Here is a 288,358-nt window from a genome sequence, read left to right on the forward strand (position 1 = left end):
AAAAGGGTGAATGGTTATTGTCTTGATAAGAAGAATAAATATTTACTAAGCTACACTGACAAAACTGTCAAATAATTTGTGTTTGATGATGAATTGTATACACATCCAGTTGCCCCATTTTATGTGAAAAAATATACTAAGAATATACTCATATAAAAATGTTAATGTGAGTGTAATATCCATCCATCAGTAGGCTGCATGTATGTTGTGAGAAGACTGTGACATTTTGCGTTTTCTTCCTATACCACATTCACTTAGTTTTCTGATGTTTCATATGCATGTGTCATAATCTAACATGAAGTACTAACTTCACTTTTGTACAGTATGTGTATTTCTATGTACAGGTAAAGTTAAGGAGGTAACTCAAGAAAATGCTTTGTGTTCCAGTCCTTCAATCAAAAGATGAAAACAATAATATCTGCAAGATCTCTAGGCAGTAAAAAGAATTAATAAGTGGTGGAACACTATCTGCTATATTACAGATGAATCTAATATGACATTAAAGCTTTAAAATTTATACATTCTTATGTTAAGAGCTACAGATGAGATACAAAGAATAGAAACAAGCAACTGTTCTGAACTACGATCCACAATTAATAAAAAAATGAATGAAAAATACTAACTTGTTGGCTTGTAAAAGTAATGGCATCTAGCCTTCATTCATATAAGATTTTTCCCTGCCAATTTTATCAGCTATTGTCCTTAACTAAACATAAGACCACTAATACAACCAATGATATTTGTGACTTAAGAGAGGTGACTTTTTGTATAAAAGCATATATGCCTATAATGTTTTAACAGAATTTCTGTATACAATTGCCAAGCATATCTCTACAGAGACTCTATTTTCAGTGCAATGCAATTAAAGCAATAGGTAGTAACAGTATGTAGTGAATCAAGCTTAACAACAGTAAGAAACATGATAACAATTTGATTAAAGTAGTCACGAAAGTATTCAGGAAACACAATAAGAATACTCTTTTCTGCATGGAAAATAAAAACAGATTTCGTTATGTTAGACTTCATTAATGTTTTTCAATCTCTATATCTGACACATGCAAAGATTTCATTATTCAGGTTTATACTACATACTTCAAACAATAATTTACTGCCGAACTTACTTGTACGCAAAGAAACCATAATTTATTGATACATAGTGGTGATTTGTTGATAACTGATTACACCTACAGATCTTTCATGTTGTAATTGATTTAGCCAGTGTCTGGTTCCTGTTTCCTAAAGAACCATGTAGATTCAAACATTAAGTAAATGCAAAAAGAGAGATTTACCAGACATCATCAGTGATGATTGTGGCATCAGAAAAATTTCATCAAATAAATGCTGGCCAGGTTACCTCTATGATGATGTGTAGACACTTTTTTTGTTGGAAAGAGAAAGAGATACTGTACATTGGCAGGACTCAAGACTTGAGACATTCTCTATTCTCATCACTACTTAATTGACCACTTAAAAGGTAGCACATGTCAAATATTTAGTGGTAATCATTTTCTCCATCTAAAAAAAGATGACAAATCTCTTCAAAAACTACTTAAATTGAAACATTTTCTGCTATTCAGTCTTTAATAGACTTCTTTTGTTTTAACAATATATTTAACCTCAAGCTCTACCTGAAGTCATTACAGCTAACTTTTGGCAGTTCTCAGGCAGTTAAAGTTGATGAATGGCAGTTTTACTTAGATAACATATTAAATACTATTTATATTTATTTGAGAATTACATTATTTCCTTTCAAGAAGAACAAAAATACATACATTTCATGCTTTACATCCAAATAACACACTGTGGGGTAAAGTAAAGGCACTAACGTCATAGATTACAAAATATTATGAACTTTAATTAAAATATTCTTTTATTTTCTTTTCTTATTAAAGTTCATGAAATAGAGAAATTTGATGATATTATTTTAGAGTTTCTTCCAAGCAACATGGCATTCACTTTCTCAGCACACAAACTAGGCACCTGCAGTAAATGGGACAAATCTATTATTATGACTTTGCAGTTTGGCAACTAATATGTTTTAATCTAGGCAGAAATTGTAAACATTACAATTAATTCTTACCATCTTACGTTATGAACACTGGATAATTAATGGCCGTATGCTGCATTAGCAATGGAAGTGGTTTAAAAATGAAATACAAATAAGAATTTTGTATTTTTCCAGACTGATTGAACATTTGAAGTTGCATGTGCCCTGACACATGCTACAGCACAAGAATGTATACTACTGATGTCAGAAACATTTAAATAAAAATACTTTTTCTTTTGTTGGTTTTGGCAAAATAGACTTAGTTTGAATTCTTCTGCACAAACATTGAATTTCATAGACAGTACGAAAATTATTTTGAGCTTTTACATTGGACAATTTTCTTACTCAAATTCCTTGCAATAACAATAAGGAGACTTAACTTTATGAGTGTAGCATATGGTAACCACAGTCCAAGAAGTTCCACGGGAATAAGTGGCAAGATGTTTTGTATATGGAAGGATCAGTTCAGGACTTGAGTACAGTATTGTGATTTTATTTTCTCCTATATAAATAATGATTCATTAAAAATATTCAGAATATTTTCTCAAGGTTCCACAGTCTCAAATCAAATGTTCCATGTCAAAGAACAAGAACGATTTGGAACTATGAACAGGCCACACGGGACCATACTGTAGAGAAACTAATGAGATGTTTCAGGTATTTTCCATAGGTATGTATATGAGATTTTTAAACAATGGAAAATCCAGGATGGAATGTAACAATACCAGAGAAGGAAAGTTGCTACTTACCATACAGCGGAGATGCTGAGTCACGATAGGCACAATAAAAAGATTCACACAATTAAAGCTTTCGGCCGTTAAGGCCTTTGTCAGCAGTAGACACACATACACACATGCACACACACACACACACACACTCACATAAATGCAACTTGCACACACATCTGCAGTCTCAGAGACCTGAGACCACACTGCGAACAGCAGCACCAGTGCATGATGCGAGTGGCAACTGGGTGGGGGTAAGGAGGAGGCCGGAGCTGGGAGGGGGAGGGATAGTATGGCGGGAGTAGCGGACAGTCAAGTGTTGCAGTTTGGACAGAGGGCAGGAGAGAAGGTGCTACTTACCCCCCTCCCCCCCCCCCCCCCACACCTTCTCTCTTGCCCTCTACCTAAACTGCAACACTTGACTGTCTGTCACTCCCACCGTGCTATCCCTCCCCCTCCGAGCCTCCTACTTACCCCCACCCAGTCGCCACTCCCATCATGCACTGGTGCTGCTGTTCACAGCGTAGTCTCAGCTCTCTGAGACTGCAGATGTGTGTGCAAGCTGCATTTGTGTGAGTGTGTGTGCGTGCGTGTGTGTATGTGTGTCTACTGCTGACAAACGCCATAATGGCCAAAAGCTTTAATTGTGTGAATCTTTTTATTGTGCCTATCATGACTCAGCATCTCTGCTATATGGTGTGTAGCAACTTTCCTTCTCTGGTATTGCTATATGAGATTTTTGAAGTTTATGACTGACTGAAGACCATACATTATTTACTCATTTCTCTGGAGCTCTGATAATTAAAAAAAATTCAGGAGAATTTATTTTTTCATGGCTTTTAAAGAGCTAAAATGATATAAAAAAATCTAATAGGTATTGCAATGAAGAAAGATGTCTGAAAATTGTTTCACATAAGTTAGAAAAATGATAAAGGGTAATACATTCAAAACAGTACAGAAAGATAACATTGTGCACTTTCTGAATAGATGTGAATATGATTTGTCATATGGGGAAAATTGACAGCCTGATGAAATTGTGTTACGGTTTCTTACACTAAGTTCAGTTATCAGAGTTTGTGTGAGTATTAGGTTGTAATTTGTTTCAGTAAATAGCAGCCCTTCATATTTGAATTTTAAATGTGATATAGTATTTTTATTATTCATTTATTATTTCAAAAGGTATGACATCAAATGTGGCAATAGCTTACTCACAATAGCATTTTAAGTAATTTATATTATATGAAATTATGATTACACAGAGAGTACAGCAAATGTCATATAGGAGAATGCATCAGAGCTCTTGCACACTTGAAGCTCTTATGGTATGTTTCATAGTATACTCTTCGGCCTGTAATTTGACTCGCAAAAGAATAATTTTTTGTTTGCATGATAAACATAATGCTTTGCATTTTATTTTACTGTAGTCATTGCTTTTTTGGAATCTTTTATGCACCCTTGGATCTGTAAATGCAGTTCATATGTACTCATTTCACTCCTTCCAAAAAATATTGATACTTTTGCCATAGATTTGTAGATTATCCTTCTACTTTTAAGACAACTGGAATGAGAGCTGTTACATAAAATATGGGAAATCACAAACCTTTATTGGTAGGATGTTGGTAATAAATGAGAAATACACTGTTTCTTTCGTAACATATATTTCTAAATAACATACTCAATACTATAACTTCTTTTTGCCATCTCGTTCATGCCTTCCTTTTATCCATGATAGATATGAACAAAAGGAATTTAAACTAATCTGGGTATTTGTCATCTGTTATAGGCCCACTACTGCCAGTTTTTATGTCTGTTGGTAGGCAGTTCTATATAGATGGGCACATTTGACACACATTTTGACTTTTTCCTGATTATTCATTAAATACTTCGAATGTTCTGCAAAAGGGTCATATTGTAGTTGATTGTGGAAGAGTACTTCAAACAGCTCTATAAAGTGTAGCTGCTAGCTGCTTCATTTTTAAAAGCATTGCGATACTGTAATTCTTGTTGGTGTAATGGCATTGACTGGTGAAGCTACTAAGTATTTAGACAATGCTTTAAGAGAGATGTAGACTAATAGTGAAGTCCAAGAAATTTTTGCTTGTCTGCTGTTCCATCTGCAGAACATTAATATGATAAATTTCTAGTTTATTAGAAATAGCTAATGGTCATTTCCCAGATAATTAGAGTTTTCTTTCTATTTGATTTACAATTAAACATCTTTAATGAACGAGGGGAATCATGTCTTCATGTTAGACCTTACTTTTAGGTGATATGCAAATAACATTTTTACTTATTACATCTCTAATGGTCTATTTTTCAATATGAAATTATATTAGCACTTCATACCGATATGTTAGTGGAAGGCATGAATTTGAAAATACCCCTGTAATATATGACACACATCTCTAATTTTCACAAGCTTCTTGGTCCCCCAACATTAATATGAAATATTATTAATTTAGAAATTATAATACCTATATAATGCAAGAATTACTGTCTAATAAGTTGTTGTGTAATTTTGTCACTGCCTGCTATGAAACTTTTTGCCTTATCAAAATAATAAATTGTAATAAAAGACGTATGCAATCATTTAAGCCACATTACTAAATTTGATGACCATGGCGTATTTGTCAGATCAGTGCTTTGGTCATAATACTTATCTGTTTTCTTATTGAAAAAAAGCCTGAATCAATATTTTTAGTGGTGAGAGTACACACAGCCAAAACTTGGTCACCAGTAGTTTTGTGATAACGTGTTCTGCTTTGATCTGAAATTAATTGTGAAAGATTCAAGTGCCGTAGTTCATATAGATTAGAGAAATGGCTGAAAATTATATGAAATCAGTATGAGAATCCTTAAAATAAGTGATGTGAAAAGTTAAATTCTTTCCTTTGTATTCAGTACTACTGGGTGGGGTATCAGAACTGTAATATCTCGATACAATAATTTAAATGATCCAGTGTGTGGTACTAAAAAGAAATAACAAAAATTAAATGAATAATATCTCAGACAACAAAATCTAACAGTACCATACTGAAGATTTACATTTCATGAACATGTCTTTGCTCAGATACATTTTATAAGTATCAGATACATTTTACGAGTACAACCCTTCAATTGTCAAAAACTCTATTTTAACACCTATGTGACTGTCAGCACCACATTGTTTCTCATTCATGTATTATATCCATTTTGCATAGAATTATACACCACAATGATAAATCAGAACTCCAGGTTAAACTGTATCTGTAACTTTTTACTTCTGCGTGATAATAATTTACATTTCTTTTGTAACTTTCCATTGAAGAATTGTGTTTAACATAGAAACAGTTTAAATAATACTGATTTACTTCAACATCCACAATTTTTTATGATGATATTCATCTCACAAATGAGGAGAGAGCTACATATACTATATGATTATTTCTTAAATAGAAGTTGGAGCATTATACCAGGAGGGTACCCACCCTCCTCGTCCCCTAGGAACATCAAGCATTCCACTTCCGGTTGTGTTGTTGTTATTATTTAAGTTACTGTTGTTACCATTATCATTGTTGCCATTATCATTATCTAGGACAATAAATGCATGTCTAGCATTGTCACGTCTTATGTGACTACCACGACGTCGTGGAAGAGGTAGTGGTGATGAAGCACCTGTAACCAGAAGGCACAGAGGTATTACTTCGTTGCTGTACTGGTCTGCAAAAAAATTATCTTGTTAGAGCTTTTATAGTTCAGTTTATTGATTTACAGATTAGGTGTTCAAAGTTGGATTTTTGTTTGATTACTGAATTTTATTTTTGTGTTTCACATTACTTGCATTCATGGTAGAGCCATAGGAATACAATCACTGTCAATTTCTGGTTGTTAGTGCTCTTTTGATTCTAGTTTACATCTTTGTTTATTCCATGATCAAAACTGTGATCTAATTGACAAGGTATGGTAAGCCAAAAGGATAGCGACAGCAACAGCACTTGATCTAATAAAACAGCATGTTGTTAAACAGATTGCATTATATAATCTTCACACAAAATTTGTAAGACAGTTTCCCAAAAACAATTTTGTAAGATGTAAGTTAAAAGGAAAAGTAAATGTTTGATGGAAAACTTAAATAGTTATGATTCTTTTTTTTATGTTCCAGTATCACAAGATATTTATAAATTTAACAATTATTTTAGGCACTCCGTTTCCACATACATATAACTATGTTATTTGTTTATTATGGTAATGGACATGTCACAACACTTTTCTTCTAAATAAAATTGTCTGCACTAAGAGATAAACTCATATGTATTTTTAATTAATTATCTGAGAATTCATTGTTTTCCTTAGAGAGTTATGTTGTACATGATGGAACTGTAGAAATCTAGAGCCTATAGAATATGTTTAGTAATGGCTACCTATCATTGTAATTGACATTTTGTTGATGCTTTAGAGATCACTAGATGGTAGAAAATTGTGTGTTAGAAAAATTACGGTTCTATGCTTAAATATGTCAATAGCAAAAACGGTCACCACAAGCCGAGCAGCATGCTAAAGAGATGAAAAGGTGCTGAAGTGAAACATTCATTACTATGCAACCGAAGGTACAATTACCACACCCCAGTTGTATTAGACTTGCTCAGGCATGTGGTGCCCTGTTTGAAATGGTATCTATATACTACTTTTTACTAATTATGTCAGAAACTCTCCAAATATTTAGAAAATGATCAACAAACAGTAATAATAGTTGGTCAAAAGCAACTGGTATCCTAGTCCACTTGACTTGATTTAGCAAAATATTGTAGGATCAGACTGACATGTCATCTTCCTTGAGTAAAATATATTATCAGAGCCTGTATATCAATGAAAATAATCTAGTTTTGAAAATATGATGTAACTGGATGGATAAAAAAAATCTACTCACCAAGTAGTGGCAGGAGAACACACATATTAAAAGGTCAGAGTCAGTGTCTTCTTCTTCTGGCAGAAGGGTTGAAGGGAAATGGATAGAGACTGGAACAGTCGCCCAGAATGTCAGGTCAGAGAGACTTACTGCAGAGGATGAGAAGGACAGTCTTTCCTGAATTTCAGGAAAAGGAATAGAGTCTGAAAATGTTGCACAGAACCCTGGGTCAGGGGAGACTTACCAGATGTGATGAGCAGGAAAGACTTTCCTTCTCGTTTCATCAGATAACTCTAGCCTGACCTGGAACTCTGGGTGACTTTTCCAAACTCTTTTCCTTTTCCTAAAGTCACCAGTCCTTTTCCTTCACCCTTCTTCCTTCCCTTTCCACACTTCTGCCAGAAGAAATAGCCTGGTACAGAACACCCTTTGAAGAGACATTTAAGCCTCAGATATAGATATAAAATATTGTCAAACATTTGAATAGTGCAATTTGATACTAATTACTATGTGAATTACACAGCAGTTACTAACAAAATCTTATTAGAAGCTAAATCAAAACCTCATGACTGCATCATATTCAAGCATTCTTAATATTCAGACTCTGTAATTATAGAAATATTTTTTGTTAACACTGAAGCCACCAATTAGCTAAATTCTTTAATGACAACCAATGTTCACTAGAATTAATATTTGTCTCATATTCTATTTACAGTATATGCATTATTTTATCAAAGTTTGATGTTAAATAGGCCAGAAATGTAAAATACTTTCAACATCAATTGTAATTAAAGAGAAATTATGCAGTTATTGATTTCAAATGTAAACATATACTGATTTTCAACCCTAGCAATCATTTTTAACTATGTGGCTAGTCTATCATTAAATGAAAGCATATTTCATTTGTGTCTTGAATTTATATTAGGAAAATTATGCAACTTATATTTTGTTTGTACATTAATGAAATGAAATTTGCATTGTTAATTTCAACATATTATCTTTTTTCATGCTTCCAAATTGTTTATTTGACAAACTACTTAAATATACTCATCAGGAAATAATGTACTTAAATTGATCTCTGTGAATTAATTTTCTATTGTAATTCTGTAAATTTGCATCTTAAACAATACAATTGATTGTTCCATTAAGTTTCGGGTGTGCAGCCGCAGGAAATCTCCTTCTTCTAATATTTCGGCTGTATAACGTTCAGCCATCTTCAGAGTGAGCCGCAAGACTGCCGCTCCAGTGCTCACTTCGTCCCTTTATACTGTTGTACCGCGCGACTGCGAATGCGGCCACAGATGCAAATGCGCCAGAGACGTTGGTCGGCAGCAGAGACGTGCATAGTGTGTGAGTTGTAACCACAGTTTAATATAACAGTCGCGACACTTCGCCTAGATTTTGTTGCCTTCAGTTACAAGTGCATGATTTAGCACTATGCAAGCTTATTATATATTTGTGTATATTATCACTTCCTGCTCTGGCAGTAATAAGCCTGTCTGCACATATTATCAATGACAAAATAGTGCAGATATTTAAAGTGGTTAATTCTAAATGTGAATGGCTTGTGGGTCCATTGTGGCCATATCCCTGTTTTGAAATTTTTCAAATGTTTTAAGGATTATGTTACTCTGGATACTGCCCAGTTTGCCATGTGGTTTTATGTTGTTTCAGTGGTATAATCAATGGTGCACGTCATCCATTGTAGCTGGTCATTTAACTGGGGGATGACGTCTTGGCGGTGTCCAGTTTGAATTGTAACTGATAGCATGGTTGCTGTGTTTATCAGTAGACTCCAGTTCTCCAAATTTAGGTTGAGCCTTTTGTTATTTGTTCCTGGTGACACCGAGGCATCCATCTTTCCTTCTTCAGCCATTAATTTCAGCTTTCATTTAGGCTTGACCTGAGTTGTAGTTTCCGTGCACCTCTGATGTGTCATTAGTTGTCACTGAAATTTTGTAATACTTGAAAGATGCCTTTCATTGTACTGGGTTTTTATTTTATTCAGAAAGAGAAATTGTGAGTTGCTTCTGCTGTTATATCTTCAAAGGTGTCCTGCTTCTGTGGAAATTTTTCTCAGCAAACAATTTATTGTTTATATGGTTCTTAAGATTTATGTAAAGAGGGTTTTAAAATTATTTATTGTTTGGGGTGGGCTTTGAAGCCCATAGACATTTTGTCTGTTTCGTAATGTTTCAAATTCTAGGGCAATTATGTATTTTATTCTGGGGTAACAGCAATTTGCTGTTGTCATGCAATTGTTAAATAAAATCTGTTGGAAATTACAAGCCAGAGTGTGTGTTTGATTGGTAATTATTGCCTTGTCTTTATTGAATTGAAGTATCCTTGAACATGTGTCCCACACCTCATAGAAAGTTAATAGTAATTTTGTTTTAGTGACTAGCTGGTGATGAAAGTAGTTTTAGATTTGTATTTAGTTGAGTGCCAATGTAAGTAACATCAATTAAGTCAAAGAGTTGTCTCATAATCTGTTGATGTGTGGTTAATTGCAGAAGCTAATTTTATTGGCCTTTTTTTGCCTGTGGCCAAGGGCCAAATATTCTATTATTGTTGTTAGCTTAATTCTGTCTGCTGGTGTGAAATTAACTGAATTTTATTTTCGCCATGCTTAAAGGTTCTGTATTGGAATGTAAATTAACTTCTATTTTGTTATCATTTTTCTATTTTCAAAAAGATTTTATGTTAAATAATTTCTTCATGAAACTAAGCCCATCCCTGCACAACCCCAGCCATATCCTATGCTACAGCAGGAAGAATGATTGCCTTAATGCCTTTGTGTCCACTTACTCAGTCTCATCTTTTCTTTACTTTCTCTGCGGGAGTGATGCATAGATTCCTAGATTACTCACTGTATGTTAGTTCATGAAACATGGTACTTTGGTGTATCTTCGAGTAAATTAATGTTACAGTACCTTATTCATAGAGCAACATATGTTTTCTGTTTACTGTTAATGGCAGTAATGATATTATTTTTGCTTTATGTTAGGGCTGATTGGTCACATGAATGAACAAAACATTTTTAGTTGAGCTAATATCATTTTCTGAGATGGAATTATTGTTTGATAGTTTCATTATTATTTGAAGTAAATCATTTACATAGTATGGAAATGGTTTGGCTATATTTCTTCTTACATACTAATAGAGAATCTTGAATGAGGTATTTCATAGCAAAAAACTGTCTCCATGCCAACCAGCATGGATTTAAAAGACTTTGGTCTTATGAACACAATACATGGATTGAGGTGCAGCATTTCTTGTGTTCCAAAAAGCATTTGATTTTATTATCACCCTAATGCTTACTAAACAAAATGTGGTCATATGGGATATCATATGAAGCTTGCAACTAGACTGAAGAATTACTTTTAGGGAGGACACAGCATGATATCTGGGATAGAGAGTGACCAACACACACAGAAGTAATGTCAGGTTACACCCAGGAAAATTTATTCACTCTGCAGCAGAGTGTGCACTTTTATGAAACTTCCTGGCTGATGAAAACTGTGCTGGACCGAGACTCAAACTTGGTACTTTTGCGTTTGACGGGAAAGTGCTCAACTGGCTGAACTCCTTTCTTTCAGGAGTGCTAGTCTTGCAAGTTTTACAGGAGAGCTTCTGTGAAGTTTGGAAGGTAGGAGATGAGGTACTGGTGGAAGTAACTCTGTGAGGACAGGTTGTGAGTTGTGCTTGGGTAGCTCAGTTGGTAGAGCTGTGAAAGGTGAAGATCCTGAGTTCGAGTCTAGGTCTGTCGCATGGTTTAATCTGCCACAAAGTTTCATATGCACATAATATTAATAGCAACCACAGATATAATGAAGCACTACCTGTAAAAGAAAATGTATAAATATTCAGTGTGATCTTGATAATAGATCATGTTGGTGCAAATAATTGGCAACTCATTTTAAACCTTCAGAAAAGCACTACCCAAATGTAAAACTGTAGTAGCCTTTGACTACAATTTCAACGAGTCACAGTCAGAATAAGTTAACTCATAAAAGTATCTGGGTTTCCATATTTGCAGTTATATGAAGTGGACTGATCATGTAGACTCAGTCCTAGGTAAAGCAGGTGACAGACTTTGCTTCATTAGTAGGCTAAGGGCAAAAAGGCAATCATCTACACAAAGGAAAGTGATTACAAAACACTCATGTGACTCATCCTAAAATATTGCTCAAGTATTTGGGACGCATACCAAATAGGACAATTGTGAGATACTGTATATATATGACAAAGGGAAGCACATAGGGTCATAGGTTTGTTTGAAGCCAGTTGAAGCCACAGGCATCACAGGTTGGGGGATGGGGGCAGAGGGGTATCATTTTGGCGTTCTGATACACAAGATCTTCAAGCTTGGCACAAAACTTTAAACTCAGCTGTTCCGATCTCTAGAAGACAATCTTTTACATGATTCCGCCTGACATTGGAATTAGATTAGGCGGTGGGGAAAAGAGAGTTGGATGCTCTAGATTTATTTATTCATCGTTCCATGGAAGAAAGTGAAACACTGACTGAATCATCGAGGCTGTAGCGGTGTAGAACATCGTATGCAAGAGGGCAGTAGTACTCACGGCGTGCAGTGGGCGAGGTAGGCCTTGGAGCGGCTGCGATGCCTTCAGTGTCGGTTGGGGTGACGTCTGGCTGACGCTGTGGAGCGCTGTTGCCGTTGTCGTCCACATTGAGCACGTGCATCCGGTAGCCTGGGGACAGCGCACGGTCCAGCGAGCAGCTACCACGGTCGTCGGAGCAGCGGCTGCCGCGGCCGCTGCGTGATACACTGCGGCAACCAAACAAACGCAACCTTTTTTATGATAGGACTGACTATAGAGGAGCAATTCCTGAGTGTGGCCACTGTCAGCTACGCCTAATTCGTAAGTCAGCATATTTCTAGTAGGTGCGTCACTCCGAATGGTTTGTTCCTCTCCCTCTCCTCTCTCTCTCTCTCTCTCTGTCTTCCAGTGTCTGCCGGCCGGAGTTGCCGAGCGGTTCTAGGCGCGACCGCTACGGTCGCAGGTTAGAATCCTGCCTCGGGCATGGATGTGTGTGATGTCCTTAGGTTAGTTAGGTTTAAGTAGTTCTAAGTTCTAGGGGCTGATGACCTCAGAAGTTAGGTTCCATAGTGCTCAGAGCCATTTGAACCAATTTCTTCCTGTCTCTTATTCAAGCCATGGCGGAGGGTACCTTCTAATACTGTTTATTCATTCGTTTCCATATTAGACTCGCAAACTGAGCAAGAGAAAAGCCACTGTCTATATGTTTCCCGAAAAGCCTTGATTTCTATCCTGTCTTCGAGGTCCTTACATTATACATATGTTGGTGTCAGCAGAATCGTTTTGTGGCCTGTCACAAATGGTGGTTCTCAAAATTTTCTCAATACTTTTTCACGAAAAGAACGACGTCTTCTCTCCAGGAATTCTTGTCTAAGTTCACGAAGCATTTCCGTAATACTCATGTGTTGACCAAACTTATTGGTATCAACTGTAACAGTATGGCTAGCAAAGTACTTGAAATCATATTAGACAAGTGTGTTCCTTGGCAGTAATAGACTTTGTTGGTAATGTCAAATTTATCCCGGAATATGATGATGCCTCAGTTCATACGGCTGAAATGTCTGAGATTAGTTTCATGAGTATGAAGTAATACATCTCTCTCGCTCAGCACAACATGACAGGTTTAAATAATATGGAGCCAATTCAGCATGTAATGGACAATTAAGCGTTCTTTTGTCATTTCTGGTCCATCGTAAAGAATTTTCAAAGCTTCTTTTCTGGCTTTAGTTCAGAATCACGTTGACCACCAGCCATTATTTGCGCGTATCGACTCCAAAAGTACATCACTAGTCACTAAAATTACAAGACCAGGAAGGACAGTAAAGGCGAAATTTTACTTATTGTGTGTTTACAGTATACTAAGAAGAAAACATAAGTGACGTTTGCAGATTTTTTAAATTCTTATTTATGCTCGTATGTGACCTGAAGACATGCAGGGTGCGGAGGTTGGCACATCTGGCAGTCTTGGCGGCAACACCACCTTTAACGTGGTTAGGCATCAAACCGAACTGACAAGGACACATTTTCAGTTGTACATAAACGATCTTGACGAAACTTGGTGGGTACAAAGAGGGATCAAAATAATGCAATACGTATATTTTCACTATTGCTCAATTTCACTTCAAGAGGGTAAACTACACACCGAAAGGTAATTAACGTTCTTGAAAACTGTGCAGTCAGATTTTGTAACAATTTGAAAAAAAAAAAAATGTTCAAATGTGTGTGAAATCTTACGGGACTTAACTGCTAAGGTCATCAGTCCCTAAGCTTACACACTACTTAACCTAAATTATCCTAAGGGCAAACACACACACCCACGCCCGAGGGAGGACTCGAACCTCCGCCGGGACCAGCCGCACAGTCCATGACTGCAGCGCCTTAGATCGCTCGGCTAATCCCGCGCGGCGAACAATAATTTGAAATTTTACAAAATATCCCACCGCTATTATATAATTTTGAAAAATGAAAACTTTTTTTACAACATAAATTAAATAAGCTTTCACGCCACATACATCCACATGTAATAAACCTGGTTTCTCATGTATCATTTCCGGAAATAAGATGTAGTCTTACACAGTGTGCTGTTGGAGTATTTTCAACGTGTATGATTAAAGTATCTAAACGTTTATCATTATTCCAGTTATTTATTTTATCGATTTCTTTCTGTATCGTTTCACATTCACATATGGGTATTGTGATAATTGAAAATATTATGTAACTCATCATTATGACATTAAATCACAAAATAGCGATAGTTTGTAAAGAAATCCTCAAAACATAACTTTTTTGGCCTCATACACATAAAATATACCAAATTTTTTCACATAATACGCACCGCGGAGAAAACAATATAAAACAAAATTCAACAGGATTTCAAATTGTGGTAGGTGATCCTCTAAATATCCTGATGTAAACCAGGTGTATTTCAGAACATTGGAAAATGTTGGCGAAGAGAACTGCTGATGCACTAATGACTGCAGGTTGATTATATTGATTCTCATGGGGAGACTGGCACCACAGTCACTCAGAAGAACTAGTTCTCAAAATACTCTCACAAAGTTCTTCCAACATTGATAGCAGAATACATCTCACGGCCGTACCTTACCTGTCGAGCCTTCAGGGATCACAAGATGAACAAGTTCCTTGTTCTCTGGTACGACGCTCTAAGCGGATTTTGACGCTGACCACCCGCTTTTCCGTTGCTCTAAAAGAAGCTAATGGACAGTTTGGACCGAGAATTCTAGAATCTGTTTTTGAAACCAAAAATGTTGTTGTGACAGTATCTAAATTTGATAAATTGATGTCTGAGCAGATCAAAAAGTATTTAAAGGACGTTTTCTTTCCCAATGTGGTAGAAAAATCTGTGTCACTGTTAGATTCTTGGGGTGTTTAATGTGAAAGGACCATTTTAAGCATCGTAGCTGAGGACAAGGAACTTGTTCTGGTGACCCCAAGAGGCTCGGCGAGAAAGGTTCGACCATTGGGCATATGTAGTTTTCGATGTTGGAAGAACTTTGTTAGAAGATTTTCATATCTAGTTCTACTGAAAATATGTATGTGGCATTAACGCTTCTTTAATTTACATTGTAACAAATGTTTTCCATTTTTGGAAATTAGGTAACGGTATTGAGGTTGTTTGCAATATTTCAGAATATTACAAAAGTTGGTTACGTAGTTTTCAGTAACATTAATTACATTTCAACTCTTGTAAGAAACACACTTTTTATGTAATTTGGTTTCAAAGATATTCTCTTTAAACCTAATATTCGAAATTACCTTTCGGAATGTGTTTTACCCTTGAAAACTCAAATTGGGTAAACATGAAAAAAAGTCTTGCATTATTTTGACTCCTCTGCACACCCGCCAAGTTACATCAGGATCGTTTATTTACACCTGGGAATGTTTCTATGCAAATTTGAGTGGCAGACACGTGTATATCATTCCTTGCTGAGTTCACAAGTCTTAGGTGTTGGTGGGTGTTAGTCTCCCTAGCTCTCGGCGACTCACAACCAGATGTTTTCAGTGCATGAGAGATCTGGATAACGCGCTGGCCAGGGCAACCGTAGAACACCCTCTATATCGTAGTAGGTCAGGACAGCACAGGAAACATGCAGTTTTGTGTTGTGTTGTTGAGAGAGAACGTCTCTGAGACCTAATACCCGACTAAGCGAACCAGAGGTTCCATCAAGACAGATGTTAAGCCCATATGACGACAAAAAATGCAATCTAGCAACGATCTTTCTCCTCGGAGACGTTTTGCCACTCCCGTTCGCTTCACTACCGTTGGCGCTCCTTTCTCTGCTGCCGCGTCAAGTAAGCCGCAACAATGGGGCCGCTGAGATGCTGTTATGGCGTTGAGTGTAGTCTGCTGAACCAACCAATTCCTTACGCTAAAGACAGCAGTGGGATATCACAGGGCGATAAATCGCTGTTTCGATAGGCCATAATCCTAACTCTGGTAGACTTTTCTCCGTCTCACACAAAGCAAAACACCATCATCTCACAACCGAGCAGCATTCAAGTGCCATTTCTGAATGAGAAAGTGGATATGTAATCTTTCTTTTATACAGAACGTATCCGGCATTACATCCACCTACCTCGTGCGATTGTGCTGAGATGCTAATCACTTGCTTATTCGAGCATTTCGCATAATACATCACGTCAGTTTGACGTTTCTTGCATTCGGTCTTCATGGTGTCATTTTAGTTGTCAGCAGTGTATTCATGTTATTTTCCATACCAGAGATGGGTTGGTGGTCCCTTGTCTTATCTCTTTACATTATAACTTAAATTTATCCACGTTGCATTGAATTTTTTGAAGTCAGTGACTGTTTTACGAGATTTATACGAGAATTTGTCAGCTTCAGTCCTTACATCTTGCAATATTTATTGGCAGCATGCTACCATTTCAGGTGCTTCGCTTTACCTCTTTATGTGTAAATATTTATTTCTGACAGTCTCTCTGGCGACAGACATATTTCTATCGACAGGAGGCCAGTTTGTTGATACCGTCAGTTTAGAATGTTTGACTTTGTTGACAAGAGTAACAACCTCACCCATGGTTGAAACGCTTCATTGCTATCTAAGTGAAGTCGTCGAAGGTGTTCTTTAAGTTTTGGAAACAGATGAAAATCGGATGCGGCTAAGTTGAGACTGTACGGAGGATAATCGATGACAATGAATACAAGATGTGGGATGGCTGTAGATATCACAGTGCTCGTGTGTGCTCTGGTATTGTCGTGTTGAAGGAGACGGTGCTTCATGTGTGAACGAACTCTTCGAATTTGAAATTCGATTATAACACGCTGCTTTTCACGCACGTTACACACAACCAAGTTTTTGAGTTAGCAGTCTTGTGGCTAATTTGATGCGGTCCGCCACGAATTTTTCTCCTGTACCAACCTTTTCATCTCAAAGTAGCACTTGCAGCCTATGTCCTCAAAAATTTGGTCAGTGTATTCCAATCTCTGTCTTCCTCTATAGCTTTTGCTCGCTACCACTCCTTCTAGTACCATGGAACTTATTCACTGATGTCTTAACGAACACATGCGCTATCATACTTTCCCTTCTTTTTGCCAGTGTTTTCCATACATTCCTTTCCTCTTAGATTCTGCTAACAACCTCCTCATTCCATACTTTATCAGTACACAGATTTTTTAACGTTCTTCCATAGCACCACATCTCAAATGCTTCGATTCTTTTTTGTTCCAGTTTTACCACAGTCCATATCCCACTGCCATATAATACTGTGCTCCAAACGTGCATTCTCAGAAATTTCTTCCTCAAATTAAGACCTAGATATGATACTAGTGGAATTCTCTTGGCTACGAATGCCCTTTCCGCCATTGCTAGTCTGCTTTTGATGTCCTCCTTGCTCCATCCGACATGGGTTATTTTGCTGCCTACCTCAACTCTTCTACTTACCAATTACGATTTTAAGTTTCTCGCTGTTCCCATTTCTGTTACTTCTTATTACTTTTGTCTTTCATCAATTTACTCTCAATCCATATTCGGCACTCATTAGTCTGTTCATTTCATTCATTTTCACTGTAGACAGAGTCCATGAAGGATATTGTGGTTAATGCGCGGTAACCAATTGTCATCCAAAGCGCTGAGCGAATTCATTCGTTTGTTTGGAAGGGGAGGCCGACAAGTGTTTTGCACCTTTCGTCTGGTCGACGATGACAGAATCGAGGCGCAGGCCCTAAAATCTTTCTCAAATGATTTTACAGAAAGTATTCGATAAAAAAATCATTTTTGCTTTACTTACAGCTTTGTGTATCAGGTTAATGATGATACGTCCACCATTTCGTTAATAATCATTGTTACTATGATATTTACGAGGAAGTAAGACACTGCGCGAAATTCAGAAAAGTTTGCAAATAAAAACAGAGGTCGCTATGATTTTGCGTTTAGTGCATATTACATAATATATACTTCATATGAAACTTAAGCAACATATTGAATTTTTCTTTAGACTTCTACCGAGTTGTCTATTGCCACCAATATCGAGAAAATTGATGCGACGTAGCACACTCATTTGCGATCGCGGCGCGCCAGCGATAAAGCCAGAGTGAAATATCCACAACGTTCCTCAGATCTCATAAACGGTTTCAGATATCTAAATGAGATTTCTTAAAATGATAGCACGCAGAGAGCATTTTTGCCATATCGTTATTACGCAAAACGTCGATATATACCGTCTTATTCAACTAACCACAGACTTTTTCGAAGAAAAAATGTAATTTTTAAGGGACGTCGGTGGCTGGTGAAACGAGAAATGCTACGGTTGCTGGACCAACATAAGCGAAGACATAACTTTTTTTGTACTGAGAATGTGATTTTTCACAAGCTAATGACCTTACTTTTCCTCAGTTCTTCACTTAATAAATTTCTTAAATCACTGTTTCACAGTTCTCTCGCAATTGCATCCGCACAACATGATAGTGAGGTGACACTGTGTGAACTCCTCTGTGTTTTGGCAAACAAAGCGAATTTTAACATGACAATCAGGGAAATGCGTAGGTTTTACTCAAAATTCACCACTCGCGCCACTTCCTGAAAATTACAAACGCTTAACAAGTCAGGCGAAAATGAATCGCTGCATTTTCGGCGGAATTCTTTTTAGGTACTGACCAAAGCAGAGTGGCAGATCCTTTTGAACGATCACCATATAAGTGCGGACGTGGAGGCACCCCACTTAATATTTACAAAAAATGTGAACATAGGCGTCAGTTTAGAGCGGCACTTCCTGTTCAGAGGTCTGCATTCCACCTACGACTCCTGCTCATAACCCCCACCACTACCGCTCTCTGCTGTCTGCACACCTACTGGCCACAGTACTGCGCGGACCCTGGCAATATCATAAGCAAATCTTAACACAGATATCCTTCGATCTTGAATTTTAATCCCACTCTTGAAACTTTGTTTTATATCCACCACTTCGTCTTCGATGTATAGATTGAACAGCAAGGGCAAAACCCTATCTTTTGCCCTTTTTAATCTGTCACTTTGTTCTTGTCTTCCACTCTTATTGTTCCCTCATTTTTCCTGTACATGTTGTATACCACACGTCTTTCCCTATAGCTTGTCCCTATTTTACTCGGGATTTCGAACATCCTACTCCATTTTAAATTGTAGAACGCTTTTCCAAGTCGACAAATTTTATGAACGTGTCTGAATTTTTCTGCAGTCTTGCTTCCATTATCAATCTCAACGTCATAAATGCCTCTATGGTGCCTTTATCTTTCCTAAAGGCATGCTGATCGTCATCTAACAGATCCGCAATTTTCTTTTCATTATTCTGTCTATTATTATTGTCAGCAACTTGGATGCATGAGGTGTTAAGCTGATCATGTGATAATTCTCACATGTGTTGGCTCTTTTATTCTTGGGAATTGTGTGAATGATGTTTTTCCAAAAATCTGACGGTATACCACCAGTCCCACACATTCTACACACCAAAGTGAAAAATCGTTTTGTTGTCACTTCCCAGAATACTTTTAAAAATTCCAAAGAAATGTTATCTATTTCTTCTGCCTTTTGAATCTTCCAAAGCTCTTCTAAATTCTGATTCTGATACTGGTTCTACTATCACTTCCCTATTAATTGCTGTTTCTTCTTCCATCACGTCACCCGATAAGGCCTTCCCCCGTAGAAACCCTCAAGGTACTGTTCCCTCTTATCCGCTCTCTCCTTTGCATTTAACAGTGGAATTCCCATTTGACTCTTAATGTTATCAGAGGTGTTTTTGATTTCAGCGAAGATTGTTTTGATTTTTTATGTGCTGAGACAGTCCTTCAGACAATCAATTCTTTTTCGATTTATTCTCATCTTTCATGTTGCCATTTCGCCTTAGCCTCCCTGCACTTTCTATTATTTTATTCCTAAGTGACTTGCATTTTTCATTTCTGTATTCCTGAATATCCCTGAACGTTTTTGTACTTACTTCTTTCGTCGATCAGCTGAGATATCTCTTCTGTTACTCATGGTTTGTTCACACTTACCTTCTTTGTACCTACGGTTTTCTTTCCAAATTGTGTAATTGCGCTTTTAGAGATGTTCATTCCTCCTCAACTGAACTGCCTACTGAGCTATTCGTTATCACAGTATCTGTAGCCTCCACAGAGAACTTCAAGTATATCTCAGCATTCCATAGTAGTTCTGTATCCCACTTCTTTGTGCGTTGATTCTTTCTGACTAGTATCTTAAACTTAGGCCTACTCTTCATCATTACCAAATCGTGTTCTGAGTCTATATATGCCTCTGGGCATACCTTATAATCCAATATCTGATTTCGGAATCTCTGCTTGATCATGATGTAATTTAACTGAAATCTTCCTGTATCTCCCGGCCTTTTCGAAGTATACCTCCTCGTCTTATGATTACTGAACAGAATATTCGCTATTACCATCTGAAATTTATTGCAGAACTCTATTAATCTTTCTCTGTTCTCATTCTTACTACCAAAGCGATATTCTTCCGTAACCCTTTCTTCTGCTCCTTCTCCTATAACCGCATTCCAATCCCCCAAGACTATTAGATTTTCATCTCTCTTTACGTAATGAATAGCCCGTTCAGTATCCTCATACACATTCTCTATTCCTTCAACATCTGTCTGCCGCGTCGGCACTTATACCTGAGCTATTGTTGTCGGTGTTCGTCATCTGTCGATTCTAATGAGAACAACCCTGCTACTGAATTGTTCACAGTAACTCATTCTCTACCCTACCCTCTATTTATTACGAATCCTACTCCCTTTATTACATTTTCTGCTGCTTTTCATATTATACTATATTCATCTGACCAAAAGTCCTTGTCTTCTTTCCGTTTCACTTCATTGACGCCCACTATATCTAGATTGAACCTTAGTAATTTCCTTTTCAGATTGTCTAGCTTACATACCTCGTTCAAACTCCCGTTATTCCACACCCCAGCTCGTAGAACGTTATCCTTTCGTTGATTATTCAAACTATTGTCACAGTCACCTCCCCGTTTGCAGTCGCCTTCGAGAAATCCGAATGAGGTATGGACCGGAATCTTTTGCATATTGTACGATCATTGTGACACTTTTTCAGTTACAGGCCTTAGGTCTTGTGGATACATGTTATGATCTTTAGTGCAGTGGTTTCAGTTGCTTTTGCATACTCATGCAGTAGATCACTGCTGATTCTTCCGTCTTTTAGGAACAGTTTCCAACCCAAGGGGTAAGAGTATGCCCTGAATCTCTATCCGCTCCTCCGTCCTCTTTGACAGGGTCGTTGGGAAAGTGAGGGTGACTTCGTATGCTGGAACTCGCCGGCGCCATTGTTGATTCTTTTTGTACAAAATTTTAGCAATGGCGGCGTTAAAATCCGGGACCGACGATGTTTCGATTACTAATCAAAGGCGCTACCGCTAGATCACGTGATATATTACAGCCATGTTAAACGCTACAATTCGGATCCCTCTAGCGGCAAAGGCCTGCAAACATGTAGACATGAAGAATAACGAGGTTCAATGTTCTACATCTACATCGCTACTCTGCAAATCACACTTACATGGCTACTCTGAAAATCACACTTCAGTGCCTGGCAGAGGGTTCATCGAACTACCTTCACAATAATTCTGGTCTTCCACTCTCGAACAGCGCTCGCAAAAAAGCGAGCACTTAATCTTTCCATGCGAGCTCTGATATCCCTTATTTTATTATCATGTCCATTTCTCCCTATGTAATTCAGTGTCAACAAAATATTTTCGCATTCGGAGGGGAAAGTTGGTGATTGAAATTTAGTGAGAATGTCCCGCCACAACGAAAAACTCCTATGTTTTAATGATGCTCACACCAAATCCTCTATTATGTCCGTGACACTCTGTCCCCTATTTCTCGATAAAACAAAACGTGCTGCCCTTCTTTGAACTTTCTCGGTGTACTCCGTTAATGCTATTTTGTAAGGGTCCCACACGGCACAGCAGTTCTCCAACAGAGGAAGGACAAACATAGTGCAGGCGGTCTCTTTAGTAAATCTGTTTTATCTTGTTAAGTGTTCTGCCAATAAAACGCGGTCGTTGGTTAGCCTTCCCCAAAACATTTCCTTTCCAATTTAAGTTGTTTACAATTGTAATTTCTAGGCATTTCGATGAATTTACGGCCTTCAGATTTGATCTATTTATCGTGTAAACTTAAGTTTAACGAATTCCTTTTAGCACTCATGTGGACGACCTCACACTTTTCATTATTTAGGGCCAACTGCAAATCTGCGCAGCATACAGATATCTTCTCTAAATCGTTTTGCTATTAGTTTTGATGTTCTAATGACTTTACTAGACGATAAACGACAGCATTATTTGCAACCAACCTAAGACGACTCCTCAGATTGTCTCCTAAATCGTTTATACAGGTAAGGAACAGCAGAGGGCCTATAACACTACCTTGGGGAACGTTAGAAATCACTTCGGTTTTACTCGACGACTTTCCGTCAGTTACTACGAACTGTGACCTCTCTGACAGGAAATGAATCCAGTCGCATATCTGAGACGATATTCCACACGCACGCAATCCGATTACAAGCTGCTTGTGAGGTGAGGTACGGTGTCAAAAGCCTTATGGAAATCTAAGAAATATGGAGTCAATTCGATATCCTTTGTCGATAGCACTCAACACTTTGTCTGAGTAAAGAGTTAGTTGTGTTTCACAAGAACGATGTTTTCTAAATCCATGTTGACTGTCTCAATAGACCGTTGTCTTCGAGGTAATTCATAATGTTTGAACACAGCACAGGGTGTCCATAAAGTTCGGGAACACTTTCTATTATTCACTGCAAAAGAACCAAACATTTTACAGATATTATACTTCTGTCATTTTCAAGAGAAACCGTGATCGGTGTTTTTCATGTACACCGCCACAGCGTAGTTTGGTAATCTGCCGATAGGCAGCGCTAGTCTCAAACATGGCGAGTTCAGGTGCGGAGCGAGCTTTCTGCGTGTTGGAGTAGGACAAATACACCAGATCTCACTCCGTGTGACTTTTTTCTGTGGGAACACATTAAAGATCTGGTGTATGTACCGCTTTTACCACGTGATGTGGCAGAGCTCCGGGACAGAATATGGGAAGCGAGTGCCACAGTCGATGATGCCATGCAGTTACGGGTATGACAAGAATTCGACTACCGTCACTCATAGCTCGCATATCGAGTGTTTGTAAAAAAAACTTCCAGAGCTTGTCTTCAAAATGAAATATGTGTGTCATCTGCACAATGTTTAGTTCTTGTGCAATAAATAATTGAAAGTGTTGCAGAACTTTATGGTCACCCTGTATATGTTAAAAAATCCTATTGCATATCGACGTTGATAGTATGGGCCTGTAATTTTGCGGATTACTCCTATTGCCTTTCTTGACTATTGGTGTGACCTGTGCAACTTTTCAGTCTTTGGTTATGGATCTTTCGTCGAGAGAGAGGTTGTGTATGATTGTTACCTATGGAACTATTGCATCAGCATACTCTGAAAGAAGCCTAATTGACAAACAGTTTGACTGGAAGATTTGCTTTTATTAAATGATTTAAGTTTGCTTAACTACTTCGAGGATATCTGCTCCTAAGTTACTCATGTCGAGCTGTTCTTGATACGAACTCTGGAATATTTACTTCGTGTTCTTTGGTGAAGGAATTTTGGAAGTCTGTGTTTAGTAACACTCGTAACACTGCTTTAGCAGCATTATCATTGATAGCATTTCCATTGCTATCGTGCAAAGAGGGCATTGATTGTGTCTTGCCGCCAGCATACTTTACACACTACCGGAATCTCTCTGGTTTTTCTGCCAGGTTTCGAGACAGTTTCGTTGTGGAAACTATGGTATAAGTATCTCGCACTGAAGTGCACCCTACATTTAAAGCTTCTGTAAATGATCGTTAATCTTGGGAGTTTTGCATTCGTTTAAATTTTACATGCTTTTTTCGTTGTTTCTGCAACAGTGAGTTAATAATATTTGTTTGTTAATAAGCTTTAAGAGTTTTCACATAAAATTTTGAAGGCATTACTTTTCAGCACGGCCTCGTATATTATTTTTTAATTATACATTCCTTCGTTGTATGATGAGGTATATTTGCTTGATGCGCCAGTGAGGTTGTATTCCGAAATTTTTTTCTTGACCTAAAATATTTATTTTAGTGTGTATCTTAACTGAGTTGCGCCTTCAAATCATCTCAGTGATATACTTACTTAAATGTTTGGCGTATACGTCGGTTTCTGACACACAGAGCACAAGGATAAACACAAAACCATCTCTTCACACTTTCACGTACATATGTTTACATTCCAAATACCTTCAAAGCGGCTCCAAATCGGTCAGTGTCACTACACAATATTTTTGGATGCGACAGTAATATCGAACATGTGAAGATGAGATTAGAGGTTGCGCACTAATATTGAACACATCAAAAACTTGAAATATATCGTACTACCTGGAAATATTGAGCCGTCTGTCGGCAATAATAACAGTATTTTTGCTAGTCTCTCGTATACTAAGGACTCTGGCTGCCTTTGTGTTTGCTGTTCGTTGTTCTTGTGTTGAAAATAGTCCAAAACAAGACCAAAGTTCATTAGTATTAGAGTGCATCGACATGTATAAAACATTGCCGGCACTGTGCGACGTTATGGCGGATAAGTACAAAATCAAAATGTTAAGACTGGATCTTATGATTTGTTGCTCAGAAAATAGCCACGAAGGGCGATGTTTTGAAAAAAATCAGTTATTACGAATTTACGCATAAAGGTACATATTGATATTTAGGAGCGTGTACACATTATCTATCCGAATATTATACTTTAGTGCAGATATTATTGCATGACATGTTTCTATAACTCTGTCTCAAATACTTTAAGGTGAAACTGCGCTTGTTAATTTAAAGTCTTCGAAAGAATTTCCAATGGGCAGGTTTTATGGCATATTAAATAAGCACTGAATTGAATTGGTGAAATTGTGTCTCTCATTGTAGTATTTGGTTTTTTGCTCAAGAGGAAATGGTCGTCTGCAGGAATTTATCAAGGAGGGGCAAGACTCTAAAATTCACATTTTTGTAATAGAGAAGCTAGTCAGTTTTGAGACGTGTCAAGACACAACAAATAAATTTTATAGGTGACACAAACAACTTATTGTCTCTCAGAGAACTGAGTGTTATTCACTCAGTTTTTGTTACAGGTACATTACTTTGATACAAAAAACCGACGAACAATTATACAGCAACTGCTAAAAGGCCAAAGCACTATCAGCCACATAGTGCTACATTTGGCTAAACGAGGTTAGCGGAATCACGTGAAATCATTTCTAGAATTTCATGGGAAAAATGGGCGAATAATAACTCCAAATTCCAGATTACAAGGCGGGAGTGGTGGTGGGGGGGGGGGGGGGGAAGGTCAAGTGCCTATATATGGAGGCTCCTATGTTCTATAGGGACAACAACCCTTCTCAGTAATGTATCAAATTTTGGATCAGAACACGCAGAGAATTATAATAATCTTCCGTTTTCGTTCAAGCACAGTTTCCTCGACACATTTTCGTGAGCGATCTTCGACACTCTTTGAACCAGTTTTTCATCCATCTTTGTTTCCTCCTTGCAATTATCACAGTAGCTGCGTCTTTATCTTCCAACATTCCGAATCAGAATATTATTTAGCAGCCAAGGGAGAATTTTAATAATATTGCACGATATTATTGTGCAATATTACATACAAGGTGCATAAAAGTTAAACAAATCTTTCTGGACAAGGACAAATTTCCTCATGTAACCTCACTGGCTCACACCGTAAATATACCTCATCGTGCTCGAAAGAAATGTATGGTTAAAAAAAATTAGTGTAAATTTAACTGGAGAATACCTGACGATGACAGGATGCTCCCGAAACGTGTCGTTCCGGTATGTATTGCCTGAAGTAATGACTGAAGCTAAAAAATTAATTTATAAATTTTCCAAACTATAGTCCTTAATTTTAATTACGAATGTAATTATAAATTTGAAAAAAAGAAACCGTTCAAAATACAAGTTGGGTGAAGGATAGCTGCAGACAGTGGCTGCCGTACCTGCGGCCCCTCGTGGGCGGCCGTACATCCATCTCGAAGGTGACCGTCTTCTCGGGCTTCTCGAGGACGTGGAAGGCTCGGTAGACTTCCCCGGGGGCGGCCGGCCGCATGCGGCGCCGCTCGGCCGCCTCGGGCTCCGGCCGCAGCTTGGTGAGCCGGCGGTCCGTGGTGCCGCCGATGCAGCCGCTGGAAGACTTGCTCTCTGGAGCTGGAGCTGGAGCTGGCGGTGGCAGCGGCGGCAGGCTGGCAGTCTGCGGAGCGGCTCCAGGCGTCGGCTGCGCTGGCTTCTCGTCACTATGCCCACGAGAGTCTACTTTCGCTTTGCGTTCGCTAGAACGTTTCTGATGCGTGAAGCAAGAACGCTAGAGGAGCTGACCAGCGCTGTCAAAGAGGATACTTCTCGTTAAAAGAAGTCTGCCAGAATGAATCGGGCCTTCATTCCAGGAAGAAATTTCTGAGAATGTATGTCTCAAGCACAATATCATATGGCAACGAATGATGAATTATTGTGGGAAAACCGGAAAAGGCGAAAAATTAAGAGGCAGTTTGTAGTGATACGAATATATTTATTCGTCATGTAATGAAACTGGCCAGTAACCCTATTTTTTCCATGAAGCAGAACACATGATACACACAAGCAATCAGAGTACTCGGAGTACACAAATACTCGAACTTCCCGGTACACTCGGACAACGAGATCAGCCTATACACAAAAGTACTTAAGAAATGGTATAAATTTTTGTTTTATTTATCATAGTTGAATAAATTATAGAGACTGACAGTGGAGAAAAGAACAGCAATCGATTACGAAATCTCCTTCGTTTACTGCAGCAGATCTAGATTTCAAAAATTACATAGTCATCTTCAGTGCATGTAACAACAGGTGACATTAACCCAAAGTGTCATATTCGTTGATGTAGACCATGCAGGAGTCTAAGTTGAAGTTAGTCGCTCTTATCTCCATCATTTATGTTCAAAGATCGCTGTGCACAATGGAATCATATTGACCCAACTAAATTAAAATTATAAAAAAATATTTTATATTGGCACTTATATACTAAAATGCACAATAAGAAAATATTTCAAAATGTGGAACTTGTGTTCACTTTAGTTATGAGAAAAACTTCTGAAATGATTCAAGTCTGTTATTATTAATACTTACATAATTATTAAATTCTAATTTGAAAACCTTTTGCAATGAAAATGTCATCGAATATTACTGACTCAACACGTAGGTAAACAAACGTTGTGAAAATCAGTGTCCGAAGAAATAGCTACACCGAGTAGCAAAAGAACTACAGTACACCACGAAAAGGAAGGAGAAGCATGGTGAACAGTGTGAAAAAGTTGGGAATACCAAATTGTGCTTATGTGTCGATAATAATATGGTAGTGCGACCTGCAGACCATATGAGAGGAAACGCAGATCACAGCAAACCGTAAGCAATTACTTATTTACGCAAAAAACGTGACGTGAACTGTTTGATAATCTAAAAATAACAAAACTGTATCGTTATAGATCCCACTGATGATGCCTTAGATCAAGAAAAAGGAGAAACGCGTCCGGGAAAAATAAATTAAGTTGCAGCAAGAAAAGGCGGTTTTTTCACAAAACAAGTATTTCTGTGCTTGCTGCGGAGGATGACCACGCGAACAAACTTGTTGAAAGCAAACACCCTGCAACGAGAAGAAAGCGTTATGGTCTGGAGAATGTGGCATTCCCTGGGTGATCTCGCAGTTCTGGAAGACACAATCGATGAACACAAGAACGTATATATCCTTGGGAACCATATCCACCCTTACATTCAGCATGTTTTCCCTCAAATCGATGATATCTGCCTGCAGGATAATACAACACACCACACATCTTAAAGTGTAGCTGCTAGGTGGATGAGTTAACTGTACTTGTCTGGCTACAAAATTCCACGTTTTGAAAGCCAATGAAAATCAGTGGGCCGATCCGTTTGCACTGTTCGGGCCATGGATCCCCGGCACTGGAGTCGATACGGCTCCACATCCCTGTCGGTACCTTCCAATTCCTGCACGTGTCACCGCGGTCTGCACTGCAAAAGACGGTTGTTCCAGCTTTTGTCACTTGATCACATTACTGTGAGTGGTCAATGTGTCAGAGGGTATAGACAACAATTCAGTGGTAATTTTGTACGTTACTATCAGCGTTCGGAAGATGGCACCCTTAGTTTGAGTGCTGCGTGACGTCAGTAGAATTTCGCTTATACATTCCGACTCAGTCCTTTCCCGACACTGGACCTCTATCGTTCATCATCCCTGAAAATTTGTAACATCATCACCCTTTAAAGGGAGAAATGAACATCTACATCTACATCCATACCCCGCAAGCCACCTGACGGTGTGTGGCGGAGGGTACTTTGAGTACCTCTATCGGTTCTCCCTTCTATTCCAGTCTCGTATTGTCCGTGGAAAGAAAGATTCTCGGTATGCCTCTGTGTGCGCTCTAATCTCCCTGATTTTATCGTCATGGTCTCTTCGCGAGATATACGTCGAAGGGAGCAATATACTGCTCGACTCCTCGGTGAAGGTATGTTCTCGAAACTTCAACAAAAGCCCGTACCGAGCTACTGAGCGTCTCTCCTGCAGAGTCTTCCACTGGAGTTTATCTATCATCTCCGTAACGCTTTCGCGATTACTAAATGATCCTGTAACGAAACGCGCTGCTCTCCGTTGGATCTTCTCTGTCTCTTCTATCAACCCTATCTGGTACGGATCCCACACTGGTGAGCAATATTCGAGCAGCGGGCGAACAAATGTACTGTAACCTAATTCCTTTGTTTTCGGATTGCATTTCCTTAGGATTCTTCCAATGAATCTCAGCTTTACCGACGATCAACTTTATATGATCATTCCATTTTAAATCACTCCTAATACCTACTACTAGATAATTCACAGAATTAACAGCTTCCAGTCGCTGACCTGCTATACTGTAGCTAAATGATAAAGGATCTTTCTTTCTATGTATTCGCATCACATTACACTTGTCTACATTGAGATTCAATTGCCATTCCCTGCACCATTCGTCAATTCGTTGCAGATCCTCCTGCATTTCAGTACAATTTGCCATTGTTACAACCTCTCGAAATGCTACAGCATCATCCGCAAAAAGCCTCAGTGAACTTCCGATGTCATCCACAAGGTCATTTATGTATATTGTGAATAGTAACGGTCCTACGACACTCCCCTACGGCACACCTGAAATCACTCTTACTTCGGAAGACCTCTCTCCATTGAGAATGACATGCTGCATTCTGTTATCCAAGAACTCTTCAATCCAATCACACAATTGGTCTGATAGTCCATATGCTCTTACTTTGTTCGTTAAACGACTGTGGGGAACTGAAACGCCTTGTGGAAGTCAAGAAACACGGCATCTACCTGGGAACCCGTGTCTATGGCCCTCTGAGTCCCGTGAACGAATAGCGCGAGCTGGGTTTCATACGATCGTCTTTTTCGAAACCCATGCTGATTCCTACAGAGTAGATTTCTAGTCTCCAGAGAAGTCATTATACTCGAACATAATACGTGTTCCAAAATTCTACAACTGATCGACGTTAGAGGTATAGATCTATAGTTCTGCACATCTGTTCGACGTCCCTTCTTGAAAACGGGGATGACCTGTGCCCTTTTCCAATTCTTTGGAACGCTACGCTCTTCTAGAGACCTACGGTACACCGCTGCAAGAAGGGGGGCAAGTTCCTTCGCGTACTCTGTGTAAAATCGAACTGGTATCCCATCCGGTCCAGCGGCCATCTCAGTAAAATAAGAGAAACAGGGCCACAGAGGTAAGTTGGGCTGTCAGTTTAGCTGTTTGAGTGAGTACCTGACGGGTACAGCGAGGAGCTGTTGCGGCTGCGGTTGCGGCTGCGGCGGCGGCGACTGGTGGTTGGCGGCGGACTCCTCGGCGTCCTGGAGCTGCGTGTCGGCCGGCCTGGCGCCCTTGGCCTGCTGCTGCTGCTCTGTCTGCTGCTCTGTCTGCTGCCTGTGGGGAGAGGCAGACGTGGGCCGCCGCCGCCCACTGCCCGCCGACGGCGACGGAGAGCCGACTCGCGGCGTAGCCGGCGCTTTCTGTGGGCAAAGTTAACGCGCTCTCTGTGGCACTCTGCTTCTGGCGCTGTCATCCAAACACCGGGTATGTGGCAAGGAAAGAAAGAATACGGTTTGGTATCCTGTCAACAACTAGCACGTCATAGACTGACGAGGAGAACACGGGAAGTGCCGTAACCCGATTTCCCAGAAACTTCGCTCAGTGGAAGAGGGGTCAATAAACAGACACGTGTCTCGGCTTATCTGTAGTTATTGGACTGTTTCAGAGAAAAGCACGGTCAAAGTTTTCCAGGTACTGCATGCGCCTTTGGCGAGTGAAAAGCCCACCCGAAGCGGTGGCACAGTGGCTACCATTGTCGCCACACAATTTATGCGCCTCGTGTTCGAAAGCCGATTATTATTTTTGTTTAATTTTTGTCTTTCATTTATGTACTCGTGTCCTTACAAGATTACCACATGGATCTTTTCCACTGTATGCTGAAATAACTTTGTCATTGAATGAGATTTTCACTCTGCAGCGGAGTGTGCGCTGATATGAAACTTCCTGGCAGATTAAAGTTGTGTGCCACAACGAGACTCGAACTCGGGACCTTTGCCCTCCGCGGGCAAGTGCTCTACCATCTGAGCTAACACTGGACTCGCATTCGGGAGGACGACGGTTCAATCCCGCGTCCGGCCATCCAGATTTAGGTTTTCCGTGATTTCCCTAAATCACTCCAGGTAAATGCCGGGATGGTTCCTCTGAAAGGGCACGGCCGATTTCCTTCCCCATCCTTCCCTAATCCGATGAGACCGATGACCACGCTGTCTGGTCTCCTTCCCCAAACCAACCAACCAACCATCTGAGCTACCCAAGCACGACATACGCCCCGTCCTCACAGCCTCACTTCTGCCAGTACCTGGCCTCCTACCTTACAAACTTAACAGAAGCTTTTCTGCGAAACTTTCAGAACTAGCACTCCTGAAAGAAAGGATATTGCGGAGACATGGCTTAGCCACAGCCTGGGGGATGTTTCCAGGATGAGATTTTCACTCTGCAGCGGAGTGTGCGCTGACATGAAACTTCCTGGCAGATTAAAACTGTGTGCCGCACCGATACTCGAACTCGGGACCTACGATGTGAGCTACCCAAGCACGACTCACGCCCCGTCCTCACAGCCTTACTTCTGCCAGCACTTGCCCACGAAAGGCAAAGGTCTCGAGTTCGAGTCTCGGTCTGGTACACAGTTTTAATCTGCCAGGAAGTTTCATATCAGCGCACACTCCGCTGCAGAGTGAAAATCTCATTCTGGAAACATCCCCCAGGCTATGGCTAAGTCATGTCTCCGCAATATCCTTTCTTTCAGTAGTCCTAGTTCTGCAAGTTTCGCAGAAGAGCTTCTGTAAAGTTTGGAAGGTAGGAGGAGAAGTACTGGCAGAAGTAAGGCTGTGAGAACGGGGCGTGAGTCGTGCTTGGCTACGTCACATGGTAGAGCACTTACCGGCGAAAGGCAAAGGTCCCGAGTTCGAGGCTCGTTGCGGCACACAGTTTTAATCTGCCAGGAAGTTTCATATCAGCACACACTCCGCAGCAGAGTGAAAATCCGCCACACAGTTTTAACCTGCCAGGAAGTTTCTTAACGGTGTGCTTATTCGTCTACTAATTGTATATCTGGTGAATGAATTAAGAAAGAAGTTAAAAACAATACCTGAGTGGAAAACATAATATCAATTATTTTCGGTGAATTTCCTGTAGGGTGTCGTGATTCATAACCAACTGCAAGTGCTAGTTTTCGGGAAACTGATGCGTTATGCGTGGTTTGCCGCTAATTTATTGCCAACGTGTGAAATATTCAGCAATGTTAACGACGTTAAGACTACGAAAAAATGTCTCTGTGGCAAACCTGTGTCCGCGCGATGCTCTTGGTGTTTGAATTTCTGTTTCGAATGTTTCTGCAATCACTATCATCCAAGATAGTGCACCAAATCGTCCTGAAGAATAAACATAAGAACAAAATATAGGAATGAAGAATTGATGTAAGAATGAAATATGAGAAGATGAGACTTCATAAAGATTGTAACCCCTGAAAATACCAAACACACATATTATGTAATAAGTGTATGACACTTATTGTGAAATACAGCTGTCATTTTAAACTTAATTAGCGCCTTTGTATCCCCTAACTTGATAAGAAATATTCGTGTAGTAACCTTTTACGGACATGGCTAGATTAATGAAAAAATGAAATAAAATGAATAAAAACAATAATCGGGGCGCAAAAGTGAGAGACTGCGACGCTAGTCACCATACCTCAGTTGGGCTGAGCGCATCGCACGATAAAAGGGCATTAAATTACGTCGAATACTTTGACGGTTATTTTCTCAGGAACGATGGAGTAGCTACGGATAAGACGAGACACGTGTTCGCTTAGTTTGGCTCCTCTCCACTGAGAGAAGTTCATGGGAAAACGGGTTAGGGCACTTGCCGTTTTCTCCTCGTGAGCACAATAGTGTATTAGGCAAGGATGGAGAAACAAACACGGCTGTGTCCTTCCAAAAGAGCTTGAGAGATTTGGGAAAACTATGGAAAAGCTAAATCTCTATAGCTGGACGAACATTCGAGGTCCTTTCTTGTCAATGAGGGGTTCTGCACCATAAGCACTGCGCAACCTCACTCTGTTGACTTGTTGGTTTATCGTTGACGAAGTTATGACAGTTCCTGACGCATGGAGACACTTGAGTTTTTTCTAGCTGTTTATATTTTGTTCGCTGTTACATTGCTGTTATCTATGATACGCACGGCTTCGTATTACGGCCGTGAACTTCTCCGTATTGTTTCACCATGAGCGATTAAAGGAGCTATTTTCTATAACGAAAATACTATGGTAAGTAATCTAACAGGTCCAGAGTGGATAAAGACTGTGAATAGCTTTCTTGATTTCAAGATAGGCACTCGCATTTCTTCGGTGGTGATTCCAAGCTCAAGTCCTTAACAGCAGCAATACTTAATCGACACAGTTATTGACAAATTCACAGGAGATACTGTACGCATCAGGTGCTTTCAAAATTTTACTGTATTTATTGAGGTGTAATATTTTCTAGGGCACTGATGCGGTCTGGAGCTCTAATCTAGAGCTGCTCCAGTGGAGCATTCAACTTTTCTTGTCATGTACTGCGCAAAAAATACTCAATTTCCGAATAAATAGTTTGGCTTGCGTTTAGTTGTGTCTATACACTTTAAAAATTATTCTTTTATAAAAAATAATCATTTGACATTGCTTCACAACAGCACAAGATGCACTTAGAAATGGCCTGGGCGTGAAGGTCGAAACCAATCGTGAACTTAAGTAAAGTATTTAGTACTTATCAGCAACTGGAGCAGTGTTTCATAAATTGAATGTAATATAGTTGCGGGATACCAGCACTGTGGAAAACGGAGGAAGAAAAAAGGATAAAGTTGCTTTAAATCGTCTTCTACAGAGATGGATTAAGTTTTCAAGAATATTGTTTTTTTTGGAATAATGTCTGCAATGTCTATTCTGCGACGACAGATAATTGGCACCTCTGATATTAATAGCTTTAGCACACTGAAGTTCCTTGAAATCTCTAATATATTCAGATGTCTGATCTTATGTAATATTCCTTGAAGCATTTGAAGTGTGTTGCAGAACTTAGTGTGAGAAGTTCTGTCTAAGTTCTTCACCCTCTCGAACCATCACCATCCTAATCATCCTAGTTCTGATACTTATTCTCTTTTCTTTGTAATTCCCAATTAAAGAGCTTCCTTGTATTATTTAGCCCTCTTCCCAAAATCTTCAACTTGGTGCACACGCCAGCGTCCTATGGACAGCGGCGAATGAGGCATCAGATTTGGGGCTACGCCATACATGACGTGAGGGCTGAGCTTCTTTATGATCCAGAGTGGCTGGGAGAAGGAGTTGGCCAGTAATAGCTACTACCCTTGTAAACAGAGGACAGGGTGCACGTTGTCAATATCAGGGGGAGGGGGGGGGGGAGCCTCAACAGAGCATAGAGGCAGTGGGAAGACGCCTGGTAAGGAGGTAATGCAGCTAAAAACTTCCAAGGAGAGCAAACATCTGGATGCAGGAAGCCGTGGTGCAAAGTAGCGAGGCAGTCTGGTGGACTTGCAGTCGGGGCTGACAGTGATTTGCTGTCAGTAGGGGGAATCATTACAGTCTGGAACAATGAAAGTGCTTGGCTTTTTGGATCCGGGATACGCACTGCGGCTTGGAGTCTAGTGTTTTTAGGGGTGCTGTGTTTTCAGCTATAACAGTTACAGAGAACTGTACTGGTTGCGACCATTTGATCAGTACAGTCTTGTAGCGCAGGCGGGTATGTGTGTGTTGGCCAAATGAAGCTAGCAAGGAGACCACAATTTTCAACTACAGTGAGGCTGCTGTAACCTAGTGTAGTAAGGAGGAACATTTTATTTTGCTGTTGTTGCAATCAGCAATATTTTTATCTCTGAATGTTGCTGGGATTCACAATCTTGTTCTCATTTGTTGTGCCTACCAGTGGGGAACTTGGGCTGATGGATTCTACTGCTGATTATGTAAGTAGGCTGTTTAGGTTTTCTTATTGGTAACGCCACGTAGCGCTCTGTATGAAAATCACTGGCTGTGCTGTGTGCAGTCTGTGGCTAGTTTGCATTGTTGTCTGCCATTGTAGTGTTGGGCAGCGGCAGCTGGCTGTTAACAGCGCGTAGCGTTGCGCAGTTGGAGGTGAGCCGCCAGCAGTGGTGGATGTGGGGAGAGAAATGGCGGAGTTTTGATATTTGTAAGAATCCATGTTATGAACTCCTATATATATATATATATATATATATATATATATATATATATATATATATATAATGACTTTTGATGACTATTAAGGTAAATACATTGTTTGGTCTCTATCAAAATCTTTCATTTGCTAACTATGCCTATCAGTAGTTAGTGCCTTCCGTAGTTTGAATCTTTTATTTAGCTGGTAGTAGTGGCGCTTGCTGTATTCAGTAACCAAGATTTTTGTGAGGTAAGTGATTTGTGAAACGTATAGGTTAATGTTAGTGAGGGCCATTCTTTTGTAGGGATTTTTGAAAGTCAGATTGCGTTGCGCTAAAAATATTGTGTGTCAGGTTAAGCACAGTCCTGTATAATTGTTGAAGGGGACGTTTCAATTTTACCCCTCTCGTTAATTGCTTCTTCAATGTTAGTTGAAGTATTAATTCTTGGTAGGGCATATTTTATGATTTTGTATTCTGGGCTAAGATTGATGATTGTCTATTTCCTTGCTCTCCTTTTACAGTTGTGTTATTATTTTTGTTATAATAACTCCAAGACAAAAACAGTGACGCACCACGAAGGAATTTTCCGAATAGGCCGGAAATCGGTAGATGTGATTACATGTACAAAGAAACAAATGATTACAGTTTCAGAAAAATTGGGCAACTTATTCAAAAAGGGTTTCACAAATTGAAGAAGTCAATAACGCGTTCGTCCACTTCTGGCATTTTTGCAAAGTAGTTTCCGACTTGGCATTGATTAACTGTCGGATGTCCTCTTGAGGGATATTGTGCCAAATTCTGTTCAAGTGGCAGGTTAGATCGTCAAAATCCCGAGCTCATGGGAGACCCGTGCTCGTAATGGTTCAAACATTCTTATCTGGGGGGAGAACTGACGACCTTGCTGGCCATTATAGGGTTTTCAAAGACGAAGACAAGTAGTAGAAATTATCGCGGTGTGCGACTGGGTATTATCTTGATGAAAAGCAAACCCATGATGGTTTGCTAAGAAGGGCAACAGCACGTGGCGTAGAATATCGTCAGTGTGCCATTGTTCCGTAAAGGTGTCACAGCTGACAAGCAAAGGGGTCCTGCTACGAAAAGAAAAGGCACCAGCGATCGTTTCTGCCGGTTGTCGGTCGTGCGGCGGGCTACAGTCGGATTGGTCCCACTGCTATCTGGGGCGTCTCCAGACACATCTTTCCTGACCATCAGGACTGAATTCGAAATGGGACTCGCCACTGAAGACATTTCTGCTCGCGGCCGAAGACGTATATGGAGACGCCCCAGACAGTGGTGGGACAGCAACTTGACTGTCGCCTACCATACAGTTCAACATCTAGGAGTTATGGCCCTTGGGGAGCTATTTCTCTTTTCACTTTTTTTTGGATCATCTGCGAACCCTTACGGCACAGCCGTACGTCAAAAATATTCCCCGCCCATCCTGGGATTATATTTCAGCTGGAAAATGCCCGCCCACTCGCAGCGAGAGCTTCTAACGCTTGACTTCGTGCTTGCCAAACGTTACCTCGGCAAGCAAGGCCACCGGATCTCTCCCCAATTGAGACCGTCTGGAGCATTATGAGCAGGATTCCCCAATCTGCTCGGTATTTTGACCATCTAACACGTTAACTGGACAGAATTTGGCACGATTTCCCCAGGTGGACATTCAACAACTCCATTAATCATTGCCAAACCGAAAAACCGCTTGCATAAGGGTCAGATGTGGACCTCACGTTACTGACTTACTGCATGACCGTCATTTTTCTTTTGCCTTGGAACGTATTTTCTTGCCCCCTTAACTGTAAAATTAGAGAAACAGAAAGGTGCATATCGTTTTACCGTGAGTTCTATTGTGTTATACAGGGTGGTCCATTGATCGTGACCAGGCCAAATATCTCGCGAAATAAGCGTCAAACGAAAAAACTACAAAGAATGAAACTTGTCTACCTTGAAGGGGTAAAACAGACGGCGCTAAGGTTGGCCTGTTAGATGGCGCTGCCATAGGTCAAACGGATATCAACTGCATTTTTTAAAAATAGGAACCTCCATTTTTTATTACATATTAGTGTAGTAGGTAAACAAATATGAATGTCTTAGTTGGAACACTTTTTTCGCTTTGTGATAGATGGCGCTGTAATAGTCACAGGCATGTGGCTCACAATTTTAGACGAAGAGTTGGTAACAGGTAGGATTTTTAAATTAAAATACAGAACGTAGGTTCAAAAATGCTTCAAATGGCTCTGAGCACTATGGGACTTAACTTCTGAGGTCATCAGTCCCCTAGAACTTAGAACTACTTAAACCTAACTAACCTAAGGACATCACACACACCCATGCCCGAGGCAGGATTCGAACCTGCGACCGTAGAGGTCGTGCGGTTCCACACTGTAGCGCCTAGAACTGCTCGGCCACTTCGGCCGGCAGAACGTAGGTACGTTTGAACATTTTATTTCGGTTGTTCCAATGTGATACATGTACCTTTGTGAAATTATCATTTCTGAGAACGTATGCTGTTACAGCTTGATTACCTGTAAATACCACATTAATGAAATAAATGTTCAAAATGATGTCCGTCAACCTCAATGCATTTGGCAAGACGTGTAACGACATTCAAATGTTCAAATGTGTGTGAAATCTTATGGGACTTAACTGCTAAGGTCTTCAGTCCCTAAGCTTACACACTACTTAACCTAAATTATCCTAAGGACAAACACACACACCCATGCCCGAGGAAGGACTCGAACCTCCGCCGGGACCAGCTGCTCAGTCCATGACTGCAGCGCCTTACACCGCTCGGCTAATCCCGCGCGGCTGTAACGACATTCCTCTCAACAGCGAGTAGTTCGCCCTCGGTAATGTTCGCAGATTTCATTGACAGCACATGCATTGACAATGCGCTGACGCATGTTGTCAGGCGTTGTCGGTGAATCACGATAGCAAATATCCTTCAACTTTCCCCACAAAAAGAAATCCGGAGACGTCAGATCCGGTGAACGTACGGGCCACGGTATGGTGCTTCGACGACCAATCCACCTGTCATGAAATGTGCTATCAATACCGCTTCAACCGCAAGCGAGCTATGTGCAGCAGATGCATCATGTTGGAAGGACATCGCCATTCTGTCATGCAGCGAAACATCTTGTAGTAACATCGGTAGAACATTACGTAGGAAATCAGCATACATTGCACCATTTCGATTGCCATCGATAAAATGGGGGCCAATTATCCTTCCTCCCATAATACCGAACCATACATTAACCCGCCAAGGTCGCTGATGTTCCACTTGTCGCAGCCATCGTGGATTTTCCGTTGCCCAATAGTGCATATTATGCCGGTTTACGTTATCGCTGTTGGTGAATGACGCTTCGTCGCTAAATAGAACGCGTGCAAAAAAACTGTCATCGTCTCCTAATTTCTCTTGTGCCCAGTGGCAGAACTGTACACGACGTTCAAAATCGTCGCCATGCAGTTCCTGGTGTTTAGAAATATGGTACGGGTGCAATCGATGTTGTTGTAGCATTCTCAACACCGACGTTTTTGAGATTCCTGATTCTCGCACAATTTGTCTGCTACTGATGTGCGGATTGGCCGCGACAGCAGCTAAACTACCTACTTGGGCATCATCATTTGTTGCAGGTCGTCGTTGACGTTTCACATGTGGCTGAACACTTCCTGTTTGCTTAAATAACCTAACTATCAGTCGAACGGTCCGGACACTTGGATGATGTCGTCCAGGATACCGAGCAGCATACATAGCACACGACCGTTGGGCATTTTGATCACAAGAGCCATACATCAACACGATATCGACCTTTTCCACAATTGGTAAACTGTCCATTTTAACACGGGTAATGTATCACGAAGCAAATACCGTCCTCACTGGCGGAATGTTACGTGATACCACGTACTTATACGTTTGTGACTATGTAATAAAAATTGGGGTTCCTATTTAAAAAAAACGCAGTTGATATCCGTTTGACCTATGGCATCGCCATCTAGCGGGCCAACCATAGCGCCATCTGGTTTCCCCCTTCAAGCTAGACGAGTTTCGTTATTTGTAGTTTTTTCGTTTGATGCTTATTTCGTGAGATATTTGGCCCGGTCACTATCGATGGACCACACGTAGGTTTTGCATCCCGGTAAACTGGGTCACTTTCCAACCTAACCAAGACCTCTACCTATGCTACTGATCAGTCCGTCACCACAGCCTACATTGCATACATTCCAAACAGTGACAAAGACGCAAAAGAAATGTTGTCAGTGGTCTATTCTCACATGACGTTTCGTACTACGTTAATACGAACAGGATATCTGGTGACGGTAGATTAATTTGACCGGCTGGTGGCTATTACTGACCTTGGGGGCTGACTTTTTGGGAGTGTGCGGCGGTGATTTGTCGTACTGGTGGCGGGCGCGCACCTTCCGCGGCGTGGGTGGGGTGCGGGCGGGGCTGGTGGGCGCCTTGCGCGGCGTGGGCGGTGTAGCGGTGGCAGTGGCGGGGGCGGCGCCGGTGGCGGAGGCCTGCGAGGGGCGGCGCTGAGCGCGGCGGCGGGCCGCGGGAGAGTCGAGGCTGAGGCCGCGCGAGAGCGGCGCCTGCGGCTGCGGCTGCGGCTGGTCGCGGTCGCGGAAGCCGGGCGCCGTGGCAGGGAACACCGGCTCCAGGTCGGCGGGCGGCGCGCGGGCGCGCAGCTCGCGCTGCAGCTGGATGAGGCGCGCCTGCTGCTCGCGCTGCTCCTCCTCCAGCTGCCGCTGCCGCCGCTGCTCCTGCAGCCGCTGCAGGCGCCGCTCCTCCTGCAAGGCACCGCACCAGCTGTCACTCACTCTGCCTTCTTACGTCTTCTATAGATTACGAGAGCCGAGACCCGCTGTTTGTGAAAATTTTAATACCGAGGAGACGTGAGATTGCAGTGACATTTATTCCATACTAGAAGCATTCGCACCCGCATATCAGTACTTTTGCGATGATCTACATCTACATCTATACTCCGCAAGCCACCTGACGGCGTGTGGCGGTGGGTACCTTCAGTACCTCTATCGGTTCTCCCTTCTATTCCAGTCTCGTATTGTTCGTGGAAAGAAGGATTCTCGGTATGCCGCTGTGTGCGCTCTAATCTCTCTGATTTTATCGTCATGGTCTCTTCGCGAGATATACGTAGGAGGGAGCAATATACTGCTCGACTCCTCGGTGAAGGTATGTTCTCGCAACTTCAACAAAAGCCCGTACCGAGCTACTGAGCGTCTCTCCTGCAGAGTCTTCCACTGGAGTTTATCTATCATCTCTGTAACGCTTTCGCGATTACTAAATGAGCCTGTAACGAAGCGCGCTGCTCTCCATTGGATCTTCTCTGTCTCTTCCATCAACCCTATCTGGTACGGATCCCACACTGCTGAGCAGTATTCAAGCAGTGGAGGTAAGCAAGTAAGCTATTGTACATGCAATAACATTAGCTGATTTCACTGGTGTGCCTGTCCGCGGCTCGTGCTCTAGGGGCTAGTGTTGCTGTCTCTGGATCACAGCGTCCCGGGTTCGATTCCCGGCCGGGTTGGGGATTTTTCTCTGCCCGGGGCCGGGTGTTTGTGTTGTCCTCTTCATTTCATCATCATCGTCATTTATGAGAGTGACTAGATTGGATTCTGAAAAGAAAATGGACTCTGTAAAAAAAATGGGACATTGTACGGGCGCTGATGATGCGCAGTTGAGTGCCCCACAAACCAAACATCATCATCACTTGTCTGCTTGTCCTGATAAGCATAGCATGATATATAGATCCCCCTCCCACCCCTGATTCGACTACCTCAGTGCACGATGACATGGAACACACACGGCGATGCTCCTGAGTAGTTCATACAGACGAGCATAGACAGGTGGGCGCATCTATTCACTATGCTACTGAAGTAGCTATACATCATAAGTGTGTACATCATGTATCAAATACATACATCAAAAAAGTTTTGCATCACCTCGGTTCCGAGGGTTCCGGAATCTGTACAGAATATTGGAACAGAGATCAACATAAACATCATTTCCGCCCTTTTAATTGCTCATGAAAACCACACATTGCATGTTGTAACACCATACAGCGAGACCTTCAGAGGTGGTGGTCCAGATTTCTCTACACATCGGTACATCTAATACTGAGTAGCAAGTCCTCTTGCATTGATGCATGCCTGTATTCGTCGTGGCATACTATCCACAAGTTAATCAACGCACTGTTGGTCCAGATTCTCCCACTCCTCAACGGCGATCCGGCGTAGATTCCTCAGAGTGGTCGGTGGGTCACATCGTCCATAAACAACCCTTTTCAATCCATCCCAGGCATTTTCGATGGAGTTAATGTCTGGAGAACTTGCTGGCCACTCTAGTCGAGCGATGTCGTTATCCTGAAGGAAGTCATTCACAAGATATGCAGGACGGGGGCGCGAATTGTCGTCCATGAACGCGAATGCCTCGCAAATATGCTGCCGATATGGTTGCACTATCAGTTGGAGGCCGTTACGGAGCCTTCCGTGGCCATCAACGGCGTACGTCGGCCCCACATAACGCCACTCCGAAACAGCAGGGAAGCTCCACCCTGCTGCTGGACAGTGTGTCTAAGGCATTCAGCGTGACCGGGTTGCCTCCAAGCACGTCTCCGACGATTGTCTGCTTGAAGGCATATGCGGCACCTCTCGGTGAAGAGAACTTGATGCCAATCCTGAGCGGTTCATTCGGCCTATTACGCACAGTTTGAGTCGTAGCACGACGTCCTGTGGTTGCACCAAAAGCATTATTCAACATGGTGGCGTTGCTGTCAGGGTACCTACGAGCCATAAACCGTAAGTAGCGGTCATCCAGTGCAGTAGTAGCCCTTGGGTGGCCTGAGCGAGGCATGTCATCGAAAGTTCCTGTCTCTCTGTATGTCCTCTATGTCTGAACAACATCGCTTTGATTCACTCTGAGACGCCTGGACGCTTCCCTTCTTGAGACCCCTTCCTAGCACAAAGTAACAATGCGTACGCGATCCAACCGCGGAATTGACCGTCTAGGCATGGTTGAACTACAGACAACACTAGCCGTTCCTTCCTGGTGGAATGACGGGAACTGATCGGCTGTCGGATCCCGTCCTCTAGTAGGTGCTGCTTTGCATGGTTGTTTACATCTTTGGGCGGGTTTAGTGACACTTCTGAACCATCAAAGGGACTGTGTTTGTGATACAATATCCACAGTCAACGTCTATCTTCAGGAGTTCTGGGAACCAGTGTGATGCAAAACTTCTTTTTATGTGTGTATAATGATTCTTAACATGTTCTACGTCCAGTGATGTAAAAAAAAATTGTTCCATCCCCTACTTCACACTTTCAAGTGCCAACTTTGATAATTTTTTACTTTCCAAAGTATGTGCCCGAAAGAACAGACACCTCTTCAGTGCAGATGCGCACAAGCTTAACTCTTAGGGAAATCGGCGAAATTCTGTGATAATGAGGATAATGGGGAAGGAACGCTACATTAGCAATGTATGGATAGGTTGAGAATTTGGCTCTGACGGGTGATATGCTAGGGTAGTCTGTGCAGTTTCGATGACCACTGTGTTCAGATGGCGCAGTGGTCAGCACATCTGCATGGTAAGCAGGAGACGCGAGTTCAAATAGCGGTCCGGCACAAATTTTCAACTTTCTGCATTGATTTAAATCACTGACAGGTCGCCCCCAATGCCTGTCATTCCTTTGTGTTTTGATACGTGTATTAGTTTGAAATGAATGTCCGCTTGCAGCCAATGTGTGTTATTCCTTTGTGTCTTGATATATGTGTTAGTCTGAAATGTTTCCTACTTCACTGCACTCGAGAATCTTCTGATCTACAGATGCTGTTTTTCGATTTTATTTTGGGTGTTAAAAAGTTGATTTACGGGCACTGAACTTCAGCTCTTAAAAGTATGAAGAAAAACAAAGAGGGCTGTCCCTAAGGTCCCGTCGTGAGACAAACAGAGCATTAGCGTGCTGGTCATGAAGGGGGTGCTTAAATATGGAGCAGTGCCAGGTGCTGATATCAGTCTGCTGGTGATGCCCACACTTGCGCCCTGCAGACGAGCAGCCACTGGAAGCAGTGGTAGAAGGATGTTGCACTGAGCACTGTGTCTGTCCGGGAAAGGCGGCTGAGGCTGTGACTCGCTGGAAATCGTCAGATATACACGCAAACAAGGTCTTGCACGACGTTCCAGAAAATGTTTGTGCGCCTTACCTCAAATATAGCAGCAACGAGTCTCACGGTAAGCATCGAAGGAAACTGGCACAATTTGTGTGTTTGTGTCCATCCATTTGATTGGCCATCTTCGATTCTTCCTGTTCCCAATTGAATTATTTATTAAAAACTTTTATTGCTGTTCCACAACAACGCCTTGTTTTCCCACTTCGAATCAAACACACACACACACACACACACACATATATATATATATATATATATATATATATATATATATATATATATATATATATAGAGAGAGAGAGAGAGAGAGAGAGAGAGAGAAAGTTTCTCTCTGAAAGCATTCATCATTATCTACTGGTGCGTTTAACTCTGTGTTTTGCTGAGGTTCCCATTTGTGAGATGTCTCCTAGTCATGTCTTTACTGTGTCAATATAAAGTGTGGTTACAATTAAACTTTCGTTATTTGAGCCAGTGCAGGCGTAAGCTATTTGCTGTATGGGGCCAATTTTATAGGCATAGCATTTAGACTGTGCACTGCAGGATTTGTGTTCTTAGTAATGTTAACGTCACGACTGGCTGTTAGGCACCAGTACTGATATGGTGATGTAGGTTTCAAACACAAGCATGACTGTGCGTTACAGCTGCACACAGTCAACATGGGTGTGGGGCAAGGCGAGCAGGGCTTTACTCTCAAAGCTGTTTATCAAAACAGCAGTATTAGTGCTGGTGCTATTCCCGAGTATCTACACATTGAAGGAATACGGAGAGGTCCTCTTTCTTTCCACACTGAGATTGAAAATGAAGATTCGGAAGTTCGAATTAACTGGGATGCGGGAATTTCTCTTGAAGGAGGCCGACGGCCAATTGCGCCACATATTTTTGAAGAAGTTGCTGTTGGCATGACTGAGAATGCTCGACGTAATGTGAGATCTTCAAGGATTGCACGAGCTGTGTCATGAGAGCTGAACTTTCCAAGACCCACCATTGGAAAGGTGCTGCAATCTCTTGTGCGGTTCCAGGCTGTTGTGGATGCATATGGTCGTCGCACTGGGCAACTTTTGTAATCTGGAACGTAAACATGTTACCCAACTAATAAATGTTATAGTTTCATGTTCAAAGCAAAATATGTCTCTTTCAGTGGTTTGTTCGTTATTTCTCTTTCGCATTTCATTACAAATGTTTCCACAAAGCTTAATTTGCGCCGCTCACTCGTTTTTCATGAGGACCCTCTCAAGTAGCGAAAGTTTAATTACAACCAACCTGTATGTGATCTGACCAACGGTCGTGCTGCAGTGGTAACACCGGTTGACGTCAGATCACCGTAGTTAAGCGTCGTCGGGCTTGGCACGCACTTGGATGGGCAAGCGGGGTGCACTCAGCCCTTTTGGGGCCAATTGAGGAGCTCCTTGAGTAAGAAGTAGCGGCTCCTGTCACGAAAACTGACAATGGCTTGGAGAGCGGTGTGATAAGCACATGCCTTTCCATATCCGCATCGGTGACCATTATGATTGGAGTGGCAAGGCGGTCGGTCAGTATCGTTGGACCTTCAGGGGCCTGTCCAGACGGAGTATGTGATCTGTGTCTCTGTAGTAGGACAACAACACGGACGTGGTGTGCATCCACTCCATACAGTCAGTGGTAATTCAACGTTTTCTTGTAAGGTCTTGCTCTGCTCGTCTACAGGCTTTCCCGTCATCGGTCATGGCCGGCACTTTCTAGACGACAACCTAGATACAGTAAAACTTCGTTAACACGAATCCGAAGGCACCGAAAAACCAGGAGCTCGTGTTAAAAAAATTCGTGTTAGGTGAAAAACACAGATTTTAATAAGTATACATGTACAGCCGTACATTAATGTGTAATACACTCAATCACGTTATTGTAGACTTATAACACTATAAAGTGATTGTAAAATCCAAGTACTCACAAATTATGTACGTTACTTTCTTGGGAAAAATTCGGTCATGGTTCGCAGACGTTCATGGGAACGATAATATTTTGTAATTTCACAACCAATTGTAATGATAGCGTTCGCAAACCCAGCAGTGACGTCGGATGTTGAAGCGAACCGTTCTAAACAGTCCAAGGCTGTAAACATCTCCTGACGGGAAGGTGGAATGGTATCTGTATTCTCTTCCTCTTCACTTTCTTCTGATGGCCCTTCTTGCACCTCGTTCACAGTTTTTGGCACATCCGATTCCACAGAAGCACATACGACAACATCGTCATCTACACTAATGAATTCTTCGAAACTAATCCCAGGGTTCGCAACGTTCTGCAGAACTGTCCATTCATCAGGTGAAGTGACATCTTCTAACTCGTGGACATCTTCAGTGTTTCTATGTCTCCAAGCTCTGTTAAAGCATTTCCCTATATGATGTGGCGATACTGAGTTCCAGGATGCTGCGACGGCTTTTATTGCGTCAAGCAGATTCCAATTTGGCGTTGCACTATTGTTTTCAGCAGCACGAATTGCAGCTCTTACAAGTCGCTTACGATAAGCTCTCTTTATGAGAGAGATTATGCCTTGGTCCGAAGGCTGAAGGTGGCTTGTGGCGTTGGGTGGAAAAAAGTGAACCTTCATGTTGGATAGGTTCAGATCATGAACGTTATGGGCAGTACATCTGTCCAATGTAAGAAGAACATGTCTATTTTGAACAACCATTCGACTGTTGAAACGAAGAAGCCACTTGCGAAATGATGTGCCATCGATCCAAGCTTTGTGGTGAGAGTAGATGCAAGCTAAAGTGTCCATATTTATGTTTTTAAAACAACGTGGTTTCTCGGATTTACCGATAACCCAGTGACGAAACTTCTCACTGCCGTCAGCATTACAGCACAGTACAACAGTCACAAGTTGTTTGTTTCGTGCTCCACCGTGACACTTATCACCTTTTATCCCAAAGGTGTGATTTGGAAAAAGATTGTAGAAAAATCCTGTTTCATCCATGTTAAACACATCACACGAGGCATACTTTTCCCTCACTCTGTTGAATTCATGAAACCACCTGTTCGCACTTTCTTCATCAACTTTACTTGCTTCACCACAAATTTGTACAGATGAAATTGAATGTCTCTTTTGGAACCGATACAACCAACCAGCAGAATAACGGAAGTCGTCGATGCACATATCTTTAGCAATATCATTTGCTTTTGACTGAATCACAGGGTCAGTTAAAGGTATGTTAGATGCACGTATATGATCGAACCATTCTAGCAGAAACGTCCCGATGTCTTTATACTTGGCGGTACGAAGTCGTTTAGATTTGTTTCCAGGACCTGATGCCGCAGCATTAATAATTTTTTATCGATTCTTAATAATCGTATATAAAGTAGATTTAGGTATTCCAAACTGTTCTGCAATTGCTGTTTTCTTGGTACCACGGTCCACTTCATCTAGAATCTTAAACTTCAGCTGTACATTTAGAGCTGTCTGTTTCCTCTTTGCCATTTTCGCGTGCTACGGTACCGGTTGTAACTGTAGTTTTTATTCAGTATTCCAACTCGATACGGTTTAAATGGTTCAAATGGCTCTGAGCACTATGCTACTTAACATCTGGGGTCATCAGTCACCTAGAACTTAGAACTAATTAAACCTAACTAACCTAAGGACATCACACACATCCATGCCCGAGGCAGGATTCGAACCTGCGACCGTAGCTGCCGTTCGGTTCCAGACTGTAGCCCCTAGAACTGCACGGCCACTCCTGTCGGCAACTCGATACGGCTACGACTGACAGAACACCTGTCAAATCTGGCACTGAGTACATTCCTAAATGCTGCTGCACACATTATTGAATGTCTTACAATGTACAGCATACGCTGATTGTTGAGGTGATAATCGCGGTTACCGACCTACAGTACGTTAGAAACGAGTCAACAATAAGTATAATTAGCTTTGTAGCTACGTTTCCTACATTCATTTCGGAAAAAAATACGCTTTAGAATACTCTAAGGTCGGAAGTTTGTGTTACAGTTAAATTTAATTACGCTAGGAACTGAAGCAGAGTTCGTAATTCGCCTTAATCGAAATTCGTGTTAACCGATAAAACATACCATAAGAACTAATGTATTCCTGGTGGGACAAATATTTTTTTCGCGTTAACCACAAGTTCGTCTTATGAGAGTTCGCGCTAAATGGTTATACTGTACTATAATTGTGGATCCTCGGCTATTGTTCGTATATTATCAGCGGAAAAATGCTCCTACTGGAGCCCAAAAAATCGAATATATTGCTGTTTATTTAAAAGACTCTGGCTGACAAGTGAAGTACCAGCTGCTTCATTGCACCTTCTTCAGCACCTTTAAAATTTTTCCGAAAAGTTTTGGCATGCGAACATACTCGCACATTTTTGATCATGCAACTCACTTCACACTTCCACAAGCTCCCCTAACTGTAATTCACTCACTCCTGCTAGTCGATCGCTGTAAGTCACTCGCACCCATCCACTCCCAGTTGCCATGTCTCATTCACTCATTCAGCACAACTCATTGTCATTATCTCTTTGTGTCTCTCTGCCATTGTCTTCTTTGACACAGCCACAGTCCCCTTCGTTCTGCTCTAATACTGCAGTCTCCTCACTGTCTTCTTCTTGCTATCTACACTCCTGGAAATGGAAAAAAGAACACATTGACACCGGTGTGTCAGACCCACCATACTTGCTCCGGACACTGCGAGAGGGCTGTACAAGCAATGATCACACGCACGGCACAGCGGACACACCAGGAACCGCGGTGTTGGCCGTCGAATGGCGCTAGCTGCGCAGCATTTGTGCACCGCCGCCGTCAGTGTCAGCCAGTTTGCCGTGGCATACGGAGCTCCATCGCAGTCTTTAACACTGGTAGCATGCCGCGACAGCGTGGACGTGAACCGTATGTGCAGTTGACGGACTTTGATCGAGGGCGTATAGTGGGCATGCGGGAGGCCGGGTGGACGTACCGCCGAATTGCTCAACACGTGGGGCGTGAGGTCTCCACAGTACATCGATGTTGTCGCCAGTGGTCGGCGGAAGGTGCACGTGCCCGTCGACCTGGGACCGGACCGCAGCGACGCACGGATGCACGCCAAGACCGTAGGATCCTACGCAGTGCCGTAGGGGACCGCACCGCCACTTCCCAGCAAATTAGGGACACTGTTGCTCCTGGGGTATCGGCGAGGACCATTCGCAACCGTCTCCATGAAGCTGGGCTACGGTCCCGCACACCGTTAGGCCGTCTTCCGCTCACGCCCCAACATCGTGCAGCCCGCCTCCAGTGGTGTCGCGACAGGCGTGAATGGAGGGACGAATGGAGACGTGTCGTCTTCAGCGATGAGAGTCGCTTCTGCCTTGGTGCCAATGATGGTCGTATGCGTGTTTGGCGCCGTGCAGGTGAGCACCACAATCAGGACTGCATACGACCGAGGCACACAGGGCCAACACCCGGCATCATGGTGTGGGGAGCGATCTCCTACACTGGCCGTACACCACTGGTGATCGTCGAGGGGACACTGAATAGTGCACGGTACATCCAAACCGTCATCGAACCCATCGTTCTACCATTCCTAGACCGGCAAGGGAACTTGCTGTTCCAACAGGACAATGCACGTCCGCATGTATCCCGTGCCACCCAACGTGCTCTAGAAGGTGTAAGTCAACTACCCTGGCCAGCAAGATCTCCGGATCTGTCCCCCATTGAGCATGTTTGGGACTGGATGAAGCGTCGTCTCACGCGGTCTGCACGTCCGGCACGAACGCTGGTCCAACTGAGGCGCCAGGTGGAAATGGCATGGCAAGCCGTTCCACAGGACTACATCCAGCATCTCTACGATCGTCTCCATGGGAGAATAGCAGCCTGCATTGCTGCGAAAGGTGGATATACACTGTACTAGTGCCGACATTGTGCATGCTCTGTTGCCTGTGTCTATGTGCCTGTGGTTCTGTCAGTGTGATCATGTGATGTATCTGACCCCAGGAATGTGTCAATAAAGTTTCCCCTTCCTGGGACAATGAATTCACGGTGTTTTTATTTCAATTTCCAGGAGTGTATTACTGCTAATATCTCTTTCTATTCTCTAATATTTCTTTAATGTCGTTTGTTGTTAGCAATACTAGCCTATTCCCAAGAGTTTGCAGCTTTCACTCAGTTAATACTAGGCAGAAATCCAATCTGCATGTGGAATGTACTTCCTTGACTCTTGTGCAGAAGGAGTGCAGTATTCTGCTGTATCCATTTTCAATAAACTACCACAAGAACTCAAAAATCTTAGCAGTAGCCCAAACTCTTTTAAGTCCAAACTGAAAAGTTTCCTCATGGCTCACACCTTCTATTCTGTCGAGGAGCTCCTGGAAGAGCTAAAAAATTAAGCAAATTCCAGTGTTACATTGTTGATTTTCTTCATTTAAACTTACGACTTGTCACCTGAATATGTTTTTTTTTTATATTTCATTTTATCTGTTTCTAATATCGTGTTATAATTTCATGTATTGACTCGTTCCATGACCATGGAGACTTCTCCTTAATTTGGTCCCACGGAACAATAAATAAATAAATAAAAATTCCTTCCTTCATACTGCTGCAATCTCTTTTCACTGTCACTACCTCTACATCTACATCTACATCTACATCCATACTCCGCAAGCCACCCGACGGTGTGTGGCGGAGGGTACCCTGAGTACCTCTATCGGTTCTCCCTTCTATTCCACTCTCGTATCGTTCGTGGAAAGAAGGATTGTCGGTATGCTTCTGTGTGGGCTCTAATCTCTCTGATTTTATCCTCATGGTCTCTTCGCGAGATATACGTAGGAGGGAGCAATATACTGCTTGACTCCTCGGTGAAGGTATGTTTTCGAAACTTTAACAAAAGCCCGTACCGAGCTACTGAGCGTCTCTCCCGCAGAGTCTTCCACTGGAGTTTATCTATCATCTCCGTAACGCTTTCGCGATTACTAAATGATCCTGTAACGAAGCGCGCTGCTATTCGTTGCATCTTCTCTATCTCTTTTATCAACGCTATCTGGTACGGATCCCACACTGCTGAGCAGTATTCAAGCAGTGGGAGAACAAGCGTACTGTAACCTACTCCCAGATAATTTATGGAATTAAATGCTTCCAGTTGCTGACCTGCTATTTTGTAGCTAAATGATAAGGGATCTTTCTTTCTATGTATTCGCAGCACATTACACTTGTCTACATTGAGATTCAGTTGCCATTCCCTGCACCATGCGTCAATTCGCTGCAGATCCTCCTGCATTTCAGTACAATTTTCAATTGTTACAACCTCTCGATACACCACAGCATCATCTGCAAAAAGCCTCAGTGAACTTCCGATGTCATCCACAAGGTCATTTATGTATATTGTGAATAGCAACGGTACTATGACACTACCCTGCGGCACACCTGAAATCACTCTTACTTCGGAAGACTTCTCTCCATTGAGAATGACATGCTGCGTTCTGTTATATAGTAACTCTTCAATCCAATCACACAATTGGTCTGATAGTCCATATGCTCTTACTTTGTTCATTAAACGACTGTGGGCAACTGTATCGAACGCCTTGCTGAAGTCAAGAAACACAGCATCTACCTGTGAACCCGTGTCAATGGCCCTCTGAGTCTCGTGGACGAATAGCGCGAGCTGGGTTTCGCACGACCGTCTTATTCGAAACCCATGCTGATTCCTACAGAGTAGATTTCTAGTCTCCAAAAAAAGTCATTATACTCGCACATAATACGTGTTCCAAAATTCTACAACTGATCGACGTTAGAGATATAGGTCTATAGTTCTGCACATCTGTTCGACGTCCCTTCTTGAAAACGGGGATGACCTGTGCCCTTTTCCAATCCTTTGGAACGCTACGCTCTTCTAGAGACCTACGGTACACCGCTGCAAGAAGGGGGGCAAGTTCCTTCGCGTACTCTGTGTAAAATAGAACTGGTATCCCATCAGGTCCAGCGGCCTTTCCTCTTTTGAGCGATTTTAATTGTTTCTCTATCCCTCTGTCGTCTATTTCGATATCTACCATTTTGTCATCTGTGTGACAATCTAGAGAAGGAACTACAGTGCACTCTTCCTCTGTGAAACAGCTTTGGAAAAAGACATTTAGTATTTCGGCCTTTAGTCTGTCATCCTCTGTTTCAGTACCACTTTGGTCACAGAGTGCCTGGACATTTTGTTTTGATCCACCTACCTCTTTGCTCTGTTCCTCGTCGTCACTGTGCCCCTTACCAATGTCTCCTTCACTCTTTACTTAGCTCTGTTTCGTCACTGTCAACAATATTTCACGGCCATTGTGCTGCAGAAGGTAGAGTGAGGCAGCTGGTACCCCACTTTTCAGTCAGAGTCTTTTAGATAAACAGGAACATATTTGTACTTTTTGTGCTCCGATAGGAGCAATTTCCCGATTATTTCTTTCTTTTCCCTGCTGCAGCAGGGCATGTAAATCATGAACAGAAATGTATTGGTCATTAAAGTGTAGATAGTTTACCTATGTGAAATTGAAATAATGCAGAATTAATTTTACATCTTAGACGGGGTTTTATGTGCAAAAATTTTACACCCCCTACAGTATTACAACATTGGGTTCCCAGATAATAACAGAGACACTTTACAGTGTATGTATCTGTATTATGTCACTTTATAAACTAAGTTCTCGCCTCATACCGGATTTTACGTGCGTATTTCGCGTGTACAAGCAGAGTAACTTTGAACCTCTGTATCTCTGAAACGAATAAAGATACGATGAAAATTTTCAATTTTGTTGAAGATCAGGATCTTAGGGACACATCGTACAAATTACAACCATTATCTGTTCATAACCGTTCCGGAATCCGCATCTGGGTTTTGGTAACCAGAAAAAACGTTTTTGTGGTGTTTCTCGATAATAAATAAAGATTTTTGAAAACTGGAGATAACTCTTCTAGATGAATGCCTAGAGAATATACCATTAAAATTTAAGCAATTTCTGCGGTTATTTATTATTTAGATTTCGTCTCGTACCGGATTTTACTTGTAGAAATAGGGTAACTTTGAACTTTTGTATCTTCGAAACGGAAAAAGATATGAAGGAAAATTTCAAGTTTGTTCGAGATCGGGATCTAAGAAGTATATCGTAGGAATTTCGCCCATTTTCTCTGCATAGCCGTATTGGAATTTCGGTCCGCTGGTGACGGTGAAATACTGCTCATGAACTAATTGTGCCTCCGCACGTTCCATCAGGCGCACTGTAGAACCAACCGATTTTCTGGAAAAGTTGTAATATTCATACTTGGACCCTTTACTGACAGTGACATCAAGACGATCCTCGTGTTGGGTATACAAATTGTCCTTGGTCCAAAGGCTATCCAAAACACTTGGCCCTACGTTTTTATCACCAATAGAATCAGAAGTGCGAGTTTCAGAAAATATCGTTTTTATGAGCGGCGTTTTGGAATATTATTAATTATCGTATGGCTTTAACAGTGGAAGTGCGGCATTGACATCGTAATTTTACATAACATAACATATAAATACAAATATACATATACACACATACATAATAATATAAACAGAACAAATACCAGTCATTATTAAATCTGAGCAATGTTGAAATATAATCACAGCTACAATTCGTCAAAAAGTTATGTGCAAATGTGACAGCCATTTAATAGCAGCAGGGCTGGCCTCCACGAAGTCTCTCCAGTCACCACAGAATCTTCGCATTGGGCTATCTTGCACCAGATGTTGTCATGTTTGTTCATCAGTTTCACAGTCACACGTTGTGTTACCATTGGCGTCCCATTTGTACAGCATGAATTTAGTTCTCGCGTGTCCAGTTCTCACACGGTTAAGCTGGCACCAGATTTTACGAGGAATCTGCATTCCTGGGAGTTGTTGGCTGGGGTCCTCTATATTGTGTCGGTTAATGTCACTATTGTTCCACTTGGTTTTCCAGGATTTGTGGCAGTCATAGGTATTTCCTTGGGCAAGCGTTCTGTCTTCCCATATTGGCGCTCTTGATTTAAGGCGATATCGACAGCGGGCACTAGTACTAGGTGTATCGGTAGTACTCTTGCCTTATCTGCATGATTTATTTTTTGCCATTTTTGAATTGTTGCTGTCTACAGATTTCAGGCGGAGCGATGTTTGAGAGGACATGAAGCCATTCTAGAGGTGTTGACTTTAGTGTCCCTGTTGTCCTCATGGCTTCATTGATCTGGGCGTCAATCTTCTTTAAATGGGCACTCCTACTCCACACAGGGGCACAGTACTCTGCCACGGAATAGACGTGTGATGTTGCTGCAACACGTAGTGTATTTGAATCCGCTCCCCATGTGGTACCTGCTAATCTCTGGATGATGTTATTTCGGGTTTTCAATTTCTGGGTAGTTAGTTCCAGGTGTTTCTTGAAGGTAAGTGACCTATCAAGAGTTATGCCTAAATATTTAGAAAATTTGTTATGTTTAATTAGCTTTCCGCAGAAAGTAATATATAGTTCTCTGTCTGCTAGTCTATTATTTAAATGGAAGGCGCAGGTCTCTGTTTTATTTGGGTTTGGGCACAGTCTCCATTTTTTGTAGTACTGGTTTAGTTTGGAATATAATAGCTACGCATGCTGTCACGTGCGTACCGATTCGGTTGCTGTTTGTGGAAGAGGAGCTACTGATTTTGTGAGTAAGAAGGAGCGGTCCTGTGCGGCCTCACCTGCTGGTCCCTGGTGGCCTGGTCCTCGGTGCGCTTGCCGGCAGCAGGGCGCTGCGCAGCCGTGGCTAGCGGGGGCAGCGTGCCGGTGCCGCTGCCACTGCCTTCGGCGTCACCTCCGCTGGGCGGACGCTGGCGGCGGCGCGCCACGGGCGAGTAGTGGTCGACGAACTGGGCGCTCTTCTCTGTCTCGGTGAGCAGGTCGCCCTCGAGGCGCAGCGACTGCGCCAGCGCCCTGGTGGCGGCGGGCGGCCGCGCCACCGCCGGGAACTCCACGAAGCGCTCCCGGTACTCGGGCAGCACCGCGCCGCCGCCGCCGCCGCCGCCGCCGCCGCCGGCCACCTCCATCTCCAGCTTGAGGCTCGAACTGCGCCGGTGCGGACGCGGCCGCTCCGCCACGCCCGTCCAGTCCACGAAGTGCGCCCGCTTCTCCGTCACCTGCTTCACAGCGCATCACACGCCGCGTCGCACGACATCTCCGGTGTAGCAGAGGTGTGCACTATCGTCCTATACCCTAATCTCTCAGACTACCGTGATAATTTGTACAGAATTTTGAAACGTAATATACAAATTAGCGGGCAGGATCTCCCAGGAATTTGCGGTACATTATGATCATTGTTGAACTACTGAGATATATCTGCCAATACAACTAGATTTACATCTACATTACTCCGCAGGCCACCGTACATTGCATGGCGGAGGATACTCTGTAGCACTATTTTCGTTTTATTTCCTGTTTCACTCGCAAATACAGCGAAGAAAAACGTCCGTCTACAGGGTGATCCACGAAGGTATGCAAATATTCTAATATGTTAACCTACAAGTAAAACTAAAGAAAAAAGTTCATGTAGAAAAAAGTCCGCAAATGTTTAGTTACGGAGTTACGGCTAATAAAAGATTTTGCCTGAAATTTAGCAACCTCACTAATATGAAGTCATCGGAAAACTGTAACAGATTAAAGTAAAGCACGATTTCCATTTATTTTGTTGTTATTGATCTGGTGAATCTAGGAATGGTATGAAAAGCCTTTTGGAAATGTAGGACTATTAAATCAATTTGAAATCGCCTGTCGGTGACTCTCGTTACTTAGAGAGGGTAAAGGGTTAGTTGTGTTTCACAAAAATAGTATTTTCTGAATCCGTGCTGACTACGTGTCAACAGATAGTATTCCTCGACGTAATTAATAATGTCCGAACATAGTATATGTTCCAAAATTCTACTGAAAACGAATTCAGAGATAGGGTCTATAATTCATCTCATACATCCTTTCTTAAGTATTAGGGTCCAAATGGTCCAAATGGCTCTGAGCACTATGGGACTTAACTTCTGAGGTCATCAGTTCCCTAGAACTTAGAACTACTTAAACCTAACTAACCTAACGACATCACACACATCCATGCCCGAGGCAGGATTCGAATCTGCGACCGTAGCGGTCGCGCGGCTCCAGACTGTAGCGCCTAGAACCGCTCGGCCACCGCGGCCGGCGAAGTATTAGGGGAACCTGTGCAACCTTCCAGGTTTAGGTCGGATCTTTCGTCGAGCGAGCGGTTGTACATGATTATTTAGTACGGAGCTATTATATCAGCATACTCTGAAAGAAATTGGCATACAATCTTGACCGGAGAACTTTTCTTTATTAAGTGACATAAGTTGCTTTGCAACACAGAGGATATCTATGGAATATGCTGTCGTCGGATCAAAACATAATTTTTCCGTGTGTACTATTTCTTCACGGGAATTCATAATATTACTTCAAGTACGTCTACCGCTGAGCCAAGGATTAGCAAATAAGAAAATGACAATACAGCACAGAGATTAACAGTAGGGAACGGATGATTTCCTCGCTTGTTTCTTATAGAACCGACACTGACGACTCTCATTTTTTCGATCACATATTTTGCGATTACATAACATGTAAACACGGCAGCTCGTGAATTACCTACATGATGTGTGCTGGCGAAGTAGGTCTGTAGAGGAATCGACAAGCTGTCTATATGCATTTTGCTCACGGCTTTCGTAGCTGAACGAAGCCATTTATGTCGTGACGACTCAAAACATTCAGACCACCTGCTAAATGGCTTGTTTGTACATGTTTGGAATGAAATACATCAGTGATTCTGCATATCATGGATCCGACAGTTTGTTGGTAGGTTTTTAGAGGTATGTGGCATTAGATTTCTACACACAGGCCATGTAATTCGTGTAAACAACCGGTCGCTGATTTGCGTTCGTGGTAATGGCGTCCGATAGCGACCTAGATGGGATCCATAGGATTTGCATCAGGCGAATTTGGTCAACGAGAAATCAACGTGAGCTCAGTACAACGCTCCTCACATCAGTGTAGCACAGACAAATATTCTGCTGAAAGATGACATCGCCGTCGGGGAGGACATCAAGCATGAAGGTGTGCAGGTGGTTTGCAGCTTTACTACCACAGGTCCCAAGCAAGTGCTGTAGAATGTCTCCCGTAGCATAATACTGCTCCCGCCAGCTTGCATCCGTGGCGCGCTGCACGTTTCGAACCGCGGCTCACCTCAATGACGGCGTTTGTGGAGACCGACCATCGACCTAGTATAGCAAAAACGAAGGGCCTACACGTTTCCATCGATCGATGGTCGAATCCCGATGGTCCCGTGCCCACGGCAATCTTAACTGTTTATGTCGCTGGGTCAACTTGTGAATACGTAGGGCTGACCTGCTACGGAGCTCCAGCGTGCACCAGCATTGTGCTCCTTCGGTAGAGATGCCACACATCATCATCTTTCCTACTTTACAGAGCAGAGAAGCCTCCGAAACCCACGTTCTGTCAAGAGTCGTGGACGTCCAACCACTTAGCTACCAGTGGTAGTTTTACTGTCCTTCTACCTTTGTCTGTAGATGCTCAAGACAGTCGCACGTTTTCGACGTAGTCTTGCACAGGTTCTGCGTAATAATAATCTTCCCTTTGTAAAGGTGTGGGGGGTTTGTTTGTGCTTGCTTATTCTTGAACTGAGAACAACTGTGTGAGGTGAAATGACAAGTTTAATGTCGCAATATTTCTCACCAAATTACAGCTTTTCACACAGTTTTCAACTCGCCAACATAAAAAGAGTGCAATCGATAACGCATCTTGCCAACATCAACAAGTGAAATAAGATTATACACAACAATGTTAAATATTAACTCTCTGAAAGAACATTAATCTTAAGCAGAATAATATGAAAGTTTAATTGGACGTTTCTTTACAAAATTGCTCCTACACATACGTTATGATGTTGGTCAGACATACGAAAATCGTCCGATTACGGTTCAAAGTTCGGTACTATTTAGGATGACAATCAATTCTGAGGTGGATGGTTAGTCAAGTGACAAATTTAAGAGCAAGATTACCCAAGGCCGCTCGAGTTTACAGTGGACGCAAGCTGGTGAACCAACCAAGTTTACGCCTCTGCACGTGGTATTTACCTTAAGCTGCGACGTGCTGCTGTCTGCAAGGCCGCTTCCTCCTACTGAAATTCCTAAAAAACTAATCTGGCCGTTGCTGAACTTTCCAGCAGAAACTTTCCCTATGTTTCTCGTTATGCGAGAAAACATGTACTTATTATGTGGCAATATACACGTGCATGGTTGGAGCAGCGTGCATATTATAGTGCCCTTCAGTTCTCACAAGAACAGTTAATTAATTTGGCTGGTTCGTTTCTCCACAAGTGGAGCTAAACGTTGCTACAGCTAATTTTAGAAGGAGTGCAGCTGCTGTGAACGCAGTGTCCACACCAATTTCTTCTCTGCATTGTACGGAGCGTTAAGCGCTCCGTTCTGCACTTGCCGCCAGTTCAGAGAAGAGTCCTCTCCAAAATTTCTCTCTTGTCCTCTCATGGTAGAACTGCCTCCCTCCATTTGGTTTCCTTTTTCACGTCACGGCTTTTTTGACCAATAGGAGCATTCCTGTTATTTTGTAGAAACACCCTCTACCAATCACAATGTCCCTTCTATCAAACTGCGTCGAAACTTCAGTACTTTTCTCCTTCCTGGTGCGTTTCCGTCAATTGGACGTTTTGTGCCCATTCTAGACGCCTAAAGTACATTGACCTTTCCGTGTGTCGCACTCGCTGGACGAAAATGCGTCACTTGCTTTTGTTCGGATCCCGTTGGAATTTCGAAACGCAGTTATCTAAAGCTTCTTCTCTGATCTTGTACATCTACATCTACATTTATACTCCGCAAGCCACCCAACGGTGTGTGGCGGAGGGCACTTTACGTGCCACTGTCATTACCTCCCCTTCCTGTTCCAGTCGCGTATGGTTCGCGGGAAGAACGACTTCCGGAAAGCCTCCGCGAGCGCTCGAATCTCTCTAATTTTACATTCGTTATCTCCTCGGGAGGTATAAGTAGGGGGAAGCAATATATTCGATACCTCATCCAGAAACGCACCCTCTCGAAACCTGGACAGCAAGCTACACCGCGATGGAGAGCGCCTCTCTTGCAGAGTCTGCCACTTGAGTTTGCTAAACATCTCCGTAACGCTATCACGCTTACCTAATAACTCTGTGACGAAACGCGCCGCTCTTCTTTGGATCTTCTCTATCTCCTCTGTCAACCCGACCTGGTACGGATCCCACACTGATGAGCAATACTCAAGTATAGGTCGAACGAGTGTTTTGTAAGCCACCTCCTTTGTTGATGGACTACATTTTCTAAGCACTCTCCCAATGAATCTCAACCTGGTACCCGCCTTACCAACAATTAATTTTATATGATCATTCCACTTCAAATCGTTCCTCACGCATACTCCCAGATATTTTACAGAAGTAACTGCTACCATTGTTTGTTCCGCTATCATATAATCATACAATAAAGGATCCTTCTTTCTATGTATTCGCAATACATTACATTTGTCTATGTTAAGGGTCAGTTGCCACTCCCTGCACCAAGTGCCTATCCGCTGCAAATCTTCCTGCATTTCGCTGCAATTTTCTAATGCTGCAACTTCTCTGTATACTACAGCATCATCCGCGGAAAGCCGCATGGAACTTCCGACGCTATCTACTAGGTCATTTATAGATATTGTGAAAAGCAATGGTCCCATAACACTCCCCTGTGGCACGCCAGAGGTTACTTTAACGTCTGTAGACGCCTCTCCTTTGAGAACAACATGCTGTGTTCTGTTTGCTAAAAACTCTTCAATCCAGCCACACAGCTGGTCTGATATTCCGTAGGCTCTTACTTTGTTTATCAGGCGACAGTGCGGAACTGTATCGAGCCCCTTCCGGAAGTCAAGGAAAATGGCATCTACCTGGGAGCCTGTATCTAATATTTTCTGGGTCTCATGAAGAAATAAAGCGAGTTGGGTCTCATACGATCGCTGTTTCCGGAATCCATGTTGATTCCTACAGAGTAGATTCTGGGTTTTCGGAAATGACATGATACGCGAGCAAAAAAACATGTTCTAAAATTCTACAACAGATCGATGTCAGAGATATAGGTCTATAGTTTTGCGCATCTGCTCGACTACCCTTCTTGAAGACTGGGACTACCTGTGCTCTTTTCCAATCATTTGGAACCTTCCGTTCCTCTAGAGGCTTGCGATACACGGCTGTTAGAATGGGGGCAAGTTGTTTCGCGTAGGTGGTCTAGGGGTTCTAGGCGCTCAGTCAGGAACCGCGCGACTGCTACGGTCGCAGGTTCGAATCCTGCCTCGGGCATGGATGTGTGTGATGTCCTTAGGTTAGTTAGGTTTAAGTAGTTCTAAGTTCTAGGGGACTTATGACCACAGATGTTGAGTCCCATAGTGCTCAGAGCCATTTGAACCATTTTGTTTCACGTACTCTGTGTAGAATCGAATTGGTATCCCGTCAGGTCCAGTGGACTTTCCTCTGTTGAGTGATTTCAGTTGCTTTTCTATTCCTGGGACACTTATTTCGATGTCAGCCATTTTTTAGTTTGTGCGAGAATTTAGAGAAGGAACTGCAGTGCGGTATTCCTCTGTGAAACAGCTTTGGAAAAAGGTGTTTAGTATTTCAGCTTTACGCGTGTCATCCTCTGTTTCAATGCCATCACCATCCCAGAGTGTCTGGATATGCTGTTTCGAGCCACTTACTAAGATCAGAACTTCCTAGGATTTTCTGTCAAGTCGGTACATAGAATTTTACTTTCGAATTCACTGAACGCTTCACGCATAGTCCTCTTTACGCTATCTTTGACATCGGTTAGCTTCTGTTTATCTGAGAGGTTTTGGCTGCGTTTAAACTTGGAGTGAAGCTCTCTTTGCTTTCGCAGTAGCTGCCTAACTTTATTGTTGAACCACGGTAGGTTTTTCCCGTCCCTCACAGTTTTACTAGGCACGTATCTGTCTAAAACGCAATTTACGATTGCCTTGAACTTTTTCCATAAACACTCAACATTGTCAGTGTCGGAACAGAAATTTTCGTTTTGATCTGTTAAGTAGTCTGAAATTTGCCTTCTATTACTCTTGCTAAACAGATAAACCTTCGTCCCTTTTTTATATTCCTATTTACTTCTATATTCAGGGATGCTGCAACGGCCTTATGATCACAGATTCCCTGTTCTGCGCTTGCAGAGGCGAAAAGTTCGGGTCTTTTTGTTATCAGGAGGTCCAAGATGTTATCTCCACGAGTCGGTTCTCTATTTAATTGCTCGAGGTAATTTTCGGATAGTGCACTCAGTATAATGTCACTCGATGCTTTGTCCCAACCACCCGTCCGAAACATCTGAGTTTCCCAGTCTATATCTGGTAAATTGAAATCTCCACCTAAGACTATAACATGCTGAGAAAATTTATGTGAAATGTCTTCCAGATTTTCTCTCAGTTGTTCTGCCGCTAATGCTGCTGAGTCGGGAGGTCGGTGAAAGGAGCCAATTGTTGAGTGTAACCTCCACCCATAACAATTCACAAGAACTATCCACTTCTACTTCACTACAGGATAAACTACTATTAACAGCAACAAACACACCACCACCGGTTGCATGCAATCTATCCATTCTAAACACCGTCTGTGCCTTTGTAAAAATTTCGGCAGAATTTATCTCTGGCTTCAGCCAGCTTTCCGTACCTATAACGATTTCAGCTTCGGTGCTTTCTATCAGCGCTTGAAATTCTGGTACTTTACCAACACAGCTTCGACAGTTTACAATTACAATAGCGATTGCTGCTTGGTCCCCGCATGTCCTGACTTTGCCCCGCACCCTTTGAGGCTGCTGCCCTTTCTGTACTTGCCCGAGGCCATCTAACCTAAAATACCGCCCAGTCCACGCCACACAACCGCAGCTACCCGTGTAGCCGCCTGCTGTGTGTAGTGGACTCCTGACCTATCCAGTGGAACCAGAAACCCCACCACCCTATGGCGCAAGTCGAGGAATCTGCAGACCACATGGTCGCAGAACTGTCTCAGCCTCTGATTCAGACCCTCCACTCGGCTCCGCAGTCAGTCTTGTCGACGATGCTGCAGATGGTGAGCTCTGTTTTCATCCCGCTAGCGAGACTGGCAGTCTTCACCAAATCAGATAGCCGCTGGAAGCCAGAGAGGATTTCCTCCGATCCATTGCAACACACATCATTGGTGCCGACATGAGCGACCACCTGCAGATGGATGCACCCTGTACCCTTCATGGCATCCAGAAGGACCCTTTCCACATCTGGAATGACTCCCCCCGGTATGCGCATGGAGTACACATTGGTTTTCTTCCTCTCTCTTGCTGCCATATCCCTAAGGGGCCCTATTACGCGCCTGACGTTGGAGCTCCCAACAACCAGTAAGCCCACCTTCTGCGACCGCCTGGATCTTGTTGACTGAGGGGCAACCTCTGGAACAGGACAAGCAGCTATGTCTGGCCAAAGATCAGTATCAGCTGGAGACAGAGCGTGAAACCGGTTTGTCAGACAAACTGGAGTGGCCCACCGTTCAACCCTCTGGAATGTCTTTTGTCCCCTGCCACACCTCAAGACGACCTCCCACTCTACCACGGGTGAGGGATCAGCCTCAATGTGGGCAGTATCCTGGGCAGCCACAGCCGTAGTCCGATCGGGGAATGCGTGGGACGAGCTGGCCGTCCCCAACGAACCCGGACCCCAACAGTGATGCCCATTGGCAACAGCATCAAGCTATGTGACAAAAGCCAACACTGCCTGAAGCTGAGAGCGAAGGGATGCCAACTCCGCCCGCATCCGAACACAGCAGTCACAGTCCCTATCCATGCTAAATACTGTTGTGCAAAGAATGTCTGAACTAATTTACAGAGAGCACAAACAATTCGACACAAAATTTAAACGGTTATTAAGATACAAGACTGCCTAGTAAATGTGGTAATGCTGCTACTTGCGCGCTGCTGACACACTAATCGGCGGCAGAAGGAGACTACGCGATTTTACACTATTCAGGTACTAAAATGCGATGCTACAACTCTCAAGTACTATAATACGCCCGAAATTTATGAATTAAACAGTGCAAGTACCCCAAAACACGCAAATAAATTAAGAATTAAACTATGTAACAAATAAGTGAGCTAAGAGTATACGACTTGCTGCTGGCAGCTGCTTATTCAACGGCAGCAGGGAGCACACTGGTTCAAATGGCTCTGAGCACTATGGGACTCAACATCTATGATCATCAGTCCCCTAGAACTTAGAACTACTGAAACCTAACTAGCCTAAGGACAGCACACAACACCCAGCCATCACGAGGCAGAGAAAATCCCTGACCCCGCCGGGAATCGAACCCGGGAACCCGGGCGTGGGAAGCGAGAACGCTACCGCACGACCACGAGATGCGGGCGGAGCACACTGGCTGTGGCCAACCGACACTGGCCGTTTAAAACAAAAACAGAAGTCAGATGACTACACGAATTTACACTATTTAGGTAGCACTCGCTACAGGCGGCCCTGAAGCTAGAATCGCCCGGTCCGGGGTCGCTGTCCTCCTTCCTGCAACCCCTTTAAGTGGTAGCTGGCGTAACTCCCACAGCGCGGCTTCACTCGCGTTCCCTGTTCCGCCTTCCGCTCAAAGACGTGCATTGTATAGGAATAGTGTGTTAATTGCCATCAATTGACTGTCATCCCTTTTTGCATTACTTATTGATAGGCAAATGTTCTCATAACTGCCGATTTACCCCTAGTTGTCATCTTCACCTTCTCATTGCGATTTGTAATGGTCTCATGTAAGGTGCGAATCTGACCATTTATTCTGCCACCTCATACCTTTGCAAAATTCTCTTAGCTGAATGGATTTCACCATTTGCAACCCATATTTATGCTATAGTGGTCCTCCGTCCATGTCTGCTCTGCTTACATACGTTTGTTACCGCGTCACGTGCCCGCAGTATCACCAGACGGCATAAGCGGTCGTGGTGGGCAGTGTATATTGATGAATCAAAGCTTCGTGACCACTGTACACCACATGGATGAATCCAGCCTGGTGGCGTTGTGAGCACGTGATGTGGTAAGGAGAGTAGGAGTACATAAATGGAGCAGAGACGAATGGAGACTCATTCTAGCGACGATGCGATCCGAAAATGGGGAAATCCAATGAGTCAAGCTACTTTTAGAAAGAGCAGATTGTTATGATCTGACACCTGGGAACGAGTGTCATAGAAATGACAAACGTGGTCGGCTGTTCGCGTGCTACTATTGTGAGGATCTATGGAAAGTGAGCTTAGTACGGTGAAACCTTAGGAGACAAGGTGCTGGAGTCAACCCTTATCACACAACTTTAAGGTCAAAGACTTGGCCTGAGACAGGGCAAGCAAAGATCGCATCTAAAGCAAGAGTGACGTATTTTACAAATATAAGGGGTGACTGAAAAGTTTCCGTTCGAAGGCCGTACCGTCCGGAATCGGTATATCCACCAGGTAAAATAGCCATGAGCATTGCGGCAATAATCACACCGACGCACCAGGATGAAGATACCTGTTATTAAAACACCGTGTCCCGCTGCGTAAAGAAATCTGTAACTGCCTGGTGCACAGCCTCTTCCGACAGGAATCGTCGATCCATAAAGTCCTTTTTTTAAGAACTGTGTGGTAATAGCACGGTAGGGATCAGGACTATAGGCCGGGTGCTTGAGTGTCTCACACTTGAAGTAGAGTAACTTCTGCGTTCCGACACTTGCGATATGGGGACGTGCGTTATCGTGAAGCAGCAGCACCCCTTGTTGCAGCTTTCCTGGACGTTTACCTTTCCAGCAGATACGGTAAGATATGATATTGCAAGGCCTGTGTTACTGCGAATCATGGTGCAGAATTCCTTCAGACAGGATTGCATGTCCGAAAGAATTTGCATCGAATTTCTGATTAACGTAGGTGCTGCAGTATCGTATTTAGCCGCTGATACAGGGCAAGCGATTTTCAAGTAAAATGTCTCCCCTGTACGGGAATATACCTCGCGGATGTATGAGTACAGATTGTGGACACACAGTTGACGACATACAGAATTTTGGGTCTGGCCGTGAGTCGCACTTGGGAAGCAAAATGGTAAGGCGACCGCTCGCGATAAGCGGGAAATCCAGGGTCGAGTCTCGTCCAGCGAAAATTTTCAGTCGTCATTCCATTATACAGCTGATGGTTATCCATACTCGCAACTGCGAGTACATTTAATGTGTGTACAGCAGACGGCTGGTTCTTGAAAATGTTGGCAGTAGTGGTCTCTCGAGCACCCACCCTATAGTGCTGGTCTCTCCTCAAGCGGTTACCACACCTTTAGTCCCTTATAAAGGCCTTGAAGGGTAGACAATTACAGTCGGACGAGAATGTGCAGCAGGTAGTTACGGACTTCTTCACACAGCAGGACACGGCGTTTTTCCAAACGGGTTTCTTAAGCCAGATGCGTCGGTGGGATGATTGCCTCAGTGCCCATCACGATATTGCATGAGTGTCATGCCGATTCTGGACTATATGGCTTTCGAACGGAAACTTTTTGTTCGCTCCATATACTAAAAAAAGAAGGAAGAGTAAAATTCTATAATAAGAATCCTTACTTTATATCAGCACTGCATGGAACGTTAAACATACGAAAGGTGCGAAAAATGTGTACACCTTTCAGTAAAAGAAAGAAATATGTAAGGATGATCGATATATCTGACTGCAGCGCACTGGTGCATGGATAACGTTAATGTTCACAGGGATTCTTAAGTATCTCATTTAAACTTCTACCGGTAGTTCAGCAGTACATTGTAGGTCTCCGACGTTGCACAAATGGTAACCACTCCTATTATCACACATCAAACTCGGAGGATACAGGTGGACATAAGTCACTTAAATCTAAAGGCTGTCAATCAACTAAATACCTAGGGACTGCCACTAATAACAAATTAAATGCCGGCCGCGGTGACCGAGCGGTTCTAGGCGGCTGCTTCAGTCGCAGGTTCGAATCCTGCCTCGGGCATGAATGTGTGTGATGCCATTAGGTTAGTTAGGTTTAAGTAGTTCTAAGTCTAGGGGACTGATGACTTCAGATGTTAAGTACCATAGTACTTACAGCCTTTTTTAAACAAATTAAGCTGGAACGACCACATAAAAATGTTGCAGGCAAGCCGAACCAAAGGCTTTGTTTTATTAATAGAACACTTAGAAATGCACCAGATATACTAAGCAGACTGCCCACTCGAAGCTTTTGCGTCCTCTTCTGAAGTATTTCTGGTATGCCGGAGAAAATGCTCAAATGTGTGTGAGTTCCTAAAGGACCAAACTGCTGAGGTCCTCGGTCCCTAGACTTACACACTACTTAAACTAACTTACGCCAAGAACAACATACACACACCCATGCCTGAGGGAGGACTGGAACCTCCAGCGGGAGGGGCCCCGCAATCCATGCACGGCGCCTCTAACCGCGCGGTCACTCCGCGCGGCTATGTCGGAGGGCATCGAAAAGTTCAGAGAGGCGCAGCTAGTTTTGTATTTCGCGAAGTAGGGGAGAGGTAGTCACGGACGTGATGCCATTGGGGAGGTAGTATTAAAAACTAAAGCATATTCGCGTTGCGGCGAAATTTTTTAACGAAATTACAATCACCAGCTTTCCCCTCCGAATGAGCAGTTATTTTGTTACTCCAACTTACATATGGAGAAGTGATCATCGTAATAAGAAAAATTTGAGTCGCAGGGAAAGATTTCAGTGTTCGATTTTCCCGCACGCTGCTCGGGAGGGGACCGGTAGAGAAATAATCTGAAGATGGTTCAATGACCCCTCCGGCTGGCACTTTAGCATTAATTGCAGAGTCGTCGCGAAGTCATGATTGGTCATAACATTCAAGGCCGGAACAAATGCAATGATGACGATGACGACCTCTCACAAAGCTCTTACATGCTTTCTCGCTCTAAATAGATTACCTCCTCCTCCCTGTACATGGCCATAGCTCTTTTTGACCTTCTGCGACCAACCCACATGTCTCACTACTCAGACCCTAAGCCTATACTACCACTCGGGATCACTCGTCTGAGGCTATACAGTGGTGTGGATCCTAAAGTTTTTCAAGATCTTAGAGGGAGGTAGGTGATAGTAGTGGCACCTGACTGTTATAGTCAACTGATGTTCAGCGCCTGGAGGGACCTCCTGAGGCCCAGGTGCTGACTGCAGTGTCCAGACTTTTTCGTACTACCCACCAAAGTTCTTCAACTCTCTGCCTGGCAAGGCAAGGGTACAATCCCAACTTGCTCCATAGCTCGACTACACCGAGACCAGTAAGAGGAGAAGACTATGGAGAGATTAGGAGGTTGTGTCGGTCCCTCTAGTAGAGAATGTCTCATGCTCCACGAAAGAACTAGTCCACCAAATGTCGCTGAACCGTTGTCGTGGATTCCCGCAACTCCTTGCCTCCTCCTTCCCCCACTGTCCTTCTTCCTGCTTCCAATCTGAGCACTACCACTCCTATTGTATGGTTAAATGGGATAGGCATGTAATATATACCGCCACTCCAGCGGTATGGAGTCCGATTCAACGGGTCACAGCGATGTTGCTTATACGGCACTTTGAAACTCACGAGTACAGCGGGGACAGGAAACATGTTACGTGGGGATGGTCGTTAGCTCTCAACAGGGATTGGCAGTTTGTATTTTGTAACTGAAGCCTACATTACGCCGATTCTCGAATTCAGCAGTTAGCTCGCTTTGTATACCTATCCTTTGAGACCTATCCTGTGATTTACAGCTCTTCGTAACTAAAGCCTCCTTACGCCGATTCTCGAATAAAGCTGTCAGCTCGCTTTATAGAAATGTTCAAATGTGTGTGAAATCTTATGAGACTTAACTGCTAAGGTCATCAGTCCCTAAGCTTACACACTACTTAACCTAATTTATCCTAAGGACAAACACACACACACCCATGCCCGAGGCAGGACTCGAACCTCCGCCGGGACTAGCCGCACAGTCCATGGCTGCAGCGCCTTAGACGCTTTATAGACCTGCCGCTTGATTTATAACTTCGTTTTATTGTGTAAGACAACTGTAGCTATGTTCGTCGGTAATGATTTGGCCTCATGTTACGTGGAGTCGTAACGTTCTGTCTCAGCTGAGATTCTGGTTTCCAGACGCTGTGTGCATCGCGGCGATAGCCTGCCTAGTTCGTGTCAGGCTGCTACAGAAAAATTTCGCTAAACAGTATTTTGGCAGTTTGCGCCTTTCTTTTCGAATATAATTCATCTGATGAAGATGAGGGCAGTTGTTCAAAAATTTTGCAAATAATATATCAACTTCGGTTATTAGTAATCATTCCATAGTATCAGAAGTTAATTGTCACAGTTATATGTTTGCCTTACATCCGTTGTACTACCACCGAACAGCCAAATAAACTGCTAGACCTGCCTAATATCGTGCAGGGCCCCTGCGAGCACGCTGAAGTGCCGCAACACGACGTGTCATGGACTCGACTAACGTCTAAAGTAGTGCTGAAGGTAACTAACACCACGAGTCCTGCAGGGCTGTCCATAAATCCGTTAGAGTACGAGGTGGTGATCTTTGCAGAACATCACGTTGCAAGGCATCCCAGATACGCTCAATAATGTTCATGTCTGGAAGCTTTGGTGACCAGCGGAAGTGTTTAAACTCAGAAGAGTGTTCCTGGAGCCACTCTGTAGCAGTTACGGTCGTGTGGAGTGTCGCATTGTCCTGCTGGAGTTGCCCAAGTCCGTCAGAATGCACAATGGACATGAATGGATGCAGGTGAACAGACAGGGTGCTTACGTACGTGTCACCTGTCAGAGTCGTATCTTGCCTTATTAAGTGTCTCATATCACTCCAACTGTACACGCCCTACACCATTATAGATCCTACACCAGCTTGAACAGTCCCCTGCTGACATGAAAGGTCCATGGATTCACGAGAGTGTCTCCATACTCGAACACGTCCATCCGCTCGCTACAATTTTAAGCAAGACTCGTCTGACCGGGCAACATCTTTCCGGTCATCATGAGTCCAGTGTCAGTGTCGACGGCATCAGACGAGGCGTAAAGCTTTGTGTTGTGCAGTCATAAAGGGTACACGATTGGGCCTTCGACTCCTGAAGCCCATATCGATGATGTATCGTCGAATGGTTCTCACGCTGACACTGCTATGGCCGATCTTTGAAATCTGCAGCAGTCTGCAGAATGGTTGCTCTTCTGTCACGATGAACGATTATCTTCAGTCATCGTTCGTCCCGTCCTTGCAGGATCTTTTTCCGGCCGCAGCTATGTCGGAGATTTGATGTTTTGTCGGATTCCTTATATTTACGGTAAACTGATGAAATGGTCGGAAGGGGTAAGTCCCCACTTCATCGCTACCTCGGAGATACTTTGTCCTATCGCTCGTGCGCCGTCTATAACACCACGTTCAATCTCACCTAAATCTTGATAACCTGCCATTGTAGCAACAGTAACCGATCTATCAACTGCCGCAGGCCCTTGTGGTCTTGTATAGGCGTTGCCGACAGCAGCGCCTTCTTCTGCCTTTTTACACATCTCTGTATGTGAATATGCTTTCCTTGGCTCTTCAGTGAATTTTGAACGTGTAACTTCCTAATGTCCTATGTGTCTGAAACATTGATGGATATGTTGTTGTTTCTTATTTACCGAAGTGCTTCGTAAAAGTCATCAGACATATTTCTTCTAGTGTTCTGGCAGATATTTGTAATTTCGTTTACGCAGAGAGCGCAGACGAGTAGCACTCTTCACGTTCTTATTACAACAACCAGCGTCGAAGGATAGCATCGGCATGTTTACAAACAGTTACTTTAAGTGTAATTTTGTGGATCCATCGGTTAGAGCACTCCCTGATAAGTGTGATATTCGATTCATCGCTATTGCTAATGCTTCCAGCAAAACAATAACCAGTGCTCCAGACATGGCTGGGTAGAGCTCATGCCCAACGGCAGCAAATGTGATAGCAGGCGATATGAGCTAAGTCAGCTACCGAAGATGTAGCCAACAAACATCATATGAAAATGTCTTGAACGTGATAACTTATGGGTCTGTACTAGAAATAGGTCGATAATAAAAACATACGCTGATACGCTGACGGTAGTTAAAAGAGTTACCCCGTGAACGCTTTACCCGAACGCTACCAAACTAATACTCCAGTATCTCCGTGCCTGTGAGATGTGTTGTTTAAAATTGAGTTTATTTTCAGGATAGAAAAAAGCTGTTCTCACAGGTGAGATATAGTGTAGATATTTGATGGCTGCTGGGTGTGTACTTCACATTACTGGAGCGTTTCGGGTGGAGACCACAACACAGCATGCTGAGGGGCGAACATGTGCAGTTTATAGCCATCTTTCGAACTTTGGGAGGGATCGGGTCATTGGCGTTAAGGAGATATCTACAGATAGCACGGATAGTTGGTTGTCGTTTAGTAACTGCAGAAGAGTGTTGACGATACGGACTCAGGATAACAGTGTAACAAGAAGAGTGGACACGGGACCCTTCAATGGGATGACACCATTGCAGAATTACAGGATTGTTCGATGGGCTCTGACGGACAGACGAATGACAACAGCGGATATACGAAGAGAGATTACCGGCTGAGTGTCTCCATGAATCGCCGGAAACAGATTACTAGAAGCTAGGTTGAAATCTACCTCTACGTATGCATGTAAGTCGTACTCGCCAAGCCACCTAACGGTGTGTGCCAGATAGTACTTCTGGTACCGCTAACTGTTCCCCATCCCCCCCTCCCCCTCCTTTCCTGTTCCAATAGCGAATGGCGGGTGGGACGAATGATTATCCGTAAGCCCCTGTATCAGCTCTAATTTCTCGAATTTTCTTGTCGTGACCTTTTCACGATATTTATGGGGAAGAAATACTTTTACTCTTTCCGCAAAGTGCTCACTCGAAATTTCAACAGTAAACTTCTCTGTGATGCACAACGACTCTCCTGTATTGTCTGCCACTGAAGATTTTTGAGCATCTTTCGCCCCGACTGAACGAACGCGTGACGAAACGTACTGCTCTTCGTTGCATCTTCTCCGTATCTTCTATCTGTCCTACCTGGTACGGATCCCAGACTGATGGACAATACTCAAGAATCGGTCGAACAAATACCTTGTAAACCACTTTCTTCGTGGATGGGATACTTTTCCTTAAGATTCTTCCAATGATTCTGGCATCTACTTTTGCTAGTGTTTGTTTTATGTGGTCATTCCACTTAAAGCCGCCCTGGATAGTTACTCGTAGACATTTTACGGTAGACACTGTTTTCAGCAATGAAAAACAAACAGGCAATGAAAAATATTTATAAGCTAAGAAATACGTAAATAACAATTATAGTGTGTAAGAAAAATGTTTTGTGAAATTTATTTAAGTTCTTTGCATATCGATGGTGACAGTGAAGTATCCGCACCAAGCTCTTTGTTGGCGGGAGCACCCGCGCATTGATACATAGGTAGCGTGGCGAGAAGCGCGTAGCATTGTCGACAGAACACTCTTGAGTCAACCTTTGTGCAGTGAAGTTGTGTGTAGAGACGGAGCGGTGTACCTGTTCGCCACCAGCTATATATTACTTGAGGAATACTATAATTATATAATTAGTAGTTATTTATGAATGATTAAAAATCGACGTCATGAAGACGTCAGAGGTATTTAAGGGCGAACTGCATATTGTAAGTTCGTTGTTACATTTTTAATCTGTTTTATGTAAACGATCCCCAAACTGAAGTTTTATAAATTGAATCATTATAAAGGGCTAAAAATTTATATTCAATCATTTTCAGAATAGATCAGTTTATCTCAGTTAATATCGTATTATTTTTCATTGAACCCAGTAACCTGAGCCACAAGTGAAAACTTCCCGTCGAATAAATAAAAGAAATAATGATTGAACTTAATGTGTTTAGACGATAACCTTCCCGACTAGAATAAAATAATTTAACTTACTCTCCGTCTAATGGAAGAAAGAAAGAGAATTGAACTTCTGGTGCCTTGCAGATTTCCTGTCTGGACTTGCTTTTGATAATGTGTCTTATCTGATAGTCTTTAGCCTACACAGTGTTGTACGCCTTGTGCCTTTATTGGTAGCAATATTAATGTGACTGATCAAAAGGCGATTAGTACTGGTTATCTATGCAGTGAACCTGAAAACATACATATAGGCCGGCCGCGGTGGTCTAGCGGCTCTGGCGCTGCAGTCCGGAACCGCGGGACTGCTACGGTCGCAGGTTCAAATCCTGCCTCGGGCATGGGTGTGTGTGATGTCCTTAGGTTAGTTAGGTTTAAGTAGTTCTAAGTTCTAGGGGACTTATGACCTAAGATGTTGAGTCCCATAGTGCTCAGAGCCATTTGAACCATTTTGAACATACATATATTTTTTCCTTACCTTTTATTTTACTGGGTCGCCTCTGGATAACGTCATCTGACTGCATGTCTGAATATACTCACTCTGATCTATTGTCGATAATTATTTGGGTTGGCATTCATTTACTGGAATTGCAAATATGTGAGCTAAAACTGTAATTATTATTCATTTGCTTTTTTTGATTGAAGTTACTAGTGAAAAATTCAAATCATTACTAAGTAAAAAAATTGAGAAAACTCAACAAAAGCTAAATCTTGTGTTTACTGGGTTCATTGAAAAATAATACGATATTAACTGAGATAAACTGATCTATTTTGAAAATGATTGAATATAAATTTTTAGCTCTTTATAATGATTCAATTTATAAAACTTTAGTTTGGGGATCGTTTACATAAAACAGATTAAAAATGTAACAACAAACTTACAACATGCAGTTCGCCCTTAAATACCTCAGACGTCTTCATGATGTCTATTTTTAATCATTCATAAATAACTACTAATTATATAATTATAGTATTCCTCAAGTAATATATAGCTGGTGGCGAACAGGTACACAGCTCTGTCACTACACACAACTTCCCTGCACAAAGGTTGACTCGAGAATGTTCTATCGACAATGCTACGCGCTTCTCGCCACGCTCCCTATGTATCAATGCGCGGGCTCTCCCGCCAACAAAGAGCTTGGTGCGGATACTTCACTGTCACCATCGATATGCAAAGAACTTAAATAAATTTTACAAAACATTTTTCTTCACATTTTTCTTACACACTATAATTGTTATTTACATAAGTCTTAGCTTATAAATATTTTTCATGGCCTGTTTGATTTTCTGTTGACGTATTTCATCATCAATAGCGTAATTGTGCAGTAGTGGATTTACTTCCCTATGTTTGCGCAATATGTTACATTTATTTAAGTTCGGGGTCAACCGCTAGAGCCTGCACCATTCTCAATCCTCTGCAGGTCATTCTGAAAATCGATACTGTCTGCCGACATTGTTACTTTCTTATAGAGAACAGCGTCATCTGGAACAGGGGATCTTCCGACACTTCCTACTAGATCATTTATACATATTGTTAACAGTAACAATCCTATAACACATCTTTGGGGTACTCCGGGAATAACCTTCCACCGGTTGATTTTGTTTTGTTAAGAGCGACTTTTTTAGTTCTTTCGGCAAGGAAATTTTGAATCCGGTCGCAAATCTGGCCCGATATTCGGTAAGTTCTTATTTTTTTCATTAAACGGCCGTGCGGGACGGCGTAAAATACCTTTCTGAAGCCTCAGGATCACGGTTTGAGGAATCCATGTTGCTTTTTATAGAGGAGATGTTCGTTCTTAAAAAAAGTCATAATTCTTGAGCATAAAACGTGTTCCATTATTCTACAACTGATTGACGTCAACGATATAGGCTTATAATTAGGTGCATCTGTCCTTGAAAACGGGAATGACCTGCGCTTTTTTACAGCCGCTAGGTGTCCTCCATCGCTCCAGTTCTCCTGCATCATTTACCGCTGACATCATAACACAGACAGCACAGACAAGCATGCTGCAGCGCCAGAATCGGCAGGTACATTAAGCGACATTCTGTGTTGTTCAGCGATGAGTGTTTCTTTTATTTGTGGGAGTTAGAGGGACGTCAGGGTGTCCATGTCGTTATACACTTCAGGAACAGGTCATCACATTGCGTATTCTAGCAGGATAAAGCAAGACCGCACAAACGGCTTGAAGAATGTGCAGGTCCTTGAATGGGCAACTCGGCCACCTAATTTTCAACTCATAGGCCATGTATGCAATGTGATGGATGAGAAGACGTATATCTTCATGTCATACCTCAGCCAGGAATCTTCATGAACTGAAAATGTATTTCAGAAATGGTAAGAAATTCCTCAATATGACATCACAGCGATTACAACAGTATATTCGTGTCTGCGGGGGTCCACACTTCAATACTTCATACTGATGTTGATGAATGTTTAATCATTTAATACTCATTATTATTTGCTACATGTTGGACTGGAGTTTCATTCTGTAATATGTTTCTTCTGTCAGTGAACTATGGAAGGCAATAACTTCCCTAAATGACCGTGTTACAGTAACTGCACTCGCTGCGGACTGCAAAAACGCTGTTCTGGCAACATATGATCACAGCTGCACATTGTCAACACGGTGCCTCAGCAGTAGACGGCCTTCAGGTACGACCGACTTCACTATACTGGTCGAAAGACCCCACGGCTCGACGTCAGGCTGCAACCACCAGATGAGCACTTGCACCTATGTCTACTCCAGCTTGTTGTAACAATCTATAGTTTTACTGCAATCATTCTATGTTGTTGTGGCCAGCCTCATCTCTGACAGATTCCAATCACTGTAGCGCCTGCTGATCGGACACACAGCATCTACATCTACATCTACATATACATCTACATCCATACTCCGCAAGTCACCTGATGATGTATGGCGGAGGGTACCTTGAGTACCTCTATCGGTTCTCCCTTCTATTCCAGTCTCGTATTGTTCGTGGAAAGAAGGATTGCCGGTATGCCTCTGTGTGGGCTCTAATCTCTCTGGTTTTATCCTCATGGTCTCTTCGCGAGATATACGTAGGAGGGAGCAATATACTGCTTGACTCCTCGGTGAAGGTATGTTCTCGAAACTTCAACAAAAGCCCGTACCGAGCTAATGAGCGTCTCTCCTGCACAGTCTTCCACTGGAGTTTATCTGTCATCTCCGTAACGCTTCCGCGATTACTAAATGAACCTGTAACGAAGCGCGCTGTTCTCCTTTGGATCTTCTCTATTTCTTCTATCAACCCTATCTGGTACGGATCCCACATTGCTGAGCAATATTCAAGCAGTGGGCGAACAAGCGTACTGTAAACTACTTCCTTTGTTTTCGGATTGCATTTCCTTAGGATTCTTCCAATGAATCTCAGTCTGGCATCCGCTTTACCGACGATCAACTTTATATGATCATTCCATTTTAAATCACTCCTAATGCCTACTCCCAGATAATTTATGGAATTAACTGCTTCCAGTTGCTGACCTGCTATATTGTAGCTAAATGATAAGGGATCTTTCTTTCTATGTATTCGCAGCACATTACACATGTCTACATTGAGATTCAATTGCCATTCCCTGCACCATGCGTCAATTCGCTGCAGATCCTCCTGCATTTCAGTACAATTTTCCATTGTTACAACCTCTCGATATACAACAGCATCATCCGCAAAAAGCCTCAGTGAACTTCCGATGTTATCCACAAGGTCATTTATGTATATTGTGAATAGCAACGGTCCTATGACACTCCCCTGCGGCACACCTGAAATCACTCTTACTTCGGAAGATTTCTCTCCATGAGAATGATATGCTGCCTTCTGTTATATAGTAACTCTTCAAACCAATCACACAATTGGTCTGATAGTCCATATGCTCTTACTTTGTTCATTAAATGACTGTGGGGAACTGTATTGAACGCCTTGCGGAAGTCAAGAAACACGGCATGTACCTGTGAACCCGTGTCTATGGCCCTCTGAGTCTCGTGGACGAATAGCGCGAGCTGCGTTTCACACGATCGTCTTTTTCGAAAACCATGGTGATTCCTACAGAGTAGATTTCTAGTCTCCAGAAAAGTCATTATACTCGAACATAATACGTGTTCCAAAATTCTACAACTGATCGACGTTAGAGATATTGGTGTATAGTTCTGCACATCTGTTCGACGTCGCTTCTTGAAAACGGGGATGACCTGTACCCTTTTCCAATCCTTTGGAACGCTACGCTCTTCTAGAGACCTACGGTACACCGCTGCGAGAAGGGGGGCAAGTTCTTTCGCGTACTCTGTGTAAAATCGAACTGGTATCCCATCAGGTCCAGCGATTGGGAGAGAAATTACACTAGCCTGAAACACCGAAACAATACCTGTCGATATCGCAGGATGGACTGTTAGGACAACCCCTTTAGATTAACGAGAAACGAACCGACGTTTTCCTTTGCATTAAATACTAAGGTACTGAATGCCAAAACGAAATTTTAAATACCTGCTAAAACAGCAAATTTGCCTGACAAATCTTGGAAGAAACACCCAAAATAAACGTAGTTCAGAAAAGAGGATATAAACCTCTCTGCCGACTGAGCTACCCAAGCACGACTGATAACCTATCCTCACAGCTTTACTTCCGCCCAGAACCTCATCCCCTACCTTCCAAAGTTCTGCTACCTTCCAAACTTCACATGAGTTCTTCCGCGAAACTTGCAGGAGTAGCAGTCGTGGGGGAAAGGATACTGCAGAGACGTGGCTGAGCAAACTTTTCTGTTCTCCTACAAGACCTAGAACATCCCCTGTCGCGTAAGTGACTGGCGGTACGCGCTCAAACAGTGTGTTGCAAAGCACTTTCGGACGTGTAGCGCGTCAGCAGAGGCGCTCACCTTCTCCATTTCTCCGGTGCCCGGCGCGAGGTTCCCCTGAGGCGGCCGCCGGCGCACGGGCGGGTCGCGCTGCGGGAAGTCCGCGAACAGCGCGCGGTACTCGGAGCTCAGCTGCGCCGACTGCTCGGCGTCGAGGCGCAGGTTGGTGGCGCGCCTGCGCAGTGGCGGGCGGCGCTCGGCGGCGGGCACAGGCGGCGCGAAGCTGGCGCGGGACTCTGTGTCGCAGGCGAGCTCGCCCTCCAGCTGCAGCTGCGTGCGCCGCTTGCTCAGCTCGGCGCGCCGCGCGCCCGAACCGGGCTCGCAGAAGCGCTCCAAGTGCTCAGTGCGCGTCTCCATCTCGCCCTCCATCCTGCACACCACGACAAGCACACTCTGCCTATTAAAAGTGCAACACTGAAGGCAGCTTCCGACAAATATGAATCTGGCATTTACTGTGTACTCGGACGTACGATGACTGCCATTGGCCGGCCGCTGGTGGACGAGCGGTTCTGGCGCTACAGTCTGGAACCGCGCGACCGCTACGGCCACAGGTTCGAATCCTGCCTCGGGCATGGATGTGTGTGTTGTCCTTAGGTTAGTTAGGTTTAAGTAGTTCTAAGTTCTAGGGGACTGATGACCATAGATGTTAAGTCCCATAGTGCTCAGAGCCATTTGAACCAATGACTGTTAGCAGAATATGGAATCGGTCAGTTCAGGAGGGTAATACGGAACGCCGTGCTGGATCCCAACGGCCTCGTATCACTAGCAGTCGTGATGACAGGCATCTTATCCGCTTGGCTGTCACGGATCGTGCAGCCACGTCTCGATCCCTGAGTCAACCGATGGGGACATTTGCAAGGCAACAACCATCTGCACGAACAGTTCGACGATGTTTGCAGCAGCATGGACTATCAGCTCGGAGACCATGGCTGCGGCTACCCTTGACGCTGCACCACAGAGAGGAGCGCCTGCGATGGTGCACTCAACGACGAACCTGGGTGCATAATGGCAAAACGTCATTTTCTCGGATGAATCCAGGTTCTGTTTACAGCATCATGATGGTCGCATCCGTGTTTGGTGAAATCGCGGTGAACGCACTTTGGAAGCATGTATTCGTCATCGCCATACAGGCGTATCACCCGGCGTGATGGCATGAGGTGCCATTGGTTACACGTGTTGTCACCTCTTGTTCGCATTCACGTCACTTTGAACAGTGGACGTTACATTTAAGATGTGTTACGACCCGTGGCTCTACCCTTCATTCGATCCCTGCGAAACCCTATATTTCTGCAGGAAAATGTACGACCGCATGTTGCAGGTCCTATATGGGCCATTCCGGACACAGAAAATATTCGACTGCTGCCCTGACCAGCACTTTCTCCAGATCTCTCACCAATTGAAAACGTCTGGTCAATGGTGGCCGAGCAACTGGCTCGTCACAATACGCCAGTCACTACTCTTGATGAACTGTGGCATCGTGTTGAAGCTGCATGGGCAGCTGTACCTGTACACGCCATCCAAGCTCTGTTTGACCCAATGCCCAGGCGTGTCAAGGCCATTATTACGGCCACAGATGGTTGTTCTGGGTACTGATTTCTCAGGATCTATGCTCCCAAATTGCGTGAAAATGTAATCACATATCAGTTCTAGTACAATATATTTCTCCAATGAATACCCGTGTATCATCAGCATTTCTTCTTGGTGTAGCAATTTAGCAATTTTAATGGCCAGTAGAGTATAAACGTATTATACATCTCCATAAGTGCATATATATATACACTCCTGGAAATTGAAATAAGAACACCGTGAATTCATTGTCCCAGGAAGGGGAAACTTTATTGACACATTCCTGGGGTCAGATACATCACATGATCACACTGACAGAACCACAGGCACATAGACACAGGCAACAGAGCATGCACAATGTCGGCACTAGTACAGTGTAGATCCACCTTTCGCAGCAATGCAGGCTGCTATTCTCCCATGGAGACGATCGTAGAGATGCTGGATGTAGTCCTGTGGAACGGCTTGCCATGCCATTTCCACCTGACGCCTCAGTTGGACCAGCGTTCGTGCTGGACGTGCAGACCGCGTGAGACGACACTTCATCCAGTCCCAAACATGCTCAATGGGGGACAGATCCGGAGATCTTGCTGGCCAGGGTAGTTGACTTACACCTTCTAGAGCACGTTGGGTGGCACGGGATACATGCGGACGTGCATTGTCCTGTTGGAACAGCAAGTTCCCTTGCCGGTCTAGGAATGGTAGAACGATGGGTTCGATGACGGTTTGGATGTACCGTGCACTATTCAGTGTCCCCTCGACGATCACCAGTGGTGTACGGCCAGTGTAGGAGATCGCTCCCCACACCATGATGCCGGGTGTTGGCCCTGTGTGCCTCGGTCGTATGCAGTCCTGATTGTGGCGCTCACCTGCGCGGCGCCAAACACGCATACGACCATCATTGGCACCAAGGCAGAAGCGACTCTCATCGCTGAAGACGACACGTCTCCATTCGTCCCTCCATTCACGCCTGTCGCGACACCACTGGAGGCGGGCTGCACGGTGTTGGGGCGTGAGCGGAAGACGGCCTAACGGTGTGCGGGACCGTAGCCCAGCTTCATGGAGACGGTTGCGAATGGTCCTCGCCGATACCCCAGGAGCAACAGTGTCCCTAATTTGCTGGGAAGTGGCTGCGCGGTCCCCTACGGCACTGCGTAGGATCCTACGGTCTTGGCGTGCATCCGTGCGTCGCTGCGGTCCGGTCCCAGGTCGACGGACACGTGCACCTTCCGCCGACCACTGGCGACAACATCGATGTACTGTGGAGACCTCACGCCCCACGTGTTGAACAATTCTGCGGTACGTCCACCCGGCCTACCGCGTGCCCACTATACGCCCGCGCTCTAAGTCCGTCAACTGCACATATGGTTCACGTCCACGCTGTCGCGGCATGCTACCAGTGTTAAAGACTGCGATGGAGCTCCGTATGCCACGGCAAACTGGCTGACACTGACGGCGGCGGTGCACAAATGCTGCGCAGCTAGCGCCATTCGACGGCCAACACCGCGGTTCCTGGTGTGTCCGCTGTGCCGTGCGTGTGATCATTGCTTGTATATATATATATATATATATATATATATATATATATATATATATATATATACTCCTGGAAATGGAAAAAAGAACACATTGACACCGGTGTGTCAGACCCACCATACTTGCTCCGGACACTGCGAGAGGGCTGTACAAGCAATGATCACACGCACGGCACAGCGGACACACCAGGAACCGCGGTGTTGGCCGTCGAATGGCGCTAGCTGCGCAGCATTTGTGCACCGCCGCCGTCAGTGTCAGCCAGATTGCCGTGGCATACGGAGCTCCATCGCAGTCTTTAACACTGGTAGCATGCCGCGACAGCGTGGACGTGAACCGTATGTGCAGTTGACGGACTTGGAGCGAGGGCGTATAGTGGGCATGCGGGAGGCCGGTTGGACGTACCGCCGAATTGCTCAACACGTGGGGCGTGAGGTCTCCACAGTACATCGATGTTGTCGCCAGTGGTCGGCGGAAGGTGCACGTGCCCGTCGACCTGGGACCGGACCGCAGCGACGCACGGATGCACGCCAAGACCGTAGGATCCTACGCAGTGCCGTAGGGGACCGCACCGCCACTTCCCAGCAAATTAGGGACACTGTTGCTCCTGGGGTATCGGCGAGGACCATTCGCAACCGTCTCCATGAAGCTGGGCTACGGTCCCGCACACCGTTAGGCCGTCTTCCGCTCACGCCCCAACACCGTGCAGCCCGCCTCCAGTGGTGTCGCGACAGGCGTGAATGGAGGGACGAATGGAGACGTGTCGTCTTCAGCGATGAGAGTCGCTTCTGCCTTGGTGCCAATGATGGTCGTATGCGCGTTTGGCGCCGTGCAGGTGAGCGCCACAATCAGGACTGCATACGACCGAGGCACACAGGGCCAACACCCGGCATCATGGTGTGGGGAGCGATCTCCTACACTGGCCGTACACCACTGGTGATCGTCGAGGGGACACTGAATAGTGCACGGTACATCCAAACCGTCATCGAACCCATCGTTCTACCATTCCTAGACCGGCAAGGGAACTTGCTGTTCCAACAGGACAATGCACGTCCGCATGTATCCCGTGCCACCCAACGTGCTCTAGAAGGTGTAAGTCAACTACCCTGGCCAGCAAGATCTCCGGATCTGTCCCCCATTGAGCATGTTTGGGACTGGATGAAGTGTCGTCTCACGCGGTCTGCACGTCCAGCACGAACGCTGGTCCAACTGAGGCGCCAGGTGGAAATGGCATGGCAAGCCGTTCCACAGGACTACATCCAGCATCTCTACGATCGTCTCCATGGGAGAATAGCAGCCTGCATTGCTGCGAAAGGTGGATATACACTGTACTAGTGCCGACATTGTGCATGCTCTGTTGCCTGTGTCTATGTGCCTGTGGTTCTGTCAGTGTGATAATGTGATGTATCTGACCCCAGGAATGTGTCAATAAAGTTTCCCCTTCCTGGGACAATGAATTCACGGTGTTCTTATTTCAATTTCCAGGAGTATATATATATATATATATATATATATATATATATATATATATATATATATATGGCGATGTATAATTCGTTTGTTTTGTAAATATTATTTGTATTTTTACGCTGGGTCTTGCGTAGGGAAAACTATGCTATCGAACGATCACATCGATAGGTCGTGTGGGGAATCAAGGTGTTTAGGATCTTGGGTAGTGTGAACTCTGCCGCGTGGAGCGCGGGCAGAGCAGAGTCTGGCTGGAGTAGGGCGGTGGAGCAGGTGTGTTGAGTGACGCTCCCAAGAGTTGCCGCGCTTGCAGTTGCGTTCGACTTGCTATGATAGTTTCTGGCACGGTGACGCGGACTGGAAACATTAGCTGGCACACATCAAGAGCCCGTTTCGCCTGGTGACCATGTCGAGAAGAAGGCGTGCGAAACATCCACCTTCTGCAACAGTGACAGCCGACAATAAGTGATTGTCACCATCTCCTCGATCGTCGACTGCAAACCTCCAATCAACCAACAAGGAAGACTGAAAGCACGTAAAGTTTTAGAACTGTATGGCAGACCGCAGCTTTTCAAACTGTTCCATTTGCATCACTAAAATACAGCAACTTAGCATGAACCTTTGTTGCTCATTGTCCCAATTGCATTACCAAGCAGGGTCCCTTCCTTTTCCGAAATGAACCCGAGTGTCGTTAAAATCCAAACGCCAGCATTAAAGTAATATTCCGTTTCACTGCTTTAATTTCGTAGTTCAGTTAAAGTATGCGTAGCTGGCCACAAGAACCAAACAGAACTATATTTAGATTACTCAAGCACAAAATAAGAGTGCGAGTTTTGTTACCATATTTTAGCTTACCTGTGACTGCAGCTCAGATTGGTACGTACTAAATTTTGCTATTGTTAATTGTTCAAAATCATTTATTTCAAGTTCAAAGTAAAATCTCTTATTTCTAGATTGTGTAGATTCAAGTTGCTTTTGACATAATTGATCACGTAGCCCAAGACTAACCTTATTTTATTTTATTTCGCAGTGCTTTTGAAATAAAGTTCACTATTAATTTCAGTCACTAAATTAACTTTCAATTTTCCGTTTTTATTAATTCTTTTGCTAAATTAAGTCCGAGTGTAGCGAAATTTATTACTTCTGACAAACATTCAGTTTTCACACAACACGTGTCAACCTTCAGTTGCCACGCTTTTAGTGCTAATTATATGTGCATTAACCTTTCTTTTTCAGTTATTATAGTAGTTGTCCATAGGACTGGCGACCGTAATTTTCCCCAAACCTCAAATAACTAATTAACGCCAGTTAATTGTTAACGTAACGACCGCACATTTACTTTCTTTATTAACTTTACCCTTTTTCAAAGTTAATTTCCACCAATTTCATTTGCATTTTTCCTTTCATTTAGATGTAACCCTTTCCTCCCTCTTTACCGACAGATTACCTTCGGTAACGATTGCTTTTCCCAAATTTCCATTAGGTACACGCGGTTTAATTTTTCACTGTCATTAAGGTCGATAAATGAGGGAGAGGTTACAACTGTTCGGCAATATTTCTGCTCACGTTAGTCGAGATCACAAGACCCTCCTACTCGACTCTGTGCAAGATCCCACGATTCTGATACTCAACGCCATACAGGATCTCAACGGCCCCACACAACTAGCACGTAAGAAATTTTTCAAATGTGCGTGAAATCGTATGGGACTTAACTGCTAAGGTCATCAGTCCCTAAGCTTACACACTACTTAATCTAAATTATCCTAAGGACAAACACACACATCCATGCCCGAGGGAGGACTTGAACCTCCGCCGGGACCAGCCGCACAGTCCATGACTGTAGCGCCCAGACCGCTCGGCTAATCCCGCGCGGCAGCACGTAAGAGGACAGAAACATTGTTCTCTCGGTCGTGTAGGATCATGGACGTTGCTGCAAGTCAGGTATCCATATGTACAAAGAATTATTAACGAAAAAGAAAAACTATCGACATGGACAGGGAGAGAATGTATTAACACTACGACAATCATTGTTGTGGCTACCCATGGCGCAACAGCAGAGAGAAGGGCACTGCGAAAGCTGTGCCCAACGACAATTCTGGACACAAGAGTGGCGCAACGTCGTTTTTTCAGATGAGTCCGGATTCTTCCGACAGCATAATATAGACTCATCCGTCTTATTTGTGTGTGGAGTCTCTGAGGATAGCGAACGTTGCCTAATAGCATTCGTTGTCGTCACACGAACCTAACATCGGAAGTGATGGTAATGGGTGCCGTTGGGTACACCACACAATCATCTCTTGTCGGCACAGCCAGTAATTCGGACAATAGGCCCTACTTTCCGACGTTTTATGGCCGGGGCTGCGCCCTATTTTCGAGACATCCGCAATGTTATCTTTCAACAAGATAACACAAGGAGGAATTCTCTTGTGCCGTCTGACCTGTCTCGATACAGTGTTCATCTGTTACTTTAGCCACCACGTTTTCCAGACCTTGAGGCGTCGCAGCTAGGACACGATCGCCAATTTGTCTATTGAAGCTTTCCTGTATGAATGTATGTGGGCTCGAGTGTAAGCAGTCAGAATCTTATACGATCTGCAAAGGGCGAGCCGTGCCCTGCAGACGTGCGTCATGACCATATGGCGTGACTGCAGCGTGTGAAAGTAGTGGAGAGGGCTTACAGAGTAGTTACATTCTCTGGAACTATAAAAATTAATAACTCGTCTAGAAATAGCCTGAGCAACTTCATATTAGGTACATAACCTTCTGTTGTGTAAATGAACAATCAAAATCTGAAGTCAATAACTGTCATAATTTGGAAGTTACAAAAAAAAAAAAGCATAGTCAATAAAAACGTAACTATCCGACACTTAAAACACTAAATTAATAGTTCACCAACTGTGACTATTTGAAAAGATATGATAACACCATCAGTGTTTAAATTCAAATTTGGAATGTTCTCATTTTAGAAAACAATTTGTAATTTTTCTGTAGTAATAACTTTAAGAATTTCAAGTAGATATTTACGTTTTGTGTTAGGGTGAGTGTGAAAGAGAGTACTTGTGTGAGTGTATGTGGGACATTCGCCAATATTAAATTTCGAGTTTGTAATTCTCTATAGGAACTTTCACATGTTCCAGCTTTGTATCGTGGGAACGAATCCACCAGTGGTTCCCCTACTAGCGGATGACAGATGTCCAAGCATGTTTGAATATGTAAGAGACAGCCAGAACGTTCACGACTATATAGTTAAATTCCAGACGTAAAGTACAAGTTAAAGTTTATTTCATTTTATTTGTTTAACAAGAGAGTTTTGAGTTGCTTATTCTAATGACGTCAATGAGCTGAGTTGATTATTGCTAGATTTTGGCGCGAGCCGCGCCCTGAAAGTCAGTTGTGATTGGCCGAAATTCTGTACAGCCAATAAGAAGTGAGACGGTTTGCCGCTTAACGCATGAGATAGAGGTGCTGGTCGAGGCAGAGAGAGAGGAAGGGGAATGGTGGACTAGCTTCCGAAGGAGCTGGTCATGCTGAAAGTGTCCGAACGCATTATGTGTAAAATGAAGTGATATTGTGACTTCCGCGTTTCGGTACAGTGATAAAGGTAGCTGGTGTTTACCATTAACTATCTGTGAAATTTTAAGAGTCGAGAGATATTTTGTTCTGGAGAAAATCGCGTGTGTAAACATTGAACTAAAAGCGTGGTGGTATAAGTAATTTTTTTTTTTACTGAGTATTTATGGAGAGCAAAAAACTTTATTTAAAGACAACCACTGAATGCCGAATGCAAAAGTAAATAGCAGTTTATTGACTGTTTTACTCTCGTAAATGATTTCGGAATTGGATAGGCAACGCTCTGGCTGTTTGAGTGTGACGAGGACTGTGAACAGGATCTTTAATGATTTGAACATATGTGGTCTGATGATCTGGTTTAATAATAATAAAAAAAAACTTCAAGCAAGTTTAAAAGGACCTTTGAACCTAGAAATTTGAACAGCAACTCATTTCCGATTTATTCTTTAGAGTTCACAAGGCTATTTTCAGCTTCTTGCACTTATAGCGGACTCCGACATGTGGTTATGAAATCTCAGTTTCTTCAACACGGCTTTTCTAAAATCTCTTAGTAGCTGCAGTCAGGAGTCACGTGTGCAGATCTGCAGCAGTATCGAGGTAAGTGGACAATTTATGTTGCAGAACCGCCGTCGATGTGTGAAAGAGCGCGTTACGTCGCAACCTCTCAATCATTAGAAATATCTAGTCATTGGTTGCTGAAAGCTTGTCAGATAACAACGTGACAGCCAAAAAGAGTGATTACTCTGGCGTAGAGTTGAAACAAAATAGAAGGAAATACCCATACCTGTCAACCACGCTCAGTTCGACTCCACGTCTAACCGGGTCTATGCCCTTGTTTCTACCAGAGCTGGCAGCCCTGTGTACTAGCCTTCGCACACTGCATAGCTCCAAACCACCAACAAATTCAATCTCGTATTCTTCCCACCATACTCTCTTCTCACAAAATATGAAACGTCGTTATTTGCTGCCCTTTCCCGTGTTGTAATTTTATGGGCAGCAGTGTACAATACACGCAGCTTACGCAGGGGCTACATGAGGTGTAAGGGGCGATCAAAAAATTTCCGTTTTAGGGCTATGAAGCAGCGTGTGTGCAACTCAGCGCGCGACTCAGATGCTGGCATGTAAGCACCGACATGCAGGCAAGGGGTTAGTGTCGCCTTGGAACCTAAACCTTTTGTCGCCCCTTATAATAAGCATCCCGTTATTGACACCTCATTAATGTGGTTCGTTTTGTGATATTTGTAATGCACAAGCGTTGTGTTCCGTTTTTTTCTTGTACTGTAGCAAAGCTACAAGATGTACTTAGACCTACTGTTTATCGTCTGATTAAAAAATAGAAATCTTTTGGGAAAACTTCGTCTACTAACAATGAAGTAGTAAAAAAAATAAAATTTCCGCTGGAGACAGGAGCCTGTTAAATATAAGAGAAAACAAAGGAGTAAAAGATTTTTTAAGAAACTAACATTACACTTGGAAATAAACACTTCAAGTAACGTCATTTTTGTACATAATAAACCTCAGTCCCTGTGCATTGGCCCATCGCTTGACAAATTTCCTAATGCCGTTTTGGAAGAAGCTTTATGGAGTCATGCACATCCACCGTTGCACCGCCGCCACGTCCTGTTCGTCCAACGAAAAGTCGGTTTCAAGCAATAGTTTCCTTCATCGGACAAAAAAGTGAAAATTATTTGGAGCTATGTCAGGACTGTACGGTGGTTGCTTCAGCAGCTCAAAACAAAAACTTTGAATGCACTGCTATGCGAGAGCGGGCACTGTTCTGAAGGAAACATACATCTCTTATTAAAGCTTCCTTTCCTTCTTCGTTTTTATCTTGGGTTTCATACATCGCAGTAGCACACAATACTTGTTTGTCCTTTAGGAGGGCTATGAATTAACAGCAGCGACGATCAATGCTTTCGCACAATGCGCTGCCGCTTATTCTGTGGTTCGTATTGATGGACTCACAGCTCTTCGACAGTTATTACTGAGCGCCTGAGAGAGTCTTCTCCGTCTTCTTCATAGTGCCTTAAGTGTGATGTCGGCATTTTTAAGAGTTCGAATTTGTGTTTGTCTGTCAGTATCGTGCAACGAGCACAACTTAGCGGTAGTTTAAAGTTTCTTGGAAGACTGCAAATGCTGAATGTCGGCTAATGTTCAACTTATGCACAATATCAATAATTCTGTCATGATGATCGCCACAAATCACTCGCTATTGATTAGTTTTGAATTGTGGGGCTTATCCGAACGATTTTCATCGCAGACATGTTCAATTTCATTTTTAAGTAATTTATCCAAGAGTAAATTTATCGTTTACTAAAACACTCACCACCATATTGCCGCTGTGTTTTGCGAATGATCTATGCAGTTTCAGTCCCTTCAGAGTACAGTAAATGAATCACTCTCACTTTTGTTCCTCGATGGATACAGAAACAGTACATTCATAATAAAATGATCTGGAATCACTACGAATAGAGCAATTCGCTGCAGGAAGAGAGCTAACAAATAACAACAACTGTGATGTTAAGGAATATAATTGTTGAGTCAAGGCTGCCAACCTATGGAGCAGTAAAACAAATGTCTTTGATTAGGTTCTAGCCCAAGTACCGTTAATATATGTTGGAAGACATCTGTATCATCTGCACAACGGTAACTATGGCAGCGAATATGAGTGTAGAAACAGCAGTCACTTTGAATGCCATGGGATGGAAGCTGCAAAAAATCATGGTAAAGAGTCGCTACTGCAAGTGCGTGTGCATCAGCTCGATGAAAAAAAAGAAAAAAGATTTCTGCGATGCATGAAGTATACAGGGTGGTCCACTGATCGTGACAGGGCCAAATATCTCACGAAATAACCGTCAAACAAAAAAACTACACAGAACGAAACTTGTCTAGCTTGAAGGGGGAAACCAGATGGCGCTATGGTTGGCCCGCTAGATGGCGCTGCCATAGGTCAAACGCATATCAACTGCGTTTTTTTAGATAGGAACCCCCATTTTTATTACATATTCTTGTAGTACGTAAAGAAATATGAATGTTTTAGTTGGACCACTTTTTTCGCTTTGTGATAGATGGCGCTGTAAAAGTCACAAACATATGGCACACAATTTTAGACGAACAGTTGGTAACAGGTAGGTTTCTTAAATTAAATTACAGAAGGTAGGTACGTTTGAACATTTTATTTCGGTTGTTCCAATGTGATACATGTACTTTTGTGAACTTATCATTTCTGAGAACGCATGCTGTTACAGCGTGATTACCTGTAAAAATCACATTAATGCAATGAATGCTCAAAATGATGTCCGTCAACCTCAATGCATTTGGCAATACGTGTAACGACATTCCGCTCAACAGCGAGTAGTTCGCCTTCCGTAATGTTCGCACATGCATTGACAATGCGCTGACGGCCGGCCGCTGGTGGCCGAGCGGTTCTGGCGCTACAGTCTGGAACCGCGCGACCGCTACGGTCGCAGGTTCGAATCCTGCCTCGGGCATTGATGTGTGTGTTGTCCTTAGGTTAGTTAGGTTTAAGTAGTTCTAAGTTCTAGGGGACTTATGACCTCAGCAGTTGAGTCCCATAGTGCTCAGAGCCATTTGAATGCGCTGACGCATTTTGCCAGGCGTTGTCGGTGGATCACGATAGCAAATATCCTTCAACATTCCCCACAGAAAGAAATCAGGGGACATCAGATCCGGTGAACGTGCGGGCCATGATATGGTGCTTCGACGACCAATCCACCAGTCATGAAATATGCTATTCAATACCGCTTCAACCGCACGCGAGCTATGTGCCGGACATCCATCATGTTGGAAGTACATCGCCATTCTGTCATGCAGTGAAACATCTTGTAGTAACATCGGTAGAATATTACGTAGGGAATCAGCATACATTGCACCATTTAGACTGCCATCGATAAAATAGGGGCCAATTATCCTTCCTCCCATAATGCCGCACCATACATTAACACGCTAAGGTCGCTGATGCTCCACTTTTCGCAGCCATCGTGGATTTTACATTGCCCAATAGTGCATATTATGCTAATTTACGTTACCACTGTTGGTGAATGACGCTTCGTCGCTAAATAGAACGCGTGCAAAAAATCTGCCATCGTCCCGTAATTTCTCTTGTGCCCAGTGGCAGAACTGTACACGACATTCAAAGTCGTCGCCATGCAATTCCTGGTGCATAGAAATATGGTACAGGTGCAATCGATATTGATGTAGCATTCTCAACACCGACTTTTTGAGATTTCCGATTCTCGTACAATTTGTCTGCTACTGATGTGCGGATTAGCCGCGACAGCAGCTGAAACACCTACTTCGGCATCATCATTTGTTGCAGGTCGTGGTTGACGTTTCACATGTGGCTGAACGCTTCCTGTTCCCATAAATAATGTAACTACCCGGCGAACGGTCGGGAAGCTTGGATGATGTCGTCCAGGATGCCGAGCACATACATAGCACACGCCCGTTGGGCATTTTGATCACAATAGCTATACATCAACACGATATCAAACTTTTCCGCAATTTGTAAACGGTCCATTTTAACACGGGTAATGTATCACGAAGTAAATACCGTCCGCACTGCCGGAATGTTACGTTATACCACGTACTTATACGTTTGTGACTATTACAACGCCATCTGTCACAAAGCAAAAAAATTGGTCCAACTACAACATTAATATTTCTTTACGTATTACGCGAATATGTAATAAAAATGGGGGTTCCTATTTTTTAAAAACGCAGTTGATAGCCGTTTGACCTATGGCAGCGCCATCTATCAGGCCAACCATAGCGCCATCTGGTTTCCCCCTTCAAGCTAGACGAGTTTCGTTCTTTGTAGTTTTTTCGTTTGATGCTTATTTCGTCAGATATTTGGCCCGGTCACTATCAATGGACCACCCTGTACAACTTGGTCTACCGACCAATGGCGAGAGATAACATAACGCAGTCTGAATAATCCACTTCTACTCTGCTGTATAATGTATTTACCTACGGAGAGCTCCAAAAGATGCGTTTGCCCCTGAATCAAGGTAATATTTCCTTAATGGCAGGAAGGACAACTAGGATCGACGACATGATCGTTACGGAAACAGCGCAAATTCTGACTACAATGGTGGTTCCAGAATTCCACGATCGCCTTTTCGAAGGACTTGTCCTAGCGACCGCCTTACGTGATTTAGGGGTTAGCTGACGGTCAGCGTATATACTCATCAAGACTTCCAGAGAGACTTATATCAACATTGAGAGCAAATGCAGATGAGGTCGTTTTCGTGACTACCTCAGTTCTATGTCGCGATTGTGATTTCTAACAGAGAATTGTATCTTGACAGATGATAATGATCCCATTCATTGGGGTGTCCATGACAGGTTTGACGAGCGGTTCGACGAGATAACACATCCTTACTAGTCTTCTAAATTCACACGTTTGAGTACTGATGCCACGCTTTATTACGTTCGCAATGGGGGAAATACGATTCATTTGGGGGAAACTATGGACGTTCCAAACTCTCCCATGGCATTTGAACAGCACACTAGTCATCATTACCCATTGTCACTATTCAGAATTTATATGCGTCGGTTGTAGATATCGAAGGTGATCCTACTTCGCATTCAGATTATTTACACTACTAGCCATTAAAATTGCTACACCACGAAGATGACGTGCTACAGAAGCGAAATTTAACCTATAGGAAGAATTTGCAGTGAGATGCAAATGATTACCTTTTTAGAGCATTCACACAAGGTTGGCGCCGGTGGCGACACCTACAACGTGCTGACATGAAGGAAGATTCCAACCGATTTTCGCATACACAAACAGCAGTTGACCGGCGTTGCCTGGTGAAACGTTGTTGTGATGCCTCGTGTAAGGAGCAGAAATGCGTACCATCGCGTTTCCAACTTTGATAAAGGTCGGATTGTAGCCTACCGCAATTGCAGTTTATCGTATCACGACATTGCTGCACGCGTTGGTCGAGATCCAATGACTGTTAGCAGAATATGGAATCGGTGTGTTCAGGAGGGTAATACGGAACGCCGTACTGGATCCCAAAGGCCTCGTATCACTAGCAGTCGAGATGACCGGCATCTTATTCGCATGGCTGTAACGGATCTTGCAGCCACGTCTCGATCCCTGAGTCAACAGATGGGGACGTTTGCAAGACAACAACCATCTGCACGAACAGTTCGACGACATTTGCAGCAGCATGGACTATCAGCTCGGAGACCATGGCTGCGGTTACCCTTGACGCTGCATCACAGACAGGAGCGCCTGCGATGGTGTTACTCAACGACGAACCTGGGTGCACGAATGGCAAAAGTCATTTTTTCGGATGAATCCCGGTTCTGTTTACAGCATCATGATGGTCGCATCCGTGTTTGGCGAAATCGCGGTGAACGCACATTGGAAGCGTGTATTCGTCATCGCCATACTGGCGTATCACCCGGCGTGATGGTATGGGGTGCCATTGGTTACATGTCTCGGTCACCTCTTGTTCGCATTGACGGCACTTTGAACAGTGGACGTTACATTTGAGATGTGTTACTACCCGTGGCTCTACTCTTCATTTGATCCCTGCGAAACACTACATTTCAGCAGGATAATGAACGACCACATGTTGCAGGTCCTGTACGGGCCATTCTGGATATAGAAAATGTTCGACTGCTGCCCTGGCCAGCACATTCTCCAGATCTCTCACCAATTGAAAACGCCTGGTCAATGGTGGCTGAGCAAGTGGCTCGTCACAATACGCCAGTCACTACTCTTGATGAACTGTGGTATCGTGTTAAAGCTGCATGGGCAGCTGTACCTGTACACGCCGTCCAAGCTCTGTTTGACTCAATGCCCAGGCGTATCAAGGCCGTTATTACGGCCAGAGGTGGTCGTTCTGGGTACTGATTTCTCAGGAACTATGCACCCAAAATGCGTGAAAATGTAATTACATGTCAGTTCTAGTATAATATATTTGTCCAATGAATACCCGTTTATCATCTGCATTTTTCTTGGTGTAGAAATTTTGTGTAATTCATTTCCTGTAAATCGAAGTAAATGTGACAAGTTGCAAGATGTCGTCTGACAAAGAAACCGACATATACGTAATATTCCGCAAGGCGCCTAACGGTGTTTGGTGGACGGTACTTCTGGTACCACTAACTGATGCCCCTTCCCCTCTTCCACTCGCGAATGGCACGTGGGAAGAATATAACCCCATATGAGGCCTTTACAGTATGGGGTAGTCTATAGCTGATGTGAGCTCAGTCTGGCTGTGCCTTCTGCATGAGCTGGCAAGTTTACGTTGTCTAATTGTTTCTGAAGTTATTGTAAAGGTTATGATTCATTTACTGTCTGATTTTTACAAATATGCATGTTGGGTGCGTACAGTGCCGATGCTATTGTTATTAGGTAATTGTTATTTAATAGCTTATACACATCTAGCTAGCTACTGTCTTGTTTGTATCTGATAAGCCATTTCACAGATACGACAGCAGAGCTCAGAGGAGAGTAGTGATTTCTCGACCTGTTGCCTTAGCTGCTGGTGAATCTTCCATGCGTCTTCAGAGGCGCTCCTGTTCCCTGTGAGTCTTGCTGATTGACGGATCTGGCGACGCAGAGCGACATAAGTACTAAGGAAAGAGGATGTGGTAGAAGTTTACATGTAATTGCTGGAGATAATCCTTGTCAAAGATAAGGCGTAACTAAAAATAAAACTACCTATCGATTCTGTAGAGCTACTGTCGCTGTCAAGGAAAGATTGGAGTCGCTTAGTGTCCTGTGTGTGCGTACAAGTCCAGAGCGTCTTGCAACTACCGTTCAAAAAAACTCTACGTTTCACTTGCTTCTTGCAAGATTAAAAGCAAAATTGTCGTGTCTCACAGGTCGGAATAGAGACAGGACAAATATTGCGGGTTAGAAGGAGTTTAGCGTGGCTAGCACAGGGGAAGGCCAAGGCAGAAAGCAGGCGAATAGGAACATCATACAGCAGCTCTCTGACCTCACAAAAACGGAGGAACACTGTGCTCAAGTCACTGTGCAGAAAATCCAACAGCTACAGCGCGACCATCAAAATCGCACTGGAGGACTTTCAAGCATAAGCCGCTCTCCACGTTACAGAACCCGTATAATCTACAGTTCCTCAAGTAATGCATCTAACCTTAAAGGAAATGATCATCAACAAAAACAATACATGGTAGCAGATGACAAAGAATACTTCACGACTCCAAAGAAGGCGAGAAACTAAAAAAGTAAACATTCGCTTGATTAACAGGAAACATCACAGGCTGCCATGCGCTTCGAAACCGTTAACCGTTTCGAAATTTTGGAACATACTAAGATACAGAATAAATCAGTTACAAGACTCAAAGCAGCAGAAAGACTCGACGACCAATCAGAGACCACAGACAGTTCAGAAACAGAAAATTCCTCCGATTATGATCACGTTCTCCGGCCGCTACCTTCAACTGAATGCCGAACTGAAAAAACACATCCACGTCCCGTCAAGGCACTATACGAAGAAAATTTCGTAAAATATCACTATGACTGGAACGATGGCTATCTAAAGGCACTCAACATTTTGAAGGTCCGTAACATACCGTTATTCACTCACCAACAGCCAACAGAAAAACTCATGAAGGCATTATCAAACGATTGCCAGCACAGATTACCGAGCAAGAAGTGCAACAATATTGTTCGAACTTGGCTTCAAAGACGTAATAGTTTACCGATATAAGAAGAGAGACCTGAAGAGCAAGAAGCTCACCCTCAACCGGTGTAGTCGGTAAGGTTACCGAAAGGAAAATCCAACGAAGCCATTTCCGACATCAAGTTCATACTTTACACCAAAGTAACAATCGAAGATTATGAATATAAAGACGGCCCAGCAGAATGTAAGAGATTACAGAATTTCCGCCACACTTAGAGTTATTGTACGTTGCCAGCTCGATGTGTCAGGTACGCAAGTCTTCGCCTGGCGACACAATGTACGTACCCCCGGTCACAGATGCCACGGTGCGTGCATTGTTAGGAGGAAGGGCATCCCGCCTCCTGGCGAGGCTGTAGAACCTTCCAAGCAGCCATCAAAATTTACTGGAGGCAAGAACAACAACGCCGGCCGGTGTGGCCGTGCGGTTAAAGGCGCTTCAGTCTGGAACCGCGTGACCGCTAAGGTCGCAGGTTCGAATCCTGCTTTGGGCATGGATGTGTGTGATGTCCTTAGGTTAGTTAGGTTTAAGTAGTTCTAAGTTCTATGGGACTGATGACCACAGAAGTTAAGTCCCATAGTGCTCAGAGCCAAGAACAACAACGGATCAATGCACAAACAGCAGCAAACGACACTGCGCCTGCAATATTGGTGGCTTCAACTTCAAACACACCGGATCCAGAAAAACTCTTGCAACAAAAAATCGCACAAGCAAAACTAAGGGATTCAGCAAGCAATCTAAATACACACACCAAGAGGCTATCAGCGACCCAGTGCCAGACCATCCACGGCAACAACAAGAATGTTTGAAATCACAATGGCAGTAGCACAGCTGGGTAACCTCACTGCAATAATCAAACAAACAAACATACTTGCCATCATCACCGCGACAGCCACGAAGTTCAACAGCGTGCCTGACCTTCTATCCAAGGTCACTACCCCAATCGGAGAGGCAATGGAAACTTTCACCTCACGCTATGGCAAATAGACAAAACAGGAAAACAAATCTTAAATCTTGCACACTAAACGCCAACGGTGTGGCAAATAAACAACCAGGAATAAACGCATTCATAGAAGAACATAAAATTGACATCCTGTTTTTGACGAAAACTCACCTGAGGCCGTCACAAAATTTCGATCTCCGCAATGTGGTTGGTTATCGAACCGATCGCCGCAGTAGAAAAGGATGGGGCACTGCAATTTACCTTAGATCTTAGATAACACACTACCATGACACTACTCCAAACTTAATAACTCTGGAAGCCACGGTTGTCATCATAGAAATGCTAACAGGTAATATCACTCTAGTGGCTGCATATTTAGTCCTAGGAATAATTTGGGGTTCTAGGCACTTCAGTGTGTGATGTTCTTAGGTTAGTTAGGTTTAAGTAGTTCTAAGTTCTAGGGGACTGATGACCTCAGATGTTAAGTCCCATACTGCACAGAGCCATTTGAACCATTTGAATAATTTTGGTAAACAACATCTCTTCAAGATATTTGACCCTCACGAGAAAGTTTTACTACGTGGCGATTCAAACGCCAATCGCAAAACTAATTCAAAAGGGAAACAACTCCATAACCTCGAAGACCGTCTGCAGACAATCACCATCGGCCCTGAATACATCCCTACCATACTCAACCACAGACCAGATGTCTTAGACAGAAATAGTAAAAGGCTTCGACAGAGACCTCCATCTACAAATGAAAATAGAAATGACGTCAGACCAGAATTCAGTCACTGGATATATAACCAGAGCTATGTTACAACCATCTCCACGTCAGCATACAACAACAAGTTGGGACCAGTTTTCTAGGTGCCTCAACAATAACATGGAACTAACAGAAAACGTTAGCTCAGATGAAAGAATCGATGAGGCTGTAACAAAATCAACAGAGCTCACAGGAATACTTCCGCATCAACTTACCTCACACCACTCATAACTAAAGCCAGGATATTATATACTTGAAAAACCAGTCCAGGAAAAGCTGACAGAAACACCACAATCCAGCTGACAGAAGAGAATTGCGTCCACTTTCACCGAGAACTTAGGAAACGAGCCAATGAATAGAGAGCACAATGTTGAGAAGACAAGCTGGGTAGTCTGACTGCAGATTAATCAGAAACTTTCGTAACTTAACTCCCAGGAAAAAGAAATATTGTTACACGGGCACCACCTCATATATGATGCCCTACAAAAAGCAGAATTATTTGCTTAAACAAAATATGCTAAACCAACTCAGCCTACAGCAAGATGTCAACAACTACCATATTCAAGAAGAAGCCCAGTGAATTCGAACCACTCCGATCCACGACACTCCACAACCTACAACTCCACGAGAGATACGACAAATCGTCAATAAACTGAGAATCAGTTCAGCACCAGGATCAGACAATATCTCCAGTGATCAGCTGAAGCACTTACCAAGAAACCTACAGTCTCGCTGGCCCTAATATACAACAAATGTCTGCAAAATGTCTACTTCGCGACAGCTTAGAAATTGTCAAAAATCGCACCAATTCCCAAACCAGGGAAACACCCTCAACATCTAAACAATCATAGGCCAATTAACCTAATGTAAAGACTTTCCAAAGTTTTGGAACGTGTGATCTGGGACAGATTTCGACCATTTCTAGAAGAAAATGAAGTCATACGCCCTGAAAGATACGCATTTCGGGAGAAATTTTCGGCAGAACTTCAAGTAATCACAATTACGGAATATATCACATATGACGTGAACTGCTCCCACTACGTGGCCGCGGTATTCTTCGACATAGGCACAGCCTATAATAAAATGCGGAGGGACATTCACCTGTGCAACCTCAAATTGTTTGATAGTTTTTTTCTCATATAGAAGATTTTTCGTCCAGATTGATGGAAAACGCTCTGAAACCATCACCCACTAGAAGAAATCCTACAAGGATATATGTTATCTCCCATGCTATTCGCTGTGTAAGTCAACAATCTGCCCACACTACGGCAAACTTGTTCACACTATTCGCAGACGACACGACGCTGATCATATCTGGGTGGTGCTTGGATACCACCATCAAGAGACTCCACAATCAGATTGATGCAATCGAACTTTGGGTCGCCGACAGTAAAATCCGAATGAACGCTGACAAAACACAAGCCATCCTGATTAGACAAAGAAGATCTATTCTGGATACGAAACTAAACCTTCTCAGCAAAGACGCAGACTGGACCCACAGTGTAAAATATGTAGGAGTAATTCTTGATTATAAAATACTCTACAAGGAGCACATAAGGGAGAAGAAAACCAACCTCACAAACGCCATTTATATCATCTACATGTATATTCATTACTCAAGAGCAGAGAGTTGTACCAACACACGAAGTTCATACTGCTGTGTGGTTGTTCCTCGTAGGCACAGCAAGCAAAACCAACAAAAAAAGTCCTGCAACGACTTCAAAACAGATGCCTGAGACTCATCTTGAGTGTTCCAAGATGGACTAGGACCACAAAACCGCAAGAAAACTCCATATTCCAACGGTACAGCAACAAATCGAGGATCGAACGCAGTGTCTAATAGACAAAATTAATTTACTTCGAAACTAGTGAAGACTCCTAGAAAACGTCTGGGTGGGACAACCAGCACACTGGCAAAAATACAAGGTCCCGCTATCAATCTTAACTAAGTGATGATAGGTCTGATGGTCCGACAGACCGACTTTCAGCCCAATGATCACCAAACGACACAACCAATAAATAAACAACAACCTACCCATGAAAGTACCGCCTTCAACGAAAGTAGCACTTTAGTTTACACAAAAAAATGTCGATGTATCACTAAGTTTAACAGCTTCTTCGTTTTCTCATCCCATTAACACGGGGGCAGTTTTAACAGAAAGGAAAAAGTCATGAAAGATGAAGAGTTTGATAGAGAGAAAGGATCCATGAAACTTAATGATACATGAACAATAATTCCACATAATCAACAGATAGTTTTACGTTGCAAATGATAGTTCGATAGTTGAGCTCTATTTTCGACAAGGATTATCTCTACCTACCGCGTTTAAACGTCTACAAGGCCCCCTTTTCAAACTATTTTTGTCGCTCTCCGAGGTCCGATCCGTCACTTGCCAGGACCCAACGAAACCAGGAGCACCACTGAAGATGTCCAACGCAGCTCTGGGCGAACGACGGGAACAAAGAAGTTTCATGGAGTACAGCCGTACAACCCTGAAGACTCAATAGCAACTAAGAGTCCCTGAAGTCTTAACAGATTTCCTATCATCCTGCCGTTCATCTTTTTTTTTTTTTCGATTTCGATTTCCCCCCCCAGAGGGGGGCGGTCTGGCAGCAGCATAATACGCCGCTCTGCAGGCTACAGAAAAGTTAAAAACCAGAATTAGGAGATATCATAACAATAAAAGCAGGTGATGAAATGGTGACTGTTAAAAACTTAAATATGGCGAAAAAGTTGCGAAGAAAATACACTCCTGGAAATGGAAAAAAGAACACATTGACACCGGTGTGTCAGACTCACCATACTTGCTCCGGACACTGCGAGAGGGCTGTACAAGCAATGATCACACGCACGGCACAGCGGACACACCAGGAACCGCGGTGTTGGCCGTCGAATGGCGCTAGCTGCGCAGCATTTGTGCACCGCCGCCGTCAGTGTCAGCCAGATTGCCGTGGCATACGGAGCTCCATCGCAGTCTTTAACACTGGTAGCATGCCGCGACAGCGTGGACGTGAACCGTATGTGCAGTTGACGGACTTTGAGCGAGGGCGTATAGTGGGCATGCGGGAGGCCGGGTGGACGTACCGCCGAATTGCTCAACACGTGGGGCGTGAGGTCTCCACAGTACATCGATGTTGTCGCCAGTGGTCGGCGGAAGGTGCACGTGCCCGTCGACCTGGGACCGGACCGCAGCGACGCACGGATGCACGCCAAGACCGTAGGATCCTACGCAGTGCCGTAGGGGACCGCACCGCCACTTCCCAGCAAATTAGGGACACTGTTGCTCCTGGGGTATCGGCGAGGACCATTCGCAACCGTCTCCATGAAGCTGGGCTACAGTCCCGCACACCGTTAGGCCGTCTTCCGCTCACGCCCCAACATCGTGCAGCCCGCCTCCAGTGGTGTCGCGACAGGCGTGAATGGAGGGACGAATGGAGACGTGTCGTCTTCAGCGATGAGAGTCGCTTCTGCCTTGGCGCCAATGATGGTCGTATGCGTGTTTGGCGCCGTGCAGGTGAGCGCCACAATCAGGACTGCATACGACCGAGGCACACAGGGCCAACACCCGGCATCATGGTGTGGGGAGCGATCTCCTACACTGGCCGTACACCACTGGTGATCGTCGAGGGGACACTGAATAGTGCACGGTACATCCAAACCGTCATCGAACCCATCGTTCTACCATTCCTAGACTGGCAAGGGAACTTGCTGTTCCAACAGGACAATGCACGTCCGCATGTATCCCGTGCCACCCAACGTGCTCTAGAAGGTGTAAGTCAACTACCCTGGCCAGCAAGATCTCCGGATCTGTCCCCCATTGAGCATGTTTGGGACTGGATGAAGCGTCGTCTCACGCGGTCTGCACGTCCAGCACGAACACTGGTCCAACTGAGGCGCCAGGTGGAAATGGCATGGCAAGCCGTTCCACAGGACTACATCCAGCATCTCTACGATCGTCTCCATGGGAGAATAGCAGCCTGCATTGCTGCGAAAGGTGGATATACACTGTACTAGTGCCAACATTGTGCATGCTCTGTTGCCTGTGTCTATGTGCCTGTGGTTCTGTCAGTGTGATCATGTGATGTATCTGACCCCAGGAATGTGTCAATAAAGTTTCCCCTTCCTGGGACAATGAATTCACGGTGTTCTTATTTCAATTTCCAGGAGTGTATAAAAAAACAAAGGGTCGGTGAAGCCGATTAAAACACATAGTAAATAGACAGGCATAGTTAAAAAACAAGGCGATAGTCTGGTTTCTGTTCGCAACAGTTAAAAACACACCTAGCTACAGTATGGTGGCCGTTTGCAACACCTAAAAGGGGGACACACAACACTGAAAACTCACAGAAACCATGCTCTACAGAGTACAAAGGCATACGGAAGGGGGGGTGGGGGAAGGACCCGGAGAGATGAGGGGGGGAAAAGGGGGGAGAAGAGAAAAGGCAAAAAGTGGGTAGCCAATGGAGGGAGAGGACACAGGGCAGAAGCGAGGAGTCAAGGAGGCAGTGGAGGGGAAAGAAACAGGACTCAGGGGCGAGAAAGGAGTCAAAGAGAAGATAAGTGCGAAAAAAAACAGGATGGAAGGGAGGCAGAGGAAGCCTGGGAAAAGGACAGAGGGAGCGAGGGGGAGGTGAGGATCAGAATTGATGGGAGGGATAAATGGTGGGAGAGAGGGCATTATCTGGGAGGGGGAGTTGATGGAAGCCACCTTGGGAAAGGAGATGAAGGGTGTAGAGGTGGAGGGTAGGGGGACACAACAGTGAAGGTGCGGCAGCAGGTGGGGGCTGGAGAGGAGAGGAGCAACCATGGGATGGGGGGGGGATCAAGTCGGCGGGAAGTGTAGAGCACTCGGATATGTTCAAGGAAAAGGAGCAGATGGGGGAAAGGAATCAGGTCATAGAGGATCCATGTGAGAGACAGGAGGTGTATACAGAAGGCGAAGCACAGTGCTTGATGCTCGAGGATCTGAAGGGACTTATAGAATTATTTGGGGGGGGGGGGGGAGGCGGATATTCAGGCGGGACTGACATAACAGAGGATGGATAGATTAAGAATTTGTAGGTGTGGAGGATGGTAGAGGGGTTCAACCCCCATGTCTGGCCAGAGAGAAGGAGACAGAGGTTGTTGTGGTCTTGGGATTTAGCGAAAAAAATCAAGGAGCTGGAAGGAGCGAGTGGTACGACCTACGATGATTGGCTGGCTCTTGGAAGGATTGATTTTGAGGAGCCACTGGGTACACCATGTGGCAAAACCGTCAAGGTGATTCTGGAGAAGGCATTGGGTCCGTTGAACGGTAGGAGCGAGGGCAAGGAAGGCGGTGTTATCGGTATGCTGCAGGAGGTGGACTGGAGGTGAGGGAGTTGGTGCACTTCGGCCGTGTACACGAGGTAGAGGAGATGGGAGAGGTCAGAGCCCTGGGGCACACCCATGGAGGGGTAGAAGGTGCGGGAATCGGCGTTATGGATGTTAACGTCGGAGGGGCGGTGGGAGAGGAAGGAGGCAACCAGACGGACATAGTTGATAGGAAGGGCGTAGGTATGGAGTTTAAACAGGAGACCGAGATGTCATATGCAGTCGTAGGCCTTTTTGAGGTCTAGGGAGACAAAACTGATGGAGTGATGGGAGTTAAGCTGGAGGGAGAGGAGATGAGTGAGGCGTAGGAGTTGGTCATTGGCAGAGAAGGAAGGTCGAAAGCCACATTGCCCTTCATCTTGTCAATGTTTTCCATATATTTCCTTTCTTCACCGATTCTGAGGAGAGCCTCCTCAGACGTTACCTTATCAGTCTATCTAATTTTCAACATTCTTCTGTAGCACCACCTCTCAAAGGCTTCGAATCTCTTCTGTTCTTTTCCCACGGTTCGTGTATCACTACCATATGAGGCATAATGCCTCGCACCATGGCTATTCAGATGGGACACTACAGCAGTGATTAGACTTGCAGTGAGTGTCACGCGAAAGACAGGTGGCGCCAAAAGGCTCGAGTGTATGCAGTTCATATGCGATATGATAGAGGTCACTAGCTGACGGACACTGTTGGAGTTTTAGTCAAAATACTGACAATTTTATTTCCGGTTTTGTTTGTTCAGTTTTCTAATTGTTCATTAATTACTACTGTAATTGTGTTTCATTATGGGTGTGAAAAAAGGGGTGAATGTAAAATACTGTTTTATGTAGCGTTTTTATACTGTAGAGTGAAGTAATTAGTCAAGTGAGGAATGTTCTAGAATGAGTTGTACGCTAGTCTTTCGATTTGGGGAATTTATTATAAACTATTTCGTCAGTTTATGGTACTGGGAAATGAGATTATGATATCGGAAAAATAGTTTTATTAACAGGGAATTAATTTTATATTTGTGGGTTTTCCAAATAAAAAAATTAAATGATTATCATATTCTCGCGTATTTTGGCAACTGGAAACTTCTTTTGTGTAGAGCGATGAATAGAGTCGGGGCCTGGATCTCATAGTTTTAAGACCTATTGATATGCGCTCCGCTAAAACTTGCTGATGTTGTGATATTTCGGTACTAAAATATTTCAGAAGTGCCGTAAAGTGTGGAAGAGAATTCGAGTGAATTCAGGGTGAAATTCAGAACTTTTGATGGCGTTTAAAACATCTCAATACAGCGTGACATGTTGCTTACTCGCAAACTTGAACAATTTGTTCCGTGAGATTGATGCAACATTTGAGGGAGCAGTTCTGAAAGAAACATTCCGTTTGTAAGCTATCAATGAAGAATTACTGTAAACTGGCTATAGTTATGAATGGGGTGTGCGTGTGAACTTTTCAGACTTGGTGCAGCTTAGAGTAAGGCTTGGTAGTAACTGGTGTATGCAAGCTTATCGTAATAGAGTGAAATATTACGCACGTAAAAACTTTCATTTAACTACTCCTTCCACCGACAAAACAATTTTAGTGCGACTTGAGTTTATGATATGTACAGCGGTTTTTTCTGTATCCTTTTCTAGTGAGAACTGCATGTCAGTAACTTCAAGGAGGCATGTGTGTAAGAACAAATTCACCATGAGTGGAACTTTGCAAAGCACAGCGTCGCCGCACATGCAATGCTGTGCTCCAAACGTACATTCTCAGAAATGACTTTCTAAAACTAACAACGGGAAGGCGTCAGACACGGCCAACCGATTCGGCTCAGATTTGGCAGGTCGCTTGTGCACAACCTAAAACGACCGAATCTAAGATATTTTGGGTCAACACCCCCGCGTTTTTGAGCAAATCACCCCTAAAGGTTATGACGAGCAATCAACTCAAAATTGGCGGGATCGATAGATAATTGTAAATAGAGTATTTTTCATCATCAAGTATGGGGCCCGAAAACGCATACTTTTCCAGAAATCGAGGTAAGAAATCTTTAAAATTGCCGCTTCTGTACCCACATCGTAAACGCTTTTCGCCGACAGCAACGATAGCGCAACGGCTAAGGTAATGCCGGCGCGGTAACTCAGTGTGTTCGGTCAGAGAGCTGGTTGGCCTCTGTAATAAAAAAACTGAGTGAAAGGATCAACAACGAACTTGAACGGATGTCATGTGACATCCGCAACGACAAAAAAGAAAAAAAAAAAAAAAAAAAGTAAACTGATTGTGAATCGGAGAAATCTAGCGTATGTTTTCGTTTGTATTTTTCCATATCTCAATTGATAGGGATAGGAGGGTTAATAAGGTAGGTAAATCAATAAGAAATGATAATAATAAGATAGCCAACCGCGCGACGCTTATTTACAGCGAGGCACGGAACAGAATGCACGCGGTGAGAGTTATGTTGCCCCGGTTGCCTCTTCGTCATATCATAGTTGTGAAGCTGGAAGAGTGACGCTGTCCAGTACCAGCCTTATAGAAGTCAATCGGAAAGAGTTGTTTTCCGTCATTAGGTTGCCGCGAACCGCGCGGATACATGTAGTGATTTTTCCATCGTTAATGCGCCGAATGAAATACGTTTCGTGAATGAATACCGTGTTCTTCCGTAAGTAATATATGACGCGTACTGTATGTAGTTTGTAGTAATTAGCTCGTCTGTATACGCCGTAGTAACTAGTTATTGTTTGTTGTGTTATATCTTTCAGGTGCATAATCTGAATAATGGGGGATGTACACCCTTCGACTAGCGCTGTAATATATAGTTGGGAGCCTGTCACAGACGATGGCAAGCCGGAAGTTACGGACGCTGTGTTTTGATTTGTAAAAGTGTTGCAAGACAGATGCATTATCAATGCACTACCGGAAACAGACAGTTCTGTTTCTCGGCGTTCCAGATTGATATGAGCGGCTATCGTCGAGCGATTTTTGGAGCTGACGAACGAAATGACTTTTGTTGATACTGAAGTACTATACCATGAAAAAGAAGCAGAAGGTGATTCAGTGGAAGATATCCCGACTAGTGAATCGCAAAATGGTCATAACACTTTGGAAATCTCCACGTCACTGGGAATATGTGCTTCATCTGTTCCCGATGAGTATTACGAACCGGTTACTAAACGATTGAACTACGGCGCTATACCCCTTGAAGTAAAAATAAAGGCGGTAGCGAAAGCCACGAATCATCCAAATTGGAACTTACAAACACTGCAAAAGAATGGAGCAACAATAGCGCTGAAAAGAAACAAGGACTTGAAATTGTGGGAAAGTGATATCGTTAAAGGAGGGACAAGATACGCCAAATACCAGGCGATAAATAAGTGGACATATGACCGATTTGTCGAATCTAGTTGTCGTAACGAGAATGTAACAACGAGAATACTTCAGGAGTGGGCTGCAGGTGCAGCGCTTCAATATACGGCCAACAAGGATTTTACGTTTGCTATATCATCATCTTGGGCCAAGAAATTTCAAATCGGAATATAAAATTCGTCAACGGCACGTCACTAAATACGTCTCTCATAAGGAGGTACAAAATATAGAAGAAAGTGGCGGCTCTTTTCAACACGGAAACGGCGTCACTTATGACCGGTTTTAATCGTGATTACGTGATCAATCGGGTGAACATGCGAAGTACGTTATCGCATAAGGGAGAAAAACGAACCCTTGGCAGCAGTTGGTAGTAAAAACAAACACATTCGTACACGGCGCAATATGCCATCACAGCCTGTGGAAAAGTGTTGCCTAAGGTTTTCCGACTCGTTGAAAAATGTTTACATTACCTGCTCCAAATCCGAGAAACTGACGAATGCGATTTACAGAACATTTCTTGAGAATGTTTTAGAACCATACGTTTTGTCTAATTTTGGATTGCTGGAGAGGACAAATTAATACTACAATATATGACAAATTGTTTATAGATGGCGAGGGTCAGCCGACGTGCACAGTAAAAGTAATATCGCCAAACTGCACTCCTGTGTGCCAGCCGTGTGATGTTTATTTCTATCGCCAGGTTAAAAACTTTATTTCCAGGATTCAGAACTGCAGTGTGCTTATGGAAACGCAGCAGGAATTGCACAACCGCATGGATGCAATAACTATTCACAGCATAAATCATAACCAACTTTCAGCACCGGTTTTTCAGGCAATGACATCGTATGCGTGGTACGCGTCAAAATTAATTCCCGAAAAAGACGTATTGTTAAATGTAAACCAAGTTTATTTTCCGCCGACTCTTCGGAAGGAACAGTGTAGCTGTCAAATTATTGCATTCATCAGATGTTCTTGGTGCTGTGAGTATATTTGTTTCGAATGTTTATACGACAAGCACCACCCATCAAGTTGTTCGAAGAAAAGTGAGGACACGTAACAGTGACTGGAAGAGCCATTGTAAAGTGACCTGGAATAACATTTTAGTTGTTTACTATCCCAAGAGGTTTGAGAAATTTATTTGCCTACCTTATTATTATCATTTCTTATTGATTTACCTACCTTATTAACTCTCCTATCCATATCAATTGAGATATGGAAAAATACAAACGAAAAGAAGAAAGAAGATTTCTCCGATTCCCAGCCAGCAGCCAGTTGTAATTTTTTTTTTTTCTTTTGGTCGTTGCGGATGTCACATGACATCCTTTCACTCAGTTTTTTTTATTACAGAGGCCAACCAGCTCTCTGACCGAACACGCTGGGTTACCGCGCCGGCATTACCTTGGCCGTTGCGCTATCGTTGCTGTCGGCGAAAAGCGTTTACGATGTGGGTACAGAAGCGGCAGTTTCAAAGGTTTCTTACCTCGATTTCTGGAAAAGTATGCGTTTTCGGGCCCCATACCTGATGATGAAAAATGCTCTATTTACAATTATCTATCGATCCCGCCAATTTTGAGTCGATTGCTCGTCATAACCTTTAGGGGTGATTTACTCAAAATTGCGGGGGTGTTGACCCAAAATATCTTAGAGTCCTTCGTTTTAGGTTGTACACAGGCGACCTGCCAAATCTGAGCCGAATCGGTTGGTCGTGTCTGAGGCCTTCCCCTTGTAAGACTTCTCTGGCCGACGAATGCTCTTTTTGCCAGTGCTAGTCACTTTTTATGTCCTTGCTCCGTACGTCATGCTTTATTTTGCTGCCTAGGTGGCAGTATTCCTTAAATTCGTCTACTTAATAATCCCCAATTCTGACATTAAGTTTCTCGCTGCTCTCATTTCTGCTACATCTCATTACTTTTAGTATTTCTTCGATTTACTCTCAGTCTATATTCAGTACTCATTACATTGTGCTTTCCATTCAACACAACCTGTCAATATTATTCTCTTTCACTGTGGGTAGCAATGTCATCAGCGAATCTTACCAGTGATATCCTTTAACTTTGAATTTTCATTCCACTTTTGAACCTTACTTTAATTTCCGTCATTGCTTTCTCGATTTATGGATTCAACTACAAAGGCGAAAGGTCACAACCCTGCCTTACATCCTTTGTAACCTGAGCACTTCGTACTTGGCCTCCCAATCTCATTCTTCCCTCTTGGTTCTTGTACATATTGTGTATTAGCCGTCTTCTGTTTAGCTTATTCCTATTTTCCTCAGAATTTCGAACATCTTGCACCATTTTATGTTGTGGAACAGTTTTTTCAGGTCGAGAAATCCGATGACGTGTCCCGATTTTTCTTATTCTTCGTTCCACAATCAACCGCGACGTCAGAACTGCCTCTCTGGCACCTTTACTTTCCTAAAGTCAAACTGATTGTCGTCTAGCAGATCCTCAGTTTCCTTGCCATTGGTCTTTGTATTATTCTGGTCAGCAAGTCGGATGCATGAGCTGTTAAGCTGACTGTGCGATAATTCTCCCACTTGTCACCTGTTGCTATCTTAACTGGTGGATGATGTTTTCCCTAAAGTTATGGTGTAACACCAGTCTCATACATTCTACAAGTCAACGTGAATAGATGTTTTGTTGTCATTTCCCCCAAAGGTTCTAGAAATTCTGATGGAATGTTATCTGTTACTTCCACCATATTCGATCGTACGTATTCCAAAGTTCTTTTATATTCTAATTGTAGCACTGGATTGCCTATGCATTCTTTATTGACTCTTGTTTCTTCCTCTGTCACGTCATGAGACATGTCTTCCCCGTAGTAGAGGCCTTCAGTGTACACTTTCCCCCTATGTGCTCTCTCCTCTCCATTTAACAGTGGAATTACCATTTGCACTCTTAATGTTACCTATCTTAATGTTACTCTGCAGGCGCGGAAACAGGGTCGCAAACATGTTACACAGCGCGGTAGATACCAGCATGGTTAAAACCCCACGACACCGTGGCCACTAGGCAGTTGATACTGTCTTATAAAGCTATGAGTCTAGTGCCATAAGTATAACGACCCCGCTTACCAATAGATTTATCTGGTGTAGTGTTTCAGACTTCCGAGTTTACCGTTCTCGACGATTTGTGTTATTCAAACGATCTTAGTTTTGCAACGAAAGTCACTTCGGTAATTCCACAGCTCGCGAGCCAAAGGCTACGTGTCACTGCACTAGGGCTGCATAGAAGTTAACAGCCTTTAGTATTTTAGTATCAGAACGCGATACCAAATATAGTGACAAGGAACTTTCTCATGAGTGCAACGAGTGTTCATTATTCGTGGATCCAGAGTTCTCAGAACTTTGGAAACAACATCCAAAACAACAGAATCAGCCGATCCAATTCCGTCAATAGCAGCAACAATCGCAACAGAATGCGCTGCTTCAGTTACTGCAGCAGCAACAACGGACGCCGGTGTCCACACTGTCGCAGCCGCCGTTTCCTCTTTTCGAGGTATCTGACGAGTCATAGGCAAGTTATCTTCAGTTCTTTTTGTAGCACTGTAAGGCAAGTAGCTTTATATATCCAACCCCTGTTATTTGAACTAGCGCTGAACTTAGACCAATTAGAAGAAACTAATGGCTTGCCATTTTATATACACTATTATTTGCTGAGTGTCCATTACGAACAGGTAACTCACATAGTACCCGCCAGTAAAAAATTTAATCAATTCAGCAAGCAGTCGGGGACACAGTGCAATTGTGTATGTAAACAATGCAGCGCATTCTGTGTTGAATCACTTAGGGTTGCGAGTAGCCGCCATGTCTACCAGTCGACACTGAAATCAATAGTCAACATGCGAGCAAACTACACCTTTATATTCCTGACATGGTCCGTCCTCGGGTGATCTGCAATGTATGGTAACTGAAGAAAACTCCACAAGACAGGAGATCTAAAAAATCATTTAGTTAGATTACGACTTTCGACAGAACTGTGCTGTCATCATCGGATCTTATGTTTGTAAATTTTTTATAATATGTTGTAAAAATCCAACAGCAATAAGGTCCGATGATGACAACATAGCTCTGTTGAAACCAGTCATCCAATATCATTTTCAGCATTATTCTATAGCACCAAATGTTGTTACAGAATCTTAAAACATATTCTCCTTTCGAATATGGTAAATTTCCACGAGAGGGAAAAGCTTCTGTCCACGAATCAGCATCACCCATGCGTAATTCGTCTTGTCCTTTTCTCACGATATCCCGCGCACTATTGATCAAGGGCAACAGGCGGACTGCACATTCCTAGATTTGATACGATGCCACACTACCGACTTCTAACGAAGGTTCAAGCATGCAGAATACGTTCCCATACATGTGTGGGGCTCGGGAAGTGTGATAGGACCGCTGCTATTTTCTGTATGCATAAATGATCTGGTGAGCAGGATAAGCAGCAGCCTGTGGCTGTTCGATGATGATACTGTGGTGTACGGGAAGGTGTAGTTGCTGAGTGATTATAGGAGGATACAAGATGACTTAGACAAAACTTCTAGTTTGTGTGATGAATGGCACCTGGCTCTAAATCTATGAAAATGTAAGTTAATGCAGATGAACGAGAAAAACAAACCTGTAATGTTCGAATACAGCGTTAGTAGTTTACTGCTTGACACTCAACTTCTATTAACCACCCAGGCGTAACGTTGCAAAGCAGTATGAAATGGAATGACATGTAAGGATTGTACTAGGGAAGGAGAATGGTCAACTTCTGTTTATTGGTAGAAAAGTGTGGTTCATCTGTAAAGGAGACCGCTTATAGAACACTAGTGCTACCTATCGTTGAGTATTGTTCCACTGTTTGGGATCCGCACCACGTCGGAATAAAGGGAGTCATCGAGCGATTCATAGGTGGGCTGCTAGATTTGTTACCGATAGGTTCGAACAACACCCAAGTGTTACTGAGATGCTTCTGGAACTCGAATGAGAATCAATGCATTGAAGGCTACGTTCATTTCGAGGGTTACGGAGAAAATTTAGACAACCAGTGTTTGTGGCTGACTGTAGAACGATTATTCAGCCGTAATGTACATTTCGCGTAAGTACCACGAATATAAGATGAGGTAAGATTAGAGAGATTAGGCCTAGTGTGAAGGCAATTACAGGGTGTTTCCGTAAGAGTGTGCAAAAATTTAACAGGACATAGAGGAAACTCCACAGTACAATTTGAGCTAGGGAACCTTGGGTCGCAGATGCCAGCTTAAGGAGAAAATAGATATGAAATCACAGTACTGTGTACATTTTTATTTACATTAGTTACCGATAACTGAAAATATCATCACTGAGGGAACGAACGTACCATTTGTACTGTATCTTACAAAATGTGCTGAAAATGACGACCATCAACCTCAATGCAAGCTTGGCATCAGCGAACAAGATTCTGAAGCAACCTGACAAATATCCCCGATATGTTTCGAATCACATCACAGGCAGCTACAATTCTGGCAACTAATTCTGTCCCTGTATCCATTGGGGTGGCATACACAACTGACTTTAGATACCCTCATAGGAAATAATCAAGAGGAATGACGTCAGGTGACCTCTCAGGCCATGGAAAAGGACATTCTCTTTCAAACCAGCAACCAGGACGTACTTCCTAGTAATCAGGCTCGTCCTCCTCGTTTCCTTGCAGGAAATGAAGAATGTACATGTAAATAAAGAGCACAGTATGTGCATACTTGTACGTATGTTAGTTGCAAATAAGCTGGAAAACAGTAATGCTAGACAAAGCGGTAGAAAAGTTTATTTCCGTGTCTCCTTATGCTGGCTTCTCCGACCCCAGGATCGCTACCTCAAATTGGTCAGTGGTTTTTGCACGCTCTTACGAAAACGCCCTGTAAACAGTCATTCTTGCCTAGCTCTATTTGCATTTGGAATAGTAAAGGAAATGACAAGGTACCCTTCGCCTGGCACTATACTGTGACTTGCGGAGTATGTGTGTAGATGTAGGTGTAAATCTCAAACGCTTCGATGTTCATCTGTTTCGGTTTTTCCACAGTCTATGTTTCACTACCATACAATGCTGTGCTCCAGAAGTGCATTCTCAGAAATTTATTCATGAAATTAAGGCCTATGTTTGGCACTAGTAGATTTCTCTTAGCAAGGGATGCCCTTTTTGTCAGTGCTAGTCAGATTTTTATGTCCTCCTTGATCAGTCTATCAAGAGTTACTTTGAAACTTCCTGGCAGATTAAAACAGTGTGCCGGACCGAGACTCGAACTCGGGACCTATGCCTTTCGCGGGCAAGTGCTCCACCAAGTGAGCTACCCAAGCACGACACACGCCCCGTCCTCACAGCTTTACTTGTGCCAGTACCTCGTCTCCTGCCTTCCAACTTTACAGAAGCTCTTCTGCGAACCCTGCAGAACTAGCACTCGTGAAAGAAAGGATATTGCAGGGACATGGCTTAGCCACAGCCTGGGGGATGTTTCCAGAATGAGATTTTCACTCTGCAGCGGAGTGTGCGCTGATATGAAACTTCCTGGCAGATTAAAACTGTGTGCCGGACCGAGACCCGAACTCGGGACAGGAGACGAGGTACAAGCAGAAGTAAAGCTGTGAGGACGGGACGTGAGTCGTGCTTGGGTAGCTCAGTTGGTGGAGCACTTGCCCGCGAAAGGCAAAGGTGCCGAGTTCGATTCTCGGTCCGGCACGTAGTTTTAATCTGCCAGGAAGTTTCATATCAGCGCACACTCCGCTGCAGAGTGAAAATCTCATTCAAGAGTTACTTTGCTGCTTAGGTAGCAGAATTATTAAATTCGTCTACTTTGTAGTCCACAGTTCTGATGTTAAGTTTCTCGCTGTTCTCATTCTGCTACTTCTCATTACTTTCGTCTTTCTTCGCCGGCCGGAGTGGTCGTGCGGTTCTAGGCGCTACAGCCTGGAGCCGAGCTACCGCTACCGTCGCAGGTTCGAATCCTGCCTCGGGCATGGATGTGTGTGATGTCCTTAGGTTAGTTAGGTTTAATTAGTTCGAAGTTCTAGGCGACTGATGACCTCAGAAGTTAAGTCCCATAGTGCTCAGAGCCATTTGAACCATTTTGAACCACTCCTTCTGCTAATAATTTCTTTTTCGATCTCTTCTCATTTTAATGTAGTCATTTCGCCTTAGCTCCCCTGCACTTCCTATTTATTTCATTCCTGTGTGACTTGTCTTTCTGTATTCTTGAATTTCCCCAAACATTTTTGTACTTACTTCTTTAACGTATCAGCTGAAGCATTTCTTCTGTTACCCACGGTTGCTTTGCAGTTACCTTCCGTGTACCTACTTTTCCTTTCCAACTTCTGTGATTCCTCTTGCAAGAGACGTCCATTCCTCTTCAACTGAATTGCCTACTGTGCTATTCCTTATCGCAGTATCTATAGCCTCAGAGAACTTCAAGCGTATCTGTTCATTACTTAGTTCCATATCACACTTCTTTGCGCACTGATTCTTCCTGACATATCTCTTAAACTTCAGCCTTCTCTTCTCCATTAATAAGTTGTGGTCTGAATCTATATCTGCTCTTAGGTAAGCCTTACAATGCAATATCTGATTTCGGAATCTCTGCCTGACTATAATGTAATCTATTGGGAATCTTCTGCTCTCTTCGAACTTTTTCCAACTATACCTCTTCCTCTTGTGATCCTTGATCATTCCCCTACAACCGCATTCCAATCTCTCCTGTCTGTTAGATTTTCATCTCCCTTCACTTACTGAATTACCGGTTCAATATCCTCGTATACACTCCTGGAAATGGAAAAAAGAACACATTGACACCGGTGTGTCAGACCCACCATACTTGCTCTGGACACTGCGAGAGGGCTGTACAAGCAATGATCACACGCGCGGCACAGCGGACACACCAGGAACCGCGGTGTTGGCCGTCGAATGGCGCTAGCTGCGCAGCATTTGTGCACCGCCGCCGTCAGTGTCAGCCAGTTTGCCGTGGCATACGGAGCTCCATCGCAGTCTTTAACACTGGTAGCATGCCGCGACAGCGTGGAAGTGAACCGTATGTGTAGTTGACGGACTTTGAGCGAGGGCGTATAGTGGGCATGCGGGAGGCCGGGTGGACGTACCGCCGAATTGCTCAACACGTGAGGCGTGAGGTCTCCACAGTACATCGATGTTGTCGCCAGTGGTCGGCGGAAGGTGCACGTGCCCGTCGACCTGGGACCGGACCGCAGCGACGCACGGATGCACGCCAAGACCGTAGGATCCTACGCAGTGCCGTAGGGGACCGCACCGCCACTTCCCAGCACATTAGGGACACTGTTGCTCCTGGGGTATCGGCGAGGACCATTCGCAACCGTCTCCATGATGCTGGGCTACGGTCCCGCACACCGTTAGGCCGTCTTCCGCTCACGCCCCAACATCGTGCAGCCCGCCTCCAGTGGTGTCGCGACAGGCGTGAATGGAGGGATGAATGGAGACGTGTCGTCTTCAGCGATGAGAGTCGCTTCTGCCTTGGTGCCAATGATGGTCGTATGCGTGTTTGGCGCCGTGCAGGTGAGCGCCACAATCAGGACTGCATACGACCGAGGCACACAGGGCCAACACCCGGCATCATGGTGTGTGTGGGGAGCGATCTCCTACACTGGCCGTACACCACTGGTGATCGTCGAGGGGACACTGAATAGTGCACGGTACATCCAAACCGTCATCGAACCCATCGTTCTACCATTCCTAGACCGGCAAGGGAACTTGCTGTTCCAACAGGACAATGCACGTCCGCATGTATCCCGTGCCACCCAACGTGCTCTAGAAGGTGTAAGTCAACTACCCTGGCCAGCAAGATCTCCGGATCTGTCCCCCATCGAGCATGTTGGGGACTGGATGAAGCGTCGTCTCACGCGGTCTGCACGTCCAGCACGAACGCTGGTCCAACTGAGGCGCCAGGTGGAAATGGCATGGCAAGCCGTTCCACAGGACTACATCCAGCATCTCTACGATCGTCTCCATGGGAGAATAGCAGCCTGCATTGCTGCGAAAGGTGGATATACACTGTACTAGTGCCGACATCGTGCATGCTCTGTTGCCTGTGTCTATGTGCCTGTGGTTCTGTCAGTGTGATCATGTGATGTATCTGACCCCAGGAATGTGTCAATAAAGTTTCCCCTTCCTGGGACAATGAATTCACGGTGTTCTTATTTCAATTTCCAGGAGTGTACTTCATCTCTTCATCTTCTAAAAATGGTTCAAATGGCTCTGAGCACTATGGGACTCAACTGCTGTGGTCATCAGTCCCCTAGAACTTAGAACTACTTAAACCTAACTAACCTAAGGACATCACACACATCCATGCCCGAGGCAGGATTCGAACCTGCGACCGTAGCAGTCGCACGGTTCCGGACTGCGCGCCTAGAACCGCGAGACCACCGCGGCCGGCTCTTCATCTTCTACCTGATACGTCGGCATGTATGCCTGAACCATTGTTGTTGGTATTGGAGTCTGATGAGAATAACCTTATCACTGAACGGTTCACAGGAACTCAGTCTCTATCTTACCTTCTTATTCATAACAAACCCTGCTCTCCTTATACCATTCTCCACTGCTGTTGATACTCGTATTATCCTATACTCATCTGACCAGATATCCTTATCCTCTTTCGTTTCACTTCACTGTCCCCCGATATTACATCTAGACTGAGCCTTAATATTTCCATCTTCAGATTTTCAAGCTTCCATACTTCGTTCAAACTTCTGACATTCCATGCCCCAACACATTATCCTTTCGTTGGTTTTCAATCTTTTTCCCCTGTTCACCTCCTCCTTGGTGCCCCTTCCCAGAGGTCCGAATGGGGACTAGTCTGGAATCTTTTGGTAATAATTGTGACACTTTTTCAGTTACAGGCCACATGAACTCTGGATATACATTGTGTCTCTTTAGTGCAGTTGTTTCCTTTGCTTTCTGCATCCTCGTGTTACTAATCATTGCTGATTCTTCCCCATTTTAGGGCCAGTTTCCCACCCAAGGGCACGAGTATGCTCTTGACCTCTGACCACTTCTCTGCCCTCTTTGACAAGGCTGTTGGTAGAACGAGGATAACCTCTAATGCCGGAAGTCTTCACCGCTATCGCTGAAGGTTTTTATTCAAATTCAAGCCGTGGCGAGGTTCGAACCCGGGACCAGGGACGTTTGATTACTAGTCACATACTCTACCATTCCTTTTTTATTTTCTTTAGGCTAATTTAAAACGAAGATTGCAACATCCGCGGTCCGACAGAGGTTTAATCACGCGACCTCTGGATTTCCAGGGACGCGTTTTAGCTTTTTTTGCCTAATTAACTACGTATCTAATTAAGTTTAAGGTTAAATAAAGAAAAATCAAAGAAAAATGAAGTATCCCTTTTCAGGTGTGGCCTATAATTATTCTCAAAAATTCTCCCAAGGCGATATGGTCCACCGTTATATAACTTCTTTATTTTTACATAATTATGATTAATAAATGTGTACAAATGATAATCCAATAAAACATAATGCTACTAAAAATGTTATTCAAAAGTTAAACAAAAATAACATTTGTATATTTATTGTGGAACATCAGCTAAAAGAATCTTTCTACAAAAATGGTACAACTGGAATTTTCTTGTCAACTGCCATTGGCGTTTCCTATGCCCAACGACGCAGTGTAAACATACAGTATCAACAACACATTCATTCTGCTTTGTTAATGCTTCATTGAACTAGTCTTCACATGAGTCAGTCAATCTCTTTGCGTCCTTATTGGTTACAGTTAAGGTCTTTCTATAGTCAGTGTAATGCTGTGTGGAATGTCAGACTGAGCCTGGCACTCTCCATCTGCAGGAGGGGACGTATTAACGAAATACTGCGGAAATAATTTGTAAAGATTGTACAGTACTTCGGTGTGCGTTTGAGGGCGATGTGAACGCTTTTGCAGGTGCCACAAGTAATTAAGCACCACTTTCTCCCCTTCGCCAAAAATACAGTCGATGGTCATTTCGTTGAACCATTTAACTGCTTGATGTTTTGCAGGGGAAGCTAACAGTCATCCGCAAGCGGAGTGTGCTAGATTCAGTCATGTCAGGTGTGATGCAGAAGTAACAAGCGAAGATCTTACGCCATACGCCGAAAGAAGACACGCACGTGAACTGATGTTCATCGGTGTCCAGGAGGCGACAGTCAGGGCAAAGTGGGGGAGTCCGTTAATCCTATAGCGAGGAGTAGGTGTGTCGTGGAACTTTTTTTTTTTTTTGGTGATTTGATACCACGTCTCACGCGCGGCGCTGGGCAGAAAGTTCTGTTGTAAACGTTTCCTCATTCGTGGAGAATCGACAGTTGGGTATTTTGTTTCTACCAAGTACGCGGAACCGCTCGCAGATGGTTGGTATAAAAATCTTTTGTCTTTGGCTGGCGTTTTGGAGCGAGATCCAAGATCACACAGCTGTATTCGAGAATGAATGTCGGTACAGGGGAGAGCTGTGTTGCGACGTGCGCCACCGACACCGGCATAGCGTGAGAGACCGGAGTCAGGACGTACAATGGACGACCAATGAGGGAGCCACGTTGACTGGTACGTTGTGGCCGGATATAGCCTGTATAGAGGGCAGCTGCACGTGCCCGTATCATAACCAGTCCCAGCCATTCCAGGGTGAGAGTGTTGTAATGTACTTTCAATACGTGTCCTGTGGGCAGAAAATTACCGGTAGGAGTGTATTTTGACGCCACTTAGATTTTCAGGTATTCCACATGTTGCAGCTGCTTCGAGTCTCGGAACAGTTTCTGGCGCACCATGACGCGTACGATCCATAGTAAACTTCGGAAGTTCGCCTAGGCCGTAAAGATGACTTCTTTGCAAAGTTTGCTTCCCCTATATTTCATTTTAGTAACTTACGGGAAAGGGTCGAAGCGCACAGCTCGAGACCGTTCCCGACATCCAACTCCGCTGTCTTTTTGATGTTCAGGTGAGTGATCGCGGCCTTTCCGTATCGCTCGATCCGGTTTAGTACGCTGCGGACTTCATCGGTGGAACGAACCGGCAGCATCAGATCGTCGGCGTACGCTCTAGAGCGGAAGGATGCCCCGCAGGGTGATGCCAGATAGACAATCACAGAGACTCCAAGGGAGTGGCTCGAGCACAATTGCATGAGGGTAATGCGACTTGGGCCTGAGAGTTGGCTGCTACCAGGGGGCGTCGCGGAGTGTTGATGAGGCGTGGAACCATATGCAGCAGGAGCAAATTATAGTGCATTCTACGGCCGGCCGGTGTGGCCGACAGTTCTAGGCGCTTCAGTCTGGAACCGCGTGACCGCTACGGTCGCAGGTTCGAATCCTGCCTCGGGCATGGATGTGTGTGATGTCCTTAGGTTAGTTTGGTTTAAGTAGTTCTAAGTTCTAGGGGACTGATGACCACAGATGTTAAGTCTCATAGTGCTCAGAGCCATAGTGCATTCTACCATACGCCCGATCGAAATCAATGGAGGGAGGCGTTACGCGCGCGTGGGGTGGAGTGTGTTTCCGAAAGCATTGCGACGCTTTGTCATTTTTGCACTTTATACACTAGAAATCGCCTTAATATCACGATTACACTTACTTGTTTGTTTTTTACTGTTGTTTAGAACAATTTAACTGCAATAATTTCTGAATCAGCTAACAGAATGGCGCCTAACAAAAGAGAAACTTGGCAGTATTCTGTTAAACTGGATGATAATTAAGTGAGAATCAAAATATTTTTCAAAAATTGGGAATCTTCGGAAAACATTTCAAACATGGAACATGCATGAAGAAAACACACCACCACAACAGAAATGTAAAACTGATCACTTTGCAAAATAACCAGAGAGCGCTAAAATTTTGTTAGTATAAAACATGACGACGTGAATGGAAGAAGGGCGTAAGTCAAGAAACGTAATTTTGAGATAATACGTTTCAATAAAAGCGTTATTAAAAAGCTATTCTAGCAAATTGTATCCTAGGAATACAATCTGCCATGATAGCTTGGTTAGTCGGAAGAAAACACTTTAATTACTTTTATAAAGTTTGGAGTTGTAGGCTGCTTTTTGAGTTTGAGTTACATCCTTCTGCACAAAGATGTGCCCATTTTATAATACTTTTCGAAAAACTGAAAAAACGGATCACCCATCTAAAAGTGTGTGTGTGTGTGTGTGTGTGTGTGTGTGTGTGTGTGTGTGTGTGTGTGTGTATACGAGCGCGCGCGCACCCGCGCGTGTGTGCGTGTGCAACTACTAAAATATCGATCTTGGCCGGAATCAATTTGTTATGTAAAATATCAATGACGCGACCGGATAAAATATTGTATTTGAGTAACTATACGGGGAAAAAATGGAAAATTCAGAGAATATTTAGATTTAATTTATAAACTTTTGGGTAATGTTAAGGTATTTTCCGATAATCTGTTTTGTAGTTCCAAATTTTTTAAGAAGTGTAATCTATAATGACATCGTTGCTTGATTTAATTATTATATTATTGTATTTAAAAGCTTGTGAAAATCAGTTATCTCTGGCTGTTATAGAAAGATTTTAAATACATAGCTGGAAAGATTGGAGCCGATACAATCTACTCTAATACTTTTACCAATGGTACCTCAAGGTATTAAAAATTTTCTTTCGATACTTCTTTTAGTATGGTAATTTTCGTACAGCTCTAATCATGAGTAATATCTACACTTGTCGTTCGTTACCATGTTCATCGGTTATTCCCTCCATTTCGTTGGACAGCGCTTCCGAAGCTGATTTTCAAAGCGACCGTCAGTTTCAACTGGAAGCGACAGTCTGTAAAGGTCACACTCCCGCCATAACATTGTCAACACACCCTAATTTATCGCATCTATTTTAGTCATGCCGCAAGTAATATGGTAAACATGCTGAAGCCACTGTGTGTACCGTGGTGCCCTACAGTGACGGTTTCAACAAACAGGTGTTTCGTTGAGAGAAATTTGCTCGTTACTAGGGTTATTGAAGCGTCATTCGGCTGTGTCACAAATTTTCAGGCTTGTATATCGTTAAAACAGTCTGCTCTACCTCGCTTTCATCTAGTTCGTCCAGCTCTTTTACTTCGGAGGTCTTAGCTAAAGCAGACGTAGACAGACTGCATTACACAGATATCAAGAAGTCAGTGAGAAACGCCCATGGTGATGATTAAGAGATATAGTAGAGTCAAAATCTGTGGTGATTTCAAGACAACAATTAACGAGCTATCACTAATTGATCTGTATGGAATTCCGCACCCGGAAGAATTACTGCGAAAACGGGCTAGTGGACAGCTTATTTCTAAGAATCATATTGCCGACACATACTTACGTCATCAGTAGGTATATTGTCGACACTGGATTAAAAAATACAGTTAAGATGGTGGTTTCAATGATTTAGGTGTTCTACAACCCCCCCCCTCCCCCCACCCCCGATCACGCCTCATAAGTAAAACACAAAGAGATTTTATGCAACTGTGCGAAACTGTAAGAATAGTTCTTCTTTGTGATGTCCAACTCACTCGTCACAATGGCTTGAATGTCGATTATGTCGCCAAAGCGTTGAACCTTCATATGAATCTCTGCATTTTCTCATTTTGTAGTAGTTTCATATTGACACCAGTGATGATAGTTTCCAGAAAATGAGCACCTGTGTTTCGCACTGACGTCCATGCGTCGTTGTTTGTGTTATGGAATGAAGTTGTGCGGGACAGACTTTGCAAAACTGTTCTCTTCATCAGAACATTCCAGACAATGTTAGTTCAAGATGTCTCCGTAGTTACTGCGTTAAAGTTGCTTATACGCCAGAAATAAAATCAATTTCGGAATTTGTTGGAAGAAGAGTATACAATTTACGTCAGACGGACAGTTGTGACAGACCTTGGTGCTCGATACGATTTTGGCATTCATTGTTAGAATCGCTAATCTTTTGGTACGGCTAGTGCCACAGCTATATTCCAGTATTACTTAGAGCAGTTAATACAAGGTGTTCGCCGGCCGCTGTGACCGAGCGGTTCAACGCGCTTCAGTCTGGAACCGCGCTGCTGCTACGGTCGCAGGTTCATCCTGCCTCGGGCATGGATGTGTGTGATGTCCTTAGGTTAGTTATGTTTGAGTAGTTGTAAGTCTATGGGACTGATGACCTCAGATGTTAAGTCCCATAGTGCTTAGAGCCTTTTGAACCATTTGAACAAGGTATTCGTAGCTGTGCAAACTACCTGCATGACAGTATCGCAATGGGGATTACATCGGAGCAACAAATTCAAAGCCTGTTTACCCTTTCACGGGGAAACTATTATCACTGTCGGCTCGACATGTGCAGATTTTTGAGCCAAGCGTTAAGTACCTAGATCACATTTTGAACCAGATCCGTCTTACGCTTATGTCAGAACATGTATAAACTACAATTAAATTACGTGTGCCTAAAAATCTAAAAGTGCTTAAATCCTTTCTGTGCAGCATAAGCTACTATGGTAAATTTAGAAGTAAAGCAGCCCAGGTTCTAAATTCTTTAAACCAGGGCTGGACACTGGAGCTGCTGACATGGTGGCTCGTGGCCACAGGGCAAGTCAGTCGCCGTGGCAGTGCGATGCGCGCGCACCTTGTTTACGGGAAACGTCCGCAACGACTTAACTGTCATGCTCGTAGCACGTGAAAAACACATATTATGCCGACAATTTATCGAAGTAGTTTTAGTTTGGGGGTGTTTTGAGCATTGGTTGCGTAAGATACCTGCAGATGTCGGGCCTGAACTAGCATGTTTACCACACTGCCAACTTCAGCAAACAATTGTACTGTAGCCGTTACCGAACGATTTGTGTGCTCCGCTGTTTTGTGCTCCACTTCGTTCATTGATTTCTGAAGTGATTGAAGAGAATAATCTTGGTCCATGACGAGTTTGAGTACGACTCTCGCAACACCATATGGGATCGGTGATTCCTAAGGTCATTACGTCAGTTCTGCTTTTGCAGGAGAAACCTATCACGTTGTGCCCTACTTGGTAGGTTTCAAAAACCAATTGTAAATTATGATTCTACAAATATACTTCAGCCTGGTACTTATCGCTCCCATAGAGATCGAGAGGACAAGATTAGACTGCTTACAGTACGACGGAGGTGTTTTAGCAATCATTCTTCTTAGTGCTCTATAAGCGAATGGAAAAATTCCTAATAACTGTTACGTTTGGAAGTACCCTCTGCCATGCACTTCAGTGATTCTCATAGTGTAGATGTAGATGCAGCACAAAAGAAGGAAGTAGGTTGCCAGCCCTGCGAGAGGGAGGCGAGGCTTTTGCACTGCTGCACTATTCTATTCCCGGGTGGTCAAACGTTTCAATTTTCTTACACTCGGGGCCGCCGGCCACGTTATAGGGTATATACTCCCTGCCTAATTCGGCTCATGGATTTATTCGACTCACTTTCTAAACATTATATTCATTTTTAATTTCATGCACACTAACAAACGAACATATGAAGTAATTAGTAAATAGCACATCCTATCTCTTAACTATTAACAAATTAAATTTACTTCTTAAAGAATTCTGTGCTGCTAGCAACTGTCAATTTTTAGTTTCTTCTCCTACTATTGCACAATGAACAACTGCAACCGGCATGGAACAATTAAAAATATTATTAGCATCTATCGAATCGTGTTCCAAGAAAATCATTGGCCAAAGATAATAATTTATTTAAACATACACAGACGTGTCATGTTCCCAACAAGACTATTACTTGCGAAAAGGAAAGCAACAATTTTTTACATAACTCAAATCTAATATACGAGGTGCATTCAAGTTCTAAGGCCTCCGATTTTTTTTTCTAATTAACTACTCACCAGAAATCGACGAAACTGGCGTTACTTCTCGACTTAATCGCCCTGCAGACGTATACATTTTTCACAACGCTGACGCCATGATTCCATGGCAGCGGCGAAGGCTTCTTTAGGAGTCTGTTTTGACCACTGGAAAATCGCTGAGGCAGTAGCAGCACGGCTGGTGAATGTGCGGCCACGGAGAGTGTCTTTCATTATTGGAAAAAGCCAAAAGTCACTAGGAGCCAGGTCAGGTGAGTAGGGAGCATGAGGAATCACTTCAAAGTTGTTATCACGAAGAAACTGTTGCGTAACGTTAGCTCGATGTGCGGGTGCATTGTCGTGGTGAAACAGAACACGCGCAGCCCTTCCCGGACGTTTTCGTTGCAGTGCAGGAAGGAATTTGTTCTTCAAACCATTTTCGTAGGATGCACCTGTTACCGTAGTGCCCTTTGGAACGCAATGGGTAAGGATTAGGCCCTCGCTGTCCCAGAACATGGACACCATCATTTTTTCAGCACTGGCGGTTACCCGAAATTTTTTTGGTGGCGGTGAATCTGTGTGCCTCCATTGAGCTGACTGGCGCATTGTTTCTGGATTGAAAAATGGCATCCACATCTCATCCAATGTCACAACCGACGAAACGAAAGTCCCATTCATGCTGTCGTTGCGCGTCAACATTGCTTGGCAACATGCCACACGGGCAGCCATGTGGTCGTCCGTCAGCATTCGTGGCACCCACCTGGATGACACTTTTCGCATTTTCAGGTCGTCATGCAGGATTGTGTGCATAGAACCCACAGAAATGCCAACTCTGGAGCCAATCTGTTCAACAGTCATTCGGCGATCCCCCAAACCAATTCTCTCCACTTTCTCAATCATGTCGTCAGACCGGCCTGTGCGAGCCCGAGGTTGTTTCGGTTTGTTGTCACACGATGTTCTGCTTCATTAAACTGTCGCACCCACGAACGCACTTTCGACACATCCATAACTCCATCACCACATGTCTCCTTCAACTGTCGATGAATTTCAATTGGTTTCACACCACGCAAATTCAGAAAACGAATGATTGCACGCTGTTCAAGTAAGGAAAAGGTCGCCATTTTAAGTATTTAAAACAGTTCTCATACTCGCCGCTGGCGGTAAAATTCCGTCTGCCGTACAGTGCTGCCATCTCTGGGACGTATTGACAATGAATGCGGCCTCATTTTAAAGCAATGCGCATGTTTCTATCTCTTTCCAGTCCGGAGAAAAAAAGTCAGAGGCCTTAGAACTTGAACGCACCTCGTATTTTTTGTTGGTATTTCGATGTTAAAAGTAAGACTACTTGTCATGAAAGTGGCTACTCAAGGCAAGTCTACTCGAGTCAGGCCACTCCTAAGTTTTGATTTCGGTAATTTCACCATCGAAAACACACTTTCACCCAAGTATTGCGGTTCCAAACAGCTATTTTAAACAACTGTGGGAACTTTTCACTAGGAAAATTTTTACAGAAGATTTCAAAAATTTTCTGCAGTTCCAAATCTCTTCATCGCACTATTACACTGAAATTCAGTGAACTCCAAGTTAATTTCAGGAGGGGTCTTCCCAATTTTCATTGCAAAAGGAGTTGCAAAAATACTAAAGTCAAATTCAAACTGATTTAAGTCACTGTATCTACCGTTAAAATTCTCTCTCAGAGCTTGTAGCACCGTACCAAATCCATAGAAATGATCGTTCAGTGTTTCCTTTTCCAGATTTTTTCACCTACAATTAGTCTAACTTTCTGAAAGTTGCTTTACCCGTAACAGTAATTCTCTCTTCAAAACTCCGAAATACTTATGTGATTAGTTTGTATGCCCTGTAAAGTTGGGTTCGATACATTCAGAGCTTGGTAAGGTCAGAAACGCAAGATCTAGTACGCCAGAGCGTCGTCAAACTCTTTTACTGGCTTTCCTGTTATACAAACATCAAAAAACGTTTCGCATCACCCCGGTTCCCAGAACTCCTGAAGATAGACGTTGACTGTGGATATTGTATCACAGACACAGTCCCTTTGGCTATTCAGAGATGTCACAAAACCAGCCGAAAGATGTAAACTACCATGCATGAGCAGCGCCTATTAGACGGAGGGAGTCCGACAGCCGATCAGTTCCAGTCATTTTACCAGGATGGAGGTACAGGGCTAGTATTTTCTGTAGTTAAACCATGCCTATACGGTCAGTACCGGGATTCGATAACGTCCACATTGTTACTTTGGGTCAGGAAGGGCTCTCAACAAGGGAAGTGTCGAGGCATCTCGGAGTGAACCAAAGCGATGATGTTCGGACATGGAGGAGATACAGGGACACAAGAATGTCGATGACATGCCTCGCTCAGGGCGCCCACGGGCTACTACTGCAGTGGATGACCGCTACCTACGGATTATGGCTCGGAGGAACCCTGAAGGCAATGCCACCATGTTGAATAATGCTTTTCGTGCAGCCGCAGGACGTCGCGTTACAACTCAAACTGTGCGCAATAGGCTGCATGATGCGCAACTTCACTCCCGACGTCCATGGCGAGGTCCACCTTTGCAACCACGACACCATGCAGCGCGGTACAGATGGGACCAACAACATGCCGAATGGACCGCTCAGGACTGACATCACGTTCTCTTCACCGATCAGAGTCGCATATCCCTTCAACCAGACAATCGTCGGAGACGTGTTTGGAAGCAACGCAGTCAGGCCGAACGCCTTAGACACACTGTCCAGCGAGTGCAGCAGGGTGGAGGTTCCCTTCTGTTTTGGGGTGGCATTACGTTGGACCGACGTACGTCGCTGGTGGTCATGGAAGGCGCCGTAATGGCTGTACGATAAGTGAATGCCATCTTCCAACCAATAGTGCAACCATATCGGCAGCAGATTGGCGAGGCATTCGTCTTCATGGACGACAATTCGCGCCCCCATCGTGCATATCTTGTGAATGACTTCCTTCAGGGTAGATACATCGTTCGACTAGAGTGGCCAGCATGTTCTCCTGTCATAACCCTATCGAACACGCCTGGAATAGATTGAAAAGGGCTGTTTATGAAGGGCGTTACCAACCAACCTCTCTGAAGGATCTATGAGGAATCGCCATTGAGGAGTGGGACAATCTGACCCAACAGTGCCTTGATAAAGTTGTGGATAGTGGGCCACGGCGAATAGGGGCATGGATCAATGCATTAGAGGTACCGGTGTCTACAGCAATCTGGACCGCCACCTGTGAAGGTCTCGCTGTATGGTGGTACAACATGCAATGTGTGCTTTTCATGAGCATTAAAAAGGGCGGAAATGCTGTTTATGCTGATCTCTATTCAAATTTTCTGTACATGTTCCGGAACTCTCGGAACCGGCGTTACGCAAAACTTTTTTGATGTATGTTGTCATGACTAGTGATAGGCCTTTATGTGAAAGAAAGAAAAAAAAAGAAAAAATCAAAGCATCAGGTTGTGGTACACCAGGGTACTTCACGAAAATGAGAGTTATCGCCATATTATCAGTCAGTTGTACCAGGAAAGATGTGAACTGTCGATGCCCCAAAATGTGCGATCTGATCGTATTAATTGGCTTTACAACTACATCTATGATACAGTTTATTTTGGCATATTTTTGATTAACACGATATAGGACACAGTTTATTGGTGGTATTTCTGGCTATACAGGGTGAGTCACCTAATATTACCGCTGGATATATTTCGTAAACCACATCATATACTGACGAATCGATTCCACAGACCGAACGCGAGAGAGGGGCTAGTGTAATTGGTTAGTACAAACCATAAAAAATGCACGGAAGTATGTTTTTTAACACAAACCTACGTTTTTTTTAAATGGAACCCCGTTAGGTTTGTTCGCACATCTGAACATATAAACAAATACGTAATCAGTGCCGTTTGTTGCATTGTAAAATGTTAACTACATCCGGAGATATTGTAACCTAAAGTTAAGTGACTCACCCTGTATACAAACATCTTTCAACTTTCTTTTCTTCAAAAGCAGGACTCTAGTTCTTGTGATCAGTCATTGCAGGAGTTCCAACTAATGTAATATATCAAAGTTTTTCTCAGCAAAGGTAGTTTTTGTAAATTTTATTTACTAAGGGACAAGATATATCGGCTGTAGTTTTGTCTTGATTGGGACCAAATCAAAGAGTTACTACACCGCAATGAACTCAACGTCCAGAGTCTCAAGAACACTGTAAGTTGAGCAACCTCAGTTACTTCAATGGTTTAGTTCAAAGCCAAGAAGAAAAGAAAAGGTCTTTATTCCTGCTTTGTAACTGTGGTTCCATGTAATTGACATATTTCAATACGTATGCGAAACTTTCTTTTTGAGTAAGGAACTGCTTCAAAACGATAAATTTTCGCTATACATAAAATTCTTGTCGCGGTCAAAAGCATTCTCCAAAATTCTCAACCACGGAAGAGACGCAGTGTTTTCACTGTTTTAAGAACTATGTGACAGCTCAGTTTCTTAACAGCATTGTTAGGCACCACATAATTCTCTTCCTGTAAACAGATTATCAGGAGGACGTAAGATCGAAGACAAAACTACATAGTGCATTATCAATAATTCTAATAATTTCAAATAAATAACATATTTACCTATATGAATACTTCCTTCTTTCTCTCTTTTATGTCTTATATCGAGAAATTTGGCTCTCCTTTCTTCAGTATCCGAATTAATAACTAATTTGTTAGTTTTATATTACAAAACAAACAATGAAGCAGCTTTGTGTATAAGCAAAAAAATAATCTTCTTCTCATTGTAGGATGAAGCACAAGCAGTCATTAGATTTTAGTTTTGAGGATTTTAACTCCTCCTTGGCCATTTTACTCTTAGTAGCTCCGGCTTATTACCACAAACGAAAACAACATAAGACAACGCTGAAGATGGCGTAAGATCAGGTGGTCGTGTTGCCAACCATGTGTCTTTCTGAAAGGAGCGGGACCACAGGTGTTGGCAGGTGGAGCGGAAACTCTTATTATTCTCAGATCGAAAAGTTTAATTTATTCCTGTGTGGCACGAATTCCATTTTGTAGTAGACCACAAGTCACTGATGTCACTACGTGACCCCATAACAAGCTTCCAGAAAAATCGATGTAACGATCACTGTGGTGAACACAATCTTAGCAGTTCTAACCATGACATTTCGTGTCACCACTAAAAATGCAAACTGACTTCAATATGCATGAGGCTTCTTGTTTTTCCTGGACACCGCTGTGCAATGGACCATGGACGAATTTCTCCTAACTACTCATAAAGCAGCCAAGATTACGGGACGAAATTCGATAGATACTATTGGCCGTACAGCAGGTGTGGTCGGGCCTCTTGCCGTGGGAAGTATGACGTATTAAGGGAACGCTGATTTAGCGAATTGTGAGGTACATACTAATTTTAATTTTGACGTGCCAACGAATTGCTCATTTCATGTTTTGAGTATCTAGAAATCAATGCAAAGGTTTTCTATGTAGCTGGCACAAGATGTTGGTAACAACCTTTTATAAGATCTGACGATGGTAACTTTGTTTTACCGAAACTGATTATCTACAATAAAGTTTTTTTTATAGCGATCTCGGCTAAAAAGTTGTTCTTCACCTAAGTAAACACTGTTCTCATTCTGTCACTGATTTTTCGCCACAAAAGGAGCTCTACTACTCGTTCCCAAAAATATATAATTCCAGGTCATCATCCTGCCCATACTCCATCTCTGCATACTACATGGCTGCATGGATTGCACTGGGAAATGTATTAACTCCTAGCCAAACTATTATGTTTACTGGATCCGAATAGATGAGTAGATAGAACATACGCAAAAATTTTTCTCTTGGATACCGGCAGATCACCAATAGGAGTGAGTGCATGTGGATTTCGTTGGACTATTTCAGGGAACGACGTGTTTGCTGGTAGTTAACGCGCTCCCGAAATTCTCTTAAGCAACAACAGGAAACGCACCAATATGTGCTCTTGCGACTATTTTTGCAACTGAAGGCACTCCTACAAACTATAACAAACACTGGTCCACAGGTCACCTCACCTGCGTTTCAGATATTCTGACAGTACAAAAGGACTGAACGTCTGAAAACTGCTGTCTTTCAACCAGGGTGCAATTCGGAGGTGGAGCGGTTGGTGAGGTCTTTCAAGACGCAGATAAGGAAAGCAAACGATGAGGTCATCATCTCACGAAGCTCTGACAAGTTTCTTTGCCTTATAAAGAACCAACCCTGTCATTATTCACAGTACAGCGGAGATACTACATGAGCATAGATCTCACGCGCTCTTTGATCTTCTGCGCCCATTTTCGCGAGCCAACATTCTGTCTTCGAACTCACACTACCACGTGGGCTACTATGTCTGGTCACGCACCTAGCTGAACCCAAGCCAGGGTGAACGCACACACCTCTACCTTCCCTGACAGCCATGGTGAGCCCAGGGAAGTACTGCCACCATGTGCCGACTGAAGATATGAGAGATTTAGTACTGTAAGATAGCAACCCCGACGTTGGATACGGGACGAACCTGCTGACGTAGAGTTGCAATACTCCATCGGCAAGATAACGGAATCGCTAGCATGTGACGCGGCCATGATACATGCTTCCAGTGTGCTTTAAATCCCGTGACCACAAACCACTTGTTGTTGCTGTTGCCGTTCGAAGCTATTTGCCTCAAACCACGCTTCTGTCATCAATGAAATAACCCTGTTCGCTGACGGATTTTTCAGGCAGAGTATTTCAGATTTGTGTTTACGGCTCTAGATGACTATCGCTATTCGAATGGTTTTCGCTTGACAAAAGAGTTAACTTTGTGAATCCGTTTACATGAATTTAAAACGTTAACAGATTTTCGTATTTTGGTATGACAGCTTGATTAAAAGAAGAGTGTGGTTTCCTCTGAAAACTTTAAATTCCATGGTTAGTAAGCTACGCCATAAGGCTCCTATAAATGGAATGCTCGTGTTAAAACCTGCAGTGTGACCACTCTACCAGGCCGAACTTCCCTGGATGGAGCCTCCCTGTCAACAATGTCACACGCTCACTTAATTTTTCATTTGCAGAATAGGTATTTGTTCTACTAGTATAGACCCATTGTTATTACTCATAGTGCAAGATTCATTGATAGATTATGACGGAAAAATTAAGTAACTGATTTTGTACAAGGGTCACTCCAAAAGAAATGCGCACTACTTTTTTTTTTTTTAAATCCATCTTTTATTCTACATGTTTGAAAGTGTTACAGTTTGTAGATACATCCTTTAGGAACTATATTTTCATTTCTCCACATAATTTCCATCCCTCTCAACTGCCTTACGCCATCTTGGAACCAGTGCCTGTACACCCGCATGGTAAAATTCTGGACCAACCTGTTGGAGCCACTGTTCTTTCAGTTTCCCAAAGAGATGATAGTCACATGGAGCCAGGTCAGGACTGTAAGGCGGGTGTTTCAGTGTTGTCCATCCGAGTTTTGTGATCACTTCCACGGTTTTTTGACTGACATGTGGCCGTGCATTGTCGTGCAACAGCAAAACATCCTGCTTTTGCCGATGTCGTCGAACACGACTCAGTCGAGCTTGAAGTTTCTTCAGTGTCGTCACATATGCATCAGAACGTATAGTGGTTCCACTTGGCATGATGTCCACAAGCAAGAGTCCTTCGGAATCGAAAAACACCGTAGCCATAACTTTTCCAGCACAAGGTGTGACTTTGAATTTTTTTTTTCTTGGGTGAATTTGCATGATGCCACTCCATTGATGGCCTCTTCGTCTCTGGTGAAAAATGATGGAGCCATGTTTCATCACCTGTCACAATTCTTCCAAGAAATTCATCTACACCATTCCCGCACTGTTCCAAAAGTTCGCTGCATACTGTTTTTCTTGTTTCTTTGTGAGCCACTGTCAACATCCTGGGAACCCACCTGGCACAAACCTTTTTTAGTGCCAACACTTTCAGTATTCTGCAAACACTTCCTTCCCCTATCCCAACATAGCGTGTCAGTTCGTTCACTGTGATGTGTCTGTCAGCAGTCACCAATTCGTTAACTCTATGCACATTGTCTGGAGTGTGTGCAGTACGAGGCCTGCTGCTGCGAGGGCAATTCTCAATATTGCCGTGCCCGCTTTCATCATGTAACCTGCTTGCCCACCGACTAACTGTACTGCGATCGACAGCAGCATCTCCATACACCTTTTTCAACCTCTTGTGGATGTTTCCCACTGTCTCGTTTTCACAGCACAGGAATTCTATGACAGCACGTTGCTTCTGACGAATGTCAAGTGTAGCAGCCATCTTGAAGACATGCTGTGACGGCGCCACTCACGGGAACAGGTTGAACTAAGTTTGAAAACAAGCGGGAAGGATGTATCTACACACTGTAAAACTTTCACACGTGCAGAATGAAAACTGTATTTTTACAAATATAGTGTGCATTTCTTTAGGAGTGACCCTCATATTATGATCTCTTACATAATTTATAGTGATAAACTTTTATTGCGAATCAGTCAACTGAACTGAAAAGAAGATATTATACTGGAAAGAAGATAAGGATATCTGCTCAGACGAATATAGGGTAATACTAACGTCAGCAGAAAATGATGTAACTGGATTAGGATTCGTCTTAAATAACAGTGAAAGTGAGTTAATGTGTGTGTGAAATCTTGTGGGACTTAACTGCTAAGGTCATAAGTCCCTAAGTTTACATACTACTTAACCTAAATTATCTTAAGGACAAACACACACACCCATTCCCGAGGGAAGATTCTAACCTCCGCCGGGAGAGTGAGTTATTGTGAACAGTTAAGTGTTAGGATTATTCTCATCACAGCAAACAAACGTCTGTAACAACAAATCAGGTAGACGTGCCAACATCACAAACAACATGTGAAGCGAAAAGGGAAAGAATGTGAGGGAATTCAACGCGTAATTTTGTGTATAAACGGAGACGAAAATCTGATAATCATAAGCGACTGGAGCGCTGCAGTGATGGTATTAGTAGAAGACAGAATTAAGGGACAATGTGGGCACGGTAGCAAGAATGAGAAAGGAGAACGGCTAATTAAGTTCTGCAATAAATTTTCGCTGGTAATAGTGAATACACTGTTCAAAAATCAGAAGATGGGGTAAATATACTTGAAAATGGCCTGAAGACATCAGATAATTCGAGCTGGGTGACGCCCTGGTCAGTCCGCCCCGATATCTGAGAGGTCAGCGCGGCGGTCTATCACGCCAAGGGGCCCCGGTTCGATTCCCTGCTGGGTCGGAGATTTTCTCCGCTCAGGGACTGGGTGTTGTGTTGTCCTCATTATCATTTCATCATCAACAGTGGAAGGTAACGGGAAACCACCACTGGAATCATTTCCATAGACGCTAATCTGGTGGACCTTTCTGACGAAGCTTCCCCCATGACAAGACCTGCCATAAGGCAGAACACAAAGTTTTAAGTTTATGTCATGGTCAGATAAATCCTCCCAAATATCGGATTGTAAGCGTATCCAGGAGTGGATATACACTCATATCACAGTTTACAAGTGAAGAGTAGCCGCAAGTTTAAAAGAATAGTCCAGAAGAAGGTGGAAGGAAAGGCGGTACTGAAGTACCGAGAAATTACGAGGTGACGTTTGAAGTTCTCTAAGTCTGTAGACACTACAATTATGCGTATCACAGTATGAAGAACAAATGAAGAGGAATGGACGTAGGGATATATATATATATATATATATATATATATATATCACACACACAGAGAGAGAGAGAGAGAGAGAGGGAGAGATACAAAGAATGTCACTACGAAGAGACATAGAGTAAGGAAAGAAATACTTCAAGTGATCGACGAAAGAAGGACATTACAGAAACATTCAAGAAAAGGACAATAAACCTGGTGTAACATAAGAAATAATTCAGTTTATTGACGAAAAAAGGAAATTTCAAAAATGTTCAGGAATACAGCAATGTAAATCACTCAGGAATGAAAGCAAGGCAAATGCCTGCAGGAAAAATGCGAAGAAATCGAAAAACTCGTCAGAAGGACTGTTGCAGCGAATAGAAAAGTCAACACTACCTTCGGTGAAACTAGAAACAAGCCCTTTATGAGGGAGACGACATGTCTGATGACGTGGTAGAAGACGAGCTGGAAGTCTGTGTGGAAGACACAGAGGATCCAGTATTAAAGCCTGAGTTTGACCCTAGCGATACCAACACATTTTCCGTAATATATATATATATATATATATATATATATATATATATATATATATATATATATATATAACTATGCCCACACTACAGAAAGTGAAAACAATATCGTTAATTATTGTTACTCAAGTTAACAACATACTTTTTAAACAGGTACTGATGTATAAGTAGGGTCCAAAACCCATAATACTTTTAGTACACTGTTAGCAAAACAAATTCACGGTCGCCGGCTGGTGTGGCCGACCGGTTCTAGGCGCTACAGTCTCGACCCGAGCGACCGCTGCCTCGGGCATGGATGTGTGTGATGTCCTTAAGTTAGTTAGGTTTAAGTAGTTCTAAGTTCTAGGGGACTGATGACCTCAGACGTTAAGTCCCATAGTGCTCACAAGGGAACCTCCCCATCGCACCCCCCTCAGATTTAGTTATAAGTTGGCACAGTGGATAGGCCTTGAGAAACTGAACACAGATCAATCGAGAAAACAGGAAGAAGTTGTGTGGAACTATGGAAAAATAAGCAAAATATACAAACTGAGTAGTCCATCTCCAAGATAGGCAACATCAAGGACAGCGTAAGGTGAGCAGTGCCGTGGTCCCGTGGTTAGCGAGAGCAGCTGCGAAACTAGAGGTCCTTGATTCAAATCTTCCCTCGAGTGAAAGATTTATTTTCTTTATTTTCGCAAAGTTATGATCTGTCCGTTCGTTCACTGACGTCTCTGTTCACTGTAATAAGTTTAGTGCCTATGTTTGGCGACCGCACCGCAAAACCGTGCGATTAGTAGACGAAAGGACGCGCCTCTCCAATGGGAACCGAAAACAGTTGATCGCAAGGCCATAGTCAACCGATTACTCCAGAGAAATACACGTCTGATATATTCTATACGACACTGGTGACGGCATGTGCGTCACATGACAGCAATATGTTGTCGACCCACCTAACTTGTACACTTGGCGAATGGGTAAAAAGATTCTTCTACCTTGCCCTGTTTAGGTTTCCTTGTGGATGTGATAATCACTCCCAAAAAAGTGATGAAAACATAAGAGTTTGTGACATAAATTGAAAATAAGAAATAAAATTTTTTCACTCGAGGGAAGGCTTGAACCAAGGACCTGTCGCTCCGCAGTTGCTCACGCCAACCACGGGACCACGGCACTGCTGAACTCACGTACTCCTTGATGTTGCCTATCTTCAACATGGGCTACTCAGTTTGTATATTTTGCTTATTTTTTCATAGTTCCACACAACTTCTTCTTGTTTTCTCGATTGATCTGTGTTCAGTTTTTCAAGGCCTATCCACTGTGCCAACTTATAACTAAATCTGAGGGGGGTGCGATGGGGAGGTTCCCTTGTCAGAACCATTTTTGAACCAATTCACTGTCAATAACGCCAAGTACCAAGGTGTGAAGAGTGGGGGGTGCTGAACATTTGATAAACAATTCCTTATGTCTATTTTTTAAATATTTTTTAAAAAATATTTTTATGCGTACTCCGGGACTTACGCATTCAGAACCACCACATTTATTATTCTTATGTTTTTAACTAACTGCCCATTTTTATATTGGCCACCTAGTATGATATTAGACTTTTTTTTTAAAAATAGACATAAGGAATTGTTTATCAAATGTTCAGCACATCCCACTCTTCACACCTTGTACATTTCATCCGGCCTCTGGCGATTCTCGCGACACTGCGTGAGCGCTTTCCGGGTTTCGGCCAGTCAGTCAGGCCGTGCCCGCTGTCGCGCGGCTCCTCTCAACTTGCACGGTATGTTCTGATATGTTTACATGGCCCTAATTCCGCTGTTTGTTCATACTAATCTTGAGCTCTTCGTCGCTCGTGTTTAGGGGAGTTTTATCAGCATAGTATTTTATTTGTATTTTCTAGGTCATTCCGCTCCCATCATTTAAAATTTTTTAAAAAAAGATTTTAAAATTTTAACTACTGCTTTCACCAGATGTCGGTATATTGGACGTGAATGGTGGGCAGTGGCTGCAAGGCAAGGCAATGTACAACGGTACTATGTTATAAATAGCGTATGTGAGTACTTTACAATGAAATGAACACCCTTAGCTGCTTACAGGCTTTGACATACGTCAACGGGGACGGATGAAAATGTGTGCGCCGATCGGGAGTCGAACCCGGGATCTCCTGCTTACATGGCAGACGCTCTATCCATCTGAGTCACCGAGGACACAGATGAATAGCGCGACTGCAGGGACTTATCTCTGGCACCCCTCCCGCGAAACCCACATTCTCAACATCTAGTGCGGGACAATATGTTGAGAATGGGGGTTTCGCGGGAGGGTGCCAGAGATAAGTCCCTGCAGTCGCGCTATTCATCTGTGTCCTCGGTGACTCAGATGGATAGAGCGTCTGCCATGTAAGCAGGAGATCCCGGGTTCGACTCCCGGTCGGCGCACACATTTTCATCCGTCCCCGTTGACGTATGTCAAAGCCTGTAAGCAGCTAAGGGTGTTCATTTCATTGTAAAGTACTCACATACGCTATTTATAACATGTAGTGCGGGACAATATGTTGAGAATGGGGGTTTCGCGGGAGGGTGCCAGAGATAAGTCCCTGCAGTCGCGCTATTCATCTGTGTCCTCGGTGGCTCAGATGGATAGAGCGTCTGCCGTGTAAGCAGGAGATCCCGGGTTCGACTCCCGATCGGGGCACACATTTTCATCTGTCCCCGTTGACGTATGTCAAAGCCTGTAAGCAGCTAAGTGTGTTGATTTCATTGTAATTTCATTCTAACGAGCTGCATGGTCACCGATGGTATCTGTTCTTTCGGGAAGAACCATCTTAGTATATATATGTGAGTACTTTCTTGTCTCATTGAAAAAACTGGCTATTTGAAAGTTTAATTCACACCTCAGAATTGGGGGATCTAATAGTTTACATGAGCTCTTATTATAATATTTTTTGTACGGTTTGATGATGCACCGGTAAGTGGTGCGAAACCGATCCCAGATTTAATAAGAAATCATTAACACAGCCAGTGTGGAATTTTCTTTGAAAAAATGTCGAAGTTTGGCAGTGGTTGCCCGCCCTGCAAAACAACAAATCACATGGTAGTTCCGCTAAAAAGGAAGACCACAGCAAAATATAAATTTTGCTCTGTGCACGTACATTGAACACATAATATTCATTGCTCATTTAGTTATCTCTCATAAATTTACAAATTATTTGAGACAGAAGCTGACGTATGTATCTCCACTAATAGTAAATAAATATCAGTCATTGTTGCGGGAAATAATCTGAAACAGAAAATTTTTTACAGTGTAAATCTGGAACATCATGACTTTAGGAAAATCAGAAACGAAGGGAACTGAAACTTTTGAGATGTGATGTCACAGAAGGATACTGAAAATTAACATAAGAAATGAAGAAGCCCTCTGCAGAATCGGTGAGGGTAGGATATGTGAAACACACTGACTACACGGAGGGACAGGTTAGTTTTCTTCAATTTCAGAAATGAATCTTCGACATCAGCTGCAGTTAGGTTTATTTTTCGCTACTGGCCGGTTTCGGGTATTATACTATTTTCAAGCGGTAGCTGACAGACATGAAGAGCAGCCACCAAGCTGTCTAGCCACCAACATAGAGGGCAAACAAAACTTACGACAAATAGTCATGCTTGCAGTTGCCATAAAATATTCGAAAGTAGTAGCAGGTACAAGAACACTTCCAAATGCAAGTGATATTTTCAGAATGTTGCAATATTTGAGCTGCCACTTCCCGCCTTTGTCGCGCAGTTTCTGTGTAGTCACGAGCGAGAACAACACCTCAACGTGCACTCACTTGCTAATATTATTACTGGTTAGACGACTGCCGGTGATATGATTATTTTATTGCAGCTGACTCACCCTAGGCAGTGTTATCATTTTTGCTACGACCTTTAAACTTCCTTTATACCAACTGTACTCAAAATTGCCAGAATTATCTATCCTGCTGCAGGTATGCCTTAACGATCTGTCATCTCTACTATATATCCTTTACATTGCTGGCATGCCTGATCATCTCCTCCAGTATTCCGATTGCAAAGATTTGCTAGCCCTGTATCCTACCCTTTAGAAATCAAAACGGTCTCTCCAGATCCAACCTGATCAGTTCATATTCTACTGGTACCAGCTGGTCTTCACGATTAATACTTGCAAAACCTAGGCAATAATTATAGGACGAAGTAGCCACAGTTTCTGCATCCACTACTTTTACCTTACCATTTATAATCGTCCTAGCCAATTAACCAACGCACTAAAATGTCTCAGAATAACTCTTAACCATACACAAACATGGAAAACCCACCTACAAACCTTCCAACAGTAAGTCCACAATAGACTAAAACTACTAGCTAGCTGAGCGTGGGGGTTACATCCCTCCACATCCTTCCATTACAAAATCTTGAACCAACTTATCCCTTCCCACGCAAATGTCACCTGTATATCTGCCCCACCAACATTATATCAATCCTTCAAAATCCTTGATAGTCATGCTTATCGTCCCCCACAAGTCCTTTACCAAATCATCACTTTCCACAACTCCTTGCCCACATTAATCGCCTCCGTATATCCTATACTTCGAGTAAACTCTACTCCAAGAATCTTATTGTCCCCCCCCCCCTCTCCTCCCAATTAATAATCCTGGTGTCCTGCCGCGCCTTTTCCATCACATCCCATCCATTCTGCACTTAGATTCTCTATGTCCTCTCTGCGCTCAATCTGAACAGACTGTCACTCTCTGGCAACAAAATCCTCCCTCACATCTAGCCCACCTATGAGATTTAACGCCCTCCTCCATATCCCTTTCCTATTTCAGGACTTCACTCTCTCATCATCATCCCCCCCCCCCCCCCCCCGCCCTTTACTTCTCATTCTTGATGATGGCCTGGCCCCAGTCCTGAGAGTCTGCACCCCGAGTCCCAAGTTTCCCTAACCAACCATCCTATTATCAAACAGTCCTCCTGTGTATTGCCGGTCTACAGTGTCCAAAGAGCAGAATATTTCGGCGATCAGACGTGTTAGGTGCGGCGACGAACTGAGCTGTTGTGCCCATTGGACACTACGGAACGGCAGTATACCTGTGGCCCGTTCTATCAACAAATACGCCTTGAGGAACTGAAGAATTACAGCCATCCTATTACATTATACCTGTACCCACAACCCATCGCACGTGATGCACATATCTCCATAAAAATTTAACCCCACCAAAGTACAATTTCTCGTTTTTTTTTTCCTCATTGCTCCCCTCCCAGCAAGGAGTAGTGAACTAAAATATAATGCAGGCCACAGATTACTTTTAATTTTCTCGCAATTAATCATCAGTTCGTATGTCATATTTTCTTGTCCTAGTCTATGGAATATGGAATATTCGTAGTTTATATAAAACAGGCTCCGTAATCAGTCTAGTCAAGGAAATCAAAAGATATAAGATGGATCCTGCCGCTTTGCAGGAAGTCCGTTGGGAGGATACTGGTACCCTAGATATCGAGAAGTACACAATCTTTTATGGAGGCTTTGAGACAGGACACAAACTGGGTATGGTATTTTGTGTCAGTAAGGCTCTAGCTGCTAATGTATCTGGGTTTTAGGCTGTGAGACCTAGAATAACAGTTCTAACAATAGACGTAGAGAGATGTAAAATATCGTTTGTGAATTGCCATACACCCACAGAAGAAAGTACATCCCTTGTGAAGGATGAATTCTACGCGGAACTGGAAGTATTCATAAATGGCACCCCAAATAATAATTGTTAAGTCCTACTGTGAGGCATGAATGCTAAAGTTGGAAGAGAGAACGTATTCCAGTCAACAACCGGAAGACATAGTCTTCATGAACTTATCAATGACGATGGCATCAGATTCATAACCTTTGCAGCACAAATTTCCAAAGGAAGAATATACTAAAGGAACTTGGGTATCGCCAGATGGTAAAACACATAATCAGATAGACCACATTGCAGTAGATATCAAAGTAAAGAACTAGATGAGGGATGTAAAGACAGCAAGGTGTGCAGAGTGTGGGAGTGATCATTTCCTCGTAAACAGCTGGCTAAAAGTACAACCCAAAGTCAAAGTCAGAAACAACCTTACAAAAGTTGTACACTACCATATCGATTCGCTGAAAGATAACACAAAGAAAGAAGAATTTCAGCTCCAGCTAAGCAACTGCTTTGAAAATCTGCAGGAAGAGGTTTCACAAGAGAACCCAGATGAAATGTGTAAAGAAGGCAAGGGTGCTGTAAATGATGTGGCTAATGTAGTCATCAAGAAGCGGATCAGAGGCAAAAAGAGTTGGTTTGGGAATGAACGCATTAAGGGCCGGCCAGTATGGCCGAGCGGTTCTAGGCGCTTCAGTCCGGAACCGCGCTGCTGCTGCAGTCACAGGTTCGAATCCTGCCTCGGGCATGGATGTGTGTGATGCTCTTAGGTTATTTAGGTTTAAGTAGTTCTAACTCTAAGGGACTGATGACCTCGGATGTTAAGTCCCATACTGCTCAGGGCCATTTTTTTGAATGAATTAAGGCATTAGCCAAGAGAAGAGAAACCAAGGAGAGCCGGTGACAACGGGCTGATTTTGTGCAAGGGAAAGCACAGTTCAAAGAAGTTCGGAGAACGACTCAAGCAACCCTGAGAAGAGGAAAGAGAATGTACGTTAATGGACTGATAGATGAGGCTCAACAAGATTACTTGGGGAAAGAGGAGCGAAAGATGTACCAGAAAGTAAAATTCCTCAAGAAGGGATATCAAAGCCGCCAAAAATTCATTAAGGACAATAATGGGAGCATACTCGCCATTTCCCCCCCATGAACCATGGACCTTGCCGTTGGTGGGGAGGCTTGCGTGCCTCAGCGATACAGATAGCCGTACCGTAGGTACAACCACAACGGAGGGGTATCTGTTGAGAGGCCAGACAAACGTGTGGTTCCTGAAGAGGGGCAGCAGCCTTTTCAGTAGTTGCAAGGGCAACAGTCTGGATGATTGACTGATCTGGCCTTGTAACAATAACCAAAACGGCCTTGCTGTGCTGGTACTGCAAACGGCTGAAAGCAAGGGGAAACTACGGCCGTAATTTTTCCCGAGGGCATGCAGCTTTACTGTATGATTAAATGATGATGGCGTCCTCTTGGGTAAAATATTCCGGAGGTAAAATAGTCCCCCATTCGGATCTGCGGGCGGGGACTACTCAAGAGGATGTCGTTATCAGGAGAAAGAAAACTGGCGTTCTACGGATCGGAGCGTGGAATGTCAGATCCCTTAATCGGGCAGGTAGGTTAAAAAATTTAAAAAGGGAAATGGATAGGTTAAAGTTAGATATAGTGGGAATTAGTGAAGATCGGTGGCAGGAGGAACAAGATTTCTGGTCAGGTGACTACAGGGTTATCAACACAAAGTCAAATAGGGATAATGCAGGAGTAGGCGTAATAATGAATAGGAAAATAGGAATGCGGGTAAGCTATTACAAACAGCATAGTGAACGCATTATTGTGGCCAAGAAAGATGCGAAGCCCACACCTACTACAGTAGTACAAGTTTATATGCCAACTAGCTCTGCAGATGACGAAGAAATTGAAGAAATGTATGATGAAATAAAAGAAATTATTCAGATAGTGAAGGGAGACGAAAATTTAATAGTCATGGGTGACTGGAATTCGAGTGTAGGAAAAGGGAGAGAAGGAAACGTAGTAGGTGAATATGGATTGGGGCTAATGAATGAAAGAGGAAGCCGCCTGGTAGAATTTTGCACAGAGCACAACTTAATCATAGCTAACACTTGGTTTAAGAATCATGATAGAAGGTTGTATACATGGAAGAACCCTGGAGATACTAAAAGGTATCAGATAGATTATATAATGGTAAGACAGAGATTTAGGAACCAGGTTTTAAATTGTAATACATTTCCAGGGGCAAATGTGGACTCTGACCACAATCTATTGATTACGATCTGTAGATTAAAACTGAAGAAACTGCAAAAAGGTGGGAATTTACGGAGATGGGACCTGGATAAACTGAAAGAACCAGAGGTTGTACAGAGTTTCAAGGAGAGCATAAGGGAACAATTGACAGGAATGGGGGAAAGAAATACAGTAGAAGAATGGGTAGCTTTGAGGGATGAAGTAGTGAAGGCAGCAGAGGATCAAATAGGTAAAAAGACGAGGGCTAGTAGAAATCCTTGGGTAACAGAAGAAATATTGAATTTAATTGATGAAAGGAGAAAATATAAAAATGCAGTAAATGAAGCAGGCAAAAAGGAATACAAACGTCTCAAAAATGAGATCGACAGGAAGTGCAACTAAGCAGGGATGGCTAGAGGACAAATGTAAGGATGTAGAGGCTTTTCTCACTAGGGGTAAGATAGATACTGCCTACAGGAAAATTAAATAGACCTTTGGAGATAAGAGAACCACTTGTATGAACATCAAGAGCTCCATGGAAACCCAGTTCTAAGCAAAGAAAGGAAAGCAGAAAGGTGGAAGGAGTATATAGAGGGTCTATACAAGGGCGATGTACTTGAGGGCAATATTATGGAAATGGAATAGGATGTAGATGAAGATGAAATGGGAGATAAGATACTGCGTGAAGAGTTTGACAGAGCACTGAAAGACCTGAGTCGAAACAAGGCCCCCGGAGTAGACAACATTCCATTGGAACTACTGACGGCCTTGGGAGAGCCAGTCCCATCTGGTGAGCAAGATGTATGAAACAGGTGAAATACCCTCAGACTTCAAGAAGAATATAATAATTCCAATCCCAAAGAAAGCAGGTGTTGACAGATGTGAAAATTACCGGACAATCTGTTTAATAAGCCACAGCTGCAAAATACTAACACGAATTCTTTACAGACGAATGGAAAAACTAGTAGAAGCCGGCCTCGGGGAAGATCAGTTTGGATTCCGTAGAAATACTGGAACACGTGAGGCAATACTGACCTTACGACTTATCTTAGAAGAAAGATTAAGGAAAGGCAAACCTACGTTTCTAGCATTTGTAGACTTAGAGAAAGCTTTTGACAATGTTGACTGGAATACTCTCTTTCAAATTCTGAAGGTGGCAGGGGTAAAATACAGGGAGCGAAAGGCTATTTACAATTTGTACAGAAACCAGATGGCAGTTATAAGAGTCGAGGGACATGAATGGGAAGCAGCGGTTGGGAAGGGAGTAAGACAGGGTTGTAGCCTCTCCCCGATGTTGTTCAATCTGTATATTGAGCAAGCAGTAAAGAAAACAAAAGAAAAATTCGGAGTAGGTATTAAAATCCATGGAGAAGAAATAAAAACTTTGAGGTTCGCCGATGACATTGTAATTCTGTCAGAGACAGCAAAGGACTTGGAAGAGCAGTTGAACGGAATGGATGGTGTCTTGAAGGGAGGATATAAGATGAACATCAACAAAAGCGAAACGAGGATAATGGAATGTAGTCAAATTAAATCAGGTGATGTTGAGGGTATTAGATTAGGAAATGAGACACTTAAAGTAGTAAAGGAGTTTTGCTATTTGGGGAGCAAAATAACTGATGATGGTCGAAGTAGAGAGGATATAAAATGTAGACTGGCAATGGCAAGGAAAGCGTTTCTGAAGAAGAGAAATTTGTTAACATCGAGTATAGATTTAAGTGTCAGGAAGTCATTTCTGAAAGTATTTGTATGGAGTGTAGCCATGTATGGAAGTGAAACATGGACGGTAAATAGTTTGGACAAGAAGAGAATAGAAGGTTGCGCAATGTGGTGCTACAGAAGAATGCTGAAGATTAGATGGGTAGATCACATAACTAATGAGGAAGTATTGAATAGGATTGGGGAGAAGAGAAGATTGTGGCACAACTTGACCAGAAGAAGGGATCGGTTGGTAGGACATGTTCTGAGGCATCAAGGGATCACCAATTTAGTATTGGAGGGCATCGTGGAGGGAAAAAATCGTAGGGGGAGACCAAGAGATGAATACACTAAGCAGATTCAGAAGGATGTAGGTTGCAGTAGGTACTGGGAGATGAAGAAGCTTGCACAGGATAGAGTAGCATGGAGAGCTGCATCAAACCAGTCTCAGGACTGAAGACCACAACAACAACACTCGCCATTTATCTTGACATTTCTGGAAGGTGGAAACAGTAGTTCAGGAAACTCCTCAACTATGATGAACCTAAAGATCTGTTTGAATTTCAATTTCCTGGCATTGCTGATTAAGACTATATAAAAAAAAAATGGCTCTGAGCACTATGGGACTTAACATCTATGGTCATCAGTCCCCTAGAACTTAGAACTACTTAAACCTAACTAACCTAAGGACAGCACACAACACCCAGCCATCACGAGGCAGAGCAAATCCCTGACCCCGCCGGGAGATTAAGACTATCCTCCACCCACACTGGAGTAAATAAAGAATCGAATAGGGAAGCTAAAGAGGACAAAAACCCAAGAGATGATGGAATCCAGGTAGAAATTATTCAAGCTGGAGGGGAGGGACTCCACAAGAAAATTCACCAATTAATCAAGGGGATCTGGAATTTGGAGGATATCCCAGAAGATTGGTAGACAGCTGTCATATGCACTATACACAAGAAAGGTAACAAAATGAACTGTACTAACCACAGAGGAATCGCCCTACTGAATGTTTGCTACAAGATCTTGTCCAACTCTATACTGGATAGAGTATAGTCATTTGCAGAAGAGGTGATTGGTGAATATCAGAGGGGATTCAGAAAGAGCCATTCAACTGTCGACAACATCTTTGTGTTGCGACAGCTCACCGAAAACTTGTGGGACTATGGCGAAGAACTTCAAGTGCTCTTCATAGATTTTAAGAAGGCGTATGACTGCGTCCACTTGGAGAGCTTGAGGAACTGCCTAACGGAGTTTGGAAAACGTAAAAACTCGTCAGCCAAGTTGGAATCTGTCTCACTGTCTCACTGATTCAAAAGGCAAAGTGAAGCTCGGGAACCAACTCACGGATAGCTTTAACATAAACACAGGGTTGAGACAAGGAAATGGTGTGTCCCCGGTATTGTTCAACCTGACACTTGAAAAGATAATGAGAGAAGTCTCTCGTAAAAGCTTCGAGTGTATAGAAGTAGAGGGTGAGAAAATCACATATCTCGAGTTTGCTGATGATGTGGCCCTGTTGTCCAGATCTAAGGAGGAACTTATGCGGATGAGTGAAAGCGTGGAGGCGCAAGCAAGCAAAACTGGACTCCTTGTGAATGAATCAAAGACGGAATATCTGGTGATGAGCAGGACCCATGCTTATTCAAGAGACCCACTCGAGCCTTTGATAGTCGGAAACCGATCCTACAAAAGGGTTCGTGAATTTAAATATCTGGAGGTAATATTTACAGAAGACGCAGCATATGAAGCAGAAATCAAAGCGAGGATCCAAGCCGCCAAGCGATCATACTTTGGTATCAGTCTTGCATCGCGTGGTCTCTCGAGGAATTGCAAACTACAGCCGTATAAAACAATGATTCAACCCATAGTACTGTATGGTTGTGAAACTTGGAGAGTCCGGAAGAAAGACTTGAAGAATCTTCTTGATTTTGACCGGAAAGTCTTAAGGAAGATCTTTGTTCTGGTACAATATGAGATCACTGGAGGATGGAGTCTCAGACATATTTGTGAACTAGACGAAATGTACAATAGACCAAATATTGTAGGACTGATGAGAACCAAGCGCCTAGTATGGGCAGGACATGTAACTCGGATGGGTAAATGCCGATGGCCTTTGAAAGCTATGGATTTTACTCCGGTGTGGAAGACGCCCTCTAGGAAGACCAAAGAAGAGATGGAGGAATGGAATCCATGAGTACTTGCTACAGACTGGAGGCAAAACACAGAACCCAGTGGCGGAGGAACCTTATGGCAGCGCACTGTCCTCTGGGCCTGAACGCGTAAAGTAAAGTAATTAAGTAGATATTTTCTGTGTGTACTTTTAAATGATTCTTTACAAACGAATGGAAAAACTGGTAGAAGCCGACCTCGGGGAAGATTAGTTTGGATTCCGTAGAAATGTTGGAACACGTGAGGCAATACTGACCCTACGGCTTATCTTAGAAGAAAGATTAAGGAAAGGCAAACCTACATTTCTAGCATTTGTAGACTTAGAGAAAGCTTTTGACAATGTTGACTGGAATACTCTCTTTCAAATTCTGAAGGTTGCAGGGGTAAATTACAGGGAGCGAAAGGCTATTTGCAATTTGTATAGAAAACAGATGGCAGTTATAAGGGTCGAGGGACATGAAAGGGAAGCAGTGGTTGGGAAGGGAGTGACACAGGGTTGTAGCCTCTTCCCGATGTTATTCAATCTGTATATTGAGCAAGCAGTAAAGGAAACAAAATAAAAGTTCTGAGTAGGCATTAAAATTCATGGAGAAGAAATAAAAACTTTAAAGTTCGCCGATGACATTGTAATTCTGTCAGAAACAGCAAAGGACCCGGGAGAGCAGCTGAACGGAATGGACAGTGTCTTGAAAGGAGGATGAACATCAACAAAAGCATAACGAGGATAATGAAATTTAGTCGAGTTAACTCGGGTGATGCTGAGGGAATTAGATTAGGAAATGAGACACTTAAAGTAGTGAAGGAGTTTTGCTATCTGGGGAGCAAAATAACTGATGATGGTCGAAGTAGAGAGGATATAAAACGTAGACTGGCAATGGCAAGGAAAGCGTTTCTGAAGAAGAGAAATTTGTTAACATCGAGTATTGATTTAAGTCTCAGGACGTCGTTTCTGAAAGTATTTTTATGGAGTGTAGCCATGTATGGAAGTGAAACATGGACGATAAATAGTTTAGACAAGAAGAGAATAGAAGCTTTCGAAATGTGGTGTTACAGAAGAATGCTGCAGATTAGATGGGTAGATCACATAACTAATGAGGAGGTATTGAATAGAATTGGGGAGAAGAGGAGTTTGTGGCACAACTTGACTAGAAGAAGGGATCGGTTGGTAGGACATGTTCTGAGGCATCGAGGGATCACCAATTTAGTACTGGAGGGCAGCGTGGAGGGTAAAAATCGTAGAGGGAGACCAATAAATGAATACACTAAGCATATTCAGAAGGATGTAGGCTGCAGTAGGTACTGGGAGATGAAGAAGCTTGCACAGGATAGAGTAGCATGGAGAGCTGCATCAAACCAATCTCAGAACTGAAGACAACAACAACAATTTTAAATGCCACCAATAAAAAGAATCTTTTAAAAACATTTTTGTGTATAATATATCCATTTAAAATTTTGATTTCAATATATTTATTTATTACATTCTTTTGGCTGAAGAGAAGAATACTGTTCTGTTGCCAGGCCACCCCCGATCCACTGGGACAAGGTAATGAAATAAGACTAATGGAATATTAGTGATTACCTGTAATATGTTTTACGTTTGCCCATCGTGCCTGGACACCTTTGCGTCTTGTTTTCTTTCATGTCAACTACCACTTGAAAATGGCGTAACAGTCGAAATGAGCCAGTACTGGACACTAAACTATAATTGCAGCTGATGGCGAAAATTTTGTCATTTGTCATAGCAGATAGGTGATAAAATACGAGAGACCGTAGAGCACAAAACCTGGAGGGGGAGACAGAGTCTGCGTTAAGTGACAATCTGAGATGAAAATTTTGCATACGAGAGGAAGTCGTGGTTGGCCGCAGTCAAACCTGTCATGATACTGATGACGATGTTGTTGTTGTTGTGGTCTTCAGTTCTGAGACTGGTTTGATGCAGCTCTCCATGCTACTCTATCCTGTGCAACCTTCTTCATCTCCCGGTACCTACTGCAACCTACACCCTTTTGAATCTGCTTAGTGTATTCATCTCTTGGTCTCCCTCTACGAATTTTACCCTCCACTAAAGTGGTGATCCCTTGATGCCTCAAAACATGTCCTGCCAACCGATCCCTTCTCCTCGTCAAGTTGTGCCAGAAACTTCTCTTCTCCCAACAATAAAATACATCGACAGAAGGCTCCAGAGAATGTAGTGGTGCATACCGGCGTGAATAGAGTCAGACCTTGGTTCCACCTCCGTGATCAGGAAACGTTTCTGCTCTCACTACGCAACATGGCTGCATATAAAATGTGTAAGGCGGTGAGGCGCTGACCTGAGTGTGGTTGGCCGTCGCGCGAGCTCGGCGCGCTGGGCGCCCTGCAGCCTCTTGAAGCGCGCTCGCAGCTCAGACTCGCGCACGAGCAGGTCCCCCTCCGTACGCAGGCTAGTGCGCCTGCGCAGAAGTGGCGCGCGCGCCGGCGACCCGTGGCACACGTACTGCGACGCTTGCTCCGTAGACGCCTGCAACATAGACCCGCCCGCTGCACTCAGACGGCTAAACCTGCCGCGCACGGTAGTCACTCTGCTCCTACTATTTGGCGGTAGACTCTGCAGGCGATGCAGCTGCTTCAGAAAACAGACAAGCTGGATTTTAAGACATTCTCATACAATGCTGCGGCACAACACTTGCTAGCTAGATTCGAGTGTCAACACAGTACTCTGCGAAAGAGGCAAGCGAATGTTTATTATTAGCAGCTGCAAGCTCTGTCAATTTCAGCAATGTGTGCAGCGGTGCATGCTTTTCCCTAGTGTTGACTGTCCAGTATTAAGGCGTCAATGAGATTTTAATAAAGTATGTATTGCAGAAACAGTAGCTGTTATCTAGCTACAGTATACGTGGAGAAACGATTAGTGTAATTGTTAAAGCTATAGCTGTGACTACAAATAAAATTACGTGTTCCACTAAATAGTACGAAATACTGTGCCAAGAATGAAAGCATTAATAGCAACGCTAATGCGACCTGTGTAATAACAAAGACTATTTACTTAAGCACATTTCATATATAGTGTAGTGCTTTAAAACCAATGGTGCATATTACTCGTAGCTTCATCTTACTCGTTTTATAATTTACTTGGCTATTAAATACCGACAGTCACTTCCCGACCTCCAGTCACGATACTGACAAAAATTTAAAAAACTCGCCCACACAGCAGAAGAACTAATACCTTACCAGATTTTGAGTCTGATATTTGAGGATAATTCTTAGGCTAAAACCATTTGAAAATTCTCTGACATTGACACAAATATTATACAGAAGTACAAGTTGTAAGTTCTTTGCATCACTGTTTCACAAGGATGCTCTAGTTCATTTTCCTTACCTCCCACCCTATTGTGAAAGGGAAAGTAGAATGATTTAAATGGATTCTTCAGAGTACCTATAATCCATTATATTATATATTAATATAAATTTCGTCATTCGTATTTTCATTGGTGACAAAGTCTGGTGAACGTTCATCATATGAAATATAGCCCCATGCTTGCCCTTTGCATGCAAAGTGGCTCTACATAAAAGAAACAAGATTTACTCACATTACTAAGGGACTGTTTGCCGAGGCATATTTGTGTATCATTGTTTTTCGATCTTGAACCCTTCACTTTCGCTGTACCACATTTCGTCAAAATCGGCAAACCTGGCGAGAATGTACGACAGAAATGTTCTTTTACTTCACCTGTAAATATTATGTACAAAGGGCTGACCATAAAGGATACAGAAGTGATGCTGCAAACTTGTAAACCTATATACAGGGTGGTTCATTGATAGTGACCAGGCCAAATATCTCACGAAATAAGCATCAAACGAAAAAACTACAAAGACGAAACTCGTCTAGCTTGAAGAGGGAAACCAGATGGCGCTATGGTTGGCCCGCTAGATGGCGCTGCCATACGTCAAACGCATATCAACTGCGTTTTTTTAAAATAGGAACACCCATGTTTTATTACATATTCGTGTAGTATGTAAAGAAATATGAATGTTTTAGTTGGACCACTTTTTTCGCTTTGCGACAGATGGCGCTGTAATAGTCACAAACGTATAAGTACGTGGTATCACGTAACATTCCGCCAGTGCGGACGGTATTTGCTTCGTGATACCTTACCCGTGTTAAAATGGACCGTTTACCAATTGCGGAAAAGGTCGATATCGTGTTGATGTACGACTAATGTGATCAAAATGCCCAACGCGCGTATGCTATGTAAGCTGCTCGGTATCCTGGACGACATCATCCAAGTGTCCGGACCGTTCGCCGGATAGTTACGTAATTTAAGGAAACAGGAAGTGTTCGGCCACATGTAAAACGTCAACCACGACCTGCAACAAATGATGATACCCAATTAGGTGTCTTAGCTGCTGTCGCGGCGAATCCGCACATCAGTATCAGACAAATTGCTTGAAAATCGGCGTTGAGAATGCTACATCAACAACGATTGCACCCGTACCATATTTTTATGCGCCAGAAATTTCATGTCGACGACTTTGTACGTCGTGTACAGTTCTGCCACTGGGCACAAGAGAAATTACGGGACGATGACAGATTTTTTGCGCGTTCTATTTAGCGACGAAGCGTCATTCACCAACAGCGGTAACGTAAACCGGCACAATATGCACTATTGGGCAACGGAAAATCCACAATTGCTGCGACAAGTGGAACATCAGCGACCTTGGCGGGTTAATGTATGGTGCGGCTTTATGGGAGGAAGGATAATTGGCCCCCATTTTATCGATGGCAATCTAAATGGTGCAATGTATGCTGATTTCCTACGTAATGTTCTACCGATGTTACTACAAGATGTTTCGCTGCTTGACAGAATGGCGATGTACTTCCAACATTATGGATGTCCGGCACATAGCTCGCGTGCGGTTGAAGCGGTATTGAATAAGATATTTCATGACAGGTTGATTGATCGTCGAAGCACAATACCATGGACCGCACGTTCATCGTGCCCCGGATTTCTTTCTGTGGGGAAAGTTGAAGAATATTTGCTATCGTGATCCACCGACAACGCCTGACAACATGCGTCAGCGCATTGTCAATGCATGTGCGAACATTACGGAGGGCGAACTACTCGCTGTTGAGAGGAATGTCGTTACACGTATTGCCAAATGCATTGCGGCTGACGGGTTGAGCATTTATTTCATTAATGTGGTATTTACAGGTAATCACGCTGTAACAGCATGCGTTCTCAGAAATGATAAGTTCACAAAGGTACCTGTATCACACTGTAAAAACCGAAATAATATGTTAAAACGTATCTACGTTCTGTATTTTAATTTAAAAAACCTGCCTGTTACCAACTGTTCGTCTAAAATTGAGAGCCATATGTTTGTGACTGTTACAGCGCCATGTATCACAAAGCGAAAAAAGTGGTCCAACTAAAACATTCTATTTCTTTACGTACTTCACGAATATGTAATAAAAATGGGGGTTCCTATTTTTTAAAAAGCAGGTGATATCCGTTTGACCTATGGCAGCGCCATCTAGCGGGCAAACCATAGCGCCATCTGGTTTCCCCCTTCAAGCTAGACAAGTTTCGTTGTTCGTAGTTTTTTGTTTGACGGTTATTTCGTGAGATATTTGGCCCGGTCACCATCAATGGATCACCCTGTATAAAGAAGGAGTGTCCCACAAATGTTGCGACAGGCTTTGAGGGGTTGTAGAGGGTGTCTTGGGGAACAAATTGAGGACAGGATCCGTTGTCGAGTAGCGTCACTGAACGACACTACAGAGCGTCGACGTTACAGGCGCCGGCGCCTGCCACTAAGCCACCCCTTCGGCCTTAATGCTCTGAAGAACTGTACGCGGAACCTCTTGCACTTTTGTTTGTTACTCAGTGATTGCGACTCACTGTCACGGTGGAGAAGATGGAGCTAGTTGCTGCGTAGAGAGGCCTTGTCTCTTATGAATACGAAGCTCTGTTGCTTTGGTGGATGACAGTTTCGGACACGGGTTTCTACACGCAGTTTATTTTTCTTACGGAAGTCTCTAAAATCTACAATTTTTCCCGTATACAGGACAAAAATAAACTGCAGGTGGAAACTCATGTCCGAAGCTGTCATCCACCAAGGCAACAGGGTATTGCATTCATAGGAGCTAGGCCCGCCTACGAAGCAGCTACATTTACCTTCTCCACCGGCGATCGTGGCCGTCTACATCTACACGTACATCTACATTTATACTCAGCAAGGCACCCAACGGTGTGTGGCGAGGGCACTTTACGTGCCACTGTCATTACCTCCCTTTCCTGTTCCAGTCGCGTATGGTTCGCGGGAAGAACGACTGCCGGAAAGCCTCCGTGCGCGCTCGAATGTCTCTAATTTTAAATTCGTGATCTCCTCGGGAGGTATAAGTAGGGAGAAGCAATATATTCGAGACCTCATCCAGAAACGCACCCTCTCGAAACCTGGACAGCAAGGTACACCGCGATGCAGAGCGCCTCTCTTGCAGAGTCTGCCATTTGAGTTTGCTAAACATCTCCATAACGCTATCACGCTCAGTCGCGATCACTAAATAATAAACAACAATTCGAGACGTTTCACCTGCTGTCCGTCATTGTAGAAAGTAACGTTTGTTGCCGAAGGGATGGACTAGTGGCATACGTTGATGCCTATAAGTTGGACGTTCTGTAGCGTCGTTGGATGACTTTTCTGGACACGGGTTCCTATCATCGGTTTGTTCCTCAAGACAGGGTCTATGGGCCCTCGAAGTTTTTCTGGGACATCCTGTATGTAATGGGGGTGGGGGAGGCGGGGTGGCGGGGCGGAGGATCGGGGAGAGCGGGGAGGGACATAAGAAGAAAAGAAAGTAGTAGCGTGCATTTCGCTTCAGTGTTCTTTAGTTGCGATCTTTCTGTAGACAACAGCATCTTCAATGAACAGACGCACGGACTCTCCAACTTTATCCACTAGATCATTAAAATAAATTGTAAACCGTAGCGCCACATAACATTTCCTTGTGTTACTCCCGAAATAACCTTTACATTTCTCCCTTTTGCTGCGTTAAGAACGACAAATGCAGCCAATCATTTTACAGTGGTTCGGCACATTTTAATAAGTGTGACATTTTTGGCTTAAAAAGTTTACATTGAACATTGAAAGCGGATGTGAGTGTGTAGCAAATGTAATACTAAGAGAAAAGCAGTACCGCAGAAGGTAAATTGACAAAGCTGCAGCAAAATGAAACGGTGCACAACAACGCTACGTTTCCACTGATCTCGTGCCCAGCGCAGCGACCAACAGTTTACAGAGGTGTGACGAAGCGGCAGCAGAGGTAGAGACTTGTAGTGCTGGCCTACGACTCGGCAGCAGCGGCGCGTGCAGAAGCGACCCCCGGTGGCGCGGCGTGCCTATGGGCGGTGCACCGTGCGGCAGGCTGGCCGACCTCCATGAGGGCGTCGGCGGGCGGCGCCAGCTGCGAGCAGGCGGCCGGCCGGCAGCGCCGCGGCCGCTGCCGCGGGAAGGCGACGAAGCGGTCGCGGTACTCCGCCGAGAAGGCAGCCTCGCCCTCGAGCCGCAGCAGGTCGCGCGGCCGCCGCGCGTGCCGGGCGTGCTCCTCGCGCTACAACACACGCAGCCCCTGGGAGACACGTCCGCTTAAACAGCAGTGGCGTTCTCGCAGCACTTACATACTTCTGTGGACCTATTATCACGGATGAAAGGAGAGCTGACAACGATAACTGAGAGGTCTGTTAGCACTTTTTCCGATACTCTGCGTACTGCTATGTGAATTGAAGGAGGAGGGAGGAGAACGAAAGGAAAGGGAAGGAAATAATGATATCAGCTGCTTCGGGACGTTATGCAGAATCAGTGGTGACGAAAGAATACGTGTGCCGAACCGTGACTTGAACACGGGATCTCCTGCTTATTGGGCAGTTGCGTTAACTACTGTGCCGAACATAGTTTTACCGTAGGTGCGCCGATTATCTCGGCACGCTAGCCCTCGGCTCACATTCCCACCTAGCGCCACCTGTCCGCAGTCCCTGCCCATCATCTCCATTCTCGCTAATTTTAGATTTCCGCTGAAGGTCAAACCTAAATGAGCACCCACACAGAAGGATTTGCTTTCATTGCCCTTCGAAGCAGATTAGTTGTAGATGAATGTGTGGTGCCTCTCCCCTTCAGTTTACATATTATGTATCACAGCTGCAGATGATACTGTGTGGTGTCTGTTCTTTCAGAAATGTCTGAAAGAATGGACACCAAGCATTCGTATATAATCTGTGAACTATTTTCTCTTATACTCCCCAACTCTGGTGTTCTCCTTCCTCTCCACCCGCGACTATTGCCACGCCTATATTGCTGTATACGTCCCTCTCTTCACCTCCACACCCTCTATATCCTTCAGGAGGGCAATTTCCAGCATTTTCCCCCTCCCAGGTGATGAAATTTGCCGTGACATCTACCAGCTGTAACATGGCCTTGTTCCCTCCCCCCTCCCCAGAGCCCCCCTTTCCCCTCCCCTCCTTCCCCCAGAGCGGTTTTTCCTATTTCCCCCCCTGAGTCTCTGCACTTCCTCCTCCACTATCACCACCCTTTCCCCCTTTCTTCCCTTGTCCCTCGTATCCCTACCCTTGGCAGATCGTCCCAGTTTGTTCTTCGTCATCAGTGTGCTATGTCAGTGTTGTGCTCGGTGCCGTTCTACAGTGATGTCAAGTGCTGTGGTTTTAATTGTGTGCCTGACTTGTACATACTTTTTCTGTCCATGATTGTTGTGTGCTACGCCACCCATCACAACTTTTATGCTTCGGCCGTGTTTTGCCTTGTGTTCTTTTAATCCTTACAGTGTGTGGCTCTTTCTTTTTTATTTATGTAGCCGGCTGCTTTGGCCGAGCGGTTTTAGGCGCTTCAGTTCGGAACCGTGCTGCTGCTATGGTTGCAGGTCGAATCCTGCCTCCGAATGGATGCGTGTGATGTCCTTGTGTTAGTTAGGTTTAAGTAGTCCTAAGTGTATGGGGCTGATGACCTCAGATACCTCTTAGAACCATTTGAACCATTTTTTTGTGTAAATTACTTTTTTAAATTTTTATCTACATTTTTACACTCACTCCCTTTTTCCCTTTTTTGTATGCTCTCTTTCATTATCTTACCCCTTTTTGTATCTATATATCGCCATATTTTGTCCTTTATGTTGTTTTAAATGTCTTCTGTTATATACTTAATATCTTTCAGCTGAAGAGCAGCGCCTATGCTGCTGCCAGCCCGCTCCAAGTGTGGAATTGAAATAGAATAAAGAAAAAAATTCTCTTATATCGCTGTTGTCGATGAACGGAGACGTACCCATGACAGAGACCGTGAACATCGTGGGTTTATTGATTCTACCGCAAGCAGCGATAACTACACCCAGTGACTAGAGAGCCCTTCGTTCTTGATCTGAAAAAGAAACTTGCAAAAACACTTAGATTTCCAATTATTGATTACAGGGAAGTTATGCTGCAACGACTTACTCAGGAAAGTTCACGGTGGCTGGAACTAGTTGTGAACGCTTATCTTCGATATATCTGTCACGTTCGACACCTAGATGATACACGAACGGAAAAAAAATTGCACCACTGAAAAATAATTTATATAGAGTAATGAAATTTCGGGAATACATTTGTCTAGGTAACATATTTAACTCATTAACATAGCAAGATCACAAGTTAATGTAAGCGGGAAATAAGCTACTGCAAATGTGAAACGCTGGTACACTAATAACCAGGGTAACCTCCAGAATTTGAACGCTAGCAGCAAACGTACATGCACTGTGTTGCACAGGTGGCGGATGTCACTCTGTGAGATTGAGTTCCACGCCTGATTCTCTTGGTCGGTTAATGCAGGAACTGTTAACGCTGTTTGTGGACGACGCTGGAGTTGTCGTCCGCTGATAATCCATATCTGCTCGATTGGAGACACATCTGGTGACCGAACAGGCAAGGCAACATGTCGAGTATGTTGGGTTTCAACAGCTGTACGTGTGCGAATATTATCCTCTTGGAAAACGCATCCGGGAATACTGTTCATGAACAGCTGCACAGCTCGTCACACCACCAGGCAGACAAACAGATTTACAGTCAGGGTGCGTAGGATAACCACGAGAGTGTTCCTGCCGTCACGTAAATCGCACCTCAGACCATAACGCCAGTGTAGATCCAGTGTGTCCAGCATGTAGACATGTTGTCTGCAGGCCCTCAACTAGCCGCCTTGTAACCAATACACGGCCATACCGGCACCGAGGCAGAACCAGCTATCATCAGAAAATACAACAGACCTCCACCCTGCCCTCAAAAGAGCTCTCGCTTGATACCATAAATTCGCAAATGGCGGCGGTTTGGGATCAGTGGAAGTCGCGCTAAACGGCGTCTGGTTCGGAGCTGTCCTTGGAAGTAACCAGTTTGCAACAGCTCGTTGTGTCGCTGTGACGCCAACTGCTGCTCAGATTGCTTCTGCAGATGCAAAACGATGCGCCAGAGCCATACACTGAAAACTATGATATTCCCTCTCGGTAGCGCGAAGTGACCCTTCTGAGCCTGGTCTTCTTGCGACCGTACATTCTCGTCACCACGGCTGCCAGCAAGCATGCACAGTGGCTACATTCCTGCTAAGTTTTTCTGCAGTATCGCAGAAGAAACATCCAGCTTCTCATAGCCGTATTAAACGACCTTATTCAAAGTGATTGGGGTGTTGACAGCGGCGTCTTTGTCCTCTTTAAGCTATTCTTGACTAAAATAAACTCAAAAGCTCCAGTCTCAAAGGTAACTAACGCTCACAACCTTTAAAGCGTATGTTTAAAGTAAACCTAATTTGCATGCTCATAGAGGCGCTAGTAGCGTCACTCTTACGCGACTGGCGTGAAATTTGAATAGACACAATCTTTCAGATGTAGAAACGTTCCTATCAACATTAGCTTACGTCGCACAACGCTTTCTTGGCTTTGCTATATTTTTTTCCGTCAGTGTATCTCATCTAGTTTTTGATCATATTTGACCGTAATACGCTTAGCTATACTGGTGGCGTGCAGGCAAGCGCAGAGATTTCCGTACACCCTATTCCCTCCATTGTCTTATCAACGTACACTGTCCGTCATATCTCTCCTCAACCTTAACGCTCTTGTCTGAACAACATGGCACAAACACTCGTTTCCATCAGAGAAAAGTCCTTTCTGTCCCACTTCGTCGCTCAGTCACTTTCTCGGTCCACTTTCTCAGCCTCTTTTCAGTAACAGTAATCCGACTTTTGGAGTAGTCTCCCTCATTGTATTAGCGAACTGAATGACACCTCCAGTTGCAAAAGACGGTTCATGACATATATACTGAAGGAACAATATTGACTGTCCCTGTATACTCTCATTTCCCCTTTACATCCGACTTTACAACCACATATTCCACATTTCCGATTGTTGTTAGCTGGTACAGTCTCCTTAAATTTCGTTTCCCCAGTATTCGCTATATTGGAAACTATCTGTTCCGTACACCTATAAATTCTTTTATATCTACTACTACTAATATTATTATTATTATTATTATTATTATTATTATTATTATTGGAAGCAACTGTAGTAGCAGCACTACCAGTATTACACACACCAAAAAAACTTTGCATCACCTCGTTTCCCAGAACTACTGAAGATAGACGTTGACTGTGGATATTGTATCACAGACACAGTCCCTTTGACTGTTCAGAGATGTCACTAAAACCGCCCAAAGATGTAAACAGCCATGAATGAGCAGCGCCTATTAGATGGAGGGAGCCCGACAGCCAATCAGTTCCAGTCACTCCACCAGGATGTAGGCACACGGCTCGTGTTGTCTGTAGTTCAACCATGCCTAGAACGTCAATAGCGCGGTTCGATCGTGTCCGCATTGTTACTTTGTGGCAGGAGGGGCTCTCAGCAAAGCGTCTCGGAGTGAACGAAAGCGATGTTGTTCGGACACGGAGGAGATACAAAGTGACAGGATCTGTCGGTGACAATCCTCGCTCAGGCCATCCAAAGGCTAATACTGCAGTGGATGCCGCTACAACGGATTATGGCTCGGAGGAACCCTGACAGCAACGTCACCATGTTGAATAATTTCGTGCAGCCACAGGACATCGTGTTACGACTCAAACTATGAGCAGTAGGCTGCATGATGCGCAACTTCATTCCCGACGTCCATGGCGAGGTCCATCTTTGCAACCACGACACCATCCAGCGCGGTGCAGATTGGCCCAACAATATGCCGAATGGACCTCTCAGGATTCGCATCACGTTCTCTTCACCGGTGAGTGTTGCATATGCCTTCAAAAGGACAATCGTAGGAGACGTGTCTGGAGGCAACGCGGTCAGGCTGAACGCCTTAGACACACTGTCCAGCCAGTGCAGCATGGTGAAAGTTCCCTGCTGTTTTTGGGTGGCATTATGTGGGGCCGACGTACAGCTCTGGTGGTCATGGAAGACGCCGTAACGGCTGTACGATACGTGAATGCCATCCTCCGACCAGTAGTGCAGCCATATCGGCAGTATATTAGTGTGGCATTCGTCTTCATGGACGACAATTCGCGCCCCCATCGTGCACACCTTTTGAATGACTATCTTCAGGATAATGACATCGCTCGACTAGAGTGACCAGCTCCAGACATGTACCCTATCGATCATACCTGGGATAGATTTAAAAGGGCTGCTTATGGACGACGTTACCCACCAACCACTATGAGGGACCGCCGTTGCGGAGTGGAACAATCTGGACCAACGGTGCCTTGATGAGCTTGTGGATAGTATGCCACGGCGAATAGAGGCATGCATCAATGCAAGAGGATGTACTACTGGTTATTAGCGGTACCAGTGTGTACAACAATCTGGAACACCACCTCTGAAGGTCACGCTGTATGGTGGTACAACATCCAATGCGTGGTTTTCATGAGCAATGAAAAAGGCCGAAATGATGTTTATGTTAATCTGTATTCAAATTGCCGGCCATGGTGGCCGTGCGGTTCTAGGCGCTCAGTCCGGAACCGCGTGACTGCTACGGTCGCAGGTTCGAATCCTGCCTCGGGCATGGATGTGTGTGATGTCCTTAGGTTAGTTAGGTTTAAGTAGTTCTAAGTTCTAGGGGACTGATGACCACAGATGTTAAGTCCCATAGTGCTCAGAGCCATTTGAACCATTTTTGTGCCCGCATCTCGTGGTCGTGCGGTAGCGTTCTCGCTTCCCACGCCCGGGTTCCCGGGTTCGATTCCCGGCGGGGTCAGGGATTTTCTCTGCCTCGTGATGGCTGGGTGTTGTGTGCTGTCCTTAGGTTAGTTAGGTTTAAGTAGTTCTAAGTTCTAGGGGACTTATGACCACAGCAGTTGAGTCCCATAGTGCTCAGAGCCATTTGAACCATTTTTGTATTCAAATTTTCTGTACACGTTCCGGAGCTCTCGGAACCGAGGTGACGCAAAACATTCTTTGATATGTGTAATTTAATAGTTCTTATTCAGTACCGCTTATTCACATTGTCTCATTGACACTCATATAATTTCGTTACTATTTGTTATATTACACTTATTGTTATTTCTTAGGTAACTATGATTGAAAAATTGGCACTACATATGTGAGATCCTAAACCGATGTAGCAGAGGGTCTGAAGGCCCTAATCTGAACAGTTTGAATAAATAAATACATAATGAAATAATTATACGGCTTGAAATGTAATTCCACGGACAGAATTTCAGAGGATGTTCCAGGCGAGCTTTCTGAGTATTTTAGTATACGAGATCCATGGTCTCCTGGGGCTAGTTATGGCGTTATTGAACTTCGTTTGGTTTCTTGCCCCATTTAGTTTTGTACCTGTACTGCCATGAAAATTGTGCAGAACAGTGCACATGTCGACGGTATGCATTGTTTGTCTTGTTTCCATTCGCTTACGGTACATGCTGTTGATAACACCACCACTCATTTTGCTCTCCACCTTCCAGCTTGCATTCAGTGCAGCTCGGTTCTGTGTTGGGTTTTATTTATTTATCGGCATAGTTGTACGTTGACAGTGATGTGCAGCTGTATGGACAGGCTTATTGATGACTGTTAACCATCTGGCAGTACCTACTGGGAGGTAGCAGGATAGAGTAGCATGGAGAGCTGCATCAAACCAGTCTCAGGACTGAGGACCACAACAACAACAACCACCTCCTATATGTGTTCACTGAACGCAGTGGAAGAGCGGCAGAGTAACGTTATTCTGAGCAGCTCCGGCAGTGACGGCAACTACAACACAGTGCATTCATTCGTCTGACGGTTGTTGCATTACTCTGTGTTTTTTTGTGTACGCTTTGGTTGTTGCTTATTATAAAACTTCTTTACTGGTGTGAAAATAGCTTCAAATTAACAAGGATACTTGCGGCAATAAACTGAAAAAATCATAATCGTGTTATTAGTCCATAAGGAGCCGTTGGCGACCGTGAATCCCTGTTACCGAAATACTCAAAAAGCGTCACAGAGCAACTCCTGGAAGTTTCTGCGCGGTGTTTTGGTTTAGAAAAACAGATGGTGAACATGTGAAGAATACGCTATTGATTGTTTATTGAACTATTGAGTCGTTACTAGATTAATAATGAATCACTGAGTACTGTTAACGCTCATAATGGTTGGAGTGCGTTTAGTGAATATGAAAACCATTTAAGCCACGTACATATTTCTGCTTTGAGGGCAGTTGAGGAGACAAATCAATATAATAATACGAACAGAGACTACGAATTAGGTACTGTAAGATATGTTTTTCGTGTGTAAAAATGAAACACCTTGCGCCACATAAGATGAAATCGTAAGAAATCCTCCATTTCCGACTGTCGACGTGCGTACAAAGGCGAAACAAAAAATAAACATATAACGTTTTTGCGATACCGGTCACGCATTCAATCTGAATGCCTTTCATCGCTAACTTTAGGAATAACAGCTTCTTCTGTGATCCGACATTGTTAAACCGTACGGGGTAACGAAATAAAATAACAAATATTACAAGAAAACAGTGTCTACTCTAAAATAAATACTGATGTATTACATTAGGCAATAAATCTGCAGATGTGGTGTGTCATGAAACCGTAACACATTGGAAAGCTGATACGTTCTGTAAAAAGTTATCATGCTGATGCTTACGATGAACAGTGCTACAGAAACAAATGATGTATGCGAAAAAATGTGCTCACACTTTTTCCACGCCAGCTATCAGCGGTAATACTCAAACCAAAATGAAGCTTGGTCTTCGGAATCGAAATAAAACTCGAATGGTATCTTACGTTATCAACAAAGAATGGAACATATTGGTTTCATAAAGCTTGATGGAATACAATTTGTTTCATTTATCCATGAGGCATTTCACATGTCTGTATCAATTTTAATTTATTTTTTTACAACCAGTACTTAACGTAAAAATATGTTTTATTAGAAAATTATGATTCAATATTTGTTTATCATTTCCATTTGATAATAAACAGAGAATTTAAACAAAAGTTGTTGTTACCAAAATTCAAACCAGAGACTCTTCGGTCAGCAAACTATGACGGAAACTCAGCTACCATCAGTTTTGGTACAAACTGTGATGTTTTTGTACTTAATCGTGCTATAAATTCTTCTAATCTCTAAAATGCTTTTTCCAACCTTTTTTTTAAAAAAAATTCAGTTGTACTGCTTTAGGAAATTTATTTGTACGGGGTTTGACCTACAAATCCTATAAGTATGGAGATACTCTGAGGAGGCCGTTCTGTAAGGTCCCCTTGTCAGGTAAAACCTCATATTTACGTTCAAAGGCGGGAAATATTTAGAGCCTGCTGTCTGACCAAAGGGCAAACACTTATCAGTGCACTATAAATCCGAAAATAACGCAGTATTCCAACATCGGAAAGCATTGAGAACATACGAATCTAGAGAGACCCTCGGGCAAAACATGGGGTCACAGTTGATCATCCACTCACGTGCGAGATTTCGCGGGCCGCTCTCTTTTCTGCCTGCCTCTGTATACAAGCTCACTGTCCGCTACCATTGGCCACGCAAGTCACCGCCGGGCAATTAAGAAAACGTCCATGTAAGCAGCCTCGGAGCGGGCAAAAGACTGTTCACTTCTGGCAGCCACATCCAGCACGTCGCCATAAACGACCGCCTTCTCACTGCTTCCACCACTCCACCAATCTGCCGACTTTTGCCCTATATGGACCTTTGACTCTGTCAGTAGTACTCGACTACAGGTCAAAGGCTCGTACACATTTTCTTTGAGTGTTAGTTCTACTCTGGCCTAAGTAGTATGGAATACTCTGGAACTTGCGCACTTTGTCAACACGCGTCATTGGTTGCATCATGCGACAGGCTTTGAACTTTTGGAACTTTAAATGTCAGTTTCTCCTACTTCGTTTATTTTCTGTGGACTTAAGTTTTTTTCAAGTTACGAGAATCTATTGATGTAACCTTTTGCGTACCAGTGGTTTCCGCCTGAAAGTCTAGGGTACAATGAGGTACTTCTACGAATGTAGTGATTGTAACAGTCACAGAAACAGAACTCGGCGCGGAGATCGTGCTATGTTGTTGTAGGGGATTTTGCCTTGTGTTCTTTTATAGTGATCATATTGAGAAGATAACTGAAAGTAAAAATAACGCAAATATGAGTTTGTACCACTGACGTTATGGGTGGCTTCCAAATGAAACCACACGAGCAGCATGTCTTTTCATATAAATTTATTGAATGTTAGGCCAATTTTTGCTTCTTATTTAGGTTTATAATTTATTTTAGCCACTATGAGTTCGTGAAAGTTTCGAGATGTTGGAATGTGTCTAGAAAAAATGCGAAATTGCCTTCAAATATATCTCATGAAGCAATGGAAAGTTGAAAAGTATATGTCCCAGTGGTTCGAAAGGGAAACCACAACTTTAAAATTATTGATTGTTTACTTTTTGCCAATTTCTTCTTGTATTCGTTGGTTACTATGATAATAAAGGTTTTGTGAAAAATTTTAAAATTATATTCCAAAATGAAACCAGCTTGTTAATTTAATTGATTTTTTACTTTTTGCCAATTTCCTCTCGTATTCATTGCTTACTATGATGATGATGATCAATGTTCTAAAAATTTTAAATTTAATTTTTTATGCATTGTTGGGACTCACATGATTAATTTCTGGAAAAATACACAGCATAGGGCTGTTGAACGATCCTTTAATAGTACTACAGGTTCCACAAAGCTGTAGTTGCATCTTCAAGTACATCTAAATAAAGATGAACAGCAGTTTTTGCTTTTTTAGACTGGCAAGAATCTAGGAAGCGGAAGCGGAGTATAACGTCACATACAAAGAAAGAACGGAACTGACAGAAGCAAATTTAAATGTAGAGGTCGGCTTACTTTTCTTTCTATCATTTGCAGGTATATGTTCAAATGTGTGTGAAATGTTATGGGACTTAACTGCTAAGGTCATAAGTCCCTAAGCTTACACACTACTTAACCTAAATTATCCTAAGGACAAACACACACACCCATGCCTGAGGGAGGACTCGAACCTCCGCCGGGACCAGCCGCACAGTCCATGACTGCAGTGCCGTAGACCGCTCGGCTAATCCCGCGCGGCTTTGCAGGTATAAGTTGAGCGCACTGGGCGTCCCATCATTCTTATTCAGGTTGCAATAATTCGTCAAATTAGCGACGAAAATAGAGAGTTAAAACAGGTGGAAGAAAGAAGACGACAGTAGAAGGAAGTCAGCTGTAAAAATAAGAACAAAATTGTAGAACCAGAGAAAAGGGGAGCTTACGAGCAAAATTAAACAGTAACGGTGATAAAAAAACAAGGTATAGTGAAAAGCACGAAAAAGGGCTTAGAATAATATTAGAATGAATAAAGGATCAGTTAAAAGATGCAAAATAAGACTTGTTACATTAAATTATTACCAGAACGAATCCGATACACTTCGGTGAGAACCGTCAGGTGCGAGTGGCTGTAGAATACTGAGCGCTTACGTGAGTAACAAATAAAGAGGCAGGTACGGCTTACCTGGAAGAGGCGGACGGCGCGTGAAATTGTAAATAATCTGAATAAGAATTTTCGGAGGCGTCCTTACGACAGACATATAATGTTACCGGAAAAGCCGTGCCTGCCTGTTTACTTGTTATTCACATATTCTCAATATTTTGCCAACGTCCACCAAAGTCGGCTCTCATCGACATGTATCAGATCCGTTACGGTAGGCCTTTAAAGCAACAAGTCTTATTTCGAATCTTTTTTCTGATTTTTTATTCGTTATAATTTCTTGCTACGGCCCTTTTTTGGGGCTTTTCACTTCGTCCTGTCTTTTATCATGATAACTATTTAATTTCGCTTTCATCCTTAAACCCCCTTTTTTCCTGGTTTTGCAATTTTATTATTCTTCTCAGAGCTGACTTCCTTCTACAGCTGTCTTCCTCATTCCGCCTGTTTTAACTTTTGACTTTCGTCTCTAATTTGACGAATTATTACAACCTGACTAGGAATGATGGTCCGGCCGGAGTGGCCGTGCGGTTCTAGGCGCTACAGTCTGGAACCGAGCGACCGCTACGGTCGCAGGTTCGAATCCTGCCTCGGGCATGGATGAGTGTGATGTCCTTGGATTAGTTGGGTTTAATTAGTTCTAAGTTCTAGGCGCCTGATGATCTCAGAAGTTAAGTCGCATAGTGCTCAGAGCCATTTGAACCATTTTTTTTATAAGTAAATCGACGTCTACATTTAAAGTTGTTTATGTCAGTGATGTCCTTTGTATGTGATGTTATATTCTTCTCCCTAGATTCTTGCCATTAAAAAAGTGCTATTCTTCTTTATTTATATGCACGTGACGATCCAACTCTAACGTCGAGAAACCGGTGGCACTATTAAATGAAAATACAACAGCTGTTTGCGGTTTATTTTTCAAAAATGCCGCGCGGAATTAGCCGAGCGGTCTAAGGCGCTGCAGTCATGGACTGTGCGGCTGGTCCCGGCGGAGGTTCGAGTCTTCCCTCGGGCATGGGTGTGTGTGTATGTCCTTAGGAAAATTTAAGTTAAATAGTGTGTAAGCTTAGGGACTGATAACCTTCGCAGTTAAGTCCCATAAGATTTCACACACATTCATTTTTCAAAAATTCATACCTTCAACAGCGGGTACCTATATTACAAAGTATATTGTTATGAAAGGGTGAAGCTGTATCAGTAAGTGATGGCCAATAAATACTGTAGTTGTAAAAGTGTCTGTTTACTCGTATTACTGTAGGATACAGCAGTCGCCTATGAACAAATTGCCCCATACATAAAATAAAATGTGGGCTAAATAGGAGTTGCAGCAGAATTATTTCATAAAAACGGCAACAATTTTTATTTGCAGTGAAACGTTACTGCGTGGTGTTTGGAGTAGGATTTTCTTTGAATTTCGGAGGTGTTGGCTTCGTTCGGATCCAAGAAAACAGCTTAAATTTATTTGCATATTTTGATAAATATTATGTCGTACATACTTATTTTTCGTAGTGATGTCGCTTATTTTCCTACAGGTTTCGTCTCGGTGACAATTATCACAAGCAGTTCTCTCATTGTTTCCACGATCTTATGTGAGGTCAACATCTCTCCTTCTCAGTTGCTACCGCGTATTGCGCATATTTCACATTAAGGTAAGGTTATCGTCACGATTTATGGTAGTAGATATACTTCTCGTCTGCATTTCATTATCATATACACTACCTGATCAAAAGTATGCGGACAGCCCCATGTAATGCGTAATTTACCAGTAAATGTCATCGGATGTGCACCCGCGACTTTGAAATGTCTCGAGGTGTTCTGTGATCTCAGTATAGAAACAGTAATAGCAGAATGGGTTGGTCAGGAAAGCTCAGTGATTTAGACTGTGGACTTGTCATTTGATTTCAACTGAGTAACAAATCCATGAGGGACATGCCACACCTTCTAAAGATGCGCTAGTCAATTGTTGGTGAAGTGACGGTGAGGTGGAAACGCGAAGGGAAAAAATGGTTCAAATGGCTCTGAGCACTATGGGACTTAACATCTGAGATCATCAGTCCCCTAGAACTTAGAACTACTTAAACCGAACTAACCTAAGGACATCACACACATCCATGCCCGAGGCAGGATTCGAACCTGCGACCGTAGCGGTCGCGCGGTTCCAACGCGAAGGAACGACCACAGCTAAACCACGATCAGGTAGACCTTATGTAGTGATGAGCAGGGACCGCCGAGCACTGCGGACGTTGGTTGTATAAAAATCGCGTGAAATCAGCGGAAGAAATCTCTGCTGAGTTCCGAGGTGCCACCGGTAGAGAAACTAGCACGATAACTGCGCACAGGAAGCTCTAAAAGAATGGGGTACACCAGTCGAGCAGTTCCTAATAATTATGTGAATCTTTTTGTTGTGCCTATCGCGACTCAGCATCTCCGCTATATGGTGAGTAGCAATTTTGCTTCTCTGGTATTGTTAAGTTCCTGATAAGCCACACTTTTTGTAGCCAGTTCCAAGGGACGCTAGAGGTGGTATAAAGAATGACACCACAGGACGGTGGATAACTGGAAGCGATTGTTGTGGAGTGAAGAAACATGCTATATCCTGTTTTTGTGTTCAGCGAATTCCTGGAGAACGTTACCTGCCATCAAGTGCAGTGCCAATAGTCAAGTGCGAGCGTGTTTTTCGCGGATAGTTTGTGGTCCCCTTATCGTGCTCAACAAAACGCTAAATGCGGATGGATATGAACACATTTTACAGCGTTGTGTAGTGCATAGAATACAGAAACAGTTCGGAGACAATGATCGTTTGCATTAAAATTTCGTGTGATTAGGGCCTCCCGTCGGGTAGACCGTTCGCTGGGGACAAGTCTTTCGATTTGACGCCACTTCGGCAACTTGCGCGTTGATGGGGATGAAATGACGATGCTTAGGACAACATAACACCCAGCCCCTAGGTGGAGAAAATCTCCGACCCAGCCAGGAATCAAACCCGGGCCTTTAGGATTGACATGCTGTCGCTCTGACCACTCAGCTACCGGTGGCGCACATCGTTCGCATTAACATAACAATGCACACTGTCATCCAGCAGCATCTTGTTTGGGACGTATCTGAACGTCGATTTCTCTCCAGATTCCACTGTCCAACATTCAACATCACCACCTTTTTTCTGGGTCGATTCCTGAGGAAGGATGGGCCGCCACTCGTCCACATTCACCCACTTCACTGGAAGAGTCCCCAGCAGAGTTCAAAAGGATGGACACATACCTTGTTAATGTCCATTAATAAGTGTACGGATACTTTAGGTTGGATAGTGTATATTTATGAGATATACCAGTTTCGGACGTCTGCTTAAGTTTTACCCGTCTGTAAACTCGGAACAAAAATGATGAAGGGATTATCGGACATAATGAGCATTGCTTTTGTGCAGTATGTGTCCTCCTACAATTCATTATCAGCTTTTTATATCCACCTAACTCAGACATCTGCAAGAACTTTATCTCCGAAAGAACAATGGCAAAGCTATTTGCTTTCATAATCCCCATCCGCTTATGCCACAAAAGATCACTTGAGTCTAATCTTCTAAAACTACAACATTCGCTGTCTTTTTTATGATACTGTGTTATTGTGTTCTTCAGACTGTAGAATGGTTTGATGCAGTGCTCGACACTATAGTCTATCATTTGCTAGCCTCTTCATCGTTCGCCATTCACTGCAATTACTGTTTCAACCTACTTACGGTGGTCAAGGGTCTACTACTTTTACCAACTACACTTCCCTCCATTACCAAACTGGTGATTCCTTGGTATTTCAGGATGTGTTATATACATAGTCAAGAGATCCCACAAATAATTTTTTTTTCAATTCGGTACCTTCTTGAGAGTTATCTGATCTATCCAACAAACCCTCAGCGTTTTCTTTTAGCACCACATCTCACTTACGGGAACTGTTTGCCGTCTACGTTTCACTACACTCCAGACAAATAACTTCAGAAAAGCCTTCCTGACATTTAAATTTTTATTCGACGTTAAAAAAGAACTCTTTTATAGAAACAATTTTCTCGCTGTTGGATGTCTTTATTTTACATACTATCTACTTTGAGCATCGCCACCTATTTTGTTTTCTAATAACGAGTCATTTAATAAATTGAGTGTTTCTTTTCTAATCAAATTCCCTCAGCGTCATCCGATTTAGTTCGGCTATGTTCCATTACCGCTGTTTTAGTTTAGTTTTGTTATTCGTCTCCTGACCTTTTTTTTCCCTTTGCTGTCTCGGACAGAACCACAATGTCAATGGCAGACTTCAGCGATTTTATTTTTTCCTCCTGAAATTTAATTGCCTTTCGAAATTTCTCCACAGGTTCCTTAATTGGGCTACGGTACATGCGCAAGAATAGCAGATATGTTTGAGTCAAATCAAATTAAATGAAATTACTTGTTTTTAGGACTTACACCGAGAAGTGGAGTAACGGAATATAGAATATTTTGATTTTGTGTAAAAATGCATGTAAAATCATTCACATGACCATACACGACTCATTTACGCAATTTAATATTTTTTTCTTGACGATATTTCTGTATGTGCCCAATAAGTGAGTTAAGTGACGACCGGAAGTTTACTAAACTTTCTTCTCTCCGTCGAGTATGGAGTAACAACGTGTATTCATGTATCTTGGGCGCTTTCCGCCGAGAGTGATGCACTGTTTAAAACGGCTGCAACACTAACAGAAAAATCCACGTATTCTATTGTTTTAACTTAATAATTTGTTGTCATATATAAAACAGTTATATCACTGACGTTTTCTCATAACCATCTGGTTTTATGACGTCGAAAATAACGAAGTTCCTATGTTACAAATGTTATTAATCATTGTATTTTTTAGGAAATTTCATTCAACTGATTTCATTTAAAACACGCAGATGGAGCTTTACGAATCAAACAACCTTTGCCAGAACCAAAGTCATAACCTTTATTATAGGGAGTGTAAGAAAATAAGCTTTTTCGTACACCGTTTTATCATGAAAAAGTTCTGTGAGAACCCTACATAAACAATGTACAAACGAGAACCTTTCTAAAAGGTAGAAACTATACGATCGGAGGCGAATCTTTTGATTGTAGTTGACCTGCTATATTTCATACAAAGACGACTGAATCATTTAATGAAGCTGTTGTGAAGTTAAGAGCAGTATCGTTATATATCTTTCCTTTTGCGTACAGATCGTCAAGACAATGTATGTCCTGTCAGAGGTTCCCTTTGCTGACAACTCCAGTTGATGATAACGACAGAAGACCGGCACGGATTTGAATATAACGGAAAAACCAGAAACTCCAACTTCTTGCGCTTTATAGAGATTCTGTTGAATAAAAATAGATGTCTCATGTATCCTTCGAGGGCACGCTATGTGTGCTACTGAGCGTGAAATTTGTATATTGATTATGTTCAATGATGTGGATTTTACAAGGGGCAGATGGACAAAAGAGTAGGTTAGTTGTTTATTATTTCAGAAGTAATGACTATATCTTGTAACGCCGGAAATGAATATCCTCCTATTTCCATCTATTGTACTATAAATTTTTTCCTTATTTTGTTACCTGAATATATGACATTTATGTGCTTTTATATGTTGTAATTGTTTTACTATTTGTATATATATATATATATATATATATATATATATATATATATATATATGCATCTATGTCGATGTATAATTGGTTTGTTTTGTAAATATTATTTGTATTTTACGCTGGGTCTTGCCTAGGGAAAACTATGCTGTCGAACGAATACATCGATAGGTCGTGAGGAGAACCAAAGTGTTTAGGATCTTTGGTAGTGTTAACTCTGCCGCGTGGAGCGCGGGCAGAGCAGAGAGAGTCTGGCTGGGGTAGGGCGGTGGAGCAGGTGTGTTGTGTGACGCTCCCGCGAGTTGCCGCGCTTTCGGGGTTTGGCAGCATGTAATTGCGCTCGAATTGCTATGTTAGTTTCTGACATGGTGTCGCTGGTGGGAAGCGTTAGCTGGCACACATCAAGAGCCCGTTTTGGCTGGAGACCGTGTCGAGAAGAAGGCGCGCCAACATCCAGCTTCTGCAACAGCGACGGCCGACAATGAGTGACTGTCGCCACCTCCTCGATCGACGACTTCAAACCTTCAACCAACCAACAAGGAAGACTGGTAGCACGTAAAGTTTTAGAACTGTATGGCAGACCTCAGCTTTTCAAACTGTTAAATTTTTCTCACTAAATTGCAGCATGAACCTTTGTTGCTCATTGTCCCAATTGCATTACCAAGCAGGGTCCCTTCCTTTTCCGGAATGAACCCGAGTGTCGTTGAAATTCAAACGCCAGCATTAAAGTAATATCATTCGATTTCACTGCTTTAATTTCAAAGTTCAGTTAAGGTACTCATAGCTGGCTACAATATTTGGATAACACAAGCACAAATTAAGAGTGCGAGTTCTGTTACCGTATTTTAGCTTACCTGTGACTGCAACTCAGCTTTGTAGATACTAAATTTTACTATTGTTAATTGTTCAGAATCATTTAATTCAAGTTCAAAGTTAAATCTCTTATTTCTAAATTGCGTAGATTCAAGTAGCTTTTGAAATGATTGTTGAGGTAGCCCAAGACTAACCGTATTTTACTGAATTTCGATGTGCTTCAGAAACAAAGCTCACTATTAATTTCAGTCACTAAATTAACTTTCAATTTTCTGGTTTTATTAATTATTTTGCTAAATTAAGTCAGAGTGTAGCGAAATTTATTACTTCTGACAAACTTTCAGTTTTCACACAACACGTGTCAACCTTCAGTTGCCACGCTTCTAGTGCTAATTATATGTGCAATAACTTTTCTTTCTCAGTTACTATAGTAATTGTCCATAGGACTGGCGACCGTAATTTTCCCCAAATCTGAAATATCTAATTACCGCTAGTTTATTGTTAACGTAACGGGCGCACATTTACTTTCTTTATTAACTTTACCCCTTTTCAAAATTAATTTCCACCAATTTCATTTGCATTTTTCCTTTCATTTAGATGTAACCCTTTCCTCCCTGTTTACCGACAGATTAACTTCGGTGACGATTGTTTTTCCCAAATTCCCATTAGGTTCACGCGGTTTAATTTTTCACTGTCATTAAGGTCGATAAGTGAGGAGGAGGTTACAATCTGTTATTACATTTGTCCCATTGTGAGACAATAGAGTTAATACCTTCATGAAAAAATGTTTGCGATTACCTACGGAACCACGATTGTACTGAGTGCTGCACCTCTGCGTCCGAAGTAATCGACAGCCAGGGGCGTCCTTCATCGGGGCACCAAAAATATGGAGATCGGTGGGTGTGTAACGGCTTCCCAGCTAAACTTTTGCGGCGTAGTCAAAATAACTTTGGTTGCATGTTAGCCTTAAGAACAAAATTTGTGGCCGTCGATCTGCTTCCGACGAAGATGTGTGTGCCAGGGTACAACCATGGTTCATAGGCAAGCGCAAACATTTTTCCATGAAGGCATCGACCGTTTTGTCTGACAGTGGGAAAAATTTACTAACGTTATGGCGATATTTTTAAAAATAATTAACAGTATACTTATCTTTAGGGTCCTGTAACGAAATCGGTAAAAACGTAATCCTTATAGGTTCACTTTGTTGTCTGTCTGTTGGTCTATCTGTCCGTTTGTTAAGAACCCTTTTGTTCAAGAACGGGTGGACGTATCGAGTTGAAAAATATGTCGCACAGTAAGGTCTACAGTGCCTTGGGGATGTAAAAGTTTAAGCTTTTACGTCACAGTAATCAAAAAATACGGCCATTTATGTCACATACTTTGAAACTCGCAGACTTACTCATCAAAACCTATAGGGTACTTCCCATTGACCTAGAACCACGAAATTTAACAAGAAGCAAGATTTCGCTGTACAAGAAATGAAAAAAATCATCAAACTGTTATTTGTAACTGTATCACACGAAAAACTTTTTTGTCATTTGTTATCCGTCTATGCGTCTGTCCGTCTGTTAAGACTCCTTTTTCTCGGGAACAGGTAGATGTATTAAGATGAAATTTGTGTCTCGTACTAAGATCTGTCGTCCCTCGGCGGTGTAAAAATTGTAAACTCTGCGTCAATACAATCCATTTACGTCACATGTTTTGATATCTCGCCAATATCGATATCGACAACAGGCAAAAATTGTCGAAATTTTCGATTCCTGGGATGGATGAGCTATTGGATGAAGAGGTTAACCTCTTCACTACTAATACTTCCGAAACCGTTTAAGATATCGCAATTCTGTTTTACGATCTGATGACTTGTGAGAAAACCTCAGTAAACGAAACATAATTTCTTTTCAGAGCTGCATTAAGCACAGAGATATCGGTATCGACCTCGCTTTTCAAATGAAACTGTAGTAACTGTAGTCATATCTGCTGTTAATACGTAGTGCTAAGAGAGACTGATCAACGACATTTCACTCTTCAGAATCTGATTAGTAATTTCGGAGAACTTGCAACATTTAGGACTTATGTTTTATCTGTTTTGAACCTAAAATCGACTGCTGTTTTATGCTGAATTTCATGTTGTTTTATAGAATTGTCGCGTCGGGTTGATGGGGCGCTGCAATTTCACGTAGTCAATAGAGCCTACCGACAAAGGAGTGGAACAGTGGGGAAATGATTTAAACTAAATTGATACCAATAACACATGGCTACTTGTGTTTGCACTGACACACCACAAGGGAGACAGAAAAGGTGCATCTAAGAATGATTAACTAGTTTAGTATATCAACAGTTCGGCTCTTGTTCCCGCTAGACCCTTGGAATGAAGGTGCATTTCAAAAATGGAATGGATTTGCAAAACACGGATTTGTGGTATAAGTATTCTTAAATAATAAATTCGCGTAATGAATTTAGTGTAAAGATCAACACTCACACTGAAAAATTTCTTCATCAAGAGCAAGAAAAAGGAAATGACAAAAATCTTTGGTCATAAGAATTCCTGTAAAGTCCTGTCATACTATCAGATATTCGAAATGTCGATCATCTATTGCATTACAGGTTTGAAGACACTGATCCTATGAAATGAGGACAGACTGATAAGACACCTTTGGTATTATCCAACATGCTGTATTAAATACTCTTGTATCATCAGATCCTGTGGATAGACTTCGTCTTTGAGTTTCTTATATTTCGATTACTTTTTAGTCTTCAGACAGGTTTGAGGTGACACACCACGAATTCCTGTCCTCCGCCAATCTTTTCATCCCAGAGTAGCACTTGCAACCTACGTCATCAATTATTTGCTGGATATATATTGCAGTCTCCGTCTTCCTGTACAGTTTTTGCTCTGTACAGCTCCCTATAGTACCATGGAATTTATTCCTGTCTTAATACATGTCCTATCACCCTGTCCCTTCTTCTTGTTAGTGTTTTCCATATCTGCCTTTCTTCTCCTTGTCTGAGGAGCACATCCTCATTCCTTACCTTATAAGTTCACCTGATTTTCAATAGTCTTCTGTTGCACCACATCTCAAACGCTTCCTTCCTTTTCTGCTCCACTTTTCTTACAGTCCAATATTGACTACCATGCAATACTGTACTCCAAACGTAAATTCCCAAAAATTTATTCCTCTATTTAAGGGCTGCGTTTGATACTCGTAGGCTGCTTTTGCGAGACATTCCCCATTTGCTAGTGCTAGTCTGCTTGTTGTGTCCTCCTTGCTTCATCCGTCATAGATTATATTGCATACAAGATAGCAGAATTCTTTAACTTCGTCTACTCTCTGATCACCAATTATGGTGTTAAGTTTATTTCTCCTACTTCTCATTACGTTCGTCTTTCTTTGGTTTACTATCAATCCATATTTTCTGCTCATTAGACTGTTCATTCCGGAGTGCTAAGCCATGTCTCGGCAATATCCTTTCTTCCAGGAGTGCTAGTTCTGCAAGGTTCGCAGGAGAGCTTCTGTGAAGTTTGGAAGGTAGGAGACGAGGTACTGGTGGAATTAAAGCTGTGAGGACGGGGCGTGAGTCGTGCTTGGGTAGCTCAGATGGTAGAGCACTTGCCCGCGAAAGGCAAAGGTCCCGAGTTCGAGTCTCGGTCCGACACACAGTTTTAATCTGCCACGAAGTTTCAGACCTTTCAATTCTTCTTCAGTTTTACTGTGGATGTCAGTGTAATTTGCAGATCTTATCACCGATATCCTCTATCCTTTCTCCCTGAATTTTGATACCTCTCTTGAAACTTGCTTTAATTTTTGTAATTGCTTCTTCGATGTATCAATTGAACAGAAGAGGAGAAAGATTCCATCCCTGTGTTATCCCCTATTTAATCCGAGCACATCGTTGTTGGCTTTACCATCTTACTGTTTCCTCTTGGTTCTTGTATGTACTGTATTTTACCGGTCTTTGCCTATAGTTTACTCCTGTTTTTCTCGGATATCGATCGTCTTGCATCATTTTAAGTGATATGAATATACCTTTATTGTTCTTCAGTCTAGCTTCCATTATCAAGTGCAACGCCAGGATTGCCTCTCTGGTGTCTTCAATGTAATCTTTCCACCTATCCGCTCTCTCCTCTGCATTTAACAGTCATAATGTTACCGCTCTTGCGTTTAATTTCACCAAATGTTCCTTTGACTCTTCTACGTGTTGAGTCAATTCTTCCGACGATCATTTATTTTTCCATTTCTTCACATCTTTCCTGAAGCCATTTCTCCTTGATTTCTCTGACCTTCCTGTTTAATTCATCCATAAGTGATTTGTAGCACTGTATTCCTATATTTCCCTGAATGTTTTTGTACTTCCGTTTTTCATCGATCAATTGAAGTATTTCACCTGCTACCCAAGGTTTCTTAGCAGTTACCTTCCTAGAATATATTTCTCTATTTTCAACATCTGTAGCTGCTCGTTTTAGAGATGTTCACTCGTCTCCACCTGAACTGCCTACTGTGGTATTACTTAGTGCATTACCCACATCTTTTGCGAAATTCAAACGTGTCTTATCATTCCTCAATACTTTAGTGTCCACTTCCTCCCATACTGATTCTACCATACGATTTTCGTAAAATACAATGTAAACTGTGGTCAGAGTTTATATCTGCTCCTGGGTCCACCTTACAATTCAATATCTAAGTTCCAAATATTGGTTTTCTGTTCATTTAACAAGTTTCACAGATTATGATTTCTCACCCACTAAATAATTTAAATTCTAAACTGGAAAGAATTGCAAATCGCCATTATATGGCGTCGTGCACATGAACTTATCATAAAAATGCTTTGTTCTGATTGGTAGAATGCTGTGGCAATGACTAAGTTCAAAGATGACGACTTATATACAATCGTTTGTGGTTGGTTTGTTTACAAAATTAAGTGAGTCACACAATTTGGACGCGTCAGCATATTACGAGTGACTGAGTGCACTTCTATTTTCATGCATAACACAACGTTGCTATTATATAATTATGGGAACTATTTAATGTCATAGAATGACACTTATTTAATTTTCCTGGTGTGGTACCGAGCGCCGCGGGTTTCGAATCCGCGCCAGACGGCATGGACCTCGATTACCACTAGAGGTCTCTCTCTGCAGACGTCGCGCCGCAATCCGTGGCTGCGCGCGCTCCTGGCCCGTGTGTAATGTGAGGGCGCCACTGTGGAGCACGTGGTCCCAGCGGCCAATAGCGACGTACCCAATATGTATTTAAGCACCTGCGCCTGCCTCTCACTCAGCGAGGCAGTCTGATATTCGCGTGAGTCTCTCGATATCTCGCTTACAGGCATCGTGTTTGCTTTGCTTGTTCCCGTGTCCGAATGGGCGTTGTTGATCTCGTGAGGTTTCCGCATGTGACCCCATTGTTTCTTGCGTGTTGCTATTCTTGGTGTCTTGCTCGGTCATCTGTCGTTGTTTGTGTCCATCCTTTCAAGTTCGTCTGTTTTGTTTGTTCGCGGGCCGCTCCCGTTCGGTCCTGCCGCGCTTTCTTCACGGCCACCCCGCGACCGTTCCGGTCGCGGTTACAACACCTGGTCCTTATTTTTGCATGCTGGAGTGAATGTACTGGATGAGTACATCAGACAGCTTAACTGATTATAAATTAGACAGGAATTGCAATTACAAATTTTTACCTTACAAAACCACATGTGCAATTACTCTTGACTAAGACACTGAAATTCATTCACTGTAACATAACGAAATTAAGTCACCACTTGGTTACACTCTCACCAAAATCTATTTAAAAATAAAGAAATAAAAAGAACCAGTTACACTATTTAAATTTAGGTCGACGATCCGTCGTGTCATAAGGGGCCTCGCGAGCGCCAGTGCTACAAGCCGCATTCTGCCTTAAACTGACTTGCGTACAGGGAAAGTGTAGTTGGGGAAAAGGAGAAAACGACAGGACCCACACAAACGGCTGCCTCCGGTTTCCTGGTGCCCTGGAGTCTGACGAGGGAGCAGCGCAGAGGAGAGCGGGGTAGTCCTTTGTTCGCCCGCGCCGGGCCACTCTGCAAATTGACCGAGCAGCGACAAGGGGCAGCGGGGTCGGCCACCCAGCAGCACAATGAGGTCGCGAGGGCGCACCGGCTGTTGTCACAGCAAACACACCACAGTAGTCACCTCGTTCCCACCAACACAGTACGAATCCTAGACAGTCCTGCTGTACGGTAGCTTTATTATATCTTACATTACTCCAAATTCTTATTTCTTTTCTTCAAAAGGTTGATTTTTCGTTACTGCCAGACAAATAGGTGAATATGTATCTGTCGTTCTACTGTAAGTGCGTACTCGATTAGAGCAGAAGAACATTTCAGTACAGTCCAACATTTGCAACATCCAACGCTGGATTCTTTTTCCCAGGTTGGTAAACTTGGCGATTTCGTTGCCGAAAGTCGAGCATATACACACATCAGAAAAGTTTCCCGGAAAGGTTCCCAGAACTCCTGAAGATAGAGGTTGACTGTGGATATTGTATCAAAGGCACAGTCCCTTTGACTGTTCAAAGATGTCACTAAACCCACCGAAAGATGTAAACAACCATGCATGAGCAGCGCCTATTAGACAGAGGGGGTCAGACAGCCGATCAGTTTCAGGAGGTACACGGCTCGTGTTATCTGTAGTTCAACCACGCCTAGAGGGTCAATACCACTGGTCAATCGCGTCCTTATTTCCGCATTGTTGCTTTGTGCCAGGAAGAGCTCTCAACAAGGGAAATGTCCAGGAGTCTCGAAGTGAACCAAAGCGATGTTGTTCGGACATGGAGGACATACAGAGAGACTGGAAATGTAGAGGATATGCCTCACTCAGGACGACCAAGGGCTACTACTGCTGTGGATGACGCTACCTATGGATTATAACTCGGGGGAACCCTGACAGCAACGCCACCATGATGAATAATGCTTTTCGTGCAGCCACAGGATGTCGTGTTACGGCTCAAATTGTGAGCAATATGCTGCAAGATGAGCAACTTCACTCCAGACGTCCATGGCGAGGTCCATCTTTGCAACTACGATACCATGCAGCGCGGTGCAGATGGGCCCAACAACGTGCCTAATGGACCTCTCAGGACTGACATCAAGTTCACTTCACCGATGAGTGTCGATTATGTCTTCAACCAGACAATCGTCAGAGACGTGTTTAGAGGCAACCCGGTCAGACTGAAAGCCTTAGATACACTGTCCAGCGTGTGCAGCAAGGTGGAGGTTCCCTGCTGTTTTGGGGTGGCATTATGGGGGGCCGCTGGTGGTCATGGAATGCGCCTTAATGGCTGTACGATACGTAAATGCTATCTTCCAACCAATAGTGCAACAATATCGGCAGCATATTGGCGAGGTATTCGTCTTCATGGACGACAATTCGCGCCCCCATCGTGCACATCTTGTGAATGACTTCCTTCAGGATAACGACATCGCTCGACTAGAGTGGCCAGCATGGTCTCCAGACGTGAACCCTACCGAACATAACTGGTATAGATTGGAAAGGGCTGTTTATGGACGATGTGACCCACCACGCACTCCGAGATATCTACTCCGAATCGCCATTGAGGAGTGGGACTATCTGGACCAACAGTGCCTTGATAAACTTGTGAATAGTGGGCCACGGCGAATAGAGGCATGGATCAATGCAAGAGACATGTTACTGGGTATTAGAGATACCGGTGTGTACAACAATCTGGGCCACCACATCTGAAGGTCTCGCTGTATGGTGGTACGATATGCAATGTGTGTTTTTTATGAGCAATGAAAAGGGTGGATATGATGTTTATGTTGATCTCTATTCCAATTTTCTGTTTAGGTCCTGGACCTCTTGGGACCGAGGTGATGCAAAACTTTTTTTTGATGTGTGTATTTCTAAGAGCTTTGCCTTTTGTTATGATGAAGGTGAATGTTTCCCAAAACAATTTCGGCATGTGGTGTCAGTACTTTTCTTTTCAATTAACGGTTTCAACTGAGAAATGGGATTAGTAAAAAATGAGTACTACTCCGTGAAGTGAATGAAAAGTAGCATCCCCCAGTAAAGTTAAACTTCCTTCTTGTTAGCTCGTAACTTAGCCTTAAAGTGAAATTAAATACCTCTTATTTATAGTGAGTAAGTTAATTATTTTTTAGCCTTAAAGTGAAATTAAATACCTCTTATTTATAGTGAGTAAGTTAATTATTTTTTATTTTCCTTTAAGGAAAAATAACACTTTTGAAAAAAATTTATAGAAAGAAAAATAATTTGGCATATGAACATAAATACATTCTAATATTACCAACACAACAGAAGACTAAACGTATTAACATTACGGAAGATACTTTGCTGTTTGTGTTGAACGCCGGCAGAAATTCTTAGTGGTGTGCGAAGATGAGCTTTACCAGCAGAACAATATGTACATATATAGAACACTACGAGGACATGCTGTAACTAATAAAATACATGTACTGAACAAGAAAGTACCATGACCAGAAAGATTTGTGATTTGTATGTACAAATTCATAATATGTAGGTTGAAAGTGCAGCATCAAACGAAAATGTATGTGTGTTTCAGTCAAATCCTCAATAAATTAACGTAAATTGGGCCTGTCAAGAAGAGTTACATTTACTAAGTTGCATTTACAGAAATAATCCGTAGGACATGAGCGTAATATTACTACCACTAAGGATTAGGGAGAAACTACAGTAAACATTGTAATTTTCCGTTTTGTTGATACTTTAGGGTAAACTAGTAAACAAAAACTCACTCACGCAAAGGTGGGTTTTGCTTGATCGCCGAAAGTTTAATTAACTATATTTGTGTTTGTGTGCCACAGACAAAACGTTCATGGGGTAAGCAGGGATTAGTCATGATTGCCAAAGTGTGTGGAAATGAAAAATTTATCGTCTCATGGGTCATGACAGATGTGGAATGCTAAGAATAACTACAAATGATGTAAGTCACTCTACAATATAAAAAATAGGGAAGAATTTGTATACTGGAAATTCGATATCAGTTTACGAGGGAATTAGTGTCTACTGTTTCGACGGATCATCTGCAGTTGAATCAGAAGGAAGGGTGCAATATGCAATGGTGTGATGACCAGTATCACACCCTAATCTGTGTAATAAATTAGGAACATCATGTCGAACATACGTATTCTCATCTGTGGGAAAACTCTCTTGATTTACGCCTGGTAAGAGATATGTCTCACTGATGTATCTTGTATGCATTTCAATATCTGTTCATTAACATCCTGTGCAACATGTTTACACATCTTAATATCATAATCAAAACTTACAGTGGACATCTTTTGGATCCAGAAGAGAAATGTGCCCTATTTTTGTACGACCACGTTGCTGTCAGCAGTCTAAAGTAATCCATGGAAGGTGTTGAAAATATAATCCACCACAGGGGTAGCGACATATTTCTAGCAATTATTTATGAGGAGGTGATACTTTTTAATACGTTTGGGTTATAAAATATATATGTGGATTAATATTAAATAAAGCTATGACCAAAGTGATAAAGTATAATACAAATGAGAATATAAATTAGCTAACTTAAGGGCGAAACAATAACAGGAAGAGTCAAACGGTTTTCCTATGTAGGAAGATGTATCCTATGAGACGGCTTCACCATAAAAGACACCGGAAGTAAATTGAAGCAGGCAAAGAAATCTCTCTTCAAGAATCGATCTTTACTGGCATAAAATGTTGGGATAGCATCGATGAACTGTCTCCTCAAAGTGTCTCTAACGAAATAAAAGGGTGACTTGGAGAAACCAGATACGCAGAAACTTAAAATGGAGTGGCGAATACGTAAGAACTATAAAAAGTAGGTGGATTGATAAAGTAAGGAGGATTAAAATGAATATTTTAGAAAATAAGGCCATGCATTACCCTTACTAAGAGAGGGAAAATATTTAATTTTTATTAATTTGTTGCCGCACTAGTTCAACTTGTAACCTTGAATTGTAAATTGATAGCATTATTCTGTGAGTTTCACAACTCGCGTCGATGAAGCTCTTCCCGTATTCTTCAAACACCAAATATAAACAAATGAAACGAAAAGAAAATCTTTGATACAGTAGTAAGCGAGATTTGATTTGTCCCCTAGTAAAAGAAAAGAAAAGATAAAGAACATACCCTACAGATTGCTAGCAACACAGCTGCTCTTATGTGAATCTCCTTCAAAAGACTTCGGGTCTGATCCTACACCAGCACATGCCTGCTTCTAGTGTTAGCAAAAATTAGAGCTACTGTGATAGATATGTTCAAAAATTCGTTGCAATCATCGCTTGCTTTATGTAGTGAAATGTACGAAAAACGTTTATCACACGCTCTACACTGTTCATACTTCTACACATATTGTAAATTAAGGTCCCCCGCCGCGATTTTCTGTCTTTATATGGACGCTAATTCAGGAACTACTGTAGGAATTTTGACACGGTTTTCATTAACAGATAGACTGATTACGATGAAGGTTTGTGTATGTAATTTGTTACCGCTTTGCGGCCACAGATACTCCGTGCTGGCCGTGGGAAGCCGGGGTAGCTATCTAGTTCTAAATAAACAATACGACAACTACACTCTAAAAACGCTCTATTTCAGTCCCTTACTTAGTAATACATTTATTTATTTCCGTCCATAATTACAAAATTGTTGGATCCTTAGACTACTGGTTTCGGTCAGCAATAACTACCTTCAGATATTTTTTTAAAAATTATGTCCTAATATAATGATGCCACTATGACATATTATATTAGGACGTGTTTTAAAACTGATTTGAAGATGGCCATTAGTGACCGAAACCGATAGTCTAAGGACCTCGCAATTTTGTGATCACAGGCGGAAATAAAAAAAATTATTTTACACCTTCTGGATCATTATTCTATTTGCGACCATGTCGCAGCTTGTGAAACTTAGTAATTCGATAAGTGTTCTGGCGCCATCAACAGTTTGTGGCTGTTGACATCTCAGTGAAACTCTGCAGTGGGTCTAGGAGAAGACATGGTGGCTTGGATGATGCTGGCAATGAGATAGTCAAGCGCGATTCGTTGCGTCTCAAGCGATTTTGTACGAAAGGGCTTTAAAACAAGTTGCACATTATTACGGCAGGCTAAGTAACTATTGCTCTACATAGCACTACACTTCAAAGTGACACGGGTACATGAATATCCTTAAACATAGTGATGTAGTCTATGCAAACAACGGTCGGAATATTCTACCAGTCGTTCAATTTCTCCACGATAGAAATTTGCTCCTTGCTCATGAAGCCACTCGAGAATTGCTGTGTGAACGCCTTCATCGATAGAAAATCTTTCTTTCCCGGAATGTTATTTGTGCTTGCCGAAAAAATGGAAATCTTATGGTGCAAGATCTGGACTTCCCAACCAGCAACATCCACGTCTATGCGGCCTCCACTACACTGTTGGCAACATTTCATAACGGCTGGACACAACATGTCCTTTCGTTCATATACCGCCAGTATCTCACGGTGAAACTGTGTGACGTTTAGACGTTTGGCTCACAAGAATTGCATTGTCTCGCTTACTAAAACTTCGCTGGAAGTCTGCAGTTGGCGTGTCATTTCAGTAGCAAGTTGTGTTGCACCTGTCATGCGTTCCGCAGAACTGTGACTGCGAGGAACCAGGATCATGTACTCCCTCTGGAAATCAATCACCTTTGTTGCACAATGATCTTAGTGTAAGATGACGTGTGTGGCTTACTTCTGACGTATCTACGTAAGTAACGGTCCGCTGATTACACCATCACTCCATTCTCTTACACTTTTTTCTTTGTTTCCACCACCACTTAAAATGTGTATGGACTGCGCTAGATGCGTATTTGCGGGTCGCTCCGACTACTAAAGAATAATTTGCGACATAAAATATTAGATTTGATATCCATTTCTTGCAAATTCTCGGGACATAGTACCCTAACTACGGTTTAATCAGTGTTCTTAAATCGTACGTAGACTGCAATAATTGTGGAGTGCACAGAGGAATACTACGTGACCTGGGAAGCCACCCATTCACCATTCACGTACTCCTCCCGATCGGTGTTTGATTCCCTTCGTCAGCAGAATAGCTACGCGACAGGATGACACATTGTTGCGGTTCCAGTCTTTTCCAGATCTCTGGAAATATTTCGAGAAACCTTACTGTTATTAGTTATTTCGAAAAGTTCTCGGGAAATCTGCTCAACTATGATATCTGCATGGCGTTGAAATATTGCTTCGTAATGGCCAGTCTTAGGCACAATATTTCATTCAGTAGGTAAGTCATCAAAATATTTTACAGAAACATGGAACGGAATCCATTCCCCAAAAAATGTAAATATCTTGGCACTGGAAGGAAGAATAAAGAGGAAAAAATTGCAGTCTCAGTTCAAAATTACTGTATGAAAAAAAAGTATTATGCAGGATTTTGAGTGTATTGTGTGAAGATAGAAAGATTGTCTACGGTTGTATGGTTTGGTCATTTCAACGCCTGTGGTGTGCATTTTGGGTAACGCATTAAAGTTAAATTTGTGACATAAAACCATTAGTACGCATTTTCACAATCGCAGGGTAAATGGAAGGCGCTGTTAAACACAGTCAGACGTTGCAGAATGACAGAGACATTTATGAACCTGGCAATAATTATGTCTTTTCTTACTTAAGCTTTTAAGTCTAGAATCCTTTAATTACCTTCAGTATCAGTAGTTCTAGCTTCCATTTTACTGTTCATAGCCACTCATACTCGTCCCCTATTACTGAGGCACACCTTGCCTACAGAGTGGCAAAGTTGCGTCAGGAACTTATAATGAAAAGAACGACTTAAAGTGTGTGACAGACCATTTTGTTTAACACTATACTTCAGTGTGCCGAATGATGACAAGTCTCCTCTTGTGCTAATAAGTTATGCCTAAGTATTGGATTTGAACAGAAATTGACGGTATTTATTCCTCTGAACTTCAAATCCTTTTTTGTTACTGAAAAGTACGAGAGGGATGAAGATCCAGTGTGTGATTCTGTTTTGTCACGTACTTTACGTGAAAGAGAAACGCTGGACGAATTAATTGTTTTTAGAGGAGACGCTTGCGGCGGCGATGATCAGAGCATCGGAACTCGCTGCGCAGAGTTAACTGGTAGTCCACACATGGCAGCGTATCTGTCGTGAATTCCGAATGCAAGAATAGCAGCTACTATAAAAATTCTCAGTGTAAATTCCTTGTTTCCAAAACAGAGTGAATGTATGTGCTAACTGTAACGCATGTTGTTAATATTTAGATTACTGACTATCGAGCTTTCTCTTTAATTATCTGTAAAAACGGTAGTTTAGTTTTTTAAATTGGATATATAATCGGAGAGAGAGAGAGAGAGAGACGAATTCTGCGAGAGAGAGAGACAGAGAGAAAGACGAATTCTGCGGCTCCGGCAACCTGAGGTGGCGTATGAGTCCTCGACAATAATCTGTACTAATATTAATATAAACGCGAAAGTAACTGACATTTGGTATGGAGACAGGTACCATGAGGAACACCATAGGCTACTTTATAAAGTAAAATAAAAAAAAGGTGGAGTAGGGAATCTAGTATTCTTTTTGGCACCACTGAGCATAAACCACACAAAAAATTAGTAAATCTGTTGCATCATGTAAACGTTGTGTAATCTACATTTACAATAGCATGATGTATAGACATGCGATCCTCCAATCCTCCACAAGCCCTTCCTCACGCACCGCCCCGCAGTCAGCCGCCGCACCGCATCGTGCGTTGGGGAAGTGGTGGCAGGGTAGGGGGGTGGCTTTAGCTGTGGATCTAACTTCCGCTACGAGCGCGCCGAGTTTCTGGTGTCGTCACGTGGAGAAAAAGAAAAAAGGTTGAGGAGTCTTTCCGAAAGTGCAGAGGAATACAAAGTATGACAGAAATCCTGAACGCGTGTTTGACATAGACCATTGAGACGGAAGAACGCTACCTACGTCACACGCAGGACATCTATTTTCAGTACAGAGAGGGAGGCTCCATATTGGATTTCAGAGCACCAGCAAAACCCATCGTTACGCGTACTATTTACTGTAAAAAATGACGGAAAACGTCGTATTGTTGATAACAGAATTTTCGAACTGTTACATGCGTGGGACACGCGAGGCAATACTGACCCTACGACTTATCTTAGAAAATAGATTATGGAAAGGCAAATCTACGTTTCTAGCATTTGTAGACTTAGAGAAAGCTTTTGACAATGTTGACTGGAATACTCTCTTTCAAATTCTGAAGGTGGCAGAGGTAAAACACAGGGAGCGGAAGGCTATTTACAATTTGTACAGAAACCAGATGGCGGTTATAAGAGCCGAGGGGCATGAAAGGGAAGCAGTGGTTGGGAAGGGAGTGAGGTAGGGTTGTAGCCTATCCTTGATGTTATTCAATCTGTATATTGAGCAAGTAGTAAAGGAAACAAAACAGAAATACGCAGTAGGAATTAAAATCCATGGAGAAGAAATAAAAACTTTGAAGTTCACCGATGATATTGTAATTCTGTCATAGACAGACCTGGAAGAGCAGCTGAACGGAATGGACAGTGTCTTGAAAGGAGGATATAAGATGAACATCACCAAAAGCAAAACGAGGATAATGGAATGTAGTCGAATTAAATCGGGTGATGCTGAGGGTATTAGATTAGGAAGTGAGACGCTTAAAGTAGTAAATCAATTTTGCTATTTGGGGAGCAAAATGACTCATGATGGTCGAAGTAGAGAGGATGTAAAATGTACGCTGGCAATGGAAAGGAAAGCGTTTCTGAAGAAGAGAAATTTGTTAACATCGAGTATAGATTTAAGCGTCAGCAAGTCGTTTCTGAAAGTATTTGTATGGAGTGTAGCCATGTATGGAAGTGAAACGTGAACGATAAATATTTTAGACAAGAGAAGCTCTCGAAATCTGGTGCTACAGAAGAATGCTGAAGATTAGATGGGCAGATCACATAACTAATGAGAAGGTATTGAATAGAACTGGGAAGAAGAGAAATTTGTGGCACAACTTAACTAGAAGAAGAGATCGCTTGGTAGGACATATTCTGAGGCATCAAGGGACCACCAATTTAGCATTGGAGGGCAGCGTGGAGGTTAAAGATCGTAGAGGGAGACCAAGAGATGAATACACTAAACAGATTCAGAAGGATGTAGGTTGCAGTAGGTACTGGGAGATGAAGAAGCTTGCACAGTATAGAGTAGCATGGAGAGCTGCATCAAACTAGTCTCTGGACTGAAGACCACAACAACAACAACAACAACATGCGTGCTATGAAAGTATACCGTTCCAAACCAACGAAACACTGGAGATCAATCATAAACACATTGTTCTTGGTAAAATCTGTTGTAACATATCAGCAATTAAAGCTTTTAGTAGATGGTAAGATACAAAGTATGACCGTGTATCACTCATAGATCATCGGTGTGGCGTAATGAGTGAAGCTACAGAGTTATAAGAGAACGAGTGATGCGTTGTTGGATCGCATTTCATTACACGAAAATTTTTATTTTTACTCAATTTCGCATTTTCTACTAGGTATTGAGACTTTATTCTCAATTTAGTAGAACTATGTTCTATAATATTCCATGGAAAGTAAATTTTAGTGTGCTCTCACTGAGGTGTTTGTTTCATTGGCTTTACTACAAGGCAGCTTTCAATAAGATATTTTGCACCTTTCTGTTTCAACTCTAATATTTCATCTGTTATAAGGACTCTGCTATTGAATAGGAGATGATCAAGAAAGAATGTTCTTAGGGTTTTACTAAAAAGGAATAATGATGAAATAATTTTTATGTTATGTGGAGAACTATTGTAAATTGTATCACGCTATTTGTAACGGAACTGTTAGAAGGCGATGTTTTGCCTTATAATACCTTTATGGATCTCGAAGCTGTTATTTTCGTATATGGAAACAACATGATTAGCATACGGGCAGTGGAGGTAATGTGCGGTTTAATAGAGCTAAGGTACTTATTTTAGGCCAGTCCATTTCGTAAACGGTGTGATTTTCGAGCCAGATACAGGTGACAACTGCCGCGGTAGCGCGCTGTGATTGCTTGTATCACGTTGAGGCACGCATACCGTTTGCACAAGCCCCATCGTTGCTGAGTGTTCAGTAGCGCGAGGACTGGGCATGCTCAACGTCCACGTTCGAATGCACGGTCCGTGTGGCGATGGATTTACCCAACCAGGCGCCTACGTAAGGGCAGTCGACGGTATTGCACATACAGTAGCTTGCTTACTCATCATCACTCATCATAACAAGACTACTGATAAGCGACCAACGCCACGGGTAACAGCCAGTCGTTTTCTAACTATTATACGCTTTGATGAAGCACAGTTACTACACAGCACCCGGCAGTTTTATGGAACATTGTTACACCTGCAGGAAAAAGGTTTGTTGTGGCACTGAAAATGCTCTGACTTAGTCTTACGCCTGAATAGAAGTAAAAAGTAATTTTTATAGTATTTATCACCCTGCTCAGAGTCAGGAGTTACAAGCTATTTGTGTGTCTTGTTGCACTTAAGACGAGTAGGCAAATAAGGCCTTGTCACCCTTGAACTGAGATTCAAAAATTAGTTTTACTTTTTATACGTATTTTGCGGGTAGCATTGTATTACTGATTTTTGGCCAGAGGAAGGTCAAACGACAGGCCATGGATAGCTTCCTTACTACGTAAGTGTACGAGTTTTGATGTGTTAAAGCTGTCTCCAGGGGCCGTTTTTCTTAATGAGATAAGGGGCTCCGCTGTGACAAGATTCCCACATAGCTTACTTACAGATCTTCATCCGAGTGCCGGAATAGATCGTTGACCAAGTTTTCGGAGACATCGTCGCTTCCGCCTTTCTGGAACTCCAGCTGGGTGTTATCTAACGACGTCAGCGTCTGCAGAAACTTTTAGTTCCATTCGCTCTCCCTTTCTCTCTTCCGCCTCGGTTCTCTGGTGTCAGCCTTCCCGCTTTTCGCATGCATTCACAAAGCCGGCGAGGAACTTAGAAAATTATTTCGAAACTTAAATTTTCTTATTTTCTCTGACCAAGATCGCTTCTGAACGGTGCGACTACTCCCAGCCATACCATATCAATAGTAAAACATTCAGATGTCTCACCGCTGACTTCAGCATAAGTTTCTGTTCATTTCACGACTGACGTACATGAATATAGTCTGAGAACTCCTTCCTGTTTTCTTATGAGCATCTTATCGTTATGTGAACGAGCACGATCATCTCATGAGGAGAATGAAAATTTGATGTAAAGTGTACTAATTAAACTCTAGAGAACTTATATGTTATTTGGGATGGAATGAAATTTGGCCCGTGCACCATTCCTCTATGTAATCAAAATCGCGATGTAACCTCTTTGCCCGTAGCTAAGCAACGGCCTGCTTCTCGTCCGACGTGGGGTGTTCTCGTTCTCCGTCTCGTTAGCCTAAGTGCGGCCCGCCTCAGCTCGCTCTCAGTCGTTGAACACAAACAACAGGAGGCTTGCCATCCAACAACAGTTTGTGTGGTACGTGGACGATACAAGCAACTGCCGCAAATCAATATCACTTCGAGCGGGAACGAGAGTATGCTGCTGAACCGTTACTTTACGTGCCTGAGAAACATGTCGCTCGGATTTGGCGGAAGATGGCCTTGGTACTGCGTTTAAAGCTCGGTATATACGAGGGCGTGCTGAAAAGTGAAGCCTCCGTATTTATTCGAAAACTCCTAAAGTTTTTTAAAAAAATAAAACAAACTTTATTAACACTGCACATATTTATTCTTCATGTCTAGATACTGATTTCTCAACATCAGTTGATTGATACCATCACTGTCAAAAAATCAAATGGCTCTGAGCACTATGGGACTCAACTGCTGAGGTCATTAGTCCCCTAGAACTTAGAACTAGTTAAACCTAACTAACCTAAGGACATCACAAACATCCATGCCCGAGGCAGGATTCGAACCTGCGACCGTAGCGGCCTTGCGGTTCCAGACTGCAGCGCCTTTAACCGCACGGCCACTTCGGCCGGCTTCATCACTGTCGAATGAAACGTCCTGGCAGAGTAAAACTGTGTGTCGGACCGAGACTCGAATTCGGTACCTTTGCCGTTCGCGGGCAAGTGCTCTACCAACTGAGCTACCCAAGCACGACTCACGCCTTGTCCTCACAGCTTTACTTCCGCCAGTACCTCGTCTCCTGCCTTCCAAACTTTACAGAAGCTCTCCTGCGAACCTTGCAGAATTAGCACTCCTGAAAGAAAGGATATTGCGGAGACATGGCTTAGCCACAGCCTGGAGGATGTTTCCAGAATGAGATTTTCACTCTGCAGCGGAGTGTGCGCTGATATGAAACTTCCTCGCAGATTAAAACTGTGTGCCGGACCGAGTTTCATATCGGCGCACACTCCGCTGCAGAGTGAAAATCTCATTCCCCCAAGCTGTGGCTAAGCCATTTCTCCGCAATATCCTTTCTTTTAGAAGTGCTAGTTCTGCAAGGTTCGCAGGGGAGCTTCTGTAAAGTTTGGAAGGTAGGAGACGAGTTACTGGTTGAAGTAAAGCTGTGAGGACGGAGCGTGAGTCGTGCTTGGGTACCTCAGTTGGTAGAGCACTTGTACGCGAAAGGCGAAGTTTCCGAGTTCGAGTCTCGGTCCGGCACACAGTTTTAATCTGCCAGGAAGTTTCATATCAGCGCACACTCCGCTGCAGAGTGAAAATCTCATTCTGGATGACTGTAGAATGTTTGACTTTGCTGACAGAACCACAACGTCACCTCTGCTTGTATCACTTTGCCTCTATCAAAGTGAAGTTCTCGAAGTCATTCTTTGTTTATGGTGGTCCCTTGTTTTCTGGGTCAAAATGTTGAAACCGGGTTTCATCACCTCTCACAGTATTGTTAAGAAAACCATCGCCAACAGTCTCAAAACGCAATAAAAAGTAAAAAGAAAAATTGTGGACAAGCGTCCAATCTCCTACGTTCCATGCCATTAGTGAGCATCCGAGGCACGCACCGCGCACACAGTTTTCTGTCCCGGAGTTCTGCAAGGATGGCCTGTACACGCTCTCGTGATACGCCACACTTACTGAGAGCTAGGTCTGTGTTATCCGACGGTTTTCTCTGATGAGCTCATCAACCCGGTTTCGATGAGTCTCGTCGGTTGCCGTACGCGGTGGTCCACTCCGAGCTGCATCACACACGCAGACGTTAGCACCACCGGTTCCCTCATTACCGACGCGAACAACCCGACGTCGCACATTACCGATGTCGATACGATCATCATCGTACACAGTTTTCACTCCTCCTTGGATTTCAATTATAGGTACGTTTTCTGCGACTGGAAAATCGATAACAGCACGCTGTTTCTCAAGCTCCGACATAATTATGTTACACGCCGCCATGTTACACGATACAGTTCGGGGCCCTCTAACAGCAGAACTTTGCAACTTGCATCAGCGAAGCGGTAATGTCAACCGAGTAATATGCATGGCATGTAGTACTTCAACCGATATCAAGAACAGAATTTAAAAAGTTGGAGGCTTTGCTGTTCAGCGTGCACTCGTACAAAAATCAAGGGAAAAACGGAGTGGATGACTCATATGGACTTGTGTCTTAATGTGTAGACTATAAGAGCTGCTGTTCGGAGCTATCCACTGTGCACAGCGTGCCAGTGTTACTTAAAAGTTTACTGACTGCCCTAACTTACATTGGTAAATTATTTTATGTAACTGCTATTTTGGTCTGTTGGCTTCGAGCTCTGTTCATGACTTATGCATACGATATGACTTGCTTCTGTAATCTATTTTCTAATCGGCTTAAACGCAAGTTCAATTTTCCTGTCTTAACTGATCCCATATGGGCGTTCTAGTTCAGACTATCTTTAAACACTGTTTTAGGGAACTAGTCTCAATAATCTCAGTTCAGAATCTCAAACTATGCCCATTGTCCTTAAATTTTATTACTTTATCCACCCTCAGCGACCGTAAACGCCTTTGTTGAAAAAACAGATACCAGGTGCCCAATATAAATTTTATGTCTTGACCAGTTTCAAGCACCTAGTGCTCCTCTTCAGAAGATTGGAACCAGTCCATTATTAGTGTGCGTAAAAAATAAACAAGCTAGTGCAGCATATCGCTGTAGTCCTGATTCACACCCTAATCTAATTCTTTTTTTAGGTTCACACTACATGAGTAAACCTGAGCCATGGAGTCAGACTCATTAGGCACGACATTTGTTCCCTCTTTCTTCATCCTCAGACGAGTAGTTGTTTCCTGGTCCATGGCCTCTTTCTTGATTGTAAAACATAAGCTCATTGAAAACAAAACAGGTGTATGGTTCTGATTAACATTGCCTGAAACAATTACATACGAAACTTACATGTCGTTCCAGACCATAACCATAGACGCCAAAGATGATGCAATCACAGTCAATTAAATAAGGAATAAAATCATGTCCAAATGTGCCCATTAAGTAACATTAAACCTTTATAACAGAGTCTGAGGTAACGGACGAGTTATGGGGACCTGAAAATATTCCAAGTTCGGAGTTGGCGTGGCCGCACGGGCTGCTCGGCAAGCCGGGGCCCGGCAGAAGCACGTGGTGCCGAACGTCAGCTGAGCGAGAGGAGTAGCCCCAGTACTTGGTCCAGCTGAAATTCCATGGTGATGTTGTGTCGAGGAAGGAGACATGCTGGGAGTGCCCAACATGGCGGATTTTGTGATTCCTTAATGGCAGACATTTCACAGTTTGTATAGAAATTAATAGTAGCCAAATGAATCATGATATCTAAAAAGGAAACATGTTCATTACGATTATTTAGACGACAATTTTGATCGTGTAATCAGATTTTCAATATCTTTATTGTTTAAAGTTTAATATTTGATGATAAATTATATAAGTGAGACACAGCAACGAATTTCCAAAATCTAAGCGGTTCATCCGATTTTGTCGATCGACGTTTCTTTACAAAGCTATTAGTGTAAACCTAAATTGATGGAAATTACAGGCATGTAACTTGAATAGTACATGAGTTATTGGAGGTCAAATTGGCCTATTACTCTCGATAGCCTCAGGTCATATGTACTACAGTTACAGGAAAAAACGGTAGCAGCATGCTTATAAATATATTTATTCATCTATGTCTTTGTTTATATCCAATATATACTTTCTTGAAGAAATTGGTCAATTATTTACTGTGTTTTAGAAGATGTAGTACGCGTTTTAAAAAAAATGGCTCAAATGGCTCTAACCACGATGGGACTTAACATCCGAGGTCATCAGTTAGCTAGACTTAGAACTACTTAAACCTAACTAACCTAAGGACTTCACACACATCCATGCCCGAGGCAGGATTCGAACCTGGGACCGTAGCAGCAGCATACACGTTTAGAAGTGAATATCTCGTGAGCTATGTTGTTGTTCATAACTAATTATGTGAAGCAGGAATCTATTGTTTCCCTGTTATTCAACTTATATTTTATTTAATTGCTGGACCATGGACACCAATAAGTGTTTACAATAATAAATGGCATCCTTAAAGGTACTTCTGCTATTGTAGCCATCATTTAAAGTAGTTAAAATAGTAACTGCAGAATTTACTTAATTGTGACCTTTCATTTATAAATTTCTATATAACATTCAAAATTCGCAATTGCTGAGTGATAGGAACCTTCTACCATTCGATTCATGTGTAAATTAATATTCTATACTGTAGACCCAGCAGTATTTGGCTTTGTAATGCGGCAACTACGTATCCCAGTCCCTAGACAACGAAACCAGCCAAAACTTTTAATATTTCAACTGTGAGTCAGAGGGTATGTAGTTGAGGCCACCACACCACCACATTTCATTCTCTATGTGAAAGCCCGCAAGTGTCACGAACAGTTGCTGGGCCGTGGCGGCTTCCGTGACGGCTCGGGCTTGGTCCTACTGGCGACGCTTGTGCTCGCGTTTCATCGACTCTCGCCCTGGTTGCATCATCTTTGCTGGGTCGTGCGTTCGCTTTGGGGCTGTGTTGTGGGGAGTGGTGTCGGACATGGAGCTGGAAGGGTGTGCCTGAGTCCTCGCCGTCCTGTCGATTGCAGCAGCGGTTTAACACCGTTCACCGTTGGGCTATGGGGGCCCGGGTTTTCCTGCGGTGTTGACTGTTGCTACCGGAGAGTTCAGTGGGCAAGGAGTAGCTCTCGTCTTGAGAAACTTGGTTACGGCGTGCATCAGTCAATCGTGGTGTGCTAAATACGCCGCGCCGCGAAGTATTGAGCAATTAGTTAGCAGCCACGAGCAACAGGGCAGGGTTATATGGTGCCTACCTAGAGTCCTGAAGCTATTGGCCGTCGTGACATTTGTTTGAAATTATCTATGAAGACTGTCTAGTAAGTACTGTACTAAAGATTGTTAATTCTGCCTGGTGTGAGATGGCCAGGAATCCAGATTTTTTATGACTTTCGGTGACTTCTTTGGTGCGGTGTGTCTCAATCTGGAGGTTTATGTACACGCCAAGCAAGTATTTTGAAGTATTAATCGTGTACTTGAAATAATGGTTTGTTTTTGACTGTTTGATACTAGTGATTGTAATTTCTGTTTGTTGTAGACCTTGTGGGCCTCCCTGAGGCGAGTTGTTGGATTTGGTATGTAACTAAGCTTATTTCCGATCAGCCTGAAGGTACTCATTTGTGGGTCATGTGTGTGCGCGTGCTTGTATTTGCACACTCTTGCTCCATGTTGAGGATCCCTTTGGGTTACATGTGTACAGTTTAACCTGCCATCTGCCATTTGTCGCATATCCCAATTACAGTGTATATTAGCTTTAAGACACTCTAGTGAAGGTATACCTTGATTTTTTTAAAATCTTGTATGAATTATTATGGAATTATTCCTTTAAATGACTTTGTGCATTGCTTCTTGTTATTGCTGGCAAGGTTAACGTGCGATGTTATGAGCGGACCGCTCTCATACTGAAGTTGCAATAGTTAAATTTTTAATTGCCCTTTTAAGTATTACTGATTATGTTAATTTTTATGAAACTGGTTTTGGTGTTTTTTGTTTGGTATATGTTGACAGCCTTGTATCAGGACCGGTTGACGCGTTGTTGTTCAGCTGGTCAGGTGCAGAGACGCGTTTCCCTTGTGCTTCGGCGGTTTTCCCCATCATCGCACGAGGCCTAGGTGTTGTCAGGTTATACGAGATTCTGCGGATCTCCCATTGTAGTCTCAAGTTGAGTAGTTTCTTGTTATCTGTTTCATATCGTGCCAAGGCGAGGGTGTCGCCGGATTAGGAAGTAACTGACTCAGTAATTCTGTTGTTGTAAGGCCCTTGTGGGCGTGTGATGAAATTCTTTGGGCAAACTGAGCACTGAGTTTCTTGATTTATTTAAAAAAAATTAAGTGTTGCATTGTCATCATCATTTTGCTTGTGTCTTAGGGGCCCGGTAGCTAAACTACTTAGCCTGATTTGTATGGAACAGGCTTGTGGCTAGTCAGTGAAATGCTATTGTTGCTTCGGTTTTACATGTGGTAGCCTTTGGGCAGCTTGGCCAAATCTTCTCTGTATGAGAGCAGCATAACCAGTGGAGATATATACATTTTAACGTCTTTTCTTGCCCGCATCTCGTGGTCGTGCGGTAGCGTTCTCGCTTCCCACGCCCGGGTTCCCGGGTTCGATTCCCGGCGGGGTCAGGGATTTTCTCTGCCTTGTGATGGCTGGGTGTTGTGTGTGATGTCCTCAGGTTAGTTAGGTTTAAGTAGTTCTAAGTTCTAGGGGACTGATGACCATAGATGTTAAGTCCCATAGTGCTCAGAACCATTTGAACGTCTTTTCTTTAACATTTGTTGAACTTATATTCAAGTTCTGTTGTGGGATTTGCCCACAGTTGTGATTTAGATATGGGAACAGAATGCCAACACATGGTTGTTTAATTGTTTGTAGTCAGGTCTACATTGTGTTGCGTAATTGACATTTTTGAGTGCTATTTGTCATTTTCTGTATAGTGATTTACAAAGCAAAACTTCGACCTTCATATTGTAAAGTTTTGCTAAATGAATTTTAGGCTCTGGACCACTGAAACCATAAAGATAAGTAGAGACCGAATTTTTATATAATTACCATTCAATGGGCTACTTTTATTTTGCAAGAATGCAATGATACACTAAAGTGCGTGATACATTTTTATTACTATTGTCAACAACACCATTGTGAAAGGTGCCCATAGTTGTACTGTGATTAGGCAATCAATTCAGTTCTACTATATGATGTGCGAGTTAAGATTAGATGTACATGAACTTACGTATGTAGGTATTACCTACTTGTAATTAATAACTTGGTTTTATTTATTTAGTCCTTTTACATTCATGTATACATCCGCTACATGCGTCTTTTGTGCGTAAGGATTCTACAAACCATGCGATATCGACTGTACATACTAATACACTTGTACTCTGAACTCGCACTCTTTGCATGTTTACGTTTTTGTCATTTCTATCACCATTGTATCCATACATCACGTTGGTTACGTGAGCGTTATACTTCAGTGCCTATGGTGCATGTTGCTTTTACTCTCGTGTTCGCTGTTTGCTGTTACTGTATTAGCTACACGGTGGGTGATCATATAGTGTGTGAAACAGTGGATAGATTTATCCCTCCGGAGGTGTCTGCCTTTAAATTGCTGGGATCTATGTTCCAGCATGTTATAGGTTAATGTTTGACAGTGAATTTCAACATCTCACTTAGGTACTCTTTTGTTTCCAGTTTTATATGTCTGTTACTTAATTTTTAACTGTAGCGTATTTTATTTAATGACTGTTTCCTTTCAGAATGCTTGATAACGGCTATGTGTCGAAATTGCAGTCGCAATAAATAAAATTTTTAACAGTCAACTGCGAAATGTCAGCGTTTAGCACTTAAATTTATTAGATGTTAACAGAAGCCTCTTTCTCAGAAATTCCTTTCTTCCTGGTGCCAGTCCACAATTTATATCTTTCTTATAGCGTCAATCGTCAGATATTTATCTGCCCTAACAGGAAAACTCATCTAGAAGGTACTCTCAGCGTCTCATTTCCTAATCAGATTCCTTCATCATAGCCTGATTTAATTCGATTACATTCCGTTACCTTGTTTCACTTTGGTTGATTTTCTTCTTATAACCTCTTTTTCAAGACACTATCCACTCTGATCAACTTCTCTTCCAGTCCTTCTGACCGAATTGCAGCATCATTGGCAAACATTAAGGTTTTCATTTCTTTTCCCTGGACTTGAATTCCTTTGCCAAAGTTATCCTTGGTTTCCTTCACAGGCATCTCAAGGAACAGATTGAACAACATCGGGGAAGGGCTACAACTCTGTCTTAATCCCATCTCAACTATGTGATCCTTTCATGTCCTTTGACTTTCGTAGTTACAGTCTGCTTTCTGCAAAAGTTGTAAAAAACCTTTGGGTCTCTGTATTTCAGCGCTGCTGCCTCCAGACTTTCAAAGGGTGCAGCGCAGTCAACATTATTATAAGCTTTCTGTTTCTACTGTGCGCAACCGCAGTTGATGTAATCCACGTTTCTGAAATAAGCCACTTTCAGCTGTTTATGAACTTTTACAGGAACACGACAGTTATCGTGGTGTCAGATCACATTTTCAGGGGTACATCTAAAAGACAGGAAATGTAAAATCGACGTTATGACAAAAACCAGGTACTTTTTCTGTTAAACTATGCTCTGTGACGACCAATGTGAAATACTCAATAAAACATTTAAGTCGTGATACGGGAGGAGCGCTACTCAACCTTCTGAAAATAAAATATTACTCGTTACACAGTACGACAGTCGAACTTCGATTGCCTTTCAAGGACGTAATGTCATAGTTGTACTGAATTTGTTGTTATATGCCCTTGCATCTGGTCTATTTGGTTATAACGATTTTTAAGCTGGAGTATTTTATAGTTCACATGGTTGTGCTGTAGAGCAGGGGCCTCAGTCATTCCCATGATACGTGGATACGTGCGAAACTGTAACTTTCCCCACAACGTATGCCGGCCGGGGAGGCCGAGCGGTTCTAGCGCTACAGTCTGGAACCGCGCGACCGCTACGGTTGCAGGTTCAAATCCTGCCTCGGACATGGATGTGTATGGTGTCTTAGGTTAGTTAGGTTTAAGTCGTTCTAAGTTCTAGGGGACTGACGACCACAGCAGTTAAGTCCCGTAGTGCTCGGAGCCAGCCATTTGAGCCCCACAACGTATACGGTGGCACTAGCGCCCTCCGTGACACACGTGAGCACATTAACTTCAGCGTGGCCCCGCACGGTGAGGCAACTGTGGAGTTGCTGTCCGCCACTTCTTAGTGTGAGTTTTCTTAACCGTAGGCTTTCTGCGTTGTTGGCTGGGGCTTTTGGCTTCTATTTTTTTTCTATTTTTCTCTCTTCATTGTACGTAAACGCGCTTTTAACATGTAATTTGTTCAACTGGTCAGTTTGAAATGCTTCTTGCTGGTAACAGTATCTTACTTTGAGAAGGCTGAGTCCTCCTCCTTCCCATACCAGGGCTTTAATGTTTTACTGACATGTATTTCCCATTGGGTCTCATAGAGTATAGCTTATTAGGACAGGTACCTGTTTTTATCATAACGTCGATTGTACGTTTCCTATCTTGTAGATGCACGCCTGAAGATTTGACATCACGAAACGGGTCGTGTTCCTGTAAAAGTCCGTATACAGCCGAAAGCGGTTTATGTCACAAAAGTAGCCTTCTCTGAACCTGCAAATGCTATGAACGTAAGTTTCGCCTTTCCTCAACCTATCTTGTAAGGTGAGTCGTAGAAAAGATCGTTATTGAAATGACATAAAGAAAAGAGTTGTCGCCTTGGGTATTACGCATAGTAAACACATTTCACTCTTCCACGGCAGTTACTCGTCATGTTGGTCCTGCTAAGTAATAAAATACCTTTCATATCTGTCTTCATTTTAAGGAACAAAAGAGTAACTACATTCCGAGCGATGGAAGCAAAGATCGTAATGTTCGCTCAGTTCTCGTACCTCGCCATGGGAGATGGCGGTAAACAGGGAAAATCCCGGTGACCTCGCGACCGACACGCACGCCGGCCTCGCTTGCGCTCACTCCTGTCCGCAAACAAACTGGCCCCCTCCCCCCCCCCCCCCTGCCGTCACCACCCCTCGCCGCCCAGAGATCCTCCGACTCACCCAGCACTCTCGGCTCATAACGCGCCATTTGCCTCTGCAAACAGGCAGCAACCTCACTGCCAAGCAAAACTTCGCCATTATCATTTCAGAGTTTTCGTTAGTTTATTCCTAATCCTTCACTGTAGAGAACAACTCGATTTCCTCCTCGTCAACTCTGACAGCAGAAATAAGCTACTATATTAGCTTCTCTCGAGTGTTTAATAATATTGTCAAACGGTCAATAAAATTGCCATTTCAGAGCGTGCACAGAAATATTGATGAGCAGTAATGATGTCCCCAAAAAATTATCATTACTTGGTAATACGTACTCAGCGCTTGAGGTATCAAGGTATTAACTGTTTGACAGTATTCGCTATTCACATGTGGGCAGAACATCACGAACCACCCACTTAGCGTTAGTGTGTTAATATTTTACATGCGTCTTTGTACGTATCAAACATCAGATTCGATTTTTCAAGTAGCTTTTTAGCACAAAACAGTTTTAAGAGGCCTACGCAGGGGTATTCATTGTATTCATTGTATTTACCGCTTTGGGATGGTCAATGGAGGATTCACTATAGCACTGATTTCTTTAATGATTTGAAACATAGTATTAGCTCGTTACTCAGCAGTTTGGAAAAGCGCTTCATCTCGAGTGCCAATTGCTTTTGTTGAAATTATAGCATTAAACTTCAAAGATTAGAATGTTCTTCCTGTCGCCAGAGATCTCAAAGTTACTCCTAAGCTCCCGTCGACTGCGACTGTCTAATTACGTATTTTGATTCCCTGTTTTCTGTTGTATCAACATTAATAATTTGTCGTAAGATGCAGAAATCGTCCGAAAGTAGTTTATAAAATCTTAGTTCTGATTTCAGTCAGCAAATTAACATGCGACAAGACACTCTCTTCTATCTTTCTCGAAACCATTCCCTGCTCTTTTGTTAGTTTCTGTAGTTTTTTGCCAGCTATAGCTGGGATTATTTAGCTACACGCTTTGTTTTGGACGTTCGACATCATAACCCTGCAAAATCTCTTTGCCATCTGACAGTATTAACAATACCAATCGTGATGTGAGGATCGCAGTATTGACAATACTACTGGTGGTGTGAGGATCGCTTCAGTACATTTAAGATTTAGCAAACTAGTATTGACAGAAAATATTCAACAAGGTCTTTAAAGTGTCCATTTGGCGACACGCTCACCTGAAGAATCCCATAGTAATTTCTGCCCATGCAGATGTGACGTCACCCTTTGTACTACTCGAACAGCTTAGTGTAACTTCCTGCATTCTGTTTCTTAAATAAGAACAAAACTAGGCTTGCACTGAACTATATATTCCATAAAAGCCTAATTTCTCTAATAGAATAATATGATTGGCATAATAAAATGCATTCGATAACTTGAAGAAGTTACCAACTGGTGATATTTCATCATTTAACGATTTTTATTGTATGCTCAGTAAATGTACAAATAGTTGACTCAGTAGAATAGCTCTTTTGAAATCCAAACTTTTATAGGCTAAGTATCCCATTACTACACAGGGGATGGGGGGGGGGAGAGGGGGACAGGTCCTGGAGTACATTATGTTTTCAATTTAGAAAATGGTATATGGAGTGACACTGAGCGTCGGTAGTTACAGGCCCCTGTGAAGTCGCCCTTCCTATACGCAGGAATGACGTAATAGCGGCACTTTTTAATATGTCGAGGAAAACAACCTGAGTTATGCATTACTTAAGTGACTTGTTACGCCACACATTACAGAACCACAACTTCTCACTCTCTTGTTCGAGATACTATCCACCCCATATCTGCCTTGACTTTTAGACTCATCTTTTTTTAGATGAGGATGTGGGATTTTTATCCCACTAAATATTCTCTGTATTGCTTGTTCGGCGCACTGCTTTCCTTTCTCTTCTCAACTTTTTCCATACATTTCTTAACCTACTTTTAAACTGTCATTATGTACTACACTCGAGCTGTATTTACAATGCTCCCTTTCTCTTTAACAGAAATAATGTCTTCTATAGCTTCTTTTCCTTCTCTCTTTCAACGGTTTCACATACTGATTTTATTTTATTTTTTGATATGACAGTTTCAGACAAGATGAGGGTTATTCTAGGTTCTTTTTACAGCACTGTTCATAATATGAAAATATTTCTGGATCATTGTGATGAAAAGTCACATTTTCATTTTCCGTTTATTTCAGACTTCAATTAGTCTACCACAATACGGCATTCTTCCCAAACGTGGTTAAAAATTTTCTGTCGAATCTTAACGACAAACATAATGCTTAGAAAACACTGAAACATCGAGAGTTATTACGGACATTACTGCGTACGAATGTAAGATTGCATTCGTTGACTACGGCGTCGCCCATGTAAGTTTTTTCCCTTTAAATGAGAATGTGCTTTTAGATCACACTTCTTTCTCAAATTTTTATTGATCTGTATTGTAAAATCAAATTATTTTATGCTTTACATTTTTAATAAAAACAGCTATCACTTCATTTTCCGTCCTGTTTCTCGATACAAGTTTTGGTACTTTTCTTGATGCAATTTTATGTGATTTTTTTCGAAGCGACGATTCCAGTTATGAGTAGCATGACAATATCTAAATATTAGTTCAAAAAATGGTTCAAATGGCTCTGAGCACTATGGGACTTAACATCTGAGGTCATCAGGCCCATAGAACTTAGAACTACTTAAACCTAACTAACCTAAGGACATCACACACATCCATGCCCGAGGCAGGATTCGAACCTGCGACCGGAGCGGTCACGCGGTTCCAGACTGAAGCGCCTAGAACCGCACGGCCACAACGGCCGGCTCTAAATATTAGTGGCACAAGATGAGATCACTGAAGCTAAATGTCTTTTGTCAGGCTTTAGAAAAAAAGTTCAAAAATACTTTCCTTTAACGTCGCCGTCATATCCGATCGACCCTTATGTCGTTCTGGAACTTCGTTTTTGCAATCATACAGTTCGCTTTCAGAACGTCCGAAGCGAAATTTCTTTTGAATGGCACTAACAAGTAGCGTTTCTTACCACTTTCGGCCACCCAGTACACCATATAAATTTTGTTTTTCACGTTTCTTTCCTATATAATTGATAGTTAAGTGTTGCACTACCGCTCGAAAAATCTTCATGTTTCTTCTGTTTTTCCTTCGTCTATCGACCCACAACCTGAAATATGAAGTGTTTCAGTCGGTTCTAAAAATGTGCCTGCAATATATAAATGCTCTTCGAAAATTTCAGAAATTTCGCACATCACATAATCTTCGGGCATGTTTTCTGTCAATAGATTCAGTTTGGCAAAACACTCAAAGGTTTCTTCATCACATACGAGGCGAGGGTGAATGTTCAGAATAGTTTTTAAATTCAATCTGGGATCAAAATGATGTGTTTTCAAAAAGGAAATTGAAAGAAAGAGCCGCAAAAAGACTTATATTAGCATCCATTTTTAAGAAAACGTTAATGCAATATTCCTCTTCATTGAACGCTGTGGCGGTTACAATACAGCAGTATTTACCTCGATCAGCCGCACTAGTATATTTTCTGTGGATCAACTAGCGATATCCAGCGGTATCCGTCTCTTAGTTGCAAATACCAAGCAAGAAAATACTCGGTATTGTTTTCCGTGCTTTCTTCCAGATAAATTTGCCTACGGATAGGTCGCGCCCTGTGGAATAACACAATCCTTTTAACCAGACAGTCTTCGGTGAAATTGCAGCATCATCTGTAGGATTTTTTATTTGGTTTCTTCTTGACACATGCAGTACTTTGCGCTACGCCTGTTTTTTGTTTTTATTTTACTAATTATCTTTTTTGCAGATTCCCACATTGTTTTCACTGTATTTAAAATGCACTTTAAACATACACCGTCTCACCGTTTACAATCTACGTTTACATTGACACACAGCAATCCACCTTACGGCACGTGGATGAGGGTACCCCGTTCTACTACTCGACATTTCCTTTCCTGTTCCACACCCAAATAGAACAAGGGAAAAACTACTATATATACGCCTCCGTATGAACCCTACTTTCTCGTATCTTATCTTCGTGGTCCTTATGCACAATGTATGCTGCAGGCAACAGAATCGTTCTGCACTCTGCTTCAAATACCGGTTCTCTAAATTTTCTCAATACCGTACCACGAAAAGAATGTCGCCTTCCCTCCAGGGATTCACACTTGACTTCGCGAAGCGTTCCCATAGTACTTGCGCGTTGTTCGAACTTATCAATAACAAATCGAGCAGCCCGCCTCTGAAATGCTTCGCCGGCCGCGGTGCTCTAGCGGTTCTAGGCGCGCAGTCCGGAACCGCGCGATTGCTATGGTCGCAGGTTCGAATCCTGCCTCGGGCATGGACGTGTGTGATGTCCTTAGGTTAGTTAGGTTTAAGTAGTTCTAAGTTCTAGGGGACTGATGACCACAGATGTTAAGTCCCATAGTGCTCAGAACCATTTGAACCATTTTTCTGAAATGCTTCGATGTCTTCCTTTAATTCGACCTGGTATGGATCGCAAACACCCTAGCAATACTCAAGAATAGGTCGTACAAGCGTTCTACACGGTGCCTCCTTTACAGATGAACCACGCTTTCCTAGAACTCTCCCAATAAAATGAAGTCGACGAAGCGCCTTCCCTACCAAAATACTCACATGTTCGTTCCATTTCACATCGCTTTGCATCGCCACTCCCAGATTTTTAATCGACGTGACTGCGTCAAGGAGGACATTTTTTGTTGTTGTTGTTGTGGTCTTCAGTCCTGAGACTGGTTTGATGCAGCTCTCCGTGCTACTCTATCCTGTGCAAGCTTCTTCATCTCCCAGTACCTACTGCAACCTACATCCGTCTGAATCTGCTTAGTGAATTCATCTCTTGGTCTCCCTCTACGATTTTACCCTCCACGCTGCCCTCCAGTACTAAATTGGTGATCCCTTGATGCCTCAGAACATGTCCTACCAACCGATCCCTTCTTCTAGTCAAGATGTGGCACAAACTCCTCTTCTCCCCAAATCTATTCAATACCTCCTCATTAGTCATGTGATCTACCCATCTAATCTTCAGCATTCTTCTGTAGCATCACATAAGCAGGACATTACTAACACTATATCCGAACATTACGGCAGTAAAGCTGCATGCCATCGGTAAAAATTACGGCTGTGGTTTCCCCTTGCTTTCAGCCGTTCGCAGAACCACAACAGCAAGGCCGTTTTGGTTAGTGTTACAGGGCCAGATCAGTCTTTCATCCAGACTGTTGCCCCAGCAACTACTGAAAAGGCAGCTGCCCCTCTTCAGGAACCACACGTTTGTCTGGCCTCTCAACAGATACCCCTCCGTTGTGGTTGCACCTACGGTACGGTTATCTGTATCGTTGAGGCACGCAAGCCTCCCCACCAACGGCTAGGTCCATGGTTCATCCTACAATCACTCAGCTTCGACACTTTATCATTCATAACAGCATCATTAGCAAACAAACCCTGATTACTGAACTTCGACACTTTATCATTCACTATAGCATCATCAGCAAACAAACCCATTTTACTGACCACCCTGTACACCAAGTTATGTATGTCTATAGAGAATAATAGCTGTACTATCACACTTCCCTGGAGCACTCCTGACGATACCCTCGTCTTTAATGGAGAGTTGCTGCCAAGGAACAAATACTGGGTTCTATAACTTAAGAAGTCTTCTAGCCACTCAAATATCTGAGAACCTATTCCATATGCTCGTACATTTTTTAACAGCCTGCAATGGGACACCGTGTCAAACGCTTTCCGGAAATCTAGAAAAATGAAATCTGCCTTTTGCCCTTCATTCCTAGTTCGCAGTGTCTCATGTTATAAAAGGGCAAGCTGAGTTTCGCACAAGCGGTGCTTTCTAAAACCATGCTGATTCACGGGTATAAGCTTCTCGGTCTCAAGAAAATTTATTGTACTCGAAGTGAGAATATGTTCAGGAATTATGCAGGAAACCGATGTTAGGGATATTGGTCTGTAATTCTGCGGTTCCGTTATTTTCGCCTTCTTATGCCCAGGAATCGTCTGCGCCTTTTCTGGTCGCTTGGAACTTGGCGTTGGGCGAGAGATACAGAATAAATGCACCCTAAATAAGGGCCCAGTACCGTGGTGTACTCTTTGGAAAACCGAATTCGGGATCCATTTTGACCTGATGACTTATTTGTTTTCAATTCCTTCAGTTGTTGCCGGCCGGTGTGGCCGTGCGGTTCTAAGCGCGTCAGTTTGGAACTGCGTGACCGCTACGGTCTCAGGTTCGAATCCTGCCTCGGGCATGGATGTGTGTGATGTCCTTAGGTTAGTTAGGTTTAAGTAGTTCTAAATTCTAGGGGACTGATGACCTCAGTAGTTAAGTCCCATAGTGCTCAGAGCCAATTTGAACCTTCAGTTGTTTCTCTACGCCAGGGGTGTTTATTACTATGTCGTGCACACGGGAGTCTGTTCGACGGTCAAACGACTATAAGATTCTCCTGCGTGAATGATTTCTTGAACGTGAAATTTAAGTCTTCGGCTTTCGTTTTTCTATCTTTAACTGCCACACCAGACTGGTCAACAAGTGACTGGGTGGAACTTTAGACTCACATAGCTGTTTTACATAGGACTAGGATTTTCTCGGGTTCTCTGCCAGATTTTTTCCTAAGGTATGACGGTGTTAGTAGTTGTATGCTTTGCGCATAGATCTTTTCACGGACGCACGTATTTCTTCTCTCGTTTGCTTGTCTTCTATTGCGAGTTCTCTTTGGAACGGAGACTGCAACGGCCTCTGCTTCCTCAGAATTTTTCTAAATTTGTTATTAAACCTTGGTGGGTCTTTTTCTTCCTACTGAAACATGACGAGCAGTTAACAGAAAATCTATTCATTGTCGTTTAAAACCATCTGAATGTTTATTATTGTGTCATGTAAAAATATGAAGTAAATCGTCTTGTGGATATTTTTACTAACATCGTTTTCACGTTATATATATAGGGTGTTAGCGGTACAAGTACAGATATTTTTACTGGTGACTGAGGACAGTGTACTGAAGAAGATAACATCAGTATTTACTTCATTAGCAGACTAATAATTACAGATATTAGAAGTTGTACGTTTTTATGTTGATTGGTACTTCAATGCACGTGCGGCAAGAGCATACCATTAACGCATTAATGCTTATTTTCTGCTGAACGGCAGCTCAGTTGTTGAAGTGTGAAGTGGACGCAAAACTGTTAGTCTACACTGACAGGCGTAGTCCACTTACTGGTGCAGCTGCGACGTTCATAAATCATCAGGTAGTAATTAATTACGTGAAATGTATCCGCGAAGAGAGACTGAGAGAATAAAAAACTAACACACCCAAGTGAGTACATATTGCAGCATCAATGATCACAATATCTACGCGAACACACACACACACATATATATATATATATATATATATATATATATATATATATATATATGTGTGTGTGTGTGTGTGTGTGTGTGTGTGGAAAATTTACGAAGCTGTTTAACAGGAATTTACGTAGCCGAGCCCAAATCTATACTTCTATATAAATACAAGTCTTATTTAACTTTTTTTCATCCGAACGTTTATTAGGGTGTCGTGTCCAAATTTGGAGGAAATCAGGCAAGAACTTTTCGAGACTTTTGCTAAAATCGTTTCCTCTTTAAGTATTACTATATTAAATATGTTAAAAATGGTAGCTTGTGTCCAGTCGAATGTTTATCAGATCATCTTGTAAAAATTTGAAGCATATAGGTCAAATGTTTTTCAAGAATTTTGGTAAAAACGTTAAAGAACGACTTGTTTTTATGTAATAGTATATATCTGGACTCTGATATGTAAATTTCTGTTAAATAGGTTTGCAACATTTTCAAGAGCTACAGTATCATCTGAAATAAATAAATAAATGCATCATATAAATTAGTAGATATAATAAATGGAGGTGAATAACGTAAGAGGGAATGGAGTAGCTTTTTCTAAATGAAGCTGTTATTTATGTAAACTAATCTAGAAATAATTCCTGTAATTACAAGTGTGACTAGTTTAACACTCTTCATAATCTATTTTAGTATACTTTACCGAAGTTGCTCGCTGTGACTGGTCCTGCTTGCCCCTGTGTTACTTGACTCGTTCATAACGGGATTTACGGAGCACGATTTGTAAATGAAAGAAAGAATTAACTAATGAATGAGTGCACTACGCACTTGTCAGTAACAAAATATTAGTGGCGCAACTAATTTTTTGTAAACACCCTTGAATGACAACAAAGCTTTCTACGCGACGCTGTATTTCAGGCACTGGAAAGCTTCGGACAACACTTAATACAGAGAGCAGGAGGAGCCCGGTAAACAATGCTACACGCTACATAGTGCGAGAGAGTAATCGATACTCGCACCCGTTACCAAGTCGTACGCTTAGTCACCGACACGTGTAGTGTAATTACGCGCACATGTTACTGAAGCACGCTAATCGTCAGCGTGAAATATTGGCGCGGAGGCTCTTTTGTAGCATGATTGATAACCGGGGATGCTTCGTTACGAGTTTTGCTCCTCCAAAAGCAATATAAAAATTGCGTTTTATAGTATGGGTGGAATTCAATTAATTTCTGTAATAAGCAGATACAAGAGAAATTGCGGCGTCAGTATTTACATTTCCACGTAGTGTCTAGTAAACGGATTACTGGAATGTGCCTACTATCTTGTACACAATCCGCACAATAACACACAGCTTGTTATTTAATCATCTTCTCACTTTCTGCGGCTACAAGAAGTAACGAGAACCTACAATGCAATGATGGAGAAATAACTGGATCAGGTGTAAGAGGTACAGGTAATAGTAAAATGGACCAGACAACTTGTGAAACTTATTGATCACGTCTTCGGGTGTAACGAGGTTCATATGCTCTGCTATTCGGCAGAAATTATTGGGGAAGGAGTACATACATGATAGAGTCCTTTGCTTGGTATTCGTATTTGTTGTTTTGATGTGAATTCAATTCTCTTAGCTGTGGGTCACAAATTGTGAACTCGTCTGGTAAACAGATTCTGACATGACTGGGGCAAACCTCTTAGCAGCGTAGGCTGCCCCCCTTCCCCCATCCACTCCCCCACCTGTTTAGATCAATGACATATTAGTTGTCTCACATCACCACTTTTCACACATTCTCATTCAGCTGAGGCAATCTCCAGCCTTAAGATTTTAATGTAAAAGGAACTTCGAATTATAATACAAAACAAAAGTAAACTATAAAATATAAAGGAACGTTTACTGGGTGATATCAACCGTCGTGTGAGTAAATCGCATCATATTTGGCACAACAAATAATTCAGTGTCCAAAGGAACAATTTGTCTTTGCATTTGAGACAGATTTACTCTTATTGTCAGTATCAGTAACGCAGAAATCATAGTACGTTCCAGAAATTAGTAAAATCAACGTTTTGGTAAGTAGGTGAATAAAGACAACATCCGTTAAACTAAAATCCTGGTTACACCTGCCAGAATAGTGTGATAAAAATTAATTATATGTAGAAGTAGCACCAATAAACAATGAAAGACTGGTGGTGAAGGACTTCCTAACAAGTAACTAGAGATTAATCACGCGACGAGAAAAAGGTATGAGATTATGTAACCTAATCCCTCCCCCCGCCCCCAACACACACACATACACAAAAATACCACGTTTATGTTTATGCTTGCAACAGTCATGTACACTCCAAGACAAAATAAATGACGCATCACTTAGGAATTATCCTAATGGGACGGAAATCAGCAGATGTGGTGTAAAGGTACAAACAAACAAATGTTTACAATTTCAGAAAAATTTGATGATTTATTCAAGAGAAAGAACTTTACAAATGGAGCAAGTCGTAACCCGTTGGTCCACCTCTAGCCCTTATGTAAAAAGTTATTCGGCATTGATTGATAAGCTGGGCAGAGAGAACTTTAATACATTACTTGACACATTCTCAGTTAACATTCCACTAGAATGAAAAAAAAAGGATAAACTGAAGACGACCGCCATAGTTGCTGCTCGAGTACGAACAGGAACTGTTGTACATATCGAGCAATTAATTCTCAGATGATATCACATCTTGATTGTAATCACAAGATTGTACTCTAGTTGCCAGTCGGTAGTAATACAATATTGTCAGTAATTATCCTGTTTCGTACCAACGTTTTCTGTATCGCTTTCAAAACCATAAAACTTCAAGAACACAATTATACATGTATCACATCGAGAACGACGATATCGATCTTTTCATTCACTATCACACTGTAACTGAAGAATCTCCAAATGTAGTCTATGATTTACAGAACCTACAGACACGATACATTGTCAAACACTGTTAAGTTCGGTAAGCAACTTTGTTACAACGTGTATACAGCCTCCAAGATCTCCATCTGTGGCAATGCTGGTTACTACCAAATATTTTGGAACCTGCAAGAGGTTGTTAGCTCCCATTTGCCTTTCCCAGAGTTTAGTTATCTCACCGGAATACAAGTAAGTTACCCCTAGTGAAATTCTTCACGAGCACCATTTAACACAGTGTAATTCCTCCCACGGACTTGATAATCATCTGGATTTTTGGATTCGGTTAGGAAGTGAGACCACAAGATTGTGTTGACACGACGCATCAAGGTTAATCCACTCACTGAGAATTCGATAGTGCAGTTCCACCCAACTGTGGGGATGATAATGTTGGCGTTTTAACCGCTGGTCCAACATGTCCCACAGATGTTTTATGGGTTCATGTCATGTGATTCTGCAATGGAGTTGAGATGTACTTGGGTGATGGAATGTTCAGAAAGCCAGTCACACATTCTTCCAGCCCGATGAAATTTGATGTTGTCTTCTTGACATGCCTGTACAAGCAATGGCCTCGTGCGAGGTGACCTACTCCAAATGTTCTTTGCATGCAGTTCCCGTGGCATTTTCCTCCCGCTAATAGGCAGGGTGGACCTTCATTGACGGCCTGCAGCTATTCCCGTCTATTTTCGAAGGGATTTTGATTCACAAGCCTTGAAACGCATCTCCAGTCCCTCTCAGTCAGGATCTTTCTCCAAGCCTGGTGTTGTACTGTATTAAACCGGGGATCTAGACACGACGGAGAGGCTTCGTCCCACCGTAACCATCAGTGGTTCACAACCCCACAAAAGGCCACAGCAGTTCACCCACCCCACCGACGCCCACACCGAACCTAAGGTTATGGTGCGTTCGGCCCCTAGTGGACAGCCCCCCCCCCCCCCCCCCCCACTCCCGCCCCTCCCGGGGGAACTTCTCAGACTAGTGTAACCCCATATGTTTGCCTGGTAGAGTAATTATGGTGTACCCGTACGTGGAAACGGTGTTTGCGCAGCAATCGCCGACACAGTATAAGTGAGGCGAAGCCAGGGGAACCAGCCCGCATTCGCCGAGGTAGATGGAAAACCGCCTTGAAAACCATCCACAGGCTGGCCGGCACACCGGACTTCGACACTAATCCCGATCGGGAAGCAGCGCGTTAGACCGCGCGGCAAGCCGGGCGGGCTCTCCGACCATAATTCTGAGGTCGTCTTCTGTGGCTACGTGTGTTACACCGCTGCTGTAGGCGTACTGAACAATCGACGGCGAAACACCAACAAATCCAGCAACTGCACACGTCGTACGACCACGGCCGCAGCCAAATACAATTGCCCCGTTTTGCCACTGTGTCACGTCCTTACATTTACCCATGTTTGCGTCCAATGTCCGGTTGAAGCGTGAATGTCTTCCTGATCGCTACCACCTTACGCTCACGTAGATGCGGTGCGCAAGCGGTTGAGCACGTGACTCGATCGTTCCGCCATGAGTAAGGACTTGACGTTTCATCTGAGCGTGCCCACTGTGCTGACTAATTTTTTGTCCAGTGAGCTGATGTTATATCATACTAAATATTTCCGCATAGCCTTCACAATGGGGAAAAAAAATATGTTGAAGGTCTGCAACTGCGGTAACTGGTTTAGTCTGACACCTCGAAATGCAGCGACTGTTAGGGCCGGCAAGTGAGGTAACCCCGTTCCTCTTCCTGGTGCTCTCTGTTGCTCTATGTACCCCAAATGGCTCCGCTACGCAAATCGTGCGTGCTGAGTGACCCTGGTCTACTAAGAGTCAGATCACTGCCGATTTGAATATGGGGCATTAGGAATCCATTAATAACAGGACTGGTCGGATATAAATGCTCCGGAGGATCCTGCTAGCGAGAACCAATACGACATCCTGTGGCTCTTCATTGGTTTTGGTGACTCAGTGTAAATAGTTCATTATATACACTACCGGCCATTAAAATTGCTACACCATGAAGATGACGTGCTACAGTCGCAAAATTTAAACGATAGGAAGAAGATGCTGTGATATGCAAATGATAAGCTTTTCAGAGCATTCACACAAGGTTGGCGCCGGTGGCGACCCCTAGAACATGCTGAAATGAGGAAAGTTTCCAATCGATTTCTCATACACAAACAGCAGTTGACCGGCGTTTCCTGGTGAAACGTTGTTGTGATGCCTCGTGTAAGGAGGAGAAATCCGTACCATCACGTTTACGACTTTGATAAAGGTCGGATTGTAACCTATCGCGATTGCGGTTTATCGTATCGCGACATTGCTGCTCGCGTTGGTCGAGATCCAATGACTGTTAGTAGAATATGGAATCGGTGGGTTCAGGTGGGTAATACGGAACGCCGTGCTGTATCCCAACCGCCTTGTAACACTAGCATTCGAGATGACAGGCATCTTATCCGCATGGCTGTAACGGATCGTGCAGCCACGTCTCTATCCCTGAGTCGACAGATGGGGACGTTTGCAAGGCAACAACCATCTGCACGAACAGTTCGACGACGTTTGCAGCAGCATGGACTATCAGCTCGGAGACCATGGCTGCGGTTACATCTGACGCTGCATCACAGACACAAGGGCCTGCGTTGGTGTACTCAACGACGAACCTTCGTGCACGAATGGCAAAACGTCATATTTTCGGATGAATCCAGATTCTGTTTACAGCATCATGATGTTCGCATCCGTGTTTGGCGACATCGCGGTGAACACACATTGGAAGCGTGTATTCGTCATCGCCATACTGGCGTATCACCCGGCGTGATGGTATGGTGTGCCATTGGTTACACGTCTCGGTCACCTCTTGTTCGCTTTGACGGCACTTTGAACAGTGGACGCTACATTTCAGATGTGTTACGACCCGTGGCTCTACCCTTCATTCGATCCCTGCGAAGCTCTACATTTCAGCAGGATAATGCACGACCGCATGTTGCAGGTCCTGTGCGGGCCTTTCTGGATACAGAAAATGTTCGACTGCTGCCCTGGCCAACACATTCTCCAGATCTCTCACCAATTGAAAACCTCTGGTCAATGGTGGCCGTACAACTGGCTCGTCACAATACGCCAGTCACTACTCTTGATGAACTGTGGTATCGTTTTGAAGTGCATGGGCAGCTGTACCTGTACATGCCATCCAAGCTCTGTTTGACTCAATTCACAGGCGTATCAAGGCCGTTATTACGGCGAGAGGTGGTTGGTTCAAATGGTTCAAATGGCTCTGAGCACTATGGGACTCAACTGCTGAGGTCATTAGTCCCCTAGAACTTAGAACTAGTTAAACCTAACTAACCTAAGGACATCACAAACATCCATGCCCGAGGCAGGATTCGAACCTGCGACCGTAGCGGTCTTGCGGTTCCAGACTGCAGCGCCTTTAACCGCACGGCCACTTCGGCCGGCAGAGGTGGTTGTTCTGGGTACTGATTTCTCAGGATGTATGCACCCAAATTGCGTGAAGATGTAATCACATGTCAGTTCTAGTATAATGTATTTTTCCAATGAATGCCCGTTTATCATCTGCATTTCTTCTTGGTGTAGCAATTTTAATGGCCAGTGGTGTAGCTTTCAGAAAAAAATTGAGGGCACTTCTTGTCATTCATTTTGTCGTAAAAAATGTGCTGCATGTGTCTCACTGGAAAGAAATGTTTTAGTACTTTTTCTGACGATAAGAAATAATTCCTTTTACGGAAAGCAACAAGTGGAACGTAACATGTTGGAGTAGTTTTTACATTGCCTCCATTCGGCACTTGCGGTGACTCACCTGTAGCGGGTAGGAGAGGAAGCGGCGGCGGTACTCGGACTTGACGGCCTTGAAGGAGGCGTCCCGCGCCGGCCTCAGGTTGTCCTGCGGACAGAGGTGCTGCGGCGGGCGGCGGCGGCGGTAGCGGGGCAGCTCGTCCACCGTCAGGCCCGGCGGCAGGCGCGACAGCTGCGGCTCGGACGAGGAGCGCGCCTCCAGCCGCGGCGCCGACAGCCTGCGGGCACACGAAGACACGTCTCACCTCGCGGCTGCGCCACACGCAGGTGCGGGTCAAAGTCAAGGGTCGTCCGAGGAAAGTTGGAGTCACGGGGGTCACGACAGTGGCCTGTGCACCAAACTCAGGTGCGGATCCAAGACGGTTAGAGGGACTGGGGGAGGGGGGTCATCTAAGTAGGGGTGTATTGATGAGGATCATGATCCCCCTCCCGTTGTACTACATACAGGCGCATATTCAGAGGGGAGGGAGGCCCAGGTAGGTTATCCAAGATATGGTGGCTCAACGATGTCCTTACACACCTCTTCCACCCCTTAGAAAATTTTACTAAAAGCGATTGTATTTGTACATACACCGTGAGTCAGCTGCCCCTACCTATGGATTTTAAGCATCCCGCAATGCCTTCTGAAACCATGTGTGATATTATCTTATTTTCTCGCTCCCTATGTGTAAACTATTACTCTTGGGCAAACATGCAGAAAATTTAATGTAGCTAAATTCTGTACTGGGATAAGTTTTTGCTGGAGGCCACGGTTTTTGAGTAAAAAAAGGCGTTTGAACGTCACTTTTGTACATTTCTCTTCAATAACATGAAAACTATTGCTTCTAGCGATAACATGTCCCAGTATAAAATTTAACATTAGATTTCCTACAAAAAGTTCCCGTTTTCTTTTTTCTTTCTTTTTTTTGTATGGCTAATAATTTGCCCTTAGCGAGCGCCGAGAGATACGAAAATCTTTTGCATTGTATTTGAAGACGTTGGGGCTTGAATGAAACTCATAGGTAGGAGCATCTAACTTTCACAGAATAAAGTACAGTTGTGTGTAAAACTTAAGAAGTAGAGTCACTTTCGGATGCTGTGTCACTGTCAAGTAACATAGCTCAATAAGACTCGGACGATACACGGAAAGAACTTTTGCAATACAGTATAAGAAATACGCGATGAGACGCACAGAAATAACACTTCTATTCAAAGACAATAATTGCGCAGGAAGTCGCACAGTGATAAGGGCAGAGTATCACTTGTATTCTGTGATAATTTCTGACCACATATTCCGCGTCCACGAAATTCAACCAGGGATTACCAACAGCCTTGTGATGACTGGCTGTGTGTGATGTCCTTAGTTAGGTTTAAGTAGTTCTAAGTTCTAGGGGACTGATGACCATAGATGTTAAGTCCCATAGTGCTCAGAGCCATTTGAACCATTTTTTGATTACCAACACTTCCTGCTGCGATCAGTAGGCAGTATTTGCTGCTGACCTAACTGACGATAAACGTTTGCGGATGCATCCCATCTACCCTATGGAAATGACATTCCTGATACTTTGATACGTCCTGACAGCGCTGCTTTAGGTTCGCCAGTAAACAGTTCAGCGTATGGGAGAATCAGCATGGCCCATCCGACTTTAATTCCTCAGAACGTGCCTGAAAACTCTGAGAATCCAGTAATTCAGTCTCCGCCGCTCGTATAGAAGCTTTGCAAGGTAGATAGATCTAAATACCACATCACACTCCATTGCATGTGCTGTATCGCTGCTCGCATTCCTTATAGTCCCTACTGAAGATTCGTCACGTTCACTAAACTGACACATCCAATGCGTACACTTCAGACATATTCTGCATTCGGACCTAACCATTTCTAGAAACTGTGTCTTGTTTTACTTATGCCTTTTTATGTATGACACACGTTAGTGAAAGTTCATCAAATGCCACACAATGCTGTAATTTTCCTTGTTATAAGGAGTGTCCCGCAATTTTGGAAACCAGCTCTGGCTATAAATGATGACTCATTTCCTTCTACCTTAACTGGCCCATTGACCGGTCCTAACTCGTTCAATATATTTCTTTTAGGCTCCCCTCCAGGCACCATTAACAAAGGATTGCTGCCCGTACGCTGCAAAGACACCGTCAATACAGAACAATAGGGCTGTGGGCTTCTGTAACTGACATGATACAGCATGTCTTCGACAACATTAGGCTGTGTTGTGGTTTTATTTGTACAGCTTAGGACCAACACGCTGCAGAACAGTGATTAGCCATGATGCAACAGTATAGTGTAGGTAAAACACTTCCGTTCCAAAAGTAATTGTTACAACTTTTTACACTGAGGCACCAAAGAAACTGGAATAGGCATGCGTATTCGAGTACAGATATATGTAAATAGGCAGAATACGGCGTTGCGGTCGGCAAAGCCTACATAAGACAACAAGTGTCTGGCGCAGTTCTTAGATCGGTTACTGCTGCTACAATGGCAGGTTATCAAGATTTAAGTGAGCCTGAACTTGGTGTTACAGTCGGAGCACGAGCGATGGGACACAGCATCTCCGAGGTAGCGATGAAGTGGAGATTTTCCCGTACGACGTGTACCGTGGATATCAGGAATCAGGTAAAACATCAAATCTCCGACATCGCTGTGGCCGGAAAAAGATCCTGCAAGAGTGGGACCAACGACGACTGAAGAAAATCGTTCAGCGTGACAGGAGTGCAACCCTTCCGCAGATTGCTGCAGATTTCAATGCTAGGTCATCAACAAGTGTCAGCGTGCGAACCATTCAACAACACATCATCGATACAGGCTTTCGGAGCCGAAGGCCCACTCGTGTATCCTTAATGACTGCACGACACTAAGCTTTACGCCTCGCCTGGACCCGTCAACGCTGACATTGGACTGTTGGTGACTGGAAATACGTTGCCTGGTAGGACGAGTCTCGTTTGAGATTGTATCTAGCGGATGGACGTTTACGGGGATGGAGACAACTTCATGAATCCATGAGCCCTGCATGTCAGCACGGGACTTTTCAAGCTGGTGGAACCTCTGTAATGGTGTGGGCCGTGTGCAGTTGGAGCGATATGGGACCCCTGACACGTCTAGATACGACTCTGACAGTCGAGACGTACGTAAGCATCTTTTCTGCTCATCTGCATCCATTCATGCCCATTGTGCACTCCGACGCATTTCGGAAGTTCCAGCAGGACAATGCGACAACCCACACGTCCAGAATTCCTACAGAGTGGCTCCTGGAACAGTCTCCTGAGTTTAAACACTTCCGCTGGCCACCAAACTCCCCAGACGTGAACATTATTAAGCGTATCTGGGATTCCTTGCAACGTGCTATTGAGAAGAGATCTCCACCCCATCGTACTCTTACGGATTTATGGACAGCCGTGCAGGATTCATGGTGTCAGTTCCCTACAGAACTGCTTCAGACATTAGTCGAGTCCACGCCACGTCGTGTTGCGGCACTTCTGCGTACTCGCGGGGGGGGGGGGGGGGGGGGGGCTACACGATATTATGCAGGTGTACCAGTTTCTTTGGCTCTTCATAGTATATTACATACATATTTATATAAAATACGTATTTTAAAAAATATGTATCCTCTGACTGTTTGAACATTCAGTAGAGTATCGTGTAAATATTTAAGTAAACAGGTCAAGAATTTTTTAAACTTTTACTATCAACATTTCCCCTTATATATTACACATTTATTCGTATACGGTACATATTAAACACATATATAGCCTATGTTCATCTGAACATTTAGTAAAATATTGAAGATTTGAAATAAATTGGCCGAGAACTTAGAGATCTTTTTGCGGACAACCTCCCCATTTATGTGGTATCTATGTACTTATATACCACATATATTTAAAATATGTTAACCTATGTACGTCTGCACACTTATAAGAGTATATTGTAAAAATTTGAAGTAAATCGCTCAAGAAAGTTTCGAGATTTTTGGTAACAACGTTAAACTACGACTTGTCATTATATAGTAGTATAGGTGATTTAACACAACGGTCGAAGCTGAATTTTCCTCAAACGAGAAAGATACTCGTGCAACTGTATGAAAAGGACTGTTGTCCTCTTGGAAAATGAGAGAATCCAGAGGGTACACAGCACGAAGATGGGACAACATTTAGTCAGAGAGAATGCTGAAGTAAACATAATAAGTAGGCCCAAGTCATGGTACGAGGAACACCAAAACATCGTGGAATCTCCTCTACGCACCTTGCATACTCAACACACTACAGGCTAAACACGTCAACTGTACCATCATTGCACTCACCGCCTTGAATCACTTTTGGGGATTGTCAAACATGAAATCGGTTTGCGGAAGCCCGGGATATATATCAGATTCCTTCCCAGCATGGCAAGTTATGTACTGGACTCAGAGTGTGCACCATCGAAGATTACTGCCGAGGACACCACAGACACACTCGACTAATGTATCCTAACAAGTCGGCGGCCGCACACTACTGCCATCCAAGACACAATGGAATACGAACGCACCAGCATTTCAGCACATAAAAGTTGACCAAAAAGTCCGTTAACATTTAAAAATGCAATAATTCAGGGAATGATGTAGGTAGAGACGTAAACGTGACACAAATGCCTGAAATAGCATCTTTTACTGAAGCCAAACACGAGTGCATAAATCGGCCAACAGATGTCGCTGGAGAGCAACACGTCAGTGACGCCGCATGAGAATCGTGTTTAAAATAAGTTGTAGTGAGAGAGGTAGTCAGGAAGAAATGACAATTCTGTCTACACTGCACCATCTTGAGCCAAGGACACGGGTCGTCATATGGCGTCAGCGAGGAAGTCAGATACGCCAGCAATCGCGGTATGTTGATTTTACCAGAAAAGGTACTGTTAGTGAAGCTTTACTATCAGAATGGAGAATCCGTTACTGCAGCTTTACAATCCTATCGCCATAAGAAGAGTATTCGAACGGGTAAAGGTCCTGCAACCAGAGTCGCTCTGAAGAAAATGATCACGAAGTTCGAAACGACGGGATGTTTAAACGATCGGTCCCGGTAAAGAGAGATAAAGTGCTACTGCTGCTCGAACCGTTCGTGAAGAAATGGGGACTTCAGCGGGTTGATATCCGCATGGTGAAGCCGGCGCTCGTGAACTCGCACGTAGCACCGGCATTCCACGCACTACTGTTTGGAGAGCACTAAGGCGTACCCTCCGATGCTATCCGTACAAAATCCAGCGTCATCATGGACTGTAGGTCACCATCTTTGTGACACGGAGAGAATTTGTGGGTGGGCACTGAAGAAAATGGGGGCAGATGACGCTCGGTTGTCTAATGTGTTGTAGACCCACGAAGTCCATTTCACACCCGAGGGTCTGTCAACACCCACAACTGCAGCATTTAGGCTACCGAAAATTCTAGAACTGTCGTGAAAACCTCACTACATGACGAGAAAGAACGGTGTGGTGTGCATTTACCACATCAGTCGTGATCGGACCCTTTTTCTTCGAGGAAATGTGGGGTGCTGCTTCTCAAACTGTCAGTGTGACGGATGCGTGGTACACCGATATCTTACAGAATCGCATCATCCGTAGCCTGGCTGACAAACAATTGCTGGAAGGTATGACTTTATGCAGGACGGCGCTACACCTGATATTGCTATACGTGTGAAAGATCTCTTGCACACATTGTTTGGTGAGAGCCACGTCCTGAGTCGCTACTGCCACATGCTTAGTCTCTCAGGTCCCCAGACCTCAATCCGTGTGGTTACTGGTTGTGGGTTTAGCTGCAGTCGCAAGTCTAGCACGATTGTCTGACCTCATTAGGGACGCTAAAAGACAGCATCCGGCGGCAATTTCTCACATACCTATTGATAAGCTGTACAGTGCTGTTCACAATACTGTCCTACGACTAAAGGTATTTTTGATGAAGAAAGACGACATGCCGAGCATTTGTTATAAGGAACATGGTCTTTGCTAAAAAATCGTTATACTAATTATTGTTTTTGTGTCATATTAAGCGCCATCTGTTGGTAATTTTGGGAACTTTGTTTCTTTTCCAATAAAACAACATGTTAGGCGTATATGTCAGTTTTTACCTGTCTCCATAAATTATTCCGTCAAGTACTGAATTTTCAAATGTTAACTGACTTTTTGGTCGCCCGTATGTGGAAATACTGGGGCAGCGTCGTTAGGGATGCCATCCAAATACGCATTAGCGACAGTCTTATCAACCGGGACAGCGGGTAGAGTCTCACCAAGCTTTGGGGCTGAGTATATAGCAAAGACATGAACTGGTGGCCAAGGCAGATGTCGTGCCCCCATCCACGTTGCTACAGGCGGAACACCTCGCCGGCCACAGGCCAACGTAATCGGCTCTACCGCCGCGGCGCTCTCCCAAGCGCGGACGACGTTCTGAGGGGGCAGGAGGTGTAGACTGAGACGGTGGTAAGGCCCTAGGAGGTCAGTTTGTCGGCGCACCTGACGATAGTGATCGTCAATGTCAATGAAATTCTCCAACAGCCGTATAACTTAAGATGCTATTTTATTTGGAAGGCTACCAGTTTCAGCATTTGACTATACCATTTCCAGGCCATATTTGCATCTCTCCAAATAAACGAAAATTTCATCCTAAGACTTGACAAGACTTGTCAAGTCTTCGAATGAAGCACTAGTGAAACGATTGAATTCACGACATCCAGGGATTTAAGGCAATTATGACATTTTCTACCAGGCGGCTTCCTCTTTCATTCTTTTCCCCCAGTCCATATTCACATACTACTTTTCCTTCTCTTGCTTTTCCTACTGTCGAATTCCAGTCCCTCATGACTACTAAATTTTCGTCTCCCTTAACTATGTGAATAATTTCTTTTGTCTCACCGTACATCTGAATTTAGCCCATGCGAAAGTCTAAATGTTTTAGAAATGCTTGCCAATCGTGTAACTGAGGCAGGACTCAGGTACCAGCCCGGTATTCACCTAGTGGGATGTGGGAACCCACCTAAATACCACATCAGACACCATCCGGGGCTGCCGCGCCTCTTCGAATCCCGGAAGCGGTGTGCTAACACTTGCGGTTATCCGGGGTGGGGGTGGGGGGGTGGGGGGGGCATAAAAGAGAGAGACTCGATTTGTTTAAAGTTTATTCAAGATTGCCTCTAATCCTGAGCTCCTGAGTCCAATAATATTGTAGTTCTTGTATGAATCGGGTTAACCATCGAGATAAGGGTCCTAAATAAATATACCATGAGGAAACTGAGTTACCAGTATAAAAATCATAACTGGGGCTCAACTTTGAGCAGCTAACTACATTAAACAATGTTCCGTCAATATAGCGCCACTAGCTAAACAGCTGAACACAAAATGTTAATTAAAGGAATGAACGGTTGTCTTAGGTTCACCAAACGATTTAAAAACCGCACACCACACCAAGGTACTGAAAATAAATATCCACTTCTCACATAATTTGTAAAATTAATCGCCAAATGCTGATTTAAAACACGAGATATTCTTCATTAACCTTACAGTCTTTAAAAAATATTAATGGTAAGTGAAACAACACTGCCGCAATAATAACCCATAATACAGTAGGAAGACTGACTACATTAAAATGCTGTACTTGTCTTGATTCTTGAGAACGCAACGGCTGGTTTTGGATGCCGTTGTTTCTTGTTCTTAGATCATTGTACTGCTCCCTCGATGGCATTTACTCCAGTCCGCTGGCTATATCATTCGCCAGAACGCGAAGTGGGCGCCTTTTCCATTCACTTAGCAACGTTTAAAGAATCATTATGCTCTCCTTGACATTTGAAATTAATGTGTTAGCGTGGACTAAAAGACTTACATACTGGACTGTTAAAGCTATTTCAACAGAATATAATACTGGAATAGCAAACACCACAACTATTATAACTGGCCCTATTAGTGCTATCACCACCTTGATCTATCTACAGTAGCCACTGATACTGAAAGTTACTTCACCGACAGTAATATTGCTACCGCAATCGCTTATGTTAATGCTAAGCAGTATGTTGGCTTGTGTATCTTCACGGTTTCTCTTTCCTCTGCTCTGAGAGAAAAACATAGTAACTTTACTACCATTTCATTGTATTCACGTTCTCTGTCTGTTCGGTACCAGATCGTCCAAGCTGTGGGGTCCAACAGTTCCTGCTGCTTCCCAATCGCAAGGCGATGAATCAAAGCGAATCACAGATTCTTCTCGTTTTCGGGTACGCTTGTGACCACCCTCTGGACGACGCATTCAGAGACAGGGGACTTCGCCCTCATTCAGTAGGTTCGTCTACAGGCCTTACTATCAGCTGTAGCTACGCCTCGCTTTTTCTGAGACATCATGAGCTAGAAACTTTAGACCTGTAACCATAAAACTGCGGCATGGGGCCCGCATGCGACTCGAATCAGTTATTCGTGCAGCCCGGGACTCTCAGCAGTAATTGTAATTAATAAGCATCCAGCAACTAACAACCGAATCCAAAAAAACCTCAGCTCACCTTAAGAGTTTCTTAACAGTGTAATTTTCTTGCTCAGTAACAAACAAAAATACTTAAAAAGACAGTGATATTTTAAAACTGGTTTAATTTTAGTTGACTTTGGTGAATTGAGCAGCGAATTAGGTAAAGTTGGCCGCTTACATCAGGGGCAAGGAGGTACGTAGCGCGGCCACTGCGACGTTAGAGGATGTGAGAGGGGAAGTGTTGGAGTGTTTTATTGTTTGTTTTCCAGTACTAACAACGCAGCTGAGTGCGCCACTCCTACTGATCAGCTGCTATGGTATAAATTTTGGGACGAAAGTAACACGGATTCGTGAATGCGCATTGGGGTGTATGAAAACTTCAAGTTTGATGCACGTTTGGAGCAAGGAATATGGTTCAAAAAATGGCTCTGAGCATATTGGGACTTAACTTCTGATGTTATCAGTCCCCTAGAACTTAGAAGTACTTAAACCTAATTAACCTAAGGACATCACACACATCCATGTCCGAGGCAGGATTCGAACCTGTGACCGTAGCGGTCGCGCGGTTCCAGACCGTAGCGCCTATAACCGCTCGGCCACTCCGGCCGGCCAAGGAATATGAAATTAAATTAAGGATATTATGATACAACGCGATGAGTAGAAGGAAAATGACTTTCAAAACATTTAGTAAATATTGCAGAATACATTTAAAGATAAGTACAATGACTGTTATTAGTTAACCATCCGCTTCACAGAAAACACAACAGCACTTCATCAGGCAATTGGGGTCGCAGAAGATGACGGCAATCCGAAACAGAGAACAATCGACACGAAGTGTTCCGGATCTTGCCGACTTTTAACTATCAGCACTCGGTGGCCGAAGGCCAACTGATCATGTTTATACTGTAGCTGGTTTATTGTGGGCTCATAACATATTAATTTATGTGGTTACCTGTTAATTAAATGATCGTTACATATACGGTCAAAGCTTCTGCCAAATATGTCAGTAGTAGCCCTTTAAAAAACAGTTGACGAACACTGCTTTAGAGTATCGAAGTTCTCTTTTGCAATGGCTTGTGGACTGCTCTGTACTTCTGGGATTTCGCCAGGAGGGGAGGAGCAGGTGCAAACGCCTCGGAGCGGCCACTTGCCGGTGAACGCTGTCCGCAGCACGCGGTACCTCCACGTGCCTCCGGCCCTCTGTAGTATCGACCGCAAGCCGGCGTGCACCTGTCCACGCCGCGTGTGCTAGGCGCCACTACACCGCCGCAAGGCCGCGCGGCTCCACCTCAAGGCTACGGCTGTAAGAGCCACGATTAAGCTTTGCGCCGCATACAGGGTGGTCCATTGATTGTGACCGGGCCAAATATCTCACGAAATAAGCGTCAAGCGAAAAAACTACAAAGAACGAAACTTGTCTAGCTTGAAGGGGGAAACCAGATGGCGCTATGGGTTGGCCCGCTAGATGACGCTGCAATAGGTTAAACGGATATAAACAGCGTTTTTTAAAAAATAGGAACCCCATTTTTTATTACATATTCGTGTAGTACGTAAAGAAATATGAATGTTTTAAAAAAATGGTTCAAATGGCTCTGAGCACTATGGGACTCAACTGCTGAGGTCATTAGTCCCCTAGAACTTAGAACTAGTTAAACCTAACTAACCTAAGGACATCACACACATCCATGCCCGAGGCAGGATTCGAACCTGCGACCGCAGCGGTCTCACGGTTCCAGACTGCAGCGCCAGAACCGCGCGGCCACTTCGGCCGGCATGAATGTTTTAGTTGGATCACTTTTTTCGCTTTGTGATAGATTGAGCTGTAATGACCTATGACAGCGCCGGCTGCTGCTTCGGTCGCAGGTTCGAATGCTGCCTCGGGCATGGATATGTGTGATGTCCTTAGGTTAGTTAGGTTTAAGTAGTTCTAAGTCTAGGCGACTGATGACGTCAGATGTTGAGTCCCATAGTGCTCAGAGCCATTTGAACCATTTTTGAACCTATGCCAGCGCCATCTAGCGGGCCAACCATAGCGCCATCTGGTTTCCTCCTTCAAGCTAGACGAGTTTCTTTCTTTGTAGTTTTTTAGTTTGATGCTTATTTCGTGAGATATTTGGCCCGGTCACTTTCAATGGACCACTCTGTATATTCATCAGGGTCGAGATATATATTATCCGTAACAAAATATTTGTTACTCGCTACTTTAGTTATTGACCTCGTTATTATTATACATTTTGCCCGAAGGCAAGTCTTCACACGATTGCTCTCTGTGCACTTGAGCCTTCTGCCGTTCTCTTCGTTTACACTTATCTTCTACTTCCTTCAATGTCATCCATCATCTTATACCTTCTCCTTCCTTTCATTCTTCACCCATGCACTCATGCTTCCATTACATTTACCATCAAAAAGTTCCCGTCGCAACATCTGACCTAGCCAACTCTTTTTTTTTTTTTGTTTTTAATTGTAGTTCGAGTAGTCTTCTTCTCTCCCACATTCTTTCCAATGACTCTTCCTTATCCACTCCCTGTCAAAAGCCGTGCCGAGGTTGATGAACTACTTCTCGTCAGATTACCGAAGCTAAATACCATGGGACGTGGCCGGTACTTGGGTGGTGACCGGTCAGGTATCAGTCTGATTTTAGCAGCGGCAAGGCGAGGATGTCGGCTGCATCCCGCCAGCGGGGCCGATCGCGAGTACTTTGTGTTTACTTCCTCGTCGCTCATGGATTTGGTTTATTTTTACGTTCAGCGCGCTGTGGCACATTCCTACAGGCACGACACGATAACGTTCACTTTTCGACCATATCGTACCCGACCACATGCTTACGAAGTCGAGTAGTACCTTTGGAACCATCCCAGATTGGATCCATCGCTGACTGTCGGCATACGTTTTTCCATCACGGACAGAGTCGCTTACGTAAAGATTACATCTACGGCCGCTTGCGCTGACGTGTTTACTGAGTATGCCGGTGCCCCTTAGTTCAAACACTCCAACGGTCACATCGGAGCAGTCAGGTGGACCACGCGGGGCTTGGGCAAGTTTTTGAGCTTCCTTTTGAGGTGACAGAAAAAGTTGTCAACGAAATTTGGTCAGCCATATGACGGAAAAATGGCAGACTTTCGAAATGTACAAAGTCTACAACCGAGTGCCCCACTTCTTTGGATGTGTGGCTTACATATCTCACACACGTCTCCCACAGACAGTGGCATAGCCATTCTTCTCCGTGAGATTTAGACAGCCACTGACCTGCGATACCTCTTGAGTACGAGGCGCATGGCCATTACGGTCAACGCCTTGCAGCTTGTTAACATCTATGCCCCTTTTGACTCGGAGCAGTGGAGGGGACACTCACGTTCCTTCACGGAGCATTTAGCACAACTAGCACACTCTGCCAGGGTCGACTGGATGACATGGTGATAGATGGCGACTTCAGTCACACTCAGGCGCCTACTGACAAGCTGCTGCGCGATTCATCTTGCTTCTGACTTGAGATGCTTATATGGACCTTCATCTGGTGACCATGTGGTGACATACACAATGTGACACCTCCGCATTCATCCCCAGATTCACTTAACTTACCAGCAGCTCGCCAAGGAGGATAGATCGGATTTACATCACATGGCAGCGATAGGTGTTGGCGAATTATGGCCTAGGGCATACATCTGTGCTATTTCCATCTGTCCGCTGGAAGACGAATATCAGCCATATCGCCTCAGAAGTATACAGGTATGCAGCGGAGACCACGTGGCACCAAGCGATCAGTTGTCGCAGTCGCTTCGAAGTGGTATTAACTTGGTGGATCAATGCCAAGCCTGCTCTCCAGCGGACGCTGATGGCATACGGAAGGGATGCAGCAACATGGAGAGGATGACGGTGACTTTTATTATATCATAGAACGAGTACGTTCCAGTATGCTCCCCTTACCAGATTTCCCGATGTTGATCAACTGCACTAAAGCCAAGATCGTCACCCTGGTAAGCCTTCAGCTATACAGTTCCAATATAAAGGCGCCAACTACAGATGGGTTATCTCAGGTACGATGCACCACGTTAACTTGGAGCGTAAAAAGTGCACGAGAGTGCTGGTGCATAACTTGGTTACTGATGACAGTCGACTTGTATAGGCGCAATGGGGCATTATGGTAGCCTGCTACGTGGCAGAGCATGAAGATTCTGTGACGGTAATCACCGTTTCCGGACTACTCCATGGTAAAGTTCCAGTGGACGTGACAAAGGACGTATTGCAGCACGTGATGGTAGATTAAGTTCACGGCGCTATTTGTAAAAGGGCAGCTAACAAATCGCCAGGGTCCCCATTGGTGTTTTACAGGACTTCTCAACTGCTATTGATATCATGTTGGAGTGAGATTTGTAGTCCGCAGCTCGTGGTCGTGCGGTAGCGTTCTCGCTTCCCACGCCCGGGGTCCCGGGTTCGATTCCCGGCGGGGTCAGGGATTTTCTCTGCCTCGTGATGACTGGGTGTTTTGTGATGTCCTTAGGTTAGTTAGGTTTAAGTAGTTCTAAGTTCTAGGGGACTGATGACCATAGATGTTAAGTCCCATAGTGCTCAGAGCCATTTGAACCTTTTTTTTTTTTTTTTTTTTTGAGATTTGTAGAGAATTCCTGTCCCCCGAAACATGCCCACTTGAGGCTTTCCTCAAAGGGCTGATAATAACAAAACACAAACCTATAGGAGGGAACCGAATACGAGACTACCGACCTTTGACCATGTTCAACAGTAACTTGAAAATTTTCATGTGGCTGCTGGCAAACCGTATGCGTTGTTCAATCTGCCTCATCGTCTCCAAGGACCAAACTTCCCCAGGACGTCCATACAATATCGAATCTGCTCTGTGCCAGCACAGGGACTTATGCATTCTGACCTCACAGGATTCGAGTCAGGCGTTCAATCGTGTCCTTTGTTATGTGGCCTGAGCTAACGTTTAACAGGACTAATTTGGCGATCGAACTCACCAATGCCAATGATATAATGTTCGTCGTCCGTGGAGCTGAAGACATGACAGAGACCATGTTGGGGACTGCACGTATGGAGCAGCATCTGGAAGTAAAACCAACATCGACAAGTGGCTCAGGCTGCCTAACGGTCAGATTTGTCACGAATGTGAGTTGCCCCCTTTCGATTTACCGACTCGCTATGCTCCCCAGGACTGGACTTCACAGCGGACATCTGGCGCACAATAACAATGAACTATAAACGCTTATTGCAACAGACACGGGCCAGTATAGTGTTTCAACGCTTATGGTCCCTGAAAATCGTATAGTGAGTACATTATGCCAGTGCGTATTTAGCATCACGGTTTCCATGAGTCACACAAACTCTACGCATTACGCACCCAGTGCCTCGTTGCATTATGGCTGCTTTCTGCTCCTTTGTCAGCACAAGCATGTTGTTTAAGATTATGTACGACTTCCTCACACTACTGAAAGACAAAGTGGGTAGGGGACGCTCGGGCTCGTCAGCGTCTATGTCAGGACAGTGGCCCGCTCATCAATGCGCACCTAAAGATGTGGCGTCGATGCCCATTGAGCCTTATGAACCCGTTTCTGATCGCGATGGTACTAGCCTCTTTCGACCCACCGATTATCTCAGGACATCTCTTGTCTCCCTTCAATCGCCTCGGGTGATTATATGCAGAACACAGTTATTTATGTCAAGTGACCGTGACGCCAATTTTGGAGAGGAAGAAACGACTTTACAGTGAACTACAGTAATACCTCCGGCCTAACGTGATCGAATTCAAATATCCGAATAGCAGTCGGAGGTGGTGTGGAGAACGGTACATCATCCCTTACTAGACGCTGACGCAAAAGTCCCGTGGTATGTGGCTGTTAACAGGAAATATGTGACACACTAGCGCCACTTGCCCAACAAGCCACGACGTGAATACCGGCGACCACCGTCTCAGCTGTGGGGACGTGGGATACGTGTGGTATCTTGTGCGCCAGATTTTAGTGCATATCCTATGCGCAACGCCACGCCATATCGACGCATATGTGGTACTTCTACAGGTTGAAAAATTCTACTCCAGGGTTCAGACGAGCACAGTCCTGTGGATCCGCGGCCAGGCGGTGAAATGTCTCCAAGCACGTTCGTGATTTCTGGTGTTAACTTCAAGAGCGGCACCACGCCCTTGTGCACCACCCTCAATACGGACAACTTTTTTAAATTACCTGTGGATTGTCTTGCACCATACATCGACTAGCTGGAACGTCCTCGGCGAGAGAAGTTGGTATGACTGATTTTAACGAACGAACGTGCTACAAAACGGACTGAAACGAGAAGACACGCGCGGTGACCCGGCGTCACGTACGAGGGTGCGTCACTTCCCCCACGTCTGTTATTATTTTGTTTTTCATTTTTCTCCTCAATGTTCATCACACGCCATAAGCATAATTTAGTTCTCACCTTCCGACTCAGCACGACGTATCACAGGACTTCCCCTTGGTTCTTCATGTAGAAAATAAAAAAAAATTGCTCTATGGCTGTAGACTATGGTATATGTCTTTGTTTTTTTTTTCGGTTTGGCGCATTCTTCTTCTTCTCTCCCTCTTCGTCAAGGTGTGACCGTGGCCAGGCCCTGGGTTGCGACCCCTGCCCATTCCACCCTCTGTCCCCTCCTATATCTCCCTTATTGGAGAAAACAAGAAAAGAATAGTACCCAACGCGCTGTTGACATTTTCCCCTTTGTCTGTAGGCGGCGTGATCATCACCAGCCTTTACACAAAATGTTCTCGATTCAATCCCTAACCCGTCCATAGTGTCTTATGAAATGAGGACACGTGACACTGTAGATGGTGATCTGTCCGTCGGATGTGCCGACACTGGGTTTCACCCTCTCCATTTTTTCATCATCTCCAACACGAAAATGACACTTCACTACTCACATACACACACACACACACACACACACACAAACTCACCCGTCAGTCACCTACGTTTAACAAATGCACTTACTTACACAGCTCTCATACTTCGTGTAGAAATGGTACATATGGGCCCGAAGTACAGGGAAAATATTTCCTAGTAGGTAGCTGAACCTACCCTTCAGCATCTCGCAGCCATTCATGCCAGATGACTTTACGTTTTATTAGTTAGTCAGTTTACCCTATAAATCCGTCCCATCCTCCTCCACACCAATATCTCGAATGATTCCTACCACCTTCCGTTTTTCCTCAACGTACATGTTTCAGCTGCATAGTCCCACACTTCAGACAAAAATACTTAGCTAGCTAGTTAGTCTTTTATGAGGTCTATTATCTACCTTTCCACATAAAAAGTTTCTCTCTCTATTTAAAGCTTCCTTAGCTACCACAATTCAGGCTTTGATGTCACCCTAGATCACCCATTATTATGCTTCCTACGTACTTGAAAGATTTCACATGTCAGATTCTAGTTTATCCTATCTAATGTTAGCTGTTTCACCACCTTTACCAACCACCATACGTTTTGTTTTTCTGTTTCTGATCTTCATACCATACTCTTCACAGGTTTCTCTCTTAACGTTTTGTTTATACTACGTACTTTCACTCTCTGCTAATAAGACCATATCGTCTGAACAGAGAAAGAGAGAACTTGTGGGAGGGGGGGGGGGGGGGAGACTAAATGGTTAAAAGGGAGAGAGAACTACGTCACTTGATCCAGAACAGCTGGTGTCGATGAAGGGAAAGCAATTCGTAGATTGTTGTTTGTTGCATCTGCGTATTGCTTCATGATATAATCTACTGACCACTAGAGAGGGCCTTCTGCATTCTGCTAACCGCCGCCCAAACACGTTGCTGGAAACCTTGCTGCATATCTCGTGGTCGTGCGGTAGCGTTCTCGCTTCCCACGCCCGGGTTCCCGGTTTCGATTCCCGGCGGGGTCAGGGATTTTCTCTGCCTCGTGATGGCTGGGTGTTGTGTGCTGTCCTTAGGTTAGTTAGGTTTAAGTAGTTATAAGTTCTAGGGGACTGATGACCATAGATGTTAAGTCCCATAGTGCTCAGAGCCATTTTTTTTTTTTTTGTAAAGTCTCAAATAAGCCAAATTTTTCGGTAATTCGTGTCTGAAAAGATAGTAGTATCTTTTGTATCCTTCTTATGTCTATCACAGTCTCCATCAGCGATCAGAATCAGATTTATTTTCCTCGAAACGATTCTCTCTAGCAACGCTGCACTATCCGATATCTGCAAGGCTCGTATCAGCATCCGCAACAGACAAAGTAAAATAATTCTAGAATAGCTATTATACGACATATGTGTAAATTACTAATAGCTTGAACCGCGAAAGACATATAGTTAAAAGAATATTGTCTAATCTCTGAATAATAATACTACTCCCCCCATAGACAAAACTAAGCTAGCCAGAGCCCCCTCTGTCCGATTGATTGAATCATCATGAAGAATACACATAATTTGTGTATCATGGAACACCCAACTTTTCATAATAATTGGTGTGCTACACGTCCCCAAAATCAATTGCGTGTGGTTTCCGAACCACAAACCCATCTACAGTACCAAGTGATATACTGGCTCATTGATTTGACCATTTTGCCTAGATTGGAGAAATGTTTCACTCCTACAAAATTTTTCCAACTTATCATGTGCGTTAACACTTACATTTTTTTAATTTTTATGCGGAAACTTCTGATTTGTTTTATTTTACATACAGTAAAAGCAGGTACTAGTAACAACATACCATACGTATTCCATGTGTAGTGTTCAATGAAAATATGATACATCATCAACATGTTCTGGTTATGCTATACATGCATTCGGCATTAAGCAGTACGCCAATTCCACTCATCGGTACATTATTTTCTTTCTTTCTTGCGACCAGAACCATCATGTCGCCTGAAAATCTTACCACTGGTATATGTTTCCTTGTACTTTTACTCCTATTTAAAATTTTCTTTTCACTACTTTCATTCCTTCTGGACACTCGAATAAAATGACAATCACTATAAACTGCCATCCTGACTTACAAGGCCAGGTGGCATGGTGCTTAAGACACATGACTCGCACTCTCGATTAGCGGGTTTCAAGTTCCCGACGTGCCATCTGGATAACTTTCCTCTAAATTTCTTCAAATCATTCCTAGAATTAGTGAGGCTCCATTACTAGGATCACTACGATATTCGTATCGCTACCAATACTTAAATTTCTATCAATACCACAATAATGTCGGTAAAAAAGTACCGATACTGAAAGTATTGGAAGTTGATAATACAAAATGATATAAATTTAATGCTACACATTATTTTCATTATTACGTCACTTCATTACAGGCTTCTCTTTAAGACAAAAGTACTCGTTCACAAAAGGAATATTAAAGAGAAAGTCACTCATTTATAATACAAGAGAAACAGTGGAGCTGTGCTGTATTTGTATGATTTAAATTCAGTATAAAGTCAACACTCGAATCAATTTTCTACAGTACGGGATCCATACGTAATACAACTAGCATCTATGGCTGATGTCTGATATTTGCGTTGGAGACGCAGTGATAGTTGAAGTCCCATTTTCAAAAGGCTGAAAAGAAAGTAAAACCACCGGCCAGAATAATGGCAAATTTGAATTATTATCGAACAAGGGGGAAACGTTATGGAAACAAAAGAATTAACAAAAATTTTACTACTAGGTGGTGAGGTAATAGACAGAATATGCAAAATAAGACTCTGATTACACTACTGTGCCTCAGGCATGACCTTCTCTACGCACCCTCGCGCGCTGTTGGAACGCTCTTTTGCAAGAAAGGTGACTGGTGAAAGGTTCTTTTGAAGCGCGATGTGGCAGAGAGAGGAAAACCATTGATCCGACTTCAGTACGTGCGTAATTCGCAAACACTATGAATGAACGAGCGAGGTGGAGCAGTGATTAGCACACTGGACTCGCATTCGGAAGGACGTCGGTTCAACACCGTGTACGAACATCTTGATTTATGTTATCTGAGATTTCTCTAAATCGCTTTACGCAAATGCCGGGATGGTTCCTTAGAAAGAGCACGGCCGATTTCCTTCCACATCCTTCCCTAATCCGATGGAACCGACGACATCGCTGTTTCGTCCCCTCCCCCAAATCCACCAACCAATCATGACACACGGCAACAGGGTTATTATTGTCACAACAATGCCATACCAATTCTTATGACTTGAAAATAAACAATTTTTTCAGCCTTCAGTTGCAAGGTAATTTTTACTCGTTTACCTAGGTTTCGATTCCAGTAACGAGTAAAAATTACCTTGCAACTGAAGGCTGAAAAAATTGTTTATTTTCTATACATATACGGTTGCTGACGCGCTGCATTATGTTAAAGATTCTTATGACTTGTGTTTGTTGCTCGTTTGTGTCGGCATTGTTATTAAAATAGGACTGATCGCTGTTCCCATTTTCTATAACAACACAATATTTCAAACCAATACAAATTTTGCAAATACAAATGACTCGTTTTTTAAAGGGTTTGTTTAAAACCGAAATATTTCACCACTGCTGATACAGCTAATTGATATTTCAATGTTTTACTTGGTTATTAGTAAAAAAACAGAAGAAAATGCCTGTTATAAATGAGACCAAATAAATACCGGAGAATTCAGGTTATTCGGAATTAAATGACCGGTATCTGTTTTAACCAGTCGGATTTTTCCCAGTAAATTGGTGATATACAGGCTGTCCCTATAAAAATGGCCAATATTCAGGCATATCATAGGAACGCTCATTTGAAGCAAAAAGCTTCGTAAGGACATATGCCCTATTCTGAATGTTTTCCGAGATAGAACGCTTTTAATATACCTTTGAGGGAACATCGCGGACGCACTTACCCTAAACGCAGGACTGATCGTGGTAGTTTAATTAACTGGCCAGCAAGATCGACAGACTTTTCACCATTTGTTCTTTGTTTATGGAGTTAGATAAAGTCTGAGATATACAAAGGAAAGGTGAACATGCAACTTGAAATGCTTGGTCACATGACTGACGCTGCTAACTTCGTTAGGGAACGTGATGAGACACACAACATATTCTCCCAAGAACGCCCAAATGCGTCGAAGTTGACGAAGGATTACTCGAACATTTAATGTGAAGTGCACAACAGTTGTAATGTTATATGTAAGATAATACATAGGGGTGGATGTGTTAAAAGTACGTATTTTTTTAACTGATACATCGTACAATGCAAGTTATAATTTTTACTAACTGTTGTACTCGTACATGTGTAGACCTGACAATGTATTGAGTAATGCAGAAAATAAATAACAATGTACACTCTATGACAAAAAAAGAAAAATGATGCACCACGAAGGAATTATGCGAAAGAGACGGAAATTAAGAATTGTGATGTACACAGACAAATGAATTATTACAATTTTTAAAAAATGGGTGAATTATGCAAAAGAGAGAGTTTCCCAAATTGAGTAATGAATAGAGCGTTGGTCCGTCTTTGACCCTTATGCAAGTAATTATTCGGCTTGGAGTTGATTGATGGAATTTCTGGATGTCCTTCTGGGCGATATTGTGCCAAATTCTGTCCAGTTGGTGCATTAGATCGTCAAAATCCCAAGCTGGTTGGAGATCCCGGCACATAATGCTCCAACGTTCTCAATAGGGTAGAGACCCGTCAACATTGCTGACAGGGTAGGGTTTAGCAAGGACGAAGAAAAGAAATAGAAACTCTCACCGTGTGAGGCCGGGCATTACCATGCGGAAATGTAACCCCAGGATGGTTTGCTGTCAAGAGCAACAAAACGAAGTGTGAAGTATCGTCGACGTACCACTGCGCTGTAAGGGTGTTGCGGATGACGACCAAAGGTATTGCTGGTTTGAAATGACATGGCATCCTAGATCGTCACCCCTAGCTATTGGGCCGTATGTTGAGCGACAGTTAGGTCGGTATCCCATTGCCTTCCGAGGCATTTCCAGACCGTCTTCGCTGGTTTTCGGGTCTCATTGCGAGACAAATTTACTTCAGTCAATGTGCCGGAAGCCACTGCAAACGGGCTTGTTGTTGCACAGAGATCGATGGTAGTCGGCGCGAGGGGCACCATGAGCTAACCCACCTTTCTGTGAGCTGCTTGCCAAAGGTCCTTGCGGTCACTGAAGCACCAGTTGCACGTCGAATTGATGATAATAACGAAGTCGGGGTTTTGAGCCTCTCTGGCGATCCCTCGGTCCTCACGTTTTGTTGTCTCTCCAGATCCAGTGTTTAATGCTTGATGTTGTGTTCAGCCGCGGTTCATCCAGTCCTGGCAACATCGTCAAAAGGTGGCATCGCTCCTGTTCAAATGTCGAGCAATTCGCCAATTACTCTGACCCGTTTCTTTGAGCCCAACTACACATCCCCTCTCAAATGCTAACATCTACGTATATTGTTCACGCGCCTGTCTGCGAGGCATAGTTACTGTCCAACTATGTACACGGAATGAAATCCGTGAAGATTCTATCAGAAACGGGGGGTGCTGTGAACACGAACTTTTGCTCATCAGGCACTCGTGGATATGGAGATTAGACTGGTGCTAAATCCATCACCCCAGATCATGTAAAATGATACATTGCGCCCCCCCCCCCCCACACACACACACACGAAGTTAATATGCTACTTGAATAAATCAAGTGCCACGCACGACGGAAAAAGTTACTTAATTAGTTTGTGGACTCGTCAGGGGCCTCGCCTTTTGCTTATGATTGGAGGACCTGGGCATTTCAGTAGAATAATTTATTTTGATGGTTGCTGATTGATAGAGTTTAATCTGGTAAAATAGTATTTATTGAAACAGTGGTAAAATGGTTCATATGGCTCTGAGCACTGTGGGACTTAAAATCTGAGGTCATCAGTCCCCTAGATCTTAGAACTACTTAAACCTAACTAACCTAAGGACATCACACACATCCATGCCCAAGGGAGGATTCGAATCTGCGACCGTAGTGGTCGAGCGGTCCCAGACTGAAGCGCCTAGAACCGCTCGGTCACAATGGCCGGCTCAAACAGTGGTAAAAATACTCATGACATATAAACGCAGAGCTTATAAAAAGATTTGAGAATCAATTTACATAATAAAAATAGAAGAATGATAAGAAAATGAATGGTTCTTACGGTCGCCACCAGCGTGATCTTGGTTACGAAACAAAACATGAGTGGTTACGAAAAGAATTCCCTTTGAAGCAAGAATCAGATTTCAGAAAAAACTTGTGCGTAAAGTGCGTAGATCAATTTAGGAAGACTAAAAAATGGAAACCAGGAAGGAACTCCTCTTCCATCAATATATCTCGATTTCCGGAGTTGGGAGTGTGCACTGCAAATGTGATGTTATCGTGACTGCCATTGAGGTGGTTGCCGACAAATCTGGGTGTGCCTAACTGCGGCCGCTGCTAACCGTTGCTGGGCTGAGTCGATGAGATGTGATTGCGAATAGCGGACCTCATTATCCTTCTGATTACTCACCGCGGGTTCAAAGTGAAATTTCAAAGACTTCTCAGAGGGCCGAAGTCAAGGGCCCGCATCTCGTGGTCGTGCAGTAGCGTTCTCGCTTCCCACGCCCGGGTTCCCGGGTTCGATTCCCGGCGGGGTCAGGGATTTTCTCTGCCTCGTGATGGCTGGGTGTTGTGTGCTGTCCTTAGGTTAGTTAGGTTTAAGTAGTTCTAAGTTCTAGGGGACTTATGACCACAGCAGTTGAGTCCCATAGTGCTCAGAGCCATTTGAACCATTTTGAACCGAAGTCAAGAACACTTACGAGCGCGGAGTCCAGAGTAGCATCACAAAGTAGAATTCTGAATCAGAAAACCCATACCAATCTGAATACGAGTGCGACTGCCTCTCCAAACTTTCGGTAGCCTTCCTCCAGACCTCGGAAAGGCACCCCGTACAATCTTTTCTAGTCAAGCCCAGAAAGGTCCTAAGTGCCCCTCCAGTCTGGGAAACGAGTGTCGCCCTGTTTCCACGTACAGACTTGTTTTTGTGAAATTCTGGAAATTTTTTGAGTTTCGCACAGCGTTCCCCTGGGATGGAAACAGCTGGAAATTCGAGACGGGCTATTTATTTTGCATGAAGAAACATGTCTGGAGACCATTCACAGAAGGATTACGGCAAGTGGACAGCTGAAGACTCCACCCAAAGGTTCTCAACTCTTCCACCAGTGGTTTCCTAGTCTGGTACAGAGGGCAGAAGTGTACCATCCCGCCACTCTTTGTCTGCGAAGGCTGTGCCAGGAGGATAGACCCTGAAAGGCGTGGCTGACTGTCTGTGCTGTCTGCTAGCGTAGGAGCTGCCTTCTGACTGACCGGCAGCTCTTCCAAACGTGTCAAATCTCCTACTGTTTCCACGCGAGCGAAAATGAGTTCCCTGGAAGAGACTGGATGCATTTAATGGGAAAAACTACTAAAAGAATGAAACGTAAGGTTAAGTACAGAGGGATGTGTATCCTGCGTTTCTACAAGTTACTCCTAACCACTCTTGTGATCAGCACACAATACCGGTGAAAAGTTCACAAATGAAAACAGAAAGTAAATGAAACAGGCCGCCGCCTCACAACTTTATGCCCTGGTACTGACATGTCCTCCGTTTACTATCCTTACCAGGAACACGGTGAAATTGCGCTGCAGCGTCACACATTCATCCTTCGGCTGCCAAATTTTATGATTTTGCATTTTCCGTCGATATCTGTATGAATATAATTTTGTGACCAATTTGCATAATTCCTTTGTGATGCATCTTATTTTGTCTTTTAGTGCATATTAAATGTGTTCTGTCCCGGAAACGATTCGGAATCGGGCATATGTCCAAATGAAGTTTTGCGCTTCGAATGGTCGTTTGTGTCCTTTGCCTGAATATTGATCGTTCCTACTGGAACACCCTGTGTACTGGTGGCTGGCCACTGCGGTCTACTACGTGACATAACCGAGGTTATGGTCACATGCTTTGTGAAGTTTTACCTCTCGTATCTGGTTTATGAAGTCATATGGAATGCCACACAGTAAGTTAACGTTGTATATGAGGTGTTTTGATATTCGAACTGGGGATGCATAATCGCAGATTACGTAGCAGAGTTAGATATATATATAGTTTGCCGTATACTGCACAATTATGTACCTTACAGAGGTATTCAATGATGTGAAAACGCATTTACTATCAAAGGATTTGAGTTTGCCACAAACTTGCATGAAAGAGGAAGAAATGTGTCAGCAATAATAAAAAAAGAGATGCAACGGTTAATCTTTTTGTATGTGAGACTGGTAAAGTGGTTGGCAGGTGAAAAAAATATGAGCTGTTACATGAGGCAAAATATGAAGTGTGTTATGTATTTTCATTTACAATTTAGTTAATTTGATTGCTTTGTCTTCACATTTATTCCCGAAGAGTGCACCACTAAAATAGTCTGAAATATAATCAAACAAACTATTCCGATACTTTTGACTTTTCGCACATTTACCAGAAGTCCGTTCAAGAGTAGTGCTCACTGAATATGGTTTGCTCAATGTTCTACATTTATTGATATAAGTATCTTATCAATAAGAATTTTCACAAATATTTAATCCATCTTGTCTTTAGTTGCTTTTCTTAAATCGTTATCGCAATCCATGGTAACTGTAGAAATGTAGGAGTTTCGAAAAACGTTTTATTGTTAACGATCTCTGAAAGCGTTTTGGTCAATTACATCGCTGACTTCGTTGCAGTTTCGACTTGCCCTGTAACCAGAGTATTATTATACACACATCAAAAAAGTTTTGTACAAGTCCGGTTGCCAGAACTCCTAAAGATAGACGTTGACTGTGGCTATTGTATCACAGACACATCCCTTTGACTGTTCAGAGATGTCACCAAACGCGCCCAGATATGTAAACAACCATGCATGAACAGCGGCTATTAGATGGAGGGGGTCCGACAGCCGATCAGTTCCAGTCATTCCATCAGGGAGGAGGTACAGGGCCCGTGTTGTCTGTACTTCAACCATGCGTAGACGGTCAATACCGCGGTTCCATCGCGTCCGCATTGTTACTTTGTGCCAGGAAGGGCTCTCAACAAGGGAAGTATCTAGGCGTCTGGGAATGAACGAAAGCGATGTTGTTCGGACATGGAGGAGATACAGAGAGACAGCAACTGTCGATGACAAGCCTCGCTCAGGCCGCCAAAGGGCTACTACTGCAGTGGATGACCGCTACCTACCGATTATAGCTCGGAGGAACCCTGACAGCAACGCCACCATGTTGAATAACGGTTTTTGTCTGCAGCCACAGGTCGTCGTGTTACGACTGAAACTGTGCGCAGTAGGTTGCATGATCCGCAGCTTCACTCCCGACGTCCATGGCGAGGTCCATCTTTGCAACAACGACACCATTCACCGTGCTACAGATGGGCCCAACAACATGCCGAATGGACCCCTGAGGATTATGTTCGAACATGTGTGAATTCCTAAGGGACAAAACTGCTGAGGTCATTGGTCCCTAGATTTACACACTACGTAAACTAACTTAAAGTAACTTATGCTAAGAACAACACAAACACCCATGCCCGAGGGAGGACTCGAACCTCCGGCGGGAGGGGCAGCGCAGTCTGTGAGATGGAGCCTCAAACCGCGCGGCCACTCCACGCGGCCCCACGTTGCAGGCCTGTTAGAGCTCACTTCTGTGCTACAAAGTAAGTTGCTACAATTATGTATTTGCTGTGCTCTCGTATTGTTCTTATTACACACAGTTGGTTCGGTCTCAGATTTCGCTACGCCTTAGGTTTTCGCTCTTGGATTATCCGTTACGACGTCGTTATTGTGGCGAGCTGTCTCTGGTGTCCGCCTCCCTCTTGCGGGTGCCATCTTGCCCACACTCTGCTAAACGCTGTTGACGGCACCAGGCCAGCTGGCCAGTCTCTGCTGGTTTTGTGAGTCTTTCCCGACCCTCGTCAGGATCTAGTCTCAATCGTTCGCAATAATAATCTCATCAAAATGTTTAAAATCCACTGAGAAATTTCACACACACAAACAAAACTATAAATCAGAAAAATTTTAATATTACATATTTCAAATTGGACTAAAAAGGGTAAATAATTTCTCCTAGCCCCATGCAGATTCCTAACCCTATGTAGATAGCCATGAAAGTTGGCGAACGTGATGTTTTACTGGCTATGAAAATACTTCTGAGAACTATATTGAAACACGTGGAGCACATGCAAAGTGTATTTGATGCACTAATATTTTACATCTGTCACATATGCCCCACAGCTTTCGCTGCAAATCTTATCAGTATTTTCATAGCTACTCGAAAGTCACAATCACAAATTTTCAGATCTTAAGCGGTTAGGAATCTGCTTGGTGCTAAGAGAAATTATTTTAAACTTTTTAGTCCTATATAAAAACTTGTTATATTAAAAATTTATTTTATATAAATAATTGTTTAGTTTTTGTTTGGGAATATTACACTAAAAAATTCCAGATGCGGAAAATGAGTCGTGGTGAAGGCTAGCATGGTATTAATGTGTTGCTGTGATACTGCCACTGCAGTATCCGCAGTGTACGGACGAGATGACACGCTGCGGTTTGCGCCACTGGGCAGCAGACGTTCGGATCAGACGCCACGGCGGAGCGGCAGGAAGTCACCGGGTGCTGGCGGCCGAAGGACAATCGCCGTAACGAGCTGCCGGCGCGGCCTGTGAGCACTCGTGCGCCTGCGAAGTGGCATCCGCCACCGCGGCTCTCGTCACGCACACATCGCCAAGGGAACAGGCCAAAAGTGGACAACATATCGATGATCAAGAGATACTTCTCGCAGTTCTAATTCTGACTCGCAAACAATGTACTTCCTTTGTTTTATTTATTATATCATTTACAGATTAAAAGTCAAGAAACTCAAATGGCGTGCGATATGGAAACATTTTGATCCATTTACGTACACTCAGATCCGTCTATTTCTTAAATCTAGCGATTACTATTTTTTTCCTAAGTCAGTAGTCTTACAACTGATTTCATTCTGCAATCTTCCATACTGTTACCTTTCACTAATCTCTTCATCACGAGGTAGCCTCTTTTGCATATTCTGATCCTTGTCTCCTCTTACAATGAGTCTCTCTACCACTCCTTCAAGAGCCGAGGTAAAATATCAGTACGCAGGCGACAGCATGCGCTACCTAATGTGTTCCAAAACAACGCGCCTAAAAACAGAATTCTTCCGGGACTCATATCTCGGCTTTTGTTGGCGATATAAAGGTAGGGTCAAGTGTTTTAGATACCCTCTTTTATACCCAAAAGAAGGTTTGTCTTACTCTAATTATCCTACAATACGGGGTCAAAGTTTGAATATTACACATTCCCTTCAGCTAAGACAAACTGAGCACATTTGATGGTTCTTTTGCCATTATATGTGGTCTACAGTGCGCTTTAAGGTGGTTATTGATGCATAATTCAGTTCATGGGCGGTTCCTGAGAAAAGCCGAAAACTTAGCCGCGAATTCCAAGACGGCTATGAACAGCGAATGGCTGACATGGCCGGTCGAAGTGGCCGTGCGGTTAAAGGCGCTGCAGTCTGGAACCGCAAGACCGCTACGGTCGCAGGTTCGAATCCTGCCTCGGGCATGGATGTTTGTGATGTCCTTAGGTTAGTTAGGTTTAACTAGTTCTAAGTTCTAGGGGACTAATGACCTCAGCAGTTGAGTCCCATAGTGCTCAGAGCCATTTGAACCATTTTTTTGGCTGACATGTTTACGACACATTACTAAGACGCCGATCTCAAACTAACTTGAAAATTTTGTTGATATTTTTCACTGTTTCCGAGATACAATGGTTCAAAGTTATCCTGCTTGTACATGAAAACACTCAAGCAAAATACGGTGTGAGTAGATATCTAAATTACAAATAAGCGCACCTCATTGCTCAAATTTTAACGGTATTTTCTCTAGACATTTACGTAGTAGTGTCATCTGCCCGTTTTCAAAAATATTTATCTCGTATCGAGAAACACCCCAAAACCATGACGGTTACGCATAGCAAATGGCTGTAATTTTTACAATATATTCCCAAGATCCCGATCTGGAAAAACCCTGAAAATTTTCTTGACATCTTTTACCATTTCGAGGTACAGTCGTTCAAAGTTACTCTACTTGTACACGAAAAATACCAACGCAACCTGCGGTGAGAGGCGGTTATGAAGTGACAGCACCGAGATATATGCTGTAAAGCGTCTCTGTTATCGACGGAAGGGTTTTAGGAATTCCATGTTGTAGTACTGAAGGTTCAAAAAATGGTTCAAATGGCTCTGAGCACTATGGAACTTAACATCTGAGTTCCTCAGTCCCCTAGAACTTAGAACTACTTAAACCTAACTAACCTAAGGACATAACACACATCCATGCCCGAGGCAGGATTCGAACCTGTGACCGTAGCGGTCGCGCAGTTCCAGACTGAAACGCCTAGAGCCGCTTGGCCACTGCGGCCGGCAGTACTGAAGGACATGCAACATTTTTGTGGACGCAAAATCCGGCCTGAGGTATAAAATTGTAAAGCTTTGCATTATTTCAATTTCACGCACGTAAACTATGAAAATTTTTTGACGCCTAAGTTCTTTTCAAATGAGTGAGGGAACTAGTGGATAAATGCTCCTAATGGAGCGCAAGAAAGGTTAATATGCTCCTGTTTGAAAGACTGTGACTGAAATGTGGGAAACCAGCAGCCTCAGTCTGCCTTCCTTCGCTCCTTTAAAGATTTTCCCAAAAGTGTTGGCACGCGAACACATTCGCGCTTTTTTTACATTGAGAGAGAAGGAAACAGTGGGACTGGGAAAGAGGTGGAAAATTAATAAATAATGGACGATAGTAGAGAGCGGTTGTGGTACAGAAAGAGCGAAGGGGACAATGGGAGTGTGAAAGAAAGAGAGGAACAAAATGGCTGTGGAACATAGTTGACAGTGATAGAACAGTGCGAGTAAAAGTGTGAACGAGACAGTATCAGTGGGAGGGGGATAAAGAGATGGAAAATGTGCTAGTAATAAGAGCCACAGATAATGAGATACTCGGTCTATGACAATAACAACGAAGAAGAGAGGGATAGTGACAGTGAAAAGAGACGGTAGCAATGGTAAAGAATGAGGGAGGTACGAGTAGTAGCAGTAAGGGAGAGCAAGAGGGGGACGCTGACAATGAGAGGTTATTGTGGTAGTAGGACAGAAAAAGCGGAACTTCGGCTGTGAGACAGGGGCAGTGACAGAGAGCTACAAATAGATAATGATTATGAGTTGGGCTGAACGAGAGAGTAAAAATAGGCAGTTGGGAATGGATGTGTAAGAGCGACGTACAGCAATGGACTAGTGGGTGTAATATGGTGACTTTTAGGGGAGGTTGTAGCACTGAGAAGTGAGCAGCATGTTAAAAAGAGCACGAATATGTTCGCATGCGAGAATTTTTGGGAACATTTATAAAGGTGCTGAGGAAGGTAGAATGAGGCAGTTAATAACCTCACCTTTCCGTCAGTCATTTAAAATAGCAGCATATTAGCCTTTTTGTGCTCCGATAGGATCATTTATTTCGCTGGTTCCTGGATGCGGTAGCATCCATTCCACCAAACTATCTTCTGGTAAGGGTTCTCCTTAAACTATACTTTTTAGTGCGTAGTAATTTCGTAGCTTTCCTTAGTTTTTATCGTTCTTCATAGCGTGACATTTCAAGTGCTTCCAGTTTGTTCTAGGCCATATTTCCATGATGTTTTAATATTAGAAACTTTTAACACTGACAATCGTACCCCTACCGCTGGTGCAGTGTCAAACTTAACAAAACTTCGCAATTCCTCTCTCGTAAAGCAGTGAACACGATGTGCGTTTTAACGCACGATTATTTTAATATGTTCAATTTTGCTTCAGTAGGAATTGATTCTGGAATTTTTTTTCCAAAAGTATCCTACATTGGCCACTGTTTCGCCTGCCGCGCAGGCCCGGTATATTAAGAAAACGAGATCCTCTAGGCAGTGCAATTGCTATTCCGCTTTTTTTATTCCTTTTTTTTATCTTAGCTCTAGATTTACGTTTGCATTAGGTACCAATGTGCGGCTACCGTCAAACATTTTGTACTTACTTTCTGTGTGATGTACCACTGGAGGCCCTATAACTGTAATTCACTAGTCCATAAACAATAAATTATGATTTTTTAAAAATAAAATACGGAATAATAAAATTTACTATGATCTAGTAACAATATCACATTTTGTCTTTACTGTTTTGGATTAACAATAATTGTTGTTAATTGCTTTTTGGGAGAAAAGGAATATACATGCACATTTCATTAGCTCCCCTGAGCGGAATACAATCTCTATGAAATAAAATACAGTATGTTAAAATATAAGGAAAGATAACTGCAATTTCCGTAATAGCAATGAAAAAAGTCGTAATAATTTTTGTTTGCAATATAGCAGCATTTTGTAAACCTGCCATGGAAACTGAAATTTGAGGAAAAAATAGAACCACAACGTGCCCTCAAAAATCAAATGGCCCTGAGCACTACGGGACTTAACTTCTGAGGTCATCAGAACCCTAGAACTTAGAACTACTTAAACCTAACTAACCTAAGGAAACTAACCTAAGGAAAATCTCATTCTGGAAACATCCCCCAGCCTGTGGCTGAGCCATGTCTCCGCAATATCCTTTCTTCCAGGAGTGCTACGTCTGCAAGGTTCGCAGGAGAGCTTCTGTGAAATTTGGAAGGTAGGAGACGAGATACTGGCAGAAGTAAAGCTGTGTGGATGGGGCGTGAGTCGTGCTTGGGTAGCTCAGACGGTAGAGCACTTGCCTGAGAAAGGATAAGGTCCCGAGTTCGAGTCTCGGTCCGGCACACAGTTTTAATATGCCAGGAAGTTTCAAAATTCAGAGAAAAATGTTATGTATGAGAATATCATCAATTCCACATAACTTACGTGATGTAAGCAGCGAAAGCCAGGAAAGTTGTCTGAATGTATGAATCATATGTGTTACACAATGAATTGGCGTTTGAAGCGACAGCTAATAGTAATGATGGGAGCATATCGTGACGGTAACATGTTTAGAACCAATGTGAAATTACATGCGAATCATCGATATATGTGTGTGTGAGTGATTCAGCATTTATCTGAGGCTGGCTGAAGTGGCACAGGACAATATAAGAAAAATAGCGCATACTCTACATGTTTAGCTTTTGTTACAGCAGTCTTCTTGTGAAGCTTAGTATACGCTGTGATGCAATGTTGACACTCACTGCCGCAATTATTTGTCGTGAACTCTTTGTGGTAGTCTTCTTCTCTGTGCCACGCTAAGAGTCGTGTCCACATCTAGGTTTGATTCAAGGAAAGCAGGAAATTGAAAGATTAGTCATGTGCTGTACTGTTGAAACAACGAACTGTGTGGAAACTAAGCGAAATTACTGAAGTACTTTTTCGAAAAAACTGTTTAATTGAAGCATAAAATATAAAACACCACATATTTTGGATTCACACGTTTTTCGCAGGGTGACTACTGGTTACAATTACTCGATTATTTCAAATTGTCTCATATCACAGCCTGATGATGAAGTAGTTATCTTTTCGTTATTAGTCACATTTATTGCGATACTTCAAAGCTGGGTAACTCATTGCCCGTTGCTCAAAGAATTTACAATGAATTGAGAATGCGAATTGCGACTAAACCTTGTGCATTAATCCGCAAGAGATTTTTTAACGTCACTTAAGAAGATCGAACTCATGTCTTTATGACTTTTAAAAGGCCTACATCTCTTTCTCGCTAGTGGAGATTCGTTTACTAGTCTTCTGTACAACTGTAAAATGTCCCAACAGATAATATATCTCGTCCCCCACTCAGACGACAGTGTTCGCATCTACGTTTGCCTCAAGGAAAGCACAAACCTGAAAGTCGCGTCATCTACTGCGACGCAGCAAAATTTACTTTACATAAAGGAAGTAAAACTGCATCCGATGCTGGGTTTTACTCTGTAAATAAGTGGAAACCACAGGTTTTGGACTCGCATGTGTTCTCGATGTGCAGTTGTTCTGGAGCGATTGGAATCCACTGGATGTCACTTAGGCAACTTGCATGTTCCTAATAATTACCCAGTCGAGGAAAGGGAGGCTACAGTGTAACGTAGAATCCGAGCCACTTTTCGCTTGTGGCGAACCGCCACGTCATTGAGATATGAATGCTATGTTAAAAGGCAAGAGTAAGAAAGGGGCCCACTCGGGAAGCAATCCTAAAACCTTTAGGTTTCCAGCCAAACGCTCTACCACTTTTTTCTGTTTTTTCCGTGAGGATCTTTTCAGGGGTCCAAAGGGAGGGGCGGGGCAAAGTATGGGTCGCAACCCGATGCCAGGCCATCATGTCTCATTCCCTCCTCCAAGAATCACGGAAAGCTTATGGAATGTGGAGACGAGGTACAAAGCACATTAATGAGACAATCTCAGTCGGGCAAGTGCTCTACCGACTGAGCTACCCAAACACTTGCCTGTGAAAGGCAAAGGTTCCGAGTTCGAGTGCCGGTCCGGCATACAGTTTTAATCTGCCAGGAAGTTTCATATAAGCGCACCCTCCGCTGTAGAGTGAAAATCTCATTCTGGCAAGTTTTTATTTATTTTATGTTTTCGTTATTTTTTAAGTATAATTATTTTTCATACCACCGAGCGTAGCAGGAAACACACATAGCGAGGAGGAGGTAGCGGCAATTCGTCACGCTCAGTGGGACTATCGACGCATAGTTTTTCGGAGAAGAATATTTCTATGACCAGTGAATAATCTGTACCAAGAGTGATAAAGATGTGGATCAACTTTTCTTTGCAGTAACACTCGAACTATGCGGTGGGTTAAGAAAGACGCTGCAAAGAAAAGTAGAGAAAAATTGTCTATATTTGGGATTGCGGACAATTGCACAATATCGTTCATTAAGGAAGTTCCAAAAATCGAGAACATTGTTCTCGCCGTCAGCAAACAAGTAGTGAACTGCGTGTCCAGAAACCCACTTCAAGGAGTTCGTTTGTGGGAAGTATGCCGAGTCCGGAGAGAGGAGGATATGAGGAGTTATCTGATGAGGAGTCGTACTGTTAATTAAGGCCGGCGTCTGCCGCACCAAAAAGCAGACACTTATCTCTGATCTGCATTCCAGACGATGCTCGTCCGTGTTCAGAACTTCACAGGAGACACAGTGGGGTGTCTGCAAGGTGAATCTCGTAAAGACGTGATCTGCATACTTGCTCATACTTGCTTCCCATTGACCACAAGTTACCATGCAGACTGGACGTCAGTGGCAGGGTAAGGAGCTCCCATCGATTGCCTGACGGCACGACAATCGACATGGGGATGTTTGCCCTCAATTACATTTGATGACTCGTTCTGCTGAAAAAAGCCATATATTGCTTTCGTGGACATCAAACGCACTAGCAGTATCGCAGGATGGACATAGCTTATTTCGAGAAAAAAAATGATAGAAGTAAAAGTGGGACGTCCGAGAGCTTGGTAGGGATTGAGAGAGGGAGTGTTGCAAGGGCTTCCAGAAACAGGCTGGTAAGGCTCGTGAGACAATGGCGCCACAGCACCATTTGCGAGCTGACGAAAAGGGCTATCACTCTTTCACTGGCATGATCCAACGCTAAACAGCTCCTGTACCGCGTGAGGTGAGGGTCTCGTACCGTATCTTGAACGGAAATCCGTGGCAAACACGAACCAACGCTGATAGCAGGGGGTGGGCCACGGATGGCGGAATGGGGAGTGCCACGTTGGGAATACGTAACAAACAAATGGTTTAAATGGCTCTGAGCACTATGGGACTAAACATCTGAGGTCATCAGTCCCATAGAACTTAGAACTACTTAAACCTAACTAACCTAAGGACAGCACACACATCCATGCCCGAGGCAGGATTCGAACCTGCGACCGTAGCAGTCGCGCGGTTCCGGACTGAAGCGCCTAGAACTGCTCGGCCACAACGTCCGGCGGGTACGTAACGCCAAATATACATTAACATATTTTGTCCCTTGTAAAGGATCGAGGGCTTGTAAACGAGTATCTAGGAGCCCAGCTCACAACTGGGACAGTAGGCGCCGGCAGCTGAGGGTAATCGTGCGCCGCAGAGCACTCGTGAAATCGAATCTTGAGCATTAGATGGTTACAGCTTCACGTAATGAAGCGGTACTGTCCGCAGGAAGCCCTGCTCCTATACCCTTAGAGCTCGATTTGCGGACGTTAAGGCAGCTACCAGAAGCTTCGCTGTAGGTGGTAAACCATGCCAGTGACTCCCTTACCTCAGTACCACTACGAAGAACGAGGACGAGATCCTCCGCATTAGCAGTGCAGCTGAATACATGCCCATCGAGGGACATCTCAGAGAGTCGTTGATGGAGGCCACAGAGCAATGGTTCCATTGCGAAAGCGTACAAGAGCGCAGAGAGAAGGCAGCCTTGAGGCACTGAAAGCTGGATGAAGATGGGAGGAGTGAGAGGCCATTGTAGATTCCACAGGACATTGTCCCGCGAAGAAGACGCATAACGACTTCGACGATAGTATCAGGGTATCCCACATTGCAGGACACACCTTCCAGGCAGTCATGATCGACCCGATCGAATTTCTGGCTGAAGTCAAGTGGCCAAAAGTGCAGACGCACGACGAGTGTGAGCATGAGCGATTATGTTTCGACAGCGACAAAAGGCAGTGCAGATGTTATTGGAATCTCCCAAAGATTTTTGCTCGGGAGAAACCATGCACTGTGCCGTCGGATTAAACCGTGCAGCCAACAGCCCGGTATAGATTTTCGTGTCGCCGTTGACTAACATCCAGAGGCGATAATCGCATATACATGATGTATGCCGAGACTTTTGGAAGAGAGTTAGTAGACCGTCGAGGAAACTGTCTGGGAACTGTATCATAGGCTACAAAGGTCCCGACAAATTTCCGTCCAGATGAAATGTTCAATAAAACTCTAGTGGGAGGCCTAGGGCCAGACAACTTGTTCGTCGAACCCGCCTTAACAGCATCATTCACTTCCTCCAAGATGACGTCGGCAAGCAGATCCATCGTTGCATCTCCAGGAGTCGGGAGACTGCGGTGATGTTGACAGAGTACAGCATCATACAGTGTGCATGGAAGGCAGACCCTATATCGCTTTGGGTATCTATGCACCGCCCATCATTAGTCATAAGAACGTTAATCAAGTCCTCAAAGTCCTCTGATGGTGGCGTCGTTCCGCTATCACGTGGTACATAGACGGATGCTCCTGGGCCAACGTGTCGTGTGCGCATGCCCTGACCATAGCGCCTTCAAGGTGACGTCGAGAGAAGTCAGTGAACTTAGCCGTGGCACGATTCACCATCGCCTGACACTCTGGCGAATACGCCACCAAAGTACATTCCTGGAGAATGGTGATGAAGAAATCCTGGGTTCGTCGCCGTCACGTCACGACCTCCATTCCATAACCTTGCAGACAGAAGACATTACACAGAGAACCTACCATAACAGGGCAGACTGATATTCATCACAGCGTCGATGACAAGCTGTCCACGTAGCCTCGATGAGCCGCCGGCAGTCGGATGAAGTAAGGTGCAGTGTGTCCAGTTTCCAAAGTCCGCGGCCACGCCACACCCTTTAGCCGCAGAGATTAATGGTATAGGTATATGCGTGGTGGTCAGAGAATGTAATGGGCCAGACTTCAGCAACCTGCACCCCACTGACAATATGGCAGGAGGTATAAACACAATCGAGGCGACTGAAAGAATGGCTAGTAAAATGCGTAAGCCCTGGACGATCACCATGAATATACTCCCAAGGGACCATAAGGTTGAGGCACTGGACAATTACCGCTAGCACCGAGTAGAGGGAGTGACGCGACAATTGATTTTGGACATTTAGGTGGAGTCGAAGTCGCCTCCATTAAGGCATCCTGCCAACCCAGAAAGAGAGACGTGACCTCCTCGTAGAAGAAAGTAGAATTTTCCAAGCGGCGACCTGAAACAGATGGTGCATAGACATTGATGATCGTGAAGCCATCAAATGTGAGAGCCATACCTCTGGCACCTGGGAGGTAGGAAATTGCATCAGCGAGGATACTGTCAAGTAAGAGGATCGCCATCCCACCACAAGTAGGGATAGATGTACAGTAAACCCATGGGGAGCACGAAAGGTGATCTAGCGGTTCTAGGCGCGAAGTCCGGAACCGCGCGACTGCTACAGTCGCAGGTTCGAATCCTGCCTCGGGCATGGATGTGTGTGATGTCCTTAGGTTAGTTAGGTTTAAGTAGCTCTAAGTTCTAGGGGACTGATGACCACAGATGTTAAGTCCCATAGTGCTCAGAGCCATTCGAACCAAGCACGAAAGGTTGCAACATGCCCCTCCCAAAGGTGGGCAACGTCAACGTCCAACCCATACAGCATTTCATGGAGTGATGCCAGTTCATGGTGTACGTGAATAGCATTGACATTGACCGTGGCTATGTGATAAGTTTGAAATGTTACCATCGCAACGAGGGCAGGTAATGCAAACACAGAGGAAGCACGGGGAGCTTCCCATTAGACATCTGTGGAAGGATTCATCACTGTGATAGGGATAGTCTATTGTTCTGTACACCTCCAGAACGTCCATCCTCAGCATCGACGTCGTCTACTCAAGAGGCTGAAGTCGCACAGGAACAGTTCAGTGGAACAATATCAGAGGTGCGTCCACAGACTCGGAAAGGGGAGCAACCGCATCAGATGCAAGCGGGAGAAGGTCAGGGTAGGTAAATGGATGCTGACTTGATATAGGGGCGGTACGAGACGGCGCGTCGTCCAGTGCTAGGGCGTCAGAGGACAGGGCATCATCAGTAGGAGGTCGTCATCCTGTGCACACATCCGATGGAGGCAGTCATCAGAAGGGGTACAGCGCTTTCACTTCCGCTTCCTTGGCGCCCGTTGCTTCCTAACATGTTGTTCCGTGTCGGGTGGCTGACGGCTGTCGTCCAGTTTGCGACCAGATGGCAGAAAAGTGGAGGTCGATACAGCTCCGTCATGAGCAACCATGGGGTTGGGACAGACGGCTTGCATCTGCTGACGGCCAACATCCCTTAGTACTGCCTCCAGCAGCAGTTAAGGAGAGACAGGCAAAACGTCCATCGCGTCTTCGAGAGAAGTCGACACCGGTCCGACTGATTCAGAGTGGACACAGCAGGAAGCCCCGCCGTGGATGCGTACGATAGTTATATCACAGTTGGTGGTGCAGGGAGAGCGAGGTCTCCGATCGGCGTCTGAACCAGTCTACGTCAGACACATTCAGAAGGGACATGGCCTTCCTGTCCACAGCTTGAACAAGTGCGTGGCAAGTAAGAATATACGTGTTTCCTCAGCTTAATTTTTATATGACGGACACCGTTTGGGGCACAGTAGGTCTCGAACGCCTTCCCTGTTTCTGCAACGTGATTGCCGACATATCTGTAAGGTTAAAAAATTGCTGCCATAACGTCCGACGGCACCTCAAAAGAGAGTTTAAAATCTCTCAACGTTCGGAGGCCATTTTGATCAATCACTAAAGCCTCTGTGTAACCACGAAAGCCCCTGTGTGGCCGTCAGATTATCGGGACTAGAGATCCTTAGCAAGGCGCTGCATAACGTTGGCACGCATCTCTTCATTTGCCATCTTCATATACGCAGTGCCACTAATGATCGAAAAAACTGATCCTGAGAATATGTTGCGGTGGGAGACGCATTTGGTCCCACATAAAGCGTTAGTCTTCATTCGCTTTTTCAATAAGTCCCTGTCTGGGAGAATCAAAAGACGTACTCACATCTAGAGATTCTGGGAAATACCGCAATGTTTTGTTGTCATCTTATTAACTTGCGCAAAATTTATATTATTCCTGGCTTCCTAACAATTGATTAGTAACAACTCTTATGTACGTTCGATACGACACTCAATCGTGTTTGAATTTCGTCTCGCCATTTACCCACACCGACAGGAGTAGCACTACACATGAGTTCGTGCTCCTGCACCGGCAGTATGGCGGGCGACAGTCAGTTGGTATCCCACCGTCCTATTGAAGAGTGAAAAGAAACGTGAACACACGATATCGCACGGAAACACGGAACATGCAGCAGAAGCTGACCTATTGCACTTTTATCTGTACACGCAGCAGGAAAGCTATGAGACGGGCGAATCATAGTGCTTAGCGCCGGCGGCCTGCAGGGAGAGGTTGTGACCTTGAGCAGTATAATTTCGTGACGGTCACTTTAACAGTAAATGTGCTGGGGTAAAACTTGCATAGCACCAATACGTGGAGGTGAGGGTAGGAGGGAGTTATGGATGGGGGTGAAAAGGTGGTCACACGGAAAACTATCGAAAATGATTGACATTAGTATGGTGTGAAAGGTCTTCTGGATCGTCCGTTGATTGGTAGCAGGCCGATTAAATACCACCCCCGCTGCCATGCCAGGATTTGTGGACGGGGGACGGGGTAATCGCCTAACATGGAATTTATCGCCATGTAATTTTCATCAAGGTATGTCGTGTAACAGAAATGTACGCTGCAAACTTAAGACATTAACTAACAGTCAGTTTGTTGCAGCTGAAACGTATCACACACTTTATCGACTTAGTTTGTGTTTAGGAATTTTGTGTAGAGCGACAGGAAGAAAGAAAACTGAGGAACTTGTTGGGAGAAGTGGTGTCTCTACCTAGCAAACCGATGATGAAACACTGAATTCGGTCTTGGCCGAAATTGTTCCTTGTTCCAGCCGTAATGACGGATCTTGATGTAAATGATCGCGGAACAATAGAAAGGAATCAGGACCGTGTGAGATGCCTGTGAGACTCTACAGATGTTATGCTAAATAAGTGCTTCTATCACAGCTGTAGTTTATAGTAGGTTGCCAGTGCGACTGGAAGAAAGCAGAGGTTATTCCCATACTCAAGAAGGGTCACAACAAAGCTGCAAATAAGTATGGGTCTACATCGCCGACGTCAGTCTGTTATAGAACTACGGAACATTTTTCATGCTCACGTGCAATGACATTTTTGTAAGAAATTCTTATGAATTCCGCAAACAGAGATCCTGCTAAACTCAGCTCGCTCTGTCCGTCCACCAGATCCAGAGTGCAGTAGATAAAAGCGCCGACGCTAATACCCATCGCTGTCTGGGGCGTCTCCAGACACGTCTTCGGTCCGTAATCTCACTGACTGGACTTGAATTCTCTTCAGTGACGACTTATGCTCCGAAACGAGTCCCTGTGACGAGCGAAAAGTGTCTGGAAACCCGCCGGACATCGGTGGGATACCAACTGACTGTCGCCCGCCATACTGCCCGACAACCACTAGTGATGATCTGGATGCCATTTCTCTTCATAGCAGGATGCCTTTGACTATCATCCGCGGTTCCCTTGCAATACAGCAGAACGTCGGTGATATTCTACGCTCAGTTTTGTTCCCCTTCCTGTCAAGATGGCGCCCACCCTCACACGGCGAGATTTCCTACTGCCTGTCCTCGTGCTTGCCAAACCCTACCTCGGCCAGCAGGATCACCGTATCTCTCCCAAAGGGTGGACGTTTGAAGCATTACGGGCATTGCCGTCCAAACAGCTAGGGATTTCGACGATCTAACACGCCAATTGGACAGAATTTGGCACTATGTGCCTGCCAAGCCAAATAACTGCTTGCCTAAGGGCCAGAGGTGGACCAACCCGTTATTGACTTGCTCAATTTCTGCAACTCTTCCTCTTGAATAAATCAGCCAATTTTTTTAATAAGTGTAGTAGTTCGTTTGTACGTACATGTACATAACATCTACCGATTTCCGTCTCATTCGGATAATTTACTTGTGTTGGATGTCTCTTCTTTTTAGAGAATGTATGTAAAATCATTTAAGGGGTAACGTTGGAAGCTTCATAGGGTCGCTCACAAATGTTACGGTTGTGTATAACTAGTTAGCTACGCCAGAAAACTAGCGAATTGCAGGAAGGCTTGCAGAGAATCGATAACTGGCGCAGGGGCTGGAAATTGACCCTGAGTGTAAAAAAATGTCACATGGTGTTCATAAATAGCCAAAGAAATCCACTCCTTTACGATTGCAGTGTAGACGACAAATCACTGCAAACAATAAAAAAACAATCAGAAACCAGAGAGCAACAATTCGGAGTGACCTAAGTGGAATGACCACGTAAAACAAACTGAGATTCAGTGGAAGAATCTTCAGTAACTGTAGCTCAGCTACGAAAGAAGTGGCTTATGGAACACTTGTTCGACCCAGTCTTGAAAATTTGTCGCCAGTCTGTGGCCCTTTTCAGCCTGGATACATACAAGAAATTGAGAAGATCCATCGAAGAGTGTCGCGGGTAGTCTAGTGTGCGAGAGAGTATTACATCGATACTCAACTAATTCCAATAGTAAAGAGTCTAAGTAAGGCGTTGTCTATCACGTAGTGATGCAATAATGAAATTTCAAGAGAGGGCGTTACGCGAAGATCATGACTACATATTACATTGCGACTAAAGCATTTGTATAACGATTGAATTCACGATATTCAGTCATTTATGGTACTGTTATTCAATCTGTATATTGAGCAAGCAGTAAAGGAAACAAAAGAAAAATTCGGAGTAGGTATTAAAATCCATGGAAAAGAAATAAAAACTTTAAGGTTCGCCGATGACATTGTAATTCTGTCAGAGACAGCAAAGGCTTGGAAGAGCAGTTGAACGGAATGGACAGTGTCTTGAAAGGAGGGTATAAGATGAACATCAACAAAAGCAAAACGAGGATAATGGAATGTAGTCAAATTAAGTCGGGTGATGCTGAGGGAATTAGATTAGGAAATGAGACACTTAAAGTAGTGAAGGAGTTTTGCTATTTGCGAAGCAATATAACTGATGATGGTCGAAGTAGAGAGGATATAAAATGTAGACTGGCAATGGCAAGGAAAGCATTTCCGAAGAAGAGAAATTTGTTAACATCGAGTATTTATTTAAGTATCAGGAAGTCGTTTCTGAAAGTATTTGTATGGAGCGTAGCCATGTATGGAAGTGAAACATGGACGATAACTAGCTTCGACAAGAAGGGAATAGAAGCTTTCGAAATGTGGTGTCACAGAAGAATGCTGAAGATTAGAGGGTAGATCACATAACTAATGAGGAGTTATTGAACAGAATTGGAGAGAAGAGAAATTTGTGGCACAACTTGACTAGAAGAAGGGATCGGTTGGTAGGACATGTTCTGAGGCATCAAGGGATCACCAGTTTAGTATTGGAGGGAAGCGTGGAGGGTAACAATCTTAGAGGGAGACCAAGAGATGAATACACTAAGCAGATTCAGAAGGATGTAGGTTGCAGTAGCTACTGGGAGATGACGAAGCTTGCACAGGATAGAGTAGCATGGAGAGCTGCATCAAACCAGTGTCAGGACTGAAGACCACAACAACAACAACAACAACAACAACGATGAGTTACTTTATTTGGATAGATGCATCTGGGGCCTGAAGATGGCATAATAAAATGCTGAAACTGGTAGGCTTCACAATAAAATAAAATCGTATCTTAAAGCAGGCGGCTGTAGGTGTATTTTATTGACACTGACAGTTACTTAACCAGCCTGTGTCCCCAGGTCATGATGGACCAACAATGATTGCATATTACATTCTCTCACAGACGTCTCGCGAAATGACTAAGATGAGAAAATCCGATGAATTGGAGCTGATGAGGAGGTGTACACGCTCTCATTCTTCCGTCAGCCATTCGCGAATACAACAAGGAAGGAGAGATGGTTCAAATGGCTCTGAGCACTGTGGGACTTAACATCAGAGGTCATCAGTGCCCTAGAACTTAGAACTACTTAAACGTAACTAACCTAAGGACATCACACACATCCATGCCCGAGGCAGGATTCGAACCTGCGACCGTATCGGTCGCGCAGTTCCAGACTGAAGCGCCTAGAACCGCTCGGCCTCACCGGCCGGCGGAAGGAGAGAAAAAACTGTGGTACTAGAAGTGTCCTCCACGACACCCCGTATGGCAGCTTGCGCAGTATAGACGTAGGTGTATAGCTGACTATTTGCTTAGTGTCCTTTCCCAATCCGAGTTTGTGCTCGGTGTCTTATATCTACTCGTAGTCTTCGACGGGACATTAAACCCTAATCTTCATTCCCTCTTCCTTTGTCGACTGGGCATGCTGCGAGTTGTGCAGTCCTGTGACAGACGCCCTGGAATCTGTGCGAGGTGTCTCGACACCAGGCGGGCAGCGACGCCTGCTCCGTTCGGCGGCGCCGGTCCGCGTCGCGTGACTGGATGGCCCAGTGGGGCTGGCGGCGCGCCGTAGCCGCCGTCCGTGACCCCGATACCCGCCTGGCGTCGCGGCCGCGGGCTGGCGCTCTGGCGGCAGACCCCTGCGGTCTGCGCCTCCTTGTAGAAAGCTGCCGCAGCCGATTACAGGGCCCAGCCCGAGCCGTGTAATTTCTATCCCCGCGGAACCTCCCTACTCTACAATCCAGTCGTTATACGCTAACTGCCCACCGAACGGCCTGCAATTGTTCGCAGTATTCAACATACGTAAAGGTCATCTTACTCATACTGAAAGTTCTATGTTTGACTGAGTATTTTAGTATACAGGAATCCTCGAGTTTTGCAATAGCGAAGGTGTAAATGTTGACTAGGAACTATGGAATGTTCTCTTCAGTGTTTCGCTGTGACGAATTTCATGACAACGGAGACTGCTTAAAGAAACAGTTGCCTTGAAATATCAGCAACGACGTTCGCTTTTATATAAATATATGTTCCGTCAAATATCGCTAAAAAAATTAGTCGTCACACCGTCGGTTTCAACACTTGACTCCCACCTTGAGGTATGATTAATGCACTAATGGCTTCGCCAAGATATACACTACTGGCCATTAAAATTGCTACACCAAGAAGAAATGCGGATGATAAACGGCTATTCATTGGACAAATACATAATACTAGAACTGATATGTGATTACATTTTCACGCAATTTGGGTGTATAAATCCTGAGAAATCAGTACCCAGAACAATCACCTCTGGCCGTAATAACGGCCTTGATACGCCTGGGCATTGAATCAAACAGAGCTTGCATGGCGTGTACAGGTACAGCTGCCCATGCAGCTTCAACACGATACCACAGTTCATCAAGAGTAGTGACTGGCGTATTCTGACGAGCCAGTTGCTCGGCCACGATTTACCAGACGTTTTCAATTGGTGAGAGACCTGGAGAATGTGCTGGCCAGGGCAGCAGTCGAACATTTTCTGTATCCAGAAAGGCCCGTACAGGACCAGCAACATGCGGTCGTGCATTATCCTGCTGAATTGTAGGGTTTCACAGGGATCGAATGAATGGTAGAGCCACGGGTCGTAACACATCTGAAATGTAACGTCCACTGTTCAAAGTGTCGTCAATGCGTACACGAGCTGACCGAGACGTGTAACCATTGGCACCCCGTACCATCACGCCGGGTGATACGCCAGTATGGCGATGACGAATACACGCTTCCAAAGTGCGTTCACCGCGATGTCGCCAAACACGGATTCGACAATCATGATGCTGTAAACAGAACCTGGATTCATCTGAAAAAATTACGTTTTGCCATTCGTGCACCCAGGTTCGTCGTTGAGTACACCATCGCAGGCGCTCCTGTCTGTGATGCAGCGTCAAGGGTAACCGCAGCCATGGTCTCCGAGCTGATAGTCTATGTTGCTGCAAACGTCGTCGAACTGTTCGTGCAGATAGTTGTTGCCTTGCAAACGTCCCCATCTGTTGACTCAGGGATCGAGACGTGGCTGCACTATCCGTTGCAGCCATGCGGATAAGATGCCTGTCATCTCGACTGCTAGTGATACGAGGCCGTTGGGATCCAGCACGGCGTTCCGTATTACCTCCCTGAGCCCACCGATTCCATATTCTGCTACCAGTCATTGGATCTCGAACAACGCGAGCAGCAATGTCGCAATACGATAAACCGCAATCGAGATAGGCTACAATCCGACCTTTATCGAAGTCGGAAACGTGATGGTACGCATTTCTCCTCCTTACACGAGGCATCACAACAACGTTTCACCAGGCAACGCCGGTCAATTGCTGTTTGTGTATGCGAAAATCGGTTGGAATCTTCCTTCATGTCAGAACGTTGTAGGTGTCGCCACCGGCGCCAACCTTGTGTGAATGCTCTGAAAAGGTAATCATTTGCATCTCACTGCAAATTATTCCTATAGGTTAAATTTCGCTTCTGTAGCACGTCATCTTCGTGGTGTACCAATTTTAATGGCCAGTAGTGTACAACATTTCCATTTAAGTAATCCGAATGTCATGAAGTCTCATAAAATAAGTCAATGGATTACAAATTATCGTCGTACGCAAACGGACTGAGAATGACTGCGCTTCAGACTGCTGTACTTCTGTGTTGACAGAATTGAAGGCTTACTTTAGTAACATTCGTAAAAGAAGCAAGTAAACAACTGACACATATGACAAAAAGATTTTGTGAACGGAATGTAGCATTAGATTTTAAGAAGCCCTGTATTAGAGACGCTGAGTGAAAGAGACTTCAGGTACATTTAGTTGATATATTTTCAGGTGATATAAAAGCTGGATGTTGTGAAAAGAAATCCATGTTAAGCATATGCGTGTTTGTCTTTATTCCTCTTCCAGCCATCCTTCCCACTCAGGCGGACTACAAAACTGGTGTAGACTACCTTAGACATGAAGCAATTAGTGCATGCCTATATGTGTGACAAGCATCCGGTTTTAATTAAACTTCTTCAATTATCCAAATATGGCGGACTACTAAATAAATTTAAAAAAAAACAGTTTACAAAGTCACGAACTAAAACATCAACACAAAACACAAAGCCGACAGAGCATTAAGTCTTCTTTTGTGGTCGGTGTACGGTAAACTGGAAGATACTATCTCGAGACCTCAATGAAATTAGGAGTGACAGGAGAAATAAATCATTGAATTTCATTATACACAAAAATCGGATTTCAGAAATACACTAATATGATCAAGAAAGAAACTGCAACTGGAAGAGATGTCTGATTAATCTGTCCATAGTCTATTGATTTATTCTGTTTCATTGCACCGTAATAATAAAACATCACTCAAAAGGGATGAAAATTTATGATAAACAAATATGGAGAACTGAACGAAATTAGAGCAGACGCGAGAAATAAATGACTGAATCTCAACAGAGTTCAGCCGGCATGAACCATGAGCCAGTATTGTATATCTGGTCTTTATCCTCTAACTTCAGTCTTCCTGACACCAAAGGTTGCGTACTGTGACATGAGTAAAGCCAGCTGTTTTTACTGCAGCAAGGAACATTTATTCATTTTCCTTTATAATTGTTTTTCCGACATAAAAGTAAGGTGGTTATGGTAAGTTCCTTTGGGACCAAATTGCTGAGGTCATCGGCCCCTATAAACGTAAGGTTTTCGGTTCTTAATTCAATGTTAATCCAGTGATATATATATATATATATATATATATATATAAAGATGGAATATTAATGGTTAGTAATTATGATAGATATTTATCTTAAAAACAATGCTGTGAATTTCCGCCATTTTATTGTTTTAGGTTACGTTAACCATTTATTGAAATGGGAGGAAAACTGTAGCTTAAGCCATATGGTAATATTGCGTCGTGATTATGGCCCAAGCACTTTGTAAGAAATATTTAAAATATGGCAGTAGCCATTAACAGTATAGAAACTACTACGTATATTTAAAACAATAAAAGTAAACCGTTGCTTTTAAATTATTATTGACATGAATTCTAACAGTAATGGAGGATGGAATGCGGCTATACAGAAAGTAGCAGAAGGCGTTATGGGAGAATATCGGCTTGGTAACTGGAATGAAAGAGAAGAAAATCTAAGTTCTGCGATAAATTTCGGTTGGTAATACCGAATCCTCTGTTCAAAAATCACGACCTTTCCCAGGATACCTCCTCCTCTAGGAGGTATACTTGGAAGAGGCCGGGAGATACAGGAAGATTTCAGTTAGATTACATCATGTCAGGCAGAGATTCAGAAATAACGTATTGCATTGTAAGGTGTACTCAGGGGCAGATTTAGACTCAGATCAAAACTTGGTAATAATGAAGAGTAGACTGAAATTAAAGCTACCAGTCACGAAGATTCAATGCACAAAGCAGCGGGATACGAATGTACTAAGAAATGAAGAGTTACGCTTGAAATTCTCTGAGGCTATAGGAGTGCGATGATCATTAGCTCAGTAGGCATTTCAGTTTAAGAGAAATAGACATCTCTAAAAAGGGTAACCACAGAATCTAGAGAGAAAAACATAGGCACAAGGAAGGTTACAGATAAGAAATCATGGGTAACAGAAGCGAAGAAATCAAGGATAACAGAAGAAACAATTTGATCAACGAAAGAAGGACGTACAAAAATATTCAGGGAAATTCAGGAGCACAGAAATACAGGTCACAGAAACTGCAGGAAAGCTAAGGCGAAATGGCTACATGAAAAAGTGAAGAAAACGAGAAAGAAATGATTGTCGGAAGGACTGACTCAGCATATAGAAAAGTTAAAACAACCTTTAGTGAAACATTAAAAGTACAACAGGAATTCCACTGTGAAATGCAGAAGAGAAAGCGGGTATGTGGTAAGAGTACTTCGAAGGCTTCCATGAGGGGGGAGAACGTATCTGATGGTTCAAATGGTTCAAATGGCTCTGAGCACTATGGGACTTAACATCTGAGGTCATCAGTCCCCTAGGCTTAAAATTACTTAAACCTAACTAACCTAAGGACATCACACACATCCATGCCCGTGGCAGGATTCGAACCTGCGACTGTAGCAGCAAACGTATCTGATGACGTAATAGAAGAAACAGGAATCAATACGGAAGATATAGGGGATCCAGTATTAGAATCAGAATTTAGGAGAGCTCCAGAAGACTTAAAATCAAATAAGGCCGAAGGGATCGATAACATTCAATCGGAATTTGTAAAATCACTTGGGGAAGCGGCAACACAACGATTATTCTCCTTGGTGTGTAGAACGTATGAAATTGGCGATACACTATGAGACTTTCGAAAAAACTTCATCCACCCAATTCCTAAGATTGCAAGGACCGACAATTGCAAGAATTATCGCACAATCAGTTTAATAGCTCATGCATCCAAGTTGTTAATAGGAACAATATACAGAAAACGGAAAAGAAAATTGAGGATCCGTTAGATGACGATCAGTTGGGCTTTAGGAAAGGTAAAGGCACCAGAGAGGCAATTCTGATGCTGCAGCTGATAATGGAAGCAAGACTGAAGAAAAATCAAGTCACGTTCATAGAATTTGTCAATGACAGAAATAAAAGGAAGATTCTAGAGTGGGGTGAAAATTCAAGGTGAAAGGCGATATCAGCGTCAAGATCCGCTGATGATATTGCTATCCTCAGTGAGAGTTAAGAAGAATCATGGAATCTGTTGAATAGGTTGGACAGTATAATGTGTACAGAACATAAACCGAATGTGAGTTGAAGAAAGGAGGAGTAGCGAAAATGAGAAGAGCGAGAAACTTAGCATTAGAGTCAGTAATCACGAATTGGATGAAGTCAAGGAATTCTGCCTAGGTACAGGCAGCAAAATAGCCCATGATGAACGGAGCAAGTAGGACATAAAAGACAGACTAACGCTAGCCAAATGGGTATTCCTGAGCTAAAGAAGTAGGTCTTAAACTGGGGAAGGAATTTATGAGAATGTAAGTTTGGAGCACAGCATTGTATGCTAGTGAAGCATGGACTGTGGGAAAACTGGATCAAAAGAAAACTGAAATATTTGAGATGTGCTGCTACAGAAGAAAGCTAAAAATTAGGTGGACTGATAATGTACTGAACGAGGAGGTTCTCTGCAGGTTCTCTGGATCGAGGAAAGAAATATACGGAAAACGCTGATAAAAGAAGAGACAGGATGGCATCACGTCTATTAAGAGATCAGAGAATAGCTTTCATAGTACTAGAGGGAGATTTAGAGGTTAAAAACAGTTGGGGAAGAAAGAGATTGTAACACATCCAACAAATAATTGAGGACTCATAAGTCTAACTTCTTAACCAGAAAGATTACTTGAGTGTGTGTTTATTTGGTTCCTCAGTGTTTCTGTTCAATTACGTCTGTTTATAATAATATATGACTCGTCGACTTTTTTAAAGCATTGGCTCATGCTACAATACCGTTTAGTACCTTGAGCCAAAGACAACATTTTAAAAAATTATGGCCATGATATAGACTTTTGATAAACTAAATGTATATTGTGATTTGGAGGGAAATAAGAGAAGTAAGGAAATGGTAAAATAAACACTCAATTATGGCCTCTGCTATGTCGAGCCAAGGAGAGCATGACCAAGGTACAAGCCCTTGCCTTATATAAAAATCTGAGCCTAGAAAAACACATCAGTGGCATTAGAGAACCAAGAGGAATCTCACAGGTTTGTCGACAGTCTTCCTGTATATTTAGTCGGTTTACAACAAAATAGTAATAATAAATCACAACTCACAAATGCCAAAAATTTATGATAAATATACAGTTAGCACATTTGTAAATGAATATAAATTGTATGTTAAGAATTTTGGATAATCTGCTGTCCAGTCATAAGCTAAGGGTTAAAGCAAACAAAACTATAAAGTTTGTTTTAGAAACTTTTGGCAAATTTAGTGAGAAAACACCAAGGCTACAAATGCAGCTGTAAAGCAAGAAATTGCATTCTTCTACTTGGGTAGTACATTAAATAATGAATGACTTTTGGATACAAAAAAGAAAAATCGCAATAACCAAGTGACCCTTCACAAATGATACTTATTTCTGAGCAAACAACCATCTAACTACATAAATAATGAATAAATTTTTAAAATTATAAATTTTTGCTAGGAAGATTTCGGGTAAAGATTGTGAATATACACTCTCAGAAAACAGAAGAGAAAAAAAAAAGAAATAGTAGAGATGTAGACATGGAGAATCACAAACAAATTTCCCGAACGGAAACAAAATCCAACGATCAAGTACTAACAGGAATAAATCGAGAAGAACATTATTTAATATCATATAGAAAAAAATGTTGATTGACGTTTAATTTGGTATAAGAAATTCATAAGCGAAACATTCGGAGGCTAAATCCTGTGAAGAAATTCAAGAGATAGGCTACAACATCTATACTAGAAAAAATTATCTATTCGAATGACCTGCACCGTTTGGGTGGTCATGTCATCAGTCGACCGTAGGACTGTCTCAGAAAGAAATTAATTCATCGAAAATGAGACCGTTTTACTGATACATCGACAGGCCTATGACTATTAAACAATTTTTCAACGCACTTTCAGGTGAATGCTGGTACGAATTCCCTTCTCCGCCACTGAAAGATTACATGTAAGCTGTAAAAACAGGAAAACACACAGAACACATAAGGAGATTTCAGGTCTACCAATTATGCTATCAACTGTTCTCTTTAATAGACAGAACAGAAATTCCATAAGTTAGTCTCCTAACAAGGATCCGTTTAGAGTTTAAAAACCACATAATGACTACAGCACAGAACAAAGTTTGCACGATTCACATGCAAAAGCAGTATATCAGTTTGGCTTGCATTTTTGTATGAAAAGACGTTATGTCGCCAGTAAGAGAATTCGACCATAGAAATAAAATAATGTAAATACAGAGTGATCGGATTTCGTGTTGTGCAAAAGAAGTAGACTTAATTCGCTTGTGACACCGCAAGTTGTGTTATATAAGTAAACATAAACAATTTTTCCTATATGTTTATACAATCAAAATGATAAAATTTATAAGAAGCTCCTTTGTAGATACGTTATTTTTTAATTAAATGTAGTTGATTTTGCTATTTCCAGATTGAACTGTTGTTATTTTGCACTACTGTTGTAAAACGCAGGCTATTATATCCTTCAAATTTCTTCACCCAAGCTCACCTGCATGATGCCTGTAATAACGCCATTACGGAATATTAGCCACCTGTAATGGATTTATCAACTGTAAATACAGCAATGCGTTGACGTATACCAATATCCTTTCCCCTGTGTATCGCCTTAGCCTTATGAGCTAAATCCTACCTGCAAAGTGACGACTTGGTAGATTTTTATTTGCAGAGCATGCAATGTTGTGTTCCATACACCCTTCGTCGAGCAGATTAATCCCCTTATCGCCTCGTGCCAAGCGTCTTTGAAGCTTTGTTACAGGTTCACTGTATTTATATCCCGCAATGTGTAATTCCACTGGCAGTTTGTCTAGAATACCACCCCCTCTTCTAATGCGTTTCTTAGCACGCATGTTATGTGTTGTGTCACCGCCAGACACCCCACTTGCTAGGTGGTAGCCTTTAAATCGGCCGCGGTCCGTTAGTATACGTCGGACCCGCGTGTCGCCACTATCAGTGATTGCAGACCGAGCGCCACCACACGGCAGGTCTAGAGAGACTTCCTAGCACTCGCCCCAGTTGTACAACCGACTTTTCTAGCGATGGTTCACTGACAAAATACGTTCTCATTTGCTGAGACGATAGTTAGCATGCTACGACCTAGCAAGGCGCCATTATCAGTTGCTATTGATATTGTAAATAATGTACAGACAAGAGCTACGTTCAACATTAATGGATTAAAGTTAAGTATTCCACCAGCTACATCCTTTTTTTTCTAGTCTAAATTCCTTGTCCTGTTCCAGACCTCACGCCAGCCTGCGTGAGCTAAAACGCGTGCCTTTCGGCTTCCTCTATAAGGGTTGGCTCTCCTGCCAATCCACAACATTATGCTACTGCGGTTGTTGTGGACTGCGCACACCTCTGTATAGCAGATCGCTCGCATCAATCCAACTGTTTTGTGCTGCAGGAAAACCAAGCCATTTGACTAGCGCCGTCCTGGGTGGCCGAGCGATTCTAGGCGCTACAGTCTGGAACCGCGCGACCGCTACGGTCGCAGGTTCGAATCCTGCCTCGGGCATGGATGTGTGCGATGTCCTTAGGTTAGTTAGGTTTAAGTAGTTCTAAGTTCTAGGGGACTGATGACCTCAGAAGTTAAGTCATATAGTTCTCAGAGCCATTTGAACTGTATGTTACACAACCCCCTTGCCATCATTAGCTGGGATATTTTGAATTAAAGCCCTCCATGTAATGTGAAAGAATACAAACTCTTTCCTTTCGTACAAAAATAAAACATGACTACGCGAGAGTTCATATGTGAAGTTATCTGGCGCTATTCGTTCTCACTCTTTTCTCTTAGCGTGAAATTGAAGAAATGTTGCAGAGGACATGAAGGCAAAATGTGACAGCTACCCTTGGCATCCCTAAATGTATACTTCTACATTGCAGACAACGCTTGCCGAGCCCACAAACAAATTTCATAGATGAAAACATCTACGGATGCACAAGAGACCCAAACAAATGGCAAAACCTGAACTGAGTCGCTGACACTACATCACGCACGTACACTATACGACGAATACGTGGAAACATTACCGTTTAGACGAACCAGACAGGCAATCATCCGAAATGAACCTGACCCAAGGGAAGTGTCCGCCACAGGCCAGAAAGATTATAGAGACACTAACAACGACAGTTCATAAAAAAATGAAATGAGCGTATGGCATTATTGGCCGGGAGGCCTCATTCTGGGGAGTTCGGCCGCCGTGTTGCAAGTCCTTTTTAATTGACGCTACATCGGCGACTTGCGAGTCAATGATGATGAAAATGAAGGACACACAACACCCAGTCCCCTGCTGGGAATCGAACCCGGACCCCCAGCGTGGTAGGTGGTAACGCTACTGCTACTCTACGGAGGCGGACTACGATAATTCATAATTAATGTGCGAAGCAGTGGAAAGATATACAACAATAACTGACAGATTAGCGAATAACTACCAGGAAACAGAACACACCAGGAAGTAACATCTGTACACTTCAGTTGACTACAGTCGTGCCTGTCAAAACCATAAACAAGCTCGTTAAACATGTAATAGTTATCGAATAGAAGTAGTAGTTCAAAATGGTTCAAATGGCTCTGAGCACTATGGGACTTAACTGCCGAGGTCATCAGTCCCCTGGAACTTAGAACTACTTAAACCTACCCTAAGGACATCACACACATCCATGCCCGAGGCAGGATTCGAACCTGAAACTGTAGCGGTCGCTCGGTTCCAGACTGTAGCTCCTAGAACCGCTCGGCCACTCTGGCCGGCGAAGTAGTAATACTAGGACTGAAACGTATGTCAACTAGATCATACACGCAGAGGTCATATGTGCCAGGCGACGTCTACAACAGGCATTTTAAATTGGATACAAGCAGAAATGAAATACATTAACCACACAGATAGAACAATACAAGGACTAGAGTATTTCTGTGTCAGCAGTCTTCTGACTAGTTTGAAAGGCCCACTACCATTTGCTCTCTTGTGCCAACCTTTTCATCATACAGCAGGACTTGCGCCCAACGTCCTCAGTCAAACGGTCCAGTCACATTAATGTGGCCAACGCCTATGTTCGACGTCAACGTGGAAAAACCACTACATACGGCAGCTGACAGCACCAGCAATGATGATGATGATGATGATGATGAAGTCCCATACTCCGAGGAGCGTAGGGAACGATGCGGGGGACCCGCACCGCCGACTAGGCAAGGTCGTAGCGGAGGTGGTTTGCCATTGCAATCCTCCGACTGTAATGGGGATGAATGACGATGATGAAGACAACACAACAACACCCAGTCATTTCGAGGCAGGGAAAATCCCAGACCCCGCTGGGAATCGAACCCGGGGCCCCGTGCGCGGGAAGCGAGAACGCTACCGCAAGACCACGAGCTGCCCGTGGAGGGTATATAAAGCGTATCGGGAGGGGGGGGGGGGAGGGGGCGAGTCCAACATTGAAGTCGTTGTTGTAATGGGGAAACGGAGCGATTTATCTGACGTCCAAAAGAGCATGATCATTGGCTTTCGGACCAAGGAAGCAAGCATTTCCGAACTGGAAAATTTTTCTAACTATTCGCGTGCCGCTGTGGTCAAAGTATACTGTGCATGGCAAAAGGCACTATCCAAAACCAGAGCCGAGGTAACTGTGGTGTACCACAAGTCATGGATGAGATGGGTGAACGACGGTTGAGGAGATATATACGGCCAGTAGATGAGCAATTGTTGAGCCCAGATGAACCAAGGGGCTACCAACAGCGTCTCCTCAACGACTTTTCAGCGAACGTTGCTGCATATGGGCGTCTGCAGCAAGTGCCTGACTCATACACCCATAACGACTGCTGTTCCCCGGCGCCGAAGGATGGAAGTTGTACGCCTATACAACTGGACATTCGCAGAGTGGCGACACGGGACCTCTTCAGATGGCTGTTGACATGCATGGCATGAAATGTCTGAAAGCAAACAACTTGGAACTATCGTCGGAAAGGCCCAGGATGGAGGAGGGCACTGTTTAGTCTGGGGAATGTTTTTGCACTATTCCAGAGGTAACATTGTCATTCTTGAAGGGAAAATGGATAGCTGAGCTGAGATTTTTTGGGCTTGCACTTAGGTAAAACTGAAGTCGTAAGCGTATAAATGATATTTGCAGCGGGATGTAATAGTCGACACATCATTAGATAGTGAGAAAAGTAATGGGCCTAGCACTGATCCTTGTGGGACCCGTGATATTAAGTTCTTCCACTGTGATCTTTTTGATCCGATCATTACAGACTGTTGGCGGTAAGTAAGGTAAGTGAACCAGCGTACAGCTCTTGAAGAAAATTACTGACTTTGAATTTAGCGAGTTGAACAGTGTCGAAAACTCCACTGAAATTAAAAAAGTACATAATAGTCGCCTCTTGTTTCTCCATAGCTTTTTTCTGTCCGTCAGTCAGTTTTTAAAAGAACGACATCGTGCTACGATTTTTCTGGAAACCTGATTGGCATTCATGTAGAAGGTTATTAGTGTAACGTAACTGATAAGCTGACTGATCGTGAACTATGTGTTCTAAAGGCTTAGGTAATGCTGACTGAATGCAAATGGGCCTGTAGGCAGGAGATTCTTTGGCAGATTCCTTTTTGGGTAGAGATTTTAACTGAAATTCCTCCAATTTCTCAAAATAACGTTTCTTAAGTTTTCATTTATTTGTTGAAGTAGTAAATACATTTAAGGTATTTTACGTAATAGCAATAAGAATACCATTTTAGAGGTTTGTAACAAAAATCTGATGTAATGAAGGTCCATTTTCGTGATGTACAATTAATAAAGATAAACGTACGCTTGTGAGATAAGAATTTCACTACATATTCGTACCGTATTACTTTACCCTATTCACAAGCGTGCACTCCTTCCGTTTCCACATTATCTGTCTACCACCTTCGCTACAAGAAACAGAGCACGTCGCATGTTACACGGAAAGGAGTAGCTGTCACGCCGTCCTTCTTGCAGCAGACCAGGCCCAAGGATTACGTTTCGTTTATAACGGCTGAAGTGTGGAATAAGAGCAGGCGGCAACGTGGAGGGGGCGGGGGTGGGGCCTATTGCTCGCCTTTCGCACTCGCCTTTCCTGCGATTTTCTGCCCTGCCGCGAAACGGACCGGCGAAACCGATTCCTTTCCAGCAGCGCCACTGCTCTCCTTTTATCCTCCGCCTCTTCCTTCCGACGCTGCGTCTCTTTCGATTCCGTATCATCTTTCAGGTACGCTGCGAATTTCCTCGGTCCGCCTTCCGCTCCGGCAACAAATCTGATTCTCTCTCGCCTACCGGGCTCATCGTTCCGCTTCAAAGAAGCCGATTCCGTTCTAAAAGTACGAGACCCTCTAACTTGCTAGGTGCAGGTTTCCCCGAGGTATTTTCGACAACGCTGAACACGTTGTAATTTGCTTTGAGTGAGATACTCGTAGGTCGGTGTTTCGCCGCTCGCGCTAACCGCGGAGCACTTCATCAACATCGCCCGTAATGAGTATCGTTAGCGGCAGCAGATAGCGGCTGCTTCATTACCTGCCGTCAAGCCGTGCCCTCGTTTAGACTCGGAATTTTTTACCTAATAAGTACTTACTCATTACGTTACTAGCATAATTTGTCATACACATGCTTTCGTAGTTGGTATCAAGGCAAACGCACTGTGCTGGTGTATTACTAAACTCCTACAGGGCTGTTGATATGGAAGTAACACGGAAGACAAAATCAAGATACGAATTTCCAGCATGATGGAGTAGCTGTAGGTCAGCAACTTCTGTTAATTAGTACAACGAAAAACCAATCCAAAGTTGGAAATTTTACTGCTTTATTCACTCGATGACTAGTTTCGTGCCGAGACCCATTTTCAAATAATCGTAACATAGTCGAAAATGGCATTTCCGAAGATGTGAAAACCATGTCAATAATGTTCACATTTTCGACTATGTTACGATGACTTGAAAATGGGTCTCGGTGCAAAACTAGTCATCGAGTGAATAAAAAAGTAAAATTTCCAACTTTGGACTGGTTTTTCGTTGTAAATCAAGATACGTTCACAGGACTTATCGATCTGGGAAAGCGTTCGACAATGTAAAATGGTGCAAGATTTTGGAAATTCTGAGAATGCCAGACGGTGTGGCCGAGCGGTTCTAGGCGCTACAGTCTGGAACCGCGCGACCGCTACGGTCGCAGGTTCGAATCCTGCCTCAGGCATGGATGTGTGTGATGTCCTTTAGGTTAGTTAGGTTTAAGTAGTTCTAAGTTCTATGGGACTGATGACCTCAGAAGTTAAGTCCCATAGTGCTCAGAGCTATTTGAACCATTCTGAGAAAAACAGGGGTAAGCTATAGGGAAAGACGAGTAATATGCAATGTGTACAAGCCAAGATGGAACTATAAGACTGGAAATCCAAGAGCAAAGGCCTCTACTCTTCAATCTACACATCTTAGAAGTTATTACGGAAATTAAAACAGGTTCAGCAGTGACATTAAAATTAAGGGTGGAGAATATCAATGGTAAGATGTACAATTCTCTGTAGAATCACTGTGTCTGCTCAATGGATTCAGCAGTCTAAGCATTACAGAACGTGAAAGAAAAGAAAGTAACGAGAAGTTGCTGAAATGAGAACAGTGGGAAACGTTACGTCGTATTGCTAACCACGAAGTAGATGAAGTTAAGGAATTCTGCTACCTATACAGCAAAATAACTCATGACCGACGGAGCAAGAAGGACATTAAAGAGCAGACTGGCAGGGGGAAAAGGGAATCCCTGGCCAAGAAAAGTCTACTAACGTCAAACATAGGCCTTAGTTAATCGAGGAAGAAACGTTTGATAATGTGCGCTGGGCCATAGCATTGTGTGGTAGTGAAACATGGACTATGGGAATATCGGAGCAGAAGAACGCTGAAAATTAGCTGGACTAACAAAGTAGGGAATAAGGACATTGTCCACAGAATAGGCGCGGAAAGGACTGTATGGAAAACACTGACCAGAAGGGACAGAATGATAGGACATGTGTTAAGGCATCAGGGAATAGCTTTCATTATAACAGAGGCAACTATAGAGGGTAAAAGCTGTAGAGGGAAACACAGATTGTAATACGTCCAGCAAATACACTGAAGCCCCAAAGAAGCTGGTATAGCATCGTATTCAAATACAGAGATATGTGAACAGGCAGAATACAGCGCTGCGGACGGCAGCGCCAATATAAGACAACAAGTGTCTGACGCAGTTGTTAGATCGGTTACTGCTACTAAAATGGCAGGTTATCAAGATTTAAGTGAGTTTCAACGTGGTGTTAGAGTCGGCGCAAGAGCGATACAGCATTTCCGAGGTAGCGATGAAGTAGTGATTCTCCCGTACGACCATTTAACGAGTGTACCGTGAATATCAGAATCCGGTAAAACATCAAATTCCGACTTCGCTGCGCCCGGAAAAAGATCCCACAAGCACGGGGCCAGTGACGACTGACGAGACTCGTTCAACGTGAGAGAAGTGAAACCCTTCAGCAAATTGCTGCAGATTTCAACGCTGGGCCATCAACTAGTGTTAGCGTGAGAAGTATTCAACAAAACATCATCGATACGGGCTTTCGGAGCCGAAGGTCGGCTCTTGTACCCTTGATGACTGCACAACACAAACCTTTACGCCTCGTCTACGCCCGTCAACACCGACATTGGACTGCTGACTGGAAACATGTTGACTGGTTGGACGAGTTCCATTTCAAATTATATCGAGCGGATGTACGTATACGGGTATAGAGACAACCTCATGAATCCATGGACCCTGTATGACAGCAGGCGATTTTTCAAGCTGGTGGAGGCACTGTGGTGAGTGGCGTGTGCAGTTGGAGTGATATGGGACCCATGATACGTTTAGATAAGACTCTGACAGGTGACCCATACTTAAACATCCTGTGTGATCACCTGCATCCATTCATGTCCATTGTGCATTCCGACGGACTTGGGCAATTCCAGCAGGACAACGCGATACACCACACGTCCATAATTGCTACAGAGTGGCTCCAGGAACACTCTTCTAAGTTCAAACACTTCCGTTAGCCACCAAACTCCCTACACATAAACATTATTGAGCATATCTGGAATGCCTTACAATGTGCTGTTCAGAGGAGATCTTCATCCCTTCGTAGTCTTACGGATTTAAGGACAGCCCTGCGGGATTCATGATGTCAGTTCCCACCAGCAATACTTGAGATATTAGTCGAATGCATGCCACGTCGTATTGCGGCACTTCTGCGCTTCTGCGTGCTCGCTGGGGTCCTACAAGATATTATGCAGCTGTACCAGTTTCTTTGGCTCTTCAGTGTAATTAAGTCTGTAGGCTTCAATTGGTAGCCTCAGTTAAAAACTTTAGCACAGGAACTCCGTGTAAGCAAGGTGTTAGTGTGGCCTTCAAGCAGAAACTTTCTGATCGCCCCTTATAATAATAATTCATTTCTTCTCCTTTAATATAAATTCTTAACATAAGTATTTGATAATGTTGTAACCATCTATAAATACAGTACAAGGTGTTACACAGAAGAACAGGCGGTGCGAGACAATTCGACATAGAAATAAAATTTTCATCCTGATACTACATATATTCCTTGAAACATTTGTTGAAGAAGACATAGAAATCACAGACCTACCTCTCAACATTTTCTCAACCTTAAATATAAACTGTCCACGTTACCTCATCTGTTCTATAAGTGTGCCATTGGTGACTAACAGCTGCCCATTTCGCTGATAGGCACGTCGACCTTGGAAAATTAAATGCATCAATTACAGAGTGTCCTCTTGCTCACGACGTTCGACGTACACACTTCACAGACTGACCATAAATTTCGTTTACTATTGCGTTATGCGAGATCAGAATTAACATCGCAGTTGCGAGAGAAAAATCAGAAGGGCAATTTGCAGCCACTGCGGAACGATAATGCAAGAGACCAGCTAACTCCGAAACTTATGTTAGATAGCTTCATCGCAAACACTTTACATTTGCCCTAAACCTTCGCATTTTGTATACTGAATCTTTACTACGCGTAAAATTTACTTGATGACTAATTCTCACGTTAAGCTACAGAAATCGTTTCCACGTGTTAATCGACACTTATCTTCATTCAGAATGGTCTCCTGAATCAGGTAGATAGTCTTTTCTATAGCTAATAATTCAGCGGAAACAATTGTCTCCACAAATGTCTTCCATGCTTTAGTGTGTAGAGTTAAAAAACTCCTTATGTAAATTCATAGCACTGAGTTCACTGCCACTGCAGTACCACATTTAAATTTCCACCCACGATGAGACAGCAAGATCCTCAAAAAACGCTGTGAAACAAAAGATAAACAAATAAATAATAAGAAAAAGTAAAAGGTAGAAAATAAGATTTAAAAGGAAAAACATAAATAAGGCAATAAAATAAAGATATCAGCTAGAATAACGATACAAAACACTGCAACTATAAGGGGCGATTAAAAAGCTTCCGTTCGGAGGCCATACAGTCAAGATTCGGAATGACAATCAGGCACTAAGGCAATCACCCAAGTGACGCACCAGGCTGAAACCTGTTTGGTAAAACAGCGTGCCCTGTTGCGTGAGGAAGTCCGTAACTGCGTGCTGCACATCCTCGTCTGAAAGAAACCGTCGACCCTTCAGGCCTTTTTTAAGGTACCGATGACGTGATAATCGCATGAGAAGAGATCGGGACTATAGGGCGGGTGCTCGACTGTCTCCCATTTGAGTTGGCCTAATTTCCGCTTTGCGACATTAGTGATATGCGGACGTGCGTTGTGATGAAGCAGCAGCACCCCTTGTCTCAGTTTTCCATAATAATGATTTTCGCCATACATGCTAACTCATAGGCATTCTTCAGTCTCCGATGGATGTCTATCGTCGTTTGTCCTTCGGCAGCCAATATTTGAATAACAGAGCGTTGGTTGTGATTGGTCGTATTTGGTAACAACGTCGCCATAGTTCACGCATTTACCGTACGCACATCGGAAAGACACGAATGCCACAGTAAAGGCGGTGCTGAACATAGCCGTATCGGAGTCGGGCAGCGTTGCTTATACCCTGTAGCAACGCCTCAAACGGAAATTTTTTGATCGCCCCTTACATTAACTCGCAGTTAGTATTTATTATTAAATTAATTTTTTTCGCGCAGGTGTGTCTGAGCAACTGCGGAATTCTCAAGTCACGATCGAGAAAATACCTAGTAGTAATCAGTTGTAGTGTGTATTTCATCTCGTTTAAATTTAGCATACCGTTTTATTTCGAGAAATTTGGCTGTTACGGAAAATATTTGTTTCTCTTGTAGAAAACCGAGGGACACAAATTTAATGTTAGACGGAATTCAGAGTTTCTCTCACGTCTACACACTCCGACCCTGACCTAGTAAGATGGCGCAATGCTTAACACACTGAACTTTGTCCAGGAGGACAGTGGCTTCATATCCTCCTTCGGCCATCGAGATTTAGGTTTCTCGAGACTGTTCGAACTTGTTTGTGGCAAATACCCGAATGGTTCCTTTTAATGGTCACAGCCTATTTCCTCCTTCATCCATTCAAAATTTGAGCTTGTACTCCATCTCCAATTAACTCGTTGTCGACGGGACGTTCAAATCTTATTTTCTTTCTCCTTTCTTCCGTTACCTTACATCCGAAACGGTAAATGTCGTGTGGCAACGTTGGCTAAGAAGTGTCACGGTGATTGATTATTAGCAGACATTCAGCACATTCTACACACATAAATAAAAGTTTTGCATCACCCCGGTTCCCAGAACTCCTGAAGATAGACGTTGACTGTTGATACTGTATCACACACACAGTCCCTTTGACTGTTCAGAGATGTCACTAAATCCTCCCAAAGATGTAGACAACCATGCAGCGCCTACTAGACGACGGCGGTTCGACAGCCGATCAGCTCCAGTCATTCCACCAGGAAGGTGATACACGACTCGTGCTGTCTGTAGTTTAACCATGCCTAGACTGTCAATACCGCGGTTCGATTGTGTCCGCACTGTTACTTTGTGCCAGGAAGGGCTCTCAACAAGGGAAGTGCCCAAACGTCTTGGAGTGAACGAAAGCGATGTTGTTCGGACATGGAGGAGATAGAGAGAAACAGGAACTGTCGATGACATGCCTCGCTCAGGCCGCTCAAGGGCTACTATTGCAGTGGATGACCGCTACCTACGGAGGAACCCTGACAGCAACGCCACAGGACGTCGTGTTGCGACTCAAACTGTGCGCAATAGGCTGCATGATCCGCAACTTCACTCCAGACGTCCATGGCGTGGTCCATCTATGCAACCACGACACCATACAGCGGGGTACAGATGGGCCCAACAACATGCCGCATGGACCGCTCAAGATTGGCATCATGTTCTCTTCACCGAAGAGTGTCGCATATGCCTTCAACCAGACAATCGTCGGAGACGCGTTTGGAGGCAACCGTGTCAGGCTGAACGCCTTAGACACACTGTCAAGCGAGTGCAGCAAGATGGAGGTTCCCTGCTGTTTTGGGGTGGCATTATGTGGTGGTTACGGAAGGCGCCGTAACGGCTGTAGGACACGTGAATGCTATTATCCGTTCGATAGTGCAACCATATTGGCAGCATGTTGGCGAGGCATTCGTCTTCATGGACGACAATTCGCGCCCCCAACGTCCATACCTTTTGAATGACTTCCTTCAGGATAACGACATCCGTCGGCTATAGTGGCCAGCATGTTCTCCAGACATGGACCTTATCGAACATGCCTGGGATAGATAAAAAAGTTCTGTTTATGGACGACGTGACCCACCAACCACTCTGAGGGATCTCGCCGTTGAGGAGATGGGTCAATCTGGACCAAAATTGCCTTGTTGAACCTGCGGATAGTATGCCACGACGAATACAGTCATGCATCAATGGAAGAGGAAGTACTGTTGGGTAGTAGAGGTAACGGTGTGTACAGGAGTCTGGAGAACCCTGCAGTGTGTGGTTTTTATGAGTACGAAAAATGGCGGAAATGATGTTTATGTTGATTTCCATTCAAATTTCCTGTACAGGTTCCGGAACTGTCGGAATCGAAGTGATCCAAAACTTGTTTTGGTTTGTGTATTTTTCAAATGTGAGACTTTCACATAAGATGTAACCATTTCACGTAGATGGCGAATGGGTATACAGTGTTATATTGCTGCCCCTGCCTGTGGGTTTTATGCAACTCTCAACACCTTCAAAGACCATGAACAAAATTTTCATACTCTCTCCCTCACTGCGTGCATGCTATTAGTGCTACAGAAAAAATAGATAGGAACTCTTTGTAGAAAATGCATTGTAATTTAATTTTATACTGGGATTCGTTAGAGGTCACCGTTTACGAATTATTCAAGAACATTATAATTAACACGAAAACCGCTGCCTCCAGCGAAAATGTATCCCAGCACAAATTTTAACTGTATTAAATTTTCAACAAAAAGATTTTGACCATTTTTCTGTAGTAATAATAGCTTGCGCGTAGCGAGTGAGAGAGTATGAAAACCTCGCACATGGTTTGAAGGCATTATGGGGTTCATAATACCCATGGGTAGGGACAGCTAAATCAACCTGTAAAGTCAAGCTAGGTGACCCTATCCTATGCTCCCATCCTTTAGCATTCCTTTCACACACTACATGGACTTAGTAGAGAAGTTACGGTTTTAAACTAGGTGACCGGCGTACAGTTGTGGTGTTCAGGAACTGCGGACCACCAACTCCAATTTCCCATTTACGGTATAAATGCTGTAGATGATTATTTATTAGAACGTCAAGATCTGAGTCTTTTATCTCAGGGTAGAGTGCCATCACATTAGCTTACTACTCAACTACTGAGAAAAATTTTTTTTGGCCATAACTAAACTCCAACACATTCAAGAGTGAAGTACGGTTGTTTCGAGCGGAATGTACTCAACATAGACGTTCACGGAACTCGTAACTAGGCCGTTGGTACTGTTTGGACGCTTCTTGGAAGTGGGCGATCCTAATCCAGGTGTTATAGGAAGTTATCATCGACAGAATTTGACAGACAAAGGAAAGAGAGCTATAGTGCCTGATGGACATACTGTGCAACAATGGCTAGGATGCAGCATCAGGGTTCATCCTCTCCTTCTCCCTGCAGCGCCGCCAGCATTTTTCGGCGCTACTGAGTAAGTTAGCGACGCCGTCACGGCTGTTGCAAAAGGCTGTGGAATCAAGCATGCACAGAACGGACCAAAACATAGTCATACTCTAAAAGTATTCGCAATTGCAAATAAGGACAACCACCAGCTTTAGACTGGAATGACGACAATGAAAATTTGTGCTGGACCGTACATCCATTATGCAAGTTCCCGTACAGGTCAGACTTTGTAGTTGAAAGTCGCTTGCCCGGTATCGGCAAATAATTACGATATCGCATTGCCTGTATTATTCTGATTACGAGGCAAAGTTCCTTTGGACATGCATGCATGTCGACCGCCACCACCAGATAGTCAAAATTGCAGCAACAAGAAAAATAAATAAACAGGTTTTCAATGTGTTAACTAAGTCAAATCGCTGAAACTTGTGAGGCGGCCAAAATCTAAACAGATTTCCTAACACAATTACTGAGCAGGAACTTCGACTGCCAACCACAAATTGTACCAAAATCGTGCCACGTGGGCGAGCGGTAAAGAAATAAACACCACGCAGAGTGGACAACTAAATCCCAAGCAAATGCTTTCGGTCGGCTGAGGAAACCCTGACTAACAGCAGACAGAACATAACCTTTTTAGTGACATTAAAGCCACATATAGGAAACGCAAAACAAAGTCCTCAGGGAGAGAGACTAAATAATTAAGATTAAGAGGCCCCAACCTCACTAACAATAAAAAAAAACAGAGTCAAACTTGGTAGTGGAAACATCGAATAAGACAATACACGAAATGGTGCACTCCACTAATAGCACATGCAGCACGTGGCACATGAAATGACCCTACTTAATATACATGGTGTACCATAATTAATGGCGTAAACGCATACAGCTGAAAGTACACGATCTGAAAGCTCTTTGCTTTCCACATTTTGGAAGTAGTATTATGGACCAAAGCAAGAAAAAAATGTCCAGTAAACATTTGCTCTAAAATGCATACCTTAAAAGTTATGAGCAATTGTTCATTGGAAGAGTTGTGTTTCCAAGTAGCGAAGATGAGCACGTGCTCATAGCTCTTAAGGTATGCATTTTAGAGCAAATGTTTAATGGACATTTTTTCTTGTTTTGGTCCACATTACCATTTCCCAAAATGTGGAAAGCAGCTTCGAGTAGAAGAGTATCACAGTATCGAAGACGAAAAATTGCTCGTAGCTCTTAACGTATGCATTTTCGACCCTATGTTTACTCAGACTTTTTTGCTTCTAGTATCGTCTACTTTCAACTAAGTGCGCTTACACCATTAATTATCATACACCCTGTATAAATTCGAACGGCCACAAATCCGATGACAGCCAACTAGGAAGTTCAGCCAGAACTTGGCGAATAACACTCAGATTGGAGCGTTAAATATACATAGAATCAAATTCAGTAGTTTTATAGGAGTGCGCACGCAACTTTCCTGCCTAGAGACAGAAGCAGGATCAATAACCAGAAGTCTGATATGGACTAGGACATGAACCTTGAACAAACAACTACCGAAATGAACAGCCACAGTACTGGTACAGGAAATGGCAATTATAGCTATGGTTACTTCCGTCTCGGCTCACTCGCATCCGATAAACCAAATAGGAAGCTCACCAGGAAGGACAACATGGAGCAGACACAACTTCAACCCATCAGCGGTCCGCCGCCCACCTCCAGATCTGGTCGGTCGCTGAAGCACACTTGCCCGCTCCTTCCCTCAGTACGCGCCCCACACGTCCAAAGGTTTGCAGCCAGCAGCAACCGAGGAAGTAATGGTTCGCAATCCAGGAACTCGCCTGACTGTCTCTTCCTGGTGTCGGTGCTACACTCAGAGCCGGTGAGTGTTAACCGCCGAACTTGCACTAGCCATCAACTGCCGGCACACTAGTCGCCTCGCCGCCACGGTCCAACTGGCCGCCGCCTCTGAGCGAGCTGTTTCACCCTCCCGGCCTCCCTATCACAGTCCTCGCGTCTCCGATCTTCGCGCGAAACGGCTATTCATTGGACAAATATATTATACTAGAACGGACATGTGATTAGATTTTCACGCAATTTGGGTGCATAGATCCTGAGAAATCAGTACCCAGAACAACCACCTCTGGCCGTAATAACGGCCTTGATACGCCTGGGCATTGAGTCAAACAGGGCTTGGATGGCGTGTACAGGTACAGCTGCCCATGCAGCTTCAACACGATACCACAGTTAATCAAGTGTAGTGAGTGGCGTATTGTGACGAACCAGTTGCTCGGCCACCATTGACCAGACGTTTTCAATTGGTGAGAGATCTGTAGAATATGCTGGCCAGGGCAGCAGTCGAACATTTTCTGTATCCGAAAAGGCTCGTACAGAACCTGCAACATGCGGTCGTGCATTATCCTCCTGAAATGTAGGGTTTCGCAGGGATCGAATGAAGCGTAGAGCCACGGGTCGTAACACATCTGAAATGTTACGTCCACTGTTCAAAGTGCCGTCAATGCGAACAAGAGGTGACCGAGACGTGTAACCAATGGCACCCCATACCATCACGCTGGGTGATACTCCAGTATAGCGATGACGAATACACGCTCCCAATGTGCGTTCACCGCGATTTCGCCAAACACGGATGCGACCATCATGATGCTGTAAACAGAACCTGGATTCATCCGAAAAAATGACGTTTTGCCATTCGTGCACCCAGGTTCGTCGTTGAGTGCCCCATCGCAGGCGCTCCTGTCTGTGATGCAGCGTCAAGGGTAACCGCAGCCATGGTCTGCGAGCTGATAGTCCATGCTGCTGCAAACGTCGAACTATTCGTGCATATGGTTCTGGTCTTGCAAACGTCCCCATCTGTTGGCTCAGGGATCGAGACGTGGGTGTACGATCCGTTACAGCCATGCGGATAAGATGCCTGTTATCTCGACTGCTAGTGATACGAGGCCGTTGGGATCCAGCACGGCGTTCCGTATTACCCTCCTGAACCCACCGCTTCCATATTCTGCTAACAGTCATTGGATGTCAACCAACGCGAGCAGCAATGTCACGATAAGATAAACCGCAATCGCGATAGGCTACAATCCGACCTTTATCAGAGTCGGTGACTTGATGGTACGCATTTCTCCTCCTTACACGAGGCATCACAACAACGTTTCACCAGGCAACGCCGGTCACCTGCTATTTGTGTATGAGAAATCGGTTTGAAACTTTCCTCATGTCATCATGTTCTAGGTGTCGCCACCGGCGCCAACCTTGTGTGAATGCTCTGAAAAGCTAATCATTTGCATATCACAGCATCTTCTTCCTGTCGGTTAAATTTCGCGTCTGTATCACGTCATCTTCGTGGTGTAGCAATTTTAATGGCGCGTAGTGTATTATCGCGTGCATTTCAAATCAGTGATTGTATCACTTGCTCATTCCTACGACTCTTATACAGCGCAAGAGTGGAAGGTGGCAGCAGTAATGACTGGTGTTACTGAACAGAGCTTATCCTCTGCACTCACTACAAAAGTGGAAACATCCTTCTGTACAAAAGCAAGGCCTATCTCATCGATCTCACGCAAACAAATCCGTACTCATCCATCTCACAGTGGCAAGTGTTCTGCATGTTACCCCTGAAACTTGGCTGTTTCAGCCAGTGTAGGAGTCTCATCAGCCATCTGCAGCGGACCATGCGTGTTCTGTGTAGTAATAATTTTGTAAATAAGTTAAACAAATGGCAACGGCCCTGCCACAGTGGATCCACCGGTTCCCGTGCGATCACCGAAGTTAAGCGCTGTCGGGTGTGGCCGGCACTTGGATGGGTGACCATCCTGCCGCCATGCGCTGTTGCCATTTTTCGGGGTGCACTCAGCCTCGTGATGCCAATTGAGGAGCTACTCGACCGATTAGTAGCGGCTCCGGTCAATGAAAACCGTCTTAACGACCGGGAGAGCGGTGTGCTGACCCCATGCCCCTCCTATCCGCATCCTCGCCTGAGGATGATACGGCGGTCGGATGGTCCCGATGGGTCGCTTGCGGCCTGTAGACGGAGTTAGTTAGTTTTTTTTTTAAATAAGTTAAACAATGCGTTAATCCCGCGGATTCGGTTTTTAGTAACCGATGTTGCTGTGGCATGAGAAGGAAGGCAGTAAATCTGTCCCACTCCATGATAAGATTCTGAAATTACGAATCTAAAGGCTTACATATAGACAAACACAAGAAAGTGAACGCTCTACAGAAATAAATATTACGAGTCAAATCAAAAGCCGGTTGCGAGATGTTCTTCTGAGGTGTGGCTGTGCAGAGAGACAGCAGTTCCTATGCAGTACCATTTCTGAAAGCTGCAAATGGTTTAAATTTTTATCTTTTCTGTAGGGATTCCTCCAAGTGTCTCGAACAAGACTGTTTTTACCGCAGGTAACTGCCCTCTCAGTCACCTATGGCAGGGAGCTGTAATGCCGAACTCTGTGTTCTTTACTGGCTCTCAAGGATAGCTTTCAGCTCTGAGCGAATTTATGTCTCTCTCTCTTCCTTTAAGAACACTTGTTGTGAGCCTGCTAGAAAAAGCTCTCCGAGGCTGAAACCTAGAGCCCCTCATCGTAATAAAAGGAAGGAAAGAGAAGAGGTAAATAAGCTGGGCAGTCAATGGTATTACTGGTATTACTGAATATTATCTGTGTTAATAGCGTTAAATGGTCGTCTACATTGATCCTGGGGATGTATATCTGACACTATTAAACATGTTGCGTGACAGTTTAGGGATAAACTGCCACATAACAACTGCCACCACAGTGCATCGCTGCGAGTGTTATGGTTTGTTTCTCAATAAAATATATGACTAATAATACAGGTTTTATGAGCAACCGCCGGCCTCGGTGGCCGAGCGGTTCTAGGCGCTTCAGTCCGGAACCGCGCGACTGCAACGGTCGCAGGTCCGAATCCTGCCTTGGGCATGGATGTGTGTGATGTCCTTAGGTTAGTTAAGTTTAAGTAGTTCTAGGGGACTGATGACCTCAGATGTTGTGTCCCATAGTGCTCAGAGCCATTTGAACCATTTTATGAGCAACCATCGGTCATCATCCTGACGACCCAATGCCTCAACTCAACCCTGCCACTCATCCTGAGCCTCTAAATCTCTTACCTGACATCTATACAAAACATTATTAACGAGTGAGTTGATAAGTGGATACGTATTCTGGAAGATCGAGGTCTGAATTCCTGTGTGGCCATTCTGATTTAGTCTTTCTGTGGCTTCACTTAATCAATACGGCAGAATGTTGGGACGATTCCTTCAAAGAAGCTATATTGGCCTCGCAGATAAAAAACTGTGCACGCTCTCACCACATCGCAACAACTATACGGTTACACAGACGACAGGGCACACAGAAGAGTCGACGATGTCTCCTCACATGAATGACGATACCAAGCATGTTGCGTCGAAGCATCAACGTTCACGTAGCTTCATTTTATATGAAGATGGCTAACTGATTGAAACTGTCCCAGCTGCACATCTTACCTTGGCTTTAAATGTTACTGTTTTTGTTGTGATTGTCTTCAATACGAAGATTGATTTAATGCAGATTTCCATGCTATCCTGTGCAATCTCCGAATAACCACTACAACTTATATTATTTTGAACATGCTTACTCTACTCATCTCCTTGTCTCCCTTTACAATTTTTACCCTCCACATTTTCCTCCAATTAAACTGATGATTCGTTGATGTGTCAAAACCTATCCTATCAAATGATCCCTTCGTTTAGTCAGTATGTGCTACAAAATCTTTTAACTCCCAAATTGTATTCGGCACCACTTCATTAGTTATTTTCAGTACTCTTCTGTAGAGCGACATTTCAAAATATTCTATTCTATTCTTGTCTGAAATGAGTATCATCAATGATTCACTCCCATACAAGGCTACACTCAAGACAAATACCTTCAGAAAAGATTCCTAACGATTAAATTTGAATCAGATATTAATAAATTTCTCTTTTCCAGGAACGCTTTTCTTACTGTAACCCGTCTGCTTTTTACATCCTCTCAACTTCGGCTGTCATCAATTATTTTACCGTTTGAATGCAAAAAATTTTATTGACACAGGATATTCTCCTAGTAGCTTCAGAAGCACACCGGTGGTCTGTGGAAGGAAAATAAAGTAAAGGCCCTCAGAGGGAAATCTGCAGTATGAACCAAAATGGAAATGAATGAACAACCAATAGAGCAGGTGTCAAGTTTTCAGCTGTTAGGCTGTGATATTACCTATGAAATTTAAAACCACTTCATTAACGAAGTAAATAAGTCTCAAATTTTATGTTCCAAAATTCAAGGAATACCTGCTCACAAGACAAGGAAGGACATAAAGCTAAAATTTTACAAAATAAAGGGTACGTCTATTGTAACATATGAAAGCAACTTTGGACATAACTGAGAATACAGCCTCCTTAAATGTAATTCTGAAGGAACTTTACTGGGTGTACCTTCAGAGATCAAAAACAAAACAATATCATAAGGGAATTCCGAATAAATGAAAAAAAGAGCAAGGATACATAAAATGAAAACAACATATCTACAGAATGAGGGAAGACAGATTAGTTAAGCAAGCAATCAGTTATAAACCAACTGGAAAGATCGATGTAGGATGACCAATGAATAAATGGCTTCAGTGAAGGCGGAACAGGATTTTAGCTTACTCCGTGAAGAGAAGAAGACGAAGAAAAAGAAGAATTTTGATCATAGGTAACCAAGGTTATAGAGGAGGTGACGTAAGTAGTATAAACATGGACAATTACTTATTTAAAACCGAAATGGCGGCTGTCAGTCTTCTAGAAGTGAAAGAAGTCTCCTATCTAAGATCTAAGATTACAGCCGAATCAAGGATGATACAAGAAGTAGATTACCGCAAGCAAGGAAAGCTTCCTTTAGCCAAAGAGCTCTCCTGTTATCAAATAGTGATGCGAAACAGAGGGGAAATAAAAGGAAGTAAGACCAGAGTTTAATGTCCTATCAACAGCGCGGTCATTAGAGTCGGAGTTGGAGCACAGGCTCAAGTTACGAAAGGAAAGAAATCGATTGTGGCCTTTTCAAAGGAATCATCCGGTCCTTTTCCTGGAGTGATCTAGAGAAATCGCCTAAAATCCAGATATGTATAGCCGGGCAGGGATTTGAACCGCCGTCCTCCGTGTCCAATGTGCAAACCATTACCCCACATCGCTCTGTGAAATTGAGGAAGAAGTTCCCGGAAGCATACGCCTGCAGCACTGCAGCACAGCATTGTTTCGCCGTTTATTGTTTGAGGAGGAGGTACTGCACGAATTTGAAATACTGTTCTACCGAAAAATTAAGTGAAGTGACGAAGCATGTAAGGAAGAACAACTAAACGAACAGGCTAAGGATGAAGTCTATGCGAAAGTGTTAAGCTGACGGCACACGGAACGAGTTAATTAATGCTGACGTGGCGCTCCACGAATTTTGAGACGCCGCCTCCTGCTATGTCTCGTTGATGAGTCAGTTCGTCACGTGAACATTAAAATAAGTTCTGCTATATGTCGGCTGTGTGCCATGGAAAGTAGAACCAAAAGGAAGGAAACCGCGATACTGTATTTGTCGCTTTCGGGAAGCCCATATTCGGTGAGTTTTATTTTATACATTACAACCTACGATTATACATACATCAAAAAAAGTTTTTCATCACCTCGGTTCAGAGAGTTCCCGAACCTGTACACAAAATCGGAATAGAGATCAACATAAACATCATTTCCGCCCTTTTAATTTCTCATGAAAAACACACATTGCATGTTGTACCACCATACAGCGAAACCTTCAGAGGTGGTGGTCCAGAATGCTGTGCACGCCAGTACTTCTAATACCCAGAAGCACGTCTTCTTGCATTGATGCATGCCTGTATTCATCGGGGCACACTATCCTCAATTTCATCGAGGCATTCTTGATCCAGATTGTCCAACCCCTCAACGGTGATTCGTCGTAATTCCCTCGGAGTGGTCGGTAAGTCACATCGTACATAAACACCCCTTTTCAATCTATGCCAGGCATGTTCGATAGGGTCTATGTTGGGGGATCATGCTGGCCACTCTAGTCGAGGGATGCCATTATAGCCGGCCGGTGTGGCCGAGCGGTTCTAGGCGCTACAGCCTGGAACCGCGCGACCGATATGGTCACAGGTTCGAATCCTGCCTCGGGCATGGGTGTGTGTGATGTCCTCAGGTTAGTTAAGTTTAAGTTGTGGTGTCACCGCCAGACACCACTCTTGCTAGGTGGTAGCCTTTAAATCGGCCGCAGTCTATTAGTATACGTCGGACCCTCGTGTCGCCACTGTCAGTGAGCGCAGACCGAGCGCCGCCACACGGCAGGTCTAGAGAGACTTACTAGCACTCGCCCCAGTTGTACAGCCGACTTTGCTAGCGAAGCTACACTGACCAATACGCTCTCATTTGCCGAGACGATAGTTAGCTTAGCCTTCAGCTACGTCATTTGCTACGACCTAGCAAGGCGCCATGATCTCCGGGCGGGGACTACTCAAGAGGACGTCGTTAACAGGAGAAAGAAAACTGGCATTCTACGGATCGGAGCGTGGAATGTCAGATCCCTTAATCGGGCAGGTAGGTTAGAAAATTTAAAAAGGGAAATGGATAGGTTAAAGTTAGATATAGTGGGAATTAGTGAAGTTCGGTGGCAGGAGGAACAAGACTCTTGGTCAGGTGATTACAGGGGTATAAATACAAAATCAAATAGGGGTAATGCAGGAGTAGGTTTAATAATGAATAAAAAAATAGGAGTGCGGGTTAGCTACTACAAACAGCATAGTGAACGCATTATTGTGGCCAGGATAGACACAAAGCCCATGCCTACTACAGTAGTACAAGTTTATATGCCAACTAGCTCTGCAGATGATGAAGAAATTGATGAAATGTATGACGAGATAAAAGAAATTATTCAGGTAGTGAAGAGAGACGAAAATTTAATAGTCATGGGTGACTGGAATTCGTCAGTAGGAAAAGGGAGAGAAGGAAACATAGTAGGTGAATATGGATTGGGGGGAAGAAATGAAAGAGGAAGCCGCCTTGTAGAATTTTGCACAGAGCATAACTTAATCATAGCTAACACTTGGTTCAAGAATCATAAAAGAAGGTTGTATACCTGGAAGAATCCTGGAGATACTAAAAGGTGTCAGATAGATTATATAATGGTAAGACAGAGATTTAGGAACCAGGTTTTAAATTGTAAGACATTTCCAGGGGCAGATGTGGACTCTGACCACAATCTATTGGTTATGACCTGTACATTGGTTATGAACTGCAGATTGAAACTGAAGAAACTGCAAAAAGGTGGGAATTTAAGGAGATGGGACCTGGATAAACTGAAAGAACCAGAGGTTGTACAGAGTTTCAGGGAGAGCATAAGGGAACAATTGACAGGAATGGGGGAAAGAAATACAGTAGAAGAAGAATGGGTAGCTCTGAGGGATGAAGTAGTGAAGGCAGCAGAGGATCAAGTAGGTAAAAAGACGAGGGCTAATAGAAATCCTTGGGTAACAGAAGAAATATTGAATTTAATTGATGAAAGGAGAAAATATAAAAATGCAGTAAATGAAGCAGGCAAAAAGGAATACAAACGTCTCAAAAATGAGATCGACAGGAAGTGCAAAATGGCTAAGCAGGGATGGCTAGAGGACAAATGTAAGGATGTAGAGGCTTGTCTCACTACGGGTAAGATAGATACTACCTACAGGAAAATTAAAGAGACCTTCGGAGAGAAGAGAACCACTTGTATGAATATCAAGAGCTCAGATGGCAACCCAGTTCTAAGCAAAGAAGGGAAGGCAGAAAGGTGGAAGGAGTATATAGAGGGTTTATACAAGGGCGATGTACTTGAGGACAATATTATGGGAATGTAAGAGGATGTAGATGAAGATGAAATGGGAGATAAGATACTGTGTGAAGAGTTTGACAGAGCACTGAAAGACCTGAGTTGAAACAAGGCCCCCAGAGTAGACAACATTCCATTAGAACTACTGATGGCCCTGGGAGAGCCAGTCATGACAAAACTCTACCATCTGGTGAGCAATATGTATGAGACAGGCGAAATACCCTCAGACTTCAAGAAGAATATAATAATTCCAATCCCAAAGAAAGCAGGTGTTGACAGATGTGAAAATTACCGAACTATCAGTTTAATAAGTCACAGCTGCAAAATACTAACGCGAATTCTTTACAGACGAATGGGAAAACTGGTAGAAGCCGACCTCGGGGAAGATCAGTTTGGATTCCGTAGAAATGTTGGAACACGTGAGGCAATACTAACCTTACGACTTATCTTAGAAGAAAGATTAAGAAAAGGCAAACCAATGTTTCTAGCATTTGTAGACTTAGAGAAAGCTTTTGACAACGTTAACTGGAATACTCTCTTTCAAATTCTGAAGGTGGCAGGGGTAAAATACAGGGAGCGAAAGGCTATTTACAATTTGTACAGGAACCAGATGGCAGTTATAAGAGTCGAGGGGCATGAAAGGGAAGCAGTGGTTGGGAAAGGAGTGAGACAGGGTTGTAGCCTCTCCCCGATGTTATTTAATCTGTATATTGAGCAAGCAGTAAAGGAAACAAAAGAAAAATTCGGAGTAGGTATTAAAATTCATGGAGAAGAAATAAAAACTTTGAGGTTCGCCGATGACATTGTAATTCTGTCAGAGACAGCAAAGGACTTGGAAGAGCAGTTGAACGGAATGGACAGTGTCTTGAAAGGAGGATATAAGATGAACATCAACAAAAGCAAAACGAGGATAATGGAATGTAGTCAAATTAAATCGGGTGATGCTGAGGGGATTAGATTAGGAAATGAGACACTTAAAGTAGTAAAGGAGTTTTGCTATTTAGGGAGCAAAATAACTGATGATGGTCGAAGTAGAGAGGATATAAAATGTAGACTGGCAATGGCAAGGAAATCGTTTCTGAAGAAGAGAAATTTGTTAACATCGAGTATAGATTTAAGTGTCAGGAAGTCGTTTCTGAAAGTATTTGTATGGAGTGTAGCCATGTATGGAAGTGAAACATGGACGATAACCAGTTTGGACAAGAAGAGAATAGAAGCTTTTGAAATGTGGTGCTACAGAAGAATGCTGAAGATAAGGTGGGTAGATCACGTAACTAATGAGGAGGTATTGTATAGGATTGGGGAGAAGAGAAGTTTGTGGCACAACTTGACTAGAAGAAGGGATCGGTTGGTAGGACATGTTTTGAGGCATCAAGGGATCACAAATTTAGCATTGGAGGGCAGTGTGGAGGGTAAAAATCGTAGAGGGAGACCAAGAGATGAATACACTAAGCAGATTCAGAAGGATGTAGGTTGCAGTAGGTACTGGGAGATGACGAAGCTTGCACAGGATAGAGTAGCATGGAGAGCTGCATCAAACCAGTCTCAGGACTGAAGACCACAACAACAACAACAATGTCTAAACAAGAGCGATGTTCTCCAATTGTGGATTAAAGTTAAGTATTCCAAGAACTACGTTCTTTTCTTTATAGGATAATTACTTTACCTTGTTCCAGACCTCACGCCAATCTGCGTGAGCTTAACGCGTGCCTTTCGGCTACCTCCGAGTGGCTTGGCTGTCTTGCTACGCCACTACATAAGTAGTTCTAAGTTCTAGGGGACTGATGACCTCAGACTTAAGTCCCATAGTGCTCAGAGCCATTTTAACCATTTTTGATGCCGTTATCCTGAAGGAAGTCATTCACAACATGTGCACGATGGGGGCGCGGACTGCCGTCCATGAAGACGAGTGCCTTGCTAATATGCTGCCGATATGGTTGCACTATTGGACGGAGAATGGCATATAGGTATCGTACAGCCGTAACGGCACCTTCCATGACCTCCAGCGGCGCACGGCCCCACATAATGCCACCCCAAAACAGCAGGGAACCTCCAACTTGCTGCAATCGCTTGACAGTGTGTCTAAGTCGTTCACTCTGACGCGGTTGCCTCCAGACACGTCTCCGACGATTGTCTGATTGAAGGCATATGCATCACTCATCGGTGAAGAGAACGTGATTCCAGATCTGAGCTGTCCATTCGGCTTGTTGTTGGGCCCATCTGTACCGCCCTGCATGGTGTCGTGGCTGCACAGATGGACCTCGCCATGGACGTCGGGAGTGAAGTTGCGGATCATGCAGCCTATTGCACACAGTTTGAGTTGCAACACGACGACCTGTGGCTGCACGAAAAGCATTAGTCAATATGATGGCGTTGCTGTCAGGATGCCCCCGACCCATAATCCGTAGGTAGCGGTCATCCATTGCAGTAGTAGCCCTTGGGCGGCCTGAGCGAGGCATCTCACCGACAGTTCCTGTCTCTCTGTATCTCCTCCATGCCCGAACAACATTGCTTAAGTTCTCTCCGGGACGCCTGGCACTTCCCTTGTTGAGAAACAAAGTAACAATGCGGACATGATCGAACTGTGGTATTGACAGTCTAGGCATGGTTGAACTACAGACAACACGAGCCGTGTACCTTCTTCCTGGTGGAATGACTGGAACCGATCGGCTGCCGGACCCCCACCGTCTAATAGTCGCTGCTCAAGCATGGTTGTTTACATCTTTGGGCGGGTTTAGTGACATATCTGAACATTCGAAGGGACTGTGTCTTTGATACAATATCCACAGTCAACGACTATCTTCAGGAGTTCTGGGAACTGGGGTGATGCAAAACTTTTTTGATGTGTGTATTATGTTTCCCTCTACCAGCACATTGAATGTCTCGAGAACGAATCGTCACAGGTAGTATTTGTTGTAAGAAACTGACTGAAACGTCGTATTGCTTGTTAAAGAATTTTCATACTTAGTTTTTCGCATTATAACTTGTGTTTTGTCATATTAAGCCGTTTTAAGACAACACCCCGTTGAAGATTCATGAAACTATTTTGTTCTTGATGATTAAAATCCTTCTGGGTATTGTATCGCGTCATTGTATAAAATACATTAATCATAAACCTAAAACAAACGTTTGCACTGTTTTACAACGACCTGCTTTGCACTGAGGAAAGGCATTGTACTACAACTGAAACGTTGGTATTAAGTTTATAGTAAATTATTTTATGCAACGACCCGGTACGACACCCAAAATAATATAAATCGCCATGACACCGACCGTGGAAGCCTACACGTCTTTCTTGTTAGGATTTGTTGTAATTAAATGTCAGTAACGTTTCAGTGATTAAATCCTTTAGAAAGTTGAGTTTCATAGTAGTGTAGTTTGTTTAGGCGCCACGATCTAGAACCCAGAGAAAATCGAAGAGGTTTGGCGTCCCGCAGCATTCGACTTTTTTTCCACATTCCCCTTTTGTAAAAGGTTGCAGGAGTTTCCTAATAAACTGACAGAACTAATTTGTGTAATATTTGATGTTATGTAAATATAAGTGGGCTCACTGTCAGGAGTGGGTTTGTTCGATATGGTGAACTTTTATAAGCTGATGTCTTTCATGTTTGTCTTATTACACGTTCACGAATATTGAAGTTTTTATTTATGTATACCACAGACATATTTCAATATGGTCAGGAAAGTAAACGTACATTTTAATAGAACAAATGAAGGAATTCTAAGCGCGTCCATTTTCGTGAACAAAGCGGTTTGGTTTGCGAGCCAAATAGAGTCGACAACCACTGCTGACTCGCGCCGAGAACGCAAAATCACGTTAGCCAACTTGTGGCGTGTGCTGATGACGCTCTCTCTCGTGATGTGCGACATCCCGCCTCCGTGCACGCCAACGTTGCCTCGCCCAGTGTGCCGACGGCTTAACTCGAGGAACAAAAACGTCAATGGGGCATCATCTTCGGCAACCAGGAATACATCAGGGGTGGAACCGAGCAAAACAGTTAACTTTGCCCAGGATAGAAAAGCAGAGGGGAAAATTTTAGTGAAAGACAAATATTGGAGTATGTAGAGACGAAGGATCAGTATGAGATAGGAAGAACTGGAACACAGCATCAAACCATTCGCACAGACTTTTTAAAAATGAATTTCAGTTGCATGTAAACTATCTGACCAAAAGTATCCGGAGACAGCCAAAAACATACATTTCTCATATTAGGTACATTGCGCTGCCACATACTGTCACGTACTCCATACTAGTGACCTCAGTAGTGTGTGTGTGTGAAATCTTATGGGACTTAACTGCTAAGGTCATCAGTCCCTAAGCTTACACACAACTTAACCTAAATTATCCTAAGGACGAACACACACACCCATGCCCGAGGGAGGACTCGAACCTCCACCGGGACCAGCCGCACAGTCCATGACTGCAGCGCCATCAGACCGCTCGGCTGATCCCGCGCGGCGACCCCAGTAGTCATTAGACATCGTGAGAGAGCAGAATGTGGCGCTCTGTGGACTCACGAACTTCGAACGTGGTCAGGTGATTGGGTGTCACTTGCAACATACGTCTGTACGCGAGATTCCCACACTCTAGGCCTAATGTTTCCGATGTGATAGTAAAGTGGAAACGTGAAGGGACACGTACAGTACAAAAGCGTACAGGCGGACCACGTCTGTTGACTGAAAGAGACCGCCGACGGTTGAAGACGGTCTTAATGTGTAATAGGCAGACATCTATCCAGACCATCACACAGGAATTCCAAACTATATCAGGATCGACTTTTAAGTTAGGCGGGCGGTGAGAAAACTTGGATTTTATGGTTGAGCGGCTGCTCATAAGCCACACATCACGCCTGTAAATGCCAAATGACGCCTCGCTTGGTGTAAGGAGCGTAAAAATTCCACGATTGAACAGTGGAAAAACGTTGTGTGGAGTGAAGAATCACGTACGCAATGTGGCGATCCGATGGCAGAGTGTGGGTATGGCGAATGCCCGGTGAACGTCATCTGCCAGCGTGTGTAGTGCCGACAGTAAAATTCGGAGGCGGTGGTGCTACACTGTGGTCGTGTTTTTCATGGAACGGACTTGCACCCCTTGTTGTTTTGCGTGGCACTATCACAGCACAGGCCTAGAATGATGTTTTAAGCACCTACTTGCTTCCACTGTTGAAGAGAAATTCGGGGATGGCGATTGCATCTTTCAACACGATCGAGCACCTGTTCATAATGCTCGGCCTGTGGCGGAATTGTTACACGATGATAACATCCCTGTAATGGACTCGCCTGCACAGAGTCCTGACCTGAATCTTATAGAACACCTCTGGGATGTTTTGAAACGCCGACTTCGTGCCAGGCCTCACCGACCGACATCGATACCTCTTCTCAGTGCACCACTCCGTGAAGAAAGGGTTGCCATTCCACAAGAAACCTTCCAGCACCTGATTGAAAGTATGCCTGCGAGAGTGGAAGCCGTCATCAAGGTTAAGAGTGGGCGAACACCATATTGAATTCCAGCATTACCGATGGTGGGCGCCAAGAACTTGTAAGTCATTTTCAGCCAGGTGTCCGGATACTTTTGATCACATAGTGTATCTTCTGTGATGAATACTCGATGTAATATCCTTACGATTATATATAAAGGTCGTAGGAGTTGAGACTTGGAGACAGTAACGAATCTGAAAGAAAAATCACGAACTTCTTCGATAATTGGTAACAATCCATTTGTAACACAACACAAGCGCATTGTACATTTCGGAGTCTCGCTAGTAGGATTTAGCCAGTCGCTTGGTATGAACCCTTCTGACGCGCAGTCACGTGTCTGTAGCTTCACGCCTACAGCAGGCCGCTGCCACGCTACGCCATGCCCTTTAGGCTGCTGCGAGTCGGATGCGTAGCTCTGCGTTAACACGGAGCCTCCGGGCGGTGGCCTGCGGGAGGGGCGGAAGGGGGGGGGGGGGGGGTTGGTGATGCTGAGCTACCAATTACAAGGCGCGCCTTCGACCCGCACTGCGATACATTCCCCCACAGCACTCACTCCCCGCGTTACCGCTTGTGTAAAACAAGACATGCTGTGATCCCTGAGGGGGAATATTTGCAAGTCAAACGCCGCAGGACAAAACGCAAAATATTATTCTGCCTGGGCAAAAACAGGAAGGACGTAAACATAGGAGAATATTGCAAGTTTAAATACATCTTTTCAATGCTAATGCCATACGTGAAAGACCTAGACGGGTTCAAAACTAAATAAAGCATGTATTCCTGATCACTAACATCACAGTAACCTGAAGCTTGTACTTTCGAAGGTCTACTTGCTCTACGGTGCTCCATACTAATTCACACATCTACTTGTTGTTGTCTTGGGTCGGAAGCATGGCTTGATGCAGCTCTCCACCCTGCTCTATTCCGTAAAAACCTCTTCAATTCTGTACACTTACTGCAGTCTACAGCTATCTGAGAATGATCACTGTAATCAAACACTGGCCTCGCTCTATAATTTTCACCCCATATACTTGCATCCTTTACCTAAGTCACGGTTCCTTGATGCCTCCAGACGCATTCTATCAACAGATTTATTTAATACGGTTACACCATGAAGCTGTCTTCGCACCGACTCAACACCTATTCATTAGCTATCCGATTTACCCACGTAATCTTCGGCATTCATCTCTACCACCACATTCCAAAACACTCTATTACATTCTAGTCTGAAGTGTTTGTCGTTTACGTTTCACTGCCATGCAAGGATAAACGCCACACAAAAATTGTCAAATTGTCAAAATTACTTCATAGCACCTAAATTTATATACAATGTTGAAAAATTTCTTTGCTGCAGGAAAGCTTTGCTTATTATTGCTAGTAAACATTGTATATCTCTTCTACTTCGACCTTTATCAGTTATTTTGATACCCAAAAAGCAAAACTCGTCCATACTATTAGTGTCTCATTTTTTAATGCAAAGGGGCTGATGATCTCAAAGTTTAGCGCCCTAAAACACTAATCGCCAACATCATCGGTATCATCATCATTTCTTAATGTAATTCCCTCAGCAGCGCCATATTCCATTACAGTCCATTCCCTGTGTTTTATAGATATTAGGGTTCATTTCACGACTTCTTTTCAAGACACTATCTACTTCTTTCATCTACATTTGCATCCACATGATTGCTCTGCAATTCGCTATCAAGTTCCTGGCAGAAGGTTAATTGAACCACCTTCAAGCTATATCAACTCTAGAAAACCGCGCAGGAGAAAACGAATACTTAAATCCTTCCGTGTGAGCCCTGATTTCTCTTTTTATTTTTATTATGATAATCATTTTTCACTATGTAGTGGGCGCCTAAATGTTATTGTTGCATCCGGAGGAGAAAGTTGGTGATTGAAATTTCATGAGATCTTGCCGTAACGAAAAACGCCTTTGTCTTAATCACTATTCGTGTATCATATCCGTGGCACTCTCTCCCCTACGAAATGAGATGCCCTGCTTCAAACGTTTTCGATATCCTCTGTCAATCTCATCTGATGCGCGTCCGATATCGCGCAGTAGTAATCCAGAAGAGAACGGACAAGCGTGTAGTGTAGGCTGTCTCTTTAGTAGACCTGTTGCATCTTCTAAGTGTTGTGCCAATAAATCGCAGTCTTTGGTTCGCTTTTCCCAAAACATTACCCAAGTGATCGTTCCAATTTACGTTATTCGTAACTGTAATCCCACTGTACTTGTATTTAGCTGATTTCACAGACTTTACGTTCGTGTGACTTTTCGTGTAACCAAAATTTGACGCATTTCTTTTAATACTCATACGGATGACTTAACACATTTCATTAATTAGAGTCAGTTTACAATTTTCTTGCCATACAGATATGTTGTCTAAACCATTCTGCAATTTATTTGATCATCATATGACTTTACGAGACGGTAAATGACAGCACTATCTCTAAGGAACTAAGAAGGCTACTCAGATTGTCTCCTAAATCGTCTATACAAATCAGAAACAGCAGAGGGTCTATAACACCTTCTTGGGGAACGCTAGATGTTACTTCTGCTTTGCTCGATGACTTTCCATCAGTTACTAGAAGCTATAATCTTTCTGACAGGAAATCACGAATCCAGTCGCAAAACTAAGACAATACTTCTAGGCACGCAATCTGATTAGAAGTCGTTTTTGAGGAACAGTGCAAAAGAATTCTGTAAATCTAAAAATATGGAATCAGTTTGAAATTCCCTGATGATAGCACTGACTACTTCGTGAGAGTAAAAAGCTAGTTGTGTTTCACAAGAACGATATTTTCTGAATCCATGTTGTCTGTTTGTCAATAAATCATTTTATTCGTGCGATTTCATAATGTTTGAACAGAGTATATGTTCCAAAATGCTACTGAAGATCGACGTTAGTGATATGGGTATGTAATTCAGCGGATTACTCGGATATTCTTTCTTGGGTTTTGGTGCGACTTGTACAACTTTCCAGTCTTTAGGTATGGATCTTTCGACGAGCAGCATATAAATAATTGGAAGTTATACGTCTTACTACTGTGTTTCCCCTTTGGGAGGAAGTTGATTCAAATATGAATAAATTCATAACAAAATGTTTACGTTAAAATTATGAACAGAGTAGGCCTAAATCAGAACATATTATTTTAATCATTAGTGAAATATCTATTACACGTATAGCAAACACTTTTCAGCTTGATTCTCACGGGGCCAAACCTCACAATTTTTTCATGGAATCAGTCTTCTTCTAAGTTTTCATTGATCGTAAAATATTGTTTCCTATTCATAGCTGAATATTTCCCGAAATAAAAAATGGAAATGAGCGTACGGCATTGTTGGCCGAAAGGACCCATCCAGGGAAGTCCGGCCGCCAAGTGCAAGTCTTATTTCAGTCGACGACACA

The 288,358-nt window shown here is 43.3% G+C and overlaps 2 protein-coding genes across 2 annotated transcripts; both read right to left on the bottom strand.

Moving 5' to 3' along the window:
* Positions 1 to 6,125: 6,125 nt before the first annotated feature.
* LOC126253365 (uncharacterized) lies at positions 6,126 to 26,392 on the bottom strand. The gene is made up of 3 exons (XM_049954638.1): positions 26,278 to 26,392; positions 12,244 to 12,449; positions 6,126 to 6,426 (listed from the first exon to the last, which is right to left on the bottom strand). The coding sequence occupies exons 1-3, from the start codon at positions 26,385 to 26,387 to the stop codon at positions 6,200 to 6,202; spliced, it is 543 nt and encodes a 180-aa protein (XP_049810595.1). The 5' UTR covers positions 26,388 to 26,392; the 3' UTR covers positions 6,126 to 6,199.
* A 3,712-nt stretch (positions 26,393 to 30,104) lies between these two features.
* On the bottom strand, positions 30,105 to 221,563 carry LOC126252563 (serine/arginine repetitive matrix protein 1-like). The gene is made up of 9 exons (XM_049953463.1): positions 221,511 to 221,563; positions 207,712 to 207,925; positions 149,543 to 149,655; positions 144,377 to 144,604; positions 76,134 to 76,482; positions 54,080 to 54,401; positions 53,967 to 54,031; positions 39,478 to 39,822; positions 30,105 to 30,374 (listed from the first exon to the last, which is right to left on the bottom strand). Exons 1-9 carry the CDS (start codon positions 221,561 to 221,563, stop codon positions 30,105 to 30,107), a joined length of 1,959 nt encoding a protein of 652 aa, XP_049809420.1.
* Positions 221,564 to 288,358: the final 66,795 nt, after the last annotated feature.

The sequence above is a fragment of the Schistocerca nitens genome, chromosome 4 (assembly GCF_023898315.1).
Source record: "Schistocerca nitens isolate TAMUIC-IGC-003100 chromosome 4, iqSchNite1.1, whole genome shotgun sequence".
NCBI classification, from domain to species: Eukaryota; Metazoa; Arthropoda; class Insecta; order Orthoptera; family Acrididae; genus Schistocerca; species Schistocerca nitens.

Coding starts and splice junctions, on each gene's coding strand:
- LOC126252563 (XM_049953463.1), bottom strand. CDS start 221,563: ATGCTTGTGCTGACAAAGGAGCAGAAAGCAGCCATAATGCAACGAGGC. Junction 76,483..144,376: donor CGACGGCCAACCACACTCAG/GTCAGCGCCTCA, acceptor CGTGGTGTGCAG/GATGGAGGGCGAGATGGAGA. Junction 39,823..53,966: donor AGGCCACCAGGGACCAGCAG/GTGAGGCCGCAC, acceptor CGCCTCATCCAG/CTGCAGCGCGAGCTGCGCGC.
- LOC126253365 (XM_049954638.1), bottom strand. CDS start 26,387: ATGCGGCCGGCCGCCCCCGGGGAAGTCTACCGAGCCTTCCACGTCCTC. Junction 12,450..26,277: donor CCGCCCACGAGGGGCCGCAG/GTACGGCAGCCA, acceptor TGGTTGCCGCAG/TGTATCACGCAGCGGCCGCG. Junction 6,427..12,243: donor TACCTCGCCCACTGCACGCC/GTGAGTACTACT, acceptor TTCTGGTTACAG/GTGCTTCATCACCACTACCT.